Here is a 231419-nt window from a genome sequence, read left to right on the forward strand (position 1 = left end):
ATGTCACAGCTGAACTGCAAACCAAGCACCAAGTACATTTACTTAAGTACTGTACTTAAGTACAATTTTGAGGTATTTGTACTTTACTTGAGTATTTCCAATTTCCAATACTTTTACTTCTACTCCACTACATCTCAGAGGCAAATATTGTACTTTTACTCCACTACAATTATTTTAAAACTTTAGTTACTAGTTACTTTTCAGATGTAAATTATGATATAATGAAACATCCATTAACCACTTTAACCCTATTTTATACATAGGCTATTTGAAAATAGCCGATCTACAAGCTCTCAACGTGTCGCATCGCGTTGTGAGCTTGTAGATCTGCTATTTTCAAATATTTAGTACTTTTACTTTTGGTACTTTAAGTACATTTTGATGCCAATACTTTTGTACTTTTACTCAAGTAAATTTTGAATTCTGGACTTTTACTTGTAACAGAGTACTTCTATATTGCAGTATTGGTACTTTTACTTAAGTAAATAATTTGAGTACTTTTTCCACCACTGCCAAGCACACTGGTGTCAAGCCACAGGGTCCAGAAGAGCTTCATGGGGTTTATGCAAGTTCAACTTATCACAGCATTATTTCAGTAAGAGGAAACAGCTGAACAACATGTACATTATCAATTTCCACAATTATCCTGACTTCTGAGTTTGAGCTATACACGCATTTTATTTGAACGTGTATTTCACGTTCTTTTTATTCTGCCCAATGCGAGTTGCCCAATGCCATATTTTGCATATTTATTGAGGATGTTACTTACCATTAGTAAGCCTATGTTAGCACTTCATTTGCTAATACCAGTGCCAGAAGCCACACAGGGAACAGCATGTGACCTGCTATAATGAGAGTAATTACACACCAATTGGCCTTCACAATCGACACGTTGGATATCTGTGTCCTAAGGCACAGGGAGATGAAGTTCTTGCTATAATAACCTGCATTTTTCTCCTGACGTCTGTTCAGCTCAGCAGACCTTTTCAGCAGCACTACTAGAAAGATGAAATGATAATGATAGTGGTATCAGGTTGAGGCAGCGCTGGAATTTCACTGATAGCATACGATACTTGAACTATAGAGCATGGAAAGGGCCTGTGGGAGATAATCTGTTTTAGGGGATCAAAGAGTCTCTCTCTCTCTCTCATACAGTACATGAAAATAATAACATATTAAAATAACTGATCTGATGTATAGTTATTTTGAGCAAATGACACTGTCATCACTTATCATACTAAACCAAAGGTCCTCAGACAAAGATACAAGTATAGGAACAAATACTCCACATGTTGTTTTTGAGTGTTAACACCATGGCTCACAACATGTTGTAATTATGCGATAACAGATTGTCTATGAGCTGGGTCTTCATGTTCTTATTTATGAACGCTGAATATGTAAATCACAGTACTAAAACTCCATATGATGTGCACCAATTTCCACACGCCACTTCACATTCTAGTTATTGTCTGAAAACAATGTTGCCTGGGGTGCATGGCCTGTTTGACCTGTTTGACACAATGCGAGGTTTACTGTCTTTGTGTCGTGTAAAAAAGGATTAGATCCCATCAACATACTTAACATTTACAGGTGTTCAATGTCACAGTGTAGTTCAAATGTCCCCAACCAACCAACCAACCAACCGAGAAGATAACCTTTTAAAGGGGCATGAAACCCTAGGCTGATTTTGAAGTTAGTTTTCCGCTTCAGGTTAAAAACTACAGCAAGGTAAAAACATAAGCATAACACTGGCCTTATAGTACACAGTGATGTAAGCAACACAGCTGCAGCTAATAAAATGGATAATTGGTGTGTAAGATTTTAGTTTTTTGTGTCAATACTGTATCATGCTTACACATTGGCATGCCCTTGGCTCTGGACACTATATGGAAATCGAACACACTCATTATTAATTTGTTTGCTGCCACTGTGTTGCGTACTAGTCTGCCATGTTTTTAATCTGCTGTAGTTTCTAACCTGAACTGGAAAACAGACGACAAAATCAGCCTGGGGTTTCATGCCATCGTCTCACACCATGGCTGAAAATGTTTTTCAAGCAACTTCTAGAACAACACTGACATCAAAGAATTTAAACAAGCTTCTGTAAAGTCTTTACAGTAGAATGCCAAAATGTGACGTCATTCATTCAGGAATGCTGTGTTAGATTACCATAGGCTTGGATAGTCTGGAGTGGAACTGAATGTAGGGAATGCAAAGCATGATGTATCTAGGCCTTCCAAGACTCTGTGGTCTACTGGCCCAAAAATAATAAAAATAAATCAAGGTCAGGGTCACAAAATAGTTAAAGGTTCATAATTTAGGTGCAATCTGCAAAAAAAAGCAAAAAATCATATGTCTTCATCACTTGGTTTGACGTCACATTGCAAAACATTTTGTCTTGTGATTATACATTTATCACAACTGCTGAATCATCATAGATTATAGTGAAACATCATTCCTGAACTAGCCGCTGACATTGTACTTAACACACAAAAAGCTCAGTTATGTCCTATAGAGGAAACTGAGGAAGGGAAACTGCTGACATCAGGGTTTAAAGTTCCTAAATGGTTGTCTGGACATGGTCACACACTCACTTGATGACACTGCTTGATGACACTAGCATTCTGGAATGTTGCGTGGGAACAATGACAATCCTTAGCATTGTATTTACTTTTTAATATACAGTATGTGTATGCTGTGTATGCAAACGACTGTGGAGGTTTTATACATATTTTTCACTTTAAAGTTGGCCTGTTCTTTTCATATATTTCATATATAACATACAGAAATATCTCAATTCAGTTTTCAATAATGTAATTACAACTTATTTACCTTTTTGTATAAAACATGAGCTTATTGCCCTTGAATCACCTGTTGGATATAATCATTATGCAGAAGTTTCAGTACTGGACATTTCAAGGGTTTTTCAGATTACTGTGTAATCTGAAAAATACCACTGAATGTATTCTTCAAAGCTTAATACAACATCTGATGGAATTTGGAATCTCACTTAGCAGTTCCAAAGATAATGAAGGCCTTCTTTCCAGGAGATAGAGAAACAACAAAGTATGGCTTCCTTCACAAGCAATGCATTACGGCACGTTTTGATTTGCCAATGTGATGCAGCCATGTACATTTATGATCTGCTGGGGAAAGGATTAGCTAAATGTGATTCATGGACAGAGCTTTCCTTGGCAGTTGGCAGTGAGTGGAGCTCTGCAGATGGGAAACATGATTTATTTTGTTTATTTCTTTGTAGACCATATTAATTCCACGGGAATTCAGGAAATTCCGTTTTCAGCTTCACTCTGTTGATGGCTGCTCAGATGTTTATTGTGAGCACTGGGGGGGGGGTTATGAAATTCAGAAAAGATTAAAATAAAGACTTGGGATGATTTTGCTGCACTGTACATATTCTACAAAGGAAAATGGTATTGCTGAAAGATACTTCATTCGTTGTTCAGCAATCAGCGTGCAGTAAACACAAGCCTCTGCCCCATGTTATTGTGCTTTCCATAACATTGAGAAGACACGGTTTACAAAACATGCCTCCATTTAGAACACAATGCACCGTAGGTTCACAATTGAGGAGATAAACATATTATTTTTAGTTTCTTTTGACTATTTAAGGTTCTGATGCTTAATTTGTTGTTTGAAAATTGTGGAAGTGGTCCACCCACAAACCACTGCTTTTCCCATGGTTAGATATAGCTGTTCTGGTACACATTACTACATACGCTCTGACAACTGAGATATACTTATCATGGTTACTTTGTTTGAGAGGCCTGAGTGAGGAGACGTCTGGTGCATGACATCATGTTTATGAGTCCACTGTGGATGAATGTATTGACAGCCTCTGTCGTAGGGTTGACAATCAATGGACAGTTGGACACGTTGAAGTATCTTACCCATTATGTGCGTGTGCGTGTGCGTGTGCGTGTGCGTGTGCGTGTGCGTGTGCGCGTGTGTGTGTGTGTGTGTGCGAGAGAGAGAGGGGTGGGGGGGGTGGGGGTGGGGGTGGGCCCCCCCCCCCCCCCCCCCACCCCTCTCTCTCTCGCACGCACGCACACGCACACGGGTGAGAGAGAGAAGGATGCTGATATCCTACTATTAGGACAGACAGACAATCTGAATAGAGCGAAAGCCAGTGGACCGTTTTTCTCAATGTGCCTTAGAATTGCCTTATAATTGCCGCAGAATTAACGGTTTCAGATAGATAGATAGATAGATAGATAGATAGATACATAGATAGATTCACTTCAGCCCTATATACATTTCGTCCATTTGAAAATAGCTGATGTACAAGCTCACAATGTATCGCTTGTACATCAGCTATTTTCAAAAGATTTGTATACATTTTCATACATTTGAAAATTTCTGCACAATGAGTAGACATTTCTATTTTTGATACCAATACTTTTGTACTTTTAATCAAGTACATTTTGAATTCCAGACTTTCACTTGTAACAGAGTATTTCTACATTGCAGTATTGATACTTTTACTTAAGTAAAACATTTGAGTACTTTTTCCCACCATAGATAGATAAATAGATAGATAGATCACATATACTGTAGATGTGAAGAATCAAGGTTTATTTGTCACTCAATCGTCAATCTGGGAACCCATTCGGGAAAGGAAATTGGGAAAATAATACAGACAGACAGAGAGAGAGAGAGAGAGAGAGAGATCAGTATAAAGGAAAACATGCAGTATAAAGGCACATGTCCTACAGTATGTTAGCCGTCATTGACAGGTGACGTAATAGACGGATGATTCACACTCTTATGATCCTTGGAGTGGCCACATCCCTCCGTTTATTAAGAAACCAGCATTGTGATGTAATGTTGGACAGTGTGGGTGAAAGCTGCAGCAATAGCATGGATGGTGACAGTCATAGTGTTGAACCTATCATGAGTATATCATGAGTTAAGGACATCATTCCACAGTTCAACTTCTCTGCCCAGGATGTAATGAGTGTTCATACTGTAGGCGGGTTTGAGTAGCAAGGAGGGTCGGTAGTAGCCTGGGACCAGACGAATCTGCCAGTGCAAAAAAAGAATTGCCCTCTGCGATTTGGGTCTGGCACCGCTCCATTGTGAATCCATTTCCTGCTCCAGAAGTCTGGGGTGACCAAACAGGGCCCAGTATTCAAATATGGGAGAGTGTGATTGGTAGTTGGTTGTAGGTCTAACCAATTGCGTCCAGAGCCATTGTTTTGATCCCGCCCCCTTGGGAAAAAAACGTCCTCGTAGACTAGAGGTACCAGACTCATATCCACGCAGTGATATAGTCTGGCTACGCGAGGCTAGGTCGGTAGCAAGGAGGGTCGGTCCTCCAATACCTATCCTTTGTACATCTATTTTGCACATGTATATTGTACCCTTATTGATTGATTGATATTTGCACAGCATATTTGCACTTTTGCACAGCATAATTTGCACAATCAAATTTTTCACAGTGTTAACAAATGTCATACTGTAATTACCAAGTATTTATTGAAATTTTACAGAACATTTAAATTTGTTCCCTGTCTAGCTGAATTGGTCACTCAGCCCCGATGAGTTCCACCTGTGGAGAATAACAAACAAATGTTTGGTGATTGTGAATCATGACGAGTAAGTGCAATATACGGTACGTTGTAAGTGCAATATGTATGAGTGCAAAAGAGGAAAAGTGCAATATTTAATGTTAAGTTTGATTGATTGAATGCCCAACATTTACCTGTTGCTGTCATGTTCCAGTGTGATTGGGCTGGACCATAGTATAGAATGGCAGAGGGGGGTTTTGATGTGCTTTTGGAATTTCTAAGGATATTTATGTTGTAGTAGTGTGAAGAAGGAATGTAAAGAAGGAACCATTACGTACCTGTGTAGTTCATTAATATAATCTTTTGTGGGTTGTATGTGTTAGAGAGCACATTTGCATCTTTTTTTAATATACCCCTTGACATGATGGAGTCCAGACTAATTGCCTCCAGCTGAGTATAAAAGTCTGCCAGTGAACATCAGATTGTGCTGGTGGTAGGCCATGGTGAAAGAGCTGTACACCACCATGCACCATGCCACCTGTTTTGGAGCTCCCGTCTTTTTTATGTGCTATTTGTGCTATTTTTCTGTCTTCTATGGTGCTTCCTAAGGTGCTTCCCTGTCTTCTATGATGCTTCCTATGGTGCTTCCCTGACTTCTATGGTGCTTCCTATGGTGCTTTGGTGAATGCACACACCTTTTGGTTGTACCGTACCATGCCTCTGTACTTATTTCCAGCTGCTAATTGGGCCTGCCTCAAGACGACCACCAGAGATCGACCCTCCTTGCTACTTGCTATGAGCACTCATCCTGGGCATAGAAGTAGAACTGTGGAATAACGTCCTTTATGATATATTATAATTGGTTAAGGCCCCCTCAAGTAAAGTGTTACCCGTTTTGAATCCCAAAAACAATTGCCTACTCAAAGCAAAACAGTGAAGCATGCATGCCTACTCAAAGAGAAAGAGTGATGCATACATACTCAAAGAGAAAGTGTGATGCATGCATGTCTACTCAGAAAGAGTGATGTATAGCTACTCAAAGCGAAAGAGTGATGCGTCTCTACTACACAAAGCGAAAGAGTAATGTGTGAAATTGGAGGTTGAAATTGAGGTTAAAGGACAAGAGCATTTCCTGACCATTTCCTCTGTTATTCAGAGTTTAACTTTAACATGTGTGTGTGTGTGTGTGTGTGTGTGTGTGTGTGTGTGTGTGTGTCTGTGTGTGTGTGTCTGTTGGGTTTGCTCAGGTTGGTCTCAATGCCTAACACTGCGGGCTCACCCATTGACCAGAGGGTCTTATGTGAGCTTTACGCAACTGCAAAAACATGCAGTAACTGTCTATACAGCAGCACGTTGAGCCACGGAGACCAACAAGGCCTGGACAAGTGCCCAGTCCATGAGAGCTTGACTCACTGCTGAGGAAATGACACCAGGTTCACATGAGTACAGTCAGCTCTTTGCAATGTTAAAAACACACCAGAGAGTCATGTGACCAAGGTGAAGCAGATGTTTAAAGAGTTTAGGTTCCTGTATCTGGTCACAGTATTCATATGCAAAAATGACAAACAAACACATTTTACAGACAGTTCTGTTGTTTTGACCCGTTTAATTTATGAGTTTAAGCCCTAAATCGAAGACAATCGTTAAGTAGACATGTATAATGAATGTTCATTTCAAGCTAATGACAGCACTACAGTATGCATCTGACTCTCTTGGAGATGTTCTTCAGTCCATATATTGTGAAATGTCTTTCAAACAGGCTTGACAATACTACTAGACAGTTTAGATGGGTTTGATAGTTTAGCCATTCTTTACCTTCTTAAACCACATAAAGTTTATTTCTAAAACATCAAATGGGACATAACTATTATGACTAATGGGAATGAGGTAGAGCCACACTGTGAGAATATCATTATGTTACAAAGAGGGAAGTGTCCTCTTCCCTGGTTGTTCCTGGTTGTTTATTGTAATTAGAGCTGTACACAAAACTGTCCCAAAGCTGGTAGGGGGATGGGAGAACCCACACACACTCCTGAATACAAAGACAAAAAACGTGTGTTTGTGTGTGGGTATGTGTGTCTTGGAAAGCAGCCAGTGGACGGGGAGGGGGGGCAGTCAGCATTTTTCAGGCAACATGAATGAGGCCCTGCCAGAGAGAGCTTCCTGTGTGAGGGCTATAAAAACAAAAACCCAGGCTACAGAATGCTTCGTGCTCCCACATTCCAGAACCAGAACCTGCTGCCAGGTACAGCCACAGACGCTGACCCCCGACCCACCCCCACACTACCAGAGAGGGAGAGTACACACAAGTCCCTAGAATGAACTCTCACTGTTAAATAAAAACTCCAGTATCACTGGAAGGTTTACTTAATGGGAATTAAAGAAGAAAAACATATCTAACTTTCAAACAGAAGATTGTGTACAAAGGGGATTTGAACATGACCATTGGTCTTTATGTTCATAATCAATTAGCTGGACCTTTAATGTATGTTCCGGATAATCAAGAAAGAGAACGGAACTGATGTAAAATTGGCTGTTGAGAGAGGTTCTTCCAGGAAGTGTCATGCATCTTTATTTGACCTTTTGACAGTAGATGATCTCCACACGCAATGTTAAGCCATTAGTCACTTGATCAATAGGGGTAAAATCATCAATAAATTGTTTGCCATAATCCAGTTGCCATTTAAAAAAGGAAATAGTTCAGTAATGAAGAGAATAATTTACAAAGTGCAGTCCTGCGCAGCTAACATAACCCAGTGGCTGAAGATGTGCCAACTAGGTAAAAACATTTTAAATAAGCGTAGCGGAGCAAACAGGGTAGATCATTCTATTCTGATTCCAAAAACACTGACTCTGGGGTGTAGCAGGATGTTGCTCTCAACCCACCAGGACCATACAAACCCAATGACAACATCCTCGCAGCATGCATTCTGCTATTTCAACTCTTACCCACTAATAAACTCCCATATAAATGTCTTATATGGGCCAAATGTGTGTTAACTAATAGACGCACTTGGTGATTACATTTGTCACCTAAAAATAATGTTTTATAACTTGGGGTGTGGCATTAAACTCTTCCGTGTCTTGTTCTGGGTGGTGGCACTCAGGGAGTGGGTGGGTAATACTGAACCACTCTGCTTGGGTCAACAGATGACCTCATGGGAGCTGCCGACCCACTTGTTTTGGCTTGTGGACCAGTGTCAAGCTTCCAAGAACTGTTTGTTTGGGAGAACAAATTCATACAATGGAAAAAAGATTGGACTCGTTTCACACACATTAAATGTGGGGGAAGAGGCTGGCGGAATAGTTGACGGCAAAGTTAAACACTGGGCTGGGCTGGTAAGGCAATCTGGTGGTTAGGTGACACATAGCTGTATTATCAAATCATCTACCTGTTCCACAAGCAATGGTTCTGGCTGCTCTGATTTATACTTTGTCATACAGCGGAGTCGTCGTAGAACTAGGTATAACCCGGCCTTAACCCTGTTGGAGTGACACACACAACATGTACACATATGTGACTCATGGGGTTAAACAAAGCAACAAAGTATCTTAACAACCAGGCGTTCTCTGTTACTGTTGTAGATCCTTACGCCAGTTTGTCCACTGGGAAATATTCAAAGCACATTGTTCGCTGTTATCTGAACACTGCTACCTTTGGTCAAGGTCTTGATGATGAAAGTGACTCAGGTTGAATACCAGGAGAAACCTGCACTCACACAACATAGCGGGATGCGTAGTGTTTTCACAATAACACATACCCACAAGCTTTTGTCCTTCTACGTATTGTTTTGAATCCTATATTAAAATTACGTAGTGGGTCGGTGGATCCCTGTCACTATGACTCAGACATAACCATATTATAGATTTCCCACTGCTGCTACACCCACATATGGCATGTGTCATGCTGACTGTGACAGCATGACATTAGACTCAAACAAATCATATAAGGATCCTTTTAAATGTGGGTAGAACTAACTTCATGTCAGTATCATGATCAGTAATGTGGTCACTATCATGGTCAGTATCATGTCAGTATCATGGTCAGTATCATGTCAGTATCATGGTCAGTATCATGTCAGTATCATGGTCAATATCATGGTCAGTATCATGGTCAGTATCATGGTCAGTATCATGTCAGTATCATGGTCAGTATCATGGTCAGTATCATGGTCAGTATCATGGTCAGAATCATGTCAGTATCATGTCAGTATCATGGTCAGTATCATGTCAGTATCATGGTCAGTATCATGTCAGTATCATGGTCAGTATCATGGTCAGTATCATGACAGTATCATGGTCAGTATCATGGTCAGTATCATGTCAGTATCATGGTCAGTATCATGGTCAGTATCATGGTCAGTATCATGTCAGTATCATGGTCAGAATCATGTCAGTATCATGTCAGTATCATGGTCAGTATCATGGTCAGTATCATGTCAGTTTCATGGTCAGTATCATGTCAGTATCTATGGTCAGTATCATGTCAGAATCATGTCAGTATCATGGACAGTATCATGGTCAGAATCATGTCAGTACCATGGTCAGTATCATGGTCAGAATCATGTCAGTATCATGGTCAATATCATGGTCAATATCATGGTCAGATCATGTCAGTATCATCAGTGTTGGGACCACTAGAAGTTCGGGCCGCTGCGCGGCCCTCACATCTAGCGTGACGCGTCGTACACTTCGATCCACCTTACAGCCACCTCACAGTGTGAGCGAGAGTATTGCGTGAAAGTAGGGCAAAGTCGTTTATAATTGTGGGACATGGCAACACTGTGGTGAAAAGTAAGGCAAATTCGCTTATAATCAGAGGACATGGCAACACTGAGTGTCCTGTGCTCCCCTCTGTCTCTGTCCCTGTGTGTTTGTCCCCCTGTCTGTCCAATAAGGTTCGGTCCCACATAAAATTGCCTAGTTGGGTTCCACCTAGGGCCCAGGTAGAACCCACCTAAAGCCCACATCGGCAACCCAGTTGGGACCCACCTCGGTCCCACATATAATTTCCTAGGTGGGGACCACCTAAGGCCCAGGTAGAACCCACGTATAGCCCACACGGGAAAGCCCAAGTGGGCCCATATAGTTCAGCCCACCTTGAAACCATATGGGTCCCATGTCAGCCCCACATAAATTGCCAAATTGGGGCCCACCTAGGGCCCAGGTAGTACCCACTTAAAGCCCACATGGGCAAACCCAGTTAGGACCCACCTCAGTCCCACATAGAGTTGCCTAGTTTGGGCCCACCTAGTGCCCAGGTAGGACCCACCTATAGCCCACATGGGCAACCCAGTTAGGACCCACCTTGGTCCCACATAGAATTGCCTAGGTGGGACCCACCTAAGGCCCAGATAGAACCCACTTATATCCCACATGGGCATCCCAGTTGGGACCCAAGTGGATCCCGCTGACATTGCCGACATGGGGCCCATATGGTTTAGCCCACCTTGAAACCATATGGGACGCAATGGGCGTGCTGGCTGGGTAGGCTGGCGTGAAAGTGTATAATATTTAGAGAAATTTAAAGTTTCAAATAGGGAAGTAGTAGTAGAAGTAGTGAATTAGCAAACTGGAGATTTAGTGATTTAGACTTTAGCCTCATTGTGTGCTAATGCACGCAACTGTTAAGGCAGGTTTAATTTTTGTTGTCTCATAACATCCTTTGTCCGTGAACAACATAGGCGACCCGTCTGTGCCTTGACTTCACCCGGCCCCCCGCCCCTTTGCCTGCAGTGTGTGTGTCTCTCTCTCACACACACACACACACACACACACACACACACACACACACACACACAACACGGAGAAGTTCTACAGAGTTCGAATGAATTAATAAGATAATATAACAGCGTATCCGCGCGCCTGGTGTAGCCGGTATCATTGATAATCACTTGGATCTAAACAAACGCGCTGTGCGCACCACGCATACGCTCGCTATGAAAAGTCTGGTGTAGATCGATCGGCCGTGTTGTGCCCCCCCCACCCCCCCGAGTATTTTTTTCTCTCCGTGTCTGTGTCTCTCTCTTTTGTAAATCGAATGCTAAAATTGCCATTTGAATGTAGTTTAAAAAAAAAGATATATATTTTTTAATGTAATTTTTATTTTATTATAGTATTATAATTGTTTTCCTGACCTACCAATGCGAAAACAAATGCTTTCATCATGTTTCCCCCTATAAACGTCACTTGAAAGTTACGTTTTAGAAACTTTAATAGTTATCACAACAGCGAACGCTGAAAATCAGCTGTGCAGCCTGTGCTTCTCCTGTCTGTCTGTCTGTGCAGTCATTGCGCACAGCTGTGTGTCGTTCCTTCATCATCTCTCTCTCCCCCCTCCCTCCCTCCCTCTCTCCCTCCCTCCCTCTCTCCCTCCCTCCCTCTCGCTCTCCCTCTTTCTCTCGCGCTCTCTCTCTCTCTCACACACACACACACACACACACACACACACACACACACACACACACACACACACACACACACACACACACACATGCTCTCCTTGTCTCTCTCTCTCCCCCTCCCTCTCCCTCTCCCTCTCCCTCTCCCTCTCCCTCTCCCTCTCTCTCTCTCTCTCTCTCTCACTCTCTCTCCCTCTCTGTCTGTGCAGTCATAGCGCGCCTCTCTGTCTGTGCAGTCATTGCGCACAGCTGTGTGTCGTTCCTTCATCATCTCTCTCTCCCCCTCCCTCCCTCCCTCCCTCCCTCCCTTTCTCTCGCTCTCACACACACACACACACACACACACACACACACACACACACACACACACACGCTCTCCTTGTCTCTCTCTCTCCCCCTCCCTCCCTCCCTCCCTCCCTCACTCTCTCTCTCTCTCTCTCTCTCTCTCACCCCTCTCTCTCTCTCTCTCCCTCTCTCTCCCTCTCTGTCTGTGTCGCTGTCTTGCACATCCCTCTTTCTCTCGCGCTCTCTCTCTCACCCCTCTCTCTCTCTCTCTCTCTCTCTCTCTCCCTCTCCGTGCTCACTATCTCGCAGATGATTGGCTGTTCAAAACGGAACACCCGGAAGTAAATTGCGAGATGAAATATAGAGCACTTTATGATTATTATAAAAGGAGACACATGTGAAGGTGGAAAATAAAATAGAAGTACTTCTATACTTTTGCATGAGCGATTTTTGTAGCAAGTTGGGAGAGAAGTGGAGCAGTGCTTTGGCCGTGAGTAGTACCTAAGAGGTTGAGGTTCCAAAAGGGACACCTCTCCATTTGTGTTGTGAGATTAGATTCTATAATTATTTATTAGCACTATTATTGTCTCCGCCAGGCCGAAAGGCATGGCGAGAGAGTATGTTTTGCCCCCTGTCCGTCCGTCCGTGTGTGTGTGTGTGTGTGTCCGTCCGTGTGTCCGTGTGTGTGTCCGTCATTCTGTCATTTTGTGTACAGCTAATCTCCGGCACCGTTGGCTTGATCGCAGTCAAACTGTGCACACACACTCCCTGGATGCCAGAGCAGAACCTCTGCCCCAAATTTTTCAAATTAGCCTTTTATAGCGCCACCAGGAGGCCGCTTTTTGCAAAACACATTTCTTGACAGTACTCCTACAGATTTTATCCAAACATCACGCAAATCAGTACACAGTATCTCTATAGTCATGTGATCAACACGGATCTGTCCAATTTTCCATATTTCATCTTGATTGGCTAAGGTTGGCTTCCAAAGTTTGAAGGATTGCTCCGTTTTCAACAAAATGCCTCAAATCATGAACGCAGCTTGCGATTTCCGTGAGATTTCACACACACATTCCCACTAGGCCAAGGAAGAAATGCTACTTGAAAATGTTCAAATCAGCCTCATGGTGGCGCTATAAATGGACGATTTGTGTTTTTAACTATAACTGCACCGATCTGCATGAAACTTTGCACGCACACTCCCTAGAGGCCAAGGAAAAACAACTGACCATTTTTCACATTTGCCTTTCATAGCGCCACCAGGAGGCCGACTTATGTAAAACACATTTTTTGATATTAAGCCTTCAGAATGTATCCAAATTTCACGCACATCGGTACACTTGATCTCTATAGTCATGTGATCACGATGGATCTTTTAACATTTTCATATTCCATCCTGATTGGCTAACATTGACATCTAAAGTTTGCAGGAGTGGCCCGTTTTGAACAAAATGCCACAAATCATGAATGCAGCGTCCGATTGTGGTGACACTTTTCACGCACATTCGCACTACATTGAAGAACAAATGCAACCCTTTTAACATTGCCCTATTATAGCGCCACCAGGAGGCCAATTTTGCAACACTTTTTTATTTTTTTTTATTTTTTATATTACTCCTACAAATTCAAACATCATGCAAATCGGTACACATATAGTCAAGTGATCAAGATGGTTCCGTCCAATTTTTCATATTCCATCCTGATTGGCTAATTCCGAACATTGCTGCCCCACAATAACCTACCTGACCTGGCGGAGACCTGTGCTCCGAGGAGCACTTTTTCTAGTTATCCAATAAATTAGTCATAGCAGGAAGTTGAACATTCTTAAAAGGCTATTTATTTCTAAAAACACATTAAAATCACCAGTATAGCTGGTCTGTCCCAACAAAGTGGATGCCAGGATCCACTGTCTCTTTGTCACTTTATTTTAATGAGGATTCTGTTTAGTTTAGCCAAGACTCTGGCAAAGTGACTGATAGGCACAGACAGAGGTTTAACAGTCACTTAATATCTGCATGGCTAACAACTGGAACAGTGGTAGCAGTAATGGGAAGAGTGCTTTGTGGCAAGGGTGAGGGTGGTTCCCATTACACAGTACATGGATTTAAACCCCGGACTTGAGGGTGGAGGGTGGGGGCTGTCTGCGGTCTTGTGCAGGATGAACGAAGAACAGCAAGGTATTTTGAGTTTGAGAAGCAACATTGCGATATAAAAATGAAATCAACCTAAAAAACACATAGCTAACTGTTAATTAAAAAAACAATAGGACATACTAGTATACACAGACAGACAGACAGGCAGGCAGGCAGGCAGGCAGGCAGGCAGGCAGACAGACAGACAGACAGGCAGACAGGCAGGCAGGCAGGCAGGCAGGCAGGCAGACAGACAGACAGACAGACAGACAGACAGACACACAAAGGGATTGTGCATTTGTACAATTACCCTCGTGCCACTTACTGTAATGCGAATCAGGGGGGTGTGGTTCTGGGATTTTCCCCAAAAGAATTAAAGTCCATTCACACGGAGGCCTCTGTAGCTCATAGCTCTATGTAGCTCTGCAGCTCTATAGCTCTATGTATCTCTCTACCTGTACAGCTCCATGTAGCTCTATAGCTCTATGTATCTCTCTACCTGTACAGCTCCATGTAGCACTGTAGCTCTATGTAGCTCTGTACCTGTGTAGCTCTAGCTCTGTAGCTCTGTGTGTAGTTTTGTAGTTCTGTACCTCTGTAGTTCTGTAGCTCTTACCTGTGTAGGTCTGTACCTGTGTAGCTCTGTAGCTCTTACCTGTGTAGGTCTGTACCTGTGTAGCTCTGTAGCTCTTACCTGTGTAGGTCTGTACCTGTGTAGCTCTAGCTCTGTACCGCTGTAGCCTCTGTAGCTCTCCTTAACATCAATGCCTTGCTGATTTGACATTTTGACATTTTCCCCCAAAACCCCAGAAATGTTCACACATTCTCTAAAATAGTGAAAATAGCAAATCTACATGCTCACTTCGCGCCACGATGCGACATTGTGAGTTTGAAGATTTGATTTTTTCTCTATTCTTGAAATACGGCTTATTAATTCATAATGTATTTTTTGTCATTTTGGGTCCCTTCCTAGAAATGTAGGCTAGTCAAAAGTACATATTTGTCTTTGAAATGTAGCAGTGAAAGTAGATACTCAAAAATGTTGCAGTACTCAAGTAAATACAGTGCTCAAGTAAATGTACTTTGTTACTGTGTCCACCACTGATCAAAGGCCAGCAGTGGCCCGGCTGTAACTGGGAACAGATCTGACTGGAATCCCTCTCTGGGACCAATATGCTGAGTATAGGCAAACGCCTTGTATTCCAAGAGCATGAACTTGTGAGAAAGTATGATCCCCTCCCTTAAAAGTAGTGAAAGTGATCAAAGTTATTTTGATAGTTTTTTTGATAGTAATGATTGCTATAGACTTAAATAGTAATGATTACTATCTGAATATAAATTTCCACCATAAAATTGGGTCGTGGCATTCAAACCCCTGCTATAGAGTGTTAGTTCAGATACAGGGGTCTCCCTGTCTCTCCAGCTCTTTAGTGAACAGAAAATACATTTTCAGGTGGGTTTCCAATTTCATCCAATCAGGAGAGAAAGCACCTATTTATCAGCCAAAAGTAGTCTGCTCATTTTTTTTTCATCCTGTATGTGTCCTTTGTGAGTTCTCTCTCCTGATTTGATTAAATGTGTATTCCGACCTGAAAATTAGTTTTTACTAAAGCGCTGATGAGATGGGGATCGGCCCCTGTTGCTGAACAAACACTCTATACAGCAATGATTACCATCAGAATATAGAGCTATTTAGCTATTTATATGTAGAGATATTTAACACTTATTTAAAAAAAGAATATCACTTACCCATTTACTTTAGCTACAATGATGAATTGGGGGTGGGGGGTGTATTTTTTAGTTGACCTGAAGTCAATAAACTACTGTTTCAGCAGCTGTATAAACTCAGCTTGGCGTTATTGTGGATTTAACTTGATCAACCACAGTGCGTGATTTCATATAGGCTACCTCTTGCTTGTCAAGGTGGGGGAACTGAATGACATGCTACAGTTGTATAGCACTGACATGCCATGTGGTTGCCTGCACTTGGTTTAACACCTCAGTCTGGAATAAGGTATTGCCATTTAAAACAAACCACTTCCTTTCAACAGAAATCCTGTGTTTGGCTTTACACTTCCCTTTTCAATATAGGAATAATACATGAAGAAATATGAGAGATGAAATCTTTTGTGTTGCTCCCTGAGGACATTTCCTGCCATTATAACGTGAGATTTGGGAGGCCTTAATCGACTGGGGGTAATGACAGGAAACAGGGGTTGAGCTATCACAATGGCAGTTCTGTGCGAAATCATGCAAGTACAAGTGCAAGACCCCTTGAGAGGGAAGTGATGCTGATGTGGTTTATTTTGTGGGCAAAATGTTTGCAGCATTTGATGCATATACAGTACAGGCGACGTGTCAAGCAGTCAACATGACAAAAGGTTGAGCGATTGGAAATGGAAAAACAGGTTACTTCGAGCGTTCCTGCTATGAGCGACAAGCTTGCGTGTCAGGCAGGAATTATCAAGATGGAGAATGACCTCCTGACACAGTGAGATACAGCGATACATATAAAAAAGTCACATTTGCGTACGCAAAGAGGAGTCAGTCAGAGTCCCACGCGTAGTTTTTTCCCCCTCCAATGTGATTCACAGAGGACCCACTATGGGATGCTGGAGCAGCAATTTAGCTTAATCTAAAAGGATCTCGAGACATTGATTCAGCCATTATGGAAGTTATGCAGTACAATGAATCGTCAGTGTCAATGTAATGCCTCATTTATGCTCTGTCGTACGATGGTGCCATGCTCCGGAAATAGCTGATCTACAAGCTCACAACGCGTTGTGGATGCAACACATTGTGAGCTTGTAGATCGGCTATTTTGGGCACGCAACCTCATCGCATGACTAAGGGTGCGTTCGAAAATACAGCACTGAGCGCACTGGCCAATACAAACTAATAGGCGAGTGTGCTCCGGTGCGTAATTTCCGAACGCACCCTAAGTATTCAGGCTTAAGGTTGCGAAGCAAAACATTCTCACAACAACAACAACAACAACCATTAAATTGTGCCTGAGCCGTTGGCGGTGACGGTGATGAACAGCTAAGCTTTGATAATGGAAAAGAAGAACTAGGCAACAAGAGAAAATGCACCGGAAGGGCAAAGATGTGGAGTGAAAAGAAAATCTGTTTGCTTTTGTCAGATGTGGGATGGTGACCCAGCAAACTGCCAGATCAGTAAATGAATCAGTTATGGCACAAGGAGCAGGCTACAGTATAGAACAGGTCTGCCGAATGATCAAAGAAAAGTTCACCTCTTTGGGTCATCGTTGTGCTCACAATAATGGGATAAAGGTTCTCCAGTGTGGGATCCCAATGGGTGTTGGCAGGTCCAGAAGCAATTGAGCCAAACTGAAAAACCCTTTCAGAGGCACTGGTGACAACTGAAAACTGAAGATTGTTCTGTCAGTGAACATAATCCTTCTCTTGAGCACGTAATGACTGACCGTTCCAGGTGGGCCTAGTCTGTAAAGCCACAATACAAACATGGTTCTCTCTCCTGCTCCTCAGTATCATATTGTTGCTGTTATCTTGCTCACTGGCCACATATGGAAGGAATCACAGTCATAATGCACTAATGTACGTCTTCCATCTGACAAACTTGACATCTGTCCTTTTGGAATGTGGAGTGTTTCTTGACTATGACTCCAAAATGTTCAAGCCTGGATCCATAGCAATTATTGTCTCCACCAGGCCGAAAGGCATGGCGAGAGAGTATGTTTTACCCCCTGTCTGTCCGTCCGTGTGTCCGTCCGTCCGTGTGTCGGTGTGTCCTGTCCGTCCGTTAGCAGCTAATCTCTGGCACCGTTGGCCCGGCCGCTGCGAAACTGTGCACACACACTCCCTGGATGCCAATTCAGAACCTCTGGTTGGCCTGTTATAGCGCCACCAGGAGGCCGATTTGTGCAAAACACATTTATTGATACTACTCCTACAGATTTTGTCCAAACATCACACAAATCGGTACACAGTATCTCTATAGTCATGTGATCAACACAGATTTATCCAATTTCCCATATTCCATCCTGATTGCCTAAGATTGGCTTCCAAAGTTTGCAGGATTGGTCCGTTTTGAACAAAATGCCTCAAATCATGAACGCAGCTTGCGATTTCCGTGAAATTTCACACGCACATTTCTATTAGACTGAGGAAGAAATGCCACCCTTTTCACATTGGCCTGTTATAGCGCCACCAGGAGGCCGATTTGTGCAAAACACATTTATTGATACTACTCCTACAGATTTTGTCCAAACATCACACAAATCGGTACACAGTATCTCTATAGTCATGTGATCAACACGAATTTATCCGATTTCCCATATTCCATCCTGATTGCCTAAGGTTGGCTTCCAAAGTTTGCAGGATTGGTCCGTTTTGAACAAAATGCCTCAAATCATGAACGCAGCTTGCGATTTCCATGAAATTTCACACGCACATTTCTATTAGGCCAAGGAAGAAATGCCACCCTTTTGACATTGGCCTGTTATAGCGCCACCAGCAGGTCTAATTTTGCAAAACAAATTTTTTTGAACAAAATGCCTCAAATCATGAATGCAGTGCCCGACTGCAGTGAAAAGCCCTTGAACAAATGGCACCCTTTTTACATTGGCCTATTATAGCGCCACCAGGAGGCCACAATAACGTACCTGACCTGGCGGAGACCTGTGCTCCGAGGAGCACTTTTTCTAGTTTCCCATGTTTCACTCCATTATGAGTACTGTAATCTTGCTTGCATGTTTACATACAAAATAATAGTGGTTCTCAAAGTGGGGTACGGCGTCCCCAGGGGCCCTTGAGGGGGTTCCAGGTGGTCCCCAGCAAAATCTGTTAATATAGCATAAAAGTTTCACCAGTTTAACCACTTTAACTCTACATAAATCAGCTATTTGAAAATAGCCAATCTACGAGCTCGATGCGCCACAATCAACAGTGAGCTTGTAGAACAGCCGATCTACAAGCTCACAACGCGCCAGGATGTGAGCTTGTAGACCTGCTCAAATCTTTTGAAACTCACATTTTGCGTGGGGGTCCCTGGCACAATATTTTTCAAATGGGGGTCCGTGGCCAGATACATATTAATTTGGGGGTCCTTGACATACAAAGTTTGAGAACCACTGCATTCTAAGAATACTTGTAGATGACCGTAGCCTAGGATTTTCCAATGTAGAAAGGTGTGTGTGTGTGTGTGTGTGTGTGTGTGTGTGTGTGTGTGGGGGGGGGGGGGGGGGGGGGGTGTGTGTGTGTGTGTGTGTGTGTGTGGGTGTGTGTGCGTGTGTGCGTGTGTGTGTACAAGAATTCTCCACCAATGGCGACGGATGTCAAGCCGCTGCGCCACATGTATCAATTTTACTCATTTAAAAGGACCAAGCTGTGAAGCCTGGAAGTGCAAAGTGTAAAAACAGGGGCACCCATTTCCTCAGGCATCGACAGCACTTCATGTCAACACTGACATGAGGCCTGAGGGGAGACGTCTTTGACTGTTGAGCTCATGTCAAATGTAAAGAAAAAGAAATAGAAGAGAAACGAGATAGAGGAATAGAGTCCACACTGCAAAGGAGGCTCAGTTTCAACATGACAAGAAAGTGTTGGAATTAAACAGCATATGCCGAGTCCTTAGGCCAACAACCCATTAACCAATACATAAATAATTTAGACTGAGTGCTTGCATGTTCATGGAATGTATTTACATCTACGTAAGAGCGACTCACAATCCGGTTTTCTGTCTTTCGATATCTGAGTTGCAGTATTCATCTCTCTTGTTTAAATGAGTATCAGTACTTTGGCCAAAGGAAATTACCTGAACACCTCAACAGAAATGAAATAATAGAAGCAACAAAATACAAAAAATAATACAAAATGCCTTCAATGGAGTGCATCAATGACAGAAGTGAAGGTGGCTGCAGGAGAGTTTCTTTTTTAAGAAAAATAAAAAAGATTTGTTAATATAGTGTGGTAGAGTATGTACAATTATTCCTCATATTATGTTGTTCCTCAAATACAATGTACTTTGCTATCTATGTTCCCCTCCACCACACCCACACATCCTTTAAAACAGGCACGCTTCCTTTCTCCTGTGAAGATGAAAACGGCGGCGTGCAGTGTACTATATCCATTGAGACTTTGAAGCAGGTAGGCCTACTGTAGCTACATTCAGGGTTGGATTTTCTGGGGGGTTGGGGCCGGAACTATGCCTCTGCTTTTTATACCTCCCCTCTGGTCATTCCTTTTTATCAGCAGTGTTTTAACCCTGCTTAAACACATGCATTTCTGTTTGGGAAATGTAGACTGATACGATATGTTTGATATTATCACAAATTACGAATTTCTATTGACCACATTTATAATTCAATTATAATAACAAATATTTAATTCAATTCAAATAAAGGGTTAAATATTTCTTTTTTATTAAAAAAACAAAGTGACACGTTGTAAGCTTGCAGATCGGCTATTTTCACTTGAACAGCATTAAAGTCAAAGTTGAAATTCAGTTTTTTTTGTACGTACGGTATAAAAGCACTCTAACAAGGTGATTGAAGGTAGTTATGCAGGAAGTTAAACATTAGACACTTGTCTTCCACTGTCACTATAAACATGGTCAAATGATGGGAAAAATGTATTGAGATAATACATTGGATACCTTGCATGTGTCAGCTAGTAAAGTTAGCAACTGAGAACAACAACCCCCTCTATCAGTGACCTTGTCCTGTTCAGTGCATGACTATGTTGTCATCCAACTTTAACAGTGGCCAGATGTCCCAGATGGCTCTCCAGACTGGGCTGTCAGCAGTTCTGTGGGCCTGGCGTCTAGGAGGAAGGAGTGAACCACTGACGCAGCACGGTAGTTCTCTGGGGATGTGCAGCAGTGTAACCAGGGAACCCTGTGGAGCCAAACAGCTCGCTCTCTTCGCTCTCCTCAGCTTAACTACTTATTTAACACTATACTTGGTTGACCGGCAACCGAATGTTCGCCCTCCAGATTAGGGTTAGGGTTTGTGTGCTTATTTGTACACCACATTACATCAGTCTCTGAGAAGCTTTTGAAGGGGTTTTCAAACAAATCTGGAGACAATGCCTATTGAATTAGATTGCTAGCCTAAACACTAAGTTCCTGTCCAATGTTTAAATATTCAAACTAGTTTACTTGACGAAAATGACTTGTCTGAAAACAAATACCGTAAATTTCGGACTATAAGCCGCGACTTTTCCCCAATTTTTCGACCCTGCGGCTTATATAGCGGTGCGGCTTATCTATGTATTTTTACAGCTAACGGCCACTAGGGGCCACTAGAATGCAGTTCATTAAAACACCCGCGGCTTATAGTCCAGTGCGGCTTATATATGTACAAATCATTCAATTTAGCTGCTGCGGCTTATACTCAGGTGCGGCTTATAGTGCGAAAATTACGGTAATCTATGTAGCCTACCTGTAGACCTTCAGCCATCATCCATATCAACATTGGAACTTTAAAAGGTTTCATGACATTCAGTTTTACAACACATTAAAAGTCTTTGTCATGGTCCTTCAAACGTGTATAAAAAGTTTTTACTGAAAATTCCACTCTAGTGAGCCATTGCAGGTGTTTTTCTCTCACATTTCTAAAGCCTTTTCAACTGCAATGAAAAAATAAATCTTTGCTTGCGGGTGTCGCTGTTGAGGGATTTTGCCTGTCAATCATCACCTCTGCTCCGCCCCCCCAAAGGAAAGGATAGGGGAGGGGAGTGGGCGGGATTAATGGCCTGTGACTTCACTATCCAAGGGCCAATCTCAGATTACTTTTCACCCTAATTATTCAAAAAACCCCAGACCACAGAAAATCCACTGAATGTTCAAAGTTCAGTTTTTTTGGGTGTAATTGAGGTCATAAAACCCCCCCAAAAAAAAAAAGTTAAAATGAATGTCATAGAACCTTTAAAGTAGAATCATACTACTTATCTTTGAAGATGCCTAACTTATACTTCAACGCACAATGGTATCACCCCCTGAAAATAATGGAATTTAAAGCCAACAATGCGATGCGTTAACTTGAAAATCCGTTATTCTCATCAAGTGACACCATCGTGTGACGAAGTATACAGTAAATAGGCTTTACTGATGGAAAATACTGTACGATTTTCAGATCCATCGTAATTCAGTTTGAAACCAGACCATTGTCTTCAATCTAATTAAACGCTTACAGCACCAGTAGAAGAGCAATGATGGCGCCACAGTTTTATCTAGGATCTACAATCAGACTGGGCCTTAGACAAAGATGTGATCATTAATGAAATATTCAAATATAGGACAATGAAACACAACCAACTGCGTTATCTGTGAAGTAGGGTTTTTATTACTCTAATCTCTTAACGAAACCACCAGCACATAAAGGTTAAAAACAGCAGTGCAGTTTGACTTAACTGTCTAGCACTGTGCAATTAAAACTAGATATGACTGAATGAAAGCAGCCACAAAAACTAAACCTGATAACTGAAGATTTGTCACTTGACCTTTTTTGTTTGTGTTAAAAGTTTCCGTCTGTGAGTGGCAGTAAGGTGTCCTACTGTCAAAGCAGGTGAGGCTTGATTTATACTTGGTTGCACGGCATGGGTGTTGCACACTGAAAATAGCCAATCTCACAACGCATCGCGCTGTAACGCTTTGTGGGCTCCTAGATCGCATGTTTTCAGTGGCACCGGCACGCAATCATGTATAAATAAGGCTTAAACCTCTCGTGATCATGACATCAGAGCACCATCTCTGTTGAACTGGATATCAGAGAGTAAATAGGAGACATTTTTAATATATATATATATATATATATATATATATATATAAATGACCAGAAAGACATTATCAGAAGGCACAACATAACAATGGCTGCTCGGCTAGGAGACTGTAAACATGTTCTCCTACGTGTCTGGAGAGAGCGACTATGGAAGCATCAAGTGTTTCCAGAAGGCAGTGGGTCCAGTGGTGCTGGAAGTGACTTGAAAAAAAAAAAGAAAAAAAAAAGAGTCTGTTTTTTAAAAAAAACATCAAAGAGATAACGGCACGATAAGGCTAAGAACACAACACCTTCTGTGAATATCTTACATTGGAAGGAGAAGCAGCATTGGATGGATAATTTTTCTCTCTGGTTGTGACACTGATTCAGCAACTCACCAGACCATGTGAGGAACAGTGTTTCATCACCATCCATTCCCCGCCATTGGCCAGTGAAAAGTTGAAGCCGTACGATCCTTTCCATTGCCTCAGCGTTAAGTTTTCATATATTGGCTTATGTTGAGAGTAAGAACAAAGCCTCTTCGTATTACCATTCTCTTCTAAAAAACCATTCTGCCCTCCAAAAGAAAGGCAACAAACACAACCCTAGGTTTTGGTTAAAATTGTCAACGTTATTGGAGTGTTATCGCCCCCTGTGTCTCTCACTGCAGGTCAGGTGGTGGCAGCTATCAGCGATGTGTGACGCTGGCTATAAGTCTGCCAAAGCTCCACTGGCTGGCTGAGGGAGGTGCACGGCCATTGGTCACCAAAGTCCAATCCAAACAGATTGCTGTCGTGTCGGCATTCATTAGGCGTCGTCGTATTTCTGCAGGGCCTCCTCCAGCTTGCCTGTGATGTTCTGGAAGAAGCTGATCTGCTGCTGTAGGTAGTGCTGCATCTGGGTCTTGAAGTCGCGCACGCGGATCTGGTGGAAGTGCTGGATCTCGGCCAGCGTGGCGAACGAGATGATGTTGCAGCGCTCGTTGACGCCTTCAGCCTGAGGCGCGTCCATCTTGCCCTCCTCCACGTGCTTCTGGCTCTCCTTCACCTTGGTCAGAGCTCCTGTTGGGGACAACAAAAGGTTGTGGGGGTTATTTACATCAGGGGTTCAAACCGTCCATGTCAAGGACCCCCAAATAGCCATAGCCTCTGGATGCAGCCCCCTATTGGAAGAAAAAAAGAAGTATCCCACCTTGAAAGTGGTTAAACTTCGAAAAAGATACATATTTTTTATGATAATTTATTTATCTATTTATTAAAAATGTCCTCTCCTTTCCAATTGTCCCCCACTTTGAACACCTGTGATTTACATCATAACCCTCTCCAATCATTGATTATTTGCTTCTAAACTTTTTCCTTTAATCATTAACAGCCCACAACTTAAAAAGACTGTTCAATAATATTGCCTTATGAGAGTGGATTTCATTTTTAAATAATTAGCAAGCTCTTTGCTGATAAGACTCAGGGCAATAATAGCAAATTAGCATGGTTTAACCTCTGAACCTGACTAAAAATACTGCCAAGGTGCTTGGCATGAGCTGTATTGTAAAGTCTGTGAGAACCGCATCTGTGAGCACAGTTAAAGAATGTGTGTGTATGTGTGTGGGGGCGAGATCTAAATATATCCATTCCAGAGATAGATTAGATCATCCCATAAACAATACAAAAACAAAACAAAGGCGTCACCATTTAAGGGGATTTTTTCTGTGTCTACCAAATTCATTGGAATTAACAAAAGGAATCTAGGTTTATTTAATTGACAGCCGTTTTCAGTCCGCCAGTTTGTTTTTGGAAATGAGAGCACTGTGATCATTAAGTACATCTAGGGATGGATGCCTCTACATTGAATTGTCACAATTAATAAATGTAATATTGTTTTCACGTCGGCGCATGACTACCTATCTGCGTGGACACAGTTAGTTGTGCGAGTTGTGTCCAATACATAGCTATTCTATGCATCGACATAGGTCTATCAGTTAAAGCTATTTGGTTCACACACTACCTTTCTAATCATAAGCAAAGTGTGTAGTACAGTGGTTTTCCCCCAGCTTCCTTAATGTAACCTAAGGCATGCCACAAAGCTCAGTTTTAGGCCACACAGAGAGAGAGAGAGAAGAGAAGAGAAGAGAAGAGAAGAGAAGAGAAGAGAAGAGAAGAGAAGAGAAGAGAAGAGAAGAGAAGAGAAGAGAAGAGAAGAGAAGAGAAGAGAAGAGAAGAGAAGAGAAGAGAGAGAGAGAGAGAGAGAGAGAGAGAGAGAGAGAGAGAGAGAGAGAGAGAGAGAGAGAGAGAGAACTGACGGAGCAGACTTAAATTAGCTGGTCTGTCAGCCTGCAGACGGGTATTTGTTTCCGTTTGTTACATATACATATTTTATCATCCAAATGCATAGTCCTGCATGCTTATAGACAATTCTTGCGCGAGACTGTACCGGTAACATGAATCTCCCGTCACTTAACCGGTTAAGCAGCCTCTTCCCTGCCTATGCTGGCAATTTATGATAATCAGTTTTTACCTGGCAATATTCCAGCAGAAACACAGCTTGAGGCCATATTCTTTTCTACCATACAGAAGGTACCAGCTGTTTTTCTTTTAATACTAGGAAACGTCTTGGTTGCCACCTTCTTGCCTCTCTTGTATTTGGGGAATGTGCTGTATATGCAATGCATGCGTCAGCTCATTCTCTGCATTTGTTGGACACCGTCTATCACAGAGCCTCGAGATTCATAACAGGTTGTAAAACCTCTCACACACCACTGTACCCTGTATTCTTTAGTCAACTGGTCAGCATGCACAGAACTGTACACTGTTATCTTTTAATTTATAAATCACTCGCTGCCCAGTTATCTATCCACTTACATATTATGTAAACAACAATGTGGCTAATATAGCCTACCGTCCCAGGGCTTCATCACTCTATTCGTCTCAGTCCGTAGTACTGAACTTTGTAAAAGAAAAGGCCTTCTCCTACTCTGTTCCTCAACCTGGACCACATTATGGCAGGAACTGAAACTATCCAGCTTGATTCCTCTTGAACATTTAAAACGTATTTTGCAAAAGCAGGAAGTTCACCAAGCGGATATTGCTTAGCATTTTTACACTTTTATGATCGGTTTTTAATCTCGTCTTTGTACTGAAGAATGTCCCGTCTGTCTGCAACTTTGTGTGGATTGCTGCTGCTGTCTGACCAGGTCTCTCTTGAGAATGAGACTTCTGGTTTCAATGTGATTACGTGTTTAAACGTGTTTAAATTTTTGTCTCGGAATTTTGATACACTTGACCACATCACATACAGAAAGCCCTAATGGAAATTGCAGCACACCTCAAGAGGAAGCCAGTAGGAGGTGTACCATAATGTGCAGTGTGATTGACTCATATATGTGTCATGTTATTCTCTCTAACTTCTTTCTTTTCTAAATGTATTGTAATCTTTTCCACCTCATTCAAATCATTATTAGCATTGCGGAAACACCTGGGGGCTCAGCTTAAAATACTAGTTATTTATTGCACCTATGGGCTATAGCAATTAGCAACCGGCCATAACATGACGGCACTAGTTTCAACTCTTCAGCTTAGTTTGGCGAGTGCTAGAGAAGATGTTTAACCCAGTGGCTTTTCACATTGCAACAGGATGAACCTCACGCTCTGTCGATACCGTGGTGGTTCGTTGTGGTGTAGGAGGTGAAACACATTCACATGTACACGTATCCATCACACACCACTGCAATACTTCTTACTGCACTACTTAAACAAACCTGTTATACAACATGGGATCCTTTTGCATTGTGTTGAATAAGAACATGGGACTGACAGATGAGAATCGACCTAACAATGTTTGATTTCTTACATATGGAAACCTTAGTAGGGTCGATTGCTATAATGTTCTTATAACATTGCAGACATTTTCTGAAATTGGTGAAAATGCTTCAAAAGGGTTAAATGCAAATTTGTATGCAAATAGGCAAAATTATAATGGTGGTTTGAATATAATAAATATTTTCTCTTATATATCATTGATTTGTTTTTGGCCGGAACTACTGTTTGATTAAAAAATATATAGTTATTTTGAATCTCCAAGAAACAATGCTGCAATTTATTTTTTGCGATGTTCTTCTTATCACAATCACAACGGGCAGACACGTTCCCCTTTTATTAAAGCTACACGAAGAGGATTGTCAAAGTACTGCATCACTATTGTTATTCAATGACAAGGCCCAAATATGTCCTGACCTCTGTGGGTTGTATCCTACTTCCCTGGCTGTAAATGAAGTGAAGTATTAGCATATATCAACATCTGGCAACATTTACACAAACAAGGAGTGTTGACACAAAGGCTACCTATTTGCCTTCATTCAAAACAGATGAGAACAAACACAGGTGAGGCTTTTGGAACTATAACCCAACCGAGAGTAAGCCTTCGGGAGGAGGGCGTTTTTTTTAAAATACTTTATAAGTCAGAAATGTAAACAGCAAGTGGTGCAGTAAGACATGAAGGCTAAAAGTATAAGCTTGTACCCTTCAGGCAGGCAGAGCCTTCAGAACTTCCTGTACTTCCGCATCATGGGACTCAGTGTCATTTAGTGGACTTAGTCAACAGTCACTGCGATTAACACCTTGTCAAACGTATGATTCAGAGAGCTTGCTTCCTGTCAAGTGTCACCTCACCACTTCTTAGAAGTGCTGACCTGGGTTTGGACTCTCTCTGCCTCCCTCCCTTCTTTTTTTAAGCAGCACATTTTCAAAGAGCAATTTTCTTATCCTGGAATCTGAGCCCGTTTTCTTTTTTTCTTTTCTTTTTTAAATGTGGCACATACTCAAAGGTGCACATCTTTAAACCTGGAAACTGAGCTTTTGGAATTCGCCAAAGCATCGCATAAATGTCCCAGCCAAGTTCAACCAAATGCCTTCTGATTTTCCTCTTTGGGCTGCACACAACGTGGTCAGGCTATAGATGGACTACTACACACCAGTACACACTAGTCCACAAAGCAAGAGAAACATGCTGACGTTCTCTAGAAGAGACATTTCCCACCCCATCTTCCTAAAATCTGCATAGTCTGGCATTATCTCCCTCCGCTGCAGTTTAACCTAGATCTGTGAAATTCCTCTAATGCACAACACATTGAGCAAGGCAGAAAAAGACACACTAATAGGGGAAGAAAGCTGTCCGACATGAAAGACAGAGGGAGAAACATTGGGAACAAACACAGCTGTCCAAAGACTTTGGGGGGTGGGGTCGATTCCCAAGCCGTTTCTACTCAAACTACTCAAACCCTATATACTTAGTTGGCCGGGGTCCCCCAGGCCTCTATACTTGGCCCACTCCTTTTCCCCTCTACACCAAGTCTCATCGCCGAAAAGAGCCGATCTACAAACTCACAACAGATTGCAGAGCTTGCAGATCTGTTATTTTTCACTGAATGTTCCGCTCAGATTCTAGGGTTCATGTGGTTAACCACTTCAACTCTTCATTGTCCGGCAACCTCAGGGCTCTATCCTTGGCCCGCTCCTTTTGCCCCCTACACCAAATCTCTTTGCCGAACATAGCAAACCTACAAGCTCACAACACGGCACGCTGTGAGCTTGTAGATCAGCCATTTTCGCCGAATGTTTGCACCCCAGAATAGGGGAAGCTACCGTAAGGCACAAGATGTTAAAGGTCTGTAGCTTCCTGCGTTTTAAAAGCCCACTAATGGACTGAGGCGGAAGCAAGATTTATTTATTTATTTTATCGTGGAGACTTTACGGGAAACGGGCAGGAGTTCAGTGATGAGTTCAGTGAGGCTAATAATAATGTGGACCAAGTATAATGCACAGAGACCCCAGCAAATTCACAGCTGTCAAAAATGAGTAATAAACAATCTTTATCACATAGAATGAACCCTCCACTGCAAACAACACGTCTCACAATTTGTAAAGCAGCTCTCCCTCCGTGCAAAAGAATGAAGAGTTTTATATTTGGCTGCACGCCAGGGCCGAACTCCAAAAATTGCTGATCTACAAGCTCACAACGCGCCACGATGTGAAACGGTGTGAGCTTGTAGATCTGCTTTTTTTCCCCCGGCATAATAGCCAGCAGCCCACAGGCTTCCACAGCAAATGCCACCTTAGCTGCAGCGCTTCACAAGGTGCGAGTGGGCATGCGCATGTGTGTGTGTGTGTGTGTGTGTGTGTGTGTGTGTGTGTGTGTGTGTGTGTGTGTGTGTGTGTGCTGAGAATGCAGTCAAACCAAAGTCTAACTTAAATACTTTGTATGACAGTCCCTTGTAAAAAACCAAAAGTGACAAAGTAGAAATCAGGCTTAACTCGTTAAAACCTGGAAAGCATCTGTCATTTTAGATTTTAGCGTTGGCTATTCATAAATAGCAGATCTACAAGCTCACAGCGTGTCACTTCGTGCCGCGCTACGAGCTTGTACATCTGCTATAAAAATAAAAAAAAGAAGTAAGGTGTGAGAACTACTGATGTAGAATTGGCCTCAGGTCTCAATGGGTTAAAGAAATAGGTCACCCGTGGTGACATGCCACCAGAGGAAACCATTCCTGGATGAATGCACGCTGGTGGCAGGGAGCTCTCCTGCTGTGGACAGGACGACGCTGCCAGGACGACCCTTACGTAATCACTGGTTACACAACACTGTGCCTCTGCTAGCCTGTGACCTAGGACTGGGCGATATGACTTCAAATCAATATCACGATCATTTCAAACTTCTTCCTCGATTACGATTGATGAACTTGTTTTTCTGTGTGTGTGTGTGAAAATAGCATATCTATAAGCTTGGCTATTTTCGCTATGTTTGTACACCACCAATGTATAATACAGGGTTAAGTGGTTAACACTAAAGTATTTTTTTAAAACGTACTAAGCAATTATTCGGTTACTGGTACAAAATATCGGTTTCGATATATTTTCGGTCAATTGCCCAGCCCTACTGTGACCTGACTGACAACAAAGGTGCAGCAATCACTGTTCTTCCACGCTCCCTCCCTCCTTCCTCATCCATTTGTGCATTAAAGAGTCCAAGAGTTAACAACTAGCCTACATACTATATGCCAGTGATTCTCAACCTTTTTCATTTCAACGACCCTCACTTTTAATTCATTATGCATTAGTCATCGGACCCCCATTTAATAACTTATTTATCTCTGGGACCCTAATCTCTCAAGACATCGTCATTACCACTGCCCTAAACAGGAATAAACACAGAAGCACCCGGGAGGAAGTGGACTAAGAAAGGGGAGGAGGCAAACCAAGTTCCTGTTTCAACACAAAAAAAGGAGGTGGTGCCCCCAGAGGCAAAAACTAAAGGAAAAACCCCAACCTACGATGTAAAACCCTCACTGTTATTTTTAATCTGAGACTACAAATGGAACCAATTAACCAAATGGACCCATTTGGTTCCATAAAGAGTATAACAAGTCCATTTGGTTTCTTGCTACCTATCAATCATTTAGCTGGGGAGTGGGGACCCCCTGAAACCCCCTACAAGACACCTGGAGGTCCCTGGACCACACCTGGAGAACAAGTGCCACTGTATCTATGTACCATATCGAAGCGTTTTGCAGAGACTGAACATTTAATGCCCTTCACTGAACGCTGACTTTGCAAGAAAACCTGACACGGTCTGTGAATCAAGTGTGTTTTCCCTCTGCTTGCCACTCACTGTCCCAAAGAGTCAGCACTGATGGGACAAAATACTACTTGCTGTTCAGTGACGTAGGACCCATGACCACAGCCCTGATAACACGCTGTCGCCTGAGGTCAGCAGAAGTGTTCCCGTAGGAAGCATTACATTGGCAGCATTAACGGCTTCATTATCAGCCGGCGTTTGAATGAGAAATTGCAGCGACGGAAACGGGGGAGGGCGGGGGAGTCCATTTGATGGGTAAAGGCTGTGTTTACAAAAATAAATGTGCTGTGAACAGTATTTTAAATGTGCTATCAAAGCATTTGTTGGCTTATGTGGTCACACTTTGAAATGTCCTGTTCCCACTTTCCTTGGGGATCAACGTCAAGTAAGGGAATTTAGGTTTGAGTTTTTACCCTCCCAGAAACAAATTTCAGATACTATGACCATTGACCAAAACCACAGCATGTCACTAACCTCAAGATCTGAAAACTGATTCAACTACAGACTGAAACATAGGAAAACAATGTGCCCTAATGTCATTTACGCTGCAAAGCTAAATCAAGACATTTAAAAGGCACCAAAGTGCAAGATGTGGGGGGGCTAAATGATTTTTTATTGAAAGCAAAGCCAGATATGTTGGAAATATCATGAGTTACGAGCGGCCTGACCAGTGTGCACACTAATGGGTGTCTCAGTAGAGGTGGCGATCAATAGAGTGATGTCCAACGTCTCCCTGCAGGGAGGCTCACATTTCACTGGTCACTTCAGTGAGGACAAATAGAATCCCGTCTGTCTGGGACCTGTGTGCTGCGTACTGGACAGATATAGGATTCTAAAAATAGAGGTCAGATTCTGATAGGACTGACCATTCCACTGATATGCGTTTCGTCTTAAAGGCTTCACTAAGGGAACAGCAGCCTACCATCACATGAGGAAAGTACTAACATTGTATTTGTAGCTCTTTATTTCCTAAATTTATGCTGGTTTATTTCACACGATTGGAGAGCTGGGATTAACAGTCCAATGCTAGAGGGGGTATTTATTTTTTACGGTGATTCCTTGGGGAAGTTAAATTGTCATGTGCCACTTCCCACTTATGTTAAGGAAGTGTCTACTTTGGTCTAATGGCCACTAGGATGTTGCCTAGCCAGTGGTTCCTCTACTGAGCTACCTCACTGCAGCGGACACCAATACACATCAAACAATGGATGAGCTTCAGATTGAACCCTTAGCACCGAAAAGGACATTTTGTTAAGCAGGGTAAGAGGTTTGTGGTCAGCAAGAGAGAGCAATACTATAAGGTGGTAGCTGATGTAACACATTTGTTTATGTTTGCAACGTCAAAAAAACAACCCATCCATTAAAAAAATGTCTCTAAAAAGGTTGTGTTGCTTTTGATAAAAACAACAATGGGTTATATAATTATATAAATGTGTTAGAGAACGACAGAACGGAGGACTGGGGTGGGATAAGGTGAGAGAAAGAGCAGAAGAAAGAAAGATAGAAAAGCAGACAGAATGTCTGGCGGAGAGGCAAACAGTCAGTGTGAAAACGTAGGTCTGCCAGTCAGCACAGAGCAGGTTTTCAACTCCCAGCCACACTGTATTGTCTCACCACAATGATGAGTCGGTGAACTGTAGGCTGTCAGCTTTTATAGGGTCATTAGAACCTCCTATTCTTTCATGTACTTTCCTGCTAATTAAAAGCAATTCAATTGAGTATTAGTGGGTTTGGAGAACAGGGGGTTTCTTTAAGATCTCTTAAGGCAGAGTGGAAAACATAATTGGACTTCAGACGGCCAACGTCAACAAACTGTGTCTGTAGGGTTATTGAATTTTAACACTGCCTGGCAGCCTGTAGGCTCTTTGACTCACATATAAGCATAAATCAGCATTTAACCACTTAAACCCTATACTGTACTTAGTTGACCTGATTCCCAAGGGCTCTATAGGCCCCCTCCTGTTTTCGCTCTAGAGTCTAGACTAAATATCTATATAAATAGCAGATCTACAAACTCACTCAAAATCTCGTTGCGACGAGTTGTGAACAGGAAATATAGTTGTGAATAGTAAACTAAGAGCCACTGTTTACTACTTACTTTTTATGATGCCGAATATGGACAAATGGAAATATGGAAAACGAAACGCCGCCTTTGGCCATTTGAAAATAGTTAATTGATGTAAATAAGCGATTCCCTGAAACAAGCAACTTGTTCACCCTGTTCATGAGCTTCAATTTAGTTTTCCTGGTACAGACAGACTGCAGACCAGAGATGATTCTGTTTCATGACATCATGGCGTTGATAATGAAGCTAAGCTGAAGTAGTCATATTTTCCTCCACCATTGCTATGAGAAAAACAGCAAGGTGGATGTGAACTGTGAGAAAGGAAATGTGCCATAAGAAGACGCCTCAAAATAAACAGGGGAACACATTAGCAATTGAACAACTTAAATGCATTACAAACAGACAGAGAGAATGAAAAGAATTGAGCAAAATACAATAGGTGACATATTTGTTCTCTTTTTAACTGCTGCTACAGTATCCTGCTGTGGCTCTTCCAGTGCTAGTTACAGTGTGGAAAAGGCCTCCGTCTCTTCGCTCAGGCAATTCACTCCCAACGGGAGTGAAGCTTAATCAGATGGCAACAGCTTGGCACCACAGTTGAACAAAAACCAAAGTGTTAGTAAAGGCAGTATGCTGCCTTTCTGTGCACAGCAAGGATTTTTTTGTGTCTTTGTACATTAAGCAGACTTTCGATAATCAAACCAGATTTTATCATTGCAATTAGTCTAGGCTTATCACACAATATTGTGTATTTGCTTATTTGGATGGCATGCAAACAGCCTTTAGTGACTAAGCTACTTGTGTTACAACCCCACACATCAAAACAGGCCTATCCTGTTTTCAAACAATTGCTTGATTGGGCACTGAATACGCCTACTGTTTGAGGGGAACCAAACCTAATTCCAGTATTTCCACAACTTTTAAATGACAGGCAGTGTGGGAAATTATTAATGACTAGGGGTGCAACGAGTACATGAATAACTTAGTAGATGAACAGAAAAAAATAATAATAATCAAAAGTTTGCAATCGAATAATCAGTCTACCAATGTATCACTATCATATCAAAATTTCGAATACAGTATAATACATTATATGAAATGTTTTAGAGGCTACTTTCAAAACATTGAAACAATTCCTGGTACAAATAATATAATGCTGGGGTGCTGCTGGCCTAGCAGTTTAGTAGGTACATACCACATATAGGCTTACATAGGCTTATATACTTACAGTATATATAAGGCAGGGTTTAAAAGGAACTTCAATGAAGAAGAAATGAGTGCCCACTGATAAATGTGTGAATGCATTGTGATGAATTCATTCACCAAGCTTTAAGACTAATTGCTGTTTACGGTGTCTACTTTGGTTCAGTTTGGCATGCACGCTCCATTGTAAAGGCCATAGTTGTCTTTAACATAGCACATAAATGTGTTACATTCTTATGTACTGTAAAAGTTAGGGAGAGCCTCCTCTAAACAGTAACCGCTACACTGCACCCCTGGCAACACTGTTGGAGTGATATTTTTCCACACAACAAGAACAATCATTGTTCTTCATGGGGAGGATGGCAGAGATGGCCTAACATTGACTTTCTGTGGAGAAATGGGAGAATCGGTCAGTCACAATCTTGTTAATGAAGAACAAATGTTTTACAGCAGGTCACTTTGTGATAGACTTTTTTGATTGATTGAATACAGACCATCACACAGACAGACCATTTTCCTGGCATTAGAACCATGTAATAGGTCATCGGCCATGGAAAATCAAACATAACATCAGCTGAATGGGTGCCGCCCACATGATTCAGCAGTGAAGTGTAACTAGGGGAGTACACGTGGGTCTGCTTCCCAATGCAAACATTCCTTATTTGTATTGCAAAGTCCTTCTGGCTCTGACGGTGATGACTGGCATCCAGTGTTGATATGTCTGACACAGACAACTACACCAGTCTAACACAGACAACTAGCCTAATGTTGCATGGGTGAGGAAAGTCACTTATTTGTTAATTTGCCAACATTTCCTTGTATTTATGATGGCAAATAAGATGTATGATTCCAGATGCAACAAATGTATTGATTTGACAAGAAGTACAGCATTTTTGGTGTCTTTTAGTTTTGGTTCTCCTGTCTCCTGTGCTGTTCTTGCGTTGGCTCCTGACTGTTCTTTTTTCTAACTAGAATTTATCTGGACATGGATCTACAAGCAGCTGGTTGTCTTGTGTTGTTAAAACTGTCTAAAGCAAATTTGTGTTTTGTGTGTTGATCTTGCTTGCTATGATGAACAGCCACCCCACCAAATCAAGCGATCAAGATTCCTTTTGTAAGGTCATAGTTGTTCAGTAAGTATAACAGCAGCCTGGGGTACCTGTCTGCTTGTTATACTCATATTGTGTTTCATACATGACATGACTCATGTCATGTACATTACGAAACACAACAAATATCAAACATAGCCAACATATTGTTCATACACTAAAGAAATAAATGGAGAGTGGATTTACAGTGAGTGTGTCACGTGTTTTCATCATAGTAGACTTTACCTTTCTGGACATGGATGATGTCTGGGTAGTTTGCCAAGTGGCCTTGGTAAAGCGCTAACAAATCCATGATTGGGTCGAGATCCTTGCGTGGTTGCTCAGCGAAACACTCTCCGATGGCCTCGTACGCCTCTCCAGTGAAGGAGATAGCTTGGTTGAGACCAGTAGAGTATGCCTGCTGGTCCATCTCAAATGCCTGGCTGAGGAACTTGAACGACTGCCCCACTTTTTGGTACTCTTTCTTGAAACCGGTGATCTGCTTGCGGGCAAACTCGTTGACAGTGGCGTTGAGCTGCAAAGCGCTATCATCCATCCTCTTGGTGAAGGTCTTGAAGCCATCAATTTTGCTCTCCACCTCCTGGAGGTCGAGTGGGGCGGCGGGGGTGCTGATGGTGAGGAAGAAATTAGCCCCCACCATCTCGTCCTTCTCAGCCTTCCTCTTACCCAGCTTCCATGATTTCTCGTCTGTGCTGTTGCAGGTGAGGAAGTGCTGGAACACGTCACACCTGGCCAGGACAGGGTGGCTGGTCATGTGGTTCATCCACCAAATGAGGCCCTTCCTCCTCTTAGAAATGAAGTCTTCCTCAAAGCGCCCGGCGGCCTGCTTGTCTGGGATGTGGGGAATCGAGATGACAGGGAATTTCTCCACGAGCCGGGCATACAGCCAGTCGAAGTGCTTATACCGCCTGTTCACCTGGTTCTGCGTGTGGGTGGGTGTCAGCTTGTAAGAGATGTAACTTTTCATGCCCTTGAACTTGGTCAGCTTAGTAGGGTCATCGATTGTGCAGCCAAACGGATATGGGTTCTCCTGCCACTCAGGACCATATTGACCCATCACCACACATATCTTGTCCCCGTCCTTCACAAAACCGGCTGCTTCTCCCAGCACAAATGCTTCGCCTCCTGACTTCACAAAGGTTGAAAACCTATTCAAGTTTCTACTGACCGTGGCAGAACTCTTTGCTTGCTGTGCATTACCTCCTCTTGCCATCGAGGCTATCGACACCCTGTATGTGGACGCTCCGTTGCCTTCGAAATCCTGATAGCTCCCCCCCACAGTCCCTGGCTCATCGGCAACGGTGGAGCTGTCATCCCAGTCATCATCCCAGTCATCGTCGCTCCCTTGGCTGGTCTGGTGATAAGTGTTCTGCTGCTGCTGCTGCTGCGCAGTGGCGAAGACAGGTGCCGATGCTTTGGAGAAGTTCTCAACTTTGTTCTGCGTTTTGAACGAAGCGTCAACAACTCCTACGGTCGGGACGTTGGCGTACCGTGAGTCCTGGTGAGAATCCCCCGCTGTGTTGCTGTTGTTGTTGAACGTGGAGCCGCCGGCGGCGGCGTCGCTCCTCAGGACCTCCACGTAGGACGCAGGGATCAGTCCCCTCTCCCCTTTGCCGTTGGAGCCCTCAAGCCAGCCTTCGATGTCCTGTTCGCTGTACAGGGTCACAACCTCGTTCTCCTTCACGGAGATCTCCCCCGGGTTCTCGGAGGTGAAGTCGTACAGTGCTCTCGCCCGCAGCGCCATAATAATCACAACTATTTAGGAGGCAGCGGTGGCGCCGATCGGAGAAGCGGCTGTAGCTGCAGGCGGGCCAGTCAGTCAGTCAGCCAGTCAGCCCACCAAAACCTAAACTATACTGGAACTCCGTGTACAAACTTTAACAAGGCTGCAATTTAAATCACAACACGCCAGGAACCTCTCTCAACGCGCTCCTGCTTTCAGATTACTTTTACTCCATTTTGTAGAAAACGTACGCGATACCTGTCGTTGCACATATGGCCAGAGATTGCAGCGATTTCCAAAGTGAAGCGGGTTTATTTACATCTGTGCTCCCCAGCCTCTCTGCCTCTAGTGTGTCGCGCTGCGCAGCAACGACCACATACGTAATGATTGTGGAGAGCCGAGGGAGGAGCCACCATGCTGTCATTTGTCACACCACCGCCGTATTATAGTGTGCTTTGTAGATTAGAATTATTATTATGACCAGTCAACTGTCAAAGACATAGACAATAGGCCTACACCAGTGGTTCTCAAACGTGTTCATGTCAAGGAAAGGACCCCCAAAATGATATGTATTTGGCTGCGGACCCCTCATCTAAAACATTTTTTTGTGAAAGGTATTTTTCAAAAATAGCATATCTACAAGCTCATAGCGCGGCACTCGGTGCCACGCCATGAGCTTGTATATCTGCTATTTTTTAATGGCCAAAGGATAAAATATGGTTTAAGTGGTAAAAACGATTGTGATGCTATATTAACAAATTTTGCTGGGGACCCCCTGGTACCCCCCCAAGACCCTATTCCAGTTGTGTCATCACTTCCAATTTCACTTATTTATCCTGTATGAGTTCTCTCTCCTGATAGGATAAACATTCATGCTGACCTTATAATATGTATTTTCTGTGTATGCCCACTAAAGAGCTGGGCCCTGTTACTGAACGAACACAATGATTGCTATCGGAATATAAAGCTATGTAAACACTTAATTCAACAATAACACTTACAGTAGTTCGGCTACTTCTGTTAGCTACTATTGCTAAACTACGACTAGGCCTACTACTAGGCTATACTAGCATAATAATTATAATAATACATTATAGATTGAATGGAAAACAATAGGCTACACTACACTACATTCCTTTTCAACTTTGCTGGGCACAACATGACTAACATTCTTAGCTATTCATAGCCATGAAACAAGCCCCCTCATCTCCCCACCAAATACTGGCTCTCTGTCAAATCCAGATAAGATAGCAAGGCTGGGAACATTCAATGTCCCATCACCTGCATGTTTTCTCCACACAAAAAAAAATCATATTATACTGTAATGATATCAATAATCATGACAAGCTGCCTACATCATTAATTATAGCCTATCTAATTCAGGAATTAGAAGCATAAACAGGGCTAATATTGTTTCTAGTTTACAATGTTATAAACAACCAAGCCATACTCAGAGTTGGGTAAGATTACTTTGAAATGTAGCCGGTTACTGAATATTATTACATGGCAATTATTGTAATAAGTAAAGTATTCCCTAACAAAACAATTGTAATCTAATATGATTATTTTTGGATTACTTTCAAATCATACATTGAAATAGCACTTGAGTTCCACAGACTTTTTGTCTTTAATCATTTCAACATTTGCAATCATAATTTGCAAATGAAACATATTGCTCCTCGATTTTGTAACCTTTTTTTCACCCGGTGCCAATTTTCTAAGTGATCCTGGGCACTACACTCCCCCCACCAGCCTAGGGAGCCCAGGGCCGAGCTCATGCCTCCTTCAATGCATCTTAAACATTCTGGCATGCACTGTGTTGTTTCTTTTGTTCAAGTCTTTGTGGGTGATTTTCTTCATCAAAGGCCACAGGGAGGAGTTTTCTATTGTAGGGCAAGAGGAGCACTTGTTCAAAATGTTCATCTGTCAATCAATCCTCTGGGGGGTAGATTGTTGCCATGGCTGAAGAGTTCAACAGGTGCACTAGACTAGAGGGTAAGATGGTGTTAGATTTAAGAAAGAGCCTCTTCACTCTTGGAAAGTCATTAGTGCAGTCCAGACTAGACAGGTTGGTTGACAAGATTGCATATAGTTCCCTTATTTTCGGCCCACAAACAGAACTGTGGGTTATTTGCTGTTGCAATTTTTGCATGCCGACTGTTGACTAATTATTGTGTAATACATGTGACCATTGCTGCCAGAATGGTGCCAATGACATCAGAGAAAAGGCGTGCTGTATATTCTCACATAGCTTCTTTTTCAAATGCATTTAAAAAGCACCTTTCTCCAAAGTGCTTTACAATGTATTTCACATCCATTTTACTGATTGATTGAATAATTTATTAGACATAAATGCAAAACAGCACGAGTACAGTCATACACTTGGTCTAAAAGGATAACCCCAAAAAGTCCTCCATTCATATACACACATTCACACGGAAACCATGCAAGGCACCAACCTGGTCATCGGCAGCAGTTGGGGTTCGGTATCTTGCTCAAGGCCCTTGACATGCAGCCAGGATAAGGATAATTCCTTTTAACAGGTCGTTCATGAAAGTCCTTGCGGTCTTGTTTCCAATGAGAACCTGTGAGCAATTGGGGTTAAGAGTCTTGCTCAGGGACAAATTTCATATCATCGGCACATATGCTGGGATAGCCTGGAATTGAACCTGGGGCAACCAGGGCCAGCTCTGGTTCCCTAGGCGGGCTCACTAACCACTCAGCTATGGCCACCCCCAGGAGGAGCCAGGGATTGAACCGGGAACCTCCAATCCAACAAGGCCACTCTATCTCGAATCCTGAACCACTGCTGCCTCATTTCTTCAGAATTAGTGTGGGGAGCATACCAAATAAGCATTTCCTTTCTCCCTGGTCAAGAGCGATGACGAGTGGCTTCAAGAACTCAGCGTATTATTTCAAGAAGGCAATCTCATGGGAAAGCATCTTGGCAATTTCCAGGCGGTCAAAACTTTATCCAGTTGTGCGTCACTTAAAGACATAACTTTTTGCACTGCATGTTGTTCTGAGTTCCAGCGAGTGATGAGTAATCATCATCTGTGATCAGGCCTATCACTGTCGTGTTATCTTAATAACCAGGCTCGAGCTATACAGGTATGTGGTCATGCAGTCATCGTGGGTGTACTGTACAGGGAGCAGTGGTGTAAAGTAACTAAGTGCATTTACTCAAGTACTATTTTATTGGAGTATTTCCAATTTTCAGTACTTTTACTTCTACTCCACTACATCTCAGAGGGAAATATTGTACTTTACTCCACTGGAAAACTGGCAGAAAAAACCTCCTTAGACAGACTTAAGAAAATATATTTTCTTTATAGAGCACCGAAGTCCTGATGTCACTCGTTCATCCCCAGGTTTGCGGAAGTAATTTCTCTATGGAGAATAACATTGGGTCATCTTAGAATCGTCTCATATAAGAATTGTGGTCCAAAAATAAACACCGCGTGTCGGCGTTATTGTCAGGGAGGAGGTTCTGTATCGTTTATGATAGTCAGTCACTTATATTTGATACAGTCTGTTTCTGGCGAAAATGTAACTAATTCGGCGGAAGTAACATTAGCGTTTTCTCACCGTCAGTTGATGCTTCATATCCATAAGAGTCAACCCGCCGGGGTCATTTGTTTATTTTTGGAACACAGTTCTTATTTGACGCGATATTAAATACGTCTATGGGATTCAGAACGGGGGTGGAAAACTGCGAACCAGGTAGACAAACAAAGGATGTGTAAATGACGTCAGACTTCGGCGGTCTATTTTAAATGCTCATAGTGTGCTCGGTGCTCATAGTGACTTTTACTCCACTACAATTATTTGAAAACCTGAGTTACTGTGTAGATTGTGTTTATTATTACAAAACATACATTAACCTCTTCCGCCCTATGCATTTTGGCCATTTGAAAATAGCCTTAGCTATTTTCATGCATTTCAAAACTTGTGAAATGGGACATTCTGCACAATGAGTACTTTCTACTTTTGGTACTTTAAGTACATTTTGATACCAATACTTCTGTACTTTTACTCAAAGTAAATTTTGAATTCCGGACTTTTACTTGTAACAGAGTATTTCTACATTGCAGTATTGATACTTTTACTTACATTGATACTTTTTACATTAAAGAATGTGAGTACTTTTTCCACCACTGACAGGGAGTAGAGGAGAGGCTCAGAACACAGCCCTGGGGGGGCTCTTGTGTTGAGGTTCAGTGGGATAGAGGTGTTGGAGCCCATCCTCACCACCTGGTGTTGACCCGACAGGAAGTCCTGGATCCAGATGCACAGGCTGGAGGTGAGTCCTAGGTTCCTGAGCTTGGTGTGGAGTCAGGACTCAGGGTGCCATGGTGTTGAATGCTGAGCTGTAGTCTGTAAACAGCTTTCTCACATATGGAGAAAGCTGTTTACTAGACCAGACCTAGTAAACAGCCTCCAACCAGGTGGGTGAGGGCGTTGTGGAGTGTTGTGGCTGCATGGTGTCATCTGTAGATTCGTTTTTGCCGGTAAGCAAATTGTTGAGGGTCCAGGGTGGGAATGAAACAAACCTTAGTGAGTATATGGGCTACATGCTGGATCTTTGTCTGATGCGAGTCCTCACACACCTGTAGAGATTCTTTGGCCAGAATTTAATATATCCAACCACGCAAATTTGTGATTCTCTGCCTTACCTTCTCAGCTTTGTTCCAAAAGTGTTCAAGATATTAATTCCTTAATAAAAAATAGAAAGATAAAAATAAAAATAGAAGATGCTATATTAACTAATTTTGCTGGGGACCCCCTGGAACCCCCCCAAGGACCCCCGGTTGGTCCACGGACCACTCTTTGAGAACCAGTGGACTATGAGACTAGGAAATACAGTAGTAGTGCTTGATGGTTTTCCGGGGAGAAAAATATTTTTGTACATATATATATATAGATATAGATATAGGCAACCATACATACAATAAATACCCAATTATTTCCTTATCACAAACCCTTCACTATAATATTCACTATACTATAATCATTCAAATAGCCTGGTATATTAGCAAGATTAACTGTTTATTTATATGAAAACCATGCTCAGGGTCCAGTCCAGACTATTATTTTATCAAATCAGATATATATTTTGGATTGTTATAGATTCCAGTTTTATAAGCATTACAATACAACTATGCTAAACCAAAACAGCATTCACTGGAGTAAAGAACTAAAATGAATAATTTCCTCTAGTAGATACTGCCCCCCTGTGGCTATTGGCTTGTGCTATTTTGGTTGATAGAGGTGACCTTTCACATGTCTGTAGTGATCATTAAGATGAATTTGGATGAATATGAACTTGGTTCTGACAGCAGTGATCAAATTCTTTTTCAGCTAATTAATTAGTTGTGTGGAATTCTTATCCTGCATTTATCAGCTATACTTCCATATATATAAATTATTTTCCCCTCAAAATGAAACACCATCACCAAAATGTGAATTTCAGGCAAATGTATAACTTGTTAGTGGTTTAACTCTACTAGAGGTATAAAGTAACACAGGAAAATGGGACCAGTGCCCAGGGGCCCTTGACTATCATGGGGCTCCTACATTATATGGCCGTAACAGGGCCCCCTGGCCTCTTATATGGCCCTTTTAGACTGTAAATCCTGTAAACAGGTCTCTACATGTGCTTTCTTGACCCACAGATGCCTTACAAGCTGAGTACTGTGTTTGCGTGCCCACCCAACAGCCCATTCTGGGGGGCTCTAAAATAACTGGCCCAGGGGCTCCTGCTAGTCTTAATCCGTCCCTGAAGTAACATCACCAAACCATGCAGCTGCCAAACTCACCAACCAACATTAATATACACCTGCTAGCCACCAGAGGTCACTCATTTCACATGAAATCACAAGAATTTTTAAGAGAAATAATAGGTAATGTTATAATAATAATTATATAATAATAATAATAATAATAATAATAATAATAATAATAATAATTCTCTTAAGAACTGACTCTAACTTAATATAGGACTTGAGAGTTGTCATCCTAACTCATTACAGGTATTCCAATTAATTAATGTGATTACATATGGAAGATATTCATTCACACCATTACCATTAACAATCATAAATGACAAATGATTTGCATAATAACATGGATGTATTATTTACTATATATTTTCTATATTTATCATAGTCATCAGACCTGACCAGAGGGCAACTCACTCACATGCATGGCACATGAAATATTGAACAGGAGTGTGATCTCTGGAGAGCATGGATTACTTCAGCATGCAGTCTGCATTATGCTACTCCCTTAATTATGACAAGAGTACATTATTGTTTTGTCTGGACTGAATGTAAGCTGTCATTCTCATGTCAGTAATGTTAATTTGATGCTGTCTTCAGAAAATCTAATGCAGCTTTTTGTGGAGAGAATCTAAGGACCTGTGGTGGCCAGAGGAGGCATATAGAAACGTTCTCAGTGATGTTCATGTGCCTTTTTTGCAATGCTACAAAGCATATCATGATGGTACAACAATAAGTGTTGCAGAGCCAAGCCCAAGATAAGGACAGTTCACAGTTCAAGCCATTATCACATTTCACACATGGTTTGAGAAAATGTCTATAGTGCACAGCCACCTAGTGGCAGAATAGTACTATATCTAGTAGCCTACTATATATAGTATATGCACAGAGCATACTGTAGCTTTAGTCCCGGTTTTCTGGAAAGTGGCATACCTGTTTCCTCTTCTGGTTCAATTTCCTATAGCTTCATTTGACTGGCTGATTTCATTGGTTCATTTGATTGATTGCAGCCGAGGCAATCATGTGAAGCTATGGGAAAATTATATGGAACAGGAAATGTATGCCATCTTTTGGAAATCTGCAGAGCCTATTTTCTCATGTATTGACAGTTAACTATGTTTTTTTGCATCTACCTGGTCTAAAGTGAGAACGGTGCCTTATTAAGGTTAATAAATCCCTTAATGCACTTATTAAAGTTAACTACACCTTATGCATCTACTTGGTATAAAGTGAGAACAATGCTTTATTAAGGTTAATACATCCTTTATTATGCACTTATTAACATAACTATGCTTTTCTTATGGCTACCCATCTGGAATGAACTACTCAAAAAGAAACCCATAAGGCTTTTATTAATGCTCTTAAGCAGTCTATAAACAAGTTTCTTATAAGCGCCTGTAAATGTCTTATAATCTAGCAATAAACATGTTTCCATTGCTAGCTTATTATTAAGACTTAGGCTATATAGCCTATTAACCCATAATAAGGTTAATACATATCTTTTAAGGACAAAAGTCATTATTAAGGCCTTCTTAACTATTAATTAATGCTTATTAAAGTCTTATAACAATAAATGTGTATACAATGTTATTAATAACCCTTAGCCTTATTAACAAATAATAAGGTTAATAAGCAATAAGTGTCTTATTAACTGCTAATTGACACTTATTACGAGGATAGTATAAAGTGTCTTTTGCATACAGCATGTTAGAACATTGCCTATTTGCCAGATGAATGGAAATAATAATCAATTTAAGAATTCATGTTACTCGTGCTGCCTGCAGTCTAAGGCCCATAGACTAATCCATACTTAGGGGACATGAATGTTCATTATTGAATTATGAATCATCTTATCTTACTTCTTACTACTATATAATTGACAAAAGCTCAGAAAGTTCGTGCGGGGTAAGCAAGCACAGGATCACTCCATTTGCCCCGAAACTTGCCACAGACTGTTGATCAGAGCTATGGCTATGTTTTAGGCATCTTACCCCACCTCGATCAGTGATCGGACTCTCGGTTTGATTGATTCTCTGATTTGCCTATCAGACCCTCAGCCTGATCTGGCAGGTTGCCATAGCAACCAGATACAGAGTCTGACCTCTTTATCACATGACCGAGGTTGGGAGGATGGAACTAGAGGTTAGGGCCGCAAAGCAAAGCGGGGAGGGAGGAGAGGGGGAGGAGAGGGGCCGAGAGGAGACGCGGCCTTGACATCTGATGAGTCTTGGACTCTGTCTGGACCAACCTCGGATCGGGCCTAGATGTGAGGGCCGCGAAGCGGCCCTGACATCTAGGCCCGATCCGATCTGGTTATTATAATTAGCAAATAAAAATGTACAGGTTTAAATCAAGTTGCCCCCTTAAGCAGCTGGACGGAATGCAGAAGAGCTTGGCATGGTAATGTCTGTGTAATAATTGGTATGGATGTGCCTGATTCTTGTAACTAGAAGTCTGGGCCGCTACGCGGCCCTCACACCTACGTCGCACCGCAGGTCTGACTGATATGCTCATATATGGAGATCTCTGTGTCCGTCAGTCCTTGTCCCTTTTATGCCCATATATGGAGATATCTGTATTTGTCAGACCTTGTCCCTTTTATTCCCATATATGGAGATCCCTGATGTCATCAGTATATGCCGAATTGCCCATATGGGCATGCTGATGACTATTCATAGGGGTGGGCAATATGGCAAAAATATCATATCATGATTTTTTCAGGCAGAATCACGATCCACGATCTTATCACAATTTATTTTTCATGTTGTTTTTTAGGATTATTATTATTTTATTATGATTATTAATACAATATATGATGATTCATTATATGTATATGATAATTAATATTATTATTATAAGATTATATATGTACAGACAGATAGATAGATGGATAGATAATCTATTTGTTTTTATGCTGCTGTTCTATCATGTGACATTCAGTGTAGGCTGCTGTGGATGGCCTTGTTGGAAAAATATTTGCGAGTGAGTAGGCTATTGTAACTTTAGGACTACTGCTGATCAACTATTTTGAGCAGACTGATGAACGCCTCATTTTCAACCGTTGTATTTGACATACAAACGCATCACAGTATTTAAAGTCCATTTGAGCCATTTCACACTCAATGGTATGGTGTTACACCACATGTATTAAGTCGTCCGATTCTGTGACCTGCCTTCATTGCAGTGATGGCAGGACGCACCGGGACGTAAACTGAATTCGATAGGTAACCAAATGTGGTGTAACACCGCTGTCGTAGATTGTACCCCACGCTTTGCACAAATTTCGCTCAGTGCTCTGCATATAGCCAGAGCTGCTTTCCGCACCGTTAATGTACTTGCCCAATGTACAGTTTGTATGAAACTCCTTCAACTTTTTACAACGACGAAAAAGAAATTTACAGGAACTTCAGGAACTGATCCCCTTTCCAAAATCCAAGAAGAAGACACTGTCTTATGTTGTTTACTTATATCAAGTCATAACACGTTAACGTGGTTAATATGTTTTTCTTTGGGATGTACATGACATGAAAATTACGGAAATATTAGCGTGACTCGGTCGCTAAATAATGGAGCACTGACATTTCCGTGATTGACTGCAAACAGATTATTAGCTTACTATTAGCCATTTTGGCTAACTGTCGGCGATCTATCGGATTGATTTCATTTATACACATTAATGCATTTATCTCATATTTACATCGATTTAAGCTCTGACATTTAACTGCAGAGGAAATCCAGGGAGGCGAGAAAAAGGCGTTCTTCCAAATCGAATAACAAGGAAGTGAATGGTGGAGGAGATCTTGCGATCACATGATCTCCTGGTTCTGTGTGTGACTGAGAATGAAATGGTCACTCATGTGTTAGCGAACAGCGCCATCTAGCGTAAAACCAGTGAAAACAAAATCTAGTCATTCTTGTCATTGGCAATGTGAGCCTTGGCTAAATATGACGAGAAATCTCGTCAATGGCAGTCAAAGAGTTAAGTGAAATGTAGGCTGATATTACCGGATTGCTACCTTGGCTTTAACACATTTTAGATGAAAAAAAATCAACAGAGGTTTGTTTTTACTGGGTTTCTCCACCCATGTGCTGTGTTAACTGCAAAAATGTGACGTATATCGCATAATAGCACTTCCGGCGCTGGGGCCAAAAGCGTAGCGTCCGTTGGACCACTCTGGCCTGGGCCCAGTCAATGGAGCTCATGCCCAGGCTAGCTGCTGAAAGACGGAGGCGAGAAAAGAATCTGCTCCTCCGACAACAATAGATACATTGGCTGCCCCATTCGCACCTTTTACCAAGCTACAAAAGCTGTCGACTCGTGCATATCAAATGTTCCATTGTGTGACCTGTTAAAGGGAAAGACCACTTTAGTAAAGTGTTGGGTTGTGTAGTAACCTTGCCATGATGTAACTCCAAATCTGGACAAGAAATAAAAAATAATTGCTCCATTGATTAGAAATTGATAATTCAAAATATGGTCCTCATTGACTTACATATACGCTGAAACAGCTCTCAAAATCACTCTTTGAGCACATAAACGAACGCAAACAAAGCTGATTCAGACAATAGGCCTATAGAACATCATCAAACCCAGTATTGTTTATTTCTTTAATAAAAATGTCAACTTACTGTTGATTTAGGCATTTTTTAGGAAGAAAACTCGGACTGGATCTGCAGATCTGTCTCCGGATCTTCAAATAGTAAAATCAACAGGAAGTTGACATTTTTATTTAAAAAACAAACAGTACTGGGTTTGGTGATTTTCTCTATTTGCGTTCGTTGCGTGAATGACATCCCGACACTTGCCAATCTCAAAGACACTACACCTGACTTAATATTGGCCCAGTCAAACATTTATAATTCCACCCTATGCGGCTGGCTGGGGCGCAAAATTTTGTATAGGTGTCAGCCTCAATGCCTGTAGAAAAGAAAAGAAACAAAAAAAAAAGATTGGGAAGTTATTGATGAATGATGGATCGTCCTCCTTTCTCTATGGTCTGGATATGGAAATGGATTTGGTTAAAATTTGCCAACTGCAATCTGTCATAATTGTAGTGTATTGAATAATAATCTATAGACAAAAACATACAGAAAATGCAATTCTCACCCTCGAGGAAAGAAATTATAAAAAGATAGCTTTCGCTTTGGATTGATTTTCTGGCATGTGGCATGCTTTAGTTTACACCAACAACAAACAACAATAACAAAAACAAAAACAGGAACGGCCTCACAGTCACAGTGGCTCCCACCCAGCCAGCCAGCCAGCCAACCAGCCCCAACATAAAGCGGCTGCGTTTCCTTTACAGAATGAAAATAGGGGACCATGTGTTTGGTCACGTGACTCCTTACGTTTTTAAAAAGACCACGGCCATGGTCGGTCGTACCACGGTGTCGCGCGCCCGGCGCCCCCCGAAAATGGCCAATCTACAAGCTCACCGCGCGTCGTGCCAGGGACGCGCGGTGAGCTTGTAGATCGGCCATGTTCGGCGCCGCGCGACACCGTGGTACGACCACCACGTACGAGTGACGTCAGCTTCACTAGTTTCCTCTCAACCGAGCGCTTCTTGTGTGATTGTGATCATCAAACCAAGTGAACAGCCGGTGGGCGACGACAGGATCGTACAGCCCGGGATCTTTCTCCATGAAAACACACGCACGAAGGGGACTTAATTCTTCATCCATATAAAACACTCTCGATGTTGCCGCGAAGCCGATCAGTCCAAATGAAAAGGTTTCTTTTTTTTAAGCAAGTCTTTTTCTGCGGATAATAATAATCCACTGGTTCTATTCTCTTCTTGGCTGTGTCATAAGGCGGGGAATACAAAGCAAAGTGTATGGTTTCCATATCAGATCCATTGCATTTTGCTGCCGCAGAAGAAACAAACATCTAGGATTTACTGTAACACCCCCAATTCGTGCAGCGTGACTGGGAAGTAACGGTAGTACATGGATTATCTGGTGAGTATTTGACATGTTTCTTTATTGTTTTGATTTCACAGAGTCCCTCATCCAGGTAGAATGCTGTCTCTCTGGTCTGGTATGAAGCAAAGCACCCATAAATTAAAAAGAGCTCTTCCTAAAGGTGGCATCAATTGTCTGTATTGAACAAACTCCTAGATTCACCAAATTAATAGCCTAATTGTCTTTATTGTCACATCACATTACAAGTAAGGTGGGTGAAATTCTTAGTTATGCAGGCTCATCATTGCAGTTAAAAGATGGATAGAGAGTATCTCATAAAAAGAGAAAGGAGAGGTATAAAGTGCATAATATATGACTATATGACTAATCTGCATAATACAATTAATGTGACTGGAGTGCATGAGAGATTGGAGGCTAAATCATTGCTTAATGAATTTAACCAAATTATATGGGCTCCAGCCATTGATACATGTGAGGTGCAATAGCAATTTGTTAAAGTAATACATCATAGGCCTAATAAACGTGCTTTTTCTGGTTAATAACTTGTAATAATCATGGCAGAGAATGAGCCTCAATGTTTAGGACATTTTCACCATCTTGCAAAGTCAGCAATAAACCAGGTTGTTGTTCTATAGTCAACATGACATGCATTTTCAACACTGACACACACTGAAGTTGACTCCTGTGATACCACAGTTCACGCACTGACCTGTGGTTGAACTGTGGTAGCTCCCACATTTTAGTGTGGAAGTAATAATTAGGTTTAATGCATGGCTGAATTTCATCCCTTGTGTGTTTGCTTCTGAAACATTTAACCACACATTTTTGAAATAGTATGTGCCCTGAAAGGTTGCAGCTTCGTATAATCGTATTATTATTATTATTATTATTATTATTATTATTATTATTAGTTTTTCAAAAAAGGACAGACAGCTTTGATTTGACATGATGTTATGCAGTACAGTAGCTAATGGAGTTGGCTTGGCCACTAAACTTGTTATCAGTGCTTCAACAGGCTTGGCTCATATTTCCAAAATCTCATGTTTTTTCCCCCCCAGTTCTAGCTACTCACAGTTAAATCCTCAGTGTTCATATATCCATTTGTACACTATCTCAGTGTAAAATTAACTGGGGATTTTACTGTGTAGCAGATGTGTTACATTGCAGTTGATAATACCAACCTGGGCCTGGGAGAGTATATAGCCTTGGGCCTTTGCCCACATTCTAGGGATGGGAATGGCGCTGCTTGAACAGTGCAACAATAGAGAGGAAGTGGCAGCTATAGACCATTTCACACTTGACAACATAAACATTCTAAGTCTATTTCCTGTTGCTGTATTTGTGAATATCAGTAGCTGACCATAAATAAACTTGGTAGAGATATTAATTGACTGATATAGCGGGCATGTTGTACCATATTTTGTACCAATTCTTGTTTGTTTCAAAATGGATAATTCATAATTATGCATATCTTTTGAAAGAATATGTTTATATCAATTATCCTGTGTAGCTGCAGTAATATATATTTTTAAATGTAACTAAAGTGCTTGCAATGTAAGAATAGAATAAAGGAGGAACATGCCTGCCTAGAATGAAAGGCACATGTGCAGACAATGGAATCAGATGCTTTTAGGTGAGTTTGCTACATTGCGTTCACACTGGCAGATACAAAAGATACGAAGCTACACAGCATATCTGTCGCTTTGTAGCTTTGTATCTGAAGTTGAAGCCAGCTCAACTTAATTGTAGCTTTGTAGCTGTTGTAGCTTTTGGAGCACCTACAAATGTCGGATGTATCTTTGTATCTTCATGTCGCTAGCTTCCACTGAAAATGAATGGTAGACTGTATCTTCGTAGCTGCCAGTGTGCCCTTAGTGACCCTAGTTGTTCCCTAGCAATGCAATTCCACTGACAAGGTCTCCAGGCTTTCCTGAAGGGAATTTATGAAGCTGGAGGAAAAAAAGGTTAGATAGGCGCTATGTTGTCATATTCAACACAGTCTTATCAGAAAACATACAATGGATTCTTAAAGACAATTTCAGATAACGTCCAGTACTTACTGGCATATTTCTGTAGCCATACCATATGTTTTGCACATATTAAGATGCGTAATGTAGGCCTACATAATGTACAGTAGCAGCTAAAAGTGATGATTATTATATAAGTAACAAGGCAGGTGTGCCAAGAGAAGTGGTGTGGAGTGCCCGCACGAGAGTAGTAACTTGCATACCAATAGGGTGTTAATCAGTAATAATCTACTTCCAACTTGCATAGTGCAATTGCTACATAATGTACATTAGGCACGTTTTTCCTGTGGTCAGTAAGTACTATAATTATGTATTTTAGGTGTCATATTACAAGGGGACGGTAATACACTGTGAAATGTTAAGGAGTTCGCCCACCCAGTGTTATCAGCTTGTTTATAATGAGCCTCACAACACATGGAACTTTGAACTTTTCCATAATAATGGCTTTGGCTGTGTTCACATGATCGAGCAATACGCTTTTTAGTTATTTGCAAAACACATAGGCTAGTTTTGTCACAGTTGAACAGATTAAATAATGTCTGGGACTGTATATTGCTTAATTTATTCTCAATAATCAGGCTTATGTTTGTGTTGCGAAATTCTTAGGTTTACACACAGATTGCATGAAAAGGGGTCCCACTCCCATGTGGAAAATGTCTTCCTAGTTTGGGAGTTACTTTGCTTCAGTTAGATGTTTACGCAAAGATGTTGGAACTGAAAATATTCATCAGTATCGTCAAAATGAGCACTCTCATAAGTTCTAAACTAAATCTCTCCCTCTTATCTCGCTCCTTGACCTCTTGTGATAAGAGGAGATATATTATATGGCTGCTTTTCATTCATATTGTCCTGTTGGCCACCAGTGAAACCCTGAACTGGTCTAACATTAGCAAAACGCGAAGGAAAATAAAAGCCTGGAGATCGAGGCTAGTCTAACATTGACCACTCCACCTAAAGCTTTTTTTTTATTATTGTTAATTATTTTGTAATATCTGAGATTAGATTTGTTAGTACAGTAAATTTGCCATACACCAAGGATGAGGGCAGGTTTGTTGGTGGGGTGCATTTACAAAGGATTTCAAGCTTGAGGGATTTAAGCTATTTTCTGAGACACATTTCTATGGGTCCAGTCCGAGGTGGGGAAAAAAAGCACAGCTGTAACTGTGGCCTGTCGGAGCCGAGTGCTCGGCTGTCCTCAAAGGTCAGGCTCTCAATAGGTGCTGGGCCTCCTCTCCTGCTGTGCAGCACTGGAGACCTGGCACAAAGCACAGGCTCTAACTATGGCTGCAATTTGAAAACTCAAAGTTTGACCAAGGTTCCTGCTGCTGTGTTCTTACCACAGGCAAAGATTGAAGGTTTTATTGCTTATTTGCTGTTCTATATTGCTTTTCTTTGTCAGTATTGCATGTTGACTTGACATGATGGTACTGCAGATGTACCACTATTAGCTTCAACTTCAACTTCAAGTTTATTGTCACATCACAAAACCCAAGTTTGACCAATTGGTTCCTGCTGCTGTGTTCTTCCCACAGGCCAGGATTGAAGGTTTTAATGCTTATTTGCATTTCTATATTGCTTTGTCAGTATTGCATGTTGACTTGACATGGTACGGTAGATTTACCATATAAAGAAGTGGCATGTTATAGATAAGTTTACCGGTGTAAGAGAATGGGTGAAAATATTTTCCATACAAACTCCAACAATGTTAAGTTACAAAATATACTCATAAGAATGGAGAAGGAAGCTAAAGAAAGAGTCAGATAACGAGACAACAATATCAAATACATAGTGAGCTAAAAAAAAAGAAAGAAAGAGAGACAGAAGATCACAGTCTCTTGTGGAAGTAAGAGACATCACTTAGCAGCAGATATCAAATAAGCAAGTGATACATAAGTGATGGCAACAGCAATAGAGTGTATTCATATTTATAAAGTGATAATGCCTGTTCGGCGGCGTATGTCGTCAGCATGACATTGAGCATGCAGTGGCTTTGGTTCAAGTTGGGAACAGGATCACCTTGCAGATGCACACTGCTGCATGGTCAGCGACTGTGTAGTGTTAAAAAATAACTCACAAAACGGCTGCCCCGGGGAGGAATTCTGTGCTTGCTGTTGCCATGATACAGCCTTACCAAATTACAAGTGCGCCATGTGGAGGACTCCTGGACCCTAATCTTTTGCAGACGTCAACAGATGTGACAAAATATGTATCGTCAGCTACCGTACTTTCAAGATGTTTGTGAGACTGTGACTGTATTCCTTAATTTACAGTAACTCCAAATACAGTACAAATGGAACCAAATGGACCTGTGACTCCGACGAGAGTACAGGACCCATTTGGTTCCATTTGTACTCTCTTTGGACTTGAGTTGAATTAACACTTGCAGGCGGTAGATTTGACTGTGCAGGTGATATTCTTGTGTGTGTGTGTGTTTTAGTAGAGGAAAGAGAGAGGCAGATGTTTATTAATCCTGCTGGGAAATTTAGTTTCTGCTTCACCCAGCTGAGGGCTGATCAGATGGTCATAATGAGAGTGCACAGGGGGCAGGAGCTGTGTCTTGCTCAGGGACACTTTACTGGACAGGCCGGGGGGCGAACCGGTGACCTTTGTACCACACATTACCCACTCAGCTATGGCCGCCCAGTATACGTGTCAAAGTGTTGCGCTGTAGGCCACCTTTGTAGGCATTGTTGATGTCCTGTACAGACACTTAAAGTCTCACTCGTCCTATTCATGTGAACTAGACCTCTTCCATCTGCATTAAGTGCTCTGTTGTGGAGGAGGCAATTTCACACTCGCTGTAGGCCTTTTCTATAGTCTTACGCAACGTTTTCCTTTGTGCATGAAGAACTCATTGGAGATATTCTGTTACATAGGAATAATGACCCTTTAGGTATAATGCAATTCAGGTCAATGTTAGCACCGGCTCAAAGGAACCCTCATACACGGGCGCCTGATTTAGTTGTTGGGTGGGGGAGCACAAAAAGTGACATTGTGTACAGTGGAATTTTTGTATTAATAAATTAATGAATTATTATTTTTGCCTTCAAAATATTAAAGGGATATTTCCCTTTCAAACATGTTTGGGGTTATTTTAACGTCTACTCAGGCTTTTGTGAGCACCCCGGACAGTTTTTAATTTTCTTGATTCAGTATTCATTTTATCAGATACGCCCCCTTCCTATACAAACCCATTGTAACTTCAAACTCCATTTTAACCATTATACATGCGTCTAAAACATCCTATCTTTTTTCATTAATTGAATGTAATTCTTTTTATTGTATTTTATTTTTTTCATTTAAAAAGAAATGTATAAAAAATAGATGAAAAAAACAGCCCCTTTCACGTATTAGGAAGGCAGTATGAGTCACCAGAACCAAGGACTGATGTTTTCGATGAATCTATCATGGTTAAAATGGAGTTTGAAGTGATGACTTTCTGGATGTAGGGGCTGATGCAATCACTAGACTACTTCTCATCTAAAACACTGGGCTGATCCACGCTTGAACATCTGGGGCTTATCCAATTTGTCATTGATGAGTAATTGATTTTGATTGGCTTGGAGGTGGGCTTTCATGTTGTTTATTTAATTGTATTACATATCTTATTAGATGTTATAGGTAAAGTTGTATAGGCATGGCCTTACATACTGGTTTCACTATAGTACTATAATGGTACTACAGTAGGTTAGCATACAATATCATAAATTAAGGATAAGGACAAAATCAAATATCCCCATAGTTTGACCAAATACCTCAATATTGGTATTGTGATGATACTGTGGGGATGACTAGTGCTTTAAAAAAATATTTAATCAATCAGACTTTTGATAAATAATCATCAGTAATGCCTATAATAACTAGGCCTACTGTAAGTGGGTAAAAGCAAATAATAGCACACACAGCAAGAACAGTCAGAAAATGACATCGCTTTACTGTAATGCAGCCTTTAAAACCAGGAAACACTTATGCTATAGTACGATATCTAAAATTATGGATGATGTCTACAGTACATGTGGGCTCATATCACGCTCTTGGTATAATATCAATATATTGTTCAGCCCTATCAGAAATATGACACATTTGATACGCCACCTTTTGTATTGTGACACACAATTAAGCACAAGATATTGAATTGTGGTTTATGATTTAGAGACCACAATATAACTAAACTAAGTACTTGTTTTGTGTATTGCTATTTTCATGTCAGCCAGGTCTTTCCAATGTTATGTAAAGATTCAGTTACTGTCATACACGGCTTAAAAATACTTCTGAAAACTCTAACCTAATTATTTACCTAAATCTAACCTAAATATGTTTACACTTATGTAAACTGGCATTTGAGTGAATGGCATTTGAATGAATGGTACACAGTTGCTTAAATCCGTGTGTGTGTGTGTGTGTGTGTGTGTGTGTGTGTGTGTGTGTGTGTGTGTGTGTGTGTGTGTGTGTGTGTGTGTGTGTGTGTGTGTGTGTGTGTGTGTGTGTGTGTGTGTGTGTGTGTGTGTGTGTGTGTGTGTGTGTGTGTGTGTGTGTGTGTGTGTGTGTGGGTGGGTGGGTGGGTGTGACAGTAACATTCATTCTGAATTGTATTTAGGTTCATATTTATGAATGCTGTTCATAATGGAAAGACATGACATAAAACTTTATAACATAAAGCATACATTGCATAACAAAACTAAAGGACTAAATGACTGCATCAACAGAAATGGACTTTTGAGACTATGCATGAAAGCCAATGCAGTAATACGCAGTCTGCTAATTGACAGGAAGACCAGAGATCTAAACTTCTCTGAGGTTAAATGACAATACATTGCTGCAAAATCCACTGGACAGCGTCAGAATGGACAGTCGGTTGAAAAAAACAGACGCAAGATTTGGACTGTCACACTGACAGTGGATTTCAGAACATTGCATTCTGCTTTTCCACGTAGAATTCTCTGTCATTCATGTCTTTGTAGATTCACTTGAGGTTCTGTGCTGTTCTGTTCCGATTTTCACTGCAGTGCTACCAATCAGCGGTGATGTAAAACAAGTAAAGAGTGCTGTTTCTTGTGTTTCCGTACTCTTTGAAGGAGCTCAGTATGTCAAACATGGCGGCCATGGTTGCTGCAGGACGATTCCTGTTGGGAACGCACGTCCCTCGGTTATGCAATACCCGTTGTACCAATTGTCAGAGTACTTAGTGCAGTACCCATTATCATAGAACTTGGAGGCCAGTCTATGACATCATGCATTCGGAACACGTGCCCCTTCAGTTATGCAATACCTGTTGTGCCATTGTCAGAGTACTTAGTGCAGCACCCATTATCATAGTACTTGGAGGTCAGTTCATGATGTCAGGAGGACTATGATGTCATATTGAGGACATCAGGGATCTCCATATATGTGTGTAAAACAGACAGACAGAGATATGTAGATTTTAGGTCCTGGACAACTACTTATCCGCAGTGGTGGAAAAAGTACTGAAATTATTTACTTAAAGGAGCTACACCATGAATTTAAAAAAAATATTTGATATTTAATATCATATGGTGTATGTCCCTCAAACCTTTTTCAAAAGGTTTGAGCCTAAATCATCACTCAGATATACTCATCCCAAGTCAATTGTCTCTGGCTTATACAGCACTTTCAGCTGCAATACCAAAACGTCCTCTTGGGCAGGGGGGGGCTACTGAGCAATTCTGTTAATACAAAATTCTGTTAATAAAAAAATATATATAAAAAAAAAAAAAAGAAATGGAAAAATTCTGCATAAAAAGAAGCATCTAAGAAAAATACAAAATCGAAAAAAAAACACTTTGAACATTTTTGAACAATTCCACCAAGTGTTTGAGGTGCCTGTTTCACCCACTTCCGGGGGGCGGAGCCAAAATCGGAGCGATTCGGGCACTTTTCATTTAACATTGGGTTTGCCATCAAAAATGTTTATGACCTCATAAACATTGCCATTCTGAGATCGCCTGTTCAGACACGCCCATTCTGGAAATCCATGAAATGAGAAGGAATGACTGAATTTAAAAAAAAAACATTTTTTGGGGTACAAGAGACACTGGGGACCCCAAAAAATACAAAAAACCAAGAAAAAAGTGATTTTCATGGTGTAGACTCTTTAAGTAAAAGTACCAATACTGCAATATAAAAGTACTCTGTTACAAGTAAAAGTCCAGAATTAAAAATTTACTTGAGTAAAAGTACAAAAGTATTGGCATCAAAATGTACTTAAAGTACCAAAAGTAAAAGTACTAAATATTTGAAAATAGCAGATCTACAAGCTCACTGTGAGCTTGTAGATCGGCTATTTTCAAATAGCCTATGTATAAAATAGGGTTAAAGTGGTTAATGTATGTTTCATTATATCATAATTTACATCTGAAAAGTAACTAGTAACTAGACGCGTCGCAATTCTGGGAAATTGCAAAGTGTGGTTGCGCCGACGCCGGTCGCGGGTCGCCCCCTCCGGGACTTGAGGAATACGCTTGGAGGAATACCGTCGGAGGCCGCGCGACGTGCCATTCGAATTTGGTGCTGATTGGATCCTGCGCTCGTGATACATGGCGTTTTGATTTTAAGAAATAGGCCCCTCCCACTAAATAAATAGGCCCCTCCCACAAATATAGCGGGCCAATGACATCGTCCTGTAACTCCTGAGATCACCTGCTTTTCATTTTGAGAGGAGTGATCCCTCCAAAAATCATGTTTTTGCATCAAACGGTTACGTTTTGCGCAGTTGTGGCGCCCCCTATAGATCAAAGTGTAAATGCTTTTGGGGATTTGTTGAGTAAACCACCCTTGACATGTGATTCAAATTTGGGATTGACTGGACGTTTCGTTCGTGATTTGTGGCCTTTCTTGTAAAACGGGCCCCTTCCGCTAACTTCGGAAGCCATTTACGGACGAACGGTATGGACTATCAAAATTCTGTCCAGAGATCATGTGTACCGATTTTTGTGAAATTTGGACAAAATATATGGGAGGAGGAGCTAAAAGTGTGTTTTGAAGAAAATTCAAAATGGCGGAAAATCTATCCTGACGCAAATGGGCGTGGCCTATATGGGGAGTTGCGTCATGACCCAAGGAATCTAGGGGGAATTATTTTTATTTTTATTCTAGGACCTACGGTTCAAGAGGTGGAAAAAGTACTGAAATTATTTACTTAAGTAAAAGTACCAATACTGCAATATAAAAGTACTCTGTTACAAGTAAAAGTCCAGAATTAAAAATTTACTTGAGTAAAAGTACAAAAGTATTGGCATCAAAATGTACTTAAAGTACCAAAAGTAAAAGTACTAAATATTTGAAAATAGCAGATCTACAAGCTCACTGTGAGCTTGTAGATCGGCTATTTTCAAATAGCCTATGTATAAAATAGGGTTAAAGTGGTTAATGTATGTTTCATTATATCATAATTTACATCTGAAAAGTAACTAGTAACTAAAGTTTTCAAATAATTGTTGTGGAGTAAAAGTACAATATTTGCCTCTGAGATGTAGTGGAGTAGAAGTAAAAGTATTGGAAATTGGAAATACTCAAGTAAAGTACAAATACCTCAAAATTGTACTTAAGTACAGTACTTAAGTAAATGTACTTAGTTACTTTCCACCACTACTTATCCGACCGACTTCCCACATCCTCAGAGATGCACACAAGCTCAAGATCGGCTATTTCCACTACTTTCTTAAAAGTATAAAGTAATTAAATATGTCTGTTATTTGTCATATCTGCCCTGTGCAACTTTTATTTACAAAGCCTAAAAGACAAACAGAAATGTAATTTTTATTCATAATGTTCAATGACAGAAACTGTAAGGTAGAGTTCTAGTTTAAGACTGGTTCACAGGATATTTGAACATCACCATGGTACATCTGTAAGAATATATGACAACTGATGGTTCTGTTTAAGCCTTTTATTTATCCGTTGCACACATGAGCATTTGGGATTTGAGCAGGGAGATGGTGAGGCTTCACGTTATGTTTTTTTACTATAAAATAAGCAAAAACACATAATTAAATACAGTTCAACATTAATGATATCACATTTAACAACTGACAACAATTAGGCCTAATATAAAGAATACTAAAGCAAACATAACAAACACCAACATTTATTATTCTCATAGTGATTACTGCATTTCCCTGAATTCTATAATAAGTACATTGTGTGCACTGCGCGCATTACACAAACCTATTTATACGTTTCCATGGCAAACAGGGGAACTGTAACAATAATTACATTTATCACAAAACCAATAAATGAAACATATGAGAATCATGAACTCAACTCACTTCAGTGACGCATAACCATAGGTTGAGGTGAGACTTCAGGACAGAGGGTTTCCAAGGTGGACAAACAATTATCTGAAGGGATAGGCACTCAGGCAGTGTATATGGCAGGCCACTAATGAGGAGTTTGTGAGGACAGGTGAGATTGGGGTTTGAGAGTGACAGCAGGTGAGAGGGGTGGAGCCAATCCATTGGGAGTGTAGATTGGGGTCCCAGAGATTAAAAAACTAATCATATTAAATGGGGGTCCTTGAAATTAAAAAGGTTGAGACTCACTGACTTACGCACTACATGGATGGAGGGTTTATGAATAAAGATTTTAATTTAAAAATTAAACCGTTTATAGCTTGCATTGCGTTTTCATTTAACTCAGTGAAGGATATAATGTCAACAAAAAAAAATCCCCAACCCAATTCAAGATGCTATGAAGAGTAGTTTGTGCTAGGGGTGCAACAGTTTAATGATTTAATCATTTATATAAAAAGAATATATGTTCAAAAATGTTGAAAGAATAGTAATATTAGCAGCTACAAGCTCACAACACGTCACATTGCGACACGTGAGCTTGTAAATCCACTATTTTCAATATTTCTGCACAACACAAATGAAGAATAAAATAGTGGTTATTTAGACAATAAAAAATAAAATCCAATACAAAGTTTTTTTGTTATTTCGTTTATATTTAAAAATGTAAAAGAAAATATCAAAAGAACACGCTTCTCGATTATTTGATCAGAGCAGGCAGCCCTAGTTTGTACCACTATGTACAGTACATTATGTACAACATGAACATGGACAGAATGGAACACAGCCATTTATCTTTACAGTAATCTAATCCTGACCTGGTCTTTTATATTTTCTCACTAACAAGTCATTCTCAAGTGTCAACCAGACTGCAACCCTCTAACTGTAGGTTTACTGCCATCTATTTAATATGATAGTCTAGGTTTGGGGGAATTTTGCTATATTTCCTTACCTACCCAGTGCGAAATAAACTCATGGGTGCATTTATTTTGTCTCTGCATGCAGATTGAATAGTTAAGTTGATTGATTGATTGAATACTTCATTAGACAGAAATGCAAACAGCACGGGTACAGTCATACATTTGGGCTAAAAGGATAACACAAAAATTCCTGAGGATTTCTTGTATTTGTATTTTTATTTGTATGTGTATTTTTGTAGTGTCTAATAGTCTTAGCGTTTTGATCAGCTGATGTACTTTTTAATCAGAGGATACATTGCCGCAGTCAGGTCAGGTGGAAACCTTATGTCCAAAACAGTGACTTTTCAGGAAATGGAAAAAAAATGTTATTATTTAGTCACAAGCTCTTAAATATTTACACAGTTGAATCTTTATAAAGCCCACAGACAGACAACCACTTTCAACTTGGCCTCCCTACTTCGGGCAAAATTCTACAAAAAGGTTAACTTTTTTCACAAACGTTCAAAAATACTGAAAATTGCTGATCTTCAAGCTCGCAACGCGGCACAATGCAACACATTGTGAGCTTGTAGATTGGCTATTTTAGCTACTTTTACCTGACACTGTCATGCAACAAAGTATAAAATAGGGAATTATGAAATATGGAGATGCAAGGTTTCTGCGCGACAGAGACGATAATGCTCAGATATGCTCAGGTAAAGGACTTTCAGGTTACACAGCCTGTTCAAGGGCACACAGTGGGCTTACAACAGATCAGCATCTCACTGCTCTAGCACTCAGGCACGAGAGCTGAAGAAAAAATCTTGGCAGCGTGTGAACACCGCTGGCAAACCTACAGGATGGCATGCAAGACTGTTGTTACTTTTTCATTCATCATCTTTAATACTGTTCAACACCTCTTTGGTACTAATCACCTTCTTGAGCCTAATTTATCCTCCAAACATAGAAGCTCTGTAGATTGGCGTTAGCATTACCAGTTTCTATCGTAACTGTAGACAAGCTTACACTCTTGCAAAAAACCTTGGGGATGTAATGAAATGCCTTAACAATGTTGTTCTTCCTACTTGAATCAATATTGGTCTGGTAAGAGTTAGTTTACTCATGTTCTGTGAATTGAGATTCCATATTGTGCATTTCGTCCAGTTTGTCACAGCTGATAAGGTTGTCCTTTGTCCAAAAGTGTATAGCCTCAAGCTGTAGTGTGAAATACCTTACACAACTTCCTGGCAAAGTGGCAAAATTCGAACCCTCCTGCTTTTAACCGGTTATTCGTAGTGTATCGATTGTCAGACGGTTCTAAATGGTTCCTCATTTCTCCCTCCCTGGCTAACTAATGCAATGATGTGTGCCTGTGTGAAGCATTCTAGTGCAACAGCGTCTCTTGCCGTTATCCCAGAACTGCATTAGTGTTGCCATTGATATGGCAATTAGGCTTTAATAATAATGCTTTGACAAACTGAACCAGAGTGAGTTTGCTGTTAGCGGTTGATCAGTGTAGATTTTTTTGGAGGGTATACAACTATGATCCTAGTTGATCAGATGGATCATTTCTAAACATAACATTTTTCATTCCTCTCTGTAAATTGTTCCCCTCTAATCACTCACAGGCCTAAACATTTAAGTCATTTCTTTGTGACAGAGCAGGACTTTTACTCTTTTATTTTGTCACACAAGTGTTGTGGGACAATATTGTGTAAAAGTAAATTAAGCAAAGTTTATGCTGATAAAGTATTTGGCAGATCCGACCTGGAGAGACAAGAAGTGTGAATGTGAAACAGCTTTTTACTAAAACTCCTCACAAAAAGTTTAGAAACAGAACTTCGGTCAATTATTTCTCCCCTTCAATAATTCCAATTGGTATTGTATTTTATATATTTTTTATCGTTGATTAGTCACCTTTTCAACGAGGTATAACTTCTAAGGATCGTGGAATGAGCAACACAGTTTGGTTAGCGCACCCCCAAAAATGGCCCAAATCCCCCAATATGCTTCTGTTGGTTCTCTCATTTTGAGTGACCAGCCAGCACACACCTGTGACTGGCACCTGAGCATGGGTCCTGCAACTTTGACATCTGTGTGTGTGGTACCGTTGTCCAAATCTTGCCTGTACATTTCTGGAAGAAAGCCTATGGTATCCTCAGTGAAGCAAGGGTGTGGAACCATCTTCTTGGGGTGTTGTCTTCCTGGGACGGCCACTTCGTGGTCTGTCTTCACCAGTCTTACGGAACTTGGTCCGTTTGGAAAATGGTACCAGGACTGACTCCAAATATTGCTGCCACTCTGCGTAACAGAACACCAGCTTCCACTTGCCCTATTGCACAGGCTTAAAAAAAAGGATTTATGTTTTGGCTTTTATGCCTTTATTGATAGGACAGTAGGCTGACAGGAAATGGGGAGAGAGATGGGGAGTGACATGCAGCAAAGGCCGTCGGGATCGATATTGCACTGCACATCCTGAAGGGACAAACGTGGCATCTCTCCATGGGGGCAGTGTTGCTGCTTGGAGCATAATCAGCATTCACAAACTCAACAAAGTTGCAGGACCCATGCTCAGGTGTCACACACCTAGTGACTGGCACACATCTGCCAGCAGGTGTGTGCCAGGTGTGTGCCACAATACCAATTGGTATTATTGAAGGGGAGAAATAATCGACCAAAGTTTTTGCGAGGAGTTTATTTTAGAGCAGGGGTTGAAGGTAGCATGTTTTTGCAGAGAGCCATTCTGACTTCAATAAAGTGAGTGACACTTGAGACACAGTACTGAATTTGGTTAAAACTGCTTGAATTTGGTACGATTGTTTTACAAGAATGCTCTCACACAATGTTGCTTTCTTAAATCTGTATTTGAGGTTACAATGAAAAGATTACTTACATAAAAACAATCCACTTCAATGCAGTATCAACTTTTAAATTTACCTGTTAATTTTTTATCTTGCCAGTTATCTGCTGCTCCACTTCATAGGTCACTGATGAAGCAAATTGCATTGTTAATATTAATAAATATGGACTTTCACAATTATAAACATTTAATATCTAGTACCACTTGACTTGAGTACATACAGTCTGCATTAATAGAATACAGTCTTCATCAAAAGGCAAATATGACTTACCAATAACTAGAACATACTTACTTACCAATAACTTACTTACTAATTAATTAGTCATTCCGATTTTTTGAGGGATCGCTTTGTGTTTCTTTTAGGACGTTGCGGCCCGTGGGCTGGTTCCTGCCTTTGGCCTTATGTTGCCCACGTGTGTTTTGACAATGCAGTCTAATAAAATAAATATCTTTAAAACAGTTCAATAGGCCTACAGACATGTTGGCATGAAATATGTGGTTCACTGTTGTACAGTAGAGATTGCACAGCAGCACACAACATTTTTGGTTTGTTTGCTTGCTTACTCTTTTCCTCTAGATTCTAGAGGAAGAGACAAGCAGGAGTGTTTCCAACCAGCCCTGTCGTCTAGAAGACATGGCTTGTTGGGAAGACTTTTGAGGCTTTGTATGCACTACGAGTCTAAATTACTTACACTTATTATTTTACATCATATACGCACGCATACAGTATACTCTCAAAACATTTTAACAATTGATGTGACGTTTTAATATTTTGGAGTATGTAAATAACATTCAACAAGGACAGGTCACATATTTTGATCCCTAAAGAATGGCAGCAAGTGATGGCATTAATTACAGTATGACTTAGCAGCTGACCAAGGCAAGCCGTTTCAGCCGGACTCCCATTGTGGACTTCTCACAAAGCATCCAATTAACTACAGACCCACAAAAAACACTGAAAATCCAGCATGAGCTGATTTGATCATTCCTCCTGTTGTATTAGAAATTAGGAAGCAACATTTGTTTTGATGCACGTGTTTTGTCCGTATCTGTAGAGCGTGTACGTTTGCACGCAGACACTTTGTATTGTGTGTGTGTGTGTGTGTGTGTGTGTGCGTGCGTGCGTGCGTGCGTGTATGTGTGAGAGAGATGGTGACTAATCCAATTTGCTGGGTTATTCTGAATCCTCAGTTACAGTAGAACATGTAATCTCTCCCTCTTTCTCTCTCTCTTTTGCCGTTTCTCCCTCATATGCACGTACGCACGCACACACGCGCACGCGCACGCACACGCACACAAATGCAAACTCTCTCACTGTCTCTGTCGATCCTTATAAAAAATTATCTTGTGGTCTTCCCTGTCTGCTGAACCCTCTTTTCATGAATTAACATCCCAGCCCCCCAATACAAACCTCTCTGTTCACCTCAAAAGATAGAAAACTAGGCTTGTGGCTATTGGATGTTAATAACAGCGTGAGGGCGGGGGCTGGTCTTATGTTGTTGACTTGAAAATGTTGTGCTCCACCCCCCTACCCCTTTCTCCCTCCTTCTCCTCCTCCTCCTCCCCCTCCTCCTCCCATTCAATTACTCTAGGCTAGCTTGGCTTGTTTGTTGCCGGGGGTAACGCTTGTCGCCGAGCACAATGTCGGAGCACATGCAGCTCTCGCTTGCCTTGTGCAGGATTGGGCTCTACACGGTAAGGAAACACCAGTATGCCTGCCCTGCCAGAAGGTGTGAGTGTTGTTGTGAGTGTACTGTACATGTGAAGGTTTTGGCAACATCTTTTGGTTCTTTAACACAAATGGTGTGCACTGTTGCTTGGTCGGTGACTCGGTGGATGAGAGTACGCTTGTTTTCAGTTGAGTGGCTGTTAATATTAGGGCTGGTTGATTGAGTCAATTATAATAATATTCTTTTTGACCAAATACCTTGATATTGACATAGTTATGTTATCGTAAACGTTTCTAAAGTCTTGGAAGTATAAAATAGGGCTTATGTGTTCTGAAAATAATCCAAAATCTAGTCTCATATCTCAATATAGATATAATATTGATATACCTGTATTGCTCAGTCCTACTTCATTTGGGGCGGCTGTAGCTGAATGGGTTGAGTAGTGGTTCTCAAACTTTTTCATGTCAAGGACCCCCAAAATGATATGTATTTGGTTGCAGACCCCCATCTCCAGGTGCCAGGGACCTCCAGAAGCAAAGATAGATCAAAGTTTTTCACACATTTTCACAATTTTCTAAAATAGCAGATGTGCAAGCTCATAGCGTGGCACGAAGTGACGTGCTATGAGCTTGTATATCTGCTATTTCTGAACAGCCAAAGTATGAAATATGGTTAAAGTGGTAAAAATTATTGTGACGCTATATTAAAGGAGTAGTCACCCAAAACATTACTTATTTTCTAATACGAACCAGGGACGAAGTGTCGAAGTGTCCCTGGCCAAGACACTTAACCCCTAACTGCTCACTGAGCGTTGTACTTGCTTGCTTCTAATATAGGCCTAGTTATAAGTGCAGAGGACAAATTCACATAATATATGTGCACATTTACAGTGACCAAAGTACCCAAGGGGTGGGGACCAAATTATACATATTTGTTATTATATTGTTATTAATATTGAAGTGGAACAAGGTCACTACAGTGAGGGGAAGATGTTTATGTTAATTAAGACCATTAAGACCTGAAGCCGATTCTACAAATGTCTTCTATATCCCAACAGTTTTCTGAAAAACGTATGTTTCTATATCAGTGGTGCTCAAACTTTTTCATGCCAAGGACCCCCAAAATTATATGTATTTGGCCACGGACCCCCATCTCAAAATATGTTGTTCCAGGGACCCCCAGAAGCAAAGATTTGAGTTAAAAATGTTCGCTTTAAAAACTATATATTCCAAGCTTTTCACACATTTTCACGATTTCTCAAAAATAGCAGATCTACAAGATCGTAGCGTGGCACTTTCACGATTTCTCAAAAATAGCAGATCTACAAGATCGTAGCGTGGCACTCGGTGCCACGCTATGAGCTTGTAGATCTGCTATTTTTTAATAGCTAAAGTGTAAAATAATGCTTTTTTAGCTCAAATCAAAAAATTACACAGATGCGTTACAGGTCTCAATAGGTTAAAGGATCCCCATTAGAGACACATGAATGACCCATGAATTTTTGGGAGCAGAATTCCAGAGTGCTACTTGACCTACAGTGTATACTGTATAACAGGAAGATAAGAGGTGAAGAGGAGAGATGATGCTTGGGTTTATTGATCAATGAAGACTGGAAAGATGCCAGATTGTGGTGACTTATGTTGTAGCTCCTAGAATGGTCTGTGTTTTGTAGTACAGCCTATATGAAGAGAATGCAGATCAAGAATGGATACAGTGAATATTGTGCAACAGGTGCAGAGATGGAAATGTTGTGGTGTGGTTTTGGTGTTGCTCTGATGGACGATTGCGTGAAATGCTCCAGCAACCAACTTTCTTTACTGTGAAGTTGGGGGTCAACATGCAATAAGAATGTCTCGTTGACACAGTCAAGCCCCCAGGACCGGGAGGTCTTTTTGAAGCAAAAGTTTCAGAGTGGCCAACTCTGGTTTTGCAAGCTTGGGCCCAAAATATGAATGAGCAAAACTGCCTCGAACAATGGGCTCGGCTCAAGGGCTTCTGCATGGAGGTAGTTTTGTTTTTCAATGTGTGGTAGTAGGCCTACTATGAATTCAGTTTTGGGAAATCCTGATCTCAATGGGCTGGGTGTACAGTCCTAGCTAAGCGGGCTAGTGCTAGCAGTTTTGCATGTGAGATTTGCAGAAATAGTATCTAAATCCATCCAAGACAATATATTATATTATATTATATTATATTATATTATATTATATTATATTATATTTTATATTATATTTTATATTATATTATATTATATTATATTATATTATATTATATTATATTATATTATATTATATTATATTATATTATATTATATTATAGGCTATTTGTTACAACAAGATTGAGCTAACTGAGGTTTTGTTATTCCTATGTGTGTTATTTATTCAATTTTGAGAAATCTCTCAATCTATTTAGCTCATTTGATCAAGTTGGCTGGGGCTGGTTGTATCACCCTGTCCGAGTGGATGAAATGGTTGAACCTCAGTATAGACATAAGGTACGTGTGGAGTATATGAAGAAATATGCATGTGTTGCAGCCTATGGGCACATACATATCCATTCTGAACACTGTGAACGGGAGTATAAATGGTCCTTTTTATCACAGAAAAACAACAACCCTGCTGTCAAAGGACCTTAATGATGCAGATTGCATTTTGAACAACAATCTATAGGTTCGCGTTGAAATTCAAAATAAATGGCAGAATATTATATAAAGCAGTAAGATGAGATAAGATTCACGTTGTATGGCACGTTATGCATGGCTCATCCTGTCACGCAATTACAGATCAAATAGGAAAGCTTCAGAGGGTCATTAGTTTACTTGGGCTATAACGATATATACAAGTAAAAATCAGCCCTTGGTGCCTTTGTATCTTCATATCTTTTTGTAATTTTTTCATAAATTAATGCACTAATATTTTATACTTTGTCTGTTATGACAGAAGACAAAAGTAGCAAAAATAGCTGATCTACAAGCTCACAACACATGACAATGTGTTACGTTGTGAGCTAGTAGATCTGCTATTTTTGCCAAAAATCTTCGCCTGAATAGCATATGCACGGTGGGCCGAAGATCAAAATGGGTCAGCGGCCGGCCCGTTATTGTTCTTTCATATGTTCTTTTTTAATTATATTACACACGTTTTCTGCAGATAATAGTCATAAAAAAAGACTGTACCGTAGCAGCAACCCACGTTACCATGGCAGGTACATACCAGCCCAGACCCCTATATCCAGGCCATCAGTGTCCATCGTGTTATGTATGTTTACTAAAAGTGCAATCCATACGGAATGAAAGATTGGCACCATAATTCGAATCACAGAGCAAAGAAGTGAACTCCAAAAAGACAGTGCAATAAGACGTCTTCTGAAGTTCTTTCTATTATTATTTTTCCTTTTAATCTATGTCAAGCTTGTGCGTGTGCGTGTGTGTGTGTGTGTGTGTGTGTGTGTGTGTGTGTGTGTGTGTGTGTGTGTGTGTGTGTGTGTGTGTGTGTGTGTGTGTGTGTGTGTGTGTGTGTGTGTGTGTGTGTGTGTGTGTGTGTGTGTGTGTGTGTGCGCGGCCGTGCACAACTAAAATATTAAAAACTGTCATTAGTCTTTGTTATCACATACCAAACAACTAATCAATCTTGATAATGCTAAAAGATAAAGGAGAGATGATAATGATTTTAATTCCATAGTTATAGCTACTGTATGCAGGCCGGTTTGCTTATATCAGATGATTGAACGCTCATTACAACTGTAAGAGACTTGACTTGGACTCTTGACCAGTTGAGAGAGACTAGTTGAGACTTGACTTACTGTAGACTCTAGCTCTTGTGAGCATCTCTGAGTAATGTAGGCTTACTTCTTACTCAAGGCTTCAAAACATGAATGGATATTGTCCAGAAAATGGGGTCTTATTAAGGCCTGGTGTGTTTGTGTGTGCCTCGATGGGGCGGAGTATCTGCGGGCCGGCTGTGGTGGGCCGGTCCGGGTAAAAAATGCCTGGACCACTTTTTATTCCCAGTCCGCCCCTGAGTCTGTCTGTGGGCTTTATAAATATTTAACCAATGAAAAGTATTAAAAAAGAACATTTTCCTGGAAAGTAACTGTTTTGGACATTTCTGCCCAACAGCAACGATATGGGGGTAGAGTTCTCAAATTCTGCCCGAACCGGACCCGACCCGACGTTTCCGGGCCGGGCCCAACATCTATGCTAATTAGTCGGGCCGGGCCGGGCCTCGGGTTCCCTGAAGAAGAAAAAAAAAAGAACTTTCAACTGCCCCTAGCGGCCTAGTGGTAAGGCCGACGGAAATGGCAGTGGATGCGTTGGATGCAGCTTTATTGAACTTTACTCGGGTATCTAGTTTGTCGCCGTCCTAGCCTTCCTAGCCTGTGTTATAAAAGTATGGTAATTGTTCGGGCCTGGCCAGCCTCGGGCCGGCTCAGTAGGGCCCAGTTAGGGCCGGGCCCTAATTTTCAGTATCGTCTGTGGAGTGCTACCTGCTTGGCTCTTCTTATAGTACTGTATAGTTGCGAAAGCGGAAGGAGGCGCGGCGTCCGCCCAAGTGCAGCTTACTATGAAACCGTGCTCGGGTTGTGTGTGTGTGTCTGTGTCTCTGTGTGCGTGCACTGCCTGTGTGCAGCCGCCAGAGTGCGCCAGAGTGCAGGAATGTAGACAATGCTCTGATTAAAATGCACAACAGCCTGCAAAACACACACACACACACACACACACACACACACACACACACACACACACACACACACACACACACACACACACACACACACACACACACACACACACACACACACACACACACACACAATGTCAATGTTCTCTCCCCATCACGGTGAAATAACACGGATTACAAGTCCGTAAATACACAATATTTTCGAGCTGCGTTCGCTTCCAGCGTTCGCGCGTCTTACTTGTACTTAGTACTATGTGTTGTAAATGGGATATAACATAGGCATAGGATATGGGATGAATTTAGACATAGAATTGTAGCTCTTTAGCTAATGTTGTGGACAAGGTCCATCGTGTCTTATTAACCCTATAGCGTCCTGATTCTGGGCATGTCATAAATCATGTTTTTGTTTTGTAGGAGAGGATCAAGTATAGACCCCTCGGGTACCACCAACAAAGTATAATAGTGTAGCAAATTATATGAAGGATAAGCTCAGGGGTGTGATCTCCAAAATGTTTTTGTACAGGATGATTGCTCTTATACCTGTTATTGAATATGAAAATGAATTGCCAGACTCAAGCTTTACATGTAGCATCCACTGAGGAATAAAGTCTTAACTTAGTATCTCTGAATACTTTTTCTAAAGTTCCTAACCTGTGTTTTTTTTTAATGTTCCTGAGGCAGTGGTGATTACTCTATTACTTTGTGTTTACCTTTCAACCATCACCAACTGGAACTGCCATCCTTCCTCCCATGTCTTTTTCTAGTACTTAGGCATTGCTGGCTACATCATCTGCAATGTAAAAATGTGGGCAATATTAATCTAAGTTTTGTTTCACAGCAGTTAACAGCCTTGGAATTAATCGTTTCCATTGTAATTAAATACAAGGCAATATGGCAAGTTTCCAATAGCAATCATCTATCTAACCACAACACTGATTAATTTGGTTTCAGTGATGCACACTGTGTTTCCCCCCTCTAGAATTTTAGGTAGCAGCGAGAATGTGAATCTGGATCTAGGTTTGCTTCCAGCCCAGTTTCTTGAAGTTTAGCACTGCATCTTATTTAGCCTTTTAAGTTATTATACAGGATATTTCCGCTATTTGTTATGGGTAATCCGTTAATAAAACATCAACTGATGCACAAACTTGGACACATCATCACTGATGTTACCTGGAGTCACTGGGTGTTTCGGGTCTTGCAACAGACACGCCTCCTCTAGGCGACCCGACCGAGGCTGATCAGACCCCGGACTGTGTCCAAGTGGCGTGCTACTGCCCCCATTGTCTCTTGGGGGTAGTTAGAGACAGTGCTAATTATGGGTTAGGGTTAGCCTGGCACTAGCCAGACCAACAACGCGGATCCACTCGCACGTGGCAATCTGTGATGTGCCGTCAGTCCGACCAATGCCAGGCCAGGTTAGTTGAGATGTTGCAGCTGGTGTTGGCGACACTCGGAGGCTCTAGGCGCAGTGGGTTGCCTCCGGGCCTGGCTCCTCCTTCGTCTGACCAGAAGTAGAGGATTTTCTGTGCGCCGCGTCGACGTTGCTGCTCACAAACATCTCACTCTGCCTTGATGGATTAAACCCTCCCTGCAGGTTTCACAGCAGCCTGTAGCTTTTGGTTCTTCCTCACGGAAGAAGTTAGCCTGGTTCCAGACCATAGACCCCGCCCACTCTCTGAGTGAGCTCCTCTTGGTCTGGTGTCATAATGTGAGCCTATGGCTTTTCACGATCGAAGAAAAATCTGTCAAATCAGAGTCCGAGGTGGGGGTGGTCTAACCACAAGCCAATCAGCGAATATCTGCTAAAACAAGCTGTGCGATGACGTCAGATGTGGGCGGATCCGTGGATCTCTTGTGATTGGTTTAGGGAAATTTGAATCCCCTCCCCCTGGTAATCGCGGACATTGCAGCCAATTTCAGACTGAAGCTCCACGCAGCTTCAGGCTGATAATCAGGCTAGGAAGAAGTGGTTTGGGCTGCCAAACCTCTCTACCCCGGGTCGCCATCTCTCCGGCCGTCCTCTGTCTCTCCAGATGTCACCACACTCTTACTGGTCGTCACCCAGTCTGTTCCTGGTTGTCACTGCTTGGCTCATCCATGAGCCAAGCTGATTCATTTTCATTGCCTTTTTTTAGCACTGGGGTCAATTTCGGCATACAAGCACATTACCCATTTGTTTTGCCTCTTTACACTTACACTGGCCTTCGGTTAGTTTTAGGCTTGATTTAAAATGTACACTGACGGATTGATTACTTGAGAGGATCATCAGAGTCTGGCTCCTGCCTAGATTTCCCATTTTAAAGGACTGTACTGGTGTTCTGGCATGTTTAACCCATTGTTGGACTCACGATACTGACAACCATTTGCCGTTTGTTTAATTTTTTTGAGGAAGCCTTTGGATTCAGTTAATTTCAGCATGGTATGAAAATATATTATTGGCAGAGTTCACTTTGTATACGTTTGCTTGTGTGCTGTTTTGAGAGCTTTGTCGCCATACGATGACAGTGATTTGAATAGATTTTTCTGCTTCATTTAGATAAGTTACAGTGAGAGAGAAACGGGAAACAAGGAGAGAGAGAAAGGGCCTCAGGTTGAATTTTAACCAGGGCTGGCTACATAAGGACTGAGCCTTTTCTTTTCAAAATCCTTTTATTCAGATTTGAAGACAAAGGCCCAGGGGCGAGTATACATAGTGGTGTATTAAGTCACATAAATTCTGAAGAGAATAAAAATAAATAAAATAAGAACAGCATTCACATGTGGTAATACAACCAATATTATATAAAAGACACACTTTAGGTCAGACCAATCCAAAGTGTCGTCACTGACACTTTGGATGGACCAGATATTAATTATATCACAAAGATATAAAAAGGAAAAAGAAAAAAAACTCATTCCCCTAGCCCTCCCTCCACCCTCAATCCGCAAGATAATTAGGTTATTAATGTCTTAATTAATGCGCTCTACCAGATGTGCCTCCAGAGTGCCCCAAGACGGACAGTAAGCCTGGCCTCGATATTAGTATGTCGCAGGGACTTACCCCAATCCAACCCCAATGCTGAGTGCCAAGATGTACAGTATTTGGGCCTATTCATGCCCAGGCTATACAGTCAAAGGTTCTACCAAGGTTCAACATCGCTATAAATCACTTCTCAAAACCAATTTTTGCAGACTAGCTTTGTGTGTCTATTGCTATGTTGCATTTAGTGTTTTGCTTAACTGTAAATCACTTTGTAACTCTGTTCTGAAAAAATATATAGTTTATTATCATTCAGTTTATAACATGAACAAAAATCTGACATCAAGAAAATACTGTCTTCCTTAAGCTCATTTTTGGAATTGCAAGCAACAGCACTTTTTTAAGCGTTTAATTTAATGCCCAGTGCAAATATTTGCAGAGGCTTACTGAGTGATTACAATGGGATTCATCCGGGAACGCATACGGTGTCATTTTAGATTGTTAACTATACATTTTTTTTGCTATAAAAATGGCTATTCAAAAATAGCAGATATACAAGCTCATAGTGCGACACCAGAGTGCCGCACTATGAGCTTGTAGATCTGCTATTTTTGAAAATTTGTGAAAATTTGTGCAAATCTTTGAATATATATATATTTAAAGCGAACATTTGTAACTGTCAAATGTCTCTACAAATGTCTTTGTTTTTCTGAAAAACTATTGTTGCTATATCAGTGGTGCTCAAACTTTTTCTTGTCCAAAATTACGTTATGTTTTTGGCCGCCGATCCCATCAAAATATGTTGTTCCAGGCACCCCCAGAAGCAAAGATTTGAGTTTAAAATGTTGTTAAAAAATGTATTCAAAAATAGCAGATCTACAAGCTTGTAGCGCGGCACTCGGTGCCTTGCTATGAGCTTGTATATCTGCTATTTTTGAATAGCCAAAGTATAAAATAATGGTCTAAGTTGTTACACAGATGCGTTCCCGGTTTAAATGGGTTAACTGATAATATAAAAGTTAATCACCTAAAGCAGTATTATACAATGTAGGCTAAGTGAGAACTTAAAGCTACAATCCTCTCCTGACGGAGAGTGCAATGACCGAACCACAATGAAGGTGATCTGAGGAGCTGTCTGCTTCAAATAACTTTATTGGCATTGTCAACTAGCAGGTGTACTCTCCTTCCCAACACCAACAAAATATCTCAGTGGAAGAGTAGGGGGACCACCTCCAACTACTGCAGATGTACTAGTTATATTGCCATAAAGTTAAAATAATGATTTATTCTTTATTCTGTGTGGACAGTGGATGGAATGGTGTGGTGGATGCATCTTGCTGTTGGTAAGATACTAAATCCGTAAAAAGATATCACACACCTAACACCCCACAAGTATTGTCAACTTAGACCCGCAAGTGAGAAGCTCACAGTGGTCAAGTTGAGGCACAGCTGTTTACAAAGCAGGTGAACAAAATGTATTGATCAGCCCTAATGTGTCTGAGGTTCTGACACACGAAAGCAAAGGAGTAGTTCACCCCCAAAAATATTTATTTTCTATCAATTACTCACCCCATGAAGCATTGAATTCATGAAGATGTTTTTTGTTTTTGTCATATTCCTAAGTCAATAATGTTATGACCGGCGGTCTCTCCGGTAGGAGACTCAAAGGAGACTCTTTGAACAAGTAAGACGTGCGAACGCTGGAAGCGAACGCAGCTCAAAAATATTGTGTATTTACGGACTTGTAATCCGTGTTATTTCACCGTGATGGGGAGAGAACATTGACATTGTGTGTGTGTGTGTGTGTGTGTGTGTGTGTGTGTGTGTGTTTTGCTGGCTGTTGTGCATTTTAATCAGAGCATTGTCTACATTCCTGCACTCTGGCGCACTCTGGCGGCTGCACACAGGCAGTGCACGCACACAGAGACACAGAGACACACACACACAACCCGAGCACGGTTTCATAGTAAGCTGCACTTGGGCGGAGGCGCGGCTCCTTCCGCGTTCGCAATTAGCATCTTTCCGTCGGTCATCAAATTATTGGCTCAGGAATGCGACAAAAACTAAAAAAACTCCATGAATTCAATGCTTCATGGGGTGTGTAATTGATAAAAAACTACGATTGTTTTTGGGTGAACTACTCCTTTAACAGTGTAAACAAAAATTACTTTTCAGAGTTAAATCAACAATGAATATTTTATTTTACAATGTAGGCTGCAGAAAAGGGGGAAAAAAAACTGCTGATGTTGAAAATGCAAAGTAAGACTTTTGGGGAGAAAGGATGCAATTACTGGGTGCGAGAAAAAAAAAGTTGAGTAATATGTAAAGTAATATTATTACTTTTAAAACAAGTAACTAGTAATAGGTAATATATTACTGTTTTTGAGTAACTTGCCCAACACTGGTCTTCATTCATCATTTCCAACAGTGATGAAATAGACGGTGCCTTTCCATTTAGGCTCTGATCTGGCTCTGTTTGAACAACAAAGCACACGTGTTATGACTGGATATAATCCCTGCATTTGTTATAGCTTTGGGACACTAAGTTCCCATTGTAAAATGTACTCGCACACACTAGTACGTAGTGTAAATGCTTTAATAAGCACTGGTCAAAATAATTCTGTATATTAAACTCCATGTTGCATCAGTCTGTATATTCTCAGTATTGGTGATGTGGTTACAACATCTCTAGAACATTGGTTCTCAAAGTGTGGTCCAGGGACCCCCAGGAGCCCTTGGGGGGTACCAGTTGGTCCCCTGCAAAACTAGTTAATATGGCGTCAATCATTTTAACCACTTAAACCATATTTTATACTTTGGCTATTCAAAAATAGCAGATATACAAGCTCATAGCGCGGCACCGAGTGCCGCACTATGAGCTTCTATTTTTGAAAAATCGTGAAAACTTTTGCAAATCTTTGAATATATGTATATTTTAAAGCGAACATTTGTAACTCAAATCTTTGCTTCTGGAGGTCCCTGGAACAAACTATTTTGTGATGGGGGTCCGCGGCCAAATACATATCATTTGGGGGGTCCTTGACATGAAAAGGTTTGAGAACCACTGCTCTTGAATACTAGGAATGAGCAGCTTTTGTGATGCCAGGTGCTAAAACATATACAGTACACTCACTGCTAGGGTCTGTAATGTGTGTCTGTCACGGTCGTCTGTCACATAAACCCTATACTTGACTGGGGTCCGCCAGGACTATAAACATGGCCTCCTTCTTTTCCCCCTCTACACCAAATCTCTTTCGTGTAGAGTTTGGAGTGATTGCTCGCCTATTATGACTCTATAGGGTTCATGTGGTTCAAATAAGATTGTGAAACTTTAAGAGCAAAACTTAGAGCATGGTTCTCAAAGTGGGGGGGGGGGGGCGGTTCCCAGCAAAATTTGTTAATATAGCGTCACAACCATTTTAACCACTTTAACCATATTTTATACGTCGGCTATTCAAAAGTAGCAGATATACAGTACAAGCTCATAGCTCGTGCCGCGCTATGAGCTTGTATATCTACTATTTCATTTTTATTTTATTTGTATGTTTATTGGATTTTGACAGAAGCATTTCTTGCATATACTGTATATCAAAAACACATATCATTGCATTGCCTCAGTATATCTGCTATTTTGTTTAAAGATCCCTGGCACATAAATATTTTTTAGATGGGGGGTCCGCGGCCAAATACTTATCATTTTGGGGGTCCTTGACATGAAAAAGTTTGAGAACCACTGCACTAGAGCAAAGGCACCTGCACACAAAGTATGACATGAAATGATTGGCAATTTTAATTAGCCACACTACACTACCCACCTTGACCACCTTGACCAGCAGCAAACATGAGAAACCAAATCTTTATCACACTTTTGGATAGGATTCTGTGCAGCTGAGCTGACCAAGAAAGTAACCTAAATATTGAAAATCAAATAAGGCTTTGATAAAAGAAAAAAAAGAAAATCGAATCATGTGGATCTCGGGGTTGATATGGGGAACGGCATGGCTCCAATGTTGATCTCTGACTTCATGTGGCCAGACTGTGATCAGTCGTCTATGACAGTGATTTGGGCAAGCCTGCCCGATCTGAGCCCCACTGACTTACATTATAGAATTAAAGTAACTTTTTTCATATAGAAAACCTAATGTGAAAAAAGTTGTGCAGGTACCAGTGGTATAAAAAGTAAAAGTATCAATACTGCAATGTAGAAATACTGTAACAAGTAAAGTCCGGAAATCAAAGTAAAAGTACAAAAGTATTGGTATCAAAAAGTACTTAAAGTAAGGCTGCCAAAAGTAAAATGACTTATTGTGCAGAATGTCCCATTTCGCAAGTTGAAAATGTATCAAAAATCTTTTGAAAATAGCAGATCCACAAGCTCACAATGCGTCGCATCGCAACGCATTGTGAGCTTGGAGATCGGCTATTTTCAAATGGCCGAAATGTATATACAGTAGGCCTGAAGTGGTTAATGTATGTTGTGTTATAATAATCAAAATCTACAAAGTAACTAGTAACTTAAGTTTTCAAATAATTGTAGTCAAGTAGAAGTACAATATTTGCCTCTGAGATGTAGTGGAGTAGAAGTAAAAGTACTGAAAATTGGGAATACTCCAGTAATGTAAAAATATCTCAAAATGGACCCTTCGCTAAACCCCACCCCAAAAGCGATTGTCCAATGCCAGCTTAGCAACCGTTGTTACCCTGGCATAGGTCTGGCAAACTTTCGTCACCTGCCATAGCTGTCAATGTTATTTCGCCCGCACACACACAATCATTTGCAACATAATAGCAAGAATAGGAATACCACGATAACGCAATGGTGACTATTTGGAGGCTGCTTTTCCCAAGCTGAAATCTGCACTTAAACTGCAAGGCTGAATGGCTGTGTTGTTGAACACATACACAGTTTAACGTCAGGAAAGTTACACGACAGGACTCACTCGCCCAGGTGGTGTCAATAATAGGCTACTAATCACCGTAATCGTAACAAAATTCAGAATCACAGCGCTGCCTGTTTCAGATTCCGCACGTTAAAGTATATTAATTCATTTGTTCGTCTATTTATTAACTGCTACTACAGTCTTACCCTGCGGTACATGAAAACTCCTGTTACAGTCATGGATCAACTTTAACCTGGTGTTTGCACTTTCTCCATTTACGGTCCCTACATCTATATAAACGTTCAGATTTCAAATATAAAGTGCTTACCCCATGGCCACGGATGTTAAAATTATGCACGGGACTCTCAAAAGTACCCGTATACTCTGTATTGTTCAATAAAAAGCATTTTAATCCGATCAGTGGCCATTTTCTCATAATGTATCAGAGTGCAATACACCTACAAATTGATAGGGTCGCTCCAGATGAAGGCGCATGGAGAAAATGGCCACCGATCAGATTAAAATGCTTTTTATTGAACAATACGGATGATACTGGTACTTCTGAGAGCCCGTACATAAATGTAACATCAGTGGCCATAGGATAAGCACTTTATATTTGAAATATGAACGTTTATGTAGATGTACGGGCCATAAATGGAGAAAGTGCAAACACCAGGTTGAAGTTCATCCATGACGGTCGTGACAGTCGACCGTCGTGTATCCATGGCTATTACTCCCTCTAACATTTCCCATGTTTTTAGTTTATTGAAATAATGTCATGCACATTTGTCCAGTGCATAGCCTACTGCAGACCTTGTTGACTAGATTTAGAAGAGATTTTGAAGCTCTTGCTCCTGAAATGATCGATTATTTTTAAGGGGAAAAGCCATCATTTAACATGCAAGTCAATGGGTGAGAAGCAAAGTTTGCCAGGCGCTGCCAGGCCTGGGTGTGACTAACTTTGCACCACCAGTCACAGAGTGGAGTGGGTGGGGCTTAGCGAAGGGTCCATTGCACTTAGGTACAGTACTTAAGTAAATGTACTTAGTTACTTTACACCACTGGCAGGTACTAAGTTAGCCTACTGGCAGTGTAATTTGGTGCGAGATTAGCTCTGGAAAAAACAGACACACAGAGAGACAGACCAACCATGGTTTCCATTAGGCATTTTTATGGCCAGCCAACATGATTCAATTTTTCCGGGAAAATGGTAAATTGATCAGCCATAATGTAATATGTGTGTGTTTGCAGATAAGAGTGCGCCAGTCAACTGATCGCCACACCTATAGCGCAGCTCTTATTTCCAACACACAGATGCACTGTGCTGCTCCTGTATTCATTAATAGTTTCCTAAACTAAAGCATAATTTATCTACTCCATCATGCAGAGGTGTAGCTCGCCAAAAATAACAGAAAGTAATCAGGACAGACACAAGTGATATCTACAGTACAAGCTATCAATAGATCATTAAGCATACAACGTATTGTGTGGTGTAGGCTTGTACATCTGCTCGTTTTCATACATGACACTGTGAATACTACAGAGTATAAATCAACTAGTCTTGAGCATGTTTCGGGCTTTGCATTGTTGATTTTGTAGCTTTATAATCAGCTGTTTTGTGTCAAGTGTACCGTTTCCTGATGCCAAGGAAGTAACTTGCCTGCAATGTTTCACCAAATTCTATTACATCACTTGCTCCAATAACGCTGTCTCCAAGACCATGTCACTTTGCTTGTATAATATCCACATCGGTTCCAAAGTCAGAGGCTTTAACAGATTGTAGCAACCTGGTCATTGCAACAAATTGATCACTGATGTCATTATGTACAACTTTGAGCTGCAATATGAGTGTATCTGAAGATGACGCCTTGGCTTTATCAGCTACTGCTGCGATGCACCCTGTGTGTGTCTGATTTGTTTCATGCACGGTGCAGGAGGACAGTAGGCTATGGTAGGCAGCAGGCTCTCTGGAAACCACACTGACGATTTGCCAGATAATGTATGCTCAACATTTTAAATCTACATTTTGTAATGTCTTGTTTACTTTATTTAATAATAATAATAAAAAAAATCTAACTGTCCACGGTGGCCAGCGATATTAATATTTAATGGTCAATTCAGATTTTAATCGACCAACAGAAACCTTGAGACCGACCCTCTTAATAGATAGCCTCCTACAGAGTCCCACCCGAATAACAAGACAAGTACAAATATGTTTCCCACTGTGCAGTGGTGTGGCCATTCAGCATTACAGCACTTAAGGCAATGTTTTGGGATACGAATGTCATACATACATGCATTAGTTGTGCAGAAGGCTAAAATCCTATTTTCTATATCACAAAGTCTTATGATGCAGTTTCCTAATGCAGTAACGTGTAATATTCTTCAAAGTTTGAACAGGTGGATGGTAAAAAGAGCATTAGAAACACCCCAAAATTATGCAACTTGCCAAAAAAACAATAAGCCACTGTTTGCTTATTGCAAATACATCTGGGTGTAAAGGTCTCTCCAGTTTAGGCATCTTCATTACAGACCTTATAATCAACAATATGCTTTGGTTTAAAGGTCCTATGGCATGCTGTTTTGTGGAATGACTTTGACTTTACTTGGGGGGGATTTCAGATAATGCCATGTGAGGATTATGAGGGTTTCCTCAGCTTCTGTGTTCACCGAAATGAAAGGCTTTAATTAGGTCTATATCGGCTAATTATAATGGTAATATTTTGCCCGTAGTCACTAGTGGAACTCTAAAAGCCTGTTACCATTTATTTAGTTGCAGCCCTAATCAGAGTATCTTTATTTGTGCCAGGAATCAGATCCATGGACTGCAGGTCAGATAACATTGTACAAATGCAGAGGAAGCAGATTTAGAGTGGGCAAAATACATTTTGTACAACAGTAGGCTACCCACGAATTGCAGTTACATCTATGTGTGAAATCTCTTCTGTATCTCTTCTTCGCGTACCTTGAGGACCATATGACCAATCGATACCCAGCCCCAAACTATGGCTGGTACTACCCTACAACCTTGCGATACAACATGTATCACAATACTGAAGCCACGATACAATACGTTTCGCAATACACGTTGATTTTGAATAATGGCCATGTCCTACAGAATTGACCACAAAAGCTCTTCTTTATCATTTCAGGCCCACAGAGAAGTAAAATAAAATATTATGTTGTACCTGAATAAGATTATTCATAAATGCAAATCAAATTTCTGTTGTCTTTTGCAAGAAGTGTTTGTGAGTCTCACAAACACACACGCATACACACCATAGGTATTACCTATTAGGTGATGTCTAAATGCTTTAAGAAGCCCTGGTCAAAATAATTCTGTAGATTAAACTCCATGTTGCATCAGTCTGTATATTCTCAGTGTTGGTGATGTGGTTACAACATCTCTAGAACATTGGTTCTCAAAGTGGGGTCCGGGGACCCCCAGGGGTCCTTGGGGGGGTACCAGTCGGTCCCCTGCAAAACTGGTTAATGTGCAAAATAATGCAATTCCTGCCGTATCAAATCAGTAGCCTCTGTATCGATACTCGTATTGGCAAGGACTACGATATGATATATTGCCGTATCGATTTCTTTTTCAGCGCTTCTCCAAAAATATCTATAAACCTGCAAATCCCCATATATGGAGATCATCAATATGATGTCACTCTGATCATGGATACTGCACTATGTACATTGACAACGGATACAATGGGTTTTGAAGGGGCATGCATTCCTACAGTCATCACACTAGTTTAAATCATAATGAGAATGGAGGATCCAAATTGTGTGCCTATCATGTGTGTGTGTGTCTGTTCAGCTAATTCTATTGTGTGAACAGTAGCAATTAAAAGTACAATAAACAAAAACCTGCTACAGTACACCGGTTGAGAGCTTGTACAGCAGCATCCATACCTAAGGGCACCATTTTAAGTTGTTGTGGGTTTTTGTTTGAGACACTAAGGTCCTGACATGAGGAACACTGTGCAGGACATTAGACAGTAAAAGGAGCACGATGTTGTGCTGTGGATACCATGGCTACTGCTTCACGAACCGTGTCTTGGCAAGAGGCTTTAAACTGCAAGGAGTTTAAAGGAAGTCATTAAGGTGCTGCATGTTCACCTCATTATGTTGTCAATGGAGTGGAAAATGGCTGCTTGACCAACAGCTGGCCACGACCCCCGGTCAGACTCGTGCCACGCCATTCAGCTCGAGAGTCTCAATGCTTACCCTGGCTTAGTGCAAGAGTGTTATTTTACTAGCAGTTCCTGTACGGCTGTAGCATGAAATATAACTTAGTATAAATTGTAAAAATTGTATAAATGTATCAAAAAATTATACTACTTAATCATTGCTTATGCCCTAGCAGTTATTTAACACCCAAACAGCCACTTAGAAACATGCCGTCCCTCCAGGTTATGGGATCGGTGTCACTCATAAACACAGCTCTTTGCAAGTTGTTTTTACAGGTGCTAAGCGGCGAAATGCTTCATGGTACACTTTCAAAATATACTGCCCAAAGAAAGTAAGAAATTACAAGATGATCCCTTCATTTATTTTGTAGTTTTCATGAGCAGTGTATACTGCGAACGAAAATTGCTAAATAATAATGATTTAAAAAAAAGTTAAGGGATCACTGTGTTCCCTTAATTCTTTTGAGCCGTATACTTTAAAATCACTTACATTTTAGACACAAAGAAGTGTGAACTAGCTGAATGCGGTCATTCAAGAAAGAATGGCAAGTAAATGTGTGTATTTTAGCCTGGTATCTGTGGCGTGTTCCAGCAAGGGCCCTGTCCAGCTTTGGACCCTCTGAATCATTCGTGGTCACACCCGCCCCCCCCCCCCCCAGGCAGGCACAGACTCTGAGGATGTTTTTGTCGCCCCTGCATCCTTTTTCTCACGAGTCTGTGTGCTGTGTCACGGCTAAGAGTTCATTCTCTTCCCGTCTTCACAGGCCTGACAAATGACTCGGTCTGCTCAGAGTCCTCCCCCTGTCCTGTGTTTGTGCAAGCCCGTGACATTTGTTGAGATGCTGTTATTGTCAGACTGGTTAGTTTCACCCTGTTCTCTTTCTTTTCCTCCCGCTATTTCTGGTCGATCTGGTCTCTAAGATCAAGAAACTTTTCTCAGCACAAGTTACTTTCATTTATGTTGTCAAACTAAAATCAGCTCAGTAGGACGTAAACTTTGTTTGACAGTCAAACTGCATAGTTGGAACAGATTGAATCGAACCCACCAACCTTTGTGCCTTACACTTACAGTACATGACTTCTTGAAATAGTACTCCCAAGTACCTGGTACCGGGCGGGTACTAATCGAAAACGCAAAATATGTGGCTAGAGACACGGCATGCCGAGTTGGGACTGTGCTGTGGAAAAGCACCACTAGAAGTGTAAGCCTGGTTTTGTTGTGGAGAGATCACAGCTGGTTGTTAAATGCCATTGATTGTTACTGTAAACAGGAAAGAAATGGCTGACCCCACAGTGGATTTGAACCCATTAAAACCGGGAATGCATCCGTGTTCATTTTAGATTTTAGCGTTGGCTGTTCGGAAATAGTACATATACAAGCTCACGAGTCACAGCGTGTCACTTTGTGACGCGCTGCAAGCTTGTAAATATGCTATTCCTGAACATTTTAGAAAAATCTTGAAAAATGTTGGATAACAAAATTAAAAAAAATACTACTGATTTAGAAGGCATTTGTAGAATCGGCCTCAGGTCTTAATGGGTTAAGATGTGATGCAAATCGCAAAAAGCGACCCCCACAATTTATTTTGAGGTAGTAGGTCCTGAACTGGCAGGTCCTACCCACACTGCATTGCATGAACAGCCAGAGCGGAGCGGACCTGGAATATGGTTAAGAGGACACGTTTATGTTTTATTAGGTTAGAGATATATATTTTTAAATGGTTTCGTAGGTAAATGATTATTTCATAAGAGATGGTTCAGTTACAGTATAAAAATTATTGTGTTTAGACATTAGGTTAGAAATGGTAAAGGTTAGTTTTGGCTTTGGATCTGGGATAATGAGAGCAATTGAGATGTGTGTCTGGATTTCGAGCTTGTAGAAATTGTTCACCGATTCAGGAGCCACACACAATGTTGTATATGTGAGGGACTTTACCTGAGACTTTGAATCAGAATCAACTTTATTGTCACATGACTCACATCACAGGTTTACAGGTGTGAAACAGTGGGTGAAATACGTTTTTGGGCAAGCAAGCTCCATCATTTTGGCATGCCTGGTGAAGGCATGCCTGTACAGCAGCTGGTAGCTTCACACTCCCATGTGCAAGGCCCTTGCGGACACGAGGCACACAGGGGAGGGGGACATGTCCCGCACAGTTCCCTTATCTCTGTCCCTCCCAGTAGTTTTAGTTTTAGTAACCCAGAAAAAAGGCACTGACACGGCAGCACTAACCTTGGATCCCACGCTTTCTGTCTCAGAAAGAGAGCCATGGGGAATGGATGGGCTTGCCCAGGTGTGCTGATCAACGGTGTCCACGTGAAACTATTACTCAGTGAAACAAACTAACATAAGCTGTTGATGTGTCGTTTTTTTAAATGCAGTGCACAATCCTGTACCTCAGGTGTCTTAACCACATGAACCCTAGCATCCCTTTCCTGGGCATGTCATAATATAGGTGAACATTTGGTGAAAATAGCAGATCCGCTCAGAAATATGACACATACTCTGTCAACTTACAGACTTTTATGTGGTACACGGCCTGTTTTAGTAGATGGTAGCTGAAGATTTTGTTCATCCGTCACACAAACACAAACACAAATAAGATGGTCTGTAGATTTTGTTTTATGTGATGATGAATAAGCCTGTGATACTGTATTGTTGTTTGAGATCTGATACTCCTGAACAATCTGTTCCTCTCACTACTGAAATTATGGCTACGGCTACGCCTACGCCCCTGTCCATACAGTATGTACATAATCCACTTTTACAAGAAGCCATTAATATCGCTGTGGTTTGAAAGCTGCATTATATTCTAATGGAGGTCCTGCAGCAAACACTGCACTGAGTAATCCTAATAAACAAGTCACATTAATACAAAAGCTGATTTCTGAATTGTGGTTCTGAAGTGACTAGAACAAGCGAGAATGTTGTTTATGTAATTCAAACTCATTGTTGAGAGCAATTAGCATCTACCTTTGCTATGTAACCATGGGGGCTGCAAATTCTTTAAATTCTCAACAGGAGGAGCTGAGACACCAGTGTTGCAGACGTAATTTTTTTTTTTACTGTTGATCATTGTTTGTTCAATACTGGGTGAGATCGGATGATTGTGCATGCACTATCGCCTTTATCAGGCTGCAAATTCTTACCAGAACTTTATAATGTGTGAACCTCCTGTGTATGTGGGATATTATTAACCAAACGCAAGTCATCCTGTTTTTCTAGTGCTATTTGTAGTGTTCCCTTATCAAGGGAAAAGGAAATGAACGGGGGAGGATAACTCATTATTGAGAGTAATCCATTCATTATGATTGTATCTGTCTGATCCATATTGTTGTGTTGTCTTGACATTACAATGTGATAATGTTTCATATAACATTTTAGGTAAAACATATATGTTATTCTTATTCACTTAAAGCGGGTCTAGAAACTGGATTTAGCATGCATCTACACATTTTTAATGCTAATAGTTGCAAAAACAGAATGGTCAGTTTTTGATCAATAGGTTGTAAACCAGAAGATCGAAAAACTAGAAAAGTGTGCTCATCGGAGCACAGGTCTCCGCCAGGCCGGGTTGCCTACCCAGGGCCCGCAAACTTTGGAAGGCAGTGTTTGGAATGGGATCTGAAAAATGAAACTCATACATCTTGATCACATGACCCCAGAGATAATGTGTATCAGTTTCTATGAGTTTTGGACAAAATCTTTTGTTGTAGCAAAAAGAGCGTTTTGAGGCACTATGGCAGAAAATGTAATCTGGCACAAACAGGGCCTATAACTTGCATCATGATCCAAGGAATCCAGGGGAAAAAAGATGTTGATTGTACGACCTACAGTACGGTTCAAGCGTTAAAGGCCAAAACATGAAGTGGGATGTTTTAGCGACAGCATGAGGATAATATAAAAATGTTTATCTTCCTTGACTTAGTGAAGCCAATCAAACGCCAATGGAATATGAGAAATGTGACAGATTTTGTTTGAAAAAACCTGTTGTGCAAAAATCTGTCTCATGGTGCTATAACAGGCAAGTACAATAAACAAGGCGTGCAAAGTTTCACAGCGATCGGTCCAACGGTGCCGGAGATTAGCTGCTCACAGACGAAAAACATACTGTAGTCCTGGCCATGCCTTTGGCCCGGGCGGAGACAATTAGTCGGCCCACAAGCTTTAAATAGATCTATTCATCTTCCTGTCAGATTCATGGTTACTGACTTTGATTTCTGTTATGCCTGTTATGTTATAGAAAATGTTTTGCATGTATAAATAAGCCCCCCTCCTCCCAGCATGTGAGCAGAGCATGTTCCCAACCTGCTTCCGTCCTTTTGAAAGGCAGGATGGGAGCAGTCGTTGCCCTCATCCTGGGACATGAATGTCCCACACTTTAACCCATTAAATGCGGGAAAGCATCTGTGTCATTTCATATTTTAGTTATATACGTATATATCTCAATGTGGGAGAACTACTGATTTAGGAGGCATTTGTAGAATCGGACTTGGGTCTTAATGGGTTAAAATAACCACAGGACCTGGTGCCGTGATGACTCACCAGGGATCACCAGGGACAACCCACCCACCACCCAAGGTCCCCCAGAACTCCCTACGGCCAATAACAATAGCTTCCCTCCAAGCCAATTTGTTATCGTCACAGCAAGGGCATTTAAGGAAGGAACAAGCTTCTTGGACGAAGGATAACTTCCTGCTAGATATGTACTGGAGAGCAGGACAAATCCACCTTGGGACTATGTGTACCATATACCAGGAACCCTGAGTAGATTTATTTTGTGGCCTCATCCTGTTGAGTTGATCATGAATTATTGCACTAACCATGTCCTTCAGGGTAGAGCCCATTATAAGAATTACTTCACACATAGGCTACAATAGTGCAGCGTAACATGAGTGATTGTTCTACTGAATCACATCATGTGGTTATGATTGTGCTAATTTTTCTTGCCAGCCACACTGGTGGTGACTATTAGGTTGGATGCGCCACATAGCAAAGGCAGAGGGAAGGCAAACCAAGAGGAAAGAAGTTATGTTGGGACTAGTATCACAGTAGCCAGCCAATTAACGGGTCAAAGACGTAAGGTTTTCTAGGGATCAAAAGATTTAAACAGCAATTACTTCCCTAAAAAAAATGTTATGTTCATTGGAGTGTCACCTACAGTATTCCCTAATAATATTTATATTCATGAATAAAGCCAGTAATTCCATTTTATTGTCTTTCATATAAATGTACGCCATAAAATGTCATTCAGTGTAACGTACAAAAACATCCTCCCTTACACTGAAAAAAAGGAAAAAAGCTATGATCTTTGTTTTACCTCATCCTTTGAGATTTGTTTTTGTCCATCTTAGTCAACAAAACAAAGTCATTTTATTTCTATGTATTATTTTTATTTAAATACTGGCGTTACACTGAATGGCTATCTTGTTACCCTGAATTACACATACTGTATCACTACAGCCCATAAATACTTATTTAATGTGATTCCTGCAGCAATAGCAATTATGGCCCTATGAGCTATTATTACTAACAACACTATTATTTTTCTTTTACCTATTTTTCAGTAATAAAAACTGGATAACAGGATAAGATGTTCAAAATATGCATAATTTACACAGATGTATTACTTAAAATTAGCCAATTCAATAAAATGAATGACAAAACGTTTTGCTGAATGATGGGAAAAACATTTTTAGCAGGCAGTTTCTTGGCCACCTATGTACATTTCTCTAGCTTTAGCTATAAAGATTATCCTTACTTTTCATATGCATTTTAGCTTTTAATTTAATAATAACATAAGTATGTTTTCTGCGTTGCACTGAATGACATATGTTTTTGGTCCAAAAATTACTAGAGGGAGAAAAGGTGAAATAATCAAATATTACAGGGAGATTTAGTCACCTCAGTGCATTGACATTTGTTATGACACATACTGTACTATCACATGATTAACAGAATTTAATATGCTTTAAAATGGCTTTTTATTTTACTTCTACTACTCTCTTCTCAAAATCTGGACAAAAGTGATTCAAGTTTTTAAATATTTTCTGGGTACAATATATTGCCCATTTATGTGTAAACACTAGCACAATTATGCCATGGGTGTTCACTTACTTTTTAAGATGGATTTCAATATTTTACTTTTGTCATTAATATTTTAGCCCGGACAATTTTACTGAATGACATTTTGACACTTAAAAGCTGAATAACAAATATCAAATACATAGTTTGCAGTACAAAAATTTCTGGGTCAAAAGAAAGGTATGAGTTGAGTTATTTAATATTATGTTTATGTTTTTCTGTTTTATTGATCGCCTCTGGACAACACATTTGCATGTCTCGTCTTGGACCCTAACATAGATTTATCTAACATCTGGGGCACAAGTTGCATAACTATTGAAAAGTGATTAAGGACCAAAGATCTAAGACAAAACAAACCCTAAACCCTAACTCTAACCCTGTTTTCTTGTACAATTGATGCTTGCACGCGATATCTGTTTATGACCACTTGCAAGCTCTCTGAACCATACAGCAGAACAGACTTGACTTTTCTGTTATACAAGAGGTAAAGGGCACCCTGCTGGGCCATTCCCAGCCTTGCTTTGATGTCTTTTGGGGTCCTGCTGTCCTCACTGATGAGGTTGCCTACGTATGAAATCTTCCACAAACTTAAGTGGTTCTCCATAAGGATGGGTGCTGTGGGGTTGGAGTTTACTCTAACTGCATCACTTGCATTTTGGAGGTGCTGAGGCTGAGTCCAACCTGTCTGACAAAGTTGTTGTTACTCAAGCATATTCAGGTGGATGCAGCAGGAATTAAGTGCAGTTAGAGCTGATATGGCTGTTTGAAATTGAGGTCAAATGACAAAAGCATACATTTCCTCTGTGGGATGTCATCAAAGAATTACATAAAAAGGCCATGCAAATTGCATTTTCTGCCACAAAGAAATAAAATATGCAAACAAGCGCTGCCATTGTTTGCTGGCACATTGCAAAACCAACACGCACAGAAAGAAAGTCTGTGATGTCATAATGACAGTGTAGCCAGCAGCCTTCAGAGCTGACATAGGCCTACCCCCAGCAGTAATTTGTTGTCACCACAAAATGCTGATTTTAAAATCACCTGTGTCAGTGTCGTCTCATAGCTAGAAGGTCCTGGGTTCGATTCCCGCCGGGGACGCTGTGGGCGTGTCCTCTCCTCCGCGTCATCAGTGCCCATACCTTCGGTGGGGTTGGCGAAAGGGCCTTTCTGTGTGGAGTTTGCATGTTCTCCCCGTGTCCCCTAGGGTAGGTACCCTCACAAAAAACATGCAGTAATCCTGGTCTCTATACTGCCTCCCCCGGGTTGGAATAACTTGCTCCTTCCACACACTACGTCCAACCGGGGAAACTTCCCCCTCTCAGGTGATAAGAAGCGGCTTGCTAGCTCCTCATGCATTGAAGGAGGCATGAGCTCAGTTCTCGGCTCTCCCTAGGCTGGCAGAGGAAGAGTAGCGCCCAGGATTACATAGGCAATTGGCAATGGGTGAAACAATGGGTTACAAAATTATGGGATAAAATTGTATTAAAAAAAAATCACCTAAAAGAAAATTAACAAAACCAATGTTTCTTTCAGCTAATAGAATATACAGTATCTATTATAAAGCTGCCAAAGCTTCTGTCGTCTGCATTTACCCTCTTTGCTTGTTTCTGTTACATAAGAAGTTAGGTTGTTTTTGCTTAAATGAAATGCAATTCACTACCCCTTTTCTGTAGATTTTCATTTCATCCTTACTTAACTGTTATCATGTCTATTTGTGGCCATATGTTACCTGGTTACATACATTTGCTTTACTGTAGTTTGAGAGGCCTCCTTCAAAATGGCCTCACCTCAGCTAAAACCCATTATGAAGGCTTTTGCTGTGAAATGGCATGAAGAGCCTTTCTATTCTGCAATATGGCCTTGTTACAATGACGCATGAAGGACCTCAGTCACTTTATGCTATATTCGTAGATTATCTAGCAGACATCGTTGAATTGCAAATTGCTTTAATAATCTAAGCCAGGGGGCACTCTCTTTTTCTGGATCGTTTCAGTTTGACAGTGGATCTGCAAGTCCATAGGCTGCACTGAGTCATGGCTGTCTGGTTTCACAGACTGGTACATGTATTTTTTCCAGCAAGTATTTAGAGATGTGTGTGAATGTGGCATAAATGTTCTTTAAATGGCTTACTGCTATACTTAGTTTAAAGACTGTACAGTGTGTCTGAGTGTCATTACGACTGTCCTGTCCCGAAGAGACCACTAGGCTTATTCTGTGTCCTATTAGCCACATGCACCTTGTAGTTGTTTCACAAGAAAACATTAAAGCTTCATTGGAATGTTTTCCAGTTAAGTGTTTATATCAAGCTTTTATTGTCAAAACTACTGAACAAGACATAATTAGTCTTAGTAACAGTAATATACAGTACGTATCTTCGTATTCCTATATATTCATCTGTTAATATGCAATATAAAAAAATGCAAATGTATGTGTTTTCCAGTTAAGTGTATATATCAAGCTTTTATTGTCAAAACTACTGAACAAGACATAATTAGTCTTAGTAACAGTAATATATCTTCGTATTCCTATATATTCATCTGTTAATATGCGATATAACAAAATGCAAATATCTCAAGGAGTACATCATCACAGACGGGCACAAACCTTGTATGTCCAAAACCCTTTACCCAGCAAACCAGCTGTCTAAATTGACACAAAAATCGGTCATGGGTGAGCCTTTGAACCACCTACAGTACAGTTCCCTCTTGCCATGTTTACACAGTGTACGTACACTTTACATTTTAGCCCAATTTTGTCCCATATTTTGGCCACTTGGGCGTCTGCCCACCTACTGCGCTATTAATTCAGTGAATGTAATCTGGTGCCATCAGTAACTGCACGCAGGCACACAAACAACACATGTTTGTGTATGTGGCACAACTACTAGGCTTCTGATAAAAACTGCTGAATTAAGTTATTCAGTACCTGCCCACCACCATGGAGTCTAGGGGTTTGAATCCATATTTGTCTCTGCACGTACTCTTACGGGCTGGGGTGGCACCTGTTAGCAGGGACTGTTAGGCGGTAGGAGTGGGTCGGAGGCGCCGCGTCCTTCCGGTGGGGCCTCCTCACTGGCAGGTGGGCCAGTAAGGTTCAACAGCAGTGATAACACACAGAAGTGTGTGTGGGGAGGAATTAATTGACATAATGACTGGGGAGAAAAAGGGGTAAACAATAATTGGCTACTCTAAATAGAGTAAAAGGTTATTCAAAATGCTCTGAACACTCTTTTTCAGACATACTGTAACTGTATATAGCAAATGTATATATTTATAATACATATTTTAATCTTATAGTTATTAATGTAATGATGTAATTTAATAATGTTACTGTTGTATTAGTAATTTGGGACGTTCATGAATCAAATAAGCACGTTTATATTATTGATATGTGAGGCATATTTCCCTCTATATCAGGGGTGGGCAACTTTGATGATGAAGAGGGACACAACACTTCCACAGTCACTCCAGTGGGCCACATTCCCTACCTGCACTCTCACCCGTAGTACACTGTAAAACCCATCACTCAAGCCCGTAATAGTCACAAATGTAATAATAAAGGGATATTAACAATTATTATTCAGTGTACATTTTTTATTTAATTTCAAATGCCTTTAGTAACACTTATATTAACTGTATGAACTTCAATGCAAATACATTGGACATACAATCAATACAATTGAATACAATCAACTGTAGTAATTAAAACGGGTCATGTAAACTTGCTTGTTTGGAATTGGAACAGCTGAAATCAATAATATATCAGTATTCGGATATTGACCCGCAGGACCGCATTAACGAAAGGTGGGGCCTGCGTGTGGCCGCCGGTTGCCCATCTATCTGTATGCTCTATTTGCTGCGTGCCATGCAAGTGGATGCAGGACGTTAGATCCCATAGCCTGAGAGGACGTTTGGGTGTACGTGTTGCACACTGACCGATCCAGTCTGTGTTGTACTTCAGAGTGACGACACAATGCAGGCTGAAATCCAGGCAAGCACTGAACGAATCATTTGAACTTTTTTAGTGAAGTGTACTGAATGATTCAGTACATTGAAAAGAACAATCATTACCCGTTCCCATCACCTGCCTCGGTCTGAGTCATGGCCAGCTGTACCAAACCATCTCCAGGGAAAAGACAACGAGCCGCGCAAAACTTTCTATTGTGGGAGATGAGGAGGGAATAACTGACAACATTGTTTATAGGGTGATTGTTTATGAGTCTATAAGTCATTCATTCAAACAAACTGTTTGTAATAACAATTTTTTAAATAATTAAATGAAATTATGCAGTCATAACAAATTCTCTAATGACTTTTCCTTTTCAGAAACAAAACCACATGACTGTCTACATGTAGCCTATACTGGGGACAGTTTATTCTTTTTGTGGGAAGGGGCCAAATGCCCAAATGTTGCCTTTTCTAGTTTATAAAACCCACAGACAGACTTAACCACTTTAACTTTCACAATTGTATCTGTTTTTTAGAAGCTTGTAGAGCTGATATTCTAACTTTTGTTTCTACATTTCCCAACCAAAATCGAAAGTTTGATTACAATTGATTATATATATGCTTTAGAATTGATTAAATCCATTAGTTTGATTAACTGTTGCACGCCTGATTGCAAGTCTTTCACTGTGCAGTAAGATGACCTGCAGAAGCACTGTCAATGCAATCTCTGAAGGATTCCTAATTATTACAATGGAGTTGACTTGACACAGATCATGCTCCAGTTCCAGTTTCTGACAGCTCCGTTTTCAGTAGCATGTTGAAATATCCAACCCTTTTTCGGTAATCACAAGCAATGATTGCTTCCAATAATCTCCCACCACAGAACCGGGTCACATAATTAAGGGAAAAGCAAAGGTTTTTTTGTAGACTTTTAGAACCCTCCGACAGGGCGCAGAAACACAAAAGTAGTTTAAATTTTTGTGAACCACAGCAATGTTGTGCCCAGTGAGGCTCTGCCCTGCTTTTAATCCTCTTTAATAGAAGTGAGACCCAATCCCATAAAACGGGGATTTCCTTAATGAGAGCAGATATTTTAGCCTGATTTCTGTTTTTTTCTCTTATTTTCTTCATACAAAACCATGCAGTCACTTGGGTCTGTTTGCAAACAAGCATACAGGCCTAGAGCCCAGTGTATACTGCATATTTTTACGGAGCATAACACAGAACATTATGCTTGGGGTAATTTAGATTAAAAAATTGTATACAGTATGCAGTTATTTAAAATCTGTTTAGTTTACTGTTTCAGTGCATTGATGTCTTTTTGGCATTATAACGTAGTCAATATTGGTATTGACAGACATTGCCCACAAAATAAAGTATCAGGGTCTAACACATTTATGCACAGAGTTCCACATTTAAGCATTCACATACCATAAGCACCATAGCACAGTGCCTGCCTGTAGCATCCTTGCTATATCATTCATGATTATATGAAATAGACCTAACACATTTTGATTGATTGATTGAATACTTAATTGGTCAGAAATGTAAACGGCACGTGGTACAGTAAGACATAACGGCTTCATGGATAACATTGTGATCCTAAAGCATACCAATATTTTTTTAAACTTTGGATGCTGGTATACACACCAGCTGAATTAGAAAAATAAATTGAAATGCAAGCAAACACATATTTCAGATATCTGGTACGGTGCAACTTCAGTCGGACTTGTCTCAGATCAGCATTTTGTGTTATCTTACTGTTTAAAGACATGTTAAGCTTATGCCATACTTATTTGATAATAATGAAGAACAAGCTCATTTGAGTAAAGTGTAATGGTGCCATCTACTGTTGGATAAAGAGAAGTGCATTAAGGAGGTTTTAAAATAAATCTTGACTGGTTCTGACTGAAGAAGGTACTTAAGGGAAGCCCACTGGATTTATTGACTTACAATCAGCTCTTTTGATGACCTACTCCCCCAGACCCATTCATTCTTAGTATTGATTGATTGATTGACTCGAACCTTTTCATGTCAATGGCCCCCAAATTCATATGTTTGGCCGCGGACCCCCATTTGAAAATATTTTGTGCCAGGCACCGCCATACAAATTCCCTATTTAAAAAAAAAAATGATGATCTACAAGCTCATAACGGTTTCATCCGGTATGCGTTGTGAGCTTGTAGATCTGCTATTTTCAAACAGTTGTTGTACAGTATATAGTGTTTAAGCTGTTAAACTGGCACTATAGGTGAAAAAATAGGGTTACAAAATCGTGGGATAAAAATGTTGAGTAAAAAATTAAAAGCCTTTAAACTGTTTTTGATACTATATTAACTCATTCTGTTAGGGACCCCCTGGGACCCCCTCACAGACCCCTCTTTGAGAAACACTGGCCTAAGCACACAGCATGTGTGAGGTGAGATTTATCACTGTTTGCTGCTCATATAATCAAGGAGCCACAGCAAGTATCGCATATCTTGTTAATATGAAGTCATTCCATCATTGGGATTATAAAATGACTGTGATAACTGGTCGCACATGTGCAAAACAGGAACAATATAGGCTACATTGTTTGATTGATTGAATACTTTATTAGTAAAAAATGTAAACAGCACGTGGTCAGACATCAAGGCCAAAAGGATAACACAAAAAAGTCCTGGGGACTTGTTTCCATTGTGGTCCTATGTATTCAATTCATCAACATAGCATAACATTAATATAACAAGTAAGACGCGCGAACGCTGGAGGCGAACGCAGATTCGCCTCGATCTCCAGGCTTTTATTGCTTAGTTTTGCTAAAAAATAAAAGCCTGGCCCAGCGGGTCGGTGTACTCGGAGGTGGAAAGACTGGTGATGCGAGGTTACTCGGTATGAGGAAGTGTTTCATTTCGCAACCAACCAGAGTGCAGTGGGCGTCGCTCGTAATGTTGTGTTAACGGGGCGGGGGTTGACGGACAGATCGGTGAAGCAATGGGATCAGGCGCAATCGCTCGCCGGCGAGCCAATGAGAGAATGAGAGCGTGAACACAGACGGAAAGAGACCATAAATATGGGACACACACACACACACCGCAAGCACGATGATATAGTAAGCTCCACTTGGTCGGAGGCGCGGCTTCCTCCCGCGTTCGCAATAATACATGTCATCAACAAATACAAGACACTATACTGTATGTACAAAGCAGAAAAAGGAAAAACGGCGGCAGTGAATGACACCTCCTTTTTATGGGAAATGTATTTATCTCCCCTTGTGGTTGATAGGTGATTTTTCAGGAAAACCAGTGATTTACATTCGATGGTGGCAGAATTTTCCCATGTTTGTTCTATAACTATGGGTGGTACCAGATCGTTGTCACTCCCTCTAGTATTGTGGCTGTGGGTGTCACTCACTTTGGAGAAGTAGTCAGGTATGAGGGTATTGACGGCATTGAGGGCAATGCCCCTTTGACTATCTTGAATACCAATACCCTTTTTATTTGCTTAACCCCTGTCTTCTACCCTGAGCCATCCCAGACTAGCAAAGTGTGTTGGAATTAGGTGGGTCATGGGCTTTAGGCCGAGAGGTAGTCGAATCAGTTTGTTTTGGGAGGTCTGAAGCTTAGTTTTTAGTGACATTGAGATGTTGCAAGCTTAGTCAAAATAATCTGTAATAGAATGTTTCATGTTAGACAGACTGAGCTTTGTGACAAAGATTGTGGTTCTCAAGTCGTGTTGACCAGGAAGTCATCAATACAATTAAGGGAATCCTACAAAATGTGTAACAAAATTATGTAGCCAGAAATTGTGCGAATTGTGAACCAGAAAAGGCAAGGCATTTCATACCCAAAGACAATTCAAAGTGCTTTACATTTAAAAAATGTAAAAGCATAAATCGGCATTTACAGACAGAATAAATAAATGATGGCAAAAATGGTCTATGAAATTATATTGTAGTGTAACTGTTTCTGCTCATCCAACCACAGCAATAAACATTTTATCTTTTAGTTCTTCTGTTCAGGTATGAGGTTGAAAGCCCTGGCATGCCATCACACCTGAAGGATCCCCTTTGTCCTCCCCTGATGTATAATGGCTCTTTTCGACCACAAGAACTTAGTGAATCGTGTCGTGCCGTGTAGCGTATATCACAGGATTTGTTTTCATGCGCTTTGTTCGGTTTCAGATAAGGTTCTCAGACCCAAATTGGGGGCCTACCTCAGGAGGTAGTGCAACACATAACGGTACACAACAATCAAATACAATTAATAGAAAAGGTTTTTCTTGCTTTCTTTATTCTTTCTCTCTTTCTCCCTCTATCTCTCCGAGTTCTGGGAACCCAGAAATTACACTTTCAAAATGTTTCAAAAATAGCAAAAATTGTCGATCTACAAGCTCATGAGCTAGTTTTATTTATTTATTTATATATTTAAAAAAAAACGTACTTCACCTTCAGGTGTGTTAGTAGTTATAATGTAAACATAAAACTATCACAGAACTTCGTGGCTTCTGGAAGCTTTCAGGTCATGAAAGGTTCTAGATTAACCTTCGTTGTCGTAAAGAGCTATAAGGTTATTGGTGACAGTGAGGAACTGGAGGCTGTACCTAGAAATACAGTATGTACCCTAAATTCGTTGAGGCAGTGCTGTTGCACAACACGCAAGACTGTAGTAATCAAGTAACAGGTCATTTTACCATATTCCCTCCGGGTGGTGCTATTTACTCTCAAATTGGCACAAATGAGCTTGGCTTTTTTTTTTTTGCTCGTCACTTTAGCACATTTAATCATTATATGAGGTTGAAATAGGTTAAGCAGATAGATGGAGATTTCCGCACAACATGCTAAATTAGAATTGCGATAAGACATCAGTTATTTTGTCTCATAATAGTTTCTGAGCATAAAGAAATGCAAGTTTTTGCTTTTAGAATGTCATATTTTCATAAGTTGTTGAAAGCTTTTGGATGGGGCCCTGGGATCCGAAGGTTTAAAACATGTGCCATATGCTGTTCCCTTCCAGAGGTCAAATGAGGTAACTTAACCCAGTTGGAGGAAATTCCTCTGTCTTTTGATGGATATTTTAAATCATAGTTTTTTATATGTGTGGTTCCTTTTAACAACGCACTAACAAGGGAAGTCATAGGAGGAAGTCAAATGCACTAAAGGGCAAGTCAACAATGCTAAATCTTTGTGGTGTGTTTAAGGTAGTCTCTCAGAGCGTGAAAGGCATTTGACTCATTAAACATGATAGTTAGTCGTTCATCATGTGAAGTTGTGTTTGCTCTTAAAAAACAGGAGGATCGCCTGGGGCCAAACAATATGAAATGTTTCAAAACCCTCTTTGTCATAGATGACTAAACACTGGAACTATTCTCCCCCACACTCTATTAAAACCTTCAGCCAATGATCATTTCATCATGGTCTCTTTTTTTTATACTCATGAAGCCTTCCATAAGATCAGCTTTCCTTGCCTGACTTCACTTGACGTTTCAGTGTGAGAAATTAAAACGACTCACGAGAGAGAAACAGATGACCTACACATGCAAGAAATACACACAAGGATATTTAACGTTTGATGTCTAAGGTTATCCCTGGGTTTAATCTTTTTTGTGGGGAGACTAATATGACATGCACGTGAGCACATGTACACACACACACACACACACACACACACACACACACACACACACACACACACACACACACACACACACACACACACACACACACACACACACACACACACACACACACACTCACCATTCCTCAATTACTCTCCTTGCAGGTAACTGTCAGATACCCCCCTGTCCTTGTTTTTCCAGTTTCATGGAATAATTAGCTTTCTTGCAGTCCTTATATGCGGCCATCTGTTAATACAGAGAGGTTGGTAGTTGTCATCTTTCCCTGTCATGTGGCTTGTGATTACTTGGTGAAAGATTAATTCAAGATTCAAGAAGATTTATTTGTTACTTGCTCATACAAAAATGAAATGTTGGTGTGACTTGCTTCGCAGGCTGTGCTAACAATGTAAAAATATATAATAAAAATAAGATATATTGCAAGTAAAAAGGCTACAGAACGGCTGCTCTATCTACCCATCTCCAGAAGTTCGCAACCTGGGTGTCATCCTTTATTCCATCCTCTCCTTCCAATTACACATTGAATCCATATCCAAATCCGTCTTCAACCACCTAAACAATATCTCCACACCACGGTCCTCACTCTCAGACTCTGTGGTGTGACCCTCATTCACGCCCTCATCACCTCCCGTCATGACTGAAAAGCCTTGGACAGGCTGTGTGGACAGGATGTGCAAAACTCAGCTGCCAGGGTTCTCACCCACACCAAGCCATAGCAGAACTTTCAGAAGTTAAATTCAGCATCACATACATAAACTACTCCTCTTCACCTACAAATCTATCCATGCCCTTCAACCCAGTACCTGTTTGGCCCTCTGACACAGGTCTCCTCTCCACCAGCATGCAAACTGTTGGTGACAGTGTGTTTAGTGTGGCAGCCCCCACCCTCTGAAACTCTCTCCCGACAGGAAAGTGCAATGCCCCAATGCTGGACTCATTTAAGTCTGTTCACCAAGGCCTTTGACTGCTAGTTTTGTTTGTTATGGTGTATGGTATGGTTTGTCCTTGGGTTTCTTGAAAGGTGCTATATAAATCAAAGTTATTATTAGTAGTAGTAGTAGCAGTATTGTTATTACTATATTCATAACATGGTTCTCGTACGGTAAGCCACAGAAAGCATGAACCAAACCTGAGGCTCTGAGCCCAACTCAGGCCCACAGTAATCGTTTACAGAGATTTTCCCCATATATTGCAGGGCTTATCCGTTAAGTAAGGCAGTAAGCCATTCCTGAAAAAAGGCTTAGACTACCTACAAATCACATTGTACCGTACACGGTCATATGTAGGCATAATGACTCATGACACAGTTGGCCTCTATCGGTTCCTTCCTGTATTTGACTAACTAAATCTTTCCCTCTGTGCTCACTCCAGTGAAGGCCCCTTTGCACAATCCTACCATACGCACAACATCTGTGAGTGTGAGTGTGTGCGTGCGCATGCGTGTGAGAGAATGTGTGTGTGTGTGTGCGTGCGTCCGTGTCTTTTCTTCGTCCAGTAAACCATCATTTTGATATTAATCTTGAGTCCTTTTCTTGTATGCTGTGCAGACCTGTTGGCTGCTTTTGTGCAATTCTAACCTTTTCTACACTCATTTGTTTCACATTTAGTTGTATGTATGACTCAACTTTGATGGATTCTTTCTATCCTCAATCCACAGTATTTCACCGGTAGATTTACTCTTTAAGTCTCCAAACAGAAGGCACCGATATACTATATATTCACAAGCATCTTCAAGAAATATTTCAAAGAGGCTTGAGAAACTCTGGCCATCCAGCAGGTGTCAGGATAATCCAATAAAATACAGTAGCTACTCTCTGAATAGACACTTATTTCTCTAGCGGCCTCTATGCTCAGGCTTTGATATTTAGTACTTTAAACACTCAGTGAAAGTAGGAGGACAACTGATTGGTTGTTGTCACAGGTCTAGTGATTACTGTTATGCCTTTTTTTATTTCATGTTCTTTCCTGAACATGCATACATACATACATACATACATACATATATATATATATATATATATATATATATATATATATATATATATATATATATATATATATATATATATATATATATATATATATATATATATATATATATATATATATATATATATATATATACACACATACACACACACACACACATATACATGTATATACATACACATATACATGTATATACATATACATGTGGGTGCGAACAGAAAGACGTTTATTAGTGTTGATTTAAAAAAAAAAAACAGAGTTGTAGCAGCTAGACCTCCAGTTTTCTGGGAGTTTGTTCCACATGTGGTGCGTACAACACTTCGCCGCTTCTCCCCATTTAGTTTTGACTCTGCTTTCAGAAATTAGATCCGTCCCAGACGACCTGAGAAATCTGGATGATTCATGATGTAGTACAAGATCAGAAATGTATTTTGGCCCTAAATCATTCAATGCTTTATAAGCCGACAGTAGTATTTTGAAATGTATTCTATGACAAATAGGGAGCCAATGTTAAGCATTAAGAACTGAAGTGATATGATCCACTTTCTTGGTATTATTAAGGATTTGAGCAGCAGTGTTCAACTCCAGTCGTCTGGTCGATCTTTTTCATGGAGACATGTAAAGACACCACAGTAGTTAGTTGAGTCTCTACTGAAGATGAATGCATGGACGAGTTTTTCCAAATCCTGATGATGAGACATAAATCTTTTGACCCATGATATATTCTTGACATAATAATGTCCATGACTACACAGAGATTTCTACACAAAGTTGTGGTTATTAGCATTACCGATGCACTGACTTTTAACCACTTAAACTCTGTACCATTTTTTGGTATTTTTTGCCTTTATTGATACGTCATGGATTTGCACCATGCAACACCCATAAATTAGACAGAGCACGTGCATAGGAATTATTCTGGATAAAGTCTAGTGCAGACCAAAGATTCCCCTTAAACCCACACTAAGTTGGCCGGGGTCCCCCAGGGGTCTATGATTGGTCCCCTCCCTTTTCCCTCTACACCAAATCTCTTCGCAGAAAATAGCCGATCTACAAGCTCACAGACTACGACACGTGCAACAACTTGTAGATCTGCTACTCTTTCCCAGAGCTATATATTAAGCATTGATATGTTAGGGAGAAAAATCCCGGTTATCTGAATTACCCCTGATCTGAATTACCCCTAAGCCTACGTATCACTGTATGATGATATGATGTATTGCAAGCTTCCTTCAAGTGGACCCATGAGTGCATGCCCGACCGATTCCAGATTTTTAAGTTCGATGTGGATCAAGATTTTGGACAGTCCTAGCCCATAGATTACAGATGTTTTGACTGATATTTGGTCAAAAAACTATTTCTAATACATTTGAAAAAAGTCGAATTGATTTAAAGTTTCTATTTGAGAACATTTAATTAAATAAATAAATATACAAAAATAACAGTTTGATACAAACTGAACTATTTTATTTAAGCACTTAAAGACCAGGTGCAATGGCTTTTCATATCCATATTTTGCATTTCCTAGTGAAACAGGGGATTTGTGCCTCTCAGCCAATCACAGCAACGGGAGTGGTGGTGGTTGGGGTGGTGGTCGTTCCCTGAATCAGTCCACACAATAGAGGGCAGCACGGGTCTGCCTAGAACCCAAGACCTGAGCCCTCGATCCGAGTCAGATCGGGTCCAAAATATTGACTCCCACCGGTCTCGGTCCACCTGAAAAGTATGGACCCGTATGGACCCGTGAAGCCCCGACAACCAGCTTAGAAAAAAAAGAAAAAGCTATTGAACTCTTTAACCTTCGGTTTTAAAATGAGACATTATGCGTAATTACGCTCCAAAATCCATATCGTCTGTTCTTGCATATTGACTGAGCCATGTTTAACGTTTACTACCGATTGAAATGCAGTCAATCTCAAACGCACTGCTGAACACCATGGAGGTTTTTGGCGAGGTGAAACGTAAACGAAAGCCACCGAGAAGTTGCAAGTTGGAACGTCTTCTGTGTGGGGCACATTTGTGGTCATAATGTCCTTATATGCGGCGACGGAATAAGAAAGTTGGCGAAAATGTACTCTGTATCTGCAAGATGGAGCGCACTCCTTTCTCAACTTATCTCTGTCTGACTGAGACCTTCACTCCGGAGGCTCCGTTGGGGCAGGGGAAGGTAACTGACACACGGCTGGTCTGAATGCCACCGTGAAATGAGCATAAAGGAGCATCGGGTCCAGTACAGGTCTACAGACCCGGTCAGACCAGGTCTTATCAATTCAAATTATCCTCGGTCCGTTTCGGGCCGGGTCCAGTTTTCGTCGGTCCTACTTCGAGCCGGGTCCTATGTGGGTCTGTTCCGGACCAGGTCCAGGCATTTCGAAATTTTTCTCAGGTCCGTTCAGACCGGTCCAACTAACCACGGGTCGATTTCGGATCAGGTCCAACCCTGTACCGTACAACACGTTGCCGACTGTCCCGTCCCCTCAGGCTGTGGAATTTAAACTGCAGTGCAGAGTCAAGTTTGTTATTGCAACTCCAGGTGGAGTTTCAGTAACATAAATGCTAATTTATGTTAATAAACAAATGTTAGCAAACATATATGTAGCTGCATCTGCCATTTTGTTGAGATTGAACAGAGTAGTACCGCCCTCTAGTGTCTAGCATCAACGTCTATGGGAGTGCCAGACCAAATTGTATTGGTCGAAATTAGTTAGAACCTGAAATACGTATTTGTTTGACAGGAAGTAATTAAGATTGGACTTTTAGGGTGTCCATTATGATAGTCTCGCGTAGCCAGACAACTATTCCACAATCTTCGAATGCTATATAGAGTCTGGAACTACAACTCCCGAAATCCGAGAGAGGAAGCTGGCACTTCCGTTCACGAAAATATATTTTAAAATATATTTACATTAATTTTTTTTATTTCCATTTCTGCTAAGCAGCCATATGTATATTCTTAGATGATTTTGATAAATTTGCGCGACTGTAAAGACGAAACAGAAGTGGGTAGGAGGCTTCACATCCGCTTTATATTTTAATCATGATCAAAGTCCCAGACTGTATGACCGGAAACATTTGAAAACTGTGGGAGGCAACAGTCTGGCCACGCGAGATTACTATTATGACCATGGATATGCTCTAAAAGTGTGATACTGTAAACATATTTTTCATTTCAGCTGGGTTTAAGCCTGAGAGATTGTAGATTGGCTTTACATTTTTTTTAAACGTTTGGACTTGCCCAAAATAGGGAAGCCAGGTTGAAAGTGGTTACAAATCGGGACAAATCGGCTGAATAATGCCAACACTGATTATCATTTTTTTTTTGATAATGGCCAATATATATCATTCAGGCATTAACATCTATGCCCTATCATTAGTTAGTGGAATGGACCACCACAGGGTTACAGGGTCTCTGTTCTGTTAGCCTGTCCTTGCCTCCATCAAAAGTGCCTTGATCTCAGAACACGTGTAGGCCTACACCTGTATCACATGGCGAGGGCAAGAGGAACTCTGCTCTCAGAGATTCAGTTGGGTGGGCTTGGAATAGTAAAGGCCGCAATCTGGTTCTGATTTGCTATTACATAAGCGTTTCAAGGCACTGTTGTTTTTGAGACGTTTGCTTTGAGAAGAAAAAAAAAGTAAAAGGCAAAAAGCAAAGAAAAATAAAATAACAAACAGTAGAGAGGCTCCAAAAGCAAATGTGGCATGTAAACAGTTCTGGGGTGTTGTTTGATTGGCTCTCAGCTCACAGTAGAGGCCATTTTAACCCTCTGCACCCCACATTCCCGTCTTCTCGACAATTAGCGGGAGGTGAACGGGTTTAGAGGGGGGTTGGGTGAGTGGGAGGGCGGGTGGATATAATGCCATCCACAACAGTGCCTCTTCAATACCGAGGCGCCCCTCAAACTGTGGACAAACGCTGCACCTGGGCCCCAGTGGTGGTGGCCGCAGTAGACGTTCGCCAAGGGAAGACGGGCGCTAAATGGCAAAAGTGTTTGGGTGGGAGAGGAAGGTACTGGTTGATTTGAGGTTGAGATGAGGCTGGCCCTACAAAGAGTCCGCCAGTCAAGTTGGAGGGGCCCAAAGCGTGTGATTATTAATTACTGATGGCTTCCCAGCCTTTCAAAGTCAGGGGGCCGCAGACATCAGATGTGTGGCAGAGGCTGAGGGGCGAAAGGCCTGTCATTACCATCACTGAAACAATGGCAGAATTTGGCTGTCATGCATTTTTGTCTAATTGACTGTTTTGATGCAAGTTTTTTCTGTTTTGTCGTGGAGGGGAGCACTGACGCCCCCCCACCCCTAACCCCTTATTCTTGATGACGAAAAACTTGGTGGGCTTTCAGCCTCACCCAGCAAGAACCTTCCGGAGGTTCTTTGATGGCAAGGAAAGCCACTGGGGGCCCTCAGGGGCCCTCACTGGTTTTCCATTTATGAATCGGCACCATAACACTCTGTTTTTGATAGTTGCCTGACAGGAAATGGACGCAGTGAGGAGGAAATGTAATATGCGAACTATCCCAGCCGTACAGTGGGTGTAAGAGAATGTATGTGTGTGAGGGCAGTGAAGGTTTTTTTGTTGTGGGGCTGCAGTGAAGGGTGAAAGGGGGAGGTCTGGGACCCACAAACCACATGGAGGGGGGGGGGGGCTCTTCTCATTTGCATAATTAACTGTTGACACTAACTGTGGTTAATGAAGGCCTATTGAAGTCACTGACCCTTTTACACAGCCAGCCCCTGGGAATGAGACAGAGGCTCCTCCGGCAAAGGTTAAAACAATGTGTCTGGTTAACTTCCGACAAACGTGCCGAAACGCCCCGAAGTCCCAAAGAATCAAATTGAATGGCAGGGGTTACGGTACAGAACAACCCACGATTTCCCAGACCCAAGAGTTCACCAGATGTTTGGCTTTGTTTGTTTGTTTCTCGATCGTTTGCTTAATCACATCCATCTCTTCGTAATAAGCAGGCAAATTTGAAAGTGGATGGTCACTGTGTATGGTATTGGATATCACAATTTGAGACAGATAGGCTGCTCCAAAAGAAAAACATGTTTGCCTCACACATTGTTTTCACTATGGGTCATCTAAGGCTATGAAAGGGAAAGAAAATAAGTGTTATCGCCGAGAGATTTTCTGAAGTGCTGCCTCATAAGTGCTGTTTTCGGAGGAAAGTTGCTTTCTTTCACACAATCAGATACGTTTGTTTCTCATGGAACGCTTTAGGCAGAAACCTTTCGCTAAAAGTAAAAGGTGGACCCGGGGAACAAATGACAAATGACAAAGCCATATGTCAGACCATGGTCAATTTTGTTAATCTAATTAGGGAAATGCAAGTTGCTCAGGTGTCCAGATTTTAAAATCACTCTTTCTTGCAAAAAAAATCATGTGACACAATTTGGGTCTAATGAAATCACAGTCTATAAGCCAGTGGTTCTCACACCTTTTCATGTCAAGGACCCCCCAAATGATATGTATTTGGCCGCAGACCCCCATCTCAAATATGTTGTACCAGGAATCCCCAGAAGCAAAGATTTGAGTTCCAAATGTTCGCTTAAAAATATATATATATTGAAAGATCTTTTTCAAGTTTTTAACAATAAAAAAAAAAATAGCAGATCTATCGCACTCGGTGCCGGCCGCGCTATGAGCTTGCATATCTGCTATTTTTGAATAGCCAAAGTACGAAAGGTTGAAGTGGTTAGAATTATTGTGATGCCATATTAACACATTTTCCCGGGGACCCCCTGGAACTCCCCCCCCCCCCCAAGGACCCCTGGACCCCACTTTGAGAACCAATGCTATAAGCCAAATATCGAAGCTACTCCTTCTGGGGGGAAAAATATTTTTTTTGTGAGAGGCACATGTGTTACTCCATTATCAGAGGAGGGTGGAACCAACCACAGTTTGACCATTAAACACCGGCAATCCAGTAAAAGGCCAGAGTGGACCTGTATGTGCTGAAGGTGTGTGGTTTGGAGGGGGCTGGCTCCTACTGGTGTGGAAAACACACACATGCACACTTACACCCTGACAGACCACTTAGCGCAGGGCCGTGATCCCTTGATGCAGTCTTGTAAATACGTTCATTCATTGCTGTCAACGTTCCCATGTAAAATCCTCAGGCTCCACTTAAGTGACTGACTAGCAGAGTAGAAAGCTTGTTCCAGGTTGAAATCTGAACTTTATCGTATTATAATTAGCATTCATTTGACTGGGACAATGCTTAAGACGGGGCAGTGATATTTCTGGATAACAAGGGAAATCTTTCACCATACAGTATTAGAGTATATTAGGCATGTAACGATTTATCGTAAGATTCAAACTGGTGACAATTTAAATCGATTTGATAAAAAATGTATCGCGATGCAAACAGCAGAGGGCGCATAAAAAAAGAGGATCTTTGTAAGAGAATTGATAAAAAAGAGTTTTCAGTCATTTGCTACTGTATTGAAAGAGAAAGAGAAAAGAGAAAACACAGTATTTTAAACAAAAAAAAGAGAGAGAGAGAAGAAAACACTGGATTTGTGTAAAAAAAAAAAGGAAAATATTCACAGTCATTAATTTTGTCTGGGATAAAAAATGTGAAATCGTATTGTGAACCTAGTATGGTAATTCGAATCGTATCGTGAGTTGAGTGAATCGTCACATGCCTACAGTATGCCTATTTGTAGGCAGCTATAAAAGCACTCACAATATCTAACGTGTAAAGAATGATAATGCCCACCCTCAAGAATCAGTATCTCGGGCAACTTGCACTTTGGAGATGCTGCTGCCAATTGTGGGCTTCTGTGCTGTCAGTAAAACAAAGTAATCAGACACGATCCAGGACTGCATGGAGTCAAATCTACTTTAGAAAGGGCTCAGATACAAAACATTTCCACTCAAAATAACTTGCAGAAAGAATGTAGGCTAAATTCCACATAGCCAAACGGGAATATTATTGATCGATTCATTGAATACGATTAAAGCTGGATTTCGACTGCAGCTTTAGACAGAAATATAAACAGCACAAGGTACATCAGACATTTGAGATAATGAAATTATATGTATTTGGCTGCGGACCCCATCTCAAAATATTTAGTTCCAGGGACCCCCCCCCAGAAGCAAAGATTTGCACAAATTGTCATGCTTTTTCAAAAATAGCAGATATACAAGCTCATAGCTATGAGCTTGTATATCTGCTATTTTTGAATAGCCAAAGTATAAAATAATGGTTAAAGTGGTTAGAATCGAAAATGACAGATGCTTTTCCCCGTCTTAATGGGTTAAACGATACTCAATGGTTGTGATGCCTGACCGCACTTCCTTTCCCTGAACATGTTCGGGTCCTCCTCCCTGGCGTCAGTGTGAATCATTGAGGCCTATTGATGGCTTCCCCGTTTGTTTTCACATCCCCTCTGTAGGGTCTGGAAAATAGAGGATTTAAAAAAATAATTGTCCTCCTCTGCCTTTATAGCAGTCCATCATAAACTGACCCCCAAAGAAGGGAAAAGGCTGTTCTCGTCTCTCCTCTCCTCCTAAACGGCACACTAGATGTGTTCAGTGGGGTCATTGGGGATGCTGAGAATGATGGCGGTGTTTGTATGATGTGATGTAAAGAATGGACCCCTCCATTAAGGAATCAAAGCCTTTCCATATCCTGTGAGATTCTGTTTGAATTGAAAAGGCCTTTCCAGTGCGTTCCCCCACTTGTCAACCTAATTCTCGGCCACTGCACAATGTATAAAAACAGATTTATTGTTCAGTTGGTCCCCATCAGTTTTTTTTGTCTCAATGGGGCCTAGAAATAGTTGAAGGGAGGGGCTTTTCACATTTAATGGAAATGTTCTTAAGCTAGGAAACTTTCCCACACTTGTTTCAGAGAGAACAGGGGCCCTAAGATTTGTTTTTATTAAAAATCGACGCCGATAGATGCTGTATGAAAATGTGCGATAACTGATGTAAGTGGGACAAGTGCTCCCCCATCTACCCACCCTCTTTATGTCTATGAGATGGGGCGCCCCCCACCCCCCTTGGTTCTTGCACATTGGTTTCTGGGCCTTCAAAAGGGGGCCCCTCAGGCTTTGATCCTCTATATGGGTGCGGAAAAACATCTTTTTGCCCTACACTGTGCCCAGGAAGCCAAATTTTCTGCCGCCACCGTATGCTAATGCAGCCGAGCTAATCACCCGTCCCAATTACAAGATTTATATTCTGCAATGGCGCCCAATGGCTTGCACCCCCCACCTATTCCCTTCCATTCTGTGGCCCCCCATCCACCCTTCTGGATTTCCTGTGGCGTAAAGGTGTCTCTCTGTCTGTGAATGCAGCTGCCTCGCCACCTCGCCCCTCGCTTTCTTCTATAAAGAGAGAGGGTACCATGAAAACATTCCTGTGGGTGGGCCCCCTTACGGCCGTCCCTCTCATTCTTTATCTAATGTACTTCAACAGTAAATGTCCTGAAGCACACTCTCGGCTCCAAGGTAGGCTTCAGACAGATAGATGTTAAAGCATTGTTGGGGGGAACAGTCACGGCTCTGCAACCCCCTCAGGCTGTCTGTAAAACCTGCTGTTTGGATCATATTTCTCCTGTCAATATTTCCCCCACCCACCCACCTAACATCCCGCCACCTCCACCCTGTTTTGAGGTCTCACTCCATACAAGCGCTTTCATAACTTCTGCAATGAAACGGGCCAACCCACACCAACTGTGAGAATGCAGTGCTTGCTCATCTCCTGTCCTTTTCACATTCTTGCTTGTTTTCAATCTCTTACAAAGTTGCATGTGTGTGTGTGTATTTGTGACTTTTCAAAACATAGATGAAGATCATGGGGTGCAAGTGAATGTCTTTTTTGCCTCTTTGCTCAGTTTGAGGGAGAGTTGGTTGGGCTGAACCAGGAGAGTAAGATGTAACCTTGTCCTACCCAGCCTCATGCTTCTGGCCTGGCTCAATGGGATAAACGCAGTCTGTGCAGCACTGTCTGAAACTCCCAGAGCTCTTGTATCCATCCCAGGTTCTCCTCAGGTGAACTCTTCCTGAGTTTTTTTTACCAGCTTCTGGAGGAAGCTGGTCTATATTCAGTCGCTTCGCTAGTAGTAACTTTTTCATGACTTTCTCCTTATTGGCTGTCCTTCAGAGAATGGGAAGGCATTGGGGACTCCCCATTGGCTTAAAGTTTAAGCCAATGGGGAGTCCGCAATGCCTTCCCATTCTCTGAATGGGCGTAAGAGCTCCGGTCCGGAAGGCAGTTCGTCCCATAGCTTGCGGGGCCATGGTGACAGTCTTTTACATAAACACGCTAATAAACAGCTGACAGTTGTGGAAATCGAAAAACGGGCTTCGCTGTTCCGTGCACATGGTAATGGTCAATGGCTGTGTGCAAATGCAGATCAATTTCTCCAGCCACTGAGGAGAACCGGGCAGAAGAGATTTTGGCCTCACCACCGACCACCGGGACAGAGCTTTGTAGAATTATAGGAGGATACAGTATATGTTTTGGTAATGTTTAGTAAGATGCAAGAGTCATGACAGTACTTTTCAAGGGGTTTAGCTTGGCACAAGCTGGGTATAATATGACTGTGTCATTCTTGTTTTTTCCTTTTTGGGGGGTACACCGTCTTTCCAATAAGATGACTAGACAGTGACTTGTTAACATTGTTAACCTTAAGTTAGCCAATTTCCTCTGGCTGATTAGCCACTACTCGGAGGAAAATGTATGCGAGCTTACATGTGCAGTCTGCTCTCTAAAGAAGGTGGATGGATGGGGGTGTCCGGGTGGCGCAGGGGTAAATTTCCTGCCCACCACTGTGGAGACTGGAGTTTGAATCCTCCATGCTGCATCCGGCTCGGCCGGGCGCTCCAACGAGCTCAATTGGCTGTGTGTTTGCGGATGAGATCTCGGTCACTACATTAGAGACTCCATTAGAGACTCCATTAAAGACTCCTACTGGTTGGTCGGGGTACCTGTTCAGTGGGAGCGGAACTGAGAATAATAGTGTGTTCCTCTGCATGCATTACATTCTCCCAGGCGGTTCTGGACAACCGCCTATCCGACCGACTCGACGCCGGGCATCGCACTCCCGTTGGTCTTCGCCGTAGTATGCGCCGAGTTGGAAGTCGTCGTTGAATTTTTTATGACATCAGATGACATCTGGTTTTGATGACATGATCCATATCTCCATATGTGGACATCTGGGAAGTTCTAGTCAACCAGACCTCCATATCTGCCTATATATGGCCATATTGGTCAGATCGGCGGTTCTGGACAACCGGATCTCTATATGCCCATATATCGGACCGACTAGACGCCGGGCACGGCACTCCTTCAAGTTTTCAGTGACGCACACGCCGAGTTTGAAGTCGGCCGGTTCTCGAGATATGTGAACTACACACACGGACAGAGATTTCACCTTGACTAAATGTGGAGAAAATGAAAAATCGATTACACAGATTTAGATTTTTAACTTTGAATCTAGAAGCATACTGTATGTATACATTCATAATAGTATGCATGACGTTTAAACTCTGTTGCAAGACATCTCCTTTGTGTAGGACTGACGGGTGCCCTCTCATCAGCTCTACTTGTCCCACAAATGAGTATGGCCCGGGGCTCTAAAAGACAGCTAGAGATGCCAGGTTGACCAAGCAGGATTTGACCCGTAGGGGTGCAACAGTTAATGGAACTAATTGATTTAATGGATCATTAGAAATAATTTAACGAGATAATCAATAATAATCTCTCTGTTTTGGACATGTCATTATAGGTCAAAGATTTAAAAATGTACGCGTTATGAGCTTGTAGATCTGCTATTTTCATTATTTTTGGGATTGTGTGACGAAGTAGAAAAATAGGGCTTAATTGGTTAAAGTTAATTGATACATTGATATATAAATGTAATAAATATATAAAAACACTCGATTAATCGAAAAAGTTATAATCAATAGTTGCACCCCTTAATGTGTATCCCTTGATACGTTTTGTAGACTATTTTATGGTATCACATGCTATATACAGTGAAGCTTATGTTTTGCATAGTCAATGTTGCTATATGTTCTACACATACAGTGAAGTCTATGTTGTGTACACTCTATTTTACTGTATCACGTGCTATACAGTGAAGTAACATTTTGTATACTGTAGTCTATTTTACTGTATGGAACACATGCTATACAGTGACGTTTACGTTTTATATCTATTTTGTACTGTAACACATGCTATACAGTGACGTTTACGTTTGATATCTATTTTGTACTGTAACACATGCTATACAGTGATGTTTATGTTTTATATCTATATTGTACTGTAACACATGCTATACGCTGACGTTTGCTGGAGTAAGATTGAGCTGTCAAAATGCTGTCAGTGAAGTCTGTAAATCCTGTAGTCTCCAACTCCTTTAGATTTTGCTGCATTGAACGACATACGATTTGTTGCATGCATTGCACACTCCCGATGTGATTGTTTAAGCAAACCAGTTTTTGCAAAGCATTTCTTATGGCTTTGGACATGGCCAACTCGGAATAGTCTGCGCGCGATTGCGCACACACACACACACACACACACACACACACACGCGTGTGAGTGTTTTATATGGGTATGTATGTGAACCGTGGCGGCGGGCACTTACTGCCACATCCAGATGGTGCTGGAAACAAACAGGGCTACGCTGTAGGAACCCTCAATAGGGCCGTCTAGACTGGCCCCTGACCAGACAGATACAGCCTCCCATCAAATTAGCGTTTGTCAGATTTATGGTAATGGTCCGCAACAGTCTTCCTGTCAGTGACATCAAGATTTACAGCACTGACCCCCCCCCCCCCCCCCCACCCACACACACACACACACACACACACACACACACACACACACACACACACACACACACACACACACACACACACACACACACACACACACACACACACACACACACACACACACACACACACACAAACACACCATCTCCCCACCACCCACCCACACTCCATGCGCTTTCTTCGTCCCACTGTGCCCCCTGCATACACACACCCATCCATACTACCAGCCTCCATCCCTCACTCTTTGCCCTCTGCCCATGTTACTGAGCAATACTTGGGCGTTCATGCTGCATGTGTGGGTGCATGTGTGTCGGCAAGGTTACTCGGTAGAGGCCGAGGCTGTGAAATGTCCCTGCACTCCAGTCGGGGTGGCAGAACCCACCCAAAAGACCCCCCCGCCGGGCCACCTTCCAGAACAATGGGTTTCCTGCTAATCCTCTGTGATGAAGTTGGAGTGTTTGTGAGCGATGAATGGGGTGAGATGGTGGACAGTTGGGGGAGTACTAGGGGAAATGGTTAACCATATGAACCCTGCCGTCCCTGTTCTGGGTGAACATTCAGTGAAAATACCCAAAAACTACACGTGACGCTCGCTTTGAGGGTTTGTAGATCGGCTATTGTCGGTGAAGGGATTTGGTCTAGAGGGAGGAAAAAGGAGCGGACCAATTATGGAGCCCTGGGGGACACTGGTCAACTAAGTATATACTATAGGGTGGTTATGGTGGTGCAGTTTGCCGCGAGCTGGGAAGTGGGGGGTGTTGGATGGAGTGTATGTTAGTGGCGGTGTGGTGAGTGTGTGTGTTGGGGGGGGGGGGGGGGGATGTATGTGGACTGGATTTGCATCCCCCCTCTCTTTCATGTTGGCGTTTTCGGGACGTAACCCAATCCCCGAGCCCTGGCGCTAGTGAGCCCAGTGGGAAAGGCTTCCTGACAGATATCCCGTCCATTCTCGGCCCAAATGTTTTTCCAGGGCTGCTCCTCCGCCTTTGATCTGGCGTCCACTCACCACGCAGGGTCACAAGCTACCATGTTAGGCCAACGCTGGAGCTTCTCACTGAAAAAGTTGGAGGGAGGGAGAGAGAGACAGCGAGAGAAATGAGAGAGAAGGGGGGTGGGGGGGGGGGGGGTGTCCCAGGTCTCAACCTTTTCCTTTTTGTTGTTTTCCCTTTCTTCCAAGTTTTGCCCCTCATTCGCCCCAGAGTCTAGACCTGTTCCTGCCCTCCCTTTTACACTAATATTGTTTTTCTATTCCACTACCTCTGCCGTCTTGGTTGTTTCAGGAGCACTTCAACCTAAACACTGCAATATGTACCCTATGGCCGAAACACAATGTCTTTTGTGGAGAGAGAGTAGGGGAGTGACATGGCAGCAAATGGTCCGGCCGATTGGGAATCGAACCGGGAACTGACTGTCGAAGCATTAAAGCCCATGTGGTGTGCGGCCTAACCACTAGAATATCGGGTCACCATGCCTAAAAACAATGGGGCTCAAATGTGATATTTCTGGTTTTGATTGTCAAGTGCTCAAGGCTGTTGTTGGTCATTCCTAATGACAGTGAATGATGTTTCATTCCCAGTTAACATTCCGTGTACTGTGTTAAAAAAAAGTTACATTGTGTAGCTTAATATCATTTTAGTAAATTACCCGAAAGTTTTGATTTCAAGTCCTGAAATGTGTAGCTTCTGATTCCCCAGCCTCCTGATTGCTGTGTGTTGAAAGAGAAAGCTGGGGGGCGCTGTAGCTTTACTCTATGGCTGTGTGTGTGTGTGTGTGTGTGTGTGTGTGTGTGTGTGTGTGTGTGTGTGTGTGTGTGTGTGTGTGTGTGTGTGTGTGTGTGTGTGTGTGTGTGTGTGTGTGTGTGTGTGTGTGTGTGTGTGTGTGTGTGTGTGTGTGTGTGTGTGTGTGTGTGTGTGTGTGTGTGTGCGTGCGTGCGTGCGTGCGTGCGCGCGCGAGCGAGCGTGCATGCATGCATGCATGGATGACTGTGTGTGCGTGCGTGTGTGTTCAGGCTTGTTTCCTTGTCCAGACTCCTTAGCGTCACAGCAGTAGTGTTCAGACTCTGAAACAGGGAGCCAGACAGAGGAGGGATGAGTGAAATGGGTAAGAGAGGGTGAAGGGACGAGGGACAGAACGATGGAGAGAGAGAGAGTTGATATTGCTTTGGGATGAGGGGATGATGTTGTGCCTGCAAAACAGTGACAAGCAAATCAGCTTTAAACAGGACCCCCCCCCACACGCACGCACGCACACACGCACGCAGGATGGTGAGTTGTTTTGCCAACTTAAGTAAGATACGGTCTACTTCACCAGACGGGCTCCAGACAGGGTCATCTTGTTATTGCTGTACGTTTTGTCTCTCATCTCAGCCCAGTATAGGGCATCCCCACTCTGTGGATGTCGACAATGGGCGCGTCCAGCATCCCGTGAATATTCTGTACAGCTTCATTTGTATGTTTGAACCATGGACTTAAGAGTGAAATATATCTCCTGAGCACTACAACGTAATCGTCCTGTGTGTGTCTGTGCATGTGCGCACGCGTCAAGGGTGTAAGTGTGTGGGTGTGTTTGCACGCGGATCTATTTCTGATGTCGGGGATAATGAATGGCACCTGTTTAGTGTCCTTAGTTGGCCATCGTTTTGAATGTGCAGTAAATCTTGGATTTCATCACCCTGCAGCCACACTTGAAAGCGCAGCACCACGCCGGCTGCCAAAGCCACATTGCATTCGCTTTATCTCGCAATTAGGCTTTAAGGAGCCAGTCAATCACGGCCTGTAACGGCAAGCATCGCTCCTCACGCCTCCGGTGTCGTCTCGCTCGCCCTCTCGGAGGGGAGGAGAACGCGCTGCAAAGTGGGGAAAGGTGACTGCGGAGGTGGAGGGTGGGGATGCTATCAAAACACACAGGACGACGAGAGCAACCAGACGACTCGCACCGATATGTACTGTGTGTTTTAGTTGAATTGTGGAAAAGAAGAGGTGTGTGTGTGTGTGTGTGTGTGTGTGTGTGTGTGTGTGTGTGTGTGTGTGTGTGTGTGTGTGTGTGTGTGTGTGTGTGTGTGTGTGTGTGTGTGTGTGTGTGTGTGTGTGTGTGTGTGTGTGTGTGTGTGTGTGTGTGTGTGTGTGTGATGGTCAAATGGTTAGCGGTTGGTGGGTTAACAGCACACGGGAAGAACCCAGTGAGCAGCCTTATGTGTCTAGCATGTCTCTCTCGCCCCTTAACGACAATGGCATGCAGTGCCCCACCCCCACCACCCCCCCCCCCCCTCCACCCCCACTCCCAACAGCCCCCCCCCACACCCACTGGCCTCACTGTACTGAGCTCTGCTATGTGTCCCACCGTGCACCACCCCCCTGCCTGGCTTCAAAGCGGCAAATAACAACAACAACTGAAGGGGTGGGGTGGGGAGAGAAGATGAATGAGGATGAATGAATGTGCCCCCTGCCACCCCCCCAACCCCCCCCCCCCCCCACTCCACCCTCCGTCCTTCTTCCCTGCCCCCCCCCCTTTAACTCCACCACCCCTCCTATCCCTTCTTCCTTCCATCCCTTGCCTAACTGCCTTCCAGCAGCCTGCCCTTCTTCCCCCCCCACCACGATTTCTGCAGGCCTGTGTTATGACTGTGGCCGGTGTGTATTACACACATATCTGTTAGCGCCGCTGCTCCGTCGGGGACGCCCATATAAAGGACTGTCATCTCCAAAGGTCAGGAGTGAGCCCTGCACACAAGTGTTGTCCCGACATCAGGTCTGGAAAAAAAAAAAAGGGCTGTTTGCCCATCCCTGTCCCAGTGTCCTATGTCTGTCTGTCTGTCTGTCTGTCTGTCTGTTTGTGGTGGCTGTCATTCCCAGAGGCCACTGTCTCCAATGTCCTTTCCCTTTTCCCCCACCAAACCCCCCCCCCCCCCCGTTCTTCGCCAGTTTCACCGCCTGCTGGAACTCAAGATACCAGGGGCTTGTGTAATCTGGCAGCCATGGAGGAAGTCATGGTTTTGGGGTTCTGGCATGTCTAACCATGGGTAGTGCTGCCTGGAGGGAAAGAAAACAAGTGATACCACCGCTTAATCCGTTAGGTCCGGGAACGCATCTGTGTCATTTTTTGGATTTCTTTGAGCTATTCAAAAATAGCAGATATACAAGCTCATAGTGTGGCACCGAGTGCTGCGCTATGAGCTTGTAGATCTGCTATTTGTTTTTAAATCGTGATCTGTGCTTCTGGGGGGGTCCCTGGAACAACATATTTTGAGATGGGGGTCCGCGGCCAAATACATATCATTTTGGGGGTCCTTGACATGGAAAAGTCGGAGCACCTCTGATATAGCAACATACTGTTAGGGGCGGCAGTGGCTCAGGGGTAGAGTGGCCGGTAGAGCGGCTGGATGGAAACCGTGAGGTTCCCAGTTCGATCCCGGACTCCCCCAGATTTAGTATCGAAGTGTCCTTGAGCAACACACTGATCTCCTAATTGCTCCCGATGAGCAGGTTGGTGCCTTGCATGGTTTCCTCCACCATCGGTGTATGAATGTGTGAATGTAACGCACGATCTATGTATAGCGCTTTGGATAAAAGCACTATATAAATGCACCATTTACTGTTAGGATTTAGAAAACATTTTTAAATATGTATTTTGCACAAACTTTATTAAAAAAATGGCAGATATACAAGCTCATAGCCGCGCTATGAGCTTGTATATCTGAATTTTTTTTAATAGCCAAATAAATCTTATAATGACTCAGATGCGTTGCCCGGTCTTAGTGGATTAACAGCCATCGTCACTGATTAGCGCCTCCACTGAGCCCAGTGTGAGGAGTTCAAGCATATCGGTTGATGCGTAACCTAGCTTGTTGAGGGGAAGTGCGCCTTGCCACAGGCGTGCTGGGCAAAGACGTGACCTACTGCGCTGTCTTTGGTCGCAAGTGTCCTGGCTGTGCTTGAGTGAGTGTGTGTGTGTGTGTGTGTGTGTGTGTGTGTGTGTGTGTGTGTGTGTGTGTGTGTGTGTGTGTACATTACGTTGCTGTTGGGCGGAAAACCTCTGACTTTTTGAGTTTTTTTCCGTAAATTAGCGCCCTACTTGATCATACTACAGCATCACACGAAAGCATCAAAAGTAGCAGATCCACAAGCTCAGAACACGGCGCGAAGCGACACGTTTTGAGCTTTTGAATTTGAATCCTGAAAAGAATAACAGTATTGGACATAATGAGGTTTCCATGCGACAATATGCATGTTTGTGATTGTGTAAGAAGAGCTAAATGCTATAAGTGACGTCTTCATGTCGGTCGTCAGATTAAAATCACATCACAATAAAATCGTCATGTGAATTAAAGATCAACATATCGTCACAATACAAAAATGTAAGGATTAAAATGAACACCAAATTGTATGAGCTATTGGCAGTTAATGTTCTGCAATACCCAACTAATTGCCTGTACAAGGATGCATAACTTGTTATCTCAACACAACACGTCTCCGTAATGTAATTTGTACTACTACTATTATTGTTAGATGGCCAGTCGAGTTTATTTCATGGAGTTTACCTTAATAACATTCTACATTCTACAGTGGAAATTCTCCTGTGGTGGTCTACACATCACTGGTTCTCAACATGGGGTCCGGGAACCCCCCCTTCTAGGGGGTCCTCAGCTAAATGATTGATAGGAACCAAATGGATCTCCTCCGGGTCTGTGACTCTTGAGAGTGCTGCTCCTAATTGTTAGGATGGGTAAATGCAGAGGACAGATTTCACGCTTGTGCAAATGTACAACAGTGACAAAGTAGTTGTGGGAACTAAATTATTATTTTGTACACGACCACGACCCCCCACAATAATCATATTTGAACTGGGGATCCCCACCGTGACGACAAGCACTTGGAATTGTAAGCATTGCATTTAGTTTGACTCGGTTCCACAGATAAATATTGTGAAAATAGCCGAACTACAAGATCAGCAAGATCGGCTATTTTCACAATGTTTGCCTCTCTCTTATGTAATATTTGACAATTTGGCCAATTTTGTATTAGAAAAGTGCAGATACCCTGTATACACGTTACTTATACTGTATGTTGGTTTGTTTATTGTTGAGTGAGAAAATAATGTTGCACATTAAGCTAATCATCTGGGCATCCCCCAAAACAATTTGGGGACCCCGACCCCCAGTTCGGGAACCACTGACGTAGAACATTTTGTTTTGGGCTGTTTGCTGTGGTTTAACCATTCCCGCTCACGAGACCGTTCCGTAACTGAAGCACAAGCTCTCTGCGTATGGTAACAGAGTGCTTGACGAGCTGTCTCGATTTGGAACGTGGCGTCATGCTGATACTCTACAGAGGTGTCTCCGCGGTGGCCAGAGTACGAGAGTGAAACGTGAACTGGTTAGGCTTCCCCCTAACCCACGTTTTATTACCTCTAAAAATACGCGGTGGTTGTCTAAAAAGAGGCTGGCTCTTCTTGACAGCCGCGTCAGGTGAATAAGCACCGCTGATGGCCCATGGCCCGGACAGAACTGCCTCGCTCCAGTTCTTTCCAATTACATCTTAACCTTTTTGGCTTGTTGTGATGGACCTGGCAGAGTTTGGTTCCGCTGTGTGATAATAACACTGATGGATTTTTCACATGTTAATAGCATGCAAAGCAACGGCGGCTTCTTTGGACGGGGAGTTTGATTACATAGTGATTCTACAGCTTGGTCAGTGGCAGTGCTGCACCAGACCATACCTGTAAACACAGCTATTTATCTCAGTTTTCCAACTTATCTTAACGTTCTCCAGTAGTGCTCCAGTAATTCAATTTAACGGCTCCTTATTTGTTTGAGCCTTTGCACCACATTGTGGCCCAGCTACAGTATGCAGCTGCATGGCCTAGCCCTTCACGGCCAGTGGGCTATACCAGCAATGTGTCTCTGCCAGGCTTGGACCTCCGCCAAGAGGCCTAATTATATCACCCGTTTGATGTCTTGACAGCTTTTTCAAATTGAAGGTTGGGGGGGGCCTTTTTCACTTTCCTTATGTCATGCACCTTTTAGGGAGACATTTCATCTGAAAATGCAGCCGGACCATGTCAGGGCCGATATTTATTCCCAGCAGTGTTCTTCATTTACATAAAACCTAGCTAATCAGCTTTCACAACAACAATGAGGTAACGTCTCGCCGAGGTCTTTCAGGAAAGCACGATTAAAACGTGTGCCAATCCTATAAGAGGCAGTCAATCAATTAAGCATTTGGGATTGGTCGAAGTTTATGGAGAGCATCTTGGCAAGGGGTTTATCAGGTTGTATTTGTTTTGTCCTGAAAATTGCCCTCTTTTTCATGGACCTGGATCTGAGTAGCCTCAATCAAAAACTAAAGCTGAACAAGAGGCTGTGAAGGCAAAGAGCCTTTGAGCACATCCTCAAACATCATTGTCATTTCCGCTTGCTTTGATTGTTACAGTAGCTCAATTATTTGAATAACTATTTACTATGTACACAGTGTCTAGTCTAGTCTTCCCCTATGAAATGGGTCTAAGCTGCCGGGCATGCTCACCGGGTTAATAGAGTTGCTCACCACGGGACAGTCTCATTTGAGCTCTCTGTTTTAGCGACATGGCGCGGGGACTCTCCAGATCCTTTAAAGTGTGGCCGACTGGGAGGGGCAGGACTTGGAAGTCGGCGAAGGGGGTTCTGGACATATTTATTTTTCTCCTGTGAGCCTTTTGACCAAGCGCTCCTCGTCAATCTTCCGCTGTCAAAGAGGGCCAGAGGTGGGACCTCTCTTCTCTCTCTCTCTCTCTCACAGGGGGCCCCCTGTGTGCCTGGGGGCCCCCCCGGGGGTCAGGCCCTGGATGCTCCTTCGGCAACTGTTGTGAAGTTTGCACTGTACGGGGAGGGAGAGGCGGGGGGCAGTCATCCCGACCTCCCGTGCTCATGGGAACCTGGCTGGCACCTCTGGCTCCAAGCCCACACAAAGCCCATTCGGACCACCACCACCTCTGCTGGGGGTGGGGGGGGGGGGGCGCCAAGTCAGTGAGGTAACGGTCATTGAAGATGAAAATATGTTTGGGGGGGGGGGGGTGCAGGGGTGGATGCTGTCCTTCCTTTCCCCACAAATACCCCACTAACCACCAACCCTCTACCCTCGACACCACTCTCCTCTCATCCCTCCTCACCTCCAACCCTCACTTTCCCTCCCGGGGGATTTAATCGGCCGGTGATTCCTGACCCCTCAGATCATTGACAGCTGAAGGGCACATTTCAACCAGCACACAAATCTGTACATGGGCCACACCTGACACTGGCGTGTAGGGAGGGGGGTAGGGGGGGGTCAGGGGCAGACGGAGACAACAGCAATGGAAGACAGAGAGAGAGGAGAGAGAGAAAGAGAATGACCTCATCAAACCATCAGACCAAACTTTTACATGTGTTCCCCTCTCTGACACGCGTGTGTTTCTGATCTCTAGCCATTCTTCTGAGGAGGGGGAAATGTTTCCTGTTTGAGCAGACCCGACGGGTTCAAGCAGGAGTCGGGGGGGTCGGGTTGCTCGACCGTCGTCTGGTTCCGTTGAAGCAGATTCCTCCACATCTCCATCAAACGGCAGCGCTGTTTTGGCACGGCCCTGAAGAGTGACCCTGGTGGTCGCCGGCGTCTGGGGGCCTGGGGGAGACTCCAGTCCAACGTGCCCTCTGAGCCACTTCTGTGTTGTGTATTCTATGTTCTGCGCCCCCCCCCCCCCCCCCCCCAGTCTGGCAGAAGCAATGGAGAGCACGCTCCGTAATAACGAAAAAAGACAACATTGTGCGCTCATTCGGGCCACCTCATTCAAGTCGAGACAGGAAATGAAATGAAAGTAAGACCCTTGAATTTCTTTATGATATGCGTTTTTTGCTCGAGAAAGCACGAGCCTGAAGGTGATAAAAGTGGGAGCCTCAACTTTTCCCCCCCTGAGCCCAGCTTCTGCACGCTTTGCCAAATGATACTTGACAGTGCAGACGAAAACACTTTGTTTGTTTATCCTCTCTCTTGTTTACATGTGCTTCTCCCTGGTAAGGTATGCCTTTTTATGGCATGCCGAAGCACACCTGGAGATTGTGCTTGTGACTGGCAGTTTCTCATGCACCGGTGTGTGTGTGTGTGTGTGTGTGTGTGTGTGTGTGTGTGTGTGTGTGTGTGTGTGTGTGTGTGTGTGTGTGTGTGTGTGCGTGCGTGCGTGTGTGCGCGTGTGTGCGTGCGTGCGTGCGTGCGTGTGTGTTGTTTTTTTCTTCTTTCCTATGGGAGCGCCTTGATTGAGCCGAGTCGGACTCTGCTGTGCTGAACAGCAGAACAGCTCTCTGCTGACAAGAGCAGTATGCAACCTTGCGCTGGTGCTCTTCCACCTGAAATCTGATACAGTTGATGGGGAAAGGGAGAGAGAGAGAGAGAGACACGGAGAGACAAACAGGGTCTCTGCCCTGCCTTGTCCAGACTGGTCCCCGTCCTGCTAATAAAAGAGATCTCTTTTTAGTTCTGGATACTGATCTCTCTCCACACAAGCTTTAAAGATCTCATTCACGGTTCACACTGCATTTGCCCCTTAATGTCTCACAGCAGGCCCCCAGTTCCAGGCTGTGATTCATGGACTGACAGGTCTGCCTGTGGCTGCCATGAGGGCCCAATCAGACAGGGTACCCCCCCTCCCCCTCCCCCCCCACCTAACCAACACACACACACACACACACACACACACACACACACACACACACACACACACACACACACACACACACACACACACACACACACACACACACACACACACAGTGTAGACACAAACACGTCACGCGGCAGTCAGATTGTGTGAGCGCACGCACACACACACGTACACAAGCTGGTCAAACGCACACAAGCGCCAACGCAGAGTAACAGACCTTTTCCCACTCTCGCTGTCTCGTTCTCTCACACAGACTTTGCACATAATCAAGACACAACCCTTCCTGAATGCTCCCACAACTTGTTTAATATTTTGAATGTATACCTTTGGTGAAACTGCTCATTCCCTTTTACAATAGAAAAGTATGGAAAAGTATTAAAAATGCTTTTTTAAGAGAGTGCAGTGCATGCCCTGCTCCACTGAGCGGGCCACTCCACGTGAGCCGACAGTGATCCGGAGAGGGTTGAGTGGGCCATCGGCATATAGACAGGACACTGAAGAGAAGTCTCTGACCAGTTTCAATGCCAGCCTTAATCCCTTAAGACCGGGAACGCATCTGTGTCATTTTAAGATTTCTTTGGCTATTAAAAAAATAGCAGATATAAAAGCTCATAGCCGCGGCACCGAGTGCAGCGGTATGAGCTTGTAGATCTGCTATTTTTTTTTTGCAAATCTTTGAATATATGTTTTAAAGCGAACATTTTTAACTCCGATCTGTGGTTCTGGGCGTCCCTGGAACAACATATTTTGAGATGGGGGTCCACGGCCAAATACATATCATTTTCTAAAACATTTTTAGACATGTTTTTGGCCGACGGACCCCATGTCAAAATGTTTTGTTCCAGGGACCTCCCAGAAGCAAAGATTTGAATTTAAAAAGTTCGCTTTAAAAAATATATAAATATATAAAAAAAATTGCACACATTTTGTAGATTTTTCAAAAATAGTGCTTGTATATCTGCTATTTTTGAATAGCCAAAAAAATTACACAGATTCCCTTATTGATTGGGTTAACATGTCTGCTTGTGGCCGACGGGGGCTTGAGACTGAATCACATCACAGTCTCTACTGTAGATGGTGTACTGGTTCTGTTTTTCAGTGAGGATGTGTGTTGGTTGTGTTACGAAGATGTTGATAAAGGAAAACGGTATCTTCTCTCACCCTGGAACAACTGTCATGTACTGTACATAGTCAGAGGAAAAGCAAAGGGTAACCCCCCCCCCCCCCACCCCCCCTTATAGAATTTGTAAGCAAGTAGAAATGTGCCTGATTGAGAACTTCGTATTTTATGTTTTCTGTATCAGACCTGTGTCGTTGGATTGTTTTGTGTTTAAATGTTATTATCACATGTCTACTGTACACTATGTTACTCCACTATTAAAGGAGCATGTTGTGCGTTTTCGTTTCAGTGTTTCCGGGCACTGTGCTGTAAAGGACCTCCGCCGCCAAGACCAGAGTATGACGTGGTATGCATCGGCATGACAGGTGCCGGAAAGACCAGCCTGCTGTCACGCCTTTGCAGCGAGGGCAGTGAGGGCGTCTTTCCTACCACAGGTGAGACGAGGGCGGGCAGTGGACACCCAGTGGTGTCCTCCTGGAAGTGAACATATACAAGCTCATAGATATACAAGCTCATAGCTCATATTAAGCTCGCTCTATGAGCTTGTAGATCTGCAAATCTTTGAATATATATATATGTCAATTTTTACTCAAAACTTTGCTTCTGGGGGTCCCTGGATCAAAAATATTTTGAAATGGGGGGGGCGGGGGTCCGCGGTCCGTGGACAAATCATTTTGGGGGGTCCTTGGCGTGAAAAAAGTTTGAGAACCACTGATTTTAAAGCAACATAATTTTCTTTTTTAACTGTCAGGATTTAGAAGACGGAAATCCCAGAAGCAAAGATTTGAGTCAAAAATATTCGTCGTTGTGAGCTCGTCGATCTGCTATTTCTGCTAAAGCTTTCCCACAATACGGATGCTTGGGTTTAAGTGGTTAAGTTAATACTGTTAGCAGTGCACCGTGCAGGTATTGGAGCATGGGAGCGTTGGAAAATCACAGCCACATACCTATGTGTTCCAGAGTCCCCTGATATCGACAACAGCACAGCTAAGCCGTTTATCTCTAACCCACACTCTTCTACGAAACACCACCAAGCTACTTAAAGGAGTAGTTCACCCAAACATTTTCTTATTTTCTATCAATTACACGGCCCATGAAGCCTTGAATTCATGGAGGTGAATAATTTTTTGTCACATTTGATGACCGAGTCATCGGTCAGTAGGAGACCCAATTGGGTCTCCTACTGAGTCTCCTACCGGGAGAATAATTGATAGAAAATAAGTCATTTTTGGGGTGAACTACCCCTTTAAGTGTGTGTCAGAAGCTTCAGGGTTGTACATCTCTCACCTGCAAAAGAAAACAACCCGCTTCCTGTATACATAGCATAAAACCCTCAAGGAGATGGCCATCAATCTTCACTTCATCCACGATTACTGTAGGCTTTTGCAGGAATCCCACTGTGTGTTTTTTCGTCATTGGCCACTTTAGCCGTTTGTGGCTAAATATAAAGAAACCCCCAGCTGTACTAGACTAAGTGTACACTTCACAGAAGGGAGGAGTGACCACCTGTGTCCACCTCAAAAGGACATCAATAGAAGAAAATACTGACTGTTATTTACTTTTGTGTAGAGTTGTGGTACACAGTAAATCCTCAGTGTTAAATCCGGGAGTGTAATGGGTCCATTTGGTTACATTTGTGCACTGCTGGAGTTATACACGTCAACACAAGGGATCGTGTCAGGCGACCTTCTCTCAATGGGTTTGGAGATTTAGCGGTCTCTGTCTGCCAACAGCTGCACAGCAGAGGACATTATTTATAAGCAAGGGAGTTCCTGAGGTTCTCTCCACCTCTTACCTTTAGCTTCTATGAATTTTGAGTTCAGGAACGTGCCAACAAACCAGAGCAGGGCTTTTTGTGGTTTCGATCAGGCGGTCTGGACTGGCTTACGGGCTCTTCAGGACCTGTCCCTTATGTATGAACACTCGCAGGCAGATAAATCCCATTAGCACTATTTGAAGGACGTTTTATTCTCATTTTATTCTGTTTAGTTGGTTTTGTGCATTGCCAGCCCTGAGAAACCACTGTAACCAACCGCATAATACATAGTAGCACTTTAGTCACGAGTGCTGTCTTCCACCAACCTCAACACAGAAGAAGAAGAGAAAAAAAAGAAAGAAAGGAAAAAAAACATGGTTCTGTTTAGTTAACCCCGACACCAGAACAGTTCCTTTGTTTTCTTTTCATTTACCACATACACTGTTAGCTCTGTGGGTGATTCTTAGCTGGTGGTTTGGAAAAGGTACGTCAAATATTCTGACAAAAGGGATTTTGTGAAATCCAGTCCCTTTGTTGCTGTTGAGGACATGAGTCTATATCACCCAAAATGCCTTGTCGGTGCTGTCAGTTCCCCCTGGATATTGTACTAACAATAAAATTATCATTATACAATGGTTTTCACAGTGACATCTAAAATAAAATGGCATTTACAATCTTTTTCTGTTCTTATTTTCCTTTCTTAGTTTCAGCATTAAAGCAGTGCCATTTCCAAATGCCATCTTGAACGTAAAGGAACTTGGAGGTAAGGTACTTGCCACCTCATCAGCGTTCATTCACGCTAATGCTTCAGCGCCACACTTAGCATTTGCCACATTATCTTTCTTTGTTTATTTTGAGGAAAAAAAATATCAAGCAACACTTGCAGTACTTTAGAAAAACTAATTTATCTTGAAAACTTAGCGGGGACAATGGACAGTGTCCCCCAACTGTCCCCCAATTAGCTACAAAGCTAAATGTCTCATATTGATATTATATTCTATTGGGCTACATTTCTAAATGAGTAGTTGAGTAGTGAAAATATATCCCTTCATTTAAGAAGCAATAATATACGTGTTATGAATGAATTACTCTCAGCCTGAACTTGGAAATCCAAAGAATAACAATAAAGATATCCATGATGCACATTACATTATGGCGTGACCTGTTGTCAGTCTATCAGTCCTATATTTTCTAGTTTTTGTTTGAATTCTCTATTACAGTTACACAAGTTACACAAAATACAGATCAACCCTGACAAAATATTTGAGGTTGGTGCATCAAATGACAGCAAAACCAATGCTGTTTTTAAAGTTATGCTTCCCCCCCCCCCTTTTTTTGGCTTTTCTGCCTTTATTGATAGTATGTTAGTGAAGATGTACAGGGAGGTGGGAGAGAGAGACAGGGAGAGACACACAGCAACGGTCGTCGGGAATGGGACTCAAACCCGTGACGTGCTGTCAGGCTATACTATAGCCTAGGTGCCCGGACCGCTAGGCCAGCGATCCGGGCCACCAACGCTGTTTTTGATGAGACTGCACACTGGTCAGGATATGAGTTTCAATGGATGTAGTCACAACAAGCTCTTGTTAATTGGTTAAATATTTATAAAACCCACAGACAGACAAACAAAGCCTCACAAACATTTTTTGTAGTTTTTGTTTTATAGCCTATCTACAAGCTTGTCACATCGTGATGTCTTGTGAGCTTGTAGATCAACTATTTCTGCTACTTTTGCGCAACAGTGTCACATACCAAAGTATAAAATAGGGTAATGATTTATGAAAAAAAAAAAAAAAGATGATACAAGATTTCCGCCCCGACAGTGACGATATGAGGAACACATCATTGGGAATGATTCCTGGAAATGAGCAACACTCGATGAAGCTGTTTGAGTTTTAACAAGCAGCGATTGGAGATCTCAAGGAGAAGATAAACAGAGCAAAGGCAATGAGGGGTGTCCACAGTGAGGAAGGGAGAAAAGAGATAAATTACCCCCCACCGACCCCTCACCTCCTTACAACGCCACAATTTATGATTTTGTTGAGACTTCAAAGTAATTTATGTTGTTTTGTCCACGCCAGGCATGTGACAGGTGCAGTGCATGTTTTGTAAAGCAGGCCAACCTAGCCTCCCCGAAACATGAACACGCACACGCACACGCACACACACACGCACACGCACACGCACACACACACACACACACACACACACAGAGAGAGGCGGTTGGAGACCACCAACGAGGGAGCTACCAAATTTGGACAGAGCTCGTTGGGAGGTTCACAAAAGAGGGTTTCCTGGACTGGGTCAAAGCCCGTCTGGTGGGATATTATTGTGGTTGGAAAAACACTGGTCCCACGCTTGACGCACTTGATTTAGTGGAGGTGGGCTGCCACCCCAGCAAAAAGATGATGAAATAAGCTCTCCCCGTCTCTCTCTCTAACCCCCACCTCCCTATTCACACCCTCTCTTACTCCCCCTTCTCCCTTTCTTGTAAATACACACAGCCAAGGAATTTGAGCGATTTATGGTGCCATCCGTTATGGATAGACGGGCGACGGTAAAAACAAGCAGATATTTGCACGCTTCTACTGACCGCTGCTGGGTCGTGCTTGAGGCGAAATGTGCTTTTTGACGCTTGGCCCCTTTGTTTGGCTCAGTGGAAGTGTGCTGTCCCTGAGCACCAAAGTGTTTATGAGTTTCATCTTGAGGTGGGAGGGATGGGTCGTATACTCTTGCTCAATGTCCCCCTCGTCGGGATTCACAGTCAAGTTGATATTTCTTCTTCTTCTTCTTCTTCATCTGCGGGATCCCAGTCGGGCCATTTCAGTTGTCTTGGCACTCGCCCTGTAGCCTCTCCGCCTGTCCCCGCCCAAAAACTGGACGTTGTTTTCCTCACGCCACGTCAAGTGTCGTCCAGTCCGCTAAGTATGTGGGTCAAGTTCACTGCAGTGCACCCTTAGAGCGAGCCATCAAATCTCTCTCTAAAACAGTGGCGGCTGGTGGATTGGTGCTACACCAAAAATTAAGGCCAATAACATGTTTATCACACTAGTTTATTTTGATAGGCCCTGCCCTAGGCTATATAGTCATTCATTTGTGAAAGACAGACATAAACTAATGGCATGAGCAAAAAATTATGATTAAGTATTACACCTTTTTGTACTTAAAGGCTAATAATAAAATGCTGCTGTAGCCTATTATATTATCCATTGCATTTAGAAGTTAGGCCATTTTATATTTACAATCTACAAGAATTTTGGTATGAAAACCAGCATTCTTAATCCTGCATCATACAAACCAAACACTGTGTGTAAATCGGTTAAGAACTCAGCAAGTTGTGGTGCTTTTTCATGCCTCAATAAGCTCAGTTTATACAGTACACGACGGTATGGCGCGCCGAAAATCGGTGATCTACAAACCCACAACATGTCGCATCCGCGACGCGTTGTGGGCTTGTAGATCAACGATACCCTAGTGCGTTGAAGCATAACTTGGCATGGGGTGCACGCCGGGAAAAAAATCATTACACCACTGCCGAGGACTGAGGGTTTGAACGAAAATCAAGTGGAAGGCAGCCTTATTCTTCCACTGTGTAGTTGTAACAGTCTACTCCTGTATACTGTCTTCCTCCTGACCTCTTTCTTGCAACTTTAAGACAAGCGAACACGCTTGATTTATTTTATGTGTTGCGATACTGCACCGGTGACGCACAGACTTCCATATTCCTGGCCTCTCAATCTTTGTACCTTACAATACCTTAGTGGCTTGTTCCCTTCAATGAACCTTGACTTACGTCTGAGTTGTACTTAGCTGTGTGCTGGTGTCGCGCACTGAAAATAGACAATCTACGATCTCACAACACAGCATGCTATGACATGTAGTTCTACTCCTTTCTGTGCGTGACTCCTTCGCGCAACAACATACAGTATTGTTTTCAACAGTTATTTTTGTAGCACACTTTTTATGCAACGGTTTGACTTTGATGTTAATGTTTGGGGTGCCAGTTAGGCCATTGCCTAACACGATTTAGCCCAGTTTGGACAAAACCGCTTTTTAAAAAAGCCATCCGTAAAAGGATTTAACAGAACAAATAAAGTAAAGTAAAAACAAACCTTAAAACCATATAAACTTGGCTTGGTTACCCTAAAAAGAGCAGCACAGTCAAATTCCCCAAACCCTCAGTTTAAATACTGCTGTTTAAAAAAGCTAAATGAAATAACCCACAGCCTTTACCTCCTCCGAAAAAAAAGCAGAACACAAAGGTACTGAAGTAGTTAAAGGTGAAAAAAAAATTGTCCACACAATTTTCTACAACACGTGAGCTTGTACATTGGCTATGTTCGGCAAGCGACAAGTATAAAGGCTTTAAGGTAATGGGAAGACGTGCTTAATGAGGTGCATGAGGAAGTTTCGTACTCGTATATCTTTACACTCTTATGTTTTTTCTTGTAAATGAATGCCCCTACTTTATAGTACGTCCCGCAAAGTAGCAAAAATAGCGGATCTACCGAATAGTATTAACAAGAGCTTGTGAATAAAATAACTACATTTGATCCATTTCAACACAGTTCTTTCTTCCATTTCCTGAAAAGTAACCATTTTGGACATACAAGGTTTCCACCTGACAGGGAGGGGATATTGTATTGTGGCATTTCCTTTGATAAAAACATCTCTTAGGTGTCAGAAGACAGGAGGTCATGCAATGGGCAGTTAATCTATACATTCTATACGTCTATTACTGGTGTTCATTATAGTGACAACCAGCAATAGCGTCACTTGTTTCGCCGTGGCTCTGTAGGAGGCTAGCAAATCGCAGAGGTTAGCCAATTGCAGACATGCAAGTTTGCCGGTACAAGCCGGTCGATTACCAAAATATTAATTTATGACAACATACTCCAAAACCCTCAAACTAGGAAAATTCGTGGGCACTATGTAACTTTTTTTCTCATTGAATAAAATGTAATTTTGTCCAATCTGTATGGTAGAGTATGTTAATACAATATAACTTATACAATTTGGCGTGGTTGTATTTTGTCTCCCTGCTCTTCTTTTGAGACATTTAGATGGTGTCAAAGGTCATGTCTCATGTAGACATGGGATCTGACGCTAATTTATGACCTGATGGTCAAGATTCAATTTATCCCCTGAGCAAGCAGGCAGCTTTAATGTCTGCGCACATTCAACTCAGTGAGCAGGCTTTAGCCCCTTTTACAGTCGAATATAGTCTTGAAATCACAGACATAAGAGTTGCCGAAGGAAATAACATATTTTATGTAAACTCACAAGTCAGACTCTAACTGCTTCGCTCAGATAAAGAGTGAGGACAATCTCCCAGCTTTCCTTGTGAAATTTGTGTGGAATAATTTAGAGTTAAACAAAAAACTTGAGTAAAAGTATCAATACTGCCATGCAGAAACACAAAAAACGTACTTGAGTAAAAGTACAAAAGTATTGTTGAGTACGCGACGCGTTGTGAGCTTGTAGATAGCTTTGGATATTAAGCTTTGGCTTTAAATAGGGCTGAAGTGCCAAATGTATGTTTTGTAATATTAATCAAAATCGACAAAGTAACTAAAGTTTTCAAATAATTGTAGTGGAGTAAAAGTACAATATTTGCGAGAGAGAGAGAGAGAGAGAGAGAGAGAGAGAGAGAGAGAGAGAGAGAGAGAGAGAGAGAGAGAGAGAGAGAGAGAGAGAGAGAGAGAGAGAGAGAGAGAGAGAGAGAGAGAGAGAGAGAGAGAGAGAGAGAGAGAGAGAGAGAGACTTTTAAACATATGCTCTGAGCTAGCCTGTGGGTGATTATTAGGAATCTGTTTCACTTTGTACTTTTGTTATTGGTGGCAAATGTATTAAGCTTTTTGATTTCTATTCTGCAAGTTGTCTCATTGTTTTTCTTGTTTCTTCTCTCTTCTTGTTCTCTGTTTTACTTTCCATCCTATTCCGTTCCGTTCCGTTTGTTAGTCATTTTTTATTAGCAATAACAACTTGAGAATTACCATCATGTTTTCTGTTTCAAATCTTTTTTTATTGTTAAGCGGTCCTCAACGACAATACCCACATATTTTATGTAAACTCACAAGTCAGACTCTAACCGCTTCGCTCAGCTAAAGAGTGAGGACAATCTCCCAGTTTTCCTTGTGACAATTGTGTGGAATAATTTAGAGTTTAACAAAAAACCTACATTGCAGAACCAATTTAGTGTAGCTCTTCATATTGGGATGGTGACATGATTGGTTTCCAAAGCGTACACACTGTAGCTTTGTTAGAGGTTGTTCTTGCCACTGTTCTAGCAACCACCTTGTATTAGTCCCCAGATGGTTGGTAGGTGGAGATATCCGATCGTCTATGTTTTGGGTGATTCATCCTCTATTCATCCTACTTAACCACATAATGTAGGCGAAGATTTGGGGGAAATAATGTGGACATTTTGGCAAGTTGTCTCATTGTTTTTCTTGTCGGTCTCTCTTCTTCTCTGTTTTACATTCCATCCTATTCCGTTCCGTTTGTTTGTCATTTTTTATTAGCAATAACAACTTGAGAATTACCTCTTCTTCTTCTTCTCTGTTTTGCATTCCATGCTATTACAATCCGTTCCGTTTCGTTGTAATCTTTTATTAGCAATAACAACTTGAGAATTACCATGTTGCTTTCAAAGGAGTCCTCAACGACAATACCACAACAACAACACTTTTACACAAAACATTTAACAAAAACAAAAATCGAATAGACAATCAAATGATACAAATGTGAGAAAAACTAAACAAAGCGAAACAACAAAAAACAATAACGACAAATAAAATAAATAATACTCCAAGCAGAGCACACAATTGGATGATTCATCCATAGATTGTAGAAAATTATCAATGTCAATGTCTTTAATCTCTCTCACCATCTCTCATTGCTGTCCTTTCTCACTGATTTTGGAACCCATCATCCAGCCCTCAGACACATGGTTATCCGATAAGAGTTGTGTTTGCTGTCATTGTTGGTGTGCTGAACCATTTTAACACCAGCGGGGTATAAATAGTCCATTTTAAAGTAGGCCGGTTTATCTTGTGCTCTCATGTTAGCCACTCACCGCCAAGGTGCAAGGCTGGTACAGGGGGGCATTGTCACCATCATGTCAGGCTGATCCCACACTATCACACTCATGCAGCAGTTAGAGGTCAAACTGAAAATCTGCTCCGAGATTGAAATACATTTCCGGCTAGAAGTGTTCATTGGCATTCGTAGACGGTTGCTCTGAGGTAGTGAGCTGTTCACTTTCGTTGCAGCTCTCTATAATTTTGCTGTTTCTGTGATTACATTAATTTCCTTGAGGTTTTAGTACACATTTAAGATGAAATGTGTCTTTTCCACTCTGATATTCCAACATGAACTCTAGTACACTTGTCCCATATCAAGGGTAGACTTGAGTCCTTTTTAGCAAGCTGTGCGTTGGCTGACATTGACACAACATTGCGTCCGGCTATCTCCCAGCTGCGTGCAGTGACAGAGTCTGGCGAGTATTTCCGACCCAGCTGGTGCCAGGTATGGGATTAGGTGGGAAGGGCATCACCAGCGACACAGGGAGGCATCCGTTAATGGCGTCTGAGCGCGTGCGAGCGTGTGTGTGTGTGTGTGTGTTTGCGTGTGCTCACGCCTGGGCAGTGACGTCGAGTCTAGACGGACCATCTCAGCGCGCGCGTGCATGACACTCGATGACAGCTGATGAAGTAGTGGTCATAATAAGAGGCACTCATCGCCGCTGTGTTTGAGTGCTCTGGCGGTGGTAAAGACTTGTCAAGGCATTCTATTTGAAGGAGCCTGGCAGATATTTGCGCCTGTAATGTACTTCTCTTGAAGTCTGCGATGTATATATCCATACCTACCATACCAATTAGTTTGCTTTTAATGAGAGGCAGTGGAAATTTTGAAAAGGGGAGAAAAATAAACTGTGTGTTTGCGTATGAACATAATTTTGAGTGTTGATGTAGTGTCACATGCGGGTTAAACTCGGTTGTGCCCGAGTGGGGCTGTGCGTGAATATACTGTACAATATATTTGGTTAAGCAGTGGGAATTCCAAAATGTGTTTGAATGAGAACATTATGTGCATATATTGAACTCAGTGGAGTCCATGTTGCCTTCCATCATTGGCTGTTCACACTCACACACTCACACACACACTCACACACACACACACACACACACACACACACACACACACACACACACACACACACACACACACACACACACACACACACACACACACACACACACAGCCCACCGGGGGAATTACAGTAAGAACATCACAGAACACTAACCAGTCCTCTGTGTGGCCACCATCGAGCAAAGTAAATATGTGAGCACATGTCCTCAGGACAAAACCACGACATTGTACTCAAAGCAACATGGTTCGTATTACTATCAAATGGGACCACAATGCGGCTTGCTTTGCCCAGCAGGGAGGCTGTTCCTCTGTGCAAAGGAAAAGGTCCACCCCAAATTGAAATCATTTGTAAATTGTCATTTGGGCTCAAAGCAGATGCTTCCAGACTGTTCTGATTTTGAGTTCTGAGGCCTTTTTGAAGAAACAGCTGTGGGACGTATGTACATTTGGGGCTTCATGCAAAGATATCACCCTATCAGTCTTGGTCTGTGCCCAGAGAAGGGTGCAGCGCAGATTCTGCAATGGACAGCCCATCGATAACCACTTGAACCCTAGCATCCTTATTCTGGGTATGTCATAGGCTAATATCCTGCGAAATTAGCGACACCTTGCGACTCGTTGTGATCGGCTATTTTCTGCAAAGAGATTCGGTATTGTGGTAAAAGAAAGGAGAGAACCAAGTATAGACCCCTGGGGAACCTGTCAATGAAGTATAGATAGGGATTAAGTGGTTAAGTGGAATCTGGTTTAGCTGAAGTAACTCTGCAATGTAAGGCCCCAGTGTCAACATTACAGCTCTTTAATGCATTAAGACCTGAGGCCGATTCTAAAAATGTCAGTTTTCTGAAAAAACGTATGTGTCAGTGGTTCTCAAACTTTTCCATGTCAAGGACCCCCACAAATTATTGTATGTATTTGGCCACCGACCCTCATCTCAAAATATTTTGTTCCAGGGACCCCCAGAAGCAAAATTGGATTCAAAAGTGTTCGATTTCAAATATATATATATTCAAAGATCTGCACACATTTTTGCTGATCTACAAGCTCATAGTGCGGCATGATCGTGACACGCTATGAGCTTGCATATCTGCTATTTTTGATTAGCCAAAGTAGGAAATGACACAGATGCATTCCCGGTTTTAATGGGTTAAAAAAAAGGATAAAACACACCTGTGTTTGCGGGGTGGCTGATCAACGGTGCTGAATCAAACTTCAATAAGGAAACGTTTCCACACACTCAAAGTTATGGTGCACAGACATTAAGAAAAAAAGTCATGTTTGAGCAGTCCATGCTGCCTTCATCAGGGTTAAGACTGGGTTAAGAGTCTTACTGATGAAGGCAGCATGGACTGTTGAAATGTTGCTTTTGTCTCAATAATGTATCTAGGAATCGAAACCATCATCTCTGTAACGTGTATTCTTTATTGAAGAAACATGGACTTTTCGCAAGTGGGACAGAGTAGAGAAGAATTTAATCATGTGAATCTTGAGAACCACATGGGGGAGCAGCATGGCTTCATGTGGATCTCAGACTTAATGTGGCCAGCCTGCATGTCAGTCGTAGTCGTCTATGACATATCTATAATGTATGACTCCAAATTTGGGAAATGTCTGAGCCCCACTGACTTCCATTATTAAATGACATAAGTATTTATACAAATATGAAACATGAGGCTACAGAAAATGGTCAGCATCAAACATTTCGTGCACGCCATTGCAGTCGGCCAAGGAAGACACTCCACCCTACATCTTTCAAATCTGCCTCATGTTCACGCTATACCAGGGTCATTTACGTTCTGGCCTACAACCCCCCCCCCCTCCCCCGCCCACCATCAAATTAGGTCCAAATAATCATGTCGTGTGACAGTCCTGTGTCAATGAATGTCAAACAGGGTTTTGATATTCCATACCGTTTGCCTGTAATTGGCATGCAACATTTGTGGGAGGGGCCTCTTCCTTACAAAAACATGCCATATACTGTATCATGAACACAACATCCATTCAAAGCCAAATTGTAATGGCATGTCAGGGCTTCTATAAAGCACACCACCACACACCACAGAGCTCCCCTTTGTGGTTATTGTCCTTGCCAGGCCGGATACATTTCGCCCCTGTCTGTCCGTCCATCCGTGTGTCTGTCTATGAGTAGGTAACAGAGTCCTGCAACGGGCCGGATACCCACGGATATCCGACGGGCACCCGCGTTTGACGGGTGAAAACGGGCGAAAAATATACTTTTATTAGTTCACAGGGACAGAGACGGGCGGGTACTGAACTAAACTCGGGTGGGTAACATTTTATTGCGAAAATCAGCACTGTTTCTGCCCAAACAATGTCACTTGTATAACTTAACACAGCACGCCAGTCAGTTGTCTTAACTCACAAAAACATATTGAACATCCTGTTCAACCTTCAAATTTAAATCATATGACAATAATAAACATAAACAACGACAAGTGTGCACTGCGTGTATGCGTGTTCTCGCGCGTGGCTATATATGGAAAGCTCGCTCCTCCGTTCTTCACTTGACGTGCAGTAGTGATGAGCGGGCCAACCCGTAACCCGCGGGTCAACCCGCGGCGCGGGTGGTCGAGTCAGGATTTCAGAGGCAATTATGCGGGCTGCGGGTGAGCGGGTCAGCCGCTCTCACATGCACAAAAAAAAAGAAAAAAAACTATTTTGAACAACATGCTTGTTTATTTAGCCCATGACAATGTTGTGCTACTGTAGACATTTAAAGCGACTTTGGGTACTTAAAAGAGCGCTATATAAATCTGAGCTATTATGATGATGATTATCTTTTTTTTCCCACCGCGGGTCACGGGGCGGGGCGGGTAGAGCCATAGATTTATATATGGGTTCGCGGGGCGGGTTGAGGCGGGTTGGGTTCCGTGGCGGGGCGGGGCGGGTCATGAAAAAACCCGACCTGCACATCACTAACGTGCAGATTTATGAACAAACCTGACCACTGAATGTACCGCTATTGTTGAAGGCTGCTATCTTGTGTTAAAAGCATTTTAACAGACATTTAAATTGAGTGACTGTCTGTAGTAGGCTATTTACAGCATGTAATCACGGGTAACGAGGCAGACAACAGGTCCATTATTTAATGGGCGGGGCGGGTCTGGTTTGTATTTTTATATAATTACGGGTGACGGGTCGGTCTACGGATCTGATTATTGACGGGCGGGGCGGGTGCCAAAATTGTAAAAATTGGACCCGTGCAGGACTCTGGTAGGTAATCTCTGGCACCGCTGGACCGATTGGCGTGAAACTTTGCACACACATTCCCAGTAGGCCAAGGAAGAACCTCCACCCCACATTTTTCTAATTGGCCTCATCGTATAATTATAATTATATAATTCTTGAACCATAGGTTGTACAGTACAATCATAGTTTGTGTTCTCTTCAAAACACATATTCAGTAAATCAAAATTCAGTAAATCATGAACACTCCCAGTAGGCCAAGGTGCCGCTATCACGATGTGGCCTATAACTCTATGATTGACTTCCACAGTTTGCGGGGCCCTGGGAACACATCCCGACCTGGCCGAGACCTGTGTTACGAGGAGCACACCTTTCTAGTTTAATAAATGTTTTTATATATTCCTGGAACATGGAAACCGTGTTTTGCTAATTATGTGGAACGTAATTCCTGGGGATTGGTGCTTGGTGCAGGTCATGCCTCACATACAGTATAGGAACTGTTTACTTAGAAACAGACACGGCTGTGGCTGCAGCTTGATGGGTGTATCAACAGCTGAAGTGTTTTCCACCACACTCTAGCTCCAGCTCGTTCTACAAAGAAGTAAGCCAGCTTTATTATGGGAGGGCTCCTTCGCTCACCCACTTTCCTTCAGCTCAACTTCCCAGGGTTTGATTTGTTAAAAAAATAGAAAAAATAGGGGGGGGTCACTTAAGCCCTATATACTTGTTTATTTTTTTAATTAATGCCGTAATTCATCATACTAGAGACAAAAGTAACAAAATAGCCGATCTACAAGATTGCGTCACGATGGGACACGTTGTGAGCTTGTAGATCGGCTATATATAAGCAACGTGATGCGACACACTGTGAGTTTATAGATCAGCTATTTTTGCTATTCATATAGTCACTGTCGGGTGGAAACGTATGTCCAAAACTGTTACTTTTGAGGAAATGGAAAAATTATCTAATGTAGTTAATTAATGTAGTTTAGTTACAAGCTCTTGTTAATACTTTTATGTCCAATAGTTTTGGACATACATGTCCACCATATAAATAGAAAAAATAGCTGATATATAAACTCACATGTGTGTCACATCACGTTGATCTACTATTTTCTCAGCATTTTCTTTTCTATTTTTGCCCAAAACAGGGACACCAGGGTTTATGTGGTTTAAATAAATTATTAAATTGTGATATTATCAAACATGAATATCAAACATATCAGACATTTCCACAAAATGTCTGACCAGAAGCCAGGATAAAACCTATCCCCACCGGCGATAAAAATGAATGACCAGAGGGGGAATATCAAAAGTAGAGGCATGGATTTTCTCCCCCATCCCCCCCAGTAGATCGAACCCTGCTCCTTCCCGTCATTGTATTGTAACTTCTCCATTTGTAGCAGAGGGTGGGGGGGGGCTGTCTGTTTTTGGTTAGGAAGACTTCAAAGAGGATTGGTCTGACTGTAGTTCAACTTTCAAGAGCGGAACAAAAAGGCCCGATTAGCAACATGTTTGTATTTTGTTCAAGGTAGAATTTTGGAAAGAACCTCAAGCGCGGGAGGCAGACATACACGAGAACGCGTTGTTCGAGCCGACCGTGAATCTGAAACCGTACCGACGTCAGGGCCCAACAGCAAACATGACAGGCCTCAACAGTAGCCTAATGCACACCAAATGGAAATACAGTTCAGTTGATTCCAAAATATGCCAAGTCACTTTTTTGAAAACTACATCATCAAAGTCTGCTTGAATTCATTGCCAAATTTCGGAGACACCGGTCATCAAATGCAAGCGGAAGAGAATAACAGCTTATTGATATGACTGTCTGCTCTTCATGTCTGCTGCATAATCTATTGCTTATGTTTTTTAACAGCCTTACCACCCAGGGTAGTTTATTAGCCCAAAGTCACAATCTGGGGCAAAAGAGAAACTATGTCTGTATTTTGAACACAAGTGTATGAATGACCAGATGCCTGTTCTATTCTTCTCTTTCTTGTCTATCAATAGTTTAGCTATGGCCTCCATGGAATGTTCGATGTTTTGTTTTACAAGCCCACTCCTCTTTTTATGTCAAAAATGTTGTCCCTGGTTGTGGTTTAAGCTGTTTGCCATGTAGCTCTGTTTCAATTTTTTTTGTGTTAATCATGTGGATTTCGTGATCCACATGGGAACGGCGTGGCTCCATTGTGGATCTCAGACTTGACTCCAATGTGGATCTCAGACTTCATGTAGCTTCTGAGGATAAAGGTACAGTACAGTACAGTACAGTATCTCACCAGGGTTACACCAAACTGTTCACATTAAATCAAAAGGGCCACAGTAACAGGGTGCGGAAAATGAGGATCAGAAAAGAATGTGTTATATATATATATATATATATATATATATATATATGTGTATGTGTATATTTATAATGTGTATATATATAATGTGTATATATATATATATATATATATATATATATATATATATATATATATATATAATGTGTGTATATATATATATATATATACAGTGAATCACTGAAAAGCATGCTATGCACTAGCCTGGTAACCATCCCGGTCGCGGAATTCACATTTCACATGGAAATGTGAATTCCACGACCGGGATGGTTTACCTAGCTATGCACAGCACATCTACATGTTCTATAGAGCGTGCCAAAAAACCTGAAGGGGGCGTCAACAAGTGTCTTTTGGTAGCTGCGGACATCTTTGAGGGGTAAAAACCAGGTTGACTTAACATTGCCCAATGGCACGCCCAATGCCTCGCCCCCCGTGGTGACGACACGTTGGCACGCTTAATACATCCATGGTCTATATATTGTTCCTTGATTAATCACGTATGTGCTATACGTACTTCGTCATACTACGAATAGCAAAAATGGCCGTTCTATAAGCTCACAACATGACGCATCGAATTTCAAAGAATTTGAAAAATGTTTAATAACGTTGAAATTCTTTGAACATTGGCTCTAAATAGGGACACCAGGGTTAATGTGGTTAGGTTCACAGCATGGGCCTCCACTACAGGAGCATAGATATGCTTTAACCACTTGAACCCTAACACCCCCCTGTTCTGGGGGGAACATTCGTCATAAATAGCCAATTTTCAAGCTCACATCGCGTTTGTAATGTGTTGTGAGCTTGTAGATCTGCTACTGTATGTCTGCCGAAGAGATTTGGTGTAGAAGGAAAACGAGAGCAGACCAAGTATAGAGCCAACCCAGGTCAGTTTCACTAAGAATAGAGGGTTTAAGTGGTTAAGCTTGTAGATCTGCTATTTTCGGCATGCGACTCCCGGAAGCGGAAGCGCCATGAAAGACGGCCGCATTCGTACAAGCTCCGTAGCATCGCAACGTTTTTCCATCTTTTTAGTATTTTTTAGCCTTCTCTTTTTTCCCTACACCGTCGCGTGTCTAAGGAGTTATGACAGACAAGCACTTATGGACATCAGCACAGCGATTACACACAGAATTCCGGACTTTTTTGCCGAAAACCTCCCGCTCGGCTGGGGGGGGGGTGGGGTACCCTTTGTTCCGGCCGGATCAACAACATACCCCCGTCGAAAAAGACCGTGGCGGCGAGGCACTAGAGCGGGTCTTCTCGTAAGAACAACAAAACGTGGATATAAACCTGCACTGCCTTCAATCCTGCTAGCGAACGTTAGATCTCTGTGTGAATCAAGAACAGTGACCACTATGGACGACTTACTGGCGCGCGTTAAATACAACGCAGAGACGAGGAGGACCTGTGTTGTTGTGCTAACAGAGACGTGGCTAACGGAGTTAGCATCTGATTCTTCTATCACTCCTCCTGGCTTCACCGCGTATAGGAAAGACAGAGACCCTGTACTGAGCGGTAAGCAACGTGGGGGGGGAGTTTGTGCCTTGATCAACAACAACTGGTGCAAAGATGTTAAAATCCTAGACAGTCACTGCTCACCAGACCTTGAACTTTTAATCATAGCCTGCCGTCCTTTCTACCTACCACGCGACTTCAGCATCGTGATTGTAGCCGTTGTTTACATTCATCCTGGAGCTAATAAGGACACAGCTATGAGGGAATTACACCAGGCGATCAGTGCACAAGAAAATCGCCACCCGGACTGCGCAGTCATCTGCCTAGGCGACTTCAACCGGACAGACTTAAAAAAGGTCTTTCCCAAATTCCACCAGCATGTCGCCTGCAGTACCCGTGGTGACAATATTCTTGACCACTGCTACACGCCCTTCAAGGATGGATACAAAGCTCTCCGCCGCCCACCGCTAGGAAGCTCTGACCACGACGCCATCCAGCTGCTACCTGCCTACAAACAGAGGCTAAAAAGGGAGCCGGTCGTTGAGAAGGAAATCCGAATCTGGTCTGAGGACACAGACGCTATGCTACAATCCTGCTTCTACCAGACTGACTGGGGGATGTTTAAGAACGCCGCTGGGAATAACATCAACGAACTCTCAGACTCAGTCACTGGCTTTATCAGCAAGTGCATAGATGACATAGTCCCAAAAAAGACAGTTCGGATCTATCCCAATCAGAAACCATGGATGGACAGCGGAGTACGTGCACATCTGCATGAACGGGACGCTGGTTTCAAATCTGGCGACGTGGAAACGCGCAACACGACGCGCGCGGCCCTAAACAGCGCCATCAGGAAGGCGAAAAAGGCCTACACAAAAAAGATGCAAGACAAACTCAGCAGTGGCGACATCAGGAGCACATGGCAGGCAGTACACACCTTGACAGACTGCAAAACAAGAACCAGAAGCGAGGTGAACCCGCCTGCCTCCCTCCCCAACGAACTGAACACTTTCTACGGCCGGTTTGAGATCAGCTCCAACCGCGGCAGCCAAGCGGGGCCATCAGCAGCACCAGCAGAGGAGAACCCTCCTCTAACCATCTCGGAGAGAGAAGTGCGTACAGCCTTCACACGGGTCAACATCCACAAGGCAGCCGGACCTGATGGGATTCCAGGCCGGGTCCTTAAGACATGTGCAGACCAGCTGGCGGGTGTCTTCGCTGACATCTTTAACCTCTCCCTCTCCCTGGCTGTGGTCCCTGCAGGGTTCAAAATGTCAACCATTGTGCCCATTCCCAAAAAGGCCAAAGTGACATGCCTGAACGACTGGAGACCTGTTGCTCTCACCCCGATCGTCAGCAAGTGTTTCGAGAAACTGGTGAGGGAATACATCAGCTCCACGCTACCTGCCTCGCTGGATCCGTGGCAGTATGCATACCGCAAAAACAGATCCACCGACGACGCTATTGCCATGGCTCTCCACACCGTCCTCTCGCACATGGACAACAAGCTGCTGAAGGACAAATATGTACGTATGCTGTTCGTGGACTACAGCTCAGCATTCAACACCATTGTCCCAGCAATACTTGACAAAAAGCTCAGACACCTAGGGCTACACCCAAGCATGTGCGACTGGATACAGGACTTCTTGTCCAACCGACATCAGGTGGTGAGAATGGGCAGCATCACATCCGACCCCCTGACCCTCAACACCGGAGCACCCCAGGGATGCGTGCTGAGCCCTCTCCTCTACTCCCTGTACACGTATGACTGCATAGCCACACATGTCTCCAACACCATCATAAAGTACGCGGACGACACGACAGTGATAGGCCGAATCGTCAACAACGACGAGTCTGACTACAGAGAGGAGATCAAATCACTGGCACACTGGTGCCGTGAGAACAACCTCTCTCTTAACGTCGACAAGACCAAAGAACTGATCGTGGACTTCAGGAGGCCGCGGAGAGACCATGCGCCCATCCTCATCGACGGTGCTGCAGTGGAAAGGGTCAGCGAGTTCAAGTTCCTCGGAGTACACATCGAGGAGGACCTCAAATGGGAGACGCACTCCACACACGTGAGGAAAAAGGCTCAGCAGCGACTGTACTGGCTCCGCCGCCTGAAGAAGCTCGGAGTAGGACGTCGCATCCTCAGGCTGTACTACAACAGTTCTGTCGAAGGCATCCTAACAGGCTGTGTCACGGCCTGGTACGGGAACTGCACTGCCCGAGAAAAGGTCAGCCTACAACGAGTAGTGCGATCGGCAGAGCGGATAATGGGAATCGAGCTCCCAGCGCTCCAGGAACTGTACAAAAAGCGGTGCGTGGTCAAAGCCAAGCGCATCATCAAGGACAAGCACCACCCAAGTCATAGACTGTTCAACCCCCTACAACGACCGCGACCGGGCAAGGGGCTCTACCGCAGTATCAAGAGTTCCACCACCAGATTTTGGTGTAGTTTCAATCCAGCCGCTGTCAGAATGCTGAATGGGGCATAAGCCTGGATGAGTTCAGCAGCCTGACAGCAGGCGGCGCAGACTTTTCTGGCTCTTCCTGAACACACCTGTGGATTATACCAGGGACAATGACTTGGACTTTAGCCCCCCCCTCGGACACACCTGTGGACTACACCAGGTACAAATGACTTTTTGTTGCACTCCCTCATGGAGCTACATGCGGATTATACTAGGGTCAGTCCACTCTAGGTGGACACGCACTGACCTTTTGCACCTTAATCCCTTGTATAACGCACTGACTTTTTTTGGGTCTTTTTATTGTGCTCCTTAAGCACCTTAACGTCCTTGTCTATCATGCACAGTATAAGTATAACATGCACAGTACAATACATTGCTGCTATGCTCAGGCACCTTAGTTTAGTTTTTTTAGTTTTATTTATTATCTCAGGTAATTTGTAAATATGTAGATAACTTGTCTGGCCTTCTGTTGCTCTCTTGTTTTTGATCTCCTTCCCACCTGCCCCCCACCCTCTTCTTCTCCCCCCCCCCTCTTCTTTCTATGGAAACTAACGTTGCGATGGGAACGATGTACAAAAAAGAATTTCACCCACTTTTTTACCTTGTAAACCTGTGATGTGACAATAAAACTGATTCTGATTCTGATTCTGATTCTGATTCTGGTATGACGGAGTATATAATGTGAGCATTATGCTTTATCATTTAAGTGTACTCGAATCTAAACTGTGAACATTGAGATATCAGTCATACTAATCTGTGGAACTTTCAGATGTTGTGCTTTGAATGAAGGCACTTACTGTATGTTTATCCAAATTGCCTTTGTTCATGTAATGGAAATTTCATGTTAATCTAACATATATTTGTGGATATTTCAGAGTCTGGCTTGATTCAATTCATACTTCATGGTCAAAGCCAACACAATGAATGAATTAGCCCCGTGTTTCACAAACATAGGGCCCGTTTTCATGGGTCGACTCGCAAGTCGCGAGTAAATATCCAGTAAAAAACTAAACAAAAAAATAGCAGATCTCCAAGTTAACAGCGCATTCTGATGTGGCCACTGTGAGCTTGTAGATCGGCTATTTTCACAATTCATGAAACAGTGCTTAAGTGATTAATTGATATTATCAATTAATTGATAATATTGTACTTTTGGGTCCCGGTGGGACACCAAATTTCTCTTTTGGGTTTCGAGCTGAAAGCGTTTGCGAACCCCTGGATTAGCCAATCACAGAGTACAATCCATGTATGAATCAGTGAGGATGAATAAGGATAATTCCTTTTAACAGGACGTTCATGAAAGTCCTTGCGGGCTTGTTTCCAATGAGGGCCTGTGAGCAATTAGGTGTTAAGAGTCTTGCTCAGGGACAAATTTCATTTCATCGACACATATGCTGGCGTGGCCTGGAATCGTACCTGGGGCAACCAGGGCCTCTGGCTCCCTAGGCGGGCTCACTAACCACTCAGCTATGGCCGCCCCTTAATGAGTGACATCATCCTTCCATTCATTCATAAGTTCACTTTGCCCTTTCACTGTACTGTACTGTACATACAGTACTGTACTGTAGGTCGTTTTGAGTGCACAAGGTTAAAACATATACAGTATGTCATGCAAGGTCCTGGAGAAAGCAAGGACCAAACTACAGTAAGTAAGAAAAAGAGGAAATGGATGAATTAAACATTCATCACTAATTGGCTCTAGTCTTATAGTGTTCCTTTAACCATTTTCAACCTGATATCCCTTTTTGCCATTATAGGCAAAACATTTCTAAAATTGTGTAAACAAAAACTTCTTATTTTATTTTAATGTTTTAAGTGGTTAATTAACAATAAGTAACGGTATGCAGTAGAGCAGACAGCACCCCCTAAAGATCTAGATGTGACGTTTGGAAATCCTCCTCTTAGACCAATAGGTGGCAGAAGTTGCCAGTGAGATCCACTGAAACATGACTGACATTCCGTCCGATTTCCAGGCAAAGATGAGAGAAACTTCCCAGGCAATCTCTCAAGTGCCACTTTGTCTGATAACTTTCCACTCCAATGGGAGGTGTGAGGACTGTGGAGTGGGGGAGGAAGGAAGGAAGGAAGGAAGGAAGGAAGGAAGGAAGGAAGGAAGGAAGGAAGGAAGGAAGGAAGGAAGGAAAGAAAGAAGAGGGGTAAATGTCATGGAAGCATTGCGTGATGTTTAGACACTTGGCAGCCTCACACTTCATCACTGCTTGGCAATTACCTCTATGAGCAACAACAACGAAAACATGAAGGCAAATAAAGCGACCACAGTAAAGCACGGAGGAGGGCAATACTGACAAATTGGACATGTTGTAGTTTTTCTCATACAGTATAGACCAGTGTTGATTTCGTCGACTAAAACTGTATCGAAAAATGTTCGTCGACTACCTTTTCTCACTGACAAAAACGAAATAAAAACGAAATAAAAACTAAGCTATGATGACTATAACTATGACTAAATATACTGACAATTTCGTCAACAAATAAAAACTAGACTAAAATGTCAGGGCGGGACTAGTGGAGAAGAGATCCAGTAGAACTAAGACAAGTCATTTTATGCTTGGTTGTGTGCAGGTGTTACTCTCCGAAAATAGCCTATCTAATAGCCAAGCTCACAACGTGAGCTTGTAGATCTGCTATTTTCAGCACACAGCTGAGTATGAATCAGGCATTTCGATGCCACCTAGGCCCGCCAAAATACATTTTAGTCGACTAAAATCTAATATTTTGTCAACTAAAACTAAAACATTTCAGATGACTAAAATATGACTAAAACTAAACAGAATTGTATTCAAAAGACTAAAACTAAATCAAAATGTGCTGTCAAAATCAACACTGGTATAGGCATGCCCTTTGTACTAAATCAATGTGTTTGAGTGATCATTTGTGTCAGCACTGACTGACTGACCTTTATTGATACCATGGGGTTGATTTATTTGCCAATGGCAGTACAGCTGTAAGAAATACAGGGCAGATACAGAAAAATCTGCCCTGTACTAGGAAAAGGAAAGAAGTACCAGACACATGCTTACTACAGAACAGAAATACCTTGCCTGCCCTCCACACATGGACTTTAAGTACAGTAATAAACAGTATCAGTACAATGTACAGTATCTATCATATACTGTACATGTACATTATGAGATTGACTTTGGAAAGAAATATGGCCCCATTTATACATAGAAAAACATGCAAGCATAAAGTAGGCAAAGTGGCAGTTCAGAAATAAAAGGCGAACTGCAGGTAAAAAATCACACCCAGTGTGAAGTGGGCGGTGTGGTCATCACAGTGGTCATCATAGTGATGGAAGCTCACTTCCAAAAAATATTGATTTTTTGGAAGTGCATAATCCTATTTATAGGTTATTAATGTCATCATGTGTCTCCCTAGCCAATCACAGTGCTGAATAGAGTCAGCCAATAGAGTCAGCCAACCACAGTACAGGAAAGTGGGCCAAGTGGGCCAATCACAGTGCAGGAAACTAATACTAATGAGGTGTCCCAACCCCACTTATAGGGGCGGCTACACCACCCAAAAAGTATATTTAGTTTTTGTAGATAGGATAGTGAAGAGACCGGAAGCTGGGGGCAGAGAGGGAAAATGGTGACATACTGTAGGTTATGTGTCTAGACGGAATCTAAGCGTGAACATTGTGGTCATGTGGTCAGTTAACCTGTGCATCCCCAGTAAAGTATTAATGAAAGAATAATGTCAAGTATAAATTAATAGATGCACACAAGTAACTGAAAATTCATCTTTTTATCCACCACCTAGCCTATACGTATGTTCGATGTGCATGTGACTACTTTTTGCGACTACTTTTTATACACACAAGTAACTGGGCACTGACTTTTGAATCTTTACATACAGTACATATGTGAAAACCGTATTCAAGTTAATGAATGCATGTTTTAGTGTCAGCATTGTTTACAATTGAAAATGACTGTTTGGCGTAGAGCATGAAGTAAGAATAGTAGCTGGGATATGAAAAAACTGGTGTTGCTTCACTGTCACGGCAGTTGTATTTGTAACACATTTGCCTTTGATATGGAATCTATTCCAAACTCAATAAAATACAATAATGGGTAAATGCTGTGGTTAACCGCTTAGCAGTTCAAGAGAGGGCTCTTCTACACACGGAAGTTTTCCAAATCCAGACTCTGGGATGTCCTTAGAATTCGTGGTCCATTCGGGGACTAGCAGAGGGAAGATGTCTGAGCCTCTGGTGGTGTAGAGTTTAGTCCAGGGGAGTATGGAGAAGTTTAGAATTTATTAGGTTTAGGGACTAAACATCTGAGGTTGGAGTATAAGGGGTATTTTGTGGATGCATTGAAAAGTGAGGACAAAGGCTGGAGGAGATGGGGAGTCAGGGATTGTAGTGAACATAGGGTGGGGTGTGATGGGTTATTTTCACACTCTCATTGGGATCCGTGCAGTGCTGTTCTGGAAAATCCTGCCTGAGATCAGCAGAAGAAGAACATTTGTCAAAACCAATGTTGTGAAGAGGTGGGGGAGAGGTTTAAGGCGGTCATCATTTACAGTTGGCTGTCATCAGCATAGCAGCAGAATGAAGTGCTATACAGGCCGACAATGTCACAGGTGGCTAGCATGTAGAGAATAAACAGGACAGGTACAAATACTGACCCATGAAAAACCCTGCAGGGGATGAGTTGTGTCTGGCACCTGCCTGCAACCTTCCAGTGAGACAGATTCAAAGCTTTCGGCACAGGTATATATTAAGGGAAACTTTCCATTGCTGTGGCAAATCAATATTACTGGCCACACCATTGTAACCACTTGCTCAGGAACAATTATCAAGAATTGACCCTGTAATAGAGAAAAACACATCTGGGCCTATTCCATATCCCATGTGTAAATCAGTAAATAGAGTACTATAACTAGATACTATGAAGACATTGTTCATTATTAATATATTTATAATGGTCATTGCAAAATAAATACTTCATTCTGATTGTAGGAGGATGAAATATCTGCTATGAGTATTATTTTCATAATGCACTTTCTGCTTGTCTGTCAAACTATCTCTCCCTTCTCCTGTCGTCGGCTATCACTCTCCCTCAAATATTCTGTTTGTTTTCTTTTCTTCGTAACCAGTTTTTTTGCCCGATATGTGGCTGGTTACTGGTGGTTCTAAAAACATTTTTTTTACCACACACATGAATCGATTAATTAAGTAACATCGCTTTTTGCCGCTGCAAGACTGCAGTGAACACGCATGTCTCACGGGATAGAGCAAGTGAACTGCAGGTGCGCTCTGCTGGGCTGACTTATCTGCTTTCCATCCAACTGTGACATCGGGCTCACGAAGCGCTATTGTAGCGATAATTAACAAGACAACATTATTTTTACTGGCCGAAGTGGGCAAGTGGATGGTGCATTCTGCTGGCCTGTATAGTTTAAATAGTAGTTCTGGGCCAGCAGGCCATTTATGTCTATCCCTGCAAGGTGTGTGTGTGTGTGTATGATATGTAGCGTAGTAGATGGATATAGCTTTATTATCCGGCGGGGGAAATTCAGTCGCCCAGAGGCGTAGTAGTGGCATTGTCAAACCAAACGTATTACTCACTTCAACTGGAATCAACATGAGAGATGGATAGATACTTTATTGATCCCGAAGGAAATGTCTGACAATAAATTCCAGCAGTGATTGAGGACTATGGCCATGCCCCTTAAAGGGACTTTGAGAAGTTTGTTAAACACTTGTTTGTGCCCAGAGGTGCGTCTCTCAGCCATCTGGTTTCATTTTATTCCGTTTTAGTGACTGAACCAGTGGATTCAGCTGGAGAACGTGACTTCTCATGTTTTGACAGTTCTCAGAGATGTTTCATAATTGGAATGACAACGTTTTATTTGTATTTTTTATTTTGCTTTAGCCGGTCTGCTTTTTAGTTGTCTTTCATAAAGAGAGCGGGGCGGCCTCTCTTCCCTCCCCCAGGTCTTGCCCACAATGTCAGTGAAAGGGAAACGGCATGGAATGGGGGGTGGGGGGGTGTCAAGGGGGACAGGAATGACTCACTTTGTGAGCATGTAGGTCTCTTCCTCAAATTACTTACACTAACAAATAAAGTTGTGGCGCACTGAACCTTGGTGAGCGGATGTGCTTGCCCCAAATTACCTCACAGAAAAAGGAACCATATGTTGTTCACTATAAATCGAACGGGGGGGAGGGGACGGTATTTGTATCCCACACTCACTGTGGGGAATTGAAAATAATCCCGGACTGTGTTTGAATAATTCAAAGGGTTACTGTTCTTACTTTGAAGATATACAAGGTCTTTTGTGTTGTAACAGTGGCTTGGGGAGCTGCTGAGATGTTTGGCGTGCAAAGTGGCAGTTGAAGCCTCACACTGTAAAAATTCAGTGGTTTTTTGGGTTTGACTGAAAACAGAGGGAAACTCCGTTGTTTTGTTTTTATACCTTGTGAATTCGTTGAATTGTGAATTATCCCGTACTATGTGTGCCAATTGTTTTCATAGTCATCATTCCAGAGTTTCCACTCAAAATCCCCCCTCTCTCACTTGCCTTTCCTGTCTCTGTTCAGTGTCTATTGTAATAAAGCAGAAATGCCAAAACATAATCTTAATTTTTATAAATTTGGGAGAAGCAGTGTTGATTTAAGTCAAATTAAATTGAGGATTTTTCTGCGCAATGTCAACATCAAGAACACATACAAATTAATATCTGTTGCTCCTGTTGCTTACACTGACATCAGCATAAATATTATCCTCATTATAAAATGTAATATTGTTGTCTCCGCCAGGCCGAAAGGCATAGCGAGAGAGTATGTTTTGCCCCCTGTCCGTCCGTCCGTCCGTCTGTGACCAGCTAATCTCCAGCACCGTTGGCTTGATCGCAGCGAAACTGTGCACACACACTCCCTGGATGCCAATTCAGAACCTCTGCCCCAAATATTTCTCATGGGCCTTTTATAGCGCCACCAGGAGGCAGATTTATGCAAAACATATTTTTTGACAGTACTCCTACAGATTTTGGCCAAAAATCACGCAAATCGGTACACAGTATCTCTAGAGTCATTAAACGAAACGGGTCTTTCAGATTTTTCATATTCCATCCTGATTGGCTAAAAATGTCTTCCAAAGTTTGCAGGAGTGCTCCGTTTTGAACAAAATGCCTCAAATCATGAACACAGCATGCAATTTCCGTGAAATTAAGCACGCACATTCCCATTAGGCCAAGGAAGAAATGGCATTTGAAAATGTTTAAATTAGCCTCATGGTGGTGCTATAACAGGCCGATTTGTGTTTTTACCTATAACTGCACCGATCTGTGTAAAACTTTGTATGCGAACTCCTTAGAGGTCCGAAAGGTCAAACTGTCCACGCACATTCACACTATGTTAAAAGGATAAAGGATAATTCCTTTTAACAGGTCGTTCATGAAAGGCCTTGCGGTCTTGTTTCCAATGAGAACCTGTGAGCAATTGGGGTTAAGAGTCTTGCTCAGGGACAAATTTCATATCATCGGCACATATGCTGGGATAGCCTGGAATCGAACCTGGGGCAACCAGGGCCTCTGGTTCCCTAGGCGGGCTCACTAACCACTCAGCTATGGCCGCCCCATGTTGAGGAACAAATGCCACCCATTTAACATTGGCCTGTTATAGCGCCACCAGCAGGTCTAATTTTGCAAAACAAATGTTTTTAACGAAATGCCTCAAATCATGAATGCAGTCAGTGTCCGATTGCCGTGCAAGGCCTAAGAAGAAATGGCACCCTTTTCACATTGGCCTATTATAGCGCCACCAGGAGGCCACAATAACCTACCTGACCTGGCGGAGACCTGTGCTCCGAGGAGCACTTTTTCTAGTTTGAACTTGTTTGATTTAGTTTTGTCAGCATTAACATAGTATCACAGACTTGTAGACTACAATCCGTGTTTTACTCATTGCAACTTTAATGCACAAATTAATTATGTGACGATAAAAGCATATTTTGGTGGAAATAGTCACTATTAAGAGAGAGGGAAGTGGGAGTTGTTGTTGTTTTTAGTTCTGTTCTTTTACCTCCACTTACCTCGTCTTGCTGCAGGAGCCGACAACATCAAGAAATACTGGAGCCGTTACTACCAGGGATCGCAGGGTGTGGTCTTCGTCCTGGACAGCGCGTCTTCAGACGAAGACCTGGAGGCGGCGCGCAATGAACTCCACTCGGCCCTGCAGCACCCGCAGCTCTGCACACTGCCCTTCCTCATCCTGGCCAATCACCAGGACAAGCCTGCTGCACGGACGCCAAACCAGGTAGTTGAGCACTCCTGCCGGATCTTTATATTCCAGTCAGTGTTGTCATTGCCATGCTTATCATAAGCGACTTTGGGCTTGTTTTTCTGTAAAGTTGCTTGTAAATATTGGTAGTTGCGGCGGTGGCGTTTTTTTTTTGGGTTGTTTCTAAAGTGTAGTTGCTTATTTGGGCTTTCTTCCTAATTGGTTAATACAGTGGTTCTCAATTTTCAAGTGAAGGACCCCCAAATTAACATGTATTTGTCCACGGACCCCCATCTGAAAAGATGTTGTGCCAGGGAGCGCCATACAAGATGTGTGTATTTAAAATGTTTCAAAAATATTACACATTGTTCAATTGTTTTCTCGATAAAAAAAAAATAGCAGATCTACAAGCTCACAACGCGTCGCATCGCGACGCGTTGTGAGCTTGTAGATCGGCTATTTTCAAATAGTCGCTTGTTTTCATATACCTGGTTGGTTGTTGCTCTCTCGCAAAGTCTGGCAACACTGATTCCAGTTCATTTGGTACATTCCCCGCGTGCAAGCGAGGCACCATCTCCATGGAGAGATTTGTCTTGGACATATATGTGATATTCCTTCCACATGTTGATTTCAGGCATCAAAGTAAAAACCATTACATACAGACAGTTATTCATGTCATCCATATACACACACCATGGCATTCACATCCACATACTGTGTGCACATACACACTCATCATCTTGTCAGTTGGCACCCACACAGTGATTCATCCAGTAGCAGGTATGTTCAGGCAGAAGACTGAAACGACATGATATAGATAAGAATGAAGTGTGTAAGACGGCAAATTTTGTTTCTATAGAGCCTGGAGTAGAAGACAAGCCCAGCTTTTCAAGTAGGTTCATGCCGGGTCTCCTGTTAAGATGTGAATTAACAGGCCCAATTACAAGGGTGTTCTATTTTAGGTTGTATTATTAATTTGCCCTGTACATAAGTTGGATGTTTTAGTTGGTTATTTCTTTGAACATGGTGAATTGTCATGTCGGTTCATTGTTTGTTGAATGAAATGGGAAAGTGTCCTTTAAGTCCATGTGGGCTGGGCTTCCTTGGAAGCATGACACTCACGCTCTTTATTGTGCACGGAGGTTTGTGCACGACTGTTCTCGCCAAACCTGGCCGCAGCGGGATGTCTGGTCAATGCGTTTCCGCCCGGAGCGGAAAAAAAGCACGGCCGGTCATTCATTAACGTGGGAGCGGTGTCCGTTTCAAGCGTAATTGAATAGAATTGGTATCTCGACCTGAAAATGTATTTTCTGTTAAAGAGCTCGGGAGACTCCCGTCACTGAACAAACACTGTATCCGAATGTAGAGCTTTCCATTTTACATGTCTTTTTTCTTTTTACAAAACCATTCACCAATCACTTACACCCTCCTTAATGGGAATAAAATGTTTAACTAGAAAGGTGTGTGTGCACAGTAGTGTGCAAATCTACACCAGGAGGCATGAGCTAACAATAGTGATGATGATGCAGTGGAATCTCTACATGCAGCCATGAAAGTAGCACGGCAAGTGAGTACCAGTTGTGCATCCTCACCTCTGCCTCCTTGTCTCTCTCATAACACATTCATTGTCTACCTACGTCTCTCCATCTTACTCTCAGATGAGGGTCAGTAATTCAAATTTCTCTGTAAGTCTTATTGTTGATTCCTGATGTCAATTATGTTTGAGAGAGGCAGTCACTGGCATTATAGCTCCACAAGTTGACAGTTAATTGTACATATACTGTAGGATGAGATGTACACAGATGTACACAGAGAGAGAGAGAGAGAGAGAGAGAGAGAGAGAGAGAGAGAGAGAGAGAGAGAGAGAGAGAGAGAGAGAGAGAGAGAGAGAGAGAGAGAGAGAAGAGAGAGAGAGAGAGAGAGAGAGAGAGAGAGAGAGAGAGAGAGAGAGAGAGAGAGAGAGAGAGAGAGAGAGAGAGAGATGAGAGAGAGAGAGAGAGAGAGAGAGAGAGAACCCTCTCGACCAATGCACACACATCACATGACATATCCCTATCCCTCTCTCTCTGTGTCTGTCTGTCTCATCGACCTCTGGTCTGATGTCACACACAATCCCCCCCCCTCTCTCCCTCCATCCCTCTCTCTGAGCTCTGGTCTGACTTCACAAACCGTAGCCTTACAACGGTGATCTCCATATATGGGTGTTTGTCCATATTTGGTCATAATCCAGGACCACAGGCAAGACAAAGCCAGACAACTTTTATAGTAGACATTTGCATGTCTGTGATGGGCTATTACAGTATGCCAATCACAATTAAGTTATTATCCACTTAGCGTCCTTATTCTGGGATCAACATTCCGCGAACACATTAAGTTCACAACAGTTGATCAACGATATATCGGCTGCAGTATATTCATTTAGTGTTGACGGAAAAAAGGAGCGGCCTTAGTATAAAGCCTGACTACATACACAATTAAATCAGTAATACGTAACAGAACATGTCTTTGGAAATATATGTACAAGAGGTACAGCCAACACGTTTATTAACCACTTGAACCCCTATTCTGGGGCAAACATTCGGTGAACACACATAAGCTCACAGCAATTGATCAATTCTTCCCCACATTCTTTCCACACCAGGCTGTCTCTTGTCCCTGACTCAACAGGGCAAAGCCATAATGTATATAGTACAGTATGTGTAACAAAAGTTGTTTGGTACTGATTGTCTATGAATCTGAAATGATTGTCTATGAATCTGATTTCTTCCATCTTGGCTCCCTCTTCATAATGAGTTCATCTGGTTTGACAGGGTTAGGGTTAGACATGAGAGGAACTCGAAGGGCATGTGCTCCCAAGATGTTCTCTGCTCCGCTGCCAGTAAATGGTACACAGAATAGGGCTTGGGCTCTAGAACACAGAATTCAGACCCTTTTTGGTCAGGTGTTTTGGAATACATAGAATGATCTGCAGCAGGCTGTTCAGCAGCTGAGGTTTGACATAATATTTTTGCATAACTAGGATCAGGTTTTATGAGTCTTGCTTAATGTCAGACTCATTCAAACATATGACATTAAGTAGCAGATCATAATTTACTTTGACGGAGAGATTCAATTAAGTCAATTTAGAAGATTACAGTAATACACTGATACAATGTCAGAAGCATGTCATGCACTGTTGACTTTGCATTGCAAACATTATTCTAGGTATATGTAAATAGCACCCCCCCCACACACACACACACACACACACACACACACACACACACACAATTAAAGGATGATTTATACTTAGCTGTGCGCTGATGTGGTGCACCAAATACTGTAGCAGCAGATCTCCTTATAGATCGGCTGGTGCGTGACACCTGTGTGCAAGTATAACGCTAGAAAATAGCGCCTTTCTGGGCTTTTGGCTCCTTCCTGCCTGAAAGCCTATCAAGAGCTCCTGTTGCTCCTTATCTAACAGTTCATAGAGCCACATGTTCATCAATTCAGTAGATTCACTTGTATTTAATGGTGATGATTAAATGCATGTTGTCTGGCATAATGTTTTCAAAAGTAATTACGTCATATGGCCATTGATCGTTTGGCATATTTAGCACAATTGTTTTTTATTATAAGTAAAATAACTTGAAAGTAATACTGTGTGGTTGTGTGCCCTGTGCTATTCTGCAAGTAAAGTGTTGAGATTGAGAAGCGCAGACTAAGGCATTAACAGAATAATCGAATATTCAACTATCAAACCGACTATTCGACTATCAAACCACTATTCGATTATTCTTTTTTTTGCTTTTCTGCAGCAGACAAGCAGCTGTGAGCTCTGGTGTGACGTCAACTCGCATTCCTTGAGTCGAGTCATCAATGCCATTGAAAAAAAAATATATATATTATTATTTTATTTTTGTCTCCGCCAGAGGCGGAGAGTATGTTTTCGCTTCGTCCCTTCGTCCCTAGCCAAGCTAACATTGGTCAAGCTCCACGTGACACGTGACAATATGTTGACACCAATGCTTTTGATTGGCTAGTGGGACGCATGACGAAGGTTTGAAAAGTTGGCAAACCCATCAAAGTACCCTTATGGCCGTGGTGGTTTAAAAACAGAAAGAGCAAAAAACATCACACACAGAAAATATTTTAACCAACGCCTTTTGCATTGTGATGGCCGTTTTGCTAAAGACATAGACTGGCATCCTGGCAGCTCAGTACATGGTGGAAGCACAACAAGTCAAAGATCAAATTCAGATATCCCTACGGCAAAGCCGTTTGATTAAAATAGCACAGGTCTGCTGGCGGAGACTTGTGCTCCGAGGAGCACATTTTCTAGTTTATAATCAAATCGATTAATCGAATATTCGAATACTTATAGGTCGAATAATTCGAATGCTAAAAATCATTATTCGTGAATGCCCTAGCGCAGACGCAGTGTGCTTATACTATTATTTGCGTGCACCCATGCACATGTGCCTACATAATGTAGGATCTTTGCAAAGAAATAAAGTAACTCAACAGAGTCACGACACACACACACGCGCACGCATGCACAATACGTTGAAATCATTATTACCTGTTTCTATAGCGTGAGCCAAACGCACACGCTTGGCATTGCGTGTAGCAGAAAGTCATGTCCGTTTTGTTTTGTTTGCAACACAGTGCTTTTTCTGTCCGCTTGGCATCTGCTGTCCCAGAAAGTGATGTCTGTTCTGCTTGTCGTATACGTTGTTTGTCAACACTAGGCAATGTGTGGTACGCGATACTTGTGCCTAGCCCTAACCCATAAAAAGCCCACCTGGAAGCCTGCCTTTAACCTGTTTCTATCCTGTATTTTTGTCCTCTTTTCTCTCCTGCTCTCTCTACCTCTACCTGTCTCGAAAACGACGAAATGCGCGCAAAAAATATTTTCACCTGTAAACCTGTGATTTGACAATAAAGTTGATTCTGCTTCTGAAGGACATTCCGTGACTGCGGGCATTATTCTGCTTTTGGTGAGCACATTGGAGTCGTGCACCCAGCAAGTTTGTTTTATTGTTTACAGACTTGTGCACGCATTCTTTCTAGTTATACTGTGTCCACGAACGGTGCAACACACGCAACGCATTGAAATAATAACCTGTAGCATGCGCATCTCACGAAGTGACAATGCCTCATTTAATAACAAACAGTTTGAAAGTGATGTCCAAAGTCCATGTTTGTACAACATCAGAACACTTCTTTGTCCACGAGTCATGCATGTGTGTCAGAAAGTGACACGAAAACAGAATGTGCACGGGTGGAGGAGGAGCCTGCGCAGTAGCTCTCTATGCGTATACTGTACGTTTCGTTTATGCACACATGTGCAGTAAAGCATGCCCCTACTGCACAAAATCTCAGTTTCAATCAAAGTAAAAAGAATACTACAAAAACAATTACGGGATGTTACCATTTACCAATAAAAACAAATATTAAAAGCATGAAAGCTAGTCTGGTTAATGAGGCAACCCATGACTTATATTTGCGCGAAGTTTGGAGACATATACAATTGCGCTTCTAAGTGTGTCGTGAGAAGGCCAACACACACACGTTACCAATTCTAAGTATAGGAAACAATAGACTCCTGACCCAGCGTCTCCCTCTTGCAGCGGCCATCACAGAACTCCCACTGGCACAGATATAAGATCACTTTAAGATGTAGCTCTTCCGAAACACCGCCATGGGGCCAGGCTCATAAAGTAAAGTCCCCCGTACAGAGTCTGTGCTAAATTGCCTAGTCCTAGAGCCCTTGGCTCTGTACTTGGTTTGCTCTTTTTTTCCCCCCTCTACACCAAATCTCTTCACCGAAAATAGCCTACCGGTATATAGAAACTCACTATACGACGCGTTGTGAGTTTGTAGATTGCTTGTAGATTGTAGATCGGATATTTTCTGCAAATATTACCCCCAGTATAGGGATGATATGGTTTCAAGTCGTTAATGAAAAAAAAGAAGTTCCTATGACACGAAGATTTGGCGGCCCCCCCTGCAGTAACTCTGAGGACCCCCTAGGGGTCCCAGACCCCTTGTTTAAGACCCACGGTGTAGAGTCTTTCTGGGGACCTCTCTATAGCCCCTCCATAACAAGGATAATGATTTCATTGTTTTAATCATGCAGCTCCAGACAATAAAACACATCATGCTAGACATCATTTAATCTGCCGTGACAGACATCTGTAAATGGTAACATCCCAATGTTTTGGAGATTATGCATCATATTATGACACAGTCACTGTCATAGTGTGAGACTGACCTGCCGATTCTACAAATGTCTTCTAAATCGCAACAGTATTCTGAGAAACGTATGTTTCTATGTCAGTGGTGCTCAAACTTTTTCATGTCAAGGACCCCCCAAAACGATTTTGGCCGCAGACCCCCATCTGAAAATATTTTGTTCCAGGGACCCCCAGAAGCAAAGATTCAAGTTAAAAATGTTGGCTTTAAAAGAATATATATTCAAAGATTTCCACACATTTTCACGTTTTTTCAAAAATAGCAGATCTACAAGCTCGTAGCGCGGCACTCGTGCCACGCTTTGAGCTTGTAGATCTGCTATTTTTGAAAAAAAATGTGTATAATAGTGTAAAATAATGCTTTTTAGCTCAAATAAAAAAAAATACACAGATGCGTTCCAGGTCTTAATGGGTTAAGTGTGTGTCAATATATAACCTTCGGATTGGGGATTTAGCGTTATGTGTATTGTAATGTTCATATGGATAAAAGAGTGCAAAGATTCTGTTTTTTTTTCCCCCCTTGCCTAACAACTTTCCGCATCGCTGACAGACAGGCTGTAACAGTTAAGACACTGGCAGAAATGTCACCAGTCATGTCACCACCACTCCACAGGCCTAAAATGAATCACTGCTAGTGGCGGCAGGGACAAAACGCAGCGTAACTGAGGTAGTCGGCCTGTGTCTCTCTCTCGCGCTTCACTCTCCACTTCAGAAGGAGCCTCTTGGTGTGGGATGTTATGGCTACAATCCCCCACGTGTAGCTCTCACTCATGTTTCAAAAACGAAACCCCACTTCCCTGTACACACATACTGTACAGTACATGCCACACACACACCCTCTGTGGCGACCTGTAGCGTTGTGGGACTAAAGCTTGACCTTGTCTGTACTGTAGCAGCACTATTTCTACCCTGGGAGGAGTATGTGAAGTGAAGGGCACCTTATGACTCCACCTGAACTCGTTAAGCTCGTTCAATTAGCATGCATTGGTTGCATGTTTGGGTCCTCGTTGTGTATGTTCTTGATACGTGGAATGGCTTATTGGTTGTGTTAAGCCTAATAGAGCATCGCAGTTCCCGCCCACTTCCTGGTTTTTCGTGGTGCCGGAAGGAACAACTCAATGCATTTTTCCCATTGACATTTCCAAAAATATTTTTATCTATTAATTTAAGCCTCGAATCAAGCCATCATGACATGACATGAATCATGACCATAAAACGTTTGATTCTGTGATTATTATTTGTTTGAAAACGGCAAAACAAAGGGTATTTATTAAATATAGTATATCATATAATTAAATATAAAATAAAAAAAATCACAGAAAAAAACGTTTTATGGTCATGATTCATGTCATGTCATGATGGCTTGATTCGAGGCTTAAATTAATAGATATAAATATTTTTGGAAATGTCAATGGGAAAAATGCATTGAGTTGTTCCTTCCGGCACCACGAAAAACCAGGAAGTGGGCGGGAACTGCGATGCTCTATATCACTGGTTCTATTGTTTACTACTGTATGAACATAGCTGATTAGATCCCGCCAGCAGCATGCGGCCCACAAGCCACCTGCCTGAGAGCGTCGTGTCCTTTGCCGTATTTAGCCGGCATCCATCTCTGGAAGGGATCCACTTGTCCCAGCTGTTTGTGAACACTTTGATAATACGTGAGGCAGGCTTATATAGGGATGACTGAGGCGGATGTCTCTGAAAAGGTTGTTGCATTGCCCTAACGAGGGCCAATTCAGCTCACACTGGCCGGGAAAGTCAAAGCAGTCACGGATGTAGTTGCCGTCTCATCTTAAATGTATCTACCTCTCACTGTGTCATGTGCACATTCTTACAGTAGACCCAGACATTGGAGTCAATGCCACATTCTCACCCCTATCCCTACACACTGAGAGTGTGAAAGTCGATCCAAAATGGGGCACGTTGTTAGAATTACTAACAACAACAACTAACAAATTATTATTTTTAAGCCATACTTTAAACAACATTACTTGAGCAATATTTAACATTTTGCATTTGGATGACTAGTTGTGCTGGTGTTCTACAACTATATTTTTTGTACGCCTTTTGTCTGTGTTTATAGATAGTGAAAATTAATGTGTTGATGCTTATATAATGTGTAATGACAATTGTAGCAGTGTCACCAAGTTAGCAAATTTCAGTCAATACATCAGAGGGGTCTCATGAATACGCTTTATAAAGTTCCACAGACACCATGTGAGAGGAACTACAGAAGAATACTCTGACCCTGTCCTTTTCTATCTATGTATTTATTTATTTTTTCCTTCCCCCAAGACGCCAAGCTCAGATGAGTAATCTTATGGGACACGTCCCTCCTCGGTTTTAACAACAGTCACGCAAGGGTTGGGTGATGCCAGGTCTCACCCTGAAAAAGTGAAGTGAGTAAGTACATTTTATTTATATAGCACATCACAGAGAGAGAGCTCACGAAGTTCTTTACACTGATTAAAAACAAAAGCATAAGGCATTAATACAATTCATAAACAACAGAAAAATAGACAGGTCTGGTTACAATCCAGGTCACGCTTCTTAAAAAAGTGTTTAAATAACCCCTTAAAACAATAAAACAAAAGCTTAATTTGTTACAAAACAAAGGATTCAGATTATTTTCTTTCTTAGAATCACCCATTCGTCGCTGTCGGGAGCAAACCTCCTATCTCCGTATTTCAACTTTTTTATTTTCTTTAATACTTCAATTCTATTGAACACTATGTCGGTCTCGGTCTGTGGGTTTTACAAAATGTTGAACCAATGAAAAGTATTAAAAATCGCTTCTGACTAAACCTCCTAACTCCATTGGATCCGCAAACTGTCATTTCCTGAAAAGTTAATAGTTTGTTTCTGCCCGACAGCAGAGAAATAGGCTACTAGATGTTCACAGCTTCACACCTAGATTTTGTTACGTCTGTGACATACTGTAACATCTGATGTTACAGTCCATATCCCACTTCTGACAATGCTTTGGGGCGGCCATAGCTGAGTGGTTAGTGAGCCCGCCTAGGGAGCCAGAGGCCCTGGTTGCCCCAGGTGCGATTCCAGGCCAGGCCAGCAAATGTGTCGATGAAATGAAATTTGTCCCTGAGCAAGACTCTTAACCCCTAATTGCTCACAGGCCCTCATTGGAAACAAGACCGCAAGGACTTTCATGAACGGACCTGTTAAAGGAATTATCCTTATCCTTACAGAAGTCTGTGATGGAGGGTGAAATGTCATGTTTTGGGACATTTTGCACCCGTTAACATTGCAAACGCTAGTACCAATGTCACGTTTTGGGACATTGTGCACTTTTGAATGTATGGATCATTTCATGAAACTATAATCGTATCTCCAGTAAACTACAGTATGCACAACTTGTATCAGACTTCATCAATGTTGCAAAAACACATTTCCCTTCACTCCAAGCCATTCACTTTGATTCAGTTGAGAACAAAATGGCGCCATTGTTCTTCAAACAGGGATTTTCTGTGTGGTATAATATCAACCATATAATTATTTACCCCAGAGACCTCCAAGTGGTAAAATAATTAAACCAACCAGATCTAGATCTTGAGTTGTCGCCACATCTCCAGATCAAATATTTTTTAGATGCTAATCCCTAAGTTCTCCTTTGCATCTCAATAGACATTCTTATCCACACCAGCACATGGCTGTGGTCTTGGAAGAGAATATCTGTTGCAAATTATTTCCTACTGTAGACTCACTGTTATGAAATGACTTTATAGTAATTTGAGTCAAAACAAATCCTTACAAAAGACTGTGGGAAAAATCTTCGAGGATCTGTTTCCCCAAAGACTGGCACTAAATACATTCAGATGTATTAAGTGTAAAATGTCAGTTTAAAGTTAGACCGTTTAACTGACTGCGACTTAGTGATTTAGGAAAATATCCTTCAAAACTGTCCATCCTATATTAAGAGAATTGTTAAAGGCAAAGTTGTGTTTATTGGCTTATTCGATAGGTGAGTGATTTTGCTGACTTGAGCAATGTATTACTGTACTCTGACCACCTAGTGCGGTATCGTAGAGGTCTATAAACATTTATGTGAAGAAAAGGTTACATTCAAGAATATCTGTTTACTTAATTTTATAATTCATTTGTCACGCTGGCGGGCGGTCCAGTCTCCATCAGTGTGTGAAGTCTGGATGGCCGAATTCTTTTTGTTACCGTGACAAATGAATTATTAAATGTATTAAACAGATCTTCCTGTCATCCCTTTCTTCACATAAATGTTTATAGCTTCAAGTTCAAGTTCAAGTTTATTATGTCCCAAATTGGGCAATTTATGTTACAGCAGATAGTAAGAAAATAAGAAACTCCAACACACAGTAAACATACATACACAAGACACACATAGACATAGACATAATCACAAGATCCAGATAATGATAGCTACTCATAGCTACCTCCTCCTGCTGCTATTATTGATGGCACGAATGGAAGTAAGTACAAATGAGAGCTTGTGGAACTACATGCTAAAAAATTATCATTGTAATGTCAATAGACTATTAACAATTACTCTGTGAGGCAGGGGTCATCATCCAATAAGTTTGACCTGGAGCAATTTTCTCTCTATCTCTTACACACACACACACACACACACACACACACACACACACACACACACACACACACACACACCCCCACACACACACACACACACACACACACACACACACACACACACACACACACACACACACACACACACACACACACACACACACACACACACACACACTTACACTCATGCCAACCATTTCGCCACAATGGACATGATTGTACTGGTATACCTCAGTTTCCCAAATGCTCCACGCTTTGTCCTTAGGACGTTTGGGAACATTTACAGTATGTGTGTTCATGACTCAATGATGAGGCTGGTGAAAATGTTCTCCTCCAGGTTGCAGTGCTTAATATTAGCCACTTAAGCCCCCCCGCCCCCCCACCCCAAACTACTTTGCCGAAAATAGCCAATCTACAAGCTCACAATGCGTCACAATGAATCACAACGTGTTGTGAGCTGTTGTTCACCTATTATGACATTCCCAGAATCAGGGGGGGGGGGGGAGTTCATGTGGTTAAATGAAAGTTACACGCAAAAGTACCCAGGTGCATGTCAAAAACGGGTGGCAAACGACACTTTCTGCAGCACAATGTGGATGCCCAGTTGGCCCGATGCGAGTGCATTGTGTCTCTTTGGTGGAGGCTGAGAGCTCAAATAGTCCTATGCCACTTATTATTTTCAGGAACTGTAATATCAGAGCAGAGTTATTCAAAGTATTGCTGCAATGCAAATGCAGACCTGATGTATGATCTCGAGGAAGTGTCAGGTCATGTACGGTACTGTATAGTATAGTCCATGCAGTAGCACCTGCCTGAAAACATTGATTATATTATTTATTAGCTTACTTCAGATTGAAGGATTATTTGTCATTTACCCTTAACAAGTACAGTATGTGCAGGGGAATGTTGGTGCTAACAATACACAGTATAATAAAAAAATCTAGATATAAATAACTATCTATAATTCAATAAAAGAAAACTTGGCAGCAATAGAAATAAAGTAATAAAGTGGGAAAAGTGTATCAAGTGTCAGTGTGTAAGTGTTCCAAAAAGCAATATAAAAATAGACAATTTATTATCCCCGCCATGTTTCTGATGTGGTCATCGCTTGTGACATCTAGTGCCATTTGTAACATTCTTATGTGGACGCCATCCAGAAGAGCTTTTTCCGGCTGTACTGTGAGAATCCATGTCTCGGCCCCAGTGGTGTAAAGTAACTAAGTATGTGTACTCAAGTACTGTACATAAGTACAACTTTGAGTTTTTTTTACTTCAGTATTTACAATTTTCAATACTTTTACTTCTACCCATTACATCTCAGAGGAAAATATTGTACTTTACTCCAGCCCTATATATATTTTGACCCTTTGAAAATAGCAGATCGACACAACTTGTGAAATGAGACATTCTGCACAATGAGTATATATGTTGATGCTTTTGCTTTTACTCAAGTACATTTTGAATACAGGACATGGTGGAAAAAGTACTAAATTTTTTTACTTAAGTAAAAGTATCAATACTGCAATGAAGAAATACTCTTGATACAAGTCCAGCATTCAAAATGTACTTGAGTAAAAGTACAAAAGTATTGGCATCAAAATGTACTTAAAGTACCAAAAGTAAAAGTAGCCTACTCAATATGCAGTATGTCCCATTTCACAGGTTTTCAAATGTATAAAAATCCTCTGAAAATTGCAGATCTACAGCTTTGCGACACATTGTGAGCTTGTAGATACGCTATTTTCAAATGGCCGAAATGTATATAGGGCTGAGCTGAAGTGGGTAATGTATGTTTTGTAATAATAATCAAAATCTACAAAGTAACTACAAGTAACTAGTAACACATTTTTTCAAATAATTCTAGTGGAGTAAAAGTATAATATTTGCCTCTGATGTGTAGTGGAGTGGAAGTAAAAGTTCTGAAAATTGGAAATACTCCAGTAGAGTAAAAATACCTAAAAATTGTACTTAAGTAAAGTACTTGACTAAATGTACTTAGTTACTTTACACCACTGCATGTGACGATGGGTGTCGTTTTTTGACATACAATTTGCCTGTAATTTGCTTCCAAATGAGTGGGAGGGACCTTTTTATGAAAACACCATATATCATGAATTCAATGTACAATCAACCCCAAATTTTAATCACATGTTGAGGGGCCTTTTATAGAGCGCACCTCCAAAAGCATTTTCACTTACAACCATAGGGGCTGCACAAATCCGAATAGTTGTATTACTTGCGTGTACGAATTGTATGACATAGCTGTATTTCGCAGAAACCTCTTAGTAGAAAATGTTTCACCACGCATTCCTTGGATGCTGATGGCTGCAACCCATAACTTGCGGTGGGCCAACCACACTTTGCTATTTCTCTAAATTGTCTAGTGCATATTACTTTCATAGATTGACTGATCAGCTGGTTGCCACGCTTTGGCTGCCTGCTCTAACTACTTTATTATTTTTATGTCAGTTTGGACAGGCATGGGACATCAATCAGGCAATTCACAGCCTGATTTGTGTTCCCAGTCTGGCCCTGTACAAACACAATTGCCACAAGGCATTAAGGATTTATAATAGCCTTTCCTCCATTGCCCTGTGCCTTTTCATACACGCTCACGCTCACAATACCAAAATATTGTCATCACATGCACCACACAGACACGACGTTGGAAGGAGGTACAGTAGGGGTTTTCGCTCCACTGAGTGAACGCCCCTTTCTAGTTTGGAATTGCATCTTCCCTGGGTTACTGTGGTAGGATATACAACTATTGCTGCAGTCAGAGGAAAAATATGCAGAAAAAAAGATTATACAGAATAGACAGCAGCAGATGGTTGGCAAAACGTACATACATAGCCCTAAATGTGCAAGAGATTTGACCAAAAAATTAAAAATAAGAATCTTTTGTGAGCAGATTGAAGACAGTTGCCCTGGCAGTTTGGTCATTGTTCAGGGCTCTTACAGACTGAGGGCAAAAATCACTGTAAAGATTGTGTTTTTAATACTCAAGACTTGATGTGGACCTAAAAGAGGGCTGTGGGCTTAACTAAACTACACACACTTTTACTACATACAAATGTTTCAAAAGTATCATGTGAGGTGATTTTCAGTGTTTTTTTGTTTTGTTTTGTTTTTTCTCTCTGAATATTGAACAGTGTGTTAGCATATTCAACTTTTCAACTGTGTATCTTCTTTCCCTCAGAAGAGAAATACCAGAAAGTGTTCCTACATCAGTCATCTCCCATGTGCCCATGTAATGCCGTCTTGATTTAGAGGTCCCCAAATAATCTCACATGTATCCTATAAAGGCCTAGCATAAGACCCTCGAAGCCACGTATCTGTCCATTATCTATTAGAATATTTACTGAACACTAGTCCTGCTTAGAGTCGGTTTGGCCAGTGCCACACCTGGAAACTTTGTCTCAGGAGGCTACCCAACACTATTCACTAGGCCTTTGCCATGGTGGTAGAGTAAAAATAATATAGAAATAAACATAACACCAATTACATGACGTGCCATTTGAAATAGATACTTTGTTCTCCGTTATTAATGTAGTCAGTCATTCAATAGCAGCTGAAAGGCACTGAATAATGCCATTCAGTCATTGGTTTCAAATGATTAGTTTATTCAACTTTGCATGGAATTTAAATCATAGGTGATCTCTGAATCCCATATGAGTAGGGCTTAATTCTGTGTTTTGTAGAACCATGTTAAAAGTGTATTAAGTTTTACTGAGGTCTCCTGAGACCGAGCACACCATATGTGACTGTTATGATGGACAAGTAAATGCCCAGCATGTAAAGTGTTGGTCGATTCATTTAATAACTGCTGTAGAAATGATTACAACACAAAGCACCCTGATTTTAAAGTAGTCTTCAGAAGGGGAAGACAGGCTTGTTTGTGTCTGGTGTGAATTACTTTGTTTTGAAAACATATCAGAACGAGATGAAGAGATGGGGGGGAAAAAAGTCCCTGGCTTTAAGATGCAGAAGTTGAGGGTATAAACACAGTGTATGGTGTTTGATTTCTCTCACAAAAGATCTTTCTATACAAAAAGGAAAAGAATGTTTACAAAAAAATGCACTTCGAGATACACAATCACTATCATGCAACACAGAACCACGCTAACGTAAAAACACATGCTGAGGTTTGAAAACATTTAAAAACATTCTTTTGGGGACTAACTTGATTTTTAAAGTGGGCAGTAATGATAAATGAAATCTAATTTCTCTAAGATATTTGATATAAGCAATTTCCATTAGCTTAGGTCCATTAACTTAGGTTCTAAAATCTACTTAGATTTCTTTGTAAACCTCTCCCTTCAAGAAGGCTATAGATGGAGGTACGGTCTCATTGTATGCAGTACCATGATCACTTATGTCAGTGACAGGCTTTTGAAAGAACACCATTATGGTATGGGCATCAATAAATTACTCCTAAATGGAATTTTACTGTCAACGTCTGTGTGGAATCTAAAGAAACACTGAATTTAAATGTGAAAACACACTTTTCCTCAGATAGTCATTACATGGCGTATAACATTTCAGCCCCGTGGAGGGAGGACTCCAGAGAAAGCCACGCGGTGCACCAATCACTAGAGATCTGTTCATGATCTGCATTGCAGAATTAGATTAGGCCCGCAGAAGAATGAACTGATGTTCTGTTCCAGCATTTTATTGGATCATGTATAGGGTTTTGCAAGCAGACCACTGCACCCCTGTTTGGTTCCCATGCTCCTACGGTGGGTTCACACTGGAGCGCTGCGATGCAAACCTCCAAAGACAGCAGCTGTGGAGCAGGTTTTTGCCTTTTGTGGCTATTGAATGTTTGACAAACGCTGTCGGTGAAACAGGCCCAAAAATTCTATTGGTCTGAACTCTATTGGCAGCTTCTGGCGATGACACTGTATACAGATGACGTCATCCCGTTCGCACAGCGGCCACTCTGTTGACAGAAAAAGTAGGCTCATTTCCGACCCCCCCCCATACACATACATACACACCACCTCTGCGCGCGCCCACACACACACACTTCCACTCTCATTTGCTAGTGCTGTTTTCCGGGGCACTCCTTGTTTACAGTGTCACGTCGGTAACTTGGGTTGTTTCTGGCACTGTTGAAATTGGGGGGCTAGCGGAGAAGGAGGCTGGGGGTGGGGGGGGGGTGGTAAATACGGCTCAGCAGGCCTGTTAAGGCCTCACTGGGGCCCTCTGTGTCGCTGCTGCGAGTGTTTTTTTTCGGGACAGAGGGCCCAGAGGAGGTAGAAGGGGAGATGTGGGACAGAATTCCTTGTTGACATCAATCTCCTGCCGTTGGGGGGCCCAAGGAAGCCGGAGAGGAGCAGAGGGGAGGTCGCCCTGTTGATGTAACACCTCAACAAAGCAGGTCTGTTTGGATGGCTGGGCCTAATGGACTGCGTCCACGACGGTCTCTTGTTATGGAAAACGCTCACTGGCGGCACTATCAATGGTACTTGGTGGAGGCAGAGGTGTGTGTGTGTGTGTGTGTGTGTGTGTGTGTGTGTGTGTGTGTGTGTGTGTGTGTGTGTGTGTGTGTGTGTGTGTGTGTGTGTGTGTGTGTGTGTGTGTGTGTGTGTGTGTGTGTGTGTGTGTGTGTGTGGGTGTGTGGGGGGGGGGTGTAGATAAGTCTCTGTATCAGAGGTAAAGGTACAAATATGGATTAGCTGATCCGAGTATGGAATGGACAGTAATGCAAGGGGACAACTCGAGGTTTACAAGGAGGAGGGGGAGACTCTAGAGTGGACAGAGATAAATGGAGGAAGAATGGGGGGCTTCATATCTAACCTTGAAAACTGTGATGACGACTCCCCTTAAAAACACAGAAGTGATGAAACATTTTGGTCCCTGGTGACCAAAAAGGAAAAGTACGCCATACCCCCCATCTCTCTCTCTCTCTCTCTCTCTCTCTCTCTCTCTCTCTCTCTCTCTCTCTCTCTCTCTCTCTCTCTCTCTCTCTCTCTCTCTCTCTCTCTCTCTCTCTCTCTTACCCACACCCTACAAGTCAATCCAGAACTCAACACTCCTTTTACGCTTCAGTCCATTGTGAGGAAAACAATGCCTGGTATGAATTGAGGCACATCTGGTTTCAGTGTACCAAAGCTAAAACCGATGTTGCTTATGCATTGTGACAAAGTTACACCACACAGGCAAGCAAGCAAGCACTCGAACACACCATACATTTGTGGGACCTTCTCCGCGCTGCGCCAGCGAAATGTGTTTTACGATTCCGGCCAAAGTGTTATGCAGAGTGTCGGACAATCGAGTAACAGAGACGGAAAAATAGTTTCCCAAGCAGCAAAAGAATTATGTGAGATTTTAACCTTCACAGCCACCATGCAAACACATCATCAATCATCAATTTGCAATGTTTTGATAGAAACGCACACATGCACACACACACAAACATACATACACTTGCATACAAACTCAATAATGCACAATAATTGATGCGGGCATAGATTGTTTTGATTATCCCTTGGTTATGCTGATGCTGGAAAGAGCCCAGGAACCAAACTTCCCTCACAAAAGGGATTTTGTATTATTTTTACCCCCGGCCGTTGTTGACCGCTGTTGACACAATCACGTGCCAAGCCCAGAACATCTCCTCATTTGTTGTCAGGAATTGAATAAACATGGTCATTTTGTGCAGCAGGTCTAATTGAAAAGACTCAGAGCTTCTATAAACCACTGTGCACTCTCACACAACTTTTTCTCACCATGAGTTTCCAGAGCACAAGTGACTGTAGTAGGTGTTACTCTATAAATGACCCTTATGCGTTCAGGGGTTTCAAACCAGGGATTGAAACGGCAGGTTCAGCTGTGGGCCTGGCTTTTGGGCAGTGGTCTCAGTGACTTTGCATTGTGTGTACAAAACCGTAAAATCCACAGTGTTGATTTAACTTATTCTGGGCATGTCATTTAGGCAAAACATTCAGAAAAAATAGGCGAAGATTTCGGCTTTTTTCGGCAAAGTGATTTAGTGTATAGAGGAAAAATGAGGGTGCCAAGGATAGACCCCCGAGGGACCCCAGTCGATGAAGTATATAGGATTTAAGTGGTTCGCTTTGAGTGTAGAAATTGACCCATTATCCATTTTTACACTCTTAACACTGAGAGGCTTTTCCTGTAAAGGTTGAAAACATATCTGCATGGCTATCAGCATTGCCAGATGAGAGCTCTCATGGCATTTTATATTTGTATCTGTAATAGCTGTATTCATTGTTTATCTACATTACAAAATGACAGTCATATGTGAATAGCTTATAGATCTGCTATTTTACCCTAAGGGTGCACAGTAAAATCTTCAGTGTTGGGGTGCTTGGGTGGCTCAGGGGTAAAGTTACTGGCCCACCACCACAGAGAATCCTTCACGGTGAATATAAATATATTAAGTTGCACACATATTCTCAATTTTTCAAAAATAGCAGATCTACAAGCTCTATGTCTATGCTCTATTCTTTGTCGCTGCACTAGGCTCTTTACAGGTTGCCTACCTGTCAGCAGGGGTGTTCAATTATGAGGAACAGCGGTGGATAACCGCACGGGTCTACCGAGCCAGAGCCTTCGTGTGAATTGTTGCTGTTATTAACTTTACATTTCTTTTTAACAGTCATTCATGCCATTAACAGAGCGTCAAAAGTCCTATTGAAAACTGAAAGAATTGCCTAAAAACATTCAATTTGTAGATGTCACCTTCAAGAGTATTTATCCTGACAGTTCTTTTTGCCAGGACTGTAGAGGGGCGTGCAAAAAGCAAGTGCAAAACGGCACTGGAATTTCTAAAATCCTGTTGAGACGCAGGTGTGTTAGTGTTAATATGGTGTTGGCGTCCTACGCAGCCTATGCACTGTAGATCCTCTTGCAGTTGAAAATAGTTATATTGGTGTTGACAGGTCAGTGTACCTGCCAGGGTGGGGGGCCCATTGTCTCATAATCCGATATGGCGAGGAATAGGATTGCTCTGCACATGTTTCTTCCTCCCAGATGAAAAGAAGCGCCAGGTGATTCCATGTGTACTGGAGGAGGCATGTGGTTTCAATACCATACATAGGGCCACCCAGTACGAAGAGACCAACCAGTAGGGGTCAGCAGTGACAAGACTACAGGGAATTGGCATAACAACTAAATTGGGATAAAAGGGGAAAATTGGCTAAGTTAATGAATAGATTATTTATCCATTTGTAGTTCTTATGGGTCCATTTGGTTTTATTTGTACATTTGGTTATATTTGTTAAATTAACACTGAGTAACACTGTGTAAGTGGCCCATAAGGGTAAATGTTTTCAGTGTGGGTCTAAGAGTGATGGACAGTGAAAAAGAGCAGTGCAGGTCCATGGAGCTGGGATCTGATGAGTGGTGCATCTGCACTGAATGGATGAAGTCACTGTTGGCTGCCTGCCTCTGGCTTTGACTTTTTGGATTTACACATTCACATATATTTTATTTTCTTAATCAGATGGCATCCTGTATTCTTCAATACATCTACAAGCTTGTGAGCTTGTTAATCAGCTATTTTCTCCATTTTTCGTATGACAAAGTACATAGGGCTAAAGCAGTCATCACTTCAGAACTGAATATTGTGCAGTTGGCAGTAAGACGTTCTTTTAGAGTTTCGACTCCAGAGCCCTGACTTGATTTCAGCAAGAATTCCATGCATGCTTATTTAAAGGTGCACTGAGTGTTTTCTTTTGTTCAAATACGTGTTAAATAGCTCTATTCTGGTAGTAATCCTTGCTATAGATAGGGTGTTTGTTCAGCAACAGGGGTCTCCCTGTCTCTCCAACTCTTTAGTAAACAGAACATGCATGTTCAGGTCGGGATAATAATTGGAAGTGATAACACAGAAATAAGCAGACAAATTTAAACTAGAACACTTTAAAACTGAAGCTGATACATTTCTCTCATGATTGGATGAAATCGGCAGCCCACCTGGAAATCTATTTTCTGTTTATTAAAGAGATGGAGTGAGACAGGGAGGCCCCCAGCAGTGATGAGGGGGAAATAAGTGTAGATGGTTCTCTTAAGATAATCTTGCTTTTACAGAATATACAGATTTATATCTTTGCGTGTCAGTAAAGCTTGTGTCAAATCAGGATGTTGAGTAAACGGTGTCAGAGACAGTATTTGTGAGTTAGAAGTTCATTACATGAATCACACGGTCATACCCGGTCAGCACGAGAAGTGGAGTGTGAATTCTACGACATTCAGATTATCAGAAGACAAAGATCAAAGATCCAACACGGCCATCTACAGCAGCCTACACTGAATGTCACATGATAGAACAGCAGCATAAAAACAAATAGGTTATCTATCTGTCTGTGTATATATATATAGATATAGATATAGATATAGATATAGATATAGATATATAGATATATTATCTTATATAATATATCTATTATTATTATTATTATTAGATATAAGAGGGCTTCGCGGCCCTCACATCTAGGCCCGATCCGAGGTTGGTCCAGACAGCACTGGCCTATAGTCACTCTGCACACACGTCATGCGAAGTCCGGCCCCTCTGGCCTCTCCTCTCAGCTCCTCCCCTCTCCTCTCCTCCCTCCCTGCTTTGCTTTGCGGCCCTAACCTCTAGTCCCAATCTCCCAACCTCCCAACCGTGGTCATGTGATAAGGAGGTCAGACTTCCTGTATCTGGTTGCTATGGCAACCTGCCAGATCAGGCTGAGGGTCTGATAGGCAAATCGCAAAATCAATCAAGCCGAGAGTCTGATCACTGATCGAGGTGGGGTGAGGAGCCTAAAACATAGCCAGAGCTCTGATCAACAGTCTGTGGCGGGTCTTGGAGGCATGTGGAGTGATCCTGTGCTTGCGAATCCCGCACAAACTTTCTGAGCTTTTGTCAATTATATAGTAGTAAGATAAGATAAGATAGTAGTAAGATAGTAAGATAAGATAATCATATATATAAGGAATCCTCATATATTGTACTAATAATCATAATAGAATAATAATAATCCTAAAAACCAACATGAAAAATTAATTGTGATAAGATCGTGGATCATGATTCTGCCATATTGCCCATGGCATGTTTTGTACCTGTTTTCTCCATACATGGGCAAAAAACAGGTTTTGGTCACTTTGTCCTTAGGCCCCAGCCATAAAAGTCTGTCCCCCTTTCGTCCATACATGGGCATAGACACAGGCTGACACGTCATGGGAAGTCTGGGTCTGGCAGAACCAGGTCTCCTGGTCTTGTTTAGTGATTGGTGGTCTTTTATCTAACAGTTCATAATGGGCACATCCATAAACCATTTAAATCTGGTGCTGGACCAAAGAAAATCATAAAAAGATGTTGCTCCCTTAAGTGTATTTTATTGGCGTCATAGGGTGACCTTGTTTTGAGCCCATGGGTTTGAAACTTCACTGTTGGATCTACCAATAAAGTGCACTTAGGGGAGCTACAGTGTGTGGACATTCTTTTTATGACGTGGCTCTGCAGGAGACTAGTCGTCTATTCGTTTTTTAAGTCTGATGTCTTCTTGTAGTCCGACGTCACTGCCGGGTCCAAGAGGCACCAAGAGCCGTCCACTGTAAGTACATGTCGGAACCCGTAAATCTTTTTACAATAACCTCCTTTTTCAAAAAGGAACCATTGAGAGTTAAAAAGGGTCATCATAGACAGTAAAAAGTAGGCGAATATATATATATATATATATATATATATATATAACCTCCTTTTTCAAAAAGGAACCATTGAGAGTTAAAAAGGGTCATCATAGACAGTAAAAAGTAGGCGAATATATATATATATATATATATATATATATATATATATATATATACATATCTATTATCTATTATCTATTATTATTTATTATTATTAATATTGTTATATTATTAGTTTTTTGTAGGCCTGACCTCGACTAAGTCGACTAGTCGACTGGTTAGTCGCGGGGGGTCCGAGTCGACTAAGTGTCTCTTAGTCGACTTTAGTCAAAAAAAAAAAAGAAAAAAAAAAGTTTTTTTTTTTAAGGGCCAAAAATGTTTTAAATTGTTTTTTTGGCCAAGTCTACACCTGCAACCACACGTAACTTCCACTTTATTCTTCTTATTCCTCGTCTTTGTATTGGTATTGTTTGTGTTGGAGCGCCTCAGTGCGGCTGCAGAGTTCATGTGCAACCTCTTCCAGAGAGAGATAGAGACACTAGAAACTCTGCTGGAGACAAAACAAACTGTGTAGACTTGGCCCTTTGAAATAAAATGTATTTTGGCCCAAAAAAAAAAAAAAAAGGTTTTTCTTTTTTTTTTCTTTTTTTTTTTTATTAGTCGACTGTCAGTTGACTATTGGCAATTAGTCGCCAATTAGAGTCGACTAAACAAATCCTTAGTCGGGGACAGGCCTAGTTTTTTGTCTCCACCAGAGGTGGAGAGTATGTTTTCGTTCCCGTCCCGCTGTGTGTCCCCCCCCCCCCCTAGCCAAGCTAACATTGGTCAAGCTTCATGTGACACGTGACAATATGTTGTCACCAATGCTTTTGATTGGCTAGCGAGACGCATGACGAAATAAAATCCTATAAATAGGTGTGTCACTTCAAAAAACCAAACTTTTGTTTTTTGAAGTGAGGTAACATTGGTCAAGCTAACGGGATCAAGCTAACATTGGTCAAGTGACACGTGACAATATGTAATATAAATAGGTAAGACAGGATTAATCAGGAACAGTACTGGCGGAGACCTGTGCTCCGAGGAGCACATTCTCTAGTTAAATATATTTTTGTATATATATATATATATATATATATATATATATTTATATATATATAACGATTTCCACTTCTCTTTGTCGTTGCCAGGAAAGCAAGGGAATGACACTTTAGTCGTTATTTTAGTCTCAGATGTGTTAAAACACAGAGGGACACAGGACTGCGCATATTGGCAAAACGTGCACTTGGACCCGGAAGTTGTTCTGACGGGGCGCATACACGGCTTAACGACAGCATAAGTGGGTTGGTGTTGTAGAGGTTGCGCTGTTCAGTGGTGCTATATCGTTTATGTCACTACAGGTGTTGATGAGCTTAGGTTAACAAAAAGGGCAGGTTCAGGTTGGGTGAAGAATGCTTCCTCACTACACTGTCATGGGCTTTAATAACGCGCTGTATACTGATACAGAGTAGGGCGATCACTACTGGCAACGCAGGCTTCAATAGCGCACTTTCTACCGGGCACGTCAATCAATGCACAAGCTGAGGTTATTAATGGTTATTAGTTAATGATAAGGTTATTCCATTTCTATCGTAGAATACCGGTTGTCTAACTCTGAACTGTATACTCCTCTGCCCAAACTCTGAACTCTGCACTCTCCAGAAGTCATTTATATTCCATCATTACATCACATGACTTCATGCCGACGTAGTGTCGGTTTCGTGCCAGACGTTGTTTCCTCTGTAGTCGGTCTGTGTGTGTGTGTGTGTGTGTGCGCGCGCGCGTGTGTGTCTGTCTGTGTATCCGGAGCTAATCTTGCAAACCGCTGGACCGATCAGTGCCAAAGTTATTGTGCACACTGCCAGTAGGCCACAGACCTACCTCCAGTTTTCACATATGTTTTATACTTTTCTAAATATTTAACTTTATAATTGAAGTCAATGGGGCTCTGATCGTGCTCAAACCTTTCCTGAATCTGGTTCCGAGATCCAAATGATCTCACGCAGTACACACAGTACTACTTGTGGATGAAATCAATTACATGAAGTTTTGATTTAACAATGATTTAATTAGCTTACAGGGAAAACAGTGGTCTGCTTTTCGGAAATACAAGCTCACAGAATGCCTTGACTGACCATCCAGGATTGAGTATTTGTGTAATGCTTAGAAGTGTTTTTTGTTTTGTTTTTTTAAAGCATTGTGGTGATAAACTGTACCACATGCTCTCGTTGAGAACATACACAGAACATACACAGTAAAATCCTGTGTTAATTTATCCATTTGTAACTCCAAAAGAGTACAAATGTACATTTGTACACCCTCTGAGTTAAAGAAACACTCCGCACACTGTGTTACTGTACGGTAACACAGTGTACCGTACAGTGGTTTCAGTTGATGCCACCACACCTGCAGTTGATGCCACACGCTGTGCGTTTTCCTTTAGGCCACTGGTACAGTACATCCCCCTCTGTCTCTTTCATTTTTCTCTGCCCATAACTCTATCAACTGTTTTCTTTTCTCCCTTTGTCCCCATTCTTCACTCTCAATGTCCCAATGAAAATGTGCTGCATTCCTTTTTGCTAAAACTTGAACCCCCTCCAGCACGTTGAAAGCATATAACTCATCGTAGGGCTCGTCCTCTTGACGGCAGCAGCCTCCCTAATCCCCACACTGAAGCCCCGTTTGTGGTTCATCGTATGGCGGCGTCGCGCGCCAAAAACTGCAGATCTGTAAGCTCACAGCGCGCCGCGGCAGCGACGCGCCGCGAGCTTGTAGATCTGCTGCTATCGACGCGCGACACTGTCACGAGACGAAAACATAACTGAGGCTTCAAGTGTTGAGTGGGCTCCTTCCGAAGCCAGTTTCTTCTCTCCTGTGGTCTGTCGGAATGTGGCTCACGCAATGATGCGAGAGCCAACAAATTGTTCTTCCGACATGTTCTTGTGAGAGACGGCCGCACAGTGGAAATCTGAGCGCACTTTGCACAGCGGGAGAGAGAAAGCTGAGAATCACCAGAGATGTGTGATTTCACTTTATGGAGCACTTACTGATATAGAATGATGCCACATACAGAGACTGGAGACATGAGGGAAAAGCACAACGAGTCTCTGGGAAATAACTTTTTGCATAAAAAATGGCAGTGGAGACTTTTGGTGGCTCTGTTCATAAATCTGTGGAGGAAAGTTAGTTTGTGTGTGTGCGTGTGTGTGTGTGTGTGTGTGTGGGGGGGTGTGTGTGTGTGTGTGTGTGTGTGCGTGTGCGTGTGTTTGAGCGTGCGTGTGTGTGTGTTTCACGTTTCAAAATTACCGCACACATCGTGAGGGAATTCGCCTTTAGCTAGTTAAGGTATTTAAGCTAGTCAAAGATTTAAGATCAAGTCAGATTTGATCTTCAGTTATACAACCCTCATTGACAATTCCATTTATTTTCATTTCCATTATAATCAGTGTATAATGTAATGTTAAATACGTCGGGCTAATGCTGATTTATCCTTTCTGAGATTTCCCCCTAGAGAATGAATGTAGTCGGGGTTCTCTGTGATTGATGGAGCTGTCGTTTGGTGAGCGTCTGTCACAGGTTCCAGTGTTGGCCATAAGGTGAGGCTGCCACCACAGATTAAAGTCTGATTTATACTTGTGTGCCAGTTTTCGTGCACCGAAAATAGCAGATCTGTAAGCTCACAGCGCGTCACGCTGACAACGCGTTGTGAGCTTGTAGATCGGCTGTTTTCGGTGCGCGACACCCGCCTGCAACTAAGTATAACTCAGGCTTAACCCATTAAGTCTCTGGAACGCATCTGTGTCATTTTTAGATTTTAGATTTGCGCGCTACGAGCTTGTAGATCTGCTATTTTTGAAAAAATCGTGAAAATATGTGCAAATCTTTTAATATATATTATTTTAAAGCAGACATTTTTAACTCAAATCTTTGCTTCTGGGGGGTCCCTGGAACAACATATTTTGAGCTGGGGCTTTGCGGGCCAAATACATATCATCTTGGGGGTCCTTGACATGAAAAAGTTTGAGCACCACTGATATAGAAACATACGTTTTTTTCAGAAAACTGTTGGGATTTAGAAGACATTTGTAGAATAGGCTTCAGGTCTTAATGGGTTAAGAGGGTGGCTGAGTCATGACGTTGGGAAGTGATTGTTGGCCAGCCTTTCTGTCTCTATTATCAGGCTTGCTGAAATAGTGGGTGGAGTTGGAGTATTGGGGGGGTGGGGGACTCGACCCCTTGTTTGATCATTGATCTCCATGACACCATTTGAATAGTCTTAATCTCTCAGTTGACCTGCTCTGTGTGTGTGTGCATGCGTGCGTGCATGCATGTAGCAAGGGGAGGGGAGGATGCTGTAGGGAATGTGATCGGGGGGGGTAAATATTCCATCTGAGGATGTAATGAGCTTGTGTGTCTGTGTGCGTGCGTGCTTGCTTGTGTGCGCGTGCGTGTGCGTGTGTGTGTGCGCGTGCGCGTGCGTGTGTGAGTGTCTGAGGTGGAAGTTGAGCCCGCTTAAGACATCAAACTTGGAAAGAGCTGCTTTTCTCTACTCACTTTGTGATCACCATGGGACGCACGCGCGCGCGCGCGCGCGCACACACACACACACACACACACACACACACACACACACACACACACACACACACACACACACACACACACACACACACACACACACACACACACACACACACACACACACACGCGCCCTACCATAAGCTCCACACTTGAGTTCACATAGCTTGAAATAGTGAGACTAAATTCTGTGTGTTTTTATGTTTTATGGGTAAACAACCCTGCCCTTTCTATTTGATTTACTATTCATATACCAAGACACTGAACAGGTGGCACTGAAGTGGTGTTGAATGCACCTGGCGGTGTGGATTGTCACTACCCCCCCCCCCCCCCCTCCACACACCCACCCCAGCATCTGTACACATCTACATCTGCACGTCGGCGATGATCGACTCGTTGTGAACTTCTAGATTCGCTGCCTGTTTCCAGCAAGCGAGCACTGTCATACGACGAAGTATAAACCAGGCTTAACTTTTCTCCTGTCATTGTGTCCTGCGTCTCCGAGGCACTACTCTCCATGACAATAAGAGGATAACGCTGTCTCCGTCTTCTGGGCTCACACAGAATGTTGTGACAAGGTGGCCAGACTGCAGCCTTTCACATACGTACATCCACGCCAAGACCCGACTGCTCTGTACGCTCAGCTGTTGATATTGTCTAGCATCCCATGCGGGCCTGTTTAATGTTTGCTGACAACGGTCTGCGTTGGAATTTGCCGGGCCAAAAATGTTGTGATTATTAAACGTTGCAAGTGTTTACTTGTTCAAACAAGAATTATACGTAAAGTTGTGAGTTCTCAGAATTTGGCAACCACTTGGCTACGCTGTAAAATCCTGAGCAAAGGTACATTTTTACACTCCCCCAGTGTTAACTTATAACTCAGGATTTTGCTGTGTGTGTACGTTGCAGCCTGTGAGCTTGTAGATCTGCTATTTTTGGCTAATGTTCCCTCCAGAATGATGCCGGGGTAAAAGGGGTTGAAGTAAAGAGGGAGTTTGCGGTCTTTACTCCTTCTTTGATTTTAGTTTGATTGACATAATTCACACCTCATGTAATATTTATTGTACACAATACGATAGCTTAGACTGTCTGCTTTCCTGAAGCAATTATGAAACCGACGAGGGTCCACACTTACTGTACATTTAAGACTTTCATGTGGATTGCATGCGTCTAACACTTGTTTTTTCTTTTCTTTTTTTTGTGTGAGCGGGAGAAACACCAAGACAGGAAGGAGAAAAAAACTAAAAAGCTAAGAAGAAAGGAGAGATGGGGAATGTTTTCATCCGCGTGTCTTTGGTATCCAGGCTGGATAATTAAGTCACTCTTTTAACCTGTCTCCTCTTCAAGACCTCCAGATGTGCCCGAGTGTTGTTAGACGAGGTGTGTCGCTCCAACACGCCCATCTATGAGCAGCTGTGCGTTGTGCACGTTCATGCGTGGACGCGCATGAACGTAGAAATCACATACAGTTGTGTTTCACATCAACAAACCTGTCCTGTCTGGGGTTAGGCCTGTCACAATTATGACATAATCGCCTCACTGCAATTATTTGTTTTGCGGCTAATCGCAATTGTTTTGCATAACCATTAGAATAGTTTCCATTCATCTGTGTAAAAAAACAGCTGGATGAGATTAACATGAATGTCATATTCCCATCATTATTTCCATGACGTTGTCCACACTCCTCTGAACACATGGTGTCCCTATTTTTGGAATTTAGGGCAACACAATTATTTTTTTCAAAAGTAGCCAAAACTGCCGATTTACAAGCTGACAACACTTTAAGTATAATAGTTGTTTTCTTTGTGGCCTATTTTGGCCATAGTACATTATTTTGATTATTGGTACCAGTCGTTGTCAGTCATTTCTTTGTACTGTATATTTCAGTTATAGGTTTTGTATATTTAAGTTATTTGTCAGAACTGCCCTGTACACTTTTTGTTTATAAAGCCTAAATGGAAAGGAAGGAAATGTAATGTTGTATTTATATGCAAAAAACAACAACCATGAAAGCATTAATCAAAACTATTTTGTATAACAATTAATAGTCAACTAAAATGTCATGATCATGACAGGCCTATGTGTGGTGGTCTCCCTCTGCCACACTCACACACACAGCATAGTGTGGTGTGCTCGCAATGCACTGCTCAGGAATGCAGCCATGCACCCTGCTACACTTATACGTAGTTGGCCTATACACATGCACGCTGCGGTCTCCCTATCCTTTCCTTTACACTCCTCTGCTTGAAAAGGTTCCCAAAAAAAACAACAACAACAACACCCGCTAACAGGAGAGGGCCCTGGGAAGGAAATTGTTAAGAGTGGATTTGATGCAAAGAGGAAAACCACAGTGTGGACTGAATTGTGGTAATGACAGACCGAGTGCTTCCTGGTCAGCTGTTTTGAAGGGAGATACGGATCTGGAACCAGCGTTACCTAAGATACTTAACCCATTCAATCCGGGAACGCATCATCTCTGTCATTTTAGATGTCTTTGGCTATTAAAAAAATAGCTGACCCTGCTATTTTTGAAAAAAAACGTGAACATTTGTGCAAATCTTTAATTTTCTAAAGCGAACATTTGTAAAATATTTTGTTCCAGGGACCCCCAGAAGCAAAGATTTGAGTTACAAATGTTCGCTTTAAAAATATATATATTCAAAGAATTGCTCACATTTTCATGATTGAAAAAAATATATAGCAGATCTACAAGCTCATAGCACGGCACTCGGTGCCACACTATGAGCTTGCATATCTGCTATTTTTGAATAGCCAAAGAAATCTTAAAATGACACAAATGATGCTTTCCCGGTCTTAAAGGGTTAATCTAGATGGCCACAGATATTACACACCGACGGGGCCGAGGAAACACGAAGCCGCAAAAACGAGAAAGGTATTGTGGCGGAACGCAAATGCTCCCAGACCTCTCTCTCCCGTTTATCTCCCCTCCCATCGTCTGGGGCCCTTTTATCAGCACAGCGATTGTATCCAGGCCATGGGTTTTTGCCTGTGTTTTCATACACTGATCTATTTCAGTGACATGCTACAACACGGCCATATCAAGCGCTTGCATCGCTGATGAGGAAAAAGATGGACAGCCCTGGCCTGGCCCGCTTACCCCCCCTTTTTAATACTCTATAATCATATTAACACATGTCTGAAGGCAAACAATGAGGAGGTTTGTTTGGTCTGTGGAGAAGAATGAACCGTTCGTTCTATGTGATGCTTGCCAAAGATACTGTGGGTGATGTGCATTGTAAGAAGCACAGGCTGAAATGTCCTGACCAGTTCCCCTGTCTGATGATTTGCTGCCCTGGCAACCCTCCTTTTATCTAAATATTTTGGGAGTCCACACCTGTGTCCCTCCAACAGACACAGTCACACTCACGGTGGTGAGAAGATGCTCTGTATTTTGTCCCCTTTGGTGGCTAACATTCCTTCATGGCACAAGTGCCTCCAGATGTTCTACTCATCAACGATGACCAGTATATCGGTCTGCCCGATATATCTGCCATTATTTGAATTGTTTTTTATTCGTTTTTTTCTTTGTTTATTGAACGTTTTGGATAGATAATAATAATGATATTGAAGCACTTACATTGTGCTTATTATTAGCTTTTTTTGACGACATCGGTATCAGCAATTAGGCAGCCGATGTGTCCCTTTTTTCTTTCTTTTTTCACTTTCATTTTGAAAAGTTTCAAAACTTTTCAAAAAGTATCAAAACCTTTCAAAAATAGCACATCTACAAGCTCAAAACTCGAAATAAAATAAAATTCAGTTTATGTGTGTATTTAATATTTTCTTGTTTGCTTGTTCATCATCAAATATCGGTGAAAACACTGGTAATCGGTGGTCTAGGAACCACCCAAATTCGGAATCGGCATAGACCCCAAAATCTGGCATCGGACGGGCTCTATACTGTACCCATGTTCCACTCTTTCTGGGAACACAGGGGAGCCACAAGTAGGATTTTCCCCCATAAAGCCACTTTATTTGCCAATGTTTTTCATCTCTTCAAAAGGCTTTGACATGGGAGTCCCCCGTACACTCTGGACAGGACACTCTGGATAAAACATTAGGGGAACCAGGCCTCACAAACAAAACGTCTCTCCATACCTATGAAAAGCAGCATGACAACTTAAGATGTAGTAGGACTGTGAACTTACAAACGAAACCTAAAAAAAGAACCGACAAGTCTTGTCATCAGGGGCTCTGTCAAGGCCTTGTTCTTCTTGTACTTTCCCAGCCAGAGCATTGTCATTGAATTTCATCATGTTATAATGACTGTGATGACTGTGATTTTTTTTTTCTTCACAGTGATTTAATGAGACCACCCCGGCTGTAAGTCAGTACTCTACATTTCACAATAACACATCCTTCATCGTGAGTCTTATTTCTTATTTCGTGCTAAATCTATCACTTGTCACGAAGCGATGGTTCGGCCAGTTCAGCTCTTTCGCCATTCCACTGCGATATTTCAAACCTTCCACTGAGCATTTCTCATGCACGCTTTCCCCGTTGCCAGCAATGTGTGTGTATCCGCGTGCGCGTATGTGTGGGAGTGATGTTTTTTCTTTTTATACTCTTTCACCCGCCAAACATCTTTATTTTCCTGTCCAACCCCGCAGCCAACCTAGCCCCCTGCATGGCAGACATTACTGATCTGTGGGCCTGTCAGGTACCATCAGCGCAAAGCTTGTGCCATGTGACGCCCCCGGCGGCTTGCCAAAAGCTAATTGACCCTGAGCTGTGCTAATTGGTGAGCGCCAATCCTGTAACGAGGCTTTGAGGGGCGACCCACCGACACAGATGAAAGCGCACAGCTTTGCCTTGTGTCAAGGTCTTGTGGGTAATCGGCGCGTCCGCTGACCTGTGGGCCGGGAGGGCAGGACCACAGCATTGTGGCCCGTCTGGCCGTGGAGAGGGAAGAGGCAGGGAGGGAGAGCATGCCCAAGAGGACCCCACCCATGGGTGCTTCCCAGACATCCCATGTCTCAAGAGGATAAAAGGTGACCTTATTACAGCTTGTGTCTGAACCTGAACAACTCTCCCTAAATCCTCTCAGTGTTGTGAACATCGCAGAGATTTGGCTTTAAATCCCCATTTAGTAAATGTTGATTTTGTGGACAGGTTTCCACATCTGAGTGTATTTTTTTTTAGAGTTCAGTAACGATGTACATGCGCCTTCATACATTTAAACTCTGCAAATGGAGCTACGGAGCTTTTTTCATTTATACTTTTTTAACTAAAGTCATATTGTGTGACAATGCATCAGGCGTTGCTGCCATGTTTTTGGCACGTGACGAACATATTCCAGTAGGCCTAATCCAGTCCCAGTTGATAGATGAGCACAGAAACTCTCACAGGGGCTTTAACAGTCCACCAGGTCATTTTACTTTTGCAGATTTAGTCTGATAGCCTTAGCTTAGAGGGGAACAAGTCTGCTCGGCATTGGCTGTCTACAATGGAGAATCGGTTTAAAAAATGAACATATGTCTCTGCTTGTGCCCTAGCGAGCCTACTGCCTAGCTCTCTCCAAAGTCATCCTTTCACATTGTCATATAGCATTCAGCTCACAAACCTATTTAAGGTTATTACAGAGCCCTCAGCATACGTAGGATTGTCCATTTCTCTTCAGTGCCAATGGCAAAAAGACCTACTCACAGACAGGTCAAGGAGATTCAGTTTCCTATCAACATAAACAGAAGCGCAGAGTGAAACAGGCTGACAGGCAAACTTAACGCTTGTCTGACACTGTGTAGCTGGTCAAGAAGATCTAAGGTCTCATACAAGTCTATCAAACAGATGATGAGTGCAGCGCTTTACTCAGACAAGTTCTAATTTGTCAACTTGCTCTCCTCAGCCAAACCTCCGCCCTGAACTTCAACCAAATGACTCTGTGAGTTTGTGAGTGAGAAAACAAACGAATGTTCAGCCTGTTGGTTTTGGCGAAGACCAAAATCTTCTCTGCAACATAATTTTCATGGCACTTCATCCATTTCTGTGAGCAGCTGAGCACAAATAAATAAACTAATAAAACGATCATCTGGGACTAGGTGTACAGTCCAATGTTTACTGTAGCGGTGGTGACAGAGTTGGTCTTTGTGACATCACAGATTAGTCATGGTTCTGTTGTTTCTTGCACTGTGAGAAAGTTGTTAGGATGATCGTCTGACCTGTCAGATAGAACATTTTAAATCTTCACTGGCTATTATATTTCCTCATTATGTGGTGTGCCTCAAGCTATCATTTTTGGACTGAAGCAGTTTTCCTTTCTTTAGTTCAGCATTTCGTCTCCCTCCTATGCCGACGATCCTGAGCTGTATTTCACTTTTCCCTCTCCCCTCTCCAAGAAGGAGATGTCCTGAAATTAAATTAAGTACTTTTTTGATAAAACGGTATATGTAGAATTATCTAAAAATAAGGAATTTATTTTAATATTTAAATATAATAATAATAATAATAATAATAATAATAATAATAATGATAAATAAATAAACAGCCACTGTACCTCCTGAGCCACTGCTGCTCAGACAGTTTACATGTTCATGTAGCTACATCGTACTGGGGAAGAGCAATCTGCCAAGTATTCTCTGCATTAATTTGATTTCTGGCACACTTCACCGCTTTTGATACATTTAGTTAATTCTCTCATCATTTGATGTATTGTATTTCAACTATTTGGATTGGCTCCTAAACTGGTTGAACTGGGCATTTATTCAGCTGTATAACAGTCACCTGCTGACCTTTTTTCCCTCATTACCTCAGCCTTTTAGATAAGAATATTCCAGCTAAAATACTTTGAGACGGGCTAGATTTATCTCAGTTCTAAATGGACAGCCTTTCAAAGTGGATCACTAGTCTATTATAATGCTGCATAGATCATTACTGACTGCATACATAATTGATTTACAGTCCTCTGCATGCATGTACAGTCCTGCTAGTCTCCACAGCCAGACAGCTGATAAAAGACAGCACGTACAAAATGCATTCTCAATACAGTGCTGTAAGTCTATGAACACTATACGTGCGCCAAGCCACTACGGCGTCAGAGTTTCTAAGGGCTACAGCATGTCCTGCTGTTATCAGTTAAGTGAAGTCAAGTTTACTTTCAAAGCCCTTAATCAAAATGTAAAAAAAAAAAAAAAAAACTTTGACAGGAAAAGAAAAGGAAGAAACCTTGGAAAGACACACAAAAGAGGGGAACCCCTTCCAGAATGGAAGGCATGCTTTAGGTGCTGAGTGCGCAATATATACTGCAATGCAAAACAAACAACATACCAAAGACTATGAATCGTCTATAGTTCCTGTCTGACAGAAACCGTGTACAGTATCTCTGTATTTCAACTTCTTAAAAAATCAATACCCTACAACAGTGTCACGCAAAAGTAGCGAAAATATCCTCACAACGTGCCTCAATTCGATGCGTTATGAGCTTGTATATCTAGCTACTTTTGAAAATCTTTGAAAGTGGTTAAGTCTGTCTGTGGGCTTTATAAATATGTACCTAATGATGCTAGTAAAGTCACAGTTACGGTAAGATATTATACAGAATAATATGAGTAGCACGTTGTTGAGCTCAGACTTCTTTTTGGCCCTTTCCAGGTGAGTGTCACTGTATGCTTTTTATGGAAGAGGGTAGGGCTTGGACACAACCCTGATTGGGAAGACTCCCAAAGAAAGACTGCAGCTGTTGGTTGTGATTTTTGTTGCTTACTGGTCCATGAGTAAATCATTTCTTTTAAGTATGATGTAATGGATCTTTTATTAATAACATTTTATATTATTGTACTGTAGATGGGCTATTTTTGGCAAAGACATTTGATATGGTGGGAAATACTTGCGTACCTAGTATAGAGCCTTGGAGGACCCCAGTCAACTAAGTATTTGGATTATTAACCTCACATTCATTTATTCATTTAGGCACTTTGGGTTGTGGAAAAGATATTCCTGTTATTATGTCCTCATAGCTTAGCCAGGGGGGGGAAGCATTTTGTCTGACAGATGTCTATTATAATTAACTTAATGTAATGTTTGTTTGCTCTAAGAGACATTTCCCGCATTTTTTTTTTTTTTAGGACATTTGATTTAATGTTAGGGCTAACGGAATGGAAAAGTAATTTACTCACATTACCTTTGTAGTCTAATCAAATGTGAAATACAATATTACCTAATTATAGCAGAATTTCTTTCTGCATACCTGGGTTAAATAATGTCTAGAACGTGACAAGACACTGTACACCAGATCCATTCATCCGCATTGTACCATCATTACTCTGTCAATCAGCACTACAATTCCCCAAAATCTGTAGGCGGCCATGTTTATATATATTAATAAGACACAAAGCAGAGGACATGACACCCAATCAAAATCCCAGTGCAATTTGGTTGCTGTAACTTGCACTGGGTGAAGGATGAAACGTGCTCCCCGCCCCCCTCCCTGCTGACTTTGTCACATCTGCGACGGCTGCCGCTGAAGGGGTTAAATGACGTGTGCCAGAAATCAAATGAATGCAGAGAATACTTGGCAGGTTGCTCTTCCCCAGTACGATGTAGCTACATGAACATGTAAACTGTCTGAGTTTTCAGACATAGCTGCAGGGCAGCAGGAATTACACTGTCACACAGAGGATATGGAGCTGCCGTGATATCCCCTTGGCACATAGTTGAAGCCCGTCCAGGTGGAAGCCGGTATGCTTTGCAAAAGAAAAGAGAGATGTGGAGAGTGAGGTAGACGGGGGGTCGGAGACTAATCTGCATCAAAAAGCATAATCTCAGCATAAACAAATTATGGCTTTTTACCTGTTGTTGCAGATGACAGAAAGAGGAGGTGTAAGAGGATGGGGGTGGAAATATGACGATGTTCAGTCTTGTGTGTTTTTCCATTTTATTTTATTTTTTTACCATGTGAAAGTAGAGCTAGGCAATACAGGTATATTGATATTATATCGATTATTGTGATATGAGATTAGATATCGTCGGTCTCAGATAATCACGATACAGTATCATATGTGTTTAATCACTTTTTATTAAAAAATACTCCAAAATGGTCATAAATAGTTAAAAATGTATATTGTCGTCACAATACGATTATGGTCATAAACGCCACACCGTAATATTTTGCCACACGGTGGCATGTTTCCATGTGATTTACTTTGTGTGCCTTTGTTTAGTGCATGGTGCACTTGTCATGGAAGGCACCATTTGGAACTTTGAGATGGAATAAATGAGGATTTGACTGTGTAGTTGGCAGAGGTTGTTTACTATCTCACACTTGGTAATAGTGGCTGTGCTTATACTGCTAATTAGAGCCACTGTATTGAACGCAGCATCCAACATCTCACACTGCACCTTTATGCTCCCCAAAGCATAATCCCCACTGATTTTGGTTACCTTTTTGTCTAGCACCACCTTTCGGCCAAAATGTCAACTTTATTGTTTTATGATTTATTTAATTATTATTATTATTGTTACGACCTTATATGGTCTAGAGGATAAGGAGTAACATATTTCAGAATCCAGTCAGGTTCAACCAAAAAAGAGAGTGTACAATTTATTAATCAACTTAAATTCACAGGCGATCAACAAACAGGGAAAGCAAAAACGTCAGGGTGGCCAAAGCCAAAACACTCCCTACCTGAAAAGAAAACAAACTAAACTACACCAAAACAAAAAGTACAATCTAAACTCCCTACCTAAGAAAAACAGGGACAAAAAGGGGGAAACAAAGAAAATGGCAGCACACCCCTACCAGCTTCCCTGTTCAGAGGTACTCAGGAAAAGGGTTGGGAATATAATTAAGACTGGCTTATATTTAGAATTGTCTGTACTTTAAACACTCAGTAAATAAAGTTAACTTTCGCACTCAGCAAGAAAGGTATGGCGCACAGCCTACAGACCTAGGAAACACTAGCTAGCAAAACAAAGGGTCTCAGCATGTGGTGTTGCAATGGTAAAAGAGGCTTGTAGGTTGTTCTTTCCAGCCCTTTATACTGGCTGGTTGATTTGGGGAATGGGATCCAGGTGTGTCCCCAATCTCCACGGCCACTCCCACCTTCATTCCTCATGCAGCACTGAAACACTGACAGAGGGTTAAGCACACACCCACTATGGCCATATAGGGCCGTAACACCCCCTCCCATAAAAATAAACTCCTAGTTTTACAAAACAGAAACACCTAAGTATACACACACACCATAACAACAGTTGGAAACAAATAACACCAAGTAATTTAAGAAAATCATGTCCACCCCACACAAACACCAGGTTCATGCTGTCACACCAGACTGTGTCCACACAGAACAAGGGGATAAATGACTTCTCAAAGTATTGACCAACTGCTGATTTGCTCAAAATGAAAGGCTTACTTTCACCAATTTACAATAACATACAAAATGTATACTGTAAAGGATTTGATATGAACCCACCACTGGTTCTATTGGATCTCACCTCCACCATTGGGACAAAAGTCATCTGCCACATTGTTAACACCCTTTGGGTGCCCTCCAGGTTGTAGTCCTGTGCCGGCAGGGCCCATCACATCGATCATTGGTTGAGCTTGCACATCTGAGCCATAAACACCACAGGGTTGTAGTCGGTGTAAATGGTCACTGGTGATACGAACTGGAGCCCACGTAGACATCGAAGTATTGCAGTGCAACAACATGGCCAGAGTCTCTTTCTCCATTGTGGAATTTAGATCCCAAGAGGAACCCACTGAGGGCCGGGGTGACTTCCCCACCTTGGACAGCCCACTCATCACCCCCCTCCACCTGAGGTTCGGGGTGACTTTCACCTGGAGGTGCTTCTTCATGGTCAGGTTCAGGCTGAGCATGTCCATGTTAAGGTGGCAACACAAGGACACCCTTAAACAGCCCTGCCACCACAATGGCTTTTAGCCGAGCTTTAATAAGGGGACCAGACACCTGATGGTGTTCAGCAATGAGGTGCAAGCCTGCTGTCCTACACTTATGTGGAGTCAGTCTAAAGTGGGATCACCCACAAATTCCTCCTAATCAAAGAGGTGCCAATTTACCATTGCACACACCAACAAACACCTATGCTGATCCCGGACGAGCCCCCAAATATGTTACGACCTTATATGGTCTAGAGGATAAGGAGTAACATATTTCAGAATCCAGTCAGGTTCAACCAAAAAAGAGAGTGTACAATTTATTAATCAACTTAAATTCACAGGCGATCAACAAACAGGGAAAGCAAAAACGTCAGGGTGGCCAAAGCCAAAACACTCCCTACCTGAAAAGAAAACAAACTAAACTACACCAAAACAAAAAGTACAATCTAAACTCCCTACCTAAGAAAAACAGGGACAAAAAGGGGGAAACAAAGAAAATGGCAGCACACCCCTACCAGCTTCCCTGTTCAGAGGTACTCAGGAAAAGGGTTGGGAATATAATTAAGACTGGCTTATATTTAGAATTGTCTGTACTTTAAACACTCAGTAAATAAAGTTAACTTTCGCACTCAGCAAGAAAGGTATGGCGCACAGCCTACAGACCTAGGAAACACTAGCTAGCAAAACAAAGGGTCTCAGCATGTGGTGTTGCAATGGTAAAAGAGGCTTGTAGGTTGTTCTTTCCAGCCCTTTATACTGGCTGGTTGATTTGGGGAATGGGATCTAGGTGTGTCCCCAATCTCCACGGCCACTCCCACCTTCATTCCTCATGCAGCACTGAAACACTGACAGAGGGTTAAGCACACACCCACTATGGCCATATAGGGCCGTAACAATTATTATTATTATTTGTAGCCCCACTACAGTAGGTTGCTAATGTCGGTAGGCTCAAACCACTTTTGTCTGGTTGGTGGTTTTTTAGCAGGATTTTTACCCATAGTCTTATGGGTAAAAAATTATTCAGTTTATATAAAGTACATTTTACAATAATGTATTTAATTAAGACATTAGAGATACGGCTTAAACATCAAAGTTTTCATTTCATATTAGGGCAAGCAAGGTCAGCTGTGGAGAACTAGGGCTGGGTGATGACTTCAATATCACAATGATTTCAACCTTTTACCTCAATTATGATTAATTAGCTATTTTATATGCTTTTTTTTTACACTGCCCTCATACAAGGTAGTTCTCTGGCAAAGTCTGTACTGTAAATATGCTAACTACTGTAACTAATGTAATGCTTAACTAACTACTGTAACTAATGTAAATATGCTTAACTTACTGTTAAGCATGTTTACATTAGTGCATATCTTATCCTTTTAAAGATAACATGAAATGAAAAATATACCAAAAGGTCTGTGTATTTTTGTCAAAAGTCCCTAATAGTCCAATCTCAATCACTTCCCATCAAACAAAAACGTAATGTGTGAAATTTGAACAGTACACTAAAATATGTAAAGTACAGTATCTACACACATTAGAGTTGAATAATAGGTAATGCCTCGCTCTCTCTCCCTCACACTGTGCGCAACACAAATAGTAGCTGCATTTAGATCCCATCCATCCCATAGCCCGAGGGGACGGGACGGTAAGGCTGACACTGTGATTGGTTGAGACACAACCAGCCTCGATTTCCTGAGAAAACGTCACAATAATGGTTGCAAAAAAGCTACTGCAGTTTGAAAAACCTTGAGAAAAAGGTCACATATTAGTTTTAAAGTTAACTTTACTTGACAATGTCTGTTAGAGTGTCTGTGCACTAGCACGCTGGGTAAGACCTAGCCGGTTGAGTGTCTAAACGACTTTACAAAGATAGTTTCCGGGGGAAGTACATACGACCCACCCTATTAGACACTCTCTGCATTAGGTCGTGACCAGGCTTTTCTCCTCGCAGAGGAACAAATTAAAGCTAGTGCACCAGTGATTTGATTTAAATTACACAACGTCACCTTAAGGGGACAGTTCATTAACACATGCATTTGGGAAAATCATTAATCAAATTAACCAACATGAGCACGATTAAGTCGGTGACAGGTTCTTAATGTCGGTTTCGATATATTTGTGGTTATTTGCCCAGCCCTATCAGAGCAAACTGATGTAGCATAAAATCGAAGGCCTGTGTTTGAAAAAGTCTGCCGAAGGTGGTTTTTGGTGACAATGTTCAGAGTGTTGGCCGGTAATGATAGAAACACAAGTTCTTCTTCAAAATTTCATAACAGATGGCCTTCTAATGCTAGCCCTAACATTCTGGCAGTATTATTCGGTCCTGTCTGCTCCAATTTGAGTGAGCTCAGATTTCACGTTTTACTTAGGCACTTACTATTCTATTTAATCAAAGGTATCACCCAAGCAGGTTATTAGTATTTAATTAGTATTTATTCAGTCAGATGTCCTCTGCTTATAAATGTTGCTCAAGAGTGACCAAACTGTGTCAAAGATCGTATTGCTGGCCTACAGCCCATTGATTCTACACCAGTTATGACCCTTTTGATGAGAAGCATGCAGGCTAAATTAAATCCAGGAAGAGGGTTAGACAATTAGTACATTTCACACATTTTCAAATATAACACAGCTGTACAGATTGAAGCTGAAATCTGTGATGTGCACTTATTTGCCCCCTCCCCCTCTAGTTTAATAATAACAATAATTATCAGGATATTTACACACTGTTACACACGTTTAAAATGGGAGGGACGTCAGAGATGCACAGATTTCACTTTCTTATTGCATTGCTTTACATCTTAAATCAATCTCCTTTCTCCACGACGCCCTGGCACGAGGAGTTGGGCCGTTTAGACTGTTAAATGACAACACATTTCTCAGCACCATACTGTATCTATAGATACAGATATATTGCATGTCTGTCCATGATCTGTGTCAGTGTACAGTAGGTTCACAGTAGTTACATTCCACGCATGAACTGTGTCCAAGCCTAAATTCTTTTGCTCTCTCTCTCTCTCTCTCTCTCTCTCTCTCTCTCTCTCTCTCTCTCTCTCTCTCTCTCTCTCTCTCTCGCTCATGCTCTCTCACACACTTTATCTCTCTCAAAATTCAGAAACACCCAGAATCTCTTTATCCTCCCAGCCAAGTGCAAGCTGTTAAACTGCCAGAGCCACCCTGTCTACAGACAGACGGGGCATAAAATTGCACTATGAGAAATGTCTGCGAAAAATGGAGATTGACGGGGTTTCAAACCCACGTTTTCTTGAGTGCCACAAGGCTTCCTGAATTATGTGGAAAGCTGAGGCATTATTTCAAGCATTCTTCAGGCAGCATGGATAACATAATGATGCCTGTTTCAGTGACCAGCACTTTCACTTGTACTGTATACTGTAGGTTGCATTTCCCTACTTTTTCTTTATTGTAAAGGGTTGGGGATTTTCTCATACAGGAAGCTTTCCAGTCTCATTCTACTTTTCTACTTCTCACTGTAGTCTGCACAAAGAGTTGGAGGTTCTGCTTTGCTGAGTCCAGTGTTTATCAACAAAACTATTTCACTTAAATTGTAAATTGTAGCCTAACCACCAGACTTAAAATGCATTTTATTCTTGAGCTATGTGTATAGCACACAATTAGCTGTGTTAGTTTTGGATTTTCCTTGCATGGTATGTCACTTTAGTTCTGAAGTCTAAGTTTCATTAGAGTCTAAGAGATAAAACATTTTTCTTAGCTAGTTATCAAAGTTTAGATGATTGCTTCTACTGTACATCTTTCTCTACAAGACATCCTACAAGTGCCTCAGGATTCTGTTGGCACTTGGTGTTTTACTAAATCCACTGTGCTAGACCTTCATCTCCCTCCTTCCCTTAACCCACGTGTGTGCCTGTACCCTTATACTGGGAAGCTCTATCTATGTAGTCCACCTCCCCTCACAACCTGCATCTACCACACTAGGACTCATTCATATTTCTGAAATCTGTGATTTTCTTTGAGCGATGCCTTAATGCAGCAACGTTTAATATTAAGCTTATAAGCCCAGCCATCATACATCATCTTACCCCAAGTGGATCTCGCACATGTCAAGGTGTTCACTGCTTGATCGTGCGGGCTGATCTGGGCGGTCTCATCGTTCTCAGAGTTGACTCGTGTCTTAATCGTGCCAGATGACAGACAAGTCCCCTGGGCTGTCTGAGCCACATGAGACATTCTTCCTCTGATGTAGATTAGACCACCCTAAAGTCCTTGAGTGAGAGCGCAGTCAAAGAGCCACTGGGGAAACCGTCAGAGCAACAACTGTGCGACGGCAGTCGCTCTCGCAGACACTTTGAGGTGGAAGAATCTCCCCCCAGCTTCAACACCTTCCTTAATTGGTTAATCAGACTTTACTGTCACTTTCATGGAGAGCAAAGTCAAAAACATCTCTTTGATGTTAAGACGGATGCAGTGGTGCAAGCTAAATAATTGAACATGCCTAGAGCGCGTGTTAAATGATGTTTTTACATAGAGGTCTTATCGCCATGCCATTTTGTTTCTTTGTAAATCCTAGTCTGTATTTTCCTCTCAATATTAGATTCCCGAAGCCGTACATCTTCCAGTTTATCATTCCACCTTTATCACCCCGCCCACGCCCGCACCCGCACACATCCATGCTCGCGCGCACACACACACACACACACACACACACACACACAAACACACAAACACACACACACACACACACACACACACACACACACACACACACACACACACACACACACACACACACACACTCTGGGAAACTGTTCGATTTCGCCGTTGGATCTGGTGTGGGTGTTGTGAACTGTGCAATACTGCCACTCCGCTCCAGTGTCCTCGTCTGTCCCTGTCTGGCTTGCAGACACACCCCCTCCCCCTCCCTCCCAGTTCCTGTCGTGTCCTTTCCGAGGGCCAGCTCCTCTGAACCCAAACAACAGTTCCATTTGTTCTGCCAGGGCTGGGAATGCACTCAGCCGTCTTTGGCTCTGTTTCCTCCTGCCCTGCTGGATGCCAAACCTGTGGACCTTACTCATATGCCAGCTCTCTCTCTCTCTCTCTCTCTCTCTCTCTCTCTCTCTCTCTCTCTCTCTCTCTCTCTCTCTCTCTCTCTCTCGCGCTCTGTCGCTCTGTCGCTCTCTCTCTCTCTCTTTCTCCCCCCCCTCTCTCTGTTTGTCTCTCACTCTGTCTGCCCGTCACTTCGTGACAGTGCCAATGTCTAAGTCACTGGTAAAAGGGTCCTGAGACCATCTGTGTGGCTCACTGATAGTGAACTTATTAATTTCCGCAGGGCCGAAATGGAGACGGATATACTGCAAAGTACCCACTTGAAGAGTTGCATCCCGTTTCAATGAATAAACGGTTGGCTTTTTATACCTTTATTTAGAGAGGGATAGGGAAAGTCGGCTGACAGGAAATGGGGAGAGAGATGGATGGGGGGGGGGGGTGACACGCAGCAAAGGTCGTCGGGAACGGGAGGGACTCGCTGTCAGGCTGGCATTGCAGCCTAGGGTGCAGGGCAGGAATTTCAGGGAGGCCATGAAGGCTATGGCCGCCGTTGCCCCACAGAGTTTGGCCTTCTGCCCTCAAAAAGATTATCTGGCCTGAGGCCACAGTGGCCTTGATGCCCCATCCACACTGCCCTCCAGCTGATTTAACAGTTTTCTCCTCTGTCTCTTTCCTGTAGTCTTCACAGACATGAACCGTGCGGGACATGAACCGTTTGTGGTCAGAAAAGGACATATGCAACTGAACTAGGCCCTTGCAAGAGCGTAGATTGCCAAAAAGGGTGACAAAAAAAGGATGACCAAAAACAGTTACATCAAGGTCCTCTGCCAGGTGCAAAGACAACTCAGACAGTCTATGTGACTTCTGAGACACCGAGTACGTGACAAACAGAACATAAACTCACATACACGAATCATTCAGATGCTATTTGGGCCAACAGTTACAGGACATAAGGTCATCAGACAGAGTACAGAATTACAGTTATCTATTTCACTGTCAAGATTCTAAATTCTTAAGATTCCTCCTCAGTGCAACTGAGGGATTATCTCAGAAGGACTCTGGGGCCGGAGATGACTTTACCGGTTTTTACTGATGTGGAGAATTGGTTACATAATGGCCCATGTTCACACAGATTCATTTCCAATATGTACTTTTTATTGCTGAGTCAATGCCCGAGAGTAGGCTTACACAAATCTAGAGAGAGATGGGAGTCTGATTTAAATATTACTATTGATGAAGGTTTGTGGTCTGATTTGTGTCGTGATAGCCTCTCTGCTACTATTAATTCTAGATATAGACTGACTCATTATAATTTTCTCCATCAGCTTTATTACACACCTCAGAAGTTGCATAGATATAATTCTGAGATATCAGATTTATGTTTTAGGTGTAGTACAGAAGAAGGCTCCTTTTTGCATTGTACATGGCAATGTATAAAAGTTAAAACATTCTGGTATGATTTCTGTGACACACTGGCTAAAATTATAGAGGCTCCCTTCCCGTTAGACCCTGAAGTTTGCCTCTTAGGCAACTTCACTGCTATCAGTGCAAAACTAAGAAGACACAAAATTAAATTTATAGAGGTGGCACTTGGAGTGGCTAGGAAGTGTATTGCAATAACATGGAAGTCTGACTCCCCCCTCGGCATTGCGAGATGGTTCTCAGAAATGAACAGTTGTGTCCCTCTTGAGAAGATTACTTATAGTTTAAGAAATGGGTTTGACACTTTTTTGAAGATTTGGCAACCTTATTTGGACTATATGGAAACGTTGTCCCTACCTCAACCTGTATCAGAGATGGTATAGGTTGTTATCTACAGCTATCTCGGTCTAGAGCTATTATTTCTCGAAGCTACTTATTGTTTTTACAACAGATTTGTCTCTTCTGGATGTTCCTTTTCTTTCTTTTTTGTACCTTTTATTTTTATTATGTTTTGATTATTTGTTTATCTGTGCTGTCTTTATGTATGTGGGTTTGTATGTGGGGAGGGATGTGGGGGGGGGGTTGTATGTATACTGTGTGAAAAATAAAAATGAAAAATAAAATATTCAAAGAAAAAAAAAAGATTCCTCCTCAGTTCTCATCCCCATCCTCAAACCAGTCCAGTGACTCTCAGTATGAACTTCTGAACTCCTTTTCAGGAGTTTGTACAAAAAAATATTTATTTCACTGATAGTTAAACTTCATATTTAAAACAAATTCTTTCTTAACCCTTAAATTAAATGTGGCATTTCAGTGGACTTAATATCAGTGTTTTATTTGATGGCCTTACTGTCCTTGCATTTGGCCTTCGTGCCCTCAAAACATTTTTTGAAATTTGCCAACGTCAGTGCAAATCAATGTTGTTAGGCAACGGTTATGTCACAGTAACAAGTCCCTGGATTATTCCCAAATAGGGACATGTCTGATGTCACAATGCTGATATCATTGCTGACCTGAACACTCTGAGCAACGAGTCGCAAAGCAACACGTTGTTGTTTGTTTACTATTGTTCTTATTCTTATTCTTATTATTAATGCTGCTACAATGTCTGAACCGAAATAAAATAATTATAATTTTATGTACCTGTACACAAAATGTAACGATAAAGAAACCTTGAACGTTGAATGCTGGGCAAGCTGAAAATGCGGACGCTTTCACCTTAAAGGGTTAGTTCAGATTTTTTTAGTATTTTCTGTAGGAAATACTTACCATTAATGTAGTGGTTGCAAAGGTATTCATTGATTGCCCGAGTCCCGTGGTCAGAGTTATGGTCCGGTTCTGATGAATATGAAGTAGTTCCGGTAGATTAGTAGATTTGGTGGGGGCCGCTCATTAAAAATAAATTAATTTAAAAAAATAGCGTAATTTGTATTGTTGACCTATTTCTACCATATAGAGCAGGTTTCGTTCAATTTCGACCCCTCTGTCACATGGTACTATTTTTTGTGTCATATATTTTGTGCGTGAGTAGGCTGCCGCGGCGCAGTGATTCTGGACACAAACATTAGTACCATGTGACAGAGGGGTCGAAATTGAACGAAACCTGCTCTATATGGTAGAAATAGGTCAACAATACAAATGACGCTAGTTTTTTTAATTAATTTATTTTTAATGAGCGGCCCCCACCAAATCTACTAATCTACCGGAACTACTTCATATTTATCAGAACCGGACCATAACTCTGACCACGGGACTCAGGCAATCAATTAATACCTTTGCAACCACTACATTAATGGTAAGTATTTCCTACAGAAAAAAATCTGAACTAATACCCTTTAACGTCTTTTTTTATTAAGGAAAATGTAGAATCTCAGATTTTCCAGCCAAAATACAATTATGTGTGGCAGTGGTTTGGGGTGGTGGTTTAACATAAAGGAAACGTATACCTGTAATCTAATGCTTTCAGTTAAAGTGCTGTACACTTAATCACTTAACTTTTCATTTTTTTATTTGCCCCATGTCCCACAAAATTCCCTTTCTTACACACTTGAGAGGGAACACTTAAAGGTAATTATCATGTCAATTATGTTCACTACATCATCTTACAAATCAGTCAAGAGGCATTAGTTTTCTCCCTTCCTGGGACAGTGTACTATTTCCAACTGCAGGGTCGTGAGTCAAGAGACAGGTAATTAATACGTTTTTCCAGCTATTTGCATTTAAGCGGCTGCTGCGCATTGGAGACAAATAGGCCATGGACTGGCCCTGAACGCCTCATTGCCCAACACTCCTCCATCACCGTTGTTGTGGGAGATGGAAGAGTGAGTGTATGTAAACACTGCACAGGGTCCTGACTCAGTTCACTGCGCAGAACCAATGTGGAGCCCTTCAGAGTGCCTTCAAAGGACTTGCTAATACACACGTTGACCGCTGCTACTCACTTTGTCTCCAGAGATCCTTTTCCAAAGTGTTCACTCCGAGTTGATTTGGAATTGTTGAATATGAACTGATTGTCTTGAAGACAATTTATTGTGCTCATGATGTGATTCACAGCCTCTGCTTGATGTGGGCAGATATGTCTGTGTTTCTTTAACGATAGGTTTCGATGCAGAAATGGGCCACAGATAATTTCTGTTTTGTTTGGAGAGCCACATGGCCAGAGTAATAGCGCGTTTTTTTTTCAGCAATACTCAAATAAATCGAGAGCCCCTGCACTTCAAAGATCGTGGAAAAAATGCTCCTGAATTCAGTGACATATTGATTCACAGATCTATACTTTTTGTGTTGCCATTTATGTTGTCTTTCATTTGACTCTGCAGAATTTGTCGCTTCTTGAAATTCATACATTGTGACTGTGGTCTCACCATGCTAGTAAACAGGGAAAGTTGACGAGCCGACATGGGTCGGGAGGGCTTCCTCGGGTGAGCAGAGAGAAAGGAGAGTAATCTACTCTCTGTCTGGTACATTACCTCTGAATGAGGCCTAGGCGAGCCAGGGGACTTGTAGAGGATGCATTCTGGCTCCGGGACACAAAAGGAGGACATGGTCAGTCACTCTGTAGCACTTAAATCCACCACTCCTGCCCTTTCAGTTCAATTGTGTTATTTTGGCATGACTTTTGTCTTTTTTGCCTACATTACTTCCTCTACCAGTGAGTGAGCTTGATTTGTGGAACACCTAGTTCTCTTGACTTGTGTTGAAGGGAGTGGTGATGGGCTTTAGTGATGTGACATTTTTAGGATGGCGATGTCGTTCCATCCGTCTGTCCGTCTACCACTTTGGTCAGGATTTGCCATGGAATTTCCTGGATGATGAACCCTTCAGATTTGTGACCACTAGTGCCACAGTCAGGCCAAAATGAGACTAAACTAATTGATTCACATTATGTGGGGAACAAAAACAATGAGACGCCAACCAGAACCCACCGCCGGAACCCCTTTTATTTTTCTAAACCGGATCACACGGCTGTTTTAGAATGAATGCCAGGCTTTCCTCCGTGGTGGAAAGCCTGGTGATGCGAGGTTACCTTTTGAGGGAGAAAATGAGCAACCCCTCTATCAGTCCCATAATCTGGGGATGTGATGTGCTGCCTCAAACCTTCTGGCAATCTCCAGTACATGGATCACTTGTTTAATTGGCTCGTTCACCATTTGTCCTCGCAAAAGTACAATAGCCATTCACATGATGTGTGGTTGGGACCATCCACTAACGTACATCATTTCATGAATGACCATCGTGTAATTCGGAAATGTGTTTATTTATAAAGAACAGCAGACCCACATCACTCTTGAAAGTTGGTGGAAACAAACAGGCAAAATCACTTTGCTTATGTCAAAAGAATGCTTTGTGGCGTGTAACGCAGATAAACTGTTATGTTGAAATGTCTAATCAAAATGATTTCACCGGATGGAAGAAGTGTTCCATCCATGTAAACGCCGCTAATGTCATCACTTCAAACCACTGTGGTCTGGTTGGGTGAGCAGCACTGCCTCTAGGGACCATTAGGGGGGTTTTAGACTCTTCATCTAGTTTTTTTATCTCCTTTAGAGAGTTATAGTACTTTTCCTTTTTTAAGGGTCCATCTTTGCTGAAAAGCTCCTGCGTATCGCCAGTGAAAGTTATGCGATGCACGTGGAGCATTTAATATCTGCAGAGCTCTGCAGTTCATTTAATGTTGCCCCCCTCTTCATATGTGTGCTTCCCCTTCCTGTGACCTCAAATGCCCTTTAATTTTAATGACGGCTGTATTTCTGGCACCCTGAATAACCTAGAGAAATAACATTGCCCCGCCTCCGCCTGGATTATACTCAGCCAGCCCTCACTGAAGTCAAATGCATCATTTTCCCCTGAACGAGTAAACCAATTAGTCATTTTGTACAAAGAATGTCAGACATGTTCTTGAACTTGACTCTCGTTCTTTCTTTGTGTCTGTACACGAGGCTCCCCTCATGCTCTCCTGCTTCTGTCGGTGTCTGACCGAGACGGAGCATCACCTGCTCTCTTGCCTCTGAAGAGCCTATCCATGGCAGTGGGTAAACACCTTCAGGAACAACTGGCTATTTGATCCCTGCGCCCCATCTCTCTCCACTTTTAGAACCAAGTGGCCCCCTCATGGGCACGGCTTGGTTGGCATGGATGTGCCCAGACTTGTTGAACGGCCCCCGCCCCCCCTCTTGACGACAGGGTCCCTTTCCATGAATCATGGAGATGTCTTAGAAGGGATATGCTCGTCTTTCAAGTAAAGTGGGAAGTGTTTTCCACTGGGTCTTATTCTTAACAACCGTTACCATGTAGGACATCTGATTATAGCCCTGTACGGGGTGCTCATGGTTTATTCTGCGCGGATCATGTCATCGTAATGAAAACAAGTGATGTCCAATTGTCCATGGCCTTGATACAAAGTGTTCGTTGCCATCATCTGGGCGTTTCGATTCTGTATTTCTGTTCATACACATTATAAAAGATTCTAGGACATTTTTAAGTTGACCCTGTTTGATATCATACTTGATGAACATGATGATGGTCATATGGGAAGTATTATAACAAATTAATCTACTGATAGGCAGGTCACAACAATCGCTGTAATTCAAATAAGAGACAGACCTGTTGGAAGTGATTACAAAAAAATGTGTGCAAAACTGGAACATATCTATTTGTGTGTTTGAACTCAGTGGAAGGATTCGGTTACAAGATACTGTTAACTGCCATCATTTCTTTCATTTTTTCCCCCCATATTGATTATCATAATTTTATGGATGCCATATTTCTGTGTTCCAGATGTCCCAATTCAAACCAAATGCTAACTTCTTTAATAGTGCAAAATCTAAAACACTCCTGCAGAATACTGCAGCCATTCTTGCTGCAATATTGGCAGGCTGTGTATGTACTGTAGAATGCTTCTCAGTAGAATACTTATGTACCCATTGAACTGGCATGTTCAAGCATATATCGTCATCGTCGGGCAGAAACCTTGTATCTCCATATTTTATCTTTTCATGTTTTGTTTTGTTTTTTTAAATAAATTAATGCCCTATTTTATACTGACAGTGTTGTGCAAAAGTATAAAATAGCCGATCTACAAGCAGTGAGCTTGGGGATATGCTATTCTAGCTATTTCTGAAATATTTTGAAAGTTTTTGCCTATAATGACATGCCTAAAATAGGGACGTCCGGTTGAAAGTACTTGTCTGTCTGTGGGTTTTTATAAATATTTAATTAATAAACTATTAACAAGAGCTTGTGACTACAAGCTACATTGGAACCATTGGATCGCAGGTTATTCTTTTTTCATTTCCTGAAAAGTAACGGTTTTGGACATACAAGGTTTCCACCTGACATGCTCATTCTCTACCTGATATACTAATTTGCCTATAAAATCGACCTCGTTAAATTTGAGTGGCAGATGGGAGGTGCTGCTCAAGTTTCAGTTTCATTCTCTTAGCGCTGAATATTTCACAACTCTGATCTGCAGGCTGCTGGCCATATCACCTTTATTTGATTCCAAATTAATGCTTTTTTTTCATCTAGAGTTACACACGAGCGTGACAGTGCAGAGATGTTTAGGGCTCAGGTGAGCAACACTGGATTAAATAGGTAGATCTGATCTGCGTTAAGAAAATGCATGCCCACATTTTAATATATTTTGTTCAATGGTGCAATACAGTTGCAACTCAGACACTCACTGCAGACACTATTGTGTGGGACTTGGCAGACACCCCCTGAAGCGTCTTTTGAAAAAGGTTACCTTGTTTGCCCCTTGAGCTATTTTCATTCTGCCTTGCTGTCTAGACTCGCCAGTGAAAATACTCCTCAATAACCTTAGCTCTCTCTCTCTCTCTCTCTCTCTCTCTCTCTCTCTCTCTCTCTCTCTCTCTCTCTCTCTCTCTCTCTCTCTCTCTGCCTCTCTCCCCTCTCCTTTTCTCTCTTTCTCTCTCCCACTAACCCTCTCCTATCGCATGTCTGTCATGACATCACACCAACATTAGGTATCCAAGGCACAAGACGGTAAACAGACATTTGTTTAATGAACCTTATTAACACGCATGCTTTACGGCTCTTGGAGTAGGATAATCCAGCCTAGGGGCCTACACCTGAACCTCAGGCCTACGCCCATATGCAAACAGCACAAAGTCCTCAGGAAAGGCCATTCTTGGCTAGTAGCTCTGACAGCATCCCAGTCTGCCCTGCAAGACTTACATCTTCCTGACTAGTTCACCCATGAAATTTAAAGGCTGATATGCATATTCTGTTTAGTGGCTCTTTTGAGCCACTGTATGGTAAATCATGAGCGTGACAATTACAATGCCTGTGTTTTGTTACGCCTAACGTGATGCTATTAAGAGTGGCAATGGTAAATATCACAACAGCAAATCTGCATTTATTCCCACAATGGGACGTTATTCTTCCACATCCAAAGTGGAAGTTGATAATTCTCATACATTTTCTACATACCAGTACAGTAGATGAAACTGGACAGTTTCTGAACCACAGGCATATGCCAGATTATTGGAACCAGCCATTCATCCTTTTGAACTGTGGGTATTTGAGCACCAATTCCAATGCATGTTGTTCTCCAGTGTGCCATGCTGTATTATACCATGAAGGAAATGTGGTCTGGCAGTATGGTTTGTCCCTGCCTTTGGTTGGCACAATACAATAGCCAAACGGTGTGTCAAGGCAGTATGGTTGGTCCCTGCCTTTGGTTGGCACAGTGGAATAGCCAAACAGTGTGTCAAGGCACACAGGAGTCCAGGTGTGCCTTGGACACATTATCATTGCAATATGTAGAAGTTGTACTGTGTATCAGTACTTAGTTTGTGGTCGCTTATTTACAGTACAAAGGCAAATTCTATACCATAAAAATATATTTTATCCAGTGGTGGACAAAGTACTCAACCCCAGTAATTTAGTCAAAGTTCTTCTGGTCAAATACGTATACATATCAGTAAAAGCTCAGTAGCAGCAAAAGGTATATTTACAGAAAAAGGAGGGGTGGGGGCAGAGGATGCTACTACCAAGGTGTACCCCATGACCCCATGGACCCCAAGATTTCGACTTGCACACACAATGTATTAACCACTTTAGTCCCTCAGGGCTCTATAATACTGAGTTTACTTTTTTTTACATTAAATATCATTGCTGAAAATAGCTGATGAAAATTGTTGATCTGCTATTTTTCCCTCAGAATACGGATGATGGGGTTTAAGTGGTTTAAGTATTATGCTGAGCATATTAGCATATTCATGCTCCACAGAGGATGAACCTTAACCATTTGAGCCTCAGGACCTTGCCTCTAGTGCCACCTGCAGGCCAAATTTACACACCTAAAAGGATGAGCCCTACTAGTTTTTGGTGACCCCATGGGTCAGCACCATAGTAGCCGTGTGTCGGCTCTCAGGTTCAGCAACCTTTCCTCACACCTTCCAACCGACTGATCTCCCGACTTACTTCGACTGCCAGTCTGTGTAATCTGTAGGTAGTCTGTTTGGTGGAGAGCTACCTTAATAAGAGTGGCAACGTCAGGCCACTTTGCTCTGGTTGGGTGTACGGAGCATGCCAGCCTCTTAGCTGTCCATTTACTCAGCTCCACACAAAAGGCAGAACACATTAAATGAACGCATTTGCATCCCTGCATACAGTACACTATCCTTACATGTGGTAGGGACCACATGTAAAGAGTGGATATGAGGATATGACTCCTGTTGAGGCCTAATCATTGCCCTTCAGGTTTAGGCCAATGATTCACTCTTTGTAAGTGGTGCCCTTGATTAGCAGAGACTTGGAAAGTGGTCTTCACAGTAAAATTCCCAGTGTTCATTTAACTGTTGAGAGTGTACAAAATGTAACCATTCGGATACATTTGTGTCAGAGTTACTGTGTTGGGACGTGAGTAAGGAAAGCCCCTGAGACCGGCCGATGACGGCTAACGATGATGTGTTAAAGGCCTCCAGTGATGTGATATGACAAGACTGAGAAACGTTTACAACAGCACGCACATCCAAACGATGTACTGTACACCAAGGACCCAAGTTTGAATCTGACTCTCATCGTGTTTGCCTTCTCTCTGACTTCGCTACGCTCTACTTTCTAAATAAGCAACCCCCCCCCCCCCCCAAAAAAGGAGAGGAGCTGCCAGTCATTTACAATGGAGAGGATGTTTTCACCCCAGACACTTGCCGGTGGAAACAGTATATATCCATAATAATGGTGTGTTTAGCGGAAAGGTTTACATCTCATAATCTGTTGTAATTGACTCCTTGTGGAAGCAATGCACAGGCGCTGAGGGTCGTTATTCTTTACTTGACATGTACACCACGCCATTTGTTCTCACACCGCCGGCGGAGCTACTTCCCCGCCGGGCGCCATATTGGGACCTCTTTGTTTTCAGCGCAGTGTTTGTCATCGTTAAAACGGGGTCATGTAATACCCCTGTGGTACTCCTGTGCAGTCCCAATGGTCTGAACACACGTAGACGGGCGGAAAAAAAGGAGTTTGAAGAGAACAGGATGAAAGGGAGGACTCGGAGAATGAACAGCCCTTTGAGCAGATAGATGGAGCCTCTGCCGAAGTCTGGAAGGAGTCCAGCCACCACAACGATGCTCCGTCAGCAAACGATGCTACTACCCCCTTTGATTTGAATTTGAATTTAGTAATGAATGTTCATTTGACCCGCAGCCAAGATATACCAATTTACTCCCCACGGCGAAAGGCTGCACTTAATCACTCCAAGGTAGCTCGCAGATGACAACGGGGTTCAGGCTTTTTCTCAGAGCTCTCACCTCTCGCCTCTTCTCCGATGCTAATTATGTGTCAGCTGGATGTCGCGTGAAAGTATACTGTTACCCTCAACTGATGCTCTCTCCTTTCTGAGGCATTATGCGTTTGTTTAGGAATGTCACAGAAATCCCCCTAAAGCCTTGACGTGACAGTTATCATCGCCAGCACTGGCAGCATTGAAACCCGGTGGAAGACAAACAGAAATGATGGAGGATTTACAAATGATCACGTTGCACCCATGCACAGACGACTTGCGTGTTTCTTTGTATTTACATGTTGTACATTAAGGGCATTCATTTTAACTAAAGTGTTTGAAGACCCTGGAGGTTTGCACTAATGATTTTGAGCTCCCTCGGACCGCCTTGACAGTCTGTTACTGTTTGTGTTTCTGGAGGAAGTCTCAACGATGTGACAGAGTAATTATCTCTTTTACTTAGACAGTTGTTTGACTCAACTATCCATTAGCACGGAAGAATACAAACACCATTAACTGCAGACATTTCTCATTGTCAACGCTTAAGCGCAGAGCCTTGATGTCGTGTGTTTGCTATTACCACAGAGCGATCTGACCCTGCAATGAGTTAATTGAAAGAAATGCTGATATAATTGCAGTACAGTTATCTGGAGTCCAGATAGCAATTATTTACCGAATGCACAAGAAGTACCAAGAATATTCATGTAAGTATGCAGAGGCATCGTTATGTATACAGTAGTGATTGAAAGTTTATGAACACTTTTGAAATGTCTGCATAATTATGACCTGAAACATAATCAGATTTTCACACAAGTCCTAAAAGTAGATAAAGGGAACCAAATTAATCGAAAAACGATTAATTAAACGAAAAAAGGATGGCTTGGGCATATTGTGTGTTGAACAGTGGTGGACAGTAACTACTGTAAGTACAGTACATTTACTTGAGTGCAGCACCTGTACATTTTTTTTGTATTTTGCTTTTTTGCAAGCTTGTGACTTTCATGCTGCTACATTCTAGGAAGGGCCTCTTGGGACCCAAAACGTACTGTAACAAAAATATATTATAAATTAACCACTTAAACCCTATTTCAAATATATTCATTGAACCATTTTTAACATGTTCTCAATTTCAACACAACAATGCAAATTGATATTACAAAGAAAATGTACCTCGTTATTTCTTTGAATACTTGAGTATTTTACTTGATTATATGCTTTGTTCACCACAGATCCCCATTGTTGTCCTGCTCACCTTTTTGAGTAAACCCATACAGTATGTTAATGTCTCATACCAGAGGTGGAGTAGGGTCATGTCATCAAAAAGTATAATTTTAGTATGAGTCATTTGTTTCTGCCTGTAGCCTATTATCATACCAACTGGGTTGTTTGTGGGATTGAAAACACCTGACTAATTTCACCACTAAACTTTTCCTTGAGGTTGTATAGGCGAGTATGTAGTCGAATATTAAATCATTTTCCTCAATTATCAAATTTTAGGATGTGTGAAAATCAGATTTTGGGTCATATTTATGCAGAAATACAGCAATTTCTAAAGGATTCATAAACTTTCAAGCACTATCGTATACATCTAAAGCAACCTGGAGGTAGAACAACACATAATTGAGTGCAGAAAGTTATGAAAGTATTTCATAATGGGTACCTCGTGGTTTCAGAAAGAACCAGAGGAAGGGAGGGAGAAAATATTTGAGAGAGACAGATGAAATAGAGCAGTCCTAATGCTTTAACAATTTTCAATATGAAGCAGATTGAAAGTACTTTTCAAAACGTCCTCCAAGAGTCATTTGATAATTACGTAAAATCAACAATTTTTACATTAAATATGACATTTCTGTTTCACCTGCAGTAGGTGGTAGCCACCGGGCTTTTTCCAAGTGTCTATTGATCACAATCATTGCAAAGAGCCAGTACTTAAGTCTATTACCGTCTAATACTTGAACAATAATTATCAAGTTAATATTGACTGCGGCTGCTAGCACTGTATTACATAACTTATTGAATCCAGTACATGCTGCTTCTTGCCTCCCCTCTTAGCGCCTATAGACCATGTTAATGTGATCCAAATGTGAATAAGTCCCCTGTAATTGCTAGCATGCGATCTATCTGGTAGTTGCAATCAAAATAGGTAATGTTTTAGAATTACAGCCTTCAAGCTGATTAATCAATAGTGCTCACACAATGGTATGCAGACTATAAATCATCTTTTCGTTTACATGGAGACACTGAAACATTAGTCATTGCTTCCTTTGTAGTCCGCCAGTGTGATTGACTGATTCATTTGAAGGGGTATTTCACTTTAAAACACTTCTGGGGTCATTGTAACGTCTACTCAGGCTTTTGTGTGCACCCCAGTTGCTTGATTCAATATTTTAATATTTGATATTCATTTCATCAGACCCCCCCCCCCCCTCCTATTATAAGCCCATTCAACGTTAAACTCCATGTTAACCATGTTACACTCATTCAAAACACACGTCTATCGTTCTGGTGACTGATATTGTCCTTCTAATGCATGAGGGGACTGTCATGATAACTTTTTTCATTTAAAATTTCTGTTAGAAAATGAATAAAATGTAAAAAATATATATACATTAATAAATAAATGAAATAATTAAATGAAACGTGTCCGATCAAATATCAAAATATTGAATCAAGCAACTGCACAAGCAACTGCACAGTACACACTGCAGAGTAGACATGAAAATCAACCCAGAAGTGTTTTAAAGCGAAATACCCCTTTAACGGTCAAAAGTGATACACACAGTGACATGCAGAGATGCATGACTCTGTAGGACAAACAATTAAAAAAATATGTCAAGAAAAATAAATTACCAATAAGAACAGGGGGCGGAGCTAACCAACAGCAATGAAGGACAAAGACTCTAAACTAAGTCCAATATGAGGCTACTCACAAGTGGCTACGACAAGCAGGTCAAAAGTTATGGCAAAATATAAGAAATATCAAATGTCGACCAATCAGAACAGGGGTTGGGGATAAATAACTCCAATGAAGAACAAGGACTCTAAACCAAGTCCAATGACATCACAGTCTGTATGGCAATCACCTCAAAAGTTACATAGAAAAAAAGGAAAAACTTGACCTTGTAGATCGGCTATTTTCACTTCCTGTTTGGCGGTGAAACATGGAAGTTTGACGTTTCACCGCGGTCAATCTATTTTCTGAAAACTCACGCTTTTAATAACTTCTCATCGTTAAGGTCTTTTATGTACGCTGAGCGAGTTTGAGGTGGATCTGACCATCCTCCTAGGAGGAGTTCATTAAAGTACGACCTGTGAAAACTGCTTAAAATGTACTAAAACGCTACAATAAATTCCAAATGGCTGACTTCCTGTTGGGTTTATAGGTCATGGCTCCAAGAGACTTTTTTTAAGTCGGGACATGATACAGGTGTGTACTAATTTTCATACAATAATGGTGAAACCGTATTGTGGGGCTTCAACTTTAAAATGTTGTAGGGGGTTCTTTTGAGCCATTAGGCCACGCCCCTTTATGAGACCAATAAATTATAATTTTTTCACCTCTTGTGATGTGTGTTCAAAGTTGCGCAACTTTTTGAGTACGTTTAGGCCCTCAAAAACGTGATTAATTTTCGATAAAATAATAACAATAATTCCTTGCATTTCAATAGGGCTTTGCACTAGTGCAGTCCTCGGGCGCTATTAATCCTTTGCATTTCAACAGGGCTTCGCACTTCGACATGATACTGACAATGATACTGAAGATGATACTCAAAGAAAGAATAACGCACATCTTCCGTTTCTGGTGCTGAGCCAAACTGCAATAACAGAAACATGAAAACGAGGGAGGCTCGCAACTCACTTTTCAATGCTCCACTAACACTAACATCGTAGCGTTGCTGCTGTGAATAAGACATTTTCACTGAAGATGATACTGACATGATACTCACCGTGATACTGTTTGATATAAGTTTCACGCCGATTGATGATAAGTTTCACTCCGATCAGTCCAGCGGTGCCCGAGGTTAGCTGTACAGAGACACACACGCGAAAACACGGATGTACAGGGGCGAAAACATGAATCTCCCACCCCAAGCTGCTCCAGCCTAGCGGAGATAAGAATAAAAACCGTGTGTTGCTCTGTTGTGAGTGAATGTTTACAGATTAAAGACTGTTGACCTGGCAGTTTGGTCATTGTTCAGGGGGACTCTGATAGCCCGAGGGGGAAAACTCTGTGTCCCTGTTTCTTTCTCTCTGTCGTGACAAACGCAGGCGTTTGTTCAGGAGGACTCTGATAGCCCGAGGGGGAAAACTCTGTGTCTCTGTTTATTTCTCTCTGTCGTGACAAACGCAGGCGTTTGTCTGACCGCAGCCGGGCACAAAAAGGATGGAAAAACAATTCTGAATTCACAGTCCATCCATCAAAGTCTGCTAGAGGCATAGGCCAATACGGAAGTTATCTCAATGAACACTTACACCACCGTCCTCTGTCCATTTTTCTACATTTTAAACTTTCAGGTCTTGGTACCATTTAGATCAGGGGTGGGCAACTTTGATGATGGAGAGGGCTACAAAAATACTGTCGGGCAGACAACTCTTATCTCCGTATTTTAACTTTTTTTCGTAAATGAATGCCGTACTTCGCCATTCTATGTCACACAAAAGTAGCAAAAATAGTCAATCTACAAGCTCAAAACACGTCGCACCCTGGCGTGTTTTGAGCTTGTAGATCAGCTATTTTTGCAATTTTTTTTTATTGGAATCCAGATTTTCTTTTTTTTGCTATTTTTGAATTGGAATCCTGAAAAGTATATACATATTTTTTTTTCAAAAGTATTTAGTTATACTTATGTTAACTTTTTGAACTTTTGAACTACATTGGACATAAAAAAATAAATATAATTTGAATACTAGTCATTAAAGCAGAATTCCGGACAAATTAAGTGTTATCTTTGATGTCTCGTTACTCACCTACCGATGTGAAAAGTAGCGTTCTTTTTTTTCATATATTCCCCTGTCGTCATTTTTTAAACCCCCTCCGTTGTCATAATGGGAGCGCGTGGCTAAGGGAAATTCGTCTATTATAACCGACGCAAAGTTGTTTTTTTCACTACTAGTATTCATAGTAGAGTCTCATGATAGTCAAACATGCGTTGAAACTATCTGCGAGGCTGCCGTCAATGGCGAACGATTTAACACTGGTTGCTTGTTTCTTCCAGAACCTGGCAACTCGTGTTGCCAGAATCTGGAAACAAGCAACCAGTGTTAAATCGTTCGCCATTGACGGCAGCCTCGCAGATAGTTTCAACGCATGTTTGACTATCATGAGACTCTACTATGAATACTAGTAGTGAAAAAAACAACTTTGCGTCGGTTATAATAGACGAATTTCCCTTAGCCACGCGCTCCCATTATGACAACGGAGGGGGTTTAAAAAATGACGACAGGGGAATATATGAAAAAAAAGAACGCTACTTTTCACATCGGTAGGTGAGTAACGAGACATCAAAGATAACACTTAATTTGTCCGGAATTCTCCTTTAAGCTACTAATATAGACTGAAGTAATTAAAGCGGGTCATGTTTGCATGTTTGGAATTGCAACAGATGAAATCAATAATATATCAGTATTCCAATATTAACCTGTGGGCCGCATTAAGTGACGGTGGGGGCCGCATGTGGCCCCCGAGCCGCCAGTTGCCCATGTATGATTTAGATGGTGGCAGTGCTCAGTGAATCATTTAGCGCCTAGTGAAAGTTTCGTCAAACGTCTGGCACATGCAATGTGTGTCATTGAGCCATGTGGCTGTAGATGCCACAATAGCTGCTGATTGGTTGTGTAGACGATGAGGCACAGGTAAGAGCCAATCAGCGAAAGCCGAGCAGGAAACAACACAGTGTGAGCGGTCTTGTCAAATGGTAAAAGAAAAAAACGTGTTGAGGAGCACTACCTTGTTATGTGCGTCATTAATGAGAGGAAATAGTTTATCATCAACTGTTTATCATCAACTCATTCATATGTTGCACAAGAAAGTTGGCCGTCAGCCCCATTCGGGAAAGTGGTCAGTCATACTGTATATACGGTTCATTTCATCAGTATTTATTTATTTTTAGTGGGAATATGCAAATTGCTCATTGAAAAGTCCCAGCTTCCATTGACGCTGTTCATATTTTTTTTGTTGTGTTGTGCAATAAGTCCTTTTCCTTTGTGTTGTACTGTGAATAGATTACAGCAACACTGTTATGCCTTATGTTGCTCACTAGCAGCCTTGATGTGCTTTATTTAAGAATCATAGAATTGATCATTTTGGACGGACCATGGGTGCTTGCACGTCATATTACCTACAGTATGAATATGGAACCTAACCTAGGGATGTACGATATTGAAATTTTGGCCGATCATTGCCTGTGTGTGTGTGTGTGTGTGTGTGTGTGTGTGTGTGTGTGTGTGTGTGTGTGTGTGTGTGTGTGTGTGTGTGTGTGTGTGTGTGTGTGTGTGTGTGTGTGTGTGCGCGCGCGTGCGTGCGTGCAATAATTAATCTCGGACAATGCTCGACCGATTCGCGTGAAACTCAGTCCCAGTAGACCAAGGAAGAACCCCAAATCTTTCAAATCGGCCTTATAGTGGCGGTATAACAGGCTGCTTCACGTTTTTGGCCTTATAACTCTTGAACCGTTGGTCGTACAGTCCAAAAACAAGTTCCCCTGAATTCCATGGATGATGCCTTTGTAGATTTTCTGCCTTTTTTGTTTTCTTTTTCAAAAACACACTTTTTGCCACTACTCTTACAGATTTTTTTCCAAAACACACCCACATCAGTTCACATTATCTCTTGAGTCAGGTAATCAGTCAGATTTCTTTATATTTCATTCTGAATAGTTATTATTGGCTTCCTAAGTTTGCGGGAGGGGCCCCTTTAGCAATAAATGGCACAAATCATAAACACAGCAGCAGATCTATCCCAAATTGAGGGGCCTCTAAAAATGCAGAGCCAAAAGCGATTTCAATTCCAACCGTAGGAAATGGCTGTTTGCAGTAACATTATATACTGTACAATTGCGAAAAGTTGCGCTGCCCTACAAACTCTATTTCTCTCCCGCAGCTTCCTCATGTCCTGCCGGCTACACCCCATGACTGACACAGCCCTGGGTAGGCAACCCAACCTGGTGGAGATCTGCGTTCAAAGAGTTCTCCGCACTACTATGTGCATAGGAGAGCTATATTCCGTGATATCGCATGTTCAGGTGGCTTATTAAGTTTGGTATACAGTATAACAAATCTGTCTTGTTCCCACCTCTTATGATGCAACTGAGCAGTAATTGCTAACTTTCAGAAATTTTGAAATAATTCCATATCACAGACACTGCAGATCTAAAACGAGCACGTTTTCCACCAATGCGTCAACGTGGTTGGCACATCATATCGGCACAATTATCAGGAATAATTTATATATCTGACTAATACTGATAATGTATTTAATGCAAGTAATTATCGGCTGATATGCAGCAGATATGACTACTGGAATACCGTACTGTATGTCCCTAAATAACCCTTTGTCAAGTCCTCGCCTGTGGTTGTACCCCTCTTCGCTTGCTGTTTCTTGGTTGGACAAACATTCTTCCTCTCCATCCACCACCATTGAAATAACGGGTTTTTCAGTTGCTTCGTATTGATATTCAGTGTACTCAATTCTTATTTTAAACTTGGTCTGAGTAATAAGGAACATCTCAGGTGCACAGGAACACAGTCCTGGCTGAAAAGGTGTGTGTGTGCGTGTGCGTGTGTGTGGGTGTGTGTGTGCGCACACGTGTGTGTGGCACTTGTGTGTGTATGCGCACACGCTTGTGTATGTGGACACTGCATAATGACCCCATGCTAACCCTAAGAGGATCACTTTGTTCTTAGGTGTCTATATCACGGTGTTTCGGTCACAACAGGCCTGGATGCGTACGCTCTGACCCGCTTGTTGTGCTTGTACGGGCTGTTTTCAGGGAAGGAAAAGATGGTGATATTCTGAGAGGCTCTCAGGGGTGGGGAGGGGAGGGGAGCGGTGTGTGTGTGTGTGTGTGTCTGGGGGGGTCATATGTTTGGCTGCCTCTCCTGTTCCATAAACACTGGCGCTAAGCTCAAGATGGAGTGACAACACATTTAACGCAGCACAGGACGTCACCGTTGCTTCGGCACGTCGTTTTTACATGTTGTTTTTACACGTTGTTTTTACACGTTGTTTTTACACGTTGTTTTTACACCTACGTCACTGCCGGAAGGAGCGTGTGGTCAGCACAACAATATAAGTGGCCTTCTGTGATCTGACCTGAGGAGGCTGAACACAACCCACTTATCGAGACGTTGAGTGTGTCATGGCCACGAGTGAGCATCCCAAATGAAGGGGGGGGGGATCAATAATGAGGGTGGGGGGCTGCGTTATCGCCAAAGCCTGTCAAATGATTCAGCAGATGTCAGTATCCTTCAGTGAATTGCCTCTGCCATAAGAGAGTTAAGTAATGTTGCAATACGAGACGTGAGCCAATCCCATCTTTCTTAGGTTTTTTTTCCCTCTGCAGCATAATAATTGAGAGTGTCCAAAAGGGTCCATTGGCAGTGTTGTGAGGATGAGATCATTGCTCAATACCAAATCATTCTCATCATGCACACTGGGAACTAAAGAAAACTGAGAGTAGTGCGATCAGCATTTTTTAAAGTTGCTGTCCGTGTAAAACGCTTTTGCAAATTTAGCCAGTTAAAAGTTCCACTTTCTCTCGGGCGGCAGACACAAACTATTATGCTGCGAACCTCAGAAATTCAGTGATGTGGAAATGTCGCTGTGCAGCGTTGAAAGATGACAGCGTGCACAGCTAGGGGAGATCGCTGTCGTGTTTACGCACGTACAGTACACTCTACACTGTCACTTGTAAAGAGTGACGGAAGTGAAGGGAAGTCTGTGTTTTTTTAAGTGATTTCCGTCTCAAAACTGAAATAGTGGAATATGTAGGATGACGACATTGTGACGACCTTTAGGCCTGATTTATACTTAACTGCACTGCCCGTGTTGCACATTGAAAATACCAGTTCTATAGGGGTCACGTGGCGTGACTTTTCACTCCGTGGCTCACTGACCTTGACAATGGAGCCACAGCCAGCGACTCAGATAGCTCTGTCTGATAGCACCTCCTCTCTCTCTCTCTCTCTCTCTCTCTCTCTCTCTCTCTCTCTCTCTCTCTCTCTCTCTCTCTCTCTCTCTCTCTCTCTGTAGCAGCACCACCTCTCTGCTGCTCACCCCCCTCTTACCTCACGTCTGCTCTTTTTCCAGACAAGCGGGTTTAAAAAGTCAACTGCGTATTGAGCCGTCTAGACTGAAGCCGGTCAGCGACCCCCCCCCCCCCATCCCCCGCTCCCTGCCTCAGCCCCCTGCCCCTGAGTGTTGGCTACAGTGGAAAACGGATGGAGAAGCAGGTGACCTTATTGAGCTATGTCCCCCCCAGCGCCAGCCAAGTGTAAACCAGCTCAATGGCCACATTATATAAACATATTGACCCCCCCCGTCTGATTGCCAGCTCAAGCTCTGACCCCCGACAGTGCAGGGAAAAAGAAGCGCTGTCTGTCTGACTGTACTGTGGCCTGGTCTGCCTTTCTAATTACATTTAACCCATTCAGACCGGGAAAGCAGATGTACAAGCTCAGAGCTTGTAAATATTTTTTTTTTAATCGGGAAAGTTTGTGCAAATCTTTGAATATATATATAAATGTTTTTAAAGCGAACATTTGTAACTCAAATCTTTGCTTTTGGGGGGGGGGGTGTCCCTGGAACTTAATATTTTGAGATGGGGGTCCGCGGCCAAATACGTATCATTTTGGGTGGTCCTTGACATGAAAAAGTTTGAGAACCACTGATATATATAGCAACAAAAGTTTTTTTTTTAAAAACTGTTTGAAAAAAAGGATTTAGAAGACATGTTGTATTTTTTGCCAAAAATCTTACATATTTGGAATGATTAAAAAAAAAAAGCAGATCTACAAGAGCGCCGCGCTATGAGCTTGTATATCTGCTATTTTTGAATAGCCAAAGTATAAAATAATGGTTTAAGTGGTTACACAGATGTGTTCCCGGTTTTAATGGGTTAATGATTATTCATCGACGTGACAGCTCATTAAAACGGAGAGGACTCTACAGCTGGACCTCTATGTATTTACATGGTGTTAGCCTTGTAACCACTTGAATCATAGCGTCCCTTTTCCAGGGCCGAACGGTCGGCAAAAATAGATCTACAAGCTCACAGTGTGTCACATTTGCGACACGTTGTGAGCTTGTAGAGAATGAGCGTTGTGAGCTTGAAATTTGGTGTTGAGGGAAAAGAGAGCGGACCAAGTATGTAGAACCGAACCCGGTCAACTAAGTATTAAGTATAGAGGGTTTAAAGGGATAGTTCACCCCCAAAATGACTTTTTTTCCTATCGATTAGTCACCCCCATGGAGACTTGAATTCATCAATATTTTTTAGTTTTTGTCGCATTCCTAGGCCAATAATTTGATAATTTGATTCCGGAAGGAGACACAAAGAGTCTCCTTTGTGTCTCCTACCGGAACCGCTGCATGCTGGTCCGTTGGTCATCAAATTATTGCCTTAGGAATGCACGCCAAAAAATATCCATGAATTTAAGTCTCCATGGGGTTTTTTTTTGGGTGGACTATCCCTTTAAGTGGTTAAATGAGGGGATGCTTTTGTAAATACAAGTGTGGGTGCCAGTGTGAACTACTACCGCTTGTTTTGATGTTGAGATTTTATGAGTCACTTCTTAAGCTCTCTGTTTGGCAGTCAGTAGCAAATAACGCATTCCTGTCATAATTGTGGTCACTGGTTGGATTACTGTGTCAAAATGTGTTGTCGGTGTGTGTGTGTGTGTGTGGATGGGTGTGTGGGTGGGTGGGTGGGTGTTGGGGGCAATGAGTCATTGGACAGGAAGTTGAACGTTTACACGCGGTGCTGCAACGTTCCGAAAATTGACACCAGCAACAACAAAACAGTGTTTTCATTCTTTCCGTCGTTAACAGTGTAGGGGAAAATCAGTCATCAGTTTTTTTTATTCCCACATGTTATTTTATTGATTGAAGCATTGTTGCACCCAGACGCTTGCAGGGCATTTTCACTACTGCAGAAATGTCCAGATTCTGTTCCCTGCTGTCCGCTGAGGTGTACTGTATGGGAACCTCTGTATGGCAAGTGTGACATTGTGTGTAAAGCAGTCTGTTTTGTTTTTTTTACCCATAAACCGGGAAAGCATATGTGTCATTTTAGATTTTTTTGCGTTGGCTATTCAAAAATAGCAGATGTACAAGCTCACTGCGATCTTGTACGTCTGCTATTGTTGAACATTTTCGAAACAATCGTGAAAGTGTCTAATTTTGAATTACGAAAAAGTTTGAGAACTACTTATTTTGAAGGCATTTTTTTAATCGGCCTCAGGTCTTAATGGGTTAAAAGAGGTGCATCCATCCAGCCCTGCCGGGTGCTGCTAGACTATTTTATAGCCCCTGACCCCCCCCCTCTTGTAAAGCTCAGTGTTGACAGGTGGATGTTCCGACAACGACGTATAACGCCGTTGCTCTCTTCAAAGGACATTAAATCTGTCCTTCAGCCACTCTGTTTAAAATGACCTCACTGTTTCACTCCAACCGTGTGCATTTTCATCCTTTAAAGAGACACTTCGCTGATTTTCAACCTAAATCCCGTTACCCTATGTCTTTTGTGTATTTCTCTGCAATTTGTTGTTGTTTCAAAACGTCAGCGTTTAACGAGGGACTCGCATCATTTACGTTGAAATTCGCCAAATGTTTCCTTTAATCGTCTAATGGAACTGAAATACATTCTCATGTTGCAGACATTGGAAGGACATTTTTAATAGATACAGATATTATGCAAAATGCTACATTACGTTAAACAATGTATATGGTTTATGTATGGTATGTAAAAGACCCCCTTTGCGTCATGTACAGTATCTGCTGATGGCTGTGAATCCAAGTATATGACTTTCTGAAGTTAATGCCAGTGCTATCCGCAAAAGTCTGTTTCAGGGCATAGCAATGCAAAGCTCTTTCTTCTTAGGAAGCAGAACATTGCCAAGTGGTTGCTGGAGAGTGTGCGAATGACAGCCATGCATTTTGCGAAGTGGAGCGAAGTGTCTGAGCCCTGTCCCATTATCATGTGCTCTTCTTGGAAGGACTTCAGACAGGAAGTGATGGGAAGGTTTCCACTCTTCTACTGGCAACCAGAAAGAGCTTGTGGATGTCAATCACCAATTATCACGTGTGTGTGTGTGTGTGTGTGTGTGTGTGTGTGTGTGTGTGTGTGTGTGTGTGTGTGTGTGTGTGTGTGTGTGTGTGTGTGTGTGTGTGTGTGTGTGTGTGTGTGTGTGTGTGTGTGTGTGTGTGTGTGTGTGTGTGTGTGTGTGTGTGTGCGCGCGCGCGCGCGCGATTACCTCTAGGGAGATCAGGGGTGTCTTTGACTGTCTGGCACGGTTCCCAGCTGTCCAAAAGGCACATCTAAAGTATGGAAATGTTGGACTTACATTACCATGCCAGGTGGTCTTGTATCAAAAGGCATTCTAAAGAAAGCTATTTTGAGACCAGGTCATTTAGCTAAAATCAAACATATGGCTTTTTCATATGGGTTTATTATGTGTAAATAAATGGGTGAATTTGTTTTTTGAGCTCCATCGTTGTTGTTTTCCAGAAAGGGAGAAGAAAGAGCGGGGGGGGGGCATGGAAAAAAAAAAGTTAGCATGTCAAAGAGAATATTAAAATATCAAGATTTCTACATATGGAATGCCATGGACACATAGCATAAGTCCAGCTGATACAGTATGTACATGAGATTAAGGGGCGAAAATGGTAACACATTGGTAGCTTATGCACAAGCACACCATAAAATCCTGGGTGTTAATTTAACCACGCCATTTAACCAACCATGTTTTATACTTTGTCATACGCCCGTGTGATCTGCAAACTCACAGAGCTTATAACCTGTGTGTATGGGTCCATTCTTATGCTCTCGGAATTAAACGAATGCTCAGGGTTTTTGCCATGCGTTTCAGATGAATTGCTGCATAGAATCTTTCGCACTATCTGCATGATGCATTTTTTGTGCGTGAGATGAGGCAAAAGAAAAAACCTGCAGACCACACAGTACAATCCTCAGCGTTCGTTTATTCGTTTGCAACACCGAGAGTGTACAAATGTAAGGAAACCTCCCCAGAGGTGGACCCGGTGCTTGATGCGTCCCACCTTGGTGGGAGGTGGTCGGTTGGAAAAGCAGTCAGGCGGCACATATTGATTACCCTCCTGAGACCGCGTGCTAGAATTTCGGAGCACAATATGTGAAGCTACTTAGAAGTGTTTATTTTTCTTTGATGTTTTCTCTTCCTTACCTCTTTGTCTTTCCTCTGAGAGCACCCTTCGCCTCCCACCCTGTCTAGCCCCCCCCCCCCCCTCACCCCACCCCACCATACAGCCCTTATCTTCCTGTCATCCCTCGGCTGGTGGTCCATGCCTTGGGCAGGTTAAAGGGGCACCATGTGTGTGAGAGGGCAGTTGGCCAGGTTGTGCGGGCACCACCCTCGACTTTTCCCACACAGCTTGCGTCAAAATGCTACTGAACCCTGACCCCCGGTGGGTCCTCGCTCTCCAAATCAGTGGGGATATGCAATTCAGGCCAGCCAGACCCTATTCAGGGCTGGACTCTCCACTCAAGGAGAAAGGACCACCCCCACCCCCACCCCCACCCTCCTCTTTTCATTGTGATCAGTGCCCCCCCACCCCTCACCCCCACCTTCTTTGTCTAGTGGTCAAGCGGGGTCGGACGACCAGCCGCCACTAGCCAGGACAAGACTTCCGAAAAGTCTATTCAGCGTGCGATCTGACCCCCCTGGGCTCTGCTCCTGACTCCCAGGGATCAAACGCTGGGAATCTCTGGGGGTTCTCTTCCATTGAGACTTCCCCCATTGACAAAAATCCAAATGACTAATGATTTTTTTTCTCAGGGTTTCCTTGATGGCATAGAAATATTTCACAAATAGAAAACTCCTGCAAGAGAGTTCATACATTCTCTCCAGAAAAAGGGAATAGAACACTCTGCGCATGGCTTTGACCAGGTCTGATGGCATCAAACGCTGCTTTTGTTTCTTGCTTCTTAAATACCTCACTTTTATTTATCCATCCACGGCAATTATTAACCCATTTAGACCTGAGGCAGATTCTAAAAACGCCTTCTAAATCCTGACCTAAGTTTTCTGAAAAACTTCATATTTATTCAAAAATTACAACAAATGTATGTTGCTATATACTGTACATAGCAGCAAGAACCCCAAAAGGGGTTCCTGTCCTGAAAGGTATAGTTACAAATAGGGGTTCCCGCCCAAAATGGGTTAAGTCGTGATTAACTGGGAAAAACAAAAATAATTTCTGCTCACTGGATCAGCTTTTATCCTTGATAGCAGTGTTATGCACATGTTGAAGTTTGTCAATACTGTGGCTGGGAATGCTTTAGCTCGGGCCCGCCATTGGCTGATACGCTCATGATTTCCTGGTAGTGATTAAAACCAGCCAGCAGCAGTTCTGTACCAGAGGGAATTAATAGTGCATAAAAATAAACACATTTCTTAAAGTACATTGAATCTCACTGTCCATGCAGCACCCCACACTGCAGTGCACGGAGCCTTTGGAGTTGTGTGTTTAACTGTCTGGTTTGTTACATGCGTATACTGTCATCAGGATATGAATGCTGTGGATGGCATGGGACTGTGCCTGCGTGTGTCCTGTTGCAGAAATGAGCCTTGAATTCATTTACTCTCCTGCCCCATTTGTCTGCTCTGCACTGTAGCTATCTATTTTGAGGCCAATTTCAGTTTCTGTGATCAATTTGCAGAACACACACACACACACACACACACACACACACACACACACACACACACACACACACACACACACACACACACACACACACACACGCACACAATGACACAATGCTAATATGTCACGATTACGAGTGGGAGAAGGTATGCAAGGCGAATAACATAGGAAAACACAAGGAACCTTGAATTTGAAACGATGGCCCTTCAGACATGTGGCGTATGTGTACAGACTGCAACCTGGTGCATGGTTTAAATCTTCTGCGAAGGGGGAACACATTGATTGTAGTGCCGCGTGCTCTGTGTGTGTGCGTGCTCTGCGTGTGTGTGTGTGTGTGTGTGTGTGTGTGTGTGTGTGTGTGTGTGTGTGTGTGTGTGTGTGCGTGTGTGTGCACGTGCGTGCTGAGATGGGTGCGTAGGGGGGGCTGCAGCCTCTTTCCAAGCTGGTCAACTGTCAGTGAGAGGGGGGCCTCCGAGTGAAAGAGGTGGAGGGGGGTCCCACTAGGGGGGTCTTAGGGGGGAGGAGGGCTTGTGACAGACCTCCTGGGCTTTGAGGCCCTCTGTGTGGGCCCTTCGCAAGCAACAAACCAGAGTGAGAGGGCGGGGAGGCGAGCTCTAGGGGAAGGTGCCGGCACACTGGCCCCTGCAGCAGGGGAACGCGGGCAAGCTGCCAGCTCGCCCCGTTCAAGTCCCACAGACCAGATGTTCCCCGTCAGGGAGCTCTCGGGCCTTTTAATAAATTGAGTTACTGTAAATCTGTAATAAGTCAAGGCAAACATGGATCTGACCCAAACTCACCCCCTCCAGCCCCTCTATCCCAGCCCCCTATATCCCACCCTCTTCGCCTCTCCTTAATATCTTGCAGGTCAACCCTTGGTGAAGGGGTCGTGGCCCAGCCATTGACCCTGCCAATTATTCTCAATCCTGCATGAGAGGAGGGATACTTTCCTTTCCCTTCATTCCCCCCCCGCCCCTCCTACCCTTGCATCACCCCAGGCCCCCGCAGGGAGGAGAGTTCCATTCATGCTTCTGTACTGTAACATCACCATGTGTGTGACCCACAGTCCTTGATCTCTCCCAGAGGCCTGATCCAAAGTGAAATGCCTTCTTGAGATGTAAACACCACTACAGGAGGTCTTTTTTGAAAAGTTTTATAAAATACTGTTCTGGCAAATAGGACTATCAGCTCTTGTTACGTTTTTGTGTGTTTTTGTGTGTCGCGGTGGAGAGCGTCTGAATTGGTTGATCTTCTCCTAGCTAAATTCCCAATACCTGACCCGTTCCAACTCCAGGCTCGGTTTGAGCGTCTTCTCTGTGAACACGCCGCACATCTGCTCCCCCCGCAACTGCAAAGATGGAGGTATACAGGTCGATTCCCTTGGCAAGAACAGCAGCTGGTGTTTTTTTTTTTTGGAAGTCATCTGAGCTAACGCACCACGAGAGAAATAAAAAAAACAAGAAGTCTCTCCTGGCGGTTGTACCAACAAAGCAAAGCCGTCCCGCTCATTGTCCAAGTGGGAATCTTCTCAAGCACATCTTTTAGATACATTTTCGGGGGGTTTGCCTGCATGTATGGAAAGAACATTATCACATCCGCGGGCCTTAAGTGCAATAGCATTGTTCCAAGTCGCACGCTGAGAGAGGTCGGAGTGAAAGTCCCATGCGCGGCCGAGCTGAGATTTACATCGCCCCAGAGGACAGCTCTGATCTGGCAGTGGTCAGCTCGCTTTGAGGACAAGCCGTGCTGTGAGCGGATCACTTTGAACCTGTGCTGAGCTTGAGCCTTGAGGGACACCCTCGGCCCCACCTGAGCCAAGCAGGACAGTAAATCTGCAGGCAGTGGAGTTTTTTCTTCTTTTTCTGCTACGAAGCAGGGCTTAATGTCTTAATTTGCTGCCTGGCCTCCTGGTCCAGTTGAGCCCTCGTCCCAACAGTTGTACAGTTCCAGGCTGTCGCCAGGGTGGCCTCCAGGCTTATTATTGGTCTTGGCCTGGTGTAGACAGCTTCTTCAGCAAGTGGTGGGACTCAAATGAAGACCCATGCAAACTCTCTCTCTGTCCCCCCTCACTCTCTCAGTCTCTCTCTCTAATATCTTCATAGTTCTCCATCATCTCCATGGGTTCTTCTCATGTCTGTAAATGTCTATTTTGTCCACCGTTCTTACTTGTTGTATTTCCTTACCACGGTTAAGATTCAAACATCCCAAACATCTCACTCTGCGTAATCTGGAACCAAAGGTGATCGTGTCATTTACCCCACGTGCGGCTAATGCTCTCACTTTTAAGGTGATAGGGGCATTAACTACCTTGGAAAAAAGCTTGAGGGTGGTAATCCCCTCTTACACAAAACCTCACATCCATTTCCCAAGGTGTCAGAGCCTTGCCTAAATAGGGCTTTAAGATTATTTTATTATTTTATTGTTTATTAGCCCATTAAGACCTGGAACGCATCTGTGTCATGTTAAGATTTCTTTGGCTATTCAAAAAATAGCAGATATACAAGATCATAGCGAGGCACCGAGTGCCGCGCTACGAGCTTGTAGATCTGATTTTTTTTTTTTTTCGTGAAAATTTGTGCAAATCTTTGATATTTTTTTAAAAGCAAACATTTGTAACTCAAATCTTTGCTTCTGGGGATTCTACAAATGTCTTCTAAATCCTAAAATGTATATATTTTTAACTTATGTTGCTATAATATCAGTGGTTCTCAAACGTTTTTCATGTCAAGGACCACCCAAAATGATACGTATTTGGCCACGGACCGCAGTTGTTCCAGGGACCCCCAGAAGCACAGATCGGAGTAAATTTTTTTCGCTTTAAGACATATATATATACATATTCAAAGATTTGCACAAATTTTCCACGATTTTTCAAAGAATAGCCAATTAAATCTTAAAATGACACATATGCGTTCCCGGATTGAATGTGTTAAGAGACTTGTAGGTCATTTGGTTGGATGCCCTCCCGGAATTTGCTGGGAACAGTTTGCTCTTCCACATCCTTCCAACAACACATACTTCCAGGGGACCGCCAAGTCCCCCTCATGTCTTTAAGGCTGTTTAGGTGAGGCAGGAGGAAGGCAAACAAAGGCATATCTATTATATGGAAGAGGATCTCGCATTACTTCCCGTTTCAATGCCGTCTCCAGTGTGGGCCACTTTCCAGGTGACTGATATCTTCACAGGGGCCAACATGTCAGGCGATGGAGTAATTGATTGTCTTGGATATTTGAGTAGGCCCACTTTCCCTAGTTTGTGGACTCCCTAATGGTTCCCTCTCCAGTTGAAAGCTTGCTCGTGTGGTGAGCTTTTGACAAGCTCAAGTGGGATAGACATATTTTCACAGCATGTCTTAGTAAAGGGCCATGATGGCCATACAGTACGTTGATTTCTTTCTTTTTTTTTACATATGGTACAATATAGGCTACTCTTTTTTTGCCATTGGCAAGGAAGAAAGCAGGTTCCCTGAATGTAAGATGATTTATGTTATGGAATTTGTGATGTCTCTATTATGGCTGCTATTTAGTAGCATGAGGTGAAAGGTTAATACTCCAAATTAGTTTGGGCAAAAGAATGCTGTGAGGCCACTTTTCGTTGCATCAGCCAGGCAGGTCACTTTTTGCACATGTACTCTAAGATAGGTGTTGAGTAATAGATGATGTTATTATTGAAAGTGGGCCTCTGCTGAAATGTATCCAGAGAAATCCTCAAGGCAGAAATAGTTCTCTTTTCTCCAATAAGTTTATTGAGTAAAACTCCCCTGGGGCCACTCAGCAAAATACCAAAAGTCCATGGGCCGCAAGCTAAAAATGTCGGTCCTATTTTGGATTTTTCGATTTTGTAACACACTACACATTGTTATTGTTATAAGAAAATTTACATTTTGACATCACATTCTTTTCACTGTACCTGTTTATTTTGTGTGTATGTCCAGTGGCATCAGTTCAGCAAAAGCTAAGGTATGGCAGGGTTAGGGTTGCCAGCTCCCAGAGATTGAAATAAGGGACACCTATCCTGGGTGTGCAGTCGAAATAATTTGGGGGTCAAACCCCCCCCCAAAAAACTAAATGCATAGAAAACTATGCATTATACCTGTAACAATTGACTCACCTGGGGGTGTGTGTGTGTGTGTGTGTGTGTGTGTGTGTGCGTGTGTGCACACTGTGTGCACACTGTGTGCACACCTATATATGTCTGTCTGTTTGTTTTTGAAAAAATGAAGCAACCCATATATTTGAACGGAAATGTATATTTTTATCCTGTGCTTAAACATTTTTTTAATTATTATTATTATTATTTTTTTGACCATGAGGGGCCGCAGATACGCTGCGTTGGGGCTGCATGCGGCCCGCGGGCCGCAGGTTGAGTAGCGCTGGTCTAAAGAGTAGTTTTGATGGTTTTGCCTGCAGGCAGGTAGCAGTAGTGTTTGTAGAATAACTTCTCTGTGTGAATAACTCTTTATCGGCTCCCCTTTATGTAGTGGCTTCTTTTTTAATATATACGGTATATAATTGCTGAAAGGCAAAACCTTCTCAAGTGAACATTTCCTGCTCTTACTTTTACGATCTTATTGCTTAAACAGGAAGGGATTATTACTATTATTTGATATTATTGAATTTAGTTTTGAAATTCTTCTTAGACTCCTGGACCCTGAGGCTGCTTCTCGGGCCAGACTGGACAAAGAAACGTACCTTCAATGAGAAACTTAGAGTTGACAGCTCGGGTCATTTAACTTTCTTTTACGATACTGATCTCCCGCAGGAGTGTATCCAACAAACTGGGGTTTGTTCCATCTGGCTTTGCTGTTAACCTCTGTAAGAATGCTTATGTAGCGCTAGCTTTAGATTTCACAAAATATATCCCTGCATAGCGCAGGACCGTCGAACCACAGCAGCTCTGTTTTTATCTGAAAGATCCTTAACACGGTGTATGCGCCGATTGACTGGCAGCGTGTGCTCTGACGCCTTGGACCCCTGCCATTGTATCAGCACATGCCTGGCTGCATGAATGCCAATGAGAAAGGTGCGGTGGCCGTGGGTGGGTAAACGTATAATTACCATGTGACCCATTTCTGCCCTTATCACCATTATCATCATCAGGGCTATACAATTAATTGAAACAAAAATAAATACGCATGACTCACAATATTTGGCAACAGAATCAAATACTGCAGTGTGTCGTCTCTGTGTTGCCTTGTTATTTTTGGTTGAACGTTTGAGCATGTTTTGGGACAAATATTTGTTTTTTTTGTTTTGTTTGGAACTTTCCACACATGCTCTCAGCACCTGACCCAGTAACTCATTGACCATAGCCAAACAGGACTTAAGTCTGTCTCTCTGTCTCTCTGTCTCTCTGTCTCTCTCTCTCTCTCTCTCTCTCTCTCTCTCTCTCTCTCTCTCTCTCTCTCTCTCTCTCTCTCTCTCCCTCTCTCTCTCTCTGATGTGCTCAGTTGGTCAAGAGGACAGGGGAAGGCTCTCCTCCCAGGCCTTTCTGTTAACCTGATGTGACCCCAACATTCACAACAACAATAATAATAATAATAATAATCATAATAATAGTAATATTAATATAGCACGGGCCAGATAGCAGCTGGGTGCATACGCCATCATGGGCGACTATCCGCTGTCATTATGGCCCTTAAAGCAGGCTTGGCGGGGCTGCAGCTTAAGATTAACAGCAGAGCTGCGCGAGTGCACCGGGTGGCAAATCAGCATATTGAGCAATGTGTGTCTCTACTCTCTGTGTGTGTGTTAGGATACTGTACAGCAGTGGTTCTAAAACTTTTTTTCACGTCAAGGACCCCCAAATTGTTATGTATTTTGACCCCCATCTGAACATCATTGTATGCCAGGGACCCCCAGAAGAGAAGTTTTGTATTCAAATAATCAACAAATTTTTTTTTGTATGCATAAAATGGAGAAAGTGGTTAAAATGATTGTGACGCTGTATTAACACATTTAGCTGGGGACCCCCTGGAACCCCTCCAATGCCCCATGGGGATCCCCGGACCCCCACTTTGAGAACCACTGTGTTACTGTATGTGTTTCATAAACTCTTAAGCACCATGAGCCCTGTGTGGTGTAGCTCCATCCATCCTTACTTTCTATCTGATGCCCAATCTCACTACTTTAGAATAAATAACCCATGAACTCCATCCCTTGTTTTGCTCTGGTGCACACACCAAAAAGTCAAGTTCACAAGATTGTACATCTGCTATTTTTGCCGTGGGACACCACCATGCGACTAAGTCATAAATCAGGGTTTACACTCCCAACCTCAATCAGTTCTCTCCAGCATGCTAGTGATGTGTGTCATCTAGGGGTGTGCCGATTCACTAATTTCATGAAACGATACGATACGATATTGGGCTCACGACATCGATACGATACAATATATGGCATTATTATGAAAATATATGGGGGGGGGGAAGCAAATGCAAACAAATATTTCTGTTTTGCATTATTCAGACATGCAAACTTGTAGATTTTCAGCTACAATAGCCGTTTTGAATCCAAATAGGGCAATAGTGTGACACCTGACCTGAAAAAAAACAACATGTTGTCATGCTTTTCACCTCGGGGCTGTTTGCATGCCTGATTATTATTATTGTAAAAAAAAAAAACCCTAGTGTCATCATATTGAAAATCACCCTTTGAAACTTTTAATATTTACATTTAACATAAACACTCAACAGTTCACTAAGAAAAGGACGGGGGGGGGGGGGCGCTCGGGTGGCGCAGTCCCATGCAGCCCACTGCCACGGAGGTTGTAGGTTTGAATCCACCGTGGTGCAACCAGCTTTGTCGGGCGTCTACACAAACACTATTGGCCCGTGTTCGGGTGAGGGAAGCCGGGCGGGAGAGTGATATTTGTCATTGCACGTACTCCTACAGGCTGGGGCGGCACCTGTCAGCTGGGAGTGTTGGGCGGGAGGTGTAGGACGAAGGCTCTACGTCCTCCTAGTGGGGGCTCCTCCTGGTGGGGGCTCCTCACTGGCAAGTGGATACAACAGCAGTGACAACACAGAAATGTGTGTGGGGAGGAATTCATTTGGCATAACGACTGAATTGCGGAGAAAAAGTTTTTTTTTTTTTTTTTTTTTTTTTTTTTTTTTTTTTTTTTTGGGCTACTCCACATTAAAAAAAAGAAGAAGAAAAGGGCAGGGAAGCGATATGCCAGTCATGGAAGCTAACACAGTTGGTGGCCATCTCACGCTTGGCTGGGCTAGTGTCACCTGTCCTTTGGTTGGCCTGATAGCCTGTTTTCCCATGGGGATTAAAGAAAATATACACTCTTAACACTCTTAACTTATGTATTAGGGGTGTGCCGATACACTAATTTCACCAAACGATACGATACGATATTTGGCTCACAACTTCGATACGATTTCGATACGATACGATACGCACTTTTTTTATTATGAAAAGATATGCGAACTTAGCCGTTTTGAATCCAAATAGGGCAATAGTGTGACACCTGACCCGAAAAAAAACCATGTTGTCACCCTTTTCACCTCGGGGCTGTTTGCATGCCTGATTATTATTATTGTAAAAAAAAAAAAAAAAACGAAAACGTATCGCGATATATCGCGGGACGATATATCGGCACACCCCTATTATGTATTACTCGCAGGCACGCACACACCTGCACACACACACACACACACACACACACCCCCACACACACACACACACACACACACACACACACACACACACACACACACACACCTTTCACTTTCTCATTCATTCAGCACAGGGTCAATTGTACTCTAACCTGTCCTATTGAACTCTAGCTTGTACACACCACCATGCCAAAAGCAGACACTGAAGCATGAATGTGTCTTAACAATGGCTGACTTGTTTAATAGCGCCTGTAAAGCATTGTAGTCATTTAAAGAGTAATTGTCTTGGAACAATCGAATCATGTGGAACTCAGGATCCACATGGGCAGGGCATGGCAATGTGGATCTCAGAGTTAATGTAGCCAGCCTGTGTTGTCTAATATGTCCATGACATACAGTATCAATGACGTACGACTCCACATTTGGGCATGTGTGTAGCCTGATCAGAACCTCATTTACTTCCATTATACATTTAAATGTGTCAAAAAGTATAAAACCTATGTGGGGAAATAAATAGTAGAGATACGCCTGTAGCCTACTCAGTGGCGTTTGGTGGATTCTAACGTTGACCGGGCCAGAACCGGGCCAGAACCGGTTTGACGGCTAAACTGTTTTTTAATGGCCACTCATTAACAATTCGGCCGAATGCAAATGAGCCCCATTTGAAAACAAAGGCGACTTTCTGTGGTCGGCTACAACAGAATAGGGTGAGGGGCTGCTAATGTTGATTTTTAGTTTTTTTTCCCTGGCGGACCTTGCCCCTAGCCCCTACACAGGGACAAGCTGGGTTTACAGACCGGGCCAAGGCCTTGTTGGCCCCAATGACGATACGCGCCTGAGCGTACTGACAGTATGCACGGTCGGCCCAGTGGTTTGCGAGATTAGCTCCGGACGGAGAGACAGACAGACAGACAGACAAACACACAGACCGACCCTCTTATTGACAGCTAGCCTCTTGCATAGTCAAACCGTAAAAATGAGCTCTGTGACAAGTCAGACAGTGCAAAGACATGAGTGTTAATTTAACTCAGAGAGTATAAAAATGTACCTGTAAGTTAAATGAACATTCAGGATTATACAGTGTACAAATAACAATGATAAATGCAGCACACACAAAATACTTAGTCTCGCTACGGTACACGTTGCACAACTTAAGCTTGGATGTTATAACAATGCAGTCACTCAGTGCAGGCCTGCAGCCAAACCAAGAGAGTTATGCAGTCCAGAATCCAAGAGCATGGACAGGTGGCCAACCATCCTTGCAGCCCAACTGCAGAAACACTGTTTCTACAGGCACGGGTGGTGGTGTAACTTTTTGACACCCTTTTGCAAGCATAAGCCGCTTTCTCCTATCTACAAGACAAGGCCCTGTGTCTGGCTGACCTAGAAGAGGCTAGACTGGTTGACCCAGTGGTCATCCCAGGAGCCATCTGGCAAGCACGTCTTGTGGCGGCTTACCCTTACCGCAGCCTCACGCAACTCCTTAAGCGAGCATAAGTGCGCTTAGGAGGACTTAATCTGGGAGAAACTGGTTTTGGCCACACTGGGAAGTGCGAGTGGGGCTACGCCCAGCCATAAGGTCATGGGGTTCCTTCAGCAGCGTAAAGCATAATTGATATCTTGTCTTGAGGCGTCATGTTTTTTATTTGAAAATCAGTTATTTCCGACACTGTCATAGAGTAAAATGAAGTATAAATAAGGCTTGAGACTGAGACAGGTGTTGTTTGGGACATCATTTATCCACCTGCTGATAATTTCACAGTTGGATTTGACCATTTTAAATAAGCTTCTATATTCACTGCACCGACTGGACTCATTAACCCAGACTGTGTTATCATGACTGCACAGAACTCTAAAATGCCACTGAGAACTTCTTGTGCTGGTCAACTGGCTGGAAGTCTATGGCATATTATTAAAAAAAACACTTAAACCCTCATATTTAGTAAACTAATCTGCTGCTCTGTATTTGATTTCCCTCAACACCAAATCTCTCAGCCAAAAATAGCCAATCTACAAGCTCACAACGTGTCGCACCGCAATGAGTTGTGAGCTTGTAGAACGTCTATTTTCAGTCAATGTTCCCCCCCGGAACAGGGATGCTAGGGTTCAAGTGGTTAAAGATGTCATTAGAGCACTGTGCCCAGACAGCCCTGGGGTAAGCTCTGCAGGCCAGTGGGGTGAGGAGGGGAGGCAAGCGGATCCTGAGCCTGTCTGCGCTCAAACAGAGGTCACTGCTGGCCTTTTGACAGTCTGCCAGTGCAGGGGCTAGAGTCTTCCAGAAGAGGGCCTTGGCCACAGGCAGACAAGTGAGCCATTCAGCCAGACAGCCAGCCAGACAGACAGCCAGCCGCTTCGTCTGCAGTCTAGGTCTGGAGCTAGAGCCGGGACTAGGGCAGCTCAGGTTACCCAGACAGATTTGTTAACACTGTTTGGGTCCGCTCGGCTTTCCAGCCAGGCCTCTGGGCCAAACGCGGCTGAGGTGACTTAATCTGTCATTAAACTCACGTTACACCCGGACAGAGACTCAACTCAGGGGGGCAGAGGCAGAGGCTCACTCTCCCCACACACGGGCGTGGATGGTTGGATAGGAGCAGACGCAGACACACAGAGCTCCCTGCCCCCTCCTCCTCCTCCTCCTCCTCCTCCTCTCCCCTCCCCCTCCTCCTGTTCTTCATGCCACACACCATGGCACAGCTAGACAGCTCAGCAAGGTCTAGACAAAAGCAATTTCACTTGAAGTTGAAGTCATTTGACGGTGTGGTAGGCACCCATGTGGATTTGCTGGTGTTTCCAAGGCACACCGGTCTGTTTGTCTGCTTGCTTTGTGTGTTGACCCACACACACGCACGCACGCACGCACGCGCACGCACACGCACGCACACGCACACGCACACGCACACACACACACACACACACACACACACACACACACACACCCTCATTCAACAGACAGAGATTATTCACCATGTTCTGTTACATAAGGATAGGATAGAAATGATGGACAATAGATGTGTGGCAATTGTAATAATATAATAATATTATTAATTTTGAATATCGTAATGTTATTGATATCTTAATAATTACAGCTAGGAATTCACAAAGAAATCTGCATCTTGGGTAAAACAATATCCACAAGGTAGTGATTCTATTTTTAATAGAAGGAATAGTGTTTTATATAACTTCCTAACCAAACTATTTTAATGCGGCGAAGGATCTCAGATCTACAGAGAAATCTGCATGTCAGAGGAAGTTTCTAATTTGGATAAAGCTGTGCAAATTACACTAATTATGATCCCCCCTCCTTATAGTTTTGAACCGCAGGGAATATCTGTAGAAAAAAGCAGCAATATAAGATTTCTTCATCTATAACTTCTAGCCTTTAGCATTGTGATACTCCTTTTTTTATTATTTTACTCTTATTTTGCTCCTCAGCACAAAACTAGTTCCTCATCAACGTATGTCTGACAAGTGCTCAGTGAGCAACCCAGGTTTAAAGGAAGGAAGAAACCATTTAATTTGGATACTGTATGTGAAAATACACCTCACGTTATCTTTTCCTTCCAGGAGATAAGCAGGTGGCAAATCTCTCCATCAGCTGTTACAAGGAAATAAGGACATATTGTAACCATATTAACCAGAAGGTTTGAGTGATTTAAAAAGAAAAAGATACTGTACTAAAACATTCACCACATCAGATTACCAGGCATGTTATCTTTACTCAGCTGGCCTCCGCAATCTTGTCATCACTACTTCCCTCCGGTAGATAAAATTAGAAACGAACTGGCCCACAAAAAAAACAGTGCCCGTCCATAACCTCAATATGAGTGCCAGGGGACCTAATTATGTACATATGTTAACCCATTCCATCCGGGAACACATCGGTGTCATTTTAGATTTGAGCTATGACCATTATTTTATACATTGGCTATTCAAAAATAGCAGATCTACAAGCTCATAGTTACATAAAAAATAGCAGATAGCTGCTATCTGCTATTTTAGAAAAATCTTGAACATTTGTGCAAATCTTTGAATTACATTTTTAACTCAAATCTTTGCTTCTGGAGGTCCCTGGAACAAAATATTTTACAAATATGTTACAAATGTTCGCATAGCGTGGCACTCTGTGCTTGTATATATCTGCTATTTTTGAATAGCCAAAGACATCTAAAATGACAGAGACGCGTTCCCGGGATTGAATGGGTTAAGATGAATTCCAATAAATGTTGTTTTATTGCATCAGTGACATGAATAGGCTCTCATTAGAAACGGCTCAGCATGAGTTGTGCACTACATATCCTTCAACGTTCAACTGATGGCTATCAGACAGGAATTAGGAGGTCACCGAAACATATTTGCAACAGGCATACTAAATTGTTGCCATTACTCAAGTTGCGGTACCTTCAGTGGAGGTCTCTCAGCCATCGTTTCCCTGCTGCTCAGATGTGTTTTTACATGACAGCTGGTTCTGCTTGTCTCTCTGCCTTCTATTGTCATGCGCTGCCAACATAATAAAGTACACCAGGCACTGAATGTAAAGCCAACATATGATGTTCATAATCAACTGTTAAAAACATTCTGTGCCAAGTTAAGAATCCACATTTTTCCCAGATTTGAACTCCAGATTTGTCTTTTCTTTTTCTTATGTATATATATATATATAGATTTGGTTCTGGTGTACATGCGTACTGTAATTCCGAGCCACAGTGTGTCGAGCTGGGGAGGGAGACTGGGCTTCACTTACGTGTCCCCGTGGCTTTTTCGAGTGACTGTGTTAACCGCTTTAGCCCTATACCCTTTGTCGGACAACGAATAGTGAAAATAGCCGATGTTTGTGAGCTTGTAGATCGGCTATTTTTGCTACGAATACAGGCGTGCCTTGAGATTTTGAATTGCCCACTGGTGTGCCTATTAGGCACGTTTCACGTAGTGTATAACGACATGACCAAAACGAAATGAAGTGTGGATCATGGTACTCGTGTCAAAATACACAAGGCTTCAGTCAATCTCAGTGTGGTGTATCTGCAGGGCTAATCCAGAGTGACACTGCAAAAGCTGTACACCTAAAACAAAATAATGGCATTGCAAATTCTTTGATCTAAGTGTTCTGACCATGTCTCTAATGCTCATTTGTAGTTTGGTGTATGAAAATGTATCAACGACAAAAAAACGGCACTTGACAGTTTTCAGTTGAAACTCTGTCATTTCTGGCAAGTATGACCGAGGCTTCATCGTGCGTGACAATTAGATGATAACCCCACACTCTTTTTCTTTTTGCCTGCAGATCAAGAAATACTTTGAGCTGGAACCACTGGCCAGGGGGAAGCGTTGGATTCTAGAAGGAACCACCACGGACAACCTGGATGTCGTGAAGGAGAGCTTTGGTCAGTTCATTAGCCTGCTGGAGGACAAAGACACTGAGCCTGCAAGGATATGATGCTATCCGTGCTAATGAAAAAAAAAGAAAAAAGGACATTAGCGGCTACCGATGACGATACAACACATCCTGCCCGTGTCCATAGCACACAACACACACCAACGCAAAACTCACATAAACAAAAATGGCAGTTGATGGCCTCTCTGTTTGGAGCTGTGTGTCGGTGTGTGTTATTAAATGAAATCCCCCCCATCCTCACTGCTCACTCCCATTTTCAAAATGGAAGGCAGTGGATGGGCAACAGTCAACCACTACATCTTTACAGAGGCAAGCCACCATTCCATCCAGGCCCCATTTCAACTTTATGCAGTTTAATCATCGAACTTTTGTAAGAAATCAAATTCTTGTTTACCACTATCTGTGCCATTATGATGAAACCTTAAGGTTTGGACATATGGCATTCCTTAAGTTGCCATTGGGCACACACACACACACACACACACACACACACACACACACACACACACACACACACACACACACACACACACACACACACACACACAAATGCACACACAGTCACAGGCATGCACGCACATACGCGCACGCACGTGTGTGCACGCACGCACGCACACACACACACACACACACACACACACACACACACACACACACACACACACACACACACACACACACACACACACACACACAGTGGAGACCAGGTTGTCTGTAAATATGTTTAACATCACTGCTAGTGACTTTACAAGATGTTGTGGGGTGGACACTGTTCGTTCCACTGAAATGCTGAAAAGTACTGTAATGGTCGTCGAGCGTGCTTCTCCTCTGACTCGCTAAAGAATGTCATTGTGTGATTGAAGTACTTAGTCCAAAGCCTTACGTGACGTGTTATGTACTGTAGTTACATATCCGTGTCTCACACCATATTTTAATATCTAGTCTGAATAGCCTAGTAGTCTGAATATCTCAAGGAGTTTCATGTACCTGCAAAGAGAAGCATAGTGCTGTGTACCCAACTGTGTGGAACATGTCATGTGACACCATGACAGCTAACCTGAAGGAGAAATGAGTACATGAGGAGAAAATGGGTCTGAATAAAAAGTCTGAATGCTTTTTTTTTTTTTACTTGCTTAGGTGTTTTATAGCTCATCATAATTAACTTGTTAGAGCTACTGTACCTTCCTATTACATTTTTACATATTGTACTGTAATATCCATCATGAATCCTTCTTAATCAAAGACCAAAAAACAAAATCTGTGGGATAGAGAGATGTGGTGGATAGCATTCATTTAAGTGTCTTTATTTTCACTCGGAATCACGTTGTTTTCGTTTTGTTGTTTGCTTTTGTCAGTAGGTTTATTGTTCTGTTTTCAAGTGTGTCGCTCTCTCTCTCTCTCTCTCTCTCTCTCTCTCTCTCTCTCTCTCTCTCTCTCTCTCTCTGAATTTGACACACTCCCAACTCTGGCTCTGGCCATGCGCCCTACGTGGTCTCTCCCCATCATGACGGAATACAAACTCTATCAATCAGCCCGACAACAGCTGCATCTGACAAGTCCCTGTCCGACAGCCTAATGCCCTCCAACTGTCTGCGAAGACCCCTCCCCGTCTGCCACCTCGCTGCCGTCTATCGCAGACCCCCCGCCCCTCACCCCATTCCCCCCCCCCCTCCTCAAAACCACCCCATCTGATATCTCAACCACATCCCAACCCAGCCCCCGTCTTCGTCTTACCCCAATTACATCCTCCTTGTGGTACAGTATTTACCCCCACCCACTTCTATGTGGACTCCACACCTCAGTTAATTTGTAATATTTAACCACATTACACCTATTTTGAGGTTTTCCTCTTGTAGATTGACTATTTTTGCGATTTGTCGTTTGGTGACGTACGTAGGGCTAAGTGGGTAAGCGGTTAATGTGCCACAGGTGTGTGTGTGTCCGAGAGGATCAATTATCCACCTTTGCTGTCTTTATCGTGTTCTTTTATTTTTTATCATCACTAGTCTCTCAAGCCAGGCAACTCTTCCACAAT

General features: G+C 42.2%; 2 protein-coding genes across 2 annotated transcripts; one reads left to right on the forward strand and one right to left on the reverse strand.

The window, feature by feature from the left end:
- Positions 1 to 22527: 22527 nt before the first annotated feature.
- snx18a (sorting nexin 18a) lies at positions 22528 to 37165 on the reverse strand. The gene is made up of 2 exons (XM_080433857.1): positions 35315 to 37165; positions 22528 to 24147 (listed from the first exon to the last, which is right to left on the reverse strand). Exons 1-2 carry the CDS (start codon positions 36831 to 36833, stop codon positions 23894 to 23896), a joined length of 1773 nt encoding a protein of 590 aa, XP_080289983.1. The 5' UTR covers positions 36834 to 37165; the 3' UTR covers positions 22528 to 23893.
- An 11203-nt stretch (positions 37166 to 48368) lies between these two features.
- Positions 48369 to 229846, forward strand: LOC308088312 (ADP-ribosylation factor-like protein 15). Its single transcript, XM_080432716.1, has 5 exons — positions 48369 to 48550; positions 121484 to 121674; positions 123661 to 123713; positions 148664 to 148872; positions 229274 to 229846. The coding sequence occupies exons 1-5, from the start codon at positions 48539 to 48541 to the stop codon at positions 229424 to 229426; spliced, it is 618 nt and encodes a 205-aa protein (XP_080288842.1). The 5' UTR covers positions 48369 to 48538; the 3' UTR covers positions 229427 to 229846.
- Positions 229847 to 231419: the final 1573 nt, after the last annotated feature.

This window comes from Gymnoscopelus braueri (genome assembly GCF_963280865.1).
Source record: "Gymnoscopelus braueri genome assembly, chromosome: 7".
In the NCBI taxonomy this organism is placed as follows: domain Eukaryota; kingdom Metazoa; phylum Chordata; class Actinopteri; order Myctophiformes; family Myctophidae; genus Gymnoscopelus; species Gymnoscopelus braueri.

Coding starts and splice junctions, on each gene's coding strand:
- snx18a (XM_080433857.1), bottom strand. CDS start 36,833: ATGGCGCTGCGGGCGAGAGCACTGTACGACTTCACCTCCGAGAACCCG. Junction 24,148..35,314: donor CATCATCCATGTCCAGAAAG/GTAAAGTCTACT, acceptor TGTCCCCAACAG/GAGCTCTGACCAAGGTGAAG.
- LOC308088312 (XM_080432716.1), top strand. Junction 121,675..123,660: donor CCAGTGGTGTCCTCCTGGAA/GTGAACATATAC, acceptor TCTTAGTTTCAG/CATTAAAGCAGTGCCATTTC. Junction 123,714..148,663: donor GAACGTAAAGGAACTTGGAG/GTAAGGTACTTG, acceptor GTCTTGCTGCAG/GAGCCGACAACATCAAGAAA.